Source organism: Colius striatus, chromosome 3 (assembly GCF_028858725.1).
Source record: "Colius striatus isolate bColStr4 chromosome 3, bColStr4.1.hap1, whole genome shotgun sequence".
Taxonomy (NCBI): domain Eukaryota; kingdom Metazoa; phylum Chordata; class Aves; order Coliiformes; family Coliidae; genus Colius; species Colius striatus.
Window position 1 is genome coordinate 73,969,971 of NC_084761.1, and position 225,324 is coordinate 74,195,294.

The 225,324-nt window shown below is 40.5% G+C and overlaps 1 protein-coding gene across 1 annotated transcript; it reads right to left on the reverse strand.

The window, feature by feature from the left end:
* Window positions 1–22,913: 22,913 nt before the first annotated feature.
* LIMCH1 (LIM and calponin homology domains 1) lies at window positions 22,914–204,432 on the reverse strand. The gene is given in 34 exon segments (XM_061992263.1): window positions 22,914–24,184; window positions 27,816–27,918; window positions 28,843–28,951; window positions 31,313–31,399; window positions 32,771–32,894; window positions 34,659–34,780; window positions 35,521–35,657; window positions 36,430–36,534; window positions 37,498–37,590; window positions 38,980–39,063; window positions 40,578–40,606; window positions 42,747–42,852; window positions 43,568–43,740; window positions 46,165–46,258; window positions 55,951–56,172; window positions 60,465–60,867; window positions 61,064–61,218; window positions 63,850–63,976; window positions 68,631–68,666; window positions 69,639–69,887; window positions 70,814–71,047; window positions 71,612–71,932; window positions 72,455–72,799; window positions 74,073–74,327; window positions 75,841–76,131; window positions 81,648–81,920; window positions 82,584–82,833; window positions 87,144–87,339; window positions 91,795–91,905; window positions 94,958–94,988; window positions 98,152–98,258; window positions 123,215–123,284; window positions 136,157–136,227; window positions 204,202–204,432. Coding segments are annotated over 34 exon segments (5,235 nt in total). The 5' UTR covers window positions 204,298–204,432; the 3' UTR covers window positions 22,914–24,158.
* Between the last annotated feature and the right edge of the window lie 20,892 nt (window positions 204,433–225,324).

Here is a 225,324-nt window from a genome sequence, read left to right on the forward strand (position 1 = left end):
GACTCAACTGTATAGTGTTAATATCAGTACAGGCTTGTCTAGTTGACCGTATAAATAATGTTTTCCCTTCTCGTAGTCTCTATGGTGTGTCTTTATGGAGAAATGAGGTTCTCATGGGTTCGGTTCCCTTTGCGTTTAGAGAGACCAGGTTCAGGCAATGATATATATTTTTGTTATCCGTTGCATGTCGTCTCATTTTTTTTTTCCCTACCTGTTGGAATATGTTTGTGAGCATAATCGTCATAAATTCTGTTCAGGGTTTTCAGATTTATTTATATGTGGTTAAAATGAATGCTTCTATTTAAGAGGGGAAATATTTCTACATGTGCATATAGTTTTCCAAGAGTGTACCATTAATTGATTGTTGATAATAAAACCCAAAAGCAAATATAGCACCGTAGCTCCTCTAACTTCTTGCTAGGGCCTTCTCTAGGGGGAGGGCTCGGGTTTTTTACTGGCAGAGGTCGAAGGCGCACACCTCAGAATCTGGGCAAAGGAGACGGGCTCGGCAGCATTATTTTGAGTCTCCGTTACCGTCAGAAAGACCATAACTGCGAGTCCCGTCATTACTGCCTAATTTTGCTGTTATTAATTATTTGCAAGGAGCACGATGGGGAAGGGGCGGAAGATGCGTCAGAACTGACCTTTGGTCACTTACTTCGAAAATTGAAGGTGGCCAATACTAAGCGATATCCGCTGAGAGGAAAAGAGGGGGAAAAAAGTGCAAGTGGTGGGGGGCATAAACTCCAAGTCAGCTCGTCAGCTGCCACCTGCCCTTATACCATCAGACGCGAGGTGAAATTGGCTTCCCAACTCTGTAGCTTTTCGCAAACGGTGCTTCTGACACCGAGCGCAGGGAGCGTCCACAGCCGCCTCACACTGAGGGCCCCTTTTTGCTTCCAGAGCCGGGGCGAGCGGGCACCGGAACCGGCGTGCCGAGCCTCCGCAGGGCACGAGGCAGCAGCCGAAACCCGGCCTCGCGGAGACGAGCTGGGATCCGGCTCCACCAAAAGCCCCCGGGCAGGGGAGGGCCCCCTCCAACCCCCTACCCCCCTGCCCTGAGCAGAGCCGAGGCGCCCCGGGGCAACCGGGGCACCGTCGGGTTAGCTGCAGGGACGCCGGGGCGATGAACTCTCTCTGACTCCAGCAGAGAGTCAATGGGGGAAAAAAAAAGTCGGAAAAAAAAAAAAAAACCTGTTTGGGAATTTGGCTGAGAAGCAAGAGGGTTCCTCTGCACGTCTAGGGTGCTGGGGAGAGGGTGCCACTCCCCAGGGCACAATTAAAAGTGAGGGAAAATGGGACAAGTGCTGTTTCACTAATAAAAATACTTCAATAATCAGTTTCAAAATGCTGCAGTAAAACACAGAGTCTATTCTCCGGAGGAAAAAGGCCTGTGTGCATTTCTTGACTCTGTGTTTTATTATAATGTGGGTAGCTTTTGCCACTTTATTCTTTCCTCCAGAAGTCTTTTCATGATCTAAGAACATCTTTGTTCAAAGTAAATGGACTGTCTCTAGGAGTTACCCATCTGTGGACCGCAGTGCAGCTCTGCTAACAGTGATCTACACGGAGTTTCCTGCTGGAGAAGCCACGTCTGCTTGACCGTGGCCAAACTGACCCCTGAGCTCTTAGAGAAGGCAAGACCTGTATCACCAGCAAACCAAGAGTGATTTAAAGATTTCTCTCCTGGTCATGTCTTGCTGCATGAGAATGATCAGCTTCTATTTTAAGGCTTGGAGTCGTGATTTGAAGACACTAAGAAGTGACAACACACTGTCTCTTTGAGTGTTTTTTCTGCTACTTTGCCTGCTAAAACTTGGGGGTTATTTCTAATACAACACCTTCAGCTTCCAAGTAGTGGATCTAGCTACATGTCTTCTAGACTCTTTCTCCTTGTAATTTTACTGTACTGTAAACTGATTTGCATCTTGATCTGTCTTCTACCTGACAAACTGAACAGGCTGCATCCTTTACATCTCCCATATTTCCTAAGGCTCAAACTTTCCAAATCTTTTCCAGAGCTGGGACTGCTCTCTCCTCTTTCCGAAGGTGCCTTATAAAATGAACACCAGGACAGTACAAACACTGTGATATCTCTCTCATTAACCATTCATATAGAGCTCTATTTCTGATCACAGTTTCCTACTTACCTATCTAAGCTTCTCATTAGTCCTTTTTGGAAACTTCTTTTTCATTACTTATTCCTTCTGACTCATAAATCCTTTCCCAAGCCACTGCTTTCCATGTTCTGATCACCTGCCCAGCACAGTGCACCAAGGGAGGCCCACTGTTTCTGAGGAGCAGTTTGCATGTGGCAGACATGCAGCTGGAAAGGTTAATTCATATACACCGGCTCAGTTAGGTAGAAATGGATGGTTTGAAAATACATGAAGTTTGTTTCTCTGGCCTCTTTGCAAAGGCAGGAATTTGAAAAGAAATATTAATTAAATAAGTACAGCATTGCTGCTGACCTTTACAAGCACAGAAGCTAGAAGTGGGGCATGGGATACCCAGGAAGAGTCCAGGCTGGAAAGGAATGTCAAATGGCTGCTTACTGCTGATACCAGTGAAAGTCAAATGGGCCACCTGATCCATAACATTGAGAGATGCTCTGGGGTTCACAAGGACATCTTGGCAAAAGGACCTAACAAATCAAAGGATACTCTAGTACAGAAATAAGTTTGATATTTTTGTTGGGTTGACTCCCTCATAGTGTTCAAATAACAATTTGTTTTATTATCCAGCACAAATTCAATATGAACATGCTGTATCTTGAAGAGTTCAAAGGTAAATTCACATTGTGTTTTTGAAGCAACTCGAGTGTTTCATCTCCTGCTCTTTTAAATGCCAAGACTTGTAATTCAGGTTTAATGCCCAATTTGTTTCTGGGACAGTTCTTGCACACACTCACTTTCTTCTCTCCAATACACGATCAGGAAGTGTGATTCCTGGCTGCAGTATGAAGTCTCTTGGATGGATGAACAGCAATGCAAACATTAATTCTACCACTAAAAAATATGTAACTAGCTAACAGAAAAACTAAATTAATAGAAACAATCCTTTTTGCTGAGCAGCAAATGTGTCTAAATAGCTTAATCTTTACATATCTGCACATACTTGGTAAAGTTACCAAACTGTTATCAACCAGTGGGAAAAGAAGATGTCACAAAAAGTGCCTGTGGTCCATTAGAGTATTTTTTAAATCCTCTTTTCTTCTCACTCTTTTTTGGCACTGTTGAATTTTCAAATCGATGTACCTAGCGTGAGTCCTCTGAATCAGTCTGACTCCAGATGAGGCCAGCAGCACAGTGGTCTGAAGCGTGAGCTCTTTCTGAAGGTAAAATCTGAGTTGTCTTCACACGAAGCTCATCATTAACTCTCAGACACCTACTAAACCAGTACCTCTCTGTAACTTTTGCTGCACACTTTGCATGAATTTCTCAGATTATGTGCATCATGTTCCAGCTCAATAAAAAATGCAAAACGGGAAAAAGTTGAGTAGAAAGAAAGAGATCTTTGAATATAGAAGCTTCTTTGTTTAAAAAGTGATTAAGGAGCTGGAGGAAGATCTTTCTGTGAATGCTTTTTTCCTCTTTGGTAAAAATGTAGCTTCTTAAACAAAAGGTTCTAATATACAGATTCTTTGGAGACTACTTTGCTCTTACCCTGTTTCCCTATTTGAAGGACATTAAGATGGTGCTCAGGGACATGATTTGGTGATGGGTTTGGCAGTGTTAGGTTTAAGGTTGGACTTGATGACCTTAAAGGTTTTTTTCCAACCTCAATGATTCTATGAATCTATAATTCTATGAACTCTTAAGAGTGAAACATTAATCTGTAGCCTACTCTCATCATCCATGAAGCAGAACAGCACTATGAAAGGCATATTACAGTGGCAGAATAAGACTTCTGCTTCTGCCACCAGTTTCATTTGTTCCTATACAAGTTGTCACCTGATAACTTTCGTGAAATAAGCTGGTGGCTTCACCAAGGGTGCTACCAAAATATGCCTCCAATGTGCCTCTTAGACAAACAACTTTGCACATCATGCTTCACACAAGAGGTAATCAAGTAGGCCAAGGAATGATTTGAGATGACACTTGTCTTTTCAATTTGTGGGAAATTAATCTAGAAAGAGCTCAAGAAAATTTAGCTGTGAAAATGAAGCTCATGTTGTGATTTCCTAGGTGGGAAATTTTATGTGAAGAGAACAAACCACCTTTTGGGCTAATCTTTGTCATGATGAAGAGGAAATTAAAATAGTTGTACTTGACAAAAAGTATTATTTCACACCAGTGTTGCAGACTGAGGTTGCAATTCTTACCATTCCTTTCTACAAGAGAGGCAGTAATGAAGTGCCAATGATAACATTTCTTGCTCTTTCAAATAGCTCAGAGGAATAATGTATAAAGTCTATCAACAGCATTAGATTAAAAGTTCAAAGCAGTTTTGGGAGGTCTGAGTGAGAGAAGCTGTGTTTTCCTAGGAGACTGGAATCAGCATTAAGGCCTCTGCCAACAGGTTTGATGTATATATGGGGTCTTCAGAAGCATCAAGTTCAGTATCATTTCACAGGAGTCAATATATTAGTTTCTACTAAGGAGAAAATCTGTCCATGGCACAAAGCACAATGTTCATAAGTAGCTGTGGTTATGTGGTTAATGAAGAGAAGGGACAAGAGACTATGAAAGTAGCAGCTAAGAGAACTGGTTATCTTGCACAGATGTGGTATTTGGGAAAGCCTGGGTGGCTCGTTTCAGAGGCACGGGGCAGCCAGACCTCCCAGCTGGAGTTGTGGATGCTTGTTGCCTTGAAGAGCCAACCCAATTCTTGAAGCCTTCTCCTAAGGGAGCACCTGCAGCAATCCTTGCCCTAAGATAAGTCACAAACGCCCATGCTCTCCAGGCTGTTAAAACCCTCTTACACTTTGAAGAGCAAAAAGAGGTGGCACACCTGTCCCATGTCATCTCAGGAACCAGAGTCCTGCAGCAGCTGCAAATGCTTTCCCAGCCCACTGCCTTCCCCTGATGGCAAGGCAGGTGAGCCACAGATTGCCAGGGGCAGTCCTCAGAACTTACCTCAGGTGCTTATTTCTAAGCAGAGACAGGAATAACCTTTTTCCCCTGCCTGTCTCTGTGAGTAACAACGAACATGCTGCATTGGGCTCAATGTTGGCCTGCCTTCCTTCTTTCCAGCTGGGATGCTCTGTGCAGCTTTTCACTGCTGTGGCCTCCTTGTGCTTGTAGAACTCTCTCCCAGACAACCTAGGCAAGTAGTAGACAATTGAGCTTCAGCAAGTCCTTGGTTGCTTTGCCTCAGCTTTGCACACAGTACAGAGGAGCAGAGGAAGAGATAGCAGAGTTGTTACAGAGTGGAAGTTTTAACTCTAATTGACGTTTATCATCATAATGTTAGTGGAGCCAAATGTGGTCTACTCACAGTCCACAGACTGTCACAAAATCCATCTTATCCTTACTTTTTAAAATTTTTTGTGTTTTTTTTTTTACTTAAAGAGTCTGACATCGTAGTTCAAAATCACTCAAAGTGATGCTGTCGGGAGAACTTCAAAGTTGCCCTGAATTGATTTCACAATGTCAAACTCTTTCTAGAAACAGCTACCAAAATATTCTTGCTATACTATCTTTAAAAAGGATACCAAAAGGGATGAGCTTTAAAAATAAGCTGTTCAGAGTTCTCCACAGCTAATACTGCAAACAAACTGGCACCACGTTTAAGATGCAAACGCCTGAGGAATGCCCTCGCCTTTAATTCTAAAGTTACACTTTTTTTTTAAACAAACTGAGCATCTCTTCATTTTTAATAACAAAACCTTCCTACATCTGGAAGAAAAAGAGGTAGTCAAAGCTGTATCTACTGATACTGCATGCACTTGTAATGCATTGTGTGACAACCTGCTTTAGAATGGTGATGCTTTAAACACAGGGATCTAATTATCACTAGGAATATCTCTATGGAGACAAAAAAGTTAGATAAACATGGTGCGGGCAGCTTTGTCCTGCTGCAGTAGAAGAGGATGTGCTAGACGGATATCTAAACCCTTCTCTGCCAACATATTCCATTCCCACTGGGAATGTAGCACTCCTAAAATATTTCTGGGCTGATTCACTATCAAAGCTGGTGACATTCACAGAAAGATGGCAAGAGTGATCCAGGGCACAGATCATTCAAGAAAGGTGGAAGAGTTATTTGTATTAACAAGGCGATGGGACAAACAGCATAATATTCCGCATATATAAACACAAAATTACTGACAAGGCTGGAGAGGTTAAATTAGGCACTTTCAGTTTTTACCACTTATTCTCACCTTTTACTGATGGTATCACTCCAACTCTCTCCTAATATTGGTTAGGAGAAAGAAAATAAAGTAGGTTAGCATATAAAAGTGTGATTATTTGATTCATGCCTCAGAAAGTTCAGGACTTGAAAAGGGAGATTATTCCAATCAATAGGTAATCAAACTGAGACTCATTGCCACAAGCTTTTGCTGAGGTCAAGGTTTTAACTAAATTCTGGGGGGAAATAAAAGAGCTCTTAAGTAAGAATATCCAGCCAGTATCCAGTCTCCAGATTCTGAAAGATTTCTGACATAAACTCGCCCATTTCAGAGTGTAAGCCAATCTCTGTTTACTGGAGATGAGACCTGTAACAATCATTTCCCCTCAAAGGATTTCTTAGGAGTTTTTTTTTTAAATTATCTGCTGCCCATCAGTTCCAATAATGGGTTTAGAAAGCTGTAGATCACAAATTTTAGTCTGTACATCACTTGCTACTTCTATATTCTAAGAGCAAATGACAACATGGCCTCCCAAATTTCCCCCGTTTACATTTCTTCATGGTCTTTTTCTGGTGGGTGATAGTCTCTGTTATATTCATGAGGTCAGCTTCAACCCTGGCCAAAGTACATTCACCAGCTGAAGTAAAATACATCTTTAATAGTGATTAGTTTTCCCTAAGATTACTGATTACTTTCACTGATCAATACTTTCACTGGTGCATACCACAAATACATTTAAATGTCGATGTGGGAATTAATTAACCTTAATTATTTCCTTTCAAAGATCATGACTTCTTTTTGTTGCTGTTGAGATTTTGGGTTTTATACATAAACTCATGGCAAGATTTGTCTTTAAAATTGTCCAGAAACGTTTGTAAAAAAAAAGCACTAAATACTTTTTGAGTATTTTACTTTTAAAGAATTTTTACAAAATATTTTAAAGTAATAAAAAATCGAAGTATTTGATCACATTAATACAGGCATATCAAGCCCCCTGTAATTTCTAAACTCAGTTACATGTGAGTTCTGAGCAAAAAGGAGTTTCTTCAAACAATGAATATTATTAATGATACAAGAGAAGATTCAATTATATAACTGTGTATTGTAATTCTCAATGATTTATAAATGGCAAAATTCAGATATGCTATACAATAAATTATCATTAAGACGAGACTACAGTTTGGTCTAATAGAATCCCATTATTTAGAAATGGAAAAGGAAAACCTATTAGATTATACAGTTAATTCCTTGCCAGTGCTGAGGTCACTGCTCTTTCACTCTACATGAAAACTGTTGGTACAGTTAAAGAGTCTTCTTGGGCAGACAGTTACTGAAAGACAAGAGGGGCTCTGTGTTGATTTTGCCACTTGCATAAAGGAATGAAAACAGCTGTAGTGGATAAATCACCTTAAGACATACTTTTAAAGATGAAGAAAAATGAGTAAATACCACAAAATGTCAATACACACTCCTATTGGCAGCATATGAGAATTAAAGACCAACCAAACCAAAGCCACAATATAGTGCTGTGAAATGAACCTAGACCTAGCGCAGTGTGAAGAACCTTGTGATGTACACATGAGGCTTTTCTGGACCTACAGCTATTGAGAAGTTTCAGTGGGATCTAATCAGCGCATCGTTTTCAAGATAGCTTGGGATACAGTTTATATTGAAGCTGAAATGCTGTGTGGGAGGAGAAAGACTCTCTTGAAGGTATTTATTTGGGAAAGTAGGGGAGAGAGATGGATGAGATAGATTAATGCCCCAAAAAAATCCCCAGCTAAAACCTGTTTGTGGGCAGAGTGGGTAAGAGTCCCTCAGAGATTCTCCTTTCTCAGTGCTTAGGCAGAGGAGAAGGGGAGACATGCTGCCACATGTGTTGAGGGGTCTGTGGTCCCACCAAAACTGGGGCAAGCTGAAAGCTCACCACCGCCTCTAAATGTGGGCTCAAAAACCCATCTGCATATTTCTTTCACATTTCTCAGACAAGTTTGTATCCTGTGGTTGCTTTTTCTCCCTAGTGATAAATTAGCCACAAGGGCTGTGTTTTCTCAAGAGGACAGTAGAGAGTCAGAGACTTTAGGCTCCCTCAGTGTGGCAGGTTCAGGCAGAAAAGAGCACAGATTTCAGCTGGGAGTGTCCTATGAGAGGGAACCATGTATTCCCACTTCATCTTGGTATTGCATCCCAAATTTTTCTACACAGAAGCAAAAGCTGAGACACATGCCCTTTGAGGTGCATTGAAATTTTCTCATGGAAAGATGCACTAGAAATACAATTTATTCCCCTCCATAATAACTACTTTTCTCATAGCAACCACAGTTTCCATCTGCCCAGAAATGGCCATGAGGCTCCAGGGAATGCGCACCCCAGCACCACACAGTGCACCAAACCTGCTTTTATATGACACTTGTTTGCTTGCTGAGGTTACAGATTGTCCTGGAACATTTTTTTCCTCCTGAAAGCCGTTCAGTTCTCTTTGCCGTGAGCACCTGCAGTCTCTCTTTCCACCCTGGCACCAAGCTGCCATGCAGTTTAAGGAGTTACCAATGACAGGTCTCAAAATGGTCTTGTGTCCCCTTTGATGCAGACAAACCTGTGCTGCTGACAGAGTCACTGCCTTCAAGGAGCTGTGAAAGAAAAATTTGCTTTGAGTGGAAGGGCATCTCTTTGCCCATTTAGCATCATTAAGCCGAGATTCATGAGTTTAACGAACTTGGTATTAACCATGCTGCTGGCTCTTGAACAAAGGTACTAAAATTCTCAATTACTTTCAGTGGCTGCCTGCAGGGAAGTTGAGAAATAAGTTTTCTATGTTACTATGTCAGAAGGCTCAGAAATTGCGTAATCGCTAGTGTGATTGAGTTTGATGATCACTGTAAAAACACATCAGATGATGCTGATCGGTGCAGCTCCATGAGGACACAGTATTTCAAAGCCTGCACCTATTTCATATTCTGAAGAAATAGCCTCAAAATGTTCTTTATTTGATTGCCACAGCACACTGGGTTTTTTTTATGAGTCCTGGGCTTGATAGTTGTCTCACCAGCACACAACTCAAACAAATGAGATGTCACTGATGGAAAAAAAAAAGGATTTGAACAATTATATAGAACAGATAAGCCATTAGCTTCTCCCAGGATCTAATGACCTGCTCTGCAGGATCATTCAGCTGCAGCCATAATTAAAGCTGGTCCTGAGTCATTCTGTTGCAGCACAAGACAGTAACAAAAGGGAATCTTTGGCAGCCTCCATGCAAGGGAGCACTAGGATGAGACTGGTGTCTGACACAGGTTAGGGCTAAAATATATTTGAAATACGGGGCTAAGAGAAATAATTGGCATTTTATTGCTATTTTATGTAGTAGGCTCCTGTTTAGAAGCATAGTTGCATCTGGATAAGGGCCTGAACATGTTTTTCCCCACTGTGTCACCTGTGGGAAGGCCATTAATCAGTTATGCTGCACGTGTTACATTATTAACCCCATGTTTAAATTACTCAGCTATTTAAACCACACTCTTTCAGCCTGTTCCTTTTATCTGTCGATAAACACCTGCTCTATTTTTTATTTTCTCTTGATGAAGACACTAACAATTGTATTTTCACATTGGTTTTTGCTTTCCAGTGTAAAACCACTTTTTTTTTCTTTTATAAATGCAAACCCCAGTTTACATGGCCGGTTTGTTTAATCCATCTGAAAATCTCCTTGTGAGGTAGGAGGGATAACGAGGCCTGTGATGTTAAAAAGAAGCTTCAAAATTACATCCACAATTGCTTTAAAATGTTCTTATTTAGAAAGAAGCAGCATACATGCAAGGGAGTTCCTACCTGCAGGCTCATTGGCCTTCAAGCAGTATCACTCATCATCCCAGAGGAAGGCTGCCTTCTTTTTGCCTACCCCAATATTTTCAAGGAACAACTCAGCTTCTGCTGATAGATGGCTATACATGCACTTAATAGAACTGGTTCCTGCTTTTGCTCAAGTTGGTCAGATTTTTGCTTTCGTTTTTTTTACATTCAGCCCCAAATTTCACCGTAAGTTGCCTTCACAGAAGCTTGTGAGGCATCTTCTTCACCTACAGTACTATGTAAATACTACTGCAGTGGCCAGAATTAATAAGAGCATTTACTTCTATGCCATTTTTTACGTGTTCCACAAATCAAAATATTCAACTTAGCAATGGTCTCTATTAACACCTAAAAAGCTGGGTAAATAAACATAATCCAGGCTAGCAACAGGACAAGGGGTAATGGGATGAAGCTGGAAAATAAAACCTTCTATTTAAATATAAGAAAAAACTATTTCACTGTTCAGGTGAGGGAGCCCTGGCACAGGCTGCCCAGGAGGGTTGTGGAGGCTCGTTCCTTGGAGGTCTTCAAGACCCCCCTGGACATGTTCCTATGTGACCTGATCTAGATGGACCTGCTTCTACAGGGGTGTTGGACTAGATGATCTCTAAATGTCCCTTCCAACCCCTACCATTCTATGATTCTGTGATTCTAAACCCATTTGGTAGTCTAGTGTATGCCTGAGGGACTGTCTGTTATCATTGATCAGAGAGAGCGTGTGGAGAAAACAACCACTAAATGTACAGAACAAGTGAAATAGTCACTGCTCTAAGATAGACTTTTAAGTATTAACTAATAACTTTTAAATACTTGGGTGAAAATACAGAACATGTTTAGGTTTATTGATTTGAAATAATTCAGCTGGTAAGTCTTTTTCAGAAAGCAAATTGTTGTTGGTGCCTCAAAGCTCCAATTTATTATCCAAAGTAATAACCTTAGGAAGAATGTCTATTATTTCAACTCTTGAGTAAGGACTAAGTTCACATGTCTAATGCCCTGTGTAAGAGAATTAGCAGAAACTCATCTCAATGTGGTTTCAAAAGAGGAAACTAAGCAGACAGCCTTGTTAATTTAGCATATAGACTTGGAATAAAGTACAACATCCATCATCTCTTGAAATTCAATTAAAAATTGGTCTTGTGTCCAAAGAGAAGGAGCCAACTCTCTGCTGGAAGCAGAGCCTTGGAAGATCACTAAAACCCTTAATGCTTCTTTCATTATGGGAGCCAATATGAAAGAAGAACCAGTTTGGGAGTTCAAATTACCCCTCACATTAAACACTACAACATGTGTAATCTTAATTTTGGGCCTGTTGCTGTTGATGCAATGCTTTTTGTCACCATGGACACACGGGGAATCCCAGCTGTGCTTCTCCCCTAGTCCTTAAAGTCTCCCCGTGTGCCACTGTACGCTGTGGCAATGCCAAACAGGCTTTTGCATGCAGGGTGAAATACCCTTCCTGACCATCTGTCATGTGTAGTTCTTATCCTCCTGCAGTAGGTTTCTACGTGTGATAAAAAGATGCTTGCAAACACAGACACTGAGATTTAATATCTGGGGAAAGGGAAGCCTGAAAATATGTTAACAAGATTTTCAGCATTAAACACAATTTTGTTTCAGATTTCAGCTGTTAAACATCTTAATTTGTTTTGCTTTTTACTCCAGTAACATAATGCTAATACATTCTGACAGCCTGTGACTCCGTGCCGAGGAGGTTTCGCAAACCAATCTCTTTACTTGAAATTTGATTTACAAAGTGCCTCAGTCCTTTGGCTGGGTGGCAGCAGTCACTGTCACAACACTTGTCATGACTCGAAATACGAGCAGTTTTTCCCTGTTTGTTTATTTTCTGCTAGTGGAGGATTCACTGGGATGAGAGAATGCTTTTAACCATTTAATATCCTGATCCACCAATAAGTTAAATCCAGAAAATACTGTCATGCAATGTCTGCCACACTCCAAAGGAAATAGTGGATCTTTTGTTTTGCAACAGACATTAAACTCTTGGTGCAGAATACAATTAACACCTTTGCAGTTTATTTTTACAGTATTTGTTTTGTTTTGGTTTAACACTTAATGGAGAAATCTTTTGGACTCCATGTTCTCCGTCCAGGCCAACCTAGCTTTGGGCTTCTCCTAACCAGCAGTTCTTGTTCTACATAGAGCTGTAGGTCACTGCTGAGCTAGCAGGACCATTTGTTCAGCTATAGACCAGCCCAAACCTTGTGTGAGCCATCATTATTCTGTGTTTTTTTGATGTGAGGAGTACATGAGGTGGCCCTTCACATCACAAAGCCCTTTAGAATGGGCATGAAAAATAACAGATGACCACAAATATCTGCTCTCAGAGGTAGCCCTCTAGGGTGCTGCCTGCACTTGGTAGAGGTAGGTATCCTCTCTCATACATGCACATGGCTTGTTCTGAATGAGCATATCCCGGTGTGTCCCAGCAGGCTTGTTATGTAGCATAACCACATCCAAAGGATAAGCACCATGAGGATCATTTGAGTAATTGTATAATTAACTGGAAAAGATGATAAGGCATCAAAACTTAGTGTATTGTTAAGCACTTCAACAGGCTGCCCAGGGAGGTGGTGGGGTCACCAAACCTAGAGATATTTAAAAGATGCATAGATGAGGTGTGAGGGACAGGGTTTAGTGATAGGTTTGAGGTCAGTGGTTGGACTCGATGGTCTTAAAGGTCTTTTCCAACCAAAATGATTCTATGATTCTATGATTCCTCTCTCCTCCCAGTAAGCAGAGTTTTAGATTTTTTGTTGCATTTATTTTACTAAGACAAAATGTCTCTTATTCTCCAGGCAGAAGATACAACTGCTGCTGTGGGAACAGCTCTCCTTCCCGTGAGATATGAGGGGCTGGGCCAACATCACCTAGCTATCATCAGCCCAGTCCATAGAGAAGACTAGAGAAATACAGCCCCATGTGCCTGCCTCACTGTAGCTGGCATCGCTAGACAAAGCATTGTGTTGATAGCTTTTAAATCTCGTTTCTTCCTGAAAGAGAACGCCTTTGCCATGTCTTCCTCTCAAAAGGCCGTTTAACCCGAAGCATCCAGCCTGCCTCGCTCAGCTCCAAGCATAGGAAATGGTTTGCTGAGGCAACAGGTCCGTACACGGAGCAGCTCCGTCGCGGCCGGAGGGGCAGGAGCTGGCGTTGCGCCGCGGGAGTCTGGCGGGGGCAGCGCAGAGCGCACGGCCGCTGCGCCGGGATGCGGCCCCTGCACACCGCCCGGCCCCGCCGCCATGGGCTGCTTGCCCGGCTGCCTTGTTCTGCGCTACCTCCACAGCCGCATCTGTCTGAACTCCGCAGCTGCTGGGCTGCGGTCACAGTAACAGTTAAGTGCATCCACCTTTTTTTTCCCTTTTCCTTGTGGGCTTTTCTGCTTGTTTGTTAATTTGATTGATTTTGGTTTGGTTTGGTTTTTTTTTTTGGTTACCTATACTGTTTCTAGCATCTTTGTTGCCAGGCTGTAGACTAAATTAAATTCACTAGCAAAGATATTCTTTCTCTGAACAAATCAGTTTCTGAGGCCTGTTTATCCATTTGGAAATAGATACATAAATAATATTTTTCTCCCTCACAGTGCTGTTTTTGAAGCTTTTTCAACTAATGATTGCAAAATGCTGTAATATTTTCTGGTGATGATGTGCTCTCTAAGCACCAGTCATTAAGCATGTGCTCCAAGAAGTACCCTACAGATCCCAGCCCCTCTTTTCTGTCTCAGCTACTTGAAATACAGTTGAAAAACTGATAATAGTTGAAAATCTAAAAAACAAAGACTAGGTACCTGCACTTTTACACACGACCAGGCTCTGCGTATCTGCCTTGAGGCCTGCTAATGTCTGATTATTTGGGGGCATACCATCAGGTGGTCTTGAAAATCCAGCTATTTCCAAGTCCCTGACCTTGGGTGATCAGGTACTGTGGTATTTGACACGATTTAAAGTTTTGTCTGAGTTATTTTATATTACTGCTGTACAAAGGAAGTAATTGATGTTTGTGTTCAAGCTGCAGCTTAGTAGCATCAAAAGAGATACATCTCACCATAAAACTGTAACTAAATGAAACAATATTGCAGAATTTATTTCCTTTCTGTGATGAAAAGTACTCTGGCAGCCTGTGGACAAATATTTCTTTGTACATTTGCCTCGCTAGCCACAAGGATTTAATAAATATTCTCAGTGCAGTGTACATACAGCTTTGCCACATTTGGGCTGCTTCAACCATCTTACTATTTACCTGCTTCTGCCAGGGTCCCCACGGCAGGCACTGTCTGCCCTGTTTGCATGCACCTTTCCAAAGCCTAATGGGCAGCAACAATGTTTATTTACCGCCCTTCTTTCTAACTGCAAAGGGACAGCAAGCAGCTGACAAATGCTATGTTGATCAATTGAGAAGAGTTTCTGGCTAAAAAGCAGAGTCCCTGGCACCTGAGGGGAAAAAACTGAAACAGTCTGTAACGCCTGGTGACAGTAAACTGCGGCGGAGTGGAGAGGGGACCCTGAGCTGGGCTGGCCAGTGTGGTGTGGGCAGCGGGCCCTGGCCAAACATGGCTCTGGAGAGCTGGGATGTGCTGTGGGAGCACAGCTGGGTTGCATTTGTGTGCAGGATGTGGCTGAGAAACAAGCAATATCTCAAGTTGAGGGGAGAAGTGCTGCAACTCTGCCGTTTACCCTTTGAGAACCTGCTCTTTGCTGAAGTCATTTTTCCATCACAGTTCCCAGATATTATTCTTCTGCATCACCTTCTTCATTTTACCTTGCATATATCTGATAGGAGCTAAAAGTTGACTACTTTTTATGCCAAAGCTTACTGAGTACAGAGTAAACTTTCAGCTCCTGGGTTGAAAACGTGTGGGGGTTGCTGTCAATTGGAAGTGTGTGGAACTGGAAGTCTGTGTGTGGAAATGTGTGTCAATTGGAAGTCACATTCAGCTCCAGGTATAGAGGAAGTTGAAAAGCCTTGACGTAGCAAAAAGAAGTATATTAATGTGTTTAATTGTATACAGGCTGTAAACAGAATTTAAGCATTCAAGATGGAGAGATACTGAGAAAGCCAAGTACTGAGTGATTAAATTCCATCATAAACTGATTATCTGCATCTATATCTTGCTCAGTTATTTTGTCCACTTACCACACAGCCCCATGTGAAAAAACACAGCTTTGAAGTTAATGTACCACCTCCATAAATTTGGACAGTATATAAAAAACACAATAGCTGTAAATGTCACTATACACAATCACCCAGGCTTTTCCCCCAGATGTAAACCTAACAACAGGCAAGACTTGCAGTTTGTGCAAGTCAAAAGCTTTCTCCTTTCCCTTCACCCCCTGCACTGAAGTGAATCACCACAAAGGCAGTGTTTTTCAGAAGTCCATCATCTGCAAAGGTGATTTAATGAGACAAACCTTGCAAATGAAACTGCAAGCCTCTGAAAATGAAACTACTGTCCTCTTCTGTATAAAACAGTGCAGCAAAGGCATCAGTTATCCAACAATTTTAGATTACTTTAGGGAAAGCTTCTGTGTATTATTACCAGCTGGAGAGGTGTCTGGTCTCAGTACTGCAGAGCACTGTGGTAGATGGGCTTTGCCATTGGAGGAAAAATATTAGCTGCTACATTTTTTGTTAAAAGTTACTTCTAGTTTTGATTATCAGACCACATGTACTTATACTGGACTGTATCATCCAGTCAAATGAAATATTTTTTTACAATTCTCAGAGGAAAAAAATAAAAAGCTTCTTTGCCAAGCACAGAAAGATATACAAATAATAATCAATAGTTTCAGGAGAAATAAAAGAAGAAAGCTACCAGCAAAGTCTTGCAAGAAATAAAGATCTGTATTCCTCTAAAGAGACTTGGAAAAATAAAGCTACTTTTCTACAAAAATGGAGACAAGTTGGAGCTCTCTGGTTTACCTCTGCCACTACATCACAGCTTTCCATCAGCATGCATATGCATGCTAAACACATAGGTTGCATCCCAAGATAAGTATTTAAAAGTGGTTTGTGAAGCTGCAAATTAGTTTTGAAATTCAGCTTTGGTCCACTGGGATAGTCTTGTAATTTAATCAGCTAGGAGTACACTTTTTCATAGTTCCCTTTTCAATGTCATCCTACCTTTTCCAAACTAGTAACAAGATACAAAATACATTTATGACTACTGGTAAGATATGTGTTAAACTGGCTTCTCTATGTAGAGTGATGTCCTTTTATCCATATGTTTTAGACTCAGTCTAAGACATCTGAGTACTTAGAACAAGAAGGCAGAATGCATTTCACAGCTCTGTGTAACACTGCTTTCCTCACAATTATCTAAAGTCTAACTGGAGTCACTGGAGTCTCCATCCCTGTAGGCATTTAAAAGAAGTGTGGATGAGATGCTTAAAGACATGGTTTAGTGGTGGACTCATCAGTGCTGGATTAAAAGTTGAGCTTGACAATTTCAAAGGTCTTTCCCAATCTGAACAATTCTATGATTCTGTAAATCTATGTGCAGCTTTAGCATGAGGCTCTTTCCCACTGGACACTGTGAGAGGTGCCTCCTGCTCTCCAAGGGACAGGCTTACCATGAGCACTGCCTTCTGCCCAAGAATGGTTCCAATGTAAACCCATGGAACTGGGAAGGACAGCAAAAATTACAACAAATATGACCAAATCAAATGAAACAATTCAGAGAACTCAGTTTCACTTTCATGTTGGTGATGACCTGAGTGTTATCATCATGTGTCATTCAGGAAAAGCTTTAAACTAAGACTTGAACAGTAGCACAAATCCAATTTCAGGAAGCTCACGCTGAAATCTAGTCTACTTCAATATATTAGTATTAGTTAATAAACTATACAGATGCCAAGTCACTCACCAGAATTCATTTTTCTCAAGAAATGTTTGTCATTGGACTAAAAAAGCTGCTTACATTTAGTATCCTTTGGAAAAATAACCACTTTGTTCCCAACATGACAACGTTTGGACATGGCCCTTGAGAAGTGCATTTGGAAGTGCCAAGTCCAATCTGAGTGACAGAGATATATTGAAAAACAGGAAGATCAGGGTAATGCCTCCACTTGGACTTGTGTACTTTCACAGTATTTCATGAACCACCCCAAAGGGAACCAGAGAACATGGCCACAGAGAAGAGGGGGTATCAATTGCAACCACTCTGGTCCAGGTCCCTGGAATGGCAATTCTGGCATTATCATTAACACAGAAGTTGTTTCATAAGCAGCTCATTAGCCTGGTAGAGATCCTATTCATTTCCTGAGCTGGAGAAGATTTGATGACTGTTTCTGAAACCTTCCTGAGATGTTTGTAACCTTTTTATCCCCATTAGCCCCTGAAAGGAGACCTTCCAAGTAGATATTCCATAAAGGTTCATATTCATATCAAATAAATCGGCCTTCTGCGTGATTAAGGATGCTTTGAGACACAGCAGCTGGAAGTGTCACACCACGCTGGGGAGTGACATCCCATCCTCCTGTGCCAGGTACAGGAATGTGATTTTATTCTGTTGTGAAAGTCTTCTACCAAGACATATTTTAGTACTCTCTGTTAGGACTGAATACAAGGAAATGTAACATTCTCAGAAAACATTTGTCTTTGTAAGTTTACACTGTTGAACCTATACAAGAATAGCGTGACTGGCTAATATCTGTTGCATTGGTGATTTTGTTTCTGGGAATATAGACTTAATATTCATCCTGTTATCTAGTAATGTGCATTTGTGAATGCCTTGAAAGTATAGTTTGGGTATTTTTATGGGTTTTTTTTGTAAGCCTGTTAAAACTTCTGAAAGGCTAATGGAACCAGTCCTTGCAGAGGTACACAAACATCAGGAGTAGGTTACTATGTTTAGGGTCACGCAAAATTCTCTAGGAGAGTGTCAAAGACCAAGTACGTTGTGGTGAGCAACAGGGTTTCCCACAAGGCATCACACACTTGAGGTGTAATATTACCAGAGATTCTCTTCATTCTCCCACAAACAATGTGTTAGATGCCAGGTGTATTGTGTGGGACATACATTTTAGTGAGCTCTTGCAAACCAGAGACTGGGAAAAAGACTACTTTGAGGAGCTACGTCATGTGTTACAGAATGAGCATTATTTGCTATCTGGTGTTGGTGTTTACTTTTTGGAAGAAAAGGTTTGATCTAACCATCCAAGACATTTTCTGTCTCACAGGTCCTAACACTCCTCTCTGACACTCCACATGGGAAGCTACCAGGTAGTTTCCAGAGATATGGATGGCATGTTTCTGTTGCTGTGCTTGTCACTGGAGTAGTTTGTTGTCTATAATCAGAGGTGACAGACAAAATCAATTAAAAAAAATCTTGTTTTCTTCTTTCACTATTTCAAGGAAAGGTTTGCATTTCTATTAATTTTATTTATTATCAATTATTTTTACTTTCTAGACCCACACAATTGACTTCAACATGTTGTAAGCAGTAGGTTACCAGCTTAGAAAAAAAATGCGTCTGTGAATTATGGATGTGGCATTAGCTAAGAGAATTTGCAGTGTATCACATGCAGTGAAGCAGATGGACTCTGCAGATGAGTAGTTTGTCTTAAATAATGAATTTTTTGTTTTCCTAAATGACCTAAAACCCCATATGCCTGAGGAAGGAGAGCTCCAACAGTTACTCTTCCCGTAAGGTCTACAGGGCAGCAGCTATATCCTCACGGAGGAGTACGCATCCCTCTTGCATGCTTATGCTTATGCTAGATGCACACAAAATGCAGCCTCCCTCACAAATACCAACCACACATTGTACTGGGAGAAGAGTCACAGTCCACCCTTTACTTTCTACCTCTGTTTTGGGCTTTTATTGCTGGCAAAACTTGAGTGGCTTCCAGTTTAGTCATTTCCCTGTATCAGATGAAATTACATTCCTACCGGAGGCTTTTAGAGGTACAGAGGAGTCCCGTTTGCTTTTACAGGAGATGTATTTTTCTGGTATCTTCTATTTTTTTTTCCCAGAAAAGTGGTGGTCATCTGCCCATTTTCAGTGTCCACAATACCTTCTGATTCTCACTGTGGATATGTCTCTGAAAACAAGCATTTTGTCGGTTTGTTTCCCAGTTAAACAACCTTTTTTCAGGAGAGCAGAGGCAAGGGAGGAGAAAAACAGGGCAAACCCCCTCTCTGCCAAGTTTATTGACTAAGTACTTAACCAGCTTCCCATTATCAGGAAGGGGATCCATCTGAGACCACATCTTTGCTAAATTGGGCAGCAAGAACTGTACCTAAAGCTAATTTTCTAAACAAAGTGGGAGCTGCCTGCTTTTAAGTATCCCCCAGAAGAGTTGCCTGGATAAGGATCAATACTCATGAGATGAGCAAGCTACTGCTGTTTATTACCTGAGCCTAGAGCCTCCAACAGCTACCAGCACCTGGCTGTGTTTGCTGATGATCTCTGCACCAAAACACTTGCTAGAGAAAACAAAGAGCAGAATAGAGGGGGTTGGCAGGACCTTGGAGCAAGGGCGCAGAGGAGGAATCAGAGCCCTGGTCCTGCCTGGATGTGATGGGACAAAGGGGAGGGATGGAGGCATTACACCTGGTCTAGGTGGAGGCACAGAGACCGGAGGGACCTGGCACATATTCCCTTTTGCATGGTGTATCCTCTGCTCCAGAGTCTGAGCTTTAGCTGTAACAATCTACTCTCCTCCCACATTACCTCCTGCTTCTTCCATATGCCCCCACTTTCATCCCACTGCTTGGCACGCCACTGTCCTTTCCTGGGGCATATCGGTGCCCTGTTAGCTGGGTGGTCTCCCTCAGGGCCCTCCTTGCAGCCTTTGCTACCTGCAGATGAAGCTCTGGTGAGGGTAGCAGGTGACACGGTTCCCCTTTCATACAGTTTGTGGAATTACTTTAGCATTAAACCTGTACTGGTGGAGTGCACCCCATCAGTGTTTTTTTAGCATCACAAACGACCATGCAGGTCAGAGACGCCACACCACATTCACCAGAAAATCACAGTAAACAAATCATACCAGGATTTCCCCCATTTTACTTGGCTCTTGAGGGTCATGATCACCAAAACCATGACAGCAACCTTGGTGCAGAGCTGCTGAAGCAGAAATAGCTGCCTGACTGCCTCCAAACCTGGCCTCTGAGCAGCCTCCAGCGGCAGCGAGCTGTTCCCGCAGACACAGCACTGACGCTCGCCTGCGGGAACCTCAGCCTATCTCTTTCACCACAGAGCAACTCTGGCCCTCTGACCACAGACATTCACGCAGAAATAATGCAAGACCACTACCATTTCCATTAAGGCACCGGGATAAAAATCTGCTTTCAAAAAATTGAATTGTCAGTACATCCCCATGACTCATCTAACAGCCAAGACACGCTTCTGGCACAAACCCAAACCCATCGTACATTGAAGGCCCGATCAAAAGAAAGAAAAAGAGGCAGTTATTAGTTTAAAACTGTGTGTGAACTTTCTGCTGGTTACTGGTGAAGCCGCACACTTGTCAAGATTCAAGAATTAGTGAGATACCTCAGCACACGCATAACTAAGCACAAATTCAAGGGTCTTCGCTACGTAGAATGGAATGAATCAAGCACATATTTAGCTTTGCAATACACAAAGTGCTTTATTGAGTCAAATCTGAACCACAGCCCACTGACATCAATGAAGGATCTTCCGAGGACTTTGGGGCCGGCTCACAGAGAGCCATTTCTGCTCATCTTTTACCACGAGAGCCACAAATGCTCTTGTAAATACTCGGCTACAATTTACAATAGCAATCCACAGGGTACTGACCTGTCTCAAGTATGTATTCTTTATTGTGTCACAACTAATTTTTGTGGAATATAGCTTGGTTCAGTCTACCCTAATCAAGCAGAATCTTTTACCAACAAAGATGTACACACTCTGCAACTCAGCTTCACAAACACATCTCATGCAATACAAGTTAGCTATAATAAGTAAAATCAACGCCACCAAAGGTAATCAACATTTTATTTATAAACATACATTTACTACAAAAGCTGTTGCACTTTAGACAAGTTCTACTAATTTCCAGATGCATTTTAGAATAAATAAAGATTAGCATAATTGGTATTCAACATAAGCCAGAGCTAGGACAGCAATCCTTGTCCTTCCATCAACATGCAGATAAGGATGGTCCCATTCCGGTTCACCAACCTTTAGAACATTCACTGAGAACTTCAGATGTACTGCATCTGTAACACTACATAGCAAGAGTAAGGAAAAAATACACCATGGCAAATGGGCTTGTGAAATACAGATGGGTTATGACACCTGTTCAGTAAGAGTCCACTTCACCTGAAGTAGTAAGAGGCTAAATAAATTCTAAAACATCAAAACCCCATTGCATATCTTGTACTTGCTTAGCAATAATAAATCTTTTTTCCAACAGAAACATTTACATTGTAGTTCAAATGTAGTAAAGTGTTGGGTTTTTTTTCTTTGCTCAAAGTTCCCAATAAGAAATGTATCATATTTTTGTGTTTAAACTGAAAACAAAAATGACGAAGGGAGAGATATCTTCACCTGAATGAATTTGCCATGTAAAACTCCAAAGGAAATATAAAATAAAACATAAGCAGTTGGCAAATGCAGTTTAGAAAACTGATGAAAATCATTCTGTGCTGGTGAATAGATGTTCGTTAGGGAGAAAAATCATCGTCTGAGAACACCGCTTCTCTTTGCGTTATGTACAATCAACTTTGCTAAAACATGCATCCATGAAACTAATATACGGACACTGGGATCAGTTTCTAAGCAGCTCCAGAGACCCCGTGGTGTGTTCGCAGCACAGCGCACTCCCCCAACCCACCCCACCCCAGTCCAGCCCTTGCCCATGCATTTTCATCCCAACCATGCTCCTAAGCCCTTGGGGCACCTACCCCTGTGTGAACTAGGAAGATCTAATCTCTGTGCCAGCCAGTCCTTTTACACACTCAGGGACCGATTTGTACACCTAAGCTCTATCACATGCGGCAGCGACTCACATCAAATTGACACACAAGCATGCACAGTCTCGTTAAAAAATTAGGGCCAGACATCATATATTCACATATCCTTAATACAGATGTACAAAGTCGGCTATAAAATCTGCTTCTTGAATTGCCGTGTTATGTGTTGTTTGTGGGAAAACATGATGAGCACATGCAAAGAGTCAGTAAGCATCCTGCTATCAAAACTCTTTACCAGTGACTCAGGCAGATAGTTGATCAAAATACTGGACGTCACTTTTATTTCCAAAACATTTGTCTGATTTTTTTTCTTGTTTTCAAAAATATTCCCCGGGTGAAGCCCACGCAGGACTTCAGCTTTTTGGATTTATTGCATCCATAAGTCATCGCTGACTGTGTGCAACAGCTTTGCATTTTCTAAGGCACAATATTAAGGAAGTAACATGTAGCTTTCCAGGAGACAGTCACAACATCTTCCAACGACAACATGGTCCGTGGGTGTTCAATGACATGTGGTTTTGCGTGGGTATGACTCACATGCAAGCAACTGTCTAGTGTTTAAATAAATAGTTGCTAGCTAAACAACTCAAAATTATTGCTTCCCTAATCTTCATTTCCATTTACCAATGCGCTGAAAGACAACGGATGTGCACATAGGTAAAACAAACCCCTATTTAGTTTTATCCTGGTTTTAAGGCAGAATAAGTAGATTTCCCCCCCCCCCCGTTTCAAGTTGCATTGTGAACTGCTAAAATGGGATATTGCTGATATCTGTTTACCAAAAAGTGCTTGGATATTTTACTACTGCAAGGCATCTCCTAACCTTGTCTGTGTGTTGGAGATAGAGCGACACAGCTCTGAACGCTGTTTCAACAAGCTGCTGGATCACTTCAGTAAGGAGTACGTGCTTAATCCAAACTGGCCCAAACAATGGCAAGATCAGGCAAGTGTTTTTGCCTGCTGCTGCCAGCCTCCTCCATGCCCACCTTCTGTAACCCTAGGTTTTGCTGACTTTATTGGGGTCACATATAGAGGAACACAGGCTCAATCCCCTGCTCTGCAGGACGCCCATACCACACGTGTTTCTCCGCATGAGATTTCAACCAGCTGTAATGTCTGCAAGTGAACAACCAGATCTCAAACCAGCTCAGACCAAAGAGAAAAGCTTTTCCACAGCATCAAAGTGCAGCTCAGAGACTCACAATACAGCTGTGTCTGCTCACTTGGCTGCCTCTCCCCCACACCACCACCTTTCACCGAGATCATTAACAACACGGGCTGCTGACCTTAGTAGGAATGACTGCCCCCAATGGGAATCTTGACATCGTTAACGGTATACAGTCTTTAGGTTTAATGAAGAAATCTTTATTGGAGAGAATATTAAGCTATAGTCATGAACATTACTTGAGGTACACAAACAAAAAAAACCCCTATCACTAAAGGTGCAATAATTTATTTGTATAACTCCTTCCCTCCACTGAAGGTCATATAAACACAAAAAGCTTCAGAGTTACAGGGTGTACTATCAAACTAGTCTCTGTATAAAAAAAGTTATAGCTTCAGTTGTAACAGAGAAGTTGCACTGTGATGTTTAGCTTTTCAAATGCACTGATTAGATTCTATCTTAAAATTACTTCTCAGGTCAAGTTGGCATATTCTATAAAGGTTCTGTAAACTTGTATTTTTTAATTCCTAGAAATATTAAAACAAAACAGCTTTATTGCATGTTTATTTTCTTATTCCTTTCAGAAGAACAAGGTAACAGATCAGAAATCATAAGCATACCTGAAAGGTGGCAATTTTTTTTAATGGTACTTAGGCTTTGCCTTCCCAAACATGGTCACACATACTTTCCAAATTTCTTAAGAAAGGGAAAAAACCAACATCTTGCATTTTAAAGGAGCAGGTGTAGCGTTTTAATGAGTTTTTCAAAATGAGATGAGTGCCACGATGTCCATGGATTCAAGCTCTTACAAGTGATTGTCTGGAGGCAGCCGATACATATGGGAAGAGGGTTCCTTCTTGAAAGTTATTACGACTGAAAGACATGTCACAATGTAGTTGGCTGTCCAGCAGCTGGATAAAACAAAACCAAAGCAAGTCGTTAGCTAACAAATTTTAGCAACCGTGACAGGCCTTTCTTCAGACGTTCTCTGCAATTCAAAAAAATGCGTCTGGAAATAGATGTCATCTCTGCCCTGCTTCTCCTTCCTCCTGCAAAGTTGGGGCACTAACTGCAAAGAAGAATTCAGCATAACTCCACTGGAAATACAGTTTTCATGCCACATGAACCAATACATTTGGCATATACTATTATTTCATTTTATTCCTAAAGTACTTGTGGGTGTATTTATTTCCAGGCTCTGCAGTGGGAAAAACAGTAAAGCAAAGGACTGATGAGTCATCTTTAGCCGTGCCTGGCTTGTGTTATGTGCTAATACAGAGCCCTTGTGTTATTTGGTCATACAGGGAATCTCACGAATTTACTTCTCACCTTTGACTTCGATACTCACAAACCTTTATTCCCCGTGTTCGACACTGAATACCGAGTTCCCTTCCTTGTGAGGCTTTGTTGTAGAGAAATAGCCTACCAGTAAAGCCCTATCCACTTTTATTTGAAAAACAGAAACCTGGACCACTACATAATCTTTTATGTTTTTCTCTCTTAAGGTTTTTGATAATTTATTTTGAAAACAGAATCATCCACAGTTTCAAATAAGTTTCTGTCAGGCAAAATATTATATCAAAATCTCCATAAGCATCTCAAAACCATTCTTCTGTTTTGATACTACTACTACTGCTACTGTGTTCTGTGCTGGCCAGTTGACCAGAGGGTGGTGATTAACAGTGTCGAGTCAAGTCGGAGGCCTGTGGAGTTCCACAGGGATTGGTTCTGGGGCCAGTCTTGTTCAACATCTTCATCAACCACCTGAATGAGGGGACAGAGTGTACTCTCTCAGCAAGTTGGCTGATGACACCAAACTGGGAGGACTGGCTGATTCCCCAGAAGGCTGTGCTGCTATTCAGCAGGATCTTGACTGGCTTGAGAGTTGGGCAGACAGGAATCTCATGAGGTTCAACAAGGACAAGTGTCTGGGAAGGAACAACCCCATGCATCAGTACAGGCTGGGAGTCGAACCACTGGAGAGTAGCTCTGCAGAGAGAGACCTGGGAGTCTTGGTTGACAATAAACTAACCATGAGCCAGCAATGTGCCCTTGTGGCCAAGGCAGCCAATGGCATTCTAGGATGCATTGAGAAAAGTGTGGCCAGCGGGTCAAAGGAGGTTCTGCTCCCCCTCTACTCTGCCCTGAGGCCTCATCTGGAGTCCTGTGTCCAGTTCTGGGCTCCTCAGCTCAAGAGGGACACAGAACATCTGGAGAGAGTCCAGTGCAGAGCCACCAAGATGATCAGGGGACTGGAACATCTTCCTTATGAGGAAAGGCTGCAGGATCTGAGACTGTTTAGTCTAGAGAAGAGGAGACTGAGGGGTGATCTCATTATTACTTATGAGTATTTAAAATGTGTATGTCAGGATGATGGGGCAACACTTTTTTCTGTAGTGTCCAGTGACAGGACAAGGGGTAACAGATAAAAGCTGGAACACAAAGAGCTCCACCTAAACTTAAGGAAAAAACTTCTTTACTGTGAGGGAGCTGGAGCCCTGGCACAGGCTGCCCAGGGAGAGTGTGGAGTCTCCTTCTCTGGAGATTTTCAAAACCTGCCTGGACATGTTCCTGTGTGACCTGATCTAGGTGGACCTGCTTTGGCAGGGGGGTTGGACTAGATGATCTTTAGAGGTCCCTTCCAACCTCTACCATTCTGTAATTCTGTGATCATCAGACTTCCCAGAACTGAAAGGCAAAATACTAACATTGCAACAGTTGGTCTTAATTTTAAATGTGGAGTCTGTAAAATGCTAGTTAAAAATTAGCAACTAATCACATTTGCTATTCTATCAACGTCAGTCCATTTGAAACTGTAAACAAGAGGCAGTGTAATGAATTCAACTCACTCCTAATTTGAGATTTTGCACAAGGAGTGAACATTTGTAGGAGGCAATTTGTAGGAAAAAAAGGCAAACCCTTGCCAGTATTAATCTTCAGGTTTCCTCAAAACCTATTCCCTCTGTCATGGACTTGGTTAGCAATGTGCTAGGCATGTACAAATGCAAAACTTTACTGGGTGAAAATGCTCTACACAGCTCTGTACTGCATTTTCCAGCACCGCTGATGGAGAAATGGTGATGGAGAAGGTGATTTCTACAGATTGTAATCTGATAAATCATTTATTTGAGCTTTCATTTATCTATAAGGTACCTCAATTTTTATTTCAGCAAAAAGGATTAGGAAGTAAAGAGAAATATAACTTTTATCACTTTCCTATCTTTTGTGTGTGTGTGTAAAGAGGGATGTGCAAATGTGCATCTGTACATGAGGAAAGCTTATAATATCAAGCCAGAAGGGGAGAAGGTATTTCTAAATGTGTCTAAATAAATAATAATAAAAAGTTGCTAACATTTCTTAGCAGATTACTGTGAGGGTGACGGAGCAGTGGCACAGGCTGCCCAGAGGGGTTGTGGAGTCTCCTTCCTTGGAGGTCTTCAAGACCTGCCTGGACATGTTCCTATGCAATCTGATCTAAGTGAACCTGCTTCTGCAGGGGGGTTGGACTAGATGATCTCTAAAGGTCCCTTCCAACCCCTACCATTCTATGATTCTATGATTCTATGTCACCAATGTTTATACAATAGCACCCTCTAGCTTTGCTGATGGGGAAATATCTCTCCTCAAACATCACAGAAAAACACAACTATTCATCTGCTGGCAAAGGTATCTTTTCCAACTCCTGGTTTTCTACAGCCATCACTTTTGAGATAGAAGGGAAATAGTAAATGAAAACAGCTCTATGACACTGCTTATCAGTTAGGACTGTGGGCAGTGAATATACTAAGCAGTAGTATCTAACAGGAAGGCAATGATGACTCCCCTGTTTGTTTCCTGCTTCTTACTGTTTTCTGCAAAGCAGAATGCAGCATGAGCACTGCCCATCTTGTATCACTAGTGCCATTGGGGTGAAGCTGAAATGCTCTAGCAATTTGGTATCAGTCACAGAAATCCAGGACTAGGAAGGACATTCAAGTCACCTGCTCTAAGGCAGAAAAATGCATCTTGTTTTTCTGACATGCAATCGTCTGTCTAGTTCTTCAAATCTTGCAGCAAGCAACACTTCAGATCATGTCTAGGGATACCATCACAAGGATTCATGATGAGTTACAGAGTGTTCCTAATACTTTAAATGACCATTTTGTTCCCAAAGGGAGGCCTGGAAACATAAAAAGTATGTACTTCTCCAAACAAGGCCCAGAGTCCTAGACCTAGTAGAAGTATCTACATCATCTCAAGTGATGTGACAAATCCAGGCATCCAGGACATGCAACGTGTGCACACTGCAAGAGTTTACATTTATTCACAGAAAAAAACCTTTAAGTCTACTGTTGTTGAGCAGAGATCCTCTGGACAAGATTTAATGGGCTTGTAAACCTTTTCTGATAGAAGAGGATGATAAAAATAGCAAGGGGAAGTTCCTCTTCCCACAGCAAAGCTATGCTTGAGTGGCAAAGCCAGGAGGAAACAAACTCATCAGTTAAAATCATGGCAACAGTACTGTTACAGTTCACTGTCCTTCAGATAGGATTTGGTACTTACTTCTGGATCGGATATAACAATCATTGCAGTTGAGAAGACCATTTCTAATCCTGACATCTGTCCCACTTGCTGCGTCTCCCAGCTGTCCCTTGCAAATGCCACACTGCCAATTGAAGAACAGAGGAAGTAAGAGAGACCATGCCCTACTATCTGTCACAATCTGTCCCAAATTTTCACTTTTTTTCCCCACAGTTCTTGGAACAGTGAGAAAAAAATACCCCCAGAGAATGCAGCCTGTATTCCTGAGGATCACTGCAAACCAGTGAAAGGTCTTTTTAGAGCCAATAGCATTTAGGAGTCAATTTCAGCAGTCTCCACTTACACAAAAGTGAAGTCTAGTGATTATACGTGACATCTGATTTCAACTTTGCATTCCGGAGCTAGCTCATTTGTGATGGATAAAGCTTAGAAAGGCCAGAGGTTTAGTCAGAGTAAATATCTGAAGCCAAAAAAGGCTTCACAAGCAGGTCTAATGCTGATTAGGCCAGAGATAACGGAAATGGACACCTTATGAGCTCTCTAAAAAACACTATCTTGAGTCATGTCCACACTGAAACACTCAAGAACAGTCAAGAAGTATCTCTGTTGAGAGCCAGAATACATCATCCATTCCATGGTCAAACCGTTCCAACCGTGAGTCAGATAAAAAATGGCTTCAGCACTGACCAGGTTTTGGAAAAATAAACAAGTCATGCAACAAATCACAAGGTAAGTAATGCTATGTTTGAAAAACAGTGATTACAACATGGAAATTATATGATGCTTTCCTCTTGTAAGTGAGGAAGCAAAGTCTGGTTGCTAAGTCACAGGTTTTAATCCAATTAACATGTCTGGCAGCAAAATAACACATTAGTTGCATTACTTCCCCTTCTCCACAAACAAACAAACACACACACAAACAAACATAACAAATGTGCAAATCCCTTCATCCTCTCATTTTCATTTTCACATCTACAGCCCCCAACATTCGCTCTCCCTGCACTGTGAGTGACTTGACATTTTTTTCTTGATAAAACAAGAGCCATACCCTGAAGCACTGAATATGGAAATAAAGACCAAGAGTTTCAATAATCATGGCAGCTCCTTTTCCAAGAGGAAACCCACAGGTAGAACAAAGCTTCTTTCCACTGACAGACCTAGGAGACAAACATAACTTTAAGAAAATAGAGCAGCAACTGATGATAAAATATAGGCAAATGTTTACACAGGTTTAGGAAAGGAACCAGATGGGAGGAAGGAGCATTGCAGGGTTTCAAATAAATACACATTGATCCTTCAGCCATGTTGCTGAGTCAGCCTGCACATCTGCCTGTCAGACAAGCGCTCAGATGACTTAAAATGCCTGAATGTACATCCGCTCAGACTCATTTCCCTGCCAGTCTGCTGAGGGAACCATGCCTGTGGATTACCCAGACCTAGTCAATGCCACAGCAATCAAAGCAGACATTCACTTCAATTACCTGAGTCAGACTCTCAGTCTGGAAATATTTCATTTGTTTGCAAATGGGTTTGCTTACTGCAAGCCAGAAGGCAGGGATGCTGCTCTTCCACCCAAACAAGCTGGTGAAGTCAATAACAGCAGTGCAACTGCAGTAGCACAGATCAGGCATCAGGTACCTGCTAACTAATTTTACTCCACGCTGCTGCAGCTACCCGTCTGTTAGCAAAACAACTAGCTAAAGCAAAGGTGAAATCAGATCTCCATCTGCAATGCAAAAACACTTCAACTGTCTCCTTAAGCTTCAGTCCTGTCTAGACTTTTGCAGTTAATCATGTTTGATGACAGCTGAGTGAGAGACAGGGGCCCCAGGAATAACCTGTAACCTTTTTTGTAATAGTTTTAATAGCAGTGCAGGTGCACACTGCTTTTTGTTTCATGTTCTTCCCTTCTCACCTGTCTGTCAGCCTGTCAGAATTGATCTTTGGCTAGTGAGATGAACCTGAGACCAAAAGGGATCCCTTGGCATCATGTGTCATCCATGCTATTTTTATTTTGTTTCCAGCCAGGCTGAAACCAGGAAAGAAACTTTGGGATATTTGTTGAGTTTTGAAAGGATGGCTTGCTGAAATAGTACACTAATAAGCAAGTTTACAGTACCCTGCTTTACAGTTTTGGTGCAACAAATTAATAAGCCACCAAGAGAGACAGATCTGGATGGCATAATGATAAAAAAGCCATTTGGCAGGGGAGGAAAAAGGGAGAGAGAGAGACAGAAGCAGCAGAAAGGCTCCTCACAAACAGAAAACTCTCTGTGCTTTCTGTGTCTAATCTAATCGCTGTCAACCCTGGGCCCATCATTCTTTATCCCACCATGTACACTGATGGCACACACACATCATTGTCTTGCTGCTTAATTCTCATTATTGCTTTTAGAAAACTTAATGGTTTCTTCTCCTCTCCTACCATGTTTAGCCTTCTGCACACATCCCTCTCCATTATTCTTGAGTTCACCTTTGTTTTCCCTTCCTCTCCACTATCAGAGTTACTATAAAGACAAGTTAAAGTGTTGGATCAAAGAATAAAGTGCTTTGGGATTTTTTTTAAGAGAAGTTTTCTAATGTTTTAGTGGAACAATGAAATGCATCCCATCCATTGCTTCCAAAACTAAGATTTATTTCAGGAAAAGATCTCGTAAAAGAATATCAGATCAGAATATATCTGCTAAATAGTATGAAACAAATATCACAACTAGCTACATGTAGCAAGAAAAGACCTGCAATCCCACCAAGACTGCATTTACAGTTAGAAAAACCAGAAGCAACTGTTTGCAATAAAAACTCTCAACAGTTTCATGTCAGTCTAAGTGGCGTTGGAACGAGGGCTTTGCTATGAAATGAGAAGAAAAATGTTATTTAAATAGAACAAAAACTTGCTATGTTTTCTGTGTTGTATTACTTTACCCTACTTAATAAGACAACTGATTTTGTTTCACATCAAATATTCAGTGATTCAAGCAGGCTACAGTTAACAATTCTATAGAGCTGGTATACATGTCTCACGGAAAGTTGCACGGCTCACTGCTGGAGAGAATCAAATCTCCAGGAGAACCAAATCTCCTACAGTATGAATGTAGGCCAATTTAAAAAAAAACAAATCCAAAACAGCAACAAAAGCAAACTTCATTTCAAGTTTGGAAATTCAGGGAAAGATCTGCATTTCAGTCAGCAAGCAGTGAAATGTGACAATGTCTAGAACATACCTTACTGCTGAGCGTGTTACTACTCACAGCATTCTTTGGCTTAAGTGCTCTGATCTAACACTTAACTTTGACTGGGCTTATGTTATCCCATTGAAATGTCAATGATTGAGCAGAGTCCTGCAGCTGAAGCAGGCAAGAAATCTGGGAGAGGGAGTTACGTGCAAATTCCATGGATGGTTATGAATGGTAACATTTAGAAGAATTAATAGTGCATCCACATAATACTAATGTGATTCACACTGCCGCAGTTCACCAGCAACTACAAGATGTATTTGGTTTGCAAAATTCCTTATTGACCTTTTGTACCTGTTGGGTGACTGACTCAGAGCAGCAGGAGAGCAGGGAGATGATGGCCCAGATCGGAAGTTGTCATGACAGCCTGCCCTAAAATACAGGAGAGAAGATGCATTACTATAGCTGAAGAACAATTAAAACCGGATTTTGAACAGAGAAAGTCCAGCTGGTGGATTTCAGGATTCTCAGGTCTAAGGACTTTACCTAAGGAAAAAAGGTATAAATTTGCTGTCCATTGTAATTTTTGACACAATGAAAAACAGCACACATTTTTTGTTTCTGAGTCTTGGTCTGCTTGTTATTTCTCCATCAGGCAACTCACAACATAATCATCCAGGCACAGACTCCTACTCACCTATCAACCCAACAAAGCTCTCACCACAACAAAGGAGGGTTAAGCCAAGGCACAACAGCTTGTACTCTGCATTGGCCAGGGAACATGCTCAGAAGCACACTGGTAGAGCAGATGTAGGGGTCTTGATGGAGGGTCTGTGCCCTTTACTGGGTCAAAACAATGCTACCAACACTGAAAAGTAGTTTATTACTATCTGTATCTATTCTATCCTGCAGGACTTTGGTGAGAAAAAACATGTATGTATTTTGTTATCAGAAATCATAGGATTGATTCAACCTCCCACTGCTTAAAGCTGGTTACAGATTAAACAACAATCTTCTCAAACACACAAAAGCAGTTTGATATAAGGAATAGATAATCAAACCTTGAACTACGTTACTTTTGACTCGATACAAGCTTCATGGAGGTAACACACTTCGCAGGAGATTGCGTTCATAGATAAGCTAATGAAAACAGGTGTTCCTTTCTCACAGAATCACAGAATCTTAAGGGTTGGAAGGGATCTCGAAAGATATCTAGTACTTTTTGCAAATATTAGGCAAGCAGATGCCTTGTTTGCCAAAAGAACTGGCATTTTATCTTCTAGGAACACTCATGCAAAAAAACCCCACAAAAATTTACAGCAGAGAGAAAATACAGACCGCTGTGTATCTTCTTTTAAAGGCCATAATCACCAAAGAACTAGAAAGAAGCAATCAATGCATGTTTGGAAGCTGGGGATACCAACTTCAAAGAGGCAGACTTCACCTGATACTCCCACCCTGATAATAAGGCACTTTCTATCTAGAAATGTTTGTCTCAGGCACTTAAATGAAACACACGAACAGCTATGCAGATGAGTTTTAAAGAGCTAAAGAGAAAGCAGATAGAGTGGCAAACAGGGTTGTGTTCTCTCATGGTAATAGTTACTGGGGTATCTGCAAAGAGAAATGAAGCAGATAAATGTTATCAGTTGTGGTGGGAAAGCCAGGAATCAAAGGTGTCTTCATGCTGCAGGACTACCCATGAAACTTAACCAATGAAAGAACACTGAGTAGGAATATAAGGGAGAACAGAGCGAGTAGGACTTCTCAGTGTCTGCAATAACCTCTATTTGAGTCCCTCACCTCCTCGTGTCCCCCGCAGAGCTCAGCTGCTGTCCCGTGCTCAGGCCCAGGAATGGTCTCTGCCGTGTGTCCTCTGTGCGATGCGGGGACTGCTTTGTCAGCAGCTGCTGATTCCAGGAGACATCTACAAAGGGAGGTGGGGATACCTCAGTTCTTGAGACACAATGCTTTTGTCCATACTTACAGACCAGCATAGCTTGTGGTCACACCATAAAGGAGACAAGAGATGTATTGTTACTCTAAAGTAAGTTCCCAGAAGCCCCACACAAAGACAAAGACAGCCTCTGCTACACCAGAAGACCTCTGTGGAACAATGTCCCCCTGCATTACCATCACATATACATGACCCAGTCTGTTATTGAATCTCAGTTACTTAAGGGGGAATGGGTGAGGTTAAACAGCCATCCACAAATAACACTTGGGAAAACAAAGTCTTTCTGGTGCCTGGGGAGACAAACTTCTCACTAGCAAGAGTTAAGCGGAAGATGGTGTAGTCACTGCTGTCCATGAGCCTACTGATAAACAGTAATTCCCTTGTAATTAATTTCCTCTGGGTTTCAAGTGGTTGCACAAGGCTTAGTGACAAGAAAGGCCTCCCAGCAATATGCCATGATCTGTGTGATGCCCAGGCAGCCAACCACCCCATCTTTGAGACAGAAAGCACTACCTGAATCCTTCCAGATCAATTTTGTGGCTCATGGGCTGGGGAGGAGCCTCACCCTGCCCTTCATCAACCAGCTGCTTTAGAGAAGAAAAACTTTACTATAAAAGGCCCGTTGCCTACTTTTTATATCAAGACAACAAAAGCCTAGTCTTGACTTCTTAAAGATTTGAGGAGACAGTAAGGATGCGATGCTTTAAGAAGCAAAAAATTAATAGTCAGAATGCTTGTAGGGGACCAAGTCATTGAAGAGAACCTCGAAAAACTCTGACTAGTTAAAAAGTGTCAAACCTTTGAATTTTGCTTAATCACTACTACCAGTCCACAAGGATGGATTGCTGGGCAGTATGTTCTGCTGTTTTTATTTGAGCAACCTTTATGAAAGCACTAAGAACAAAGTAAAAATGGAAAGGGAAAGCAAACATGCTATATTTAATAAACTAGATTTGTATTTGGAACAAGTAATAACACTCAAACCTCTTTTATCTATAGATGTTTCATTTTTTAGAATCAGGAATTTTTCTGCTAGACTGAAAAAAAAGAAGTCTGACACTCAATCCCAAAATCTATACTTGCTTTCTGTCTTTAGTCCTACTTATTTACTTTCCACTGCTCACTTGCATTAGATAATGATGCTAAATTAGTGAACTGGCCTTTTTTAAGGTGACCCTTTTGATACCAATGCATTGGGGAAATGTCTTAATTCAAAAAACCACATGGGATCTTAAAAAAATCTATTAATTTTGAATTGCATCAGGCATTTCTAATGAGAAAACTGACATGTCACTTTAGGCTTGGCTTGAAAATGTTACATGTCACAGGTAGTGATTTTTACTGGGCCGAAATGGACATGAAGAATCAAATGATCCATCAAAACACAAAAGAAGTGTTGGAAATGTGGTCTTTGTATCAAGATATTTGTTCTATGTATGTAAGAGTATGTAAAAGATGGAAGATAACTGTATTTAACTACTACTGTGAACATGCAGGACTATAAACAAGATTCCTACATGCAGCTGAAAAGCTTATCTCTGATAAAAATGAGACTTAAAATTTCACCATATTTGTCACACTTGCTAACAGAAAATAACTCCTGAGTCTGAGACACTCAAATTTTGAAGGGATACACGTACCATCAATTTCCAAAATTCTTTGAGTTTGATTCCTGCAAGGTTTTTATCTGGAAAAGGGTACATGTGTATTCAAGGGAATAGTCTTGCCTCTTACCCTGAGTCAATGGCAGGCTCAGCCTGGCTGGTGAGTTGCGCTCCGTCACTGGCACCTGCTGCTCCTCTTCACCTCCTTTCAAGATACCCATCTCTGGGTGTCCTGAGATCACTTTATTTCCACTGCCAATAAAAACAGACCACATTATATAAACAAAGCCAGGAGAAGTTCCACCTAGAATACAACGGCCAAACCGGACTTTGGAAGATCAGGCTGTATTTTGCAAGAAAATGTTAGGTGTTGTGTCAGCAATGACAAAGCAATAAGGATAACTGTCAGGAATTAACAAGCTTTTCTCCAAATATGCCAAGTCTTCCTGCCGACCTTCCACATTGCCACTCACATGTGCTAAAGCTCATTTTGGATTTGTGGAAAATGGCTTGTTTTTCCCCCCTGAAAAACAGCTTTTCTCAGTGTTGTCTATACAGCGTTCAGCATCAACAGAGGTTTCTTGTCTTTGTGAAAGCTGTTATTAGCAGCTGGGCAAACACCAGGACTTTGAATATCTTCTGGCAGATTCGGCTATGGTACCTCCAAGATAGCCAGGCAATCTCACACAGATTCTGGGTGAAAACAGCTACTGTTCCTCTATTCCTCCTCTTGTACATAGTGCAAAGACACAAAAAGATGTCAGAGCTATCTAAGCTCTGATCTCTTTGATGTGACAGCCTCTTGGCAAAGCCATATACTGAAAAGGCAAGCAAGCCTGCAGCAAGAGAATATTGATCAGGATATATTACATCTATCAGCAGGCCACCAGATGCTGACATTCCAGCATCAGTCATGAGTCTATGTGACATCCCAGGAATCTGAAGAAGAAAAAGCTCTAGAGGGCTGAGAAATGCTTAGGCTTGATCCATACCTCCTCTTTTCTTGCCAGAGTTCATTTTCCTTGCTTTTCAGAGATGGCATACTATCCTGCTCCCATAGCAGCTTTTTCTGCCTTGTAACTTCTTTTTGTTTGCCTTCCTCTGGAGAGCTGTTTGAATCAGTTGAGTTCTAGAAGACAAGAGAGGAGGAGACAGGGAGCTTCCCTTGAATTCGGCATCAGCATGAGCATGGGAAAAGCACAGGCTTCCCCTAGATGTATTGTGTTGACAGTCCTTCTTATTGTAAAGAACATCTCACATTATGCAGAATCATTTGACCTTGGTAAGGCTAACTTTGGATTTAACAAATGCTTCAGCAGGCACAATTAACTAATTGAACTAAACTGAGCATGAAAAGAACCAGTTAGGGATGGACCAGTTATGGGATGGTCTTCAGGATGACAAAACAAAACTTTCCACTACATATTTTTGGCAGAAATCCTTGACTGACTTTCAGAGTCTAGACAGTCTCTCATTGAACTTGAGGGAGCTTTGTGAAGCATTTCAGTTTGTTGTCTCTGCCTGGATGCAAAGCGTTACTCACGTGCACTGGGCGTTCTCAAATGGTCACACCAGTACTAGTTCCAAAATGGCACTGGACTGGGTCCTATCTGAGTGGTAGACTATTGTTTTTTTATACAGCATCAGTTAAAAAAGAGAAAAATTACAAAGAGAGAAAGTATCACCCTCTGCTCTAGTCCAAAATGCAGTTTCCTTGGGAGTATGGGTCTTCAGTTGTAAAAATATACAAGCTACAGCACTCTGAGGTATCATGAGTTATGGAAGGGATCCAGGGAACACTCTCACTGTTTCCAGACTTTTCTAGTCTTTTAGCAAAGAACAAAACTTTGCACTGAAGACAGCTTAGTTTTTATTGCCTTATTATTCCATGAGAAACTCACCGCTGTTTTATTTCCTTCAGTGGTAGAGGAAGAAGAGGAGAGGAGCTCAGCAGAGTTTGAAGAAACAATGAATGGGACTACAGTATCTTCAATTATCTTCCGCTCCTAAAAAAGGAGGACCAGGAGAGAATGAAGGTTAAAAATATGAAATGTCAACTACGAGCTTAAGAAGCAGAAGCATAAAGTTTGGCTATGTGTCCTATTTAGATAGTTAGGTAGGGACCTGTGGTACCAAGAGTAATTGTAACACCTCAATTCTTATTTTGCTTCAAGTTTTTGCACTCCCTTTCCTTTCACCATTACCATCTTTGTGATGGAATGTCCAAAATTGGAAAGAATATTTCACTTGGGATGACATCAGTGTTTCTCATGACACCACTCTATTTAATTCTGTATAAAAAACATGAAATTACACTTGATACAAAAGAAACTTATTCTGAAAGCTGAATAAAATTTCCTTGTTCAGATCACATGCCTGGCCCTTGAGCAGATGACAAGACATCCATTTGCACAATGGACAACGAATCAAATTGAAAACATCAACATTTCCCAACTTCCTGCAATAATGTCCCACAAATGACAAAGAAAACCACTGTCTTCTATATTGTTAGTATTCTCCAACTGCAGGCTTTGAACATGTCCTCTGGAATTTTTAAAAACATGGCTAGTTCACGGAACATCTCCATGATCGTGCCCAAGGCAGACAACAATTTCTTTGGAGTTCCACCATGTCTAGGCACCAAGGACATGCCAAAATGCACAAGGCTTTGCCTTTGGAGGGAAGTCTGAGCGTGCCCAAACACAACCATACAGACTCAACCAGACCTGTGAAGCAATTAGACACCTCCACCTATGCAGAGGTTCTCAGGACATCTCTCTAAATATTTATTTTTTCCCTTTGGTGCCTATAGTAGTGTTTAAGAAGAACAATCCTCCTGAGAACTCAGCCCTGAGAAGGCTTTTCATTAATTAATCTATGTATGGGATGTTTTTTTTAATTACACAAGTAGGTGCATTTAAATACAAAAAAAAAAGTCAATAAACAACTTCCTCCTTTGAGCCTTATACCTCCTCGTAGTATCTACGTTCCTCCTCTTCAACTTCTCTCTGGGCCTTTTCCCATTCCTCTTTCAGCTTGTCCTGCTCCTTCTGATACTTCTCCTTTAAGAAGACACAAACACAGGTAAATTCTGAGCGTTCTGTATCAGGACTAAATATTGTACCATTTCCACAGTGAAAATGAACCTGCTAAGAGTAGTTTAATCAGACATAGGATGACATGAGAAGAAAAAAATTTAAAATATCCATGGGTGTCAAAAAAATATCTTCTTCTCCTCCTCTCCCCACTTATTTCTAGCACTTACATTTAACACTGTCAAACCATTAGGAACTTTTAATATACTAGAAGAAGTTTAATTTGATAGAGGTTTAAAAATCTTTGATCAGAAATTAAATTTATGCTCAAAATTTTCAATAATTCCTTGTGTGTTATAAAGTATTAAGAGTTCCAAAGGCTATCACATACCCCAAAACACTTAGGCATGGATTTTACATTAAAAACTTCAGCAAAGTAGCTCACAAACAAGCAGGTTTTGCAGATACTGGTACTAATTTAAGAAAGATGCCACTACAATTTAATGAATGATGAACACCTGTGCAGCTTTAAAAGATAAATAGTGTGTAAAAGGTTTGAAGAGGGTGAGCTTGTAGATAGCTAAGTAGCTTATTTTCCTCCTTGATGGATTTATTTATGATGAGAATTTTACACCATTTTAAGAAACAAACATATACTCTAAAAAGAAATAATCTCAAGAAAGCAGCAGACTGACACACAAGTCATTCTTAAAAGATGAAAAGACTCCATTGTATTATTCTTCATTCTTTGACCGTTGTTTACTCTTCCCTTACATGGAGGAAAGAGATCCCAAAAGACACTAGTGAGCAATGTGGAAATTCAAGTTTTCAGGGCTAGTGCACTCTTCCACCTAGGACACAAGCACAGATCTTTTACAGCTTACTCTACCAGTAGGTAAAACCAGTGGTTGTTTTAAAGGGGTTTCCCATCCTCACCAAAAAAACCAAACCAAACCCTTCATGTGCAAATTTAACTCGATGTTTTCCAAGAAGAACCTGTGAACAAAGCAGAAGTCTACAGAAATTTATTAAGACTGTCATTTTAAAGAAGTGTTGCACAGGCACCAGGGTCAGAAAGCTATCAGTCTTGAGAAAGAGGCTCCAAGGAATTGAGAGTTTCAGAGTTTATGCTCAGCATACTTTAAATATAGTTGGGGATCAACATTTGGTTTAACTTTGCACGGGAATGCACAACTAAGTCCTTTGGGTCTTTCCACGTAGTGGGGAAGAGAGATGTAAGAGTGCCCAAACCACAGACCACATGTGTGTAGTTCATTTCATTACTCATCTGCCAGAGAATTTGCTCAAGCATCCACAGAGGATATGGAAAACACAAGACAAAATGCCTAAATTTTGTCCAAAAGGAAAACACAACAGGTGAAGCACATGGTGGAAGACATGTAGCTTCTTCCCTACCTGAAGCAAGCGCTCTTGCTCATGCTGCCACCTTTCCTGGCGCTTTCGCTCTTCTTCTGGATCCCAGGACCAAAAATTGAAACGCTGTGTGAAGGAAAACCAAGCTATGAGACTTTGTTGCTACACTTCACAAAGCTATCAGAGAAAGCTGCACTTTGCCTGGGCTACCCCTAGTGATGATGTTAAAATGAGAAATTGAGGACTAGATAACAGTTCTTTCAGTTAGCAGGCAATATTCTTAGCTTTATTGGCATTTGGGATTGCCCATAGGTATCCAAAAGATAAAATAATCCTTTGGTTTGCAAAGAAAAGCTCAGGAAACTTCAACTGGAGGGGAAAAGAAGAAGATCTGAAAGAAATCTCTAAGCAGCACTGAAACCTGCAGGTACTAAAATTTAAAGAAAATCTCTGCTTTTCTAAAATCTTCCGTGCAACCTGAAAAGCAATTTGTAATTGTAAAAATTATTCTCTTGTTTCACATGGCTGCCAGCACAGGAGCCTATACCTTGTTTAAAATTTTTATCCATAATGAAACAAAAGCTCTGCCTCCACTAAGGATCTCATTATGTGACACACGTTTAAAATTCTTATAATTAAGGGCAGTTTTAGACACTTGATGTGATATTTTGACGGAGGTTCTCCTCCCACTCTACTCTGCCCTGCTGAGGCCTCATCTGGAGTCCTGTGTCCAGTTCTGGGCTCCTCAGCTCAAGAGGGACAGGGAACTGCTGGAGAGAGTCCAGTGCAGGGCCACCAAGATGATCAGGGGATTGGAACATCTTTCATACAAGGAAAGGCTGCAGGAACTGGGGCTGTTTAGTCTGGAGAAGAGGAGATTGAGGTGGGAATCTCATTAATATTTACAAATATCTAAAGGGTGAGTGTCAGGAGGGAGGGACATCCCTTTTTTCTATTGTATCTGGCAAAAGGACAAGAGGTAATGGGATGAAGCTGGAACACAAAAAGTTCCACTTAAACATAAGAAGAAACTACATGAGGGTGAGGGAGCCCTGGCACAGGCTGCCCAGAGGGGTTGTGGAGTCTCCTTCCTTGGAGGTCTTCAAGACCTGCCTGGACATGTTCCTATGCGACCTGATCTAGGTGGACCTGATTCTGCAGGGGGTTGGACTAGATGATCTCTAAAGGTCCCTTCCAACCCTACCATTCTGTGATTCTATGATATTCCTTTCCATTAAGAGTTGCATTTGAATCTGATAGAAAGAGATTATGTCTATTTCTATTGACAAAGAGAGTATGAAATAGTGGGTATTCCAGAGTAGCATTTGAAGTGTGGTGTTTTTTTTTTTTTCTTTTCATTAAGGAGATAGTAGAATTGTGGTCTCCTGTAATTTCTATGCATTTAAAATAGAATGGGTAATTTAGAGTTATGTATTGTTTCAAGATGGTGACATTGTAGTGGCTCTAGCAACCAAGTACTATATAACTGCCATCAGACCATGCCTTGATTTGGGTTGTTTTCACTCTCTCATTTCCATGAAAAAAAAAAAATCTGGAGATGTTTTCAGACAGTTTGCAGGGAAAATTCCCTTTTGGTAAACACATAGCTCTAAATCAAACAATGCCAAAAAGGTACTCACGTTTGATTTGTCACCACCATCAGAATCAGCTATTAAAAAAACACAGAAGAAGGAAAGAATAATTTAATATAGCAAAGCACACTTAGCCTGCAATTAAAGCTACACAGTATCTGTATAAAAAAGCCTCATGTTAGTTTCCTATTTGCTCCCGCAACCAAATGCAAGGATGGGTCGCAAGCAAATAAACCAGAAACCAGGAAATACCCATCACCAACAAAACTACTTTTTATCTGGATGTAGAGGAGCACAATATTAACTAACATCAGGTTCTACTCTACTGCTAGATAAAGCTATCTACTTCTGGCCAGATGTTAGCAGTGTTTGGACACTGAGTGTTACCTACCTTGATCTACTTTTCCCTTCGTGATTCAGTGCAAGGAAGGAAAAAGCACAGCAAAGCTAAAAGGGTGGGACTACACTATTCAAGAGCCACAGTTACGAAGAGAACCATTTCCATTTTCTATCCAAATGCCTTTGAAAGTTAGGCTGATTTAAGGAAATTAAGGAAAAGGTATTTATAGGCAAACAATTTCGTTTGGGTGCCTGAAACCAGAGCATCGCAACAACGTGCGACCCAAAAGCTCTTTGTCAACTGTGCAGCAGGAATAGCCACTTTCTACAAAAGCAAGAGGTAGAACAAATGCCCGTGACCATCGTCCTTCACCCCAGCCCCATGTCCAAAGACACATAAGGCCAGAGGCAGCAGAAGGGTTGAGCTGGTCTTAGCGCCGCGTTTACCTGACTGTGAGAAAAACTGTGAGCGCCGCCAGTTGTTGCGAAGCCTAAAGGGAACCGCGGCCCCGCAGGGCAGCTCTGCAGCAACCGCACCGAGACAAAACAGAAACACAGCGCGGTCAAAAGGCCACGGCGGACTCTCGGACCCGAGCCGCCACCAACACCGCCACCGCCAATGCTGCCGCCGCGAGAGGGATTCTGACCACAGTCGCTGTGGCCCATCACAGGCGGGTTACAACAAACCTGCAGGCCTGTGTGTACTTAAATGCTGTTTCTATAACACAACATCTAACCTGACACGAGAGATCTAGCACACTACTGCTAGTTAAGGGTTGCTACCCCTTCAAGTCCTTGCACGGTTGTTAAATAGGCTGCCCAGGGAGGCGGTGGAGTCATCATCCCTGGAGATACTTGAAAGACACGCAGACGAGGTGGTGAGGGACGTAGTTCAGTGATGATCTTGGCAGTGTTAGTGTTTGGGCTCAACGATCTTAAAGTTCTTCTCCAACCAAATGATTCTATGACTCTACGGTGCTCGCTTTCATTCCTATTGCAGATGGAGGCTTTAAAGGACTGATTCTGTGGTCCTTTCAGCGCTGTACATGCGGTGAACACTAGAGAGCAGCCAAGTGTTTCAGCATCACTCAGCAAATGGGCGTGAGAGCTACTCAATGTTCGGATTGATTCATGCCTAACATAAAACGATAGCATTCTCAAAGCCTGTTTGAAAAGCACCTCCCTGCTTAAAAGAAGTGAGATGTCTATTCCTTTTCACAAAATCTAGTTTTCCACAGCGGATCACCTTCAGAGTTTCAGTCTCGAAAACACTGGGATTATCAGTATATTACCTGTTCATAAACTAACAACCTAATAAGCTCTTAGGAGGAAGAAAACTTCAGATGACTTTTCCTCTCTAACTTTCTTTCATGACACCTACATATATGCATCTCTAAAATAATATAAAATCAAATGACTAAACAAACCTCAAACAGAACTTTGTCATGAAGACAAAAAAAATTCTGCTTTGCGAGAACTTGTGATAGGCACAGGCCAAATTCAGGGATGTGGTCAAATATGTGTACTGTTCATGTACAAAAAGGAGCTCCACATGAGCAGCTGGGTGCAGAATTTATCTCCAGAAGTTTTTACTGTGAAATAATACTAATCGCTAAGCCATTTTCATCTGTCAGCAGCAGTACTTATATTGCTAGGCCAGGTAAGTGCAAGTTAGGGCTCTCTCCCACTCTCTGTTGTCTCACAGTTCTGCTGTGGTGTTCAAGGGGAACTTCCAATTACAAGCCACACTACCAATATCAGTCCAACACAACTAAGAAAACAACCATTTTAGTTCCAAATCCCTCATTGATCAAGCACTTCTCCCTGAACACCACACACTTACTGTCCCTCTGAGTTCTCCGAATGCTTTTTGCTCACCTTGTAGACTAGAATTCTGCAGAGCAACTTGGCCAGTCTCAGGTAATTTCTTTAAAAATGGCAATACTACACTCCCTTCTTGTTCCAGGGCTTTTGGTTTCATCACCTGTTCAGACATTTGGGAACAGAAAACAGTATCCAAATATCAGCAGGTTCAATCAAAGGTTAACTTAAAACTTTTCTACTTATTTTCTGAGTCAATGTCATCAAAGATGAAGCCTCTATAGCCAGAATTACCAGATCCAGTTGCAGTCCTAAAGTACTGGAAATAACCAGTAGCTATGGTTGACATTCACCCTGCTCAGCACACTAAAGCTGATCCTAACCCAGGGATAACATCTAACTTAAGTGACAGAGCAGTGTGGTCGTGGCTATTTGATACCTCTGTCACCACCTGCACTTGTTCAGCACTTCAAAAGAACTAAGAGTGCAAACTCCACTGTCTGTACCTTCTGGATTCTCTCCCCTCCCAACATGCAGTGGGACTGGGGTTTGCAGGTTAAGTTCTCATTTCTGTTCCAGATAGTTTACAGGTTCAAATGCTACAAGCAGACACTGGGTAGTTCCTTTGGAGGGAGAACTCCCTGATGACCACATGATTTGGCATTGAAACCATCCTCCAGGGTCCTCCAGGGTCATTTCAGGGTCATTGTTTTGAATGAATTCCTGAAGTTATATATTATATATTGTAACAGCTATATATTATTATAGTTACATTATATAGAGAAAAATACCAACTTGCCTAATAAACATTTCTCTGTGATATCTTTCTTCTTTTTGTGCTTTGTTTTCCACTCCCTCTCTTTCGTGCCTGTACATACCTCTGGTGTAGCAGGGAACTCTGTTTCCTTCTGCTGCCCCATTTCAGGTTTCTTCAGAACTTTCTCACTTGAAGTAGATTCCTCTGAAGGCATAGGGCTGGGAAGAAATTCTAATCTCTTCACAACAGGGCTGGCACAAGCTGCAGTTGACTTGAATTGCTTTTGATCTAAACCTAATCCACACATATAAGAGATAATGTTGTGAAGTTAAGATTTATTTTTTCAAATAAAATGTAGGCCTATTTTTTACAGTCCTATTTCTTAGTGGATATACTTAGAGTCCATTGGATATACTGTCAGCCCATTTCCTGGATGTTTTGAAAAAATAATCTTCTCTCTTCAACACAGGCAAAATTAATCTCTCAGAGAAGACAAGGCTGTAAGAGTGAGATTCACCTGACAAAACGTAGGTGTTTACCCTTGACTTGGGCATCATGAGACACCTTTCATGGTCAACAAGACAGAGAGGCAGTTCTTGGGGAAGTGTCACCCAAACAATTTCAGATACTCTTTTTCAGTTGAGATGAGCTCACATCTACAAGATGCCTACTGATATATAGATCTCTTTACTGAAGTTGTGTGATGAATCCTATCCTAAAATCCTCCCCAGACAAGTACCTATGCCACAGTTACTATGGTCTCACTGTCAGCACTGGGGGATATTTCAGCTTGCCTGTTTTCACTAAACCATGTCGGTCACGTATAAAGCAGCAAACAACCTGTGGTGACAGGAAACCTTGGACTGGAATAACCTAGTTGTCATCCAGTTCTTAAAACTACCCAGCAAGCTGATGGTGGTTTATGGGAGGAAGGAGCAGGAGCACATGGGCCTACAGCTGAAGACTATGACAGCTAAACTACGGTGAGTTGGTACCATTGTGGGACGGAGAGCAGTTGCTAGCATCCCGGGCAGTGCATAAGCACCCAGACATATCTCTAACCTCCTGAAGCAGCATCTCAGCTTCAGATTCTGTTCCTTTTCCAATCACGGCAGCAGTGGCAGCTGCCGAAGGTACCTCTTTGACAGGTTAGGTGAGTGAGTTAAGAAAGAGATGCACCCCAAGGCTCCACTAAGAACCTGCATGCAAGCAGAGACAAGTGCTAATCCTGCTGCCAGGCAGATGCAGGCTACTTTGGAGCAGTTCCCACATGGTTAGTGGCATGGGTGTTACAGCATGGAAGTATCTGACTTGTACTGAACAGTGGAGGAGGTTGCTTATTCTACAAGAAGGTCACACAGTTTGGACCACATCTATCCCTCCAAAGCAGACATAATGAAAACCCATGTTTCTTTACCATTTCATTTTTTGCAATGCTATATCAGTTTTCCTTGTCAGCTACTATTAATCTTTGCTATCAATACTCAATGTTTAGCATTTCTCACAGCTGTGGGGTCTGACAGAAGGTGGCTTTGTGTTTTGTAGACAAATATCACCAACTCACCACTGCTGACTCTTGAGAGAGAATTTGGTTGGTTCACAACAAGACTGCAGATTCTACATTACCTGCCCGGTGCAATTCACAACTGTTAACCTCTGTGCTTTGGCATCTATGAGCCAAAGTAATTAAGTCGGTTAAAGAGTCCTTTCTAACAGCCTATATGCTTCAGAGTCTTGCAGCATATCAAGAATAGGCTGGATATGATCTCGGGGGGAAGGTGCTCCATTGATGTCTGAGAGCAAAGCTTGATTGTTAGTCACATTTATCCTCAAGAAATAGAAGCATATGTTTATATACCAATTACAGATATCTCATGTAAATACCCACTTCACATAGTAATTTTTGCCTGTCCATATTGAGCTGAACTTTGATAGATCATTTTTAAAAAATGAACAACAAAAAAAGACCATGAACTTAGTATGATAGCATGCAGTAGATAAAATTCCTACTCAAAGTTAATGTTTCAGAAACACACTTTTGAGGAAAAATAGCTTCAAATTTTACCAGCAAGTTTATTTCCCCAGATCAGGAATATATAAATGCTTTAAAGTCGAAAATCAGGAGTGTGCATAACAGTGTCCATTTAAAGCCCCTATGAAGACTGAAGTGCTCCTTCTTATTCTTTTTCTGCATTTCTTAATGGCTTGGGGAAAAAAACAAACAGAAGCTACTACATACTGACAGCTTCTGCCCTGATTGCTTTCTAGTTACAGCATGCTGCGGCACCAGCTTTTCACTCACACAAACAGCAAAGCAGACAACTTTGCATCCCAAGCAATGTGCAGTCAAGTGTATCATTTCACCCACAGATTGACAGAACAGCCCATGTTGGAAGAGACCTCAAAAGATCATCTGATCCCACCTTCCAGGGAAAGAGAGCTTAGAGGAGAGTGTCTAGCACCCTCTTCAGTCACATCTTGAAAGCGTCCAGCCATGTGGGCTCTAACATGTCCCTAGGGAGGTTGTTCTGCTGAATGAGCGCTCTTAGTGTAAAACATTTCTTTCTTATGCTGAGATTTCTGGCATCCTCTGTGTTTTGTAATACACCCTCTTGGTGCCCTTGTGGGTGCACTGATCAGACTCCTGCTGCAAGTTGGTCTGAAACCCCACCCCATCGGTGGGCAATTGCAGGGGTGAGGGCAGCAGCAACAACCTACCTGGGGATGGGCACGCTGGGCTTGCAGGTCCCACACTTCCAGGGCTGGCCTCGACCTTCTGGCTAGTAGCTGTGTCTGCTTCCACTGGGGAGGCCTGCAGAAAAATACAGTAGAAACACAGTGAGTACTCTGGAAATAAAAGTATGTGTTAATCCCTAAAGGCAACATTTGCTGCTTCTTTGTAATGTGTTTGAACCAGACTGGTTTAGAGCTCAGCTGGGAGCTGGGGAGTACATTTCAGAGCAGTATGTGCTGCTTGGGTGTTGAACCGCTGGACTTTAATCTCCTTTTCAAAACGTTCATCAGCAGTCATTAATGTGGTTGGTTTGGAATAGGTCCTACAAGCTTTTAAAATTGTAGGATATCTTGGATTGTGTTAGCAGGAGATAAGCATGTGCTTCACTCCTCATTTCCTCTTCCAGGATAACACCAAAATGTGTGCATTAATGAATATATATCACATACTAGGGCTTGAAAAGTGGCAGAGTAATTAAATACTTCCTTTATTTCACGGTTGTCTAAACAATCTGTTATCTGAAGGGAAAAGCCAAAGTCAGTATTAAAAGTAATGAGATACTCGAAACACTATTAAGAGTGGACTGAAAAACTACGGTGAGACCATATCGAGCCAATAATCCAAATCCCTTTGAAAAGCCAGCTTCCTGACCCAGGACATGGCTATTGCAGAGCTAAAACCACACTGTCAAAACAAGGGTAGCACTTCAGCTGATCTGTTTAGCAGCTTCCAACCATACATCCGCTTTCCCAGTAGAAAAATCAAGAAAAACCTGCAGCAAATCCATCAGCCACTGCACAGTGCTTCTAATGCATGAAATACAAAATGGCACACTCGACAGAGGAAAATAAAGGAAAAAGCAGACTACCTTGGAAATAAAAAAGTAACATATTTCAGAAATAGTCTATTTTAGACTCATTTCCTTGTTGTCTTCCCAACTGTCCATCCCATTAACAGCTGCAAGGGAGGAAATCTGATGAAACTTATTTTATGGAGGTGAGATTCAGACCTCCACCTTCTGCACAGATCCTGTTTCCAGTCCCTGCAGATCCACATGAGACCCCTCATCTGCCTGTGCCCTCTGAAAAGCAGACCTGGGGTCTCAGAGCTTGGCCATTAGGGATGTCTGCTGGCAGTGTCAACAGGATGCCAATGCCTGTAGACACTCTTCGAATCCAAAGAGCTTTGCTGTCAGCAATGCTCTGGAATTCCTGCCTATCTTCTCCTCTCTGGAGGGAGACCTGCTCTGGAGAGGGGCAGGGAACATGTCTGGGAAGGTGTTGTGTGAGGAAATGGTGGGGACTTGTGTGGGCCTGTGGCCAGAAGCAGCGACCCAGGCAGGCCCAAGTGGGCAGTGAGCAGTGCCAGGAACAAGAGAAGGAGTCTGGGGCTGCCAAGAGCCGTGCCATCACCTCACAGTGGGACAGGCGCCGGATTGCAGCCGTCAGCCTCTGGAAGTGCCAGTACATCTCCTCTGGCGCCTGCTGGGCCTGGCTGCCTGCCCGCCTCCCCACCTCCTGCCACTTCCCCCCACCGCTTCCCATTGCACCCTCACCTCCTCCTACCCGAATCCTCTGCCCCAGCTAAGGCATGGTGACACATCACAGGATTATTTAGGTTGGAAAGACTCTTAAGATCATCAAGTCCAACCATAAACCTAACACTGCTAAGCCCATCGCTAAACCACGTCCCTCAGCACCACCTCTACACATCTTTTAAATATCTCCAGGGATGGTGATTCAACCACTTCCCTGGGCATCCTGTTCCAATGCTTGGCAACACTTTCTGTGAAGACATTTTTCCTAATATCCCATCTAAACCTTACCTGGTGCAACTTTAGGCCATTTCTTTTTGTCCTATCACTCGTTACTTGGGAGAAGAGATCAATATCCACCCCACTACAACCTCCTTTCAGGTAGTTGTAGAGAGTGATATGGTCTCCCCTCAGCCTCATTTTCTCCAGGCTAAACAACTGCAGTTCCCTCACCCACTCCTCACAGGACTGATTCTCTAGACCCTTCACCAGCTTCATTGGACAGTTGCTCCTCCTGTCTCAAAACGGTTCTCAAACTGGACAAGGCAGAGAGCGAAACAAAAAGGCAGTATGGAAAGTTTCAGGACCTCCTCGCCACCTGTGAGTGTGCCTATACCAAGGGCAAAAAAGGCATGGAGCTCCCTTTTCATGTGACACATGCTCCAAGGAGGGATAGTCACTGGAGATGAGGCACAGACTAAAAAATAGACTCCAGAGAAATGCTCCAAAGATTGCAAGTCCTGTGTCGCAGACATTTGCCCCTTGCCATTCAGTTGCTCTTTTCTCCCATATGAGCCACCTCACCTTTCCCCAGTCCATCTTGATACCAGTCTGTGTTTCAGTGAGAACTTTCTCACCAGCAGAAGAAAACTGCAACTAAGGAAAATGTCTTCTTCAGCTTCAGTTCTGGCTCCCGACACAACAGCAGTCAGGGGAGAAGCCACTGAAAACCATTCCCGACCAAACCAGTATTTCTTTTCTCTATGAGGACAGTGAGGCAAAGGCAACAAGCTGCCCAGAGAGCTTGTGCCATCTCTGTCCTAAGAGGTTTTTAAGACTCAAATGATCAAGTCTGTAGCAATCTGGTCTGATCTCATGTCTGATCCTGCTTTGAGCAGAAGACTCGGCTGGAGACCCACAACCTGAAATATTCTGTCATTCCACAACTTAAAATCCTTCATTAAACCTAGACAAATGGCTGTCATCAAGAGCTGAGGGTTTATCCTAAACAAAGTAAATTTTAACTGGAAAAGCAAGAGGCACCTACCTGACAACTCTACCAACTGCTCCAAAGCATAAGCCCTTCTAAAGAGCTTGTTGCCAATATCAGTTATTAGTTGTTATAGTATTATTGTTAGTAAAGCAGTGGATCTCACTCTCCACTCTCAAAAGCAACTGTCCAAATTGTAATTAAAAAACCCCCACATAAATTTCAACCTCAGAGGCTTTAAAGCCTTAAACTATAACAAACTGTGGCTGGTAGAAAAAATATTAAACGGTGTTCCATATACCCAGGTAAGTCAAGTGTAGATGGCAGCTGGAGCTGGGGAAAGATCACAGCCACACTGCCCTCTCAGAGAGTTAAAAAGCTCAGCAAATGCACAGACATGATGCACATTTTTCACCTCTGGGTCTAGAGCTACTTCAGGAACCTTAACACAGTGCTGTTCCATGTAGCTGTCTTACACAAGTGCAACAACTACCCATAACCTATATCCAGGAGGTTGAATTAGGTATAGACATAGATGTTATTTATAGAAATTATTTTAAAGAGGAGCTAACTACTTGCTACAGAAAAACTTAATTTTGCAATGGCATGCTGCAGAAGTCCTGTTCCTGCTCATGAGACTTGACTCTTCCTTCTCTCTTTGCTGAGCAATTAAATGCTAGTGACACACAGCTAAAAATACAAAACTGATTAGTAAGTAATTTATAAAGAAATCTAGGTAACTTCACTAGGGAACTAACTCTCTTATTCCCAGTACATTTAGTCCTGTAATACCAATATCCACAGGTATATAATACATTTAAGAAAATTCTTGTCCTGATACAACTGACGAAATGTCTTTCTTACCACAGACTATCATTCACATTCCAAAAAGATTTTGTAGTCAAATGATGACCTCATCACTGAACATAAGAAAGGCATAGAAGCATTTCTTTGTACCTAAGACAATCATATTTTGACAGGGACATCGAATAAACAACTTTGTAAGTGACATTTCTGAGGTGTTACAGAGTTCCCTTCATGCTTTGGGATAAAGGACCCACACAGCCTCTTGGCTCTGCAGCCACACGTGTTCATGTTGGCCAAGGCAACATTCTACAGGACCAGGGGGCCACTCCATGTGCTGCCTCTGGTGAAGGTGCCTGTGAGGGAAGGTCACACAACACCCACTGGTCCATTGCCACAGGCAATGAAGCCTTCAAGGGAAGTAGGGAAAACATTGCTATGTAAGGCTGTGGTTCTCTCTGCTCCCAGATTCAGGCTGGTATGAAGACTCTGTTAACTCCTGAAAACTGAAGAATGCTGCCCACTTATGATTGGTGGTTTTATTGCTCCATGCATCTAGCTACTCAGGAGTTAAAGTGAACTTGACCATTCAGGATTTATAAGCCTTAGTCCGTGATGGGAAGTGAAATGCAGCAACTGCATTTGCAGTTATGAGCATAGAAGTAACATTACAGAAGGAACATCTCGGTGCTGCTAACCAAGGTAACCATTTACCAAAGACACAAGCGCAGTTGACTATATAGTGTTAACAGATAACTATTAAGTGTGAAAATAAATTAGTTCAGTTCACGGAAGACAGGATTTTTAACCCATAAACTGGGATAATGGTCCAAGTATTTCTTTAACACGTTGCCTATTGCTGTGGCAAAACCTTACAACCTTATGAACGCTAAAAATATAATAACTAGGAACTCCTAAAACACCAAACATTGCAACTACTACAAGAATTCAAACTCCAGAGGAAGTTAGAGTAGAACTTTATTGACCCTTAATGGAAATTAAATCAAAATGTAGGTCAGTTAACACTACTGGTACACAAAATCATGTAATATATCATGATAGTATTTTCAGTGAAAACATTACAAAACAAGCTGTTTGGAACCAGCAAGAAAGCAGAGATATTGGGAAAAAAGAGGTTAGAACTACAGTTTAGATTCCATAAAATCACCCAGGAATGACACTGATTGTAGTATCAGTAACCACATGTAGAAATTGCCTGACACATCTTTCAAATCTCCATGCTGAAATTGTACATGTATCATTGACTTCAAAATTTCCATACGATGACTTCCTCACCAAAGCCAGCCTTTTCTGTTGTGAATGCTAATGGTGGCATGACCTTGGGCTGCCACAGTGAAGTGTATTGCATGCTACGCTAGTTTACAGTCACAGCACCGCTCCAACACATTAAGTTGTCCGCCTCATCTGGCTCCTATATAATGCTATACTTGGGCCAGCTATTGCAACCAAAGATCAGAGTGGATCAGTAACTGACAGAAAAGCCTTGAAAGTGTCACAAGAAATAGCATTAAGTATTCCAGCTAATTTTTTTTTTTTTCTAGAGTTATTACTGCTCAGTTGGGATGTAAAATAAGTTCCTGTCACTCACACAGAAAAGCACATGGGTGTCTGGAGGGTAGGAGACATGTATGCTAGATTTGTAACCAAATCCTCAGCAGAATTCTCTTCTAGCTGCTTTGAAGCTTTGTTGCTCTTACTTGCCATCCTAAACCTTTCTCCCTTCAGGTAGTCCAGCCCTTCATTCATTTTCCCATGTGTGGTTCAAGGAAAAGCTGTCAATCTGGAACAGATGTACTTACTCTACAAGTGTTTCTTGTAAAGAAATCAAAGAACAAAGACTTGTCCTACCAGATATGTACAAATCAGGATTTCAACCCCACTCTCCTGTAGCTTGGCCAACAATCCTCAACCACAACAAAGCTTATACTTTAATCTTGGTTCAATCAGTGGATTTTTGAAGATGAAGGAGGGTGTTACTTGGACATATTAAAAAAAGTTTATTTTGTGCCAAGCATGCAGTGAGTAGAAATGGACAAGTTTAAGCTAGCTAGTGAAAAATTAAAAGAAAGGCAAAATATCTCCCTGCCATCATCACCCCACCCCAATCTTTTTAAAGTTGTTGTATTTTTTTTTTGGTTGATCAGAGCAAAGCTACAATCAGAGCTATAACAAGCCAATGATTTCTAAATGCTCATATACAAATTGTTTAAAATACAGTGATGTTACTCACTGACAAATTAATCTCCCTACACTAAAACCTGCACAAATACTGTTTTGAACCAAAAGATTTACTTTGCCAACTTCTCGTTCAAAGAGCTAAAGGACACACCTTCTCAGCATTTGCAATGTATGTAACTGTTCTGTACAATGGAAAGAAATCACAGCCTAGTGGTTAACAGGTAGGAGTGGGGTGTGGAGCTGATGCTCATGTTATTGCTGGCATTGCCACTGACTAACCAGTCAGTTTTTGGGCCTTTGCCCCTGTTTTTCTAGCTGCAAGAAGAGAGGGGTACTTTAACTACTGCCTCTCTTAGCAGCACATTGCTTTGCAAACACCAGTGGGATATTTTCATCCTGCTTATAAGCCAAATTTCTCCTTCCTAGCCTAAAATCATAAACAAAATTTGATAAGCTACTTTGAGTAAAAGTTAGATCTCTTGTAAAATTCCGCCCCCTCCCCCCCCTCATTTATCCAAGTATTCTTAACTATACAGTACAAACACAAACACAGTTTCTTAAAAATAGTTTTCTTTACCTTCCTTCCCATTTGCTGCAGCTTTTTGCGCCTCATTTCATAGTAGATTCATCACCAGGAGTAACATGTTTCCTAGTTAGTGTCTGATTGCCAATCATTATTTGATTCATATATAGACGGGGCTCTTCTCTGTTAAAAATACAACTGACACTAAGGTCTTACCTGTATGAAGTGATCCCTGCCTCATTCATATTAGCATTTTAAGTGGTGCAATTTGACTAAACCAATTTCGAAACTTCAGGCCAAAAGAGCTGCTGAAGTACAGCTGCATGGCATTTTCCTGTATTGCAAACACTGCCTGAGGCCCGTCGGACAGATTTAGGGCTGGGCTACACAGCATCAAAGGGAAGCCTGCCAGGCAGAGAGAAGACAGGACTAGCCCATTTGACAACTGAGCTGAAACAGCAGGGGGGTACCCCTGAGAGGAATGTAGGAGGTAGAGGAGGAAGGGGCATGTGAGGAACAAGAGGAGAATCAGAAGGAGAGGACAAGATGGCCAAAGGTAGTGTATATATGAAAGGGAATATATAGCTCACAAAAGAGATTCAGGGCACAAAATGAATGAACAAAATACAAAACCAAAACAAACCTCAGAGCAACTAGAAGGGGGAAAAAATCCACTAGAAACAGCACCTCTTAACAGGCAGAGGAACTAGTGCCTGTAAATGCTATTAGAAGCCTGGGAAGAACATAGCTAACAAGAACTACATCAATAAAGGAAAGTATACAAATTAAGGAAGTGAAAGAAAGTTTAGAAAAGGCTTTGTTTTCTCAAGACAAAAGAAATGTAGCCATTTCTTCCACTCCAGAGAGCTCTGCTTCTTTGTCTCAGCTGCTTTTCTATTCCTGTTTCTGTCATCTTCTCCTTCTCTCCTAAAACCTCAGTAGAGTTAAGCATTAGGTAAAAACTATAGCCTTGAATTCTCCTTTTGGGAAATATACCAGCAGCTTCAGAAGGTTTTCTTACTTCCATGAGCATGTAGCTTGGCAGTCCCATCCTCCTCGGCCATAAAGCAAATCCCTTCCTTCCCTCTGGAGGGCTCACTGTGACAGCTATTCAGTATCCTACCCAGTAAGAGGTCACATTTTATGAGGAGTGGGACAAGCCCAGGAGGGTCTTCTCTTTCCTCATTTGGATTCTTAAGCTTCCCAGGAGGATTTATACATTCAGAGAGCAGTGTAGCATTTCACACTCTGCAGATGAAGGCTGACATTGTTGTCTTAGCTGTCCAGATATGGAGGTAAAATAGGCACAGGGAGAAGGCTGAGTCTAGCATAGCTGCCTGATTCTTGCAGATGAGGCCCCAGACCAATGGCATCCATATTGAGCTACTTATAGCACTGCTGGTCTGTGCCCATCACAAACAGTGAAGAAGCCAAGCATCAGTACCATGCCTATTCTCCATAATCTGGTATCTAAGTCCTCCTCATCCATGAACCAGGGCACCCCTGGAAGCTCAGTAGCTATAGTATTGTCCATGCCTTAGTCTAAGGCATGGATACCTGAAAAATTAAAACAAAGCAGCTAAGTAAAGAGAAGTAAACACCCAGAAGACACAGAACCTATAATATTATCTATATTGCAAATTTTATATATATCATGTATGTAGTAAATTCCCTTCCAGCCACAGGCAGGTCTCCTTACACACTCTGCATTCCACTTGTTTCCCCATGTAAGATCCTCCTCAGAACAGTTTCTTCTCCTTGCTCTGCCCTTGACATGCTTGACACGTGCCTTTTCTTGAAGCTGAAGCACCAAGAGTAATTACAATGATCTGCACTACCCAGTTATATTATTGATGAAATCGTGAAGCCAGTGACATAAAATCCTTACTGAGGGCAAAGAAACTCTGTCAATAGCACCATTTGGCTGTACACTCACTCTCTCTAGGAGGCTTCTTCATTAAGCGCACTCAAGCTTACAAACCAGGAGGTATTCTGCGACTGTCAGAGTCACAAGGAATCTGAGAATTCAAACTTTTCTGCCTCCTTTGCCAATATCACCATGAGGGCTAAGCCACTGGAAGCAGAAATCGGACACAGAAAAATGTGCATTCGACTGGCCATCTTAACCTCAAAGCTGTAGAAAGGGAAGGATGAGAGGGCATTGAATAGGTACAAACACACCCAAGCCCTAACTTTTCCACAGCTGTACTGGTCTGGAAATCCTGAAAAAGGAGGCAGTAATACTTTAATTTGGCTGCTTTTCTGATGGCCATTGTGCTTCTAATCTACAATAGGCTGAGGCTCTTATTTGTCCTCCAAACATCTTCACTACCCACTTTCCTACATCAGGCACAACGCTTACCTGGCTTTTACCTACAGCCAATTCATTCTGATGGAGAAGCCTCTGCTCTGCTATCCTTGCCTGCTTTCCTGCAAATCACTCACTTTTGACTCTATACCAGTTCCCTTTGACAGGACCAAGTCCATGCACACAGCACATCCCAGCTACCATGCTTGCTGCAGGCTCCATGATTGGCGTGAAGCAGGGAAGTAAGTTAAGACACAAGCCCTATGGTGTGAATGATCCATCACTCCCTGGAGCAGATTCCTGCCTGCTCCCTGTTACCCATCTGGCCAATGCTTGATGATGTCTGAGATGAAAGCAAAAAAATTATCATACTCCAACTCTCACCACATCTCTGATTCTCTTTGTTGTTACACAGAAAAGAACAGTGAGAATTCCCTCTCTTATTTGCAACCTTTCTATATTCTTTATTTGCACTCTGATCCCTATTTCTTATTTTTGTTTTTACTGTCTACTTTTATTACAGTTTTGTAGCATCTAGATTCCTGCTGTGATGTGCTCTAGTTTTAATCCTGCTTTTTTCTCTGAGGAAGAATAGGGGAGAAAGATGAAAAAGTAAATTTAATTTGCTTTTTTGATATGGTAGTTAAGAAGCATGCTGTCCCCTCAGAGCATTTCAATAGCTTATCCCCTTTTCTAACATTTCTCAGGGGGGAATAAAGCTGAATGCCTGGAACTGTCTGCACATCCACATCCTCTTCTTCAAAAACTGAAAATGGAGACTAATTATAATGACTCATACAGTCCAATTATGTTGCTGATCTAATCAGTTAACATCAGGAGGAGCACTGAATAAATCTGAACAATAGCTGGGACATGGAGTAAATCTCTCCCTGGCCCTGCACATGTAAAGCATACTTATCAGCTGCATGAAATCCGAAAAAAAAAAAGAGACACTGGCTGCAAAACCTTTTTTGCATCTTCCCCTCCCATTTCTCTACCCACATCCCAAAGAAAGAAGTTTTTAATTTACAAAGGATTTTGGTGATGGGCTTTTGTTTTCCCCCTGTCCAGGCACGCCTTCTTGAAATACAGCAAACATAAGCACTTGGGTTTCATTAGTTAGTGATTAAACATGTTATGAGACAGAAAACTGGCAGAGAAAGTAAGGCTGGTTGGTTCGTGTTGGTCTTACTGTTGGCTCTTTGTGCACACTCTGAGTGGCAGGCCTCTGTAAACTGAGCTCAACACTTGTGGGGTCCTTCTTCAACTCTACAGGGGGCCTGTCCCCTCTGGGTACTCCGTCAAATTTCAGAGATCTGCTTGGCGAAGGAGTGAATATTACCGCTGCACACTCTTTATCCTTGTCTTCCACGCCGTTGAAATTTTCTCCATTCATGCTGACTTTTCCATCTACCTGCAAAACAGATAAATAAACACGCTGAGGCAACCAGCCTTCAAAGGAATTTAGGAAATTAGGTCTTCAACAAGATGTTACAATTGTTAATCCAGTGTGTGCTGTCAGTGAAGGACAAAGCCAAGCACATTTTTCATTCACATGTCAAGACAGCAGAAAACCCTATTTCAGTGGGGACATAAGCAAAATATGGACAGAAGGTAATAATTTTATTTAATTTATTTCTTGGTTTCTCACATTTCATTCTCCCAGTTACACACAGACCTGGTTACACGTGCCTTTCGTGTGCATCACAAATCAATGGATTTTCAGTGGATTTTAAAAGAACAACAAAGATTTACGTTAATTTTAGACCAAATCTGCTGGTTTTTCCTTGCCTCATGCAAGAGGCAATCAGGTTCTCCAGGACTAATTACACTGATGAACTGTTATGTACCCTGATGACCTCATCACACTACTAGTAGACCATGCTTTCTGAAGCACTGTCATGCAAGCTTTGAAGAGTCGGGAGCAGTGGAGTTCATCCACTTGTTTCTTTACTGTTCATAACAGGGAAGCAAAGAACTGAGAAATAAAACTGGGCATTCCACCATCTTCATGAAGTGATACAATAAATAGCTGCTTTCCCATAAAATGATTTTATGCAGTCTCCAAGAAAACGAGAGCGCAGAAGAAACTTAGCTACTTTGCTCTCAGGGTCAAGTCAGTTCCTTTGTGGCCCTATGTTCCTGCTAAGGAACTCTTTAGCAAGGAATAAAATACAAAATAAGCTTCAGCTTCCTCCTCTGCACTGATACAGCTTCTTCTTGCGACCTTAATACTTGGTAATTATGTTCTGAATGGAAGTGGCATGTAAAGACTTCCTTCAATTTGGAGGTCTGGTTGTAGAGGCCATGGTATACATAGAAAAGGTCTGGTTACAAAGAACTCACAAGCCATTCACCATAAGAGGGCCCAGTTGGAGAGAAACAAAGACAGGACCAGGTGTCTGTAACACCATATTGGTCTCTGCTAATCACTGGACTTTGGGGAGAATAATGGCAGAGATCAGTGATTTCTTAGAGAAGTTATCTGGGATATATATATGGTGATTAGACATTTCAGGTTTCTCCACAGGTTTTACATAAACAAAAAACACACGTAAAGCTGAGATTTTATGTAAGTCGTTCCATGGGGATTTTTCACTTATTTCACTGTTATTGAAAACTGATGCGACAAATGTCAAAACTGCTTTATTGATCTGAAGTAGTTTACAAAAACAAAGTTCTTCCAATCTCATCCTCCCTACCCCACTCTTTGTTTCACCATTTACTTATCTTCCATACTTAACTTCTTGAGTTAACAGCTTGGACACTTCAAGAGTGGCACTGCAACTCAGTATATGTCACTAATCCCGAGCTGTGTGCAAACTCCTCCCCTTGTCTTCTTGTACATGTGTGTACAGAGGTCTGTTCTCTACCTAAGGGTGATTAGCTAAGGGGCAATCTCTGAGGTGCTGAGCATCCTCAGCTCTGATAGGAGTGTGGGGAGGTGAAGGCAGTTAGCACCTTGCACAATCAGCTCCCATCCCCTTCTTATTGCTTTTCAGATTTCAAGGTTCCCTCCTTTTCCTCACTGCCATCATCCACCCAACACGGTACCACTCTTAGGGTTTGTTTCCAAATGCAAGTGTGAGCAGACACTGAGCCCCAAGTCTGCTGGTACTGTGTGCTGAATTATCTACTAGAGGGGCAGGTTGTAAAAGATCTCAGAAATAAAAAAGCCAGGAAAACATTAGCAGGCTGCACCATCCATTTTAGTGTCTCTGTTTAGACTAAGAAATTTCTCTATTTACGTTAAGGAGGAAGATCAAATGTTTGAGCGATCAGGACAGACACCCTGGCTGCAGATTTAAACAAACATGCTCCTTTTCCTCTGATCTGGAGCAACTCAACACACTGTCACCAGGGCCAAGAATCATTGACAGATTGGTGTTTCAAGGGAAAATGCTACAGATACATGTGCTAGGGAATGATTCCCAGTGCAATAAATCACATTCTTCCATATCAAGTAAACAAGAGCTAGACACACTTTTAGTGATGGTTGGGGGTGGGGGGCAGAAGCATGCATGGGTTAGTTTCTCCCCACATATATGAACTATAGAAGCATGAAGCGAAGGTGATACACGTACGTACTTTGGTCCTCAGAGGAAAAAAAATGGCATGGATCATAAAAACCCCAAAGATCCATGATTCACTGATGTCTAAAATGTAAACTCTAAAGGAATACCAACCAAGGTACAGGAGAAACGGGAATTATCAGTTTCACATTTCAACATGGAAACATGGTTAGAGGGCTGTCCACAAGAGCTGGGACAAACCTCAAGAAATTTCAGACATCACAACACAGTTCTTCACTATCTATGCAAAACTGATGTTTTTTTAAAAAGTAAACAACCTATATCTACATGGTAGCAATGCTACTGGGACATCAGCAAGGGCTGAAGGAACCACTGTGTGCCACTAGGAAAGTATCAGATGGGAATGGTAGAAACAGAGGGACTCAAACTGCAGGCTGAGGGCACTCATGTCACTAGGCTTCACGCTGCATATAACAAGGCTACAATGAGACTTGGGGAAGCTCCAGTTGTGTTAGAGGGATTGTGAGAAGCAGATTTCTTCAAACTTGATGTATTCTGCCCTGTTCTCTCTAACATGCTCCAGGTCTTTGCTTTCTCCATCAAAGGTTTGGTTTTTACTCCAATTCTCAACATCCACCCAATTCGAAGTTATACTCCCCAAGTTTCATATACCACTTGCAGTCTCCTCTCCTGTCTCCTTCCCCCATAAACCCTGTAGCTGACTCCTTGTCTGAGGCAGTCCTGCTTTCATCCAAGCTCTCTTACTACTTTATTCCCATAATCCTTGCTCAGTTCTTGCAATCCAGTGCAGTCGCTTCCTCTTTCTCATCAGCAATCGACAGTCACACCATTGCCTCAGTATTGAACTGTTTTCATGTTTTTCCTGATTTGCTAAACCTGCATGGACAGCCTGTATCTCCTCTTTATGCCAGTGAAGAAGCTTTCCCCATTCATCTCTGGAGAGAAGCATTTCTAGGTCATTTTTGCCTTAGGGCAAACTGGCTCCTGACTCTGAAGGAGTGGGGATGTTCCACACTGCAATGTTGCAAAGGCTTATGACTTGGCTGAACGGGATAGACTTGTTTCAGTGTGGCAAAAATGAGTCCCCTGACAGAAAAGCCAGTTCAGGTCTTGCTCCAAACATCAGGGCCTCTACGCTCCCTGCCCCTTTCATTTTGTTTAAAAACAAAAAGCCATGTAACACACTCTATCCTAGCCTCTTTCTCACAAAATGTCTTGCTTTTCTCTTAAAGTCTGCCTTTCCTTGTCTTTCCCAAACAAATTTGGCCAGATGAAAAACTACCTGCAGAGAGAGACCTGGGAGTCCTGTTTGACAATAAACTAACCATGAGCCAGCAATGTGCTCTCGTGGCCAAGAAGGCCAATGGCATTCTAGGATGCATTGAGAAGAGTGTGGCCAGCAGGTCAAAGGAGGTTCTGCTCCCCCTTTCCTCTGCCCTGGTGAGGCCTCATCTGGAGTCCTGTGTCCAGTTCTGGCCTCCTCAGCTCAATAGGGACACAGAACATCTGGAAAGAGTCCAGTGCAGGGCCACCAAGATGATCAGGGGACTGGAACATCTTCCTTACGAGGAAAGGCTGCGGGAACTGGGGCTGTTTAGTCTGGAGGAGACTGAGGGGGGATCGCCTTAATAATTATATAAATGGTGGATGTCAGGAGGTTGGGGCATCCCTTTTTTCTATTGTATCTAGCAACAGGACAAGGGGTAATGGGATGAAGCTGGAACACAAACAGTTCCACTTAAACATAAGAAAACACTATTTTACTGTGATGGTGAGGGAGTAGTGGCACAGGCTGCCCAGGGCGGCTGTGGAGTCTCCTTCTTTGGAGGTCTTCAAGACCTGCCTGAATGCGTTCCTGTGCAACCTGATCTAGGAGGACCTGCTTCTGCAGGGGGGGTTGGACTAGATGATCTCTAAATGTCCCTTCCAATCCCTACTATTCTGTGATTCTTTGATTCTGTGAAATATTGCAGCCTGAACAGGCCAAGTTTCCAAGAAGACTGGTAACCAAGACGGGATCATTAGACTGGGCAGCACAGAGCATGAAACTGTTTTACAACATGTTGCAAGCATTTTCCACATAATTGTTCAGATCATTTAGTCAGGATCTCTTTGCCTCCTGATGGACTTTATGGAGCACAACATAACCTACCTTAAAGTTCTTTAAAACTTCCTGTGTATTTTTGGGCTGGGAGTAAGGCTTGGGTGTCAGCATAGGCACAGCCTTGGAGACAACACTTTTGCTGGGTGATGTACGGCCTGTTGAACCACTGGGCTCTAGTTCAGTGGTGGGAACAATGGTTGCTTCAATGGTGGCAGTGAATTTCGGAGCAGGTAGTGACTGTTGCCTTAAGTATCTCAGAGGATTGGGGTCTTTCAGTGGGGAGTTTGGCTCCACTGAATGGCTTCTTTCCAGAATTTTTGGCATCTGCAAACGTTCAAGGACCGCTTCGCTGATAGTGAATCTTTCAATGTACTGCTGGAGGATGCTCTCGGCCTCCTCCTGTGACTTTGCATTCTTGTATGCCTCATGAAGCTCCCGCTCTCTCCTCTCTCTGCATGGGAAACAACATAAGAAAGACCATCTCAATAAAATTAATGCCAGAAATCACTCCTATTTCCTCAACTCCATCAACGTCCTTCCCTCTCCCTCACCCTTGACTTGTAGGCATGGCTGCCCACAGTTACCCATTATCTGTCGAGCACACAGCAGTTTCAGACAAGTTATGGCACTTCAGTAGAACAACGTACTTTTCCTCCACAATTTCTCGGTAGGTTTTGATGCTTTTTCTGCGCTCATTCGTTCCATCTCCAGACAATAATCTTTCCATTTTCTTCCTCTCCGCTTCTTTTTTTATTAAATCCTGTGAGGCGCTCCTTCGACGACTCTTCCACCGAGCCAGGTCCTGCGAAAGAAGGAAGGCATTTGAATGCAGAGTTGTAAATAGCTAAAAACTGGACACACAAAACAAGCTTTGCAGTATTTGCTCCTGTCTGTGGACCAGACTCCCATCGCTTGCAGGAAGTCATGTTTATTTTAAAGAGAAAGGAGATTTACCATAAAATAAAGGTGTGCCCAGACTCCTAATGGCAGGATTCAGTAAGGATTTCATAACTTCATGGGTACATTTCCTTTTTGGCTTTGCAGGTTGTAGAAGCATGCTAGGTAATACCATCATGAAATTTGGCCTAAAAAAGACCAGTCACGGCACTCATTTTCATTTGGGCCAACATTAGGGACAAAACCTGATTTCCCATGAAAATGCAGTATTAAAATTATGTTTGGTGAAGAATTTTAATAACCAGATGTGTGGGAGGCTGAAGTTCATTTCATTGGAAGAAGGGTTATTGCTTCACCATGAACTACTGCCACGCTGACAGTCTGCCTTGGAAAGATGATAGTCCCATATTTTGCCCATGCTATCAGCCAACTACATGCAAGCATAGTTGACCCATGCTCTTTTCTGTCACAGAAGAATGCTGCATGGCATCCAAACTTCAATTCCTCCTCCTGGGCATCCTCCAATTTTGGGCCCAAATCCGAGCAAACACAGGTTAGGAACTAAATTGGCTCACATCTGGTTGGCATGAGACCTAACAGAGCAAAAAGCCTATGGTTTGTATCCAGCTATATAGATGTGTCCTTGTTGAAGTAATGAATTCACAAGTCCTAGAGAGTATAGAGATAAAATATTTTTCACAGTGGAAGTATTACAGTAAAGATGTTTCCTAAGCTGTAAAATTTCTTTGCAGCTAATCAGTAAAGGATCAAAATTTTACATGTGAAAAAAACCCTTTGCAGAATCTCCGCAAAGAAATGTAACTTCCTAGGAAACTGTAGGGGCACATTTGTCATTAACCTTACAACATCAGGAGATTAGTGTACAGACTGTATTTCATGCACTTTAACAAATTCTGGTTTTAATAAAAACCAGAGATTCTGTACACATACTCAATTAAAAAGCTATTTCATTAATTACATGGTTTTCCAAATATTTTAATTGTGATTTGATTGGTAAACAGCAGAAGGTACTGCAAGCATAACTTACTTTATTAAAACCAGGAACAAACCTTGTCGCTTTTAATTTAGCTTAAACCCACAAATTATTGACATTACCCTCAAGGGAATGCTCATTAAAGTATTTCTTCACTTGACCTACATATATCAGTCCATAATCCCCTTTCTGAAACATAGGCCTTTCATTTTCCTCAGTTACTAATTATTCTCACTGAAGTACCACAGCATTTTTTCATTCAGCTACTCTCACTATTGCCTATTGTTTGGAAATTAGTTTTTCATTAGTAAATTTCTTAACATGAGTCCTCCTCTTCTTTTTGTAATTAAAAAATGGACATGTTTATCTTTTCCAGCTCTGATGCTTTAGAATAACAACAATAAAAAAAAAGCTATGAAACTGTTAGCCATTGGCAAATTCAGAGCACAGGCATATAAAAAAGAAATATCAGACCATGAATGTAGTGTAGTCTCCATAAAGCCCTTTGAATGCCAAGGACATTCCAGTAAGGGCATTTTTAGTGGCTCGTCAGAACTTTTAGTTCAGTGTAGAAGGTGCTGAGGGCCTGGAAAACTTACCCCACTTTACCTCAGAGGATTTTCCATTCAACAGCAAGAGTTCTCAAACCTCTTGAATGCTTTTGGACTCATTCTTATCTCTGCTGGGAAATTATAGGCTTCCCACACATACAGACCTCTCAGCTGAAGTCCTCCATTGTTCTACTACGAAAAGTTATTTCTTAGTTCTTTACTGTTCTTTTTTGGACTTTTCCTTGAATTTTCATCCAAAACCTCTCTGAGACGTTTCACAGTAGTTGTCCTTACAATGGGAAATTACTGTACTAGCTGCCTGAAGAGATGTGTTTTGGTTTTTTACTTAAAAAAACATGCCCCAAAATTCCTCACTTAAAAACGGTCTTTATGAAAGAAGAGGATTGATACCAAACCCCTTGACACTTATCTGCAAATCATGATTTTCCGTCTTTGCAAATTTACTGAAGACAATATCAAATGCCAGGGCAGCTTAAAAAACATATTTGAGGAAACATACTTTGGAAAGGCCTTGTAACCCAAGCAAGGCACAGCTAACTCAAAGGATAATTTGTTTGCTTGGACAAGATGGAAAACGTTAGCATTTTCTGTATCTATGCAAATTTATTAAAGCCAAGTCCAACCTACTTATTCACTGTCCTGCTTAGTCTTGTATTTTGTCACTTTGAGGATTTACTAACAAGAAAAGTTAGAGAAGTCAGCCGTTAGAATCTGTTCTGTTTCCATTTTTACTTAATTACAGTTTAATTCCATCTCGTTTTAAAAAGCAAAATACCTGTTTCACAGGCAGAAGCACCAGAAGACCTTGTATTCTGTAATTTACATACAATTATTAACTTCCATGTTTTTAGCAACAATCCGTTGGGGGCCAAAAAAAGGAAAAAAGCTTTGGATTATTTTAGTGCTAGAAAACCTCTTGCCTAGTTCATTGGCCTCAATACCAGCATTGCAGACAATGCTGAGTACTTACATCTTGCCATCTGGTCTCATCCTCTTTCAGCTGGTTGTGTACATTCTGCAGTTTCTCATGGCGAGCTTTGCTATGAGGCTGAGTCACAGCTTCTTCTTCACATCTCATGTCAAACATGCTCATACTCCTAGACAAGGGGGAAATAAGAAGTGTAGTGTTACTTAGAGCCCTGTATTCTTCCAACCTGTTAAAGCCACATGAGGGTGCTGCAGCAGAATCAGACACCTGCACCTTTACAAGCTCCCAAGTGCAGCAGTCCCCTAGAAGGACCAGTTAGCTTTCCTATGGCTTCCAGACAGTACTTCAGGCATTATACTCCTCAATTTTCTCTTGTTTTTTGTTAGCTGACTGCAACTTTGCCTCTCATTAAGCATTATCAACATTACACCTTCATCAATAGCTCTTATTAAAATCTTTCTATTCAGACCAGAGTTCAGAACATTTTACTTTCTGAAGGTCTACTTCCCAGTGAGTTTTCACGACCCCTCCAATTTACACCACAGACAGAATTTCCATTTCAGCGTAAAACAAGAGAGGCTTGAGAAGTATATTTGGGGCAGCATGGCTGGTTAAATGCTATTGCTACAAAACCAAGGAGTGACTGCCTGTTGAAGTACATGCAGCACAAACAGCGTGATACTTCCTCTTTTCACCTCCCTGCCTCAAAGAAACTCAATGCTATCAGCACTACCTTATTAATACAGCTAACCTAAGAAGGAAAAGATGACGTTCAGGACAAACCAAGTTTCTTTGTACACAATCTACTTCTGTTCTTGACCTTTAGAGAGTTAAAGGGAAAAAAGATCATGGTGTGATATCATACATACTTTCATATTTTATAAACAGCATCACATAATCTGCTTACTTACTCCCTCCTAGTACCTATTATTAGTAAAACATTAACTCAGTTATGTTATTAAAAGCAAAAAACAAGCCATGCAGTTTCACATGAAGTGATTTCACAGCAGTCTTGAAATGATCCTCTGTAGCTTTAGGCGAGCCAATGAGCCAACTAGCAGGAGAAGCACCCAGTGAAGATAAAATTGTAGGCAACTGAATCCACAGTAATCAAAGTGAATAGATATGGAAAGCTGTGTACATATATATATATATATATATATATATAAATATGTATCTAGCCAGCATTCATATTGAGGCAAGCAAACATGGGAATGAACTGCTCTCCAGCGAAAACTTAAAGGTCTGGAGAGTGGAAGGACAAGGACATGCATAGATCCCATCCTATTAGTAGGTATTTACTCAGAAATGAAGGACAGAATACACACCCTATTGCCTTTAAGCATGAACAGCAAGGTTAGTGTATTACTGGGCTTCAGCCCTAAAACAGAGTGCTGAGTGGTACACTAATTTGGGTTTCTCTGTGGGTAGTTTACAGGTTGGGTTGCTCAGGATTGGATTGGAGCACTCCTAAACCACAGAACCTAAAAAAATGGCAAGTTTTGTTCTTTTTAAAAATAAAGGCATATGACCTACTCAGTCAGCCATATTTTGCAGACTGGTGAGGTAGGTTGGAAGATGCATAACTTGTAATAAAGACACTCTTAAAGAGTTTATTGCAGTTTAAAAGCTTTTGAAAGTCTGACTAAGAAAAGCTTTTAGTGTTAAGTATTTGTCTCTTGTGTCTACTGGGCCAAACTGATGGTGTAGCTTCTTTCTTGTACACTTTCCTCATCTCAGAGTGTTTTTCATCCACATACTGTAGAATGAAACAGAAGACCTGAAATGGTGGTAACTGGTTCTAGTAGAGTGCACAAGTATTCAGCCTCTGTCATTTGAGATGGGAAAAGAAGAACACTTTTTACTAAGAGTCCCCTCATGTCCTAATGCAAGGCTAGTATTTACTCCCTGCATTCACTTGGGTCTCTCAGGGTGCAGAGAGACAGCAAACCCAAAGGTTTTATGGCTATTAATAGTGAAATACAAAAGGCACTCTGAAAAAGGCTTCAGTCTAGGCCAGGAATCTAACTATATGTTGCAACCCCACATGCACCCTCTACTCTAGTTGTCAGCTCCTGCAACAGGGACTTCATTGCCATGGATAAACAGTCAGGTAGGTTCAAACATCACCTATGAAGCAACACGTTATTGCACCAATGTGTCTTCCCAAGATAGCGATCTGAAGAAGTTACATCTCAAAACACTGTGGTCTGCTCTAACATGTAATAACCATTAAGGAGAACAATCTACTTTCTTGAATACATTGACAAGGCCAGCTGAAATGTCCACACAAGTTCATCCTTAGGAAAGAATGAAAGAGGCCAAAACTCTGAGTTACTGCCAAAAGACACTTTCATTATGAATCCTGATCATTGCATTCTCTTTCTTTTTTATAAAAACTACAAACGGCTTCAGCCTACCATTAACACCTGTATGAAGAGAATGAGATTTACTCTTTCCTTCAACCATGTGCTGGGCCAGCAGGCACACAGCATCCAAGTACAAGGGGAAGATGTACAGCACTGAATTAATGATTTTTCTGCCATCAGCAAAGCCTTGAGGCTTTCAGAGTTTTTCCAAACTCTGTCTGGAAGCAATAGGCCTTTTTGCTGATCAGCATACCAGACTTACTGTTCTAACAAAGACCTGGCAAGAACCACTCTGCAGACCAACAGTATATTTTAGAGGGTTAGATCTTTTGGGATGATGTGATTTTTAAGCCATGCTACTTTATCGTTGCAAATTACAGTTATTCTTGTCAGTGGTATCATGCAGTATTTTTTTTTAAACAAGTCTGAATATGTGTTGGATAAAAAGTCCTCAAGGACTTGAGTGTTCAGACTATTCAATTTAAAAGTGAGAAATAAGATAATTTTTTTCTTTTGGTAAGAATATGTTAAAAATCCTTTTGTAAGGAATTTATTATGTGGCTGCATTACTGTTTTACAGGCATACTGAGACTTAAAGAAAACTCAGCGAAGCATACAAAGTGACAGACTGGCTACCTAAAGAATCAGATTCTAAGTAAATGAAAAATCTCAGCTCATTCTTATTTGCTTGTCAAGTTTAAAATATAAAGCATAAGCCTAAACTCACACTGGATTGTCATGCTAACACGAGAATTCAGTTCCATCTCTTTAGGAGGTGGGAATGAGGCTCAGCAGCAGCAACACACTAAGTGTTGCTTCTTCCGGACCTTGAGACAGACCAGGTCAGATGACGATATCTAGTGTTCTGTAACCAATGAAGGGAACTTTGTCAGTCTAACAATAAAGGAGTTTCTAGTTCTGCTGCTGGAATAAACAGCGTCCAGTCTAAGAATGAATTCAAGTTATATAGTTTTCAAAGTAAACTTGACAAACATTTTGGAAGCATTTTAAATATCAGTTCCATTTATTTTTCCTACTTGAGAGCCAAATTTCATGAGATTGTTGATAAGTACTTTGTCTTCAAAAGGAAAACCACAATCCTACATTTATAAGAACTTAAAAGACATATCTAGAAAAGATGACAACGAGGCTTGGAAATTTATTGTTTTGCCTTTTAAAACAAAATCAGAATCAACGTGGAATAAATGATACGATTTCTTAATCTTTGTTACTCTCACATAGCTACTGCAATGACTCTTTGAAGGCATCTCCACATTCCTTCTCTCATATTTGCATTTAATACAGATGTGCAAAAACATGGGAAAGTAAATGAACAAATCAGACAGGTAAGCTTTCTGAAATGGCAGAAAAGTTCCCATTGGTAAGTATAACACTTCTGTGTTATTATGCTTTTTTGATCTCATCTCTTCATTTGATTGAACAAATTTCTGCTGCTTGAAAATGATCACATTTACTCTGTGGTCAGAGGACACAGGCTTTGCTTAGTGTAAAGGAATTACAGATCTTGTCTGTGATTCTAGCCTTTATTATTAGAGGAAAGGTTGAAAACTGTGTATGAGTCTCTGTATATATATAAGAAAATCCTCTATATTGTTTCTATTTTGCAGTTTAATCTGGGAGACAGAGAAAGTCATGTACATGGCTGTGAATAAAAGGATATTAAGGACATTATTATGTGGGTAGTTCCCAACTACTTCTTTGCATCTAAATGTCTGAAATTTGTAAGAATAGCTAACACATTCATAGAGCTTTCTAAATGATACTCCGTACTATTCTGAACTACAGTTTACATGCAACACACACAATTAAAACGTTTGAGTGCAACAAATGTCACAGTCCTACTCCTTCTGGCCAAAATAAAGCATTGAGATGAAGAGCTTAAAAAATGAAGTTTAGTATACTATTAAATTAAACCCAACCTAGAAGGGATTCAAGAGGAAGTTTTAAAAGACAATAAAGGATCATCTGATGATGTATTTTCCTGGCAATTATTCTGAAGATCACTGAGGAATTTATTTTACTTTGGGATTTCTTTTTTATTTCTTCTTATACAGGTTGTATTTTATTTTTCTTCCTCAACACCCAAAACAGATTCAACTGAACTCTCTTTACCTGAAGCTGATTAGAGGCAATGGAAATTCAAAAGAAAAACAAAAGAAAAGAAAAGGAAAAAAAGAGGAAACAATACTTTAAGCAACAGCTGGACATTAGTGTTATGCTCAGGTTTTTAATGGGCTTTTATATAAAAATTATTTTTAGCTGCAATGTAAGCCATATTGCATTCCATTTTTCAGTGCCTTTCTGAAAAATTTATTTGCAACAACACTGCAAAATAGTAATGAGGCATCATCTGCATTTTAAATTAGTAGAAAGAGGGAAAGCATGCAGTGTAAGTTGTTTAAAATAGAATCTTGTGAACACAAGACAACTTACTCTGCGTCATCAGACACAGCAGTTCTGGGGCCGAATCTACAAGACCAAATATAAAATTAGAGTGTTGATAAATACATTAAGTAGTATTTGCAACTGGACCCATACAATTTGGAAAATTACCACTTCAACATCCAACCTGTACTAGTAAAGCTGACCAAAAAAGTATACCATTCAGGGATTATGTATTCAGGAAACAAGACTTACCCAATCATCTGGAAGTCAAACTACATAAGAACACCACCCACCATTCCTACCTGACCCCATACTAATGCCTCCATTATAAATATATTCTGAAGTATACCTAAAATGGGTGTAGAAAATAGTTATGTGAAATAGACAATACATTAACATTTACATTCAGTGCTACACATGCGATGAATGGAGACAAAACTTAGCAGTTACATTCCACATCAGTGCTCAGATTCATCATTACTGAAGCATGGAAAAGACAAATATTGCAGGTAGAAAGTGCTACTGTGAGACCCAGGACTTTTTTTGACGGTTGCTGTTTTTTGTTGCAGGAGGATGGGGTGGGGAGGTGTGTGTAGCTGAAAAAAGATACTGGTAATACTGGTAGTACACATCAGTGTTATTCACTACAGGGACAGTCATGTTTAGAGCCATGCAAATCACGTATTTGCAACTAGGATTTATCATAAAAGAACATCAAGTACACAGGTCAACACTGCAACCTTTTCTAATCACAGGGAAGCAAGACACATATCTCTAAGTAGAGTCCAGCTTAACCTCTGCTATTCTTAAATATTTTTTGCAATTCAACATATATACTGTAATTAAATATTTCCTATAAACCAGCTTTCATTTCAATACTTCAAATATTTCAAGAGGAAATGCATTACACAACTACTCTGTTTGTTTCTAAAAAGCGTATTGCTGACACAGCATTTTAGCCTGGATTGAAAACACAGCAGGCAAGGCACAATCTGAATTCTGAAGTGTGTGCACAGGGGTGTACAAGCTGCGTGATTCACACCATAGAGAGCTCACGTTTGCAGTTGTTCATCCTTGGATGACAATGTTGCTGTTTTGTTTTCTTCAGGAACCTGCTGTCGCTTACATGTTTGACCAAGGTGGTCTTCATTAACACTACCTTCACCCACTTGGGCAGTACAAATAGTGTCATCTTGTCCTGCAGGAGGGAGATCACATTTTTCCTGCCCTTGCTGCTGTTCTTGCAGTGGTTGTATTACAGGTTTTCCAGAGCTATTAATGCAGACTTGTGGACATTTTTCAGGCCTGAATGAGCCAAAGGCAGCAGTGCAAAGAGATGTATTAAGCAACACTTAAAAAAAAAAAATCACATACACATAACAAAAAGCATAGCTGTAAATTAACAAAAAAACCTCCTACAAACCCAAATAGCTGATAGGTGACAAGTGAAATGAGGTAGGTGCACAAACCATAATTTTAATAGACTGTCAAATACTTACACTTCGTTCCCCTAAGTCAGAAACACAAATTGTTCTGGACACTAAGCTATTCAGCTTGGGTCTTCTCAACACCAAACCACTGTTCAATTCTATGGTAGATGACAGTTTTTCTTCTACTGGCTGAGCCTTAGAGCCATTTTTCATCTGTGTATGCACAGCTACATGCATATCCTTGTCATGTACTTTGAAAAGGTTGATAAACACTTCTGCTTGCATATGGCTCAATCAGTCAATGATAAACCCCTTCAAATGCTTAAACTACCAGCTTTCCCACATAGCCTCACTCACCTGAACAAAGGTGCTTAGAAAGACACTGATCATTATCAGAATAGATCTCAGGATTTCTAGATTTGCTGTTTGGAAGTCACTGGCACCAGCTAAGCCATACCAAGCATCTAACATACTGTAATCTACCATTTCTATCTGGAAACATTTGTAATGGTTAGCTCATATCTAACCAGAAACCTCTGCAAATGTAACAGTCTTGCTATGTATATCCATTTTGACGCACTGTTAAAGAGTTTTGCACCTGGTAGTTTTTACAGGACTCTACCAAATGTGCCAGAAACCCTGCGTTGCCACTTTCTGAGTGGAAAGAGTTGAGCACAGAATCAAGGACAAGCATGGCAGAAAACATTGCTGGGCCAACAGCAACTCTTCCAAATCAAGAGATCTGGACAAACAGTCTGCTGAGTCAGCTACGAGGGAAAGAGAGAAGCACAGCTTTCTTACCTTGTAATTTTCTTCTCAAGTTCTCTAGTTGAGCCTTGCTTACTCTGCTGCTTTGAAAATGGCATGGGAAGGAACTGATTAACACTGGGCCCAGGCTGTTTTAGAAAAGCTCCAGTCCTTCTGGCCAACATGTCATCTCTTTGTAGGTCTGGAAATTTCACTTTGTTATCTGTTCCATAGCTCTGCAGCTGAGGGAGTTCAAGATGTTCTTGGCTCTCCTCTGGAGTGACAGTACTGCTCAGAGAGACAAGTGACGCTACCATGATAATGCTCACTTGAGCAGACCAAAGGCAAGGCCCTGCTCAAGCAAGGTGGGGTACTGTTACTCAAAACACAGTTGCAGAGTGATGGACAACTTGGCATCTTTAGCTACAGTGCAAGGAGTGAGAGCAAGAGGAAATTATGTTGAATGCCACACTTATGCAGGTGATTTGTTAGAAGTTGAGGATTGCGTAAAAACGTATGTGAGGAACTATTCACTTGGAAGCTGGCATAAAAGTTTGGACAAAGCACCATGGATTGCAAAAGAAATCCCCTCACAAGATGAAAGATTATTTTCATGCTGAACAGCAAGTAACAACTGAAGTACTTAAATACTGAAATAAAACAGACTGTTTTACGTTCACAGGATACATTCTTGTAATTAATTTCAAAAAGCAGAACACATGCCATGATGAATGAGTAAAACACATCTTTAAAGGCCTTGTGAAGAATGGAACAACACTGATGACTGATCCAAGCTAACACCACACACAAACCAGCCACGAAGCTCAGAGGAAGCTGCTTCTGTTCTCTGACCTTTCTGCTTCCCGCGGAGTCTTCAAATCCTTCTCATGAACTACAGCCTCCCCTTGCTGCTGATGCAGCAGATGAGGAGCTACTGACAGGGAAGGACAACGTATGGGAATGGGGCTAGTAGTACGTCTCTGAAAAGTTCCCATTCTTCTAACCAACATATCATCTCTCTCAATGTCTGGTAAATGCCCGTCACATTCTTCCTTGGCGCTTTCAAATGAAAGGTAAGAAGAGGAGTCCTTCAACTCAGTTTGAAAATGTTTTATAAACACACAAACTTAACTGAATGAATTGCTGGCTAAACTCTTCCATTAAAAATTCTTGCTACAGTCACAGACTGATTAAAGCCAAAGAAATGTAAGCTCTGTTAATATGTTAACTGCCCAGATAATTCTCCAGATAAATGCCAGAAACAAAAAGCACCAAGAGCACCCTGGTTTCAGCATTACATCTTCAAAAAGAAAGCAAATCCGTCAGGTTTGAAGAAAACATCAGTAATGCCAGCAAGCTGAATGACAAATTCCTAAAGTGCTGAAAGCAGGCAGAGCAAAGCCACTGGAATTCAAGAAGCAGAAAAAGCTTGAATGACAGCTCTAACTCCAAGTTGCTGGTGATTCCACCACCCATCAGAAACTTTGAGCCCAGCTCTCGGAAAACCTTTGTGCAGTATTGTTTTGCGTAACTCTAAACATGTTAATAAGATACTGTGAAGGCGTCAGATGACTTGCGAACAAGGCCATGCGCATAAACAACTCAATGCTGCGGTCCACCCCCATGCAGATCAGCATCTGGCCAGAACAGGTCTCATTTCCAGCTCAGCGGTGTTTCCTATGCCACACTGAATACCTGGGCTCGTTCTGTGGCTTAGATACTCCATTGCTGTGTCCAGCAGACCCAAAACTGCTAGCAGTGGTTGAAGGAGAGTCTTCAACACTAGAGTTACTCTCCAGACTGTCTTTCTTGCTTTCTTCTTCCATTCCACTCTTGGATGAAGCTCTGCCAATAACGAGCTTGTCCCACTTCTGTTGATCAATCTCAGTTACTGGCCCAAAATGCACAAACTTCTGCTTGGGGCTACCAGCCTTTTTGTTTGCTCTGGCTTTGCGGACAGCAAAATCATCACGGGCTGCTGCTTTTGTCGTGATGTCAGCTGCTGGCAGAGTGTCACTGGGGCATTTGAAATCTTCTTCACTAGTCAGAATGAAGAATAAAAGAATCCCCCCAACATAAGACCCCAGAAAAAAGCAAATTAAATGCTCCTAAGGCTTTGAAGGGGTTTTATTTTAAAATTCAAGGACACAGGTACAATTAGTTGTGGCATACTGAGGCCCAAATGACAGATAAAAACCGAAGATACCACAGACATGTTGGGGAAACGCTGGGAGCACATCCATGGATGCTCTTCCTTAGGAGAAAGAACTTAGCATACAGCCCATTCCAGACTCAGTTCTTCACCCTAATGAAGCCATAGTTTCCTTATCTGTTCATGTAGACATGGGTCACATGACATGTTGGACTTTATGGCACTAGTACGTCCACCTTGTCATGGGGGAGCTCCAGTGGCATGACAGCAGTAGTAAGGACAATTAATTTATCCTAAACCAAGGGGACTGAATCTTGATTTTAATAAATCATCTCAAAAATAGTCAAGAGACTACTAACATCTTTGAAACAAGAGAATGATTGAGTTCTGATAAGTTTGTACTGGAGATAAAATTGCATACAGTAACCATATTGTTAGCAGAATACCTGAACAGATGGCCACCTTTGATTGGAAAATGGCACATAACTAAACAGAAAGGCTAGCAGTTGTTATCCTTTCCTCCTTGAGTCACTTGCATATTTTATAGCCCATCTCCACAGGGAAACAGTTTAGAATAACTGCTTTATATTAGCTCCCTTTGAAGAGTTTTAGTTTACAATAAGAGCCCATTTACACCATACAACAAGGCTCCTGAAACCCTTGCTGCAGTGACAAACAGTGCTGGTGTATTTACTCAACACTGGACCACAATGCCATGCAGATATATCAGCTCAGGTCTCAAAAATAGTATAGTCATATTAATGCAAAGAGATGTTGATCCCCAGGTAATATCACAAAAGTCCTGAAGATAGCTTGGTTAACCACAGTGCAGTGCTACTGAGTTAGTGGTGCCACTTGGACCTCTGTGCTGTTCAACTTTGAGCAGTTTCAAAGCAGATTGAGACACGAGGGACCTTTCTAAAATGATATTAAGAGCACCCATCAGGGAAGTGACCATGAAACTACTATAATGCTCTAAACGATGGCCTATTTTCATTTCATGATAGATAGCATCTCTGTACAGATTTTTTTACTCCTCCAGAAAACCGGTTGTCAGACAAAGCATTCTTCAAGTTTAAAACCACAAGCACACACAGCAGACTGTGACAAACTAAACATGCTCCCCAGGGTGCCAATCCTGTCCCCAGGCAGAAACCGTACCTGGGCTCCCCTGATAGTTTCAATCTTTTCCAGGTCTCCAGATCTGCTTTTGTTATAGAGGCATTCACAAAAATCACATCTTCTTGTAGCTGAGGAAGGACGCTTTGTGATTTCTGGTTAGCCAAATCATCTTTCTCCATATCAGGTCCTTTCACTTGTTGTTCCTCCTCTGACTCAGTCTTCTCAGTTTGCAGAAGTAGGTTCTCTTTGTTTGTCACAATTTGCCCTGGTGATGCCATGTGCACACGTCTTCTTCTAATTTAATGCACATTCCAGTTCAGCAAGAAAAGATATTTTGAGGGAGCAATGATAAATCAGTGTCAGAAGAAGAGATTCAGAGCACAAGAAGATGAAACCGAATTTCTAATATTAGTCTTACATTAATTTTAAGAATGAATCATTTCAAATTGAAACCTCTTGTCTATACCACCTCACTCCTGTACTACTGAGACCACTTCTTCGCATGACTTCTGTTCCTAGCTCAAGCAAGGAAAATCCTCAAGTTATTACTGTATTTCCATTCCTACAATAAACTTTCTCTGAAATAGTTACAAATATATAATTTTCATATTATTGGCAAAGTGAATTCAAATTTTGCTTGCACATGTACTATAGAATTTCTTTGATCTTACAGTCCTATCAATAGCATCAGAATATTAAAATTTGATTATGTGCTCTTCAGATTCCCTGCCAAACTAGTCATCAGAAAATGTAAATATAATCAATTACCAGCAGCCTAAGGGCACATTTTGCAATACCAAAAAGAGCTCCTAAGTATTAAGAGAAGTTTTCTGAATGTATGAGTTATTACAGTCAAGGTCCACTGTAATGTGTATTTAGTCACTTTGTCTACAAAAACTTCTCTTTGCACAAATAAAACAAATGTATTTGTTTCCTGAAGAGAAACTGTTCCTATCAGATACTTGTATGCAGCAGCTTCTGCATCACTGACCTGAAAAATGAAGAGATTTTCTGGGCTGAAATCTTGTAACAAATGCAACAGGACAAGGGGTAACGGGATGAAGTTGGAACACAAAAAGTTCCACTTAAACATAAGAAAAAACAATTTCACTATGAGAGTGAGGGAGCCCTGGCACAGGCTGCCCAGGGAGGGTATGGAGTCTCCTTCCTTGGAGGTCTTCAAGACCCACCTGGACACGTTCCTGTGCGACCTGATCTAGGTGGATCTGCTTCTGCAGGGGGGTTGGACTAGGTTGACTAGGGGTCCTTTCCAACCCCTACCATTCTATGATTCTATGTTCCATTAAAAAAAAAAAAAGCTGTATAAGAAACATTAGGACTATGTGCAACATAAGTTGGTTGCAGACTTACACATTCAGTGCCTTAACTAAAGACTTATCTGGTCCGTGTTTTATGCAAGGTGTATATAAGGCATTATAAAGGCATTAGATGAAACAAATGCATTCAAAAATGTTCATTGAATATAGCAAAAAAGCTGAGATGCAAAACTTATCTTGTATGTTTATTCTCTACGACACACACTCATGAGCAGTCTCATAAGCTTAGACAACAAATGTCTTTATGTTATTTGCACTCACAGCCAATTTAATCTCCCCATACTGATACTGTAACAAAAAAAATAATTGGTAGTCTATATCTCTTTTTTTTTTTTAAATCATTTTAGGATAAAGCATTTGCATTTAATTCACTGTAAGTTTTTTTGTAGCCACGACAGCTTTAGTCCTACACAGCAAAAAGCCACGTGAAATTAAGCATTATAACAGAAAAAAAGACCACGAATGCACACCTTGCATGTTCCTGCTTTTCCTTCTGCAATGGCTTTTTAACATCTTCCAGTTTACCTTTATCTTTACTCGTATAGGGTCCAATTAAAAAGGAGCTATATGGAACTATCTGTCTGGGTTGATTCATTCTGGCTCTCCGGGCGGCAAAGTCATCCTTTTCTAAATCAGGAACTCTGTTGGCTGTTTCATCTTCTGAACCAGAATCCTTCCCTTGATAAGATGTCATGAAGGGGTTGTCCTTGCGAAGGATGATGTCTGGGATGCTTCCATTGTCTTCACATGTTGGTTTTTTACTGACACAGAGCAAAATTAAATAAAGCTCTTGATGCACCAGGGAAGGACAGGGCAGTGATAGCATTCATCTCCCAGTCATAAAACAAGCACAGCTAATCAAATATGCTCCAGGCTGCTGTTAGACTGGTCAAAGCCTTGCTATAAATAAAACTCATATACAAGTAACAAAGCTGCGAAGACTTCACAAAGAAAATCAGCACGTTGGATCTTTACTTATTTTAGCTATAGCTAGAAAAACTAGTAGTTAAACATACTAGATGCAGTGGATGTAGTACTGTAAATGCCAATATTAAACTTCTTGAAGACTTTAAACAAAGATAGAGATTTGATGCAAAACACCTGATCCTTGGCCAACATTGCTGAATTCTGAAATATCTGATATTTAGCACTTTTCCTCCTTAATGTCTGAGTAATTGTTGAGGCTGCTTAACCTAATATTCTTAACTGCTTTTCTTCTCACGCACATCCATACTCGATTCTTTCCCTAACTAGCTTTCCTTCCTTCCATTGCTGACATACAGAAGTTACAATGATCCTGGCATACTGGAATTCACTGCTGTCACCCTTGGTCAGAAACGCAACTGATATCAACACAGCATTGCTGTCACTGCAGATTACGACAATAAAGATCCCTGACAGCTGGTGCCCAGTAAGATTAAGCTTATTTCAACTTGTAACAGTCAATACTCTTAAGCAAATTGAAAAGACAGATGGCAAGAGCTAGGTGACTCTTCCATTTAAATGTCAAATTGTATTTATTGATATTTTAGGAAGCTGGATACCAAGTAGTAGACTGTTTCATGCAGTACTTTTGTAGGCTGCAAATATTTTGCACTTCCTCTTACACACCTTGCTATACAAGGTGGGTAACATAACACACCTTGCTATACAAAAGGGAAAAAGAAGGCATCAGAGAGAATTAAGCAGACTGACATTAAGAAAGCAAATCTAAACAGCTCAGGGGTTGCTTCAAGTTTCTCTACTATTGTAAAAACCATTAGCGTTATAATTAGCTGTTTTTAAAAACATTTTAAAGTCTTGCAAGCCCATTACACAGGTCACTTACGTTACAGCCCCAGCTGCCCTCTCAAAGTACTCCTCAACAAAATAGCCGGAGAAAGTTATGGGGAAGCCATAAACCATCCCTGACAAGTCAGTCTGGCTCAGGCTCAAAGGAGCAATACGAAGTTGCCCGTCTTCACTTTGGTACACCACAAGGCTCAGGACTCCCTGGCAGTGATGTGGAGAGCATGCTCTCAAACTAGTCAAAGGCAATTTTTTCTTTAGATGTCTCTGAAGAATCAAGATTTCATTTAAAGCAACCAACAAAACTGTCTGATGGCACTCCAAAGGGAACTGCTGTCCCTCTAGCTCATCAGCATCTCTGTTCACAACAGCTTCAGAAACAGCAGGAACAGACGGCTCTCAACTTCCTCCATCATCAAGGGGTGGCCCGGTCCCTTAGCTTCCACTAATGATACTCTACATGAATCTTCTGCTACTCTTTCTTCCATTAAAAAAAAAGTGGTAAGAAGTTTATTAAGAATGTTAAGTCTTGTATTTATCAAAGTCACCAGCCCTACGAGGTCATCTTCAGGTTCAGATTTCACTGCTGAAAAGGTATGTTACATCACTTACTTTTAAACCACAAATATAATTTGCCCAAATCCAAATTGCTTTTTAAATCTGCAATACAGTAAACACAAGATGACCACCAGGGAAAGAGTCTGACCTTTCATTTATGGTTTTCTAAGACATGTTTGTTTTTTTTTTTCCCCCCAGTACAAGAATATGAAATCGTCAGAGAAAATATACTGATCTAAGGCAGATAATGTTTTAGGCACAAAGGCAAACAATTATCTAAAAGTAACATATGCTGGGACTTGCTCTCCAAAATAAGCCAGGGTATGTATGATGAACTTAATTTTTAAAACCAGACTTTACTACAGGTATCGTTACCCTTTACTGAAATCTAATAACTTGAACAAGACTTTGGAAATACTTTTCAGATCCCTGGACATAAAGGGTTCATATCAAATCACATAATACTACATTAAAATTTGTTTATATTTACTTCTTAAATGAAAATCAGGAAGATGAGCATTCAGCTGGCTAGGTTAGGGGTCTTATTTTATGCTTTCAGTTTTTACGAGCAATGTATAACCAAGTGATTATTGACTAAAAACTGCTGGCTTTTTCAGTCTCATGTTTGTCAATGCTATTAAAGCTTCAGAGCATCAAACACAGCATTTCTGAGAAGGGTGGTAACAAAGAAATATACAGTTATTACGCTCAAAAGAGTAACTATGAGTCATTGTAATGAATAACTGAAGAACTTACAGCTTTTACTAAGTAACCAGACTTTGGTCAAATCATCTTTCTCCTTATCAGGCCCTTTCACTTGCTTGTTTCCAGGTTAAGAATATTTTCCATTCATTTACATTTTGCTTTTAATAGAATGAGAGATTAGATGTGACATTTTGGGGTCTCCTGAATCAGTTTGTGATTGTCTCAAAACTGCTTTTTAAGGCCAGTTTGCCATATAAATAGCGAAGAATAGCAATGAACTAGAATTCCCTGCAGATTTGAAAACTGCTCTTGCACACCCAACCTCAGCTGTTACAGAAACAACATCTGGTACAGCAGGTGCTTCCAAAACATCAAGACTGTGGGTGCTAGCACTCCCTGCAGCAGGAGTTCATGAAGGCACATGGATCTTTACATTACATTTCGGAACAATGAAAGACTTTTGCATGCTTACACACTGTCAAGATGAGAGTTCATATCCCTTTTGTGTTGAAAATTCAAAAAACATTTGCTAACATTTCTCTTATGTCCTCCTCTCCATCATTCATCTCAACACACTGAAAGTCTCCTCTTTAGGCAGTCTCTGTGAATCTGATCCTTATCATTCAGATACAATAGTGTAAGTAACAGACAGATGCATACAATAAGCAAGCAAGGAAGATCACATATCAATAAAACAACGTGCTATAAAGAGAATCCTTTGGGAAGGGGGAATATTTTTTGGCATGCATTTGTATCTAGTTCAATGGAGTCCTTTCCTAGAACATGCTACAGCAATGCATATAAGTACTTAGATTCCAAGCAAAAAAACGCCATTTACATTCAAGTTCAAATCCTTCCTGTGCCAGATCCAGAAAAGTCCCCTACTGAGTTTCAGCTTTAGGAACAATTAGATGCCCAGTAGAACTCAAAGTCAGAGTGAGTGTCCTTCTGAGGTCAATATCTTGAGAGGAAACATCCTGTAAACAGCTTAGAGGAACTAGAAGACAACTGACAACCTCAGGTGAAAAAGAAAGGGCTCTGAATGTAGTGAGTTTATGTGGGCAGGTTTTGGGGCTACAGGGGGTGGCGTCTTTGAAAAGGGCAGTGAGAAGCTTCCCCTCTATCTGACAGAGTCAGTGTCAGTTAACTGTAAGATGGACCCATTGCTGACCAAGGCTGAGCACATTAGTGATGGACGTAATGCCTCTGTGATTAACATGTTTGAGAAGGAGAAGTTGTTGTGCAGATGCTAAAACTACAGCAGAAGAAGAGTGAGAATGTGAGAACACATCTCTGCAGACACCAAGGTCAGTGGAGAAGGAAGAAGAGGAGGTGCCCAGTGTCATGGTTTTGTGTGGAGCTGTTTCTGGTAATGGGAAAGGGGTTGTAAAGATTGCTCCTGTAAGAAGCTACTCAAAACTCTCCCAAGCTCTGAGTCATTAAGACAGATGATTAAATGCTCCCCTATATCCTAAAGTATTGCCATAAGGTTCCTCTCTTCTCCTCACCCACTATTCTTCAATTTCCAGTGCCTCCTCTGTCATGCCTTTCTCCAGTCCCCAGGAGTAGGCTTCTACTACATTATGGTGAAGCTTGGACTACAAAGCTCTTTGTCCCTCAGCTGGGGCAGAAAATCGGCAGCTCCTCCATCCTCCTGCTGCAAAACTCCATAAGTAGCTTCCACTGAAACCAAGGGAAGAAAACAGCTTGCTATTTCTCCTCCCTTCTGCTTCAGCCCTGACAGGACAACAGATTGGAAAGAGCAGGAAAGAGCAGATCTGATTTCCTGCCAAAGAATCACCCATTTGATCACATGTGCTTCTTTTGTGGATATCAAGCCAGTAGATCAAGCTCAGGGTTGGAAAAGGAACTCTCGACGTGGTGTGCACCTTCCAAATGCAAACACTACTTTTTGTGCACTGTATTGCAGTGTTAAACACAAGGTGCTACTACAATTTACTACATATTACAGCATTACTACCATTAACACTACAGCCTCAAACTCAGAACAGGATTATGCTAGTACCCTAATGCTTTATGAATTCCTGATCAACTAGCACACTAATTGAGCCTGAAGGACTAATTTATGGCAGATATTTCCTCTTCATTAGTATCTGACTTTGTTAAAACAGTAGCTCACAACCACAAACACTGGTTCATTACAGTGTGAAGCAAACTCCAGATGAGGATGTATGACAGATGTGACTGTCTTATCTGCATGTCACATCTGTGTATGGCCACAGACAAGCTTCACTCTGTTTATAAACAAGCTTTATCACATAAGACTTGTACTTTTTACTACTACATTTCAAAGCCCAGACTGTAGGTCAGCATCTGCTAAACTCACTGTCAGGATTTCACCCCACAATCCTAAATAAAATGTTTTGAATGGGAGGACATTTGGGCGCTAACTCTTTAGTCAAACCATTTTTACCGTTTGAGAACTTTGAGTTCTGACCTGTTGGTTGAAATTCTGCTTTGTGGGCCATCCCCATGAGAAAAAGAGATTTTTTTATGAGGATCTGATACCAGATGATGGAAAAGAGTGGGCAGTGAGCCTAGTCATCATTCGGTTCTCAAATTAAAGAACAGGAAATAACCAAACTGAACACCATCCAAAAATAAATAACACAGGTAATAAGTGAATAACTACTGATATTCCATGCCAAAGTCATTCAAATTATGACTGCGGAACTATGCCTCCTTTAACTGGTACATGTGTTAACAAGCACCATACTTTTATAGTTCCTGCCATTAAAATGAATGCATGATTTATTAAAACAGCTAAAAATATTAACCAACTAAAAAGTGTGGTTCTGTAAATTAAACCATCACATTGTCAACAAGCAAAGTAAGTTTCTGAATGTTTTGCCTAAACAAGGCATTTTAAATGTATACTTACAGGAACTTTTTATTAAATGCAAGAAAGTATTAGGTGGAAGGTGAGAAGTAGTCTGTGTAGGAGTTTTCTTGGAGTCTGTTTACATTACACTGTAAAATGATACCATTTCTCAACACAAATACAGTTAGCATCATACAACTCTGCGATCCACAGCAGCCACATCACAAGCCTTTTCAGACCAAGACCTTCACTAGCAATTGTTAAGTGCTTAGCAGAATGGATTTTTGTTAGGAAAAGTGAAATCACAGCGGATTGAGGAAAACCATACTCCAGTCAATCCTAAAAATGTGAAGCGTGCACAATTTCCCACACCGTTGGGCTAACCTGCCATAGCGCTGGGCTGCTGACATGACCTTAATGCCAGCTTCTTCCAGTCTTCTTAACTTTCTGATCTCTTCTGCGTCAGTCCCCTTGGGTGCTGATGTTTCTTTTGCACTACATGAAGGAGACTGGTCTATGGAGTTTCCTTCACTTTGATTCAAACCTACTGGATTTTTAAGGGAGCTTGCCTCAGGAGCCATGGAGCCCACTTTCTCCTTTTGACACAGTCCTGATGTTTCACTCTGTTCTTCTTCTATGGTTTCAGGGTGGGGTTTGCTATTGAATTATACAAGGTATTTTAATGTACACTATGCCTGAAACATACACACTTATTTATGATAAGCACATTTTGTTGATATCAAGACACCAAAGGATATTCTGATGAATGATCTGAGAAGATAATTACGTTCTTTAATGGAAATTTCTTCTTAGGTCATATCAAAAGTGAAATACCAGTTGACAAAAATAGCATGCAGAAACACAGCCACAGCTACAGGAATTGTACTGGTGTATAGAATACAACATACAAATAAATTGATTTTTTAAAAAACACAGCAAAAAAATTAACTATTTTGATCAAATACAGGAGCATTACTTATAAGTATCATTTGTCAGCGAGTAACTGTCTTGAGAACTGAGACAGGTCATTTGGAACATTTTTGTCCAGTCTTGGGTTTGGGTCAATATCCATAGTACTTACATTAACCAGCGTTTTGTCAAACTCAGTTATACATTGTATTGTATGGTAAATAACAACATGAAGACAATGATTTCCCACTCACTATTTTTCTATGACACCAATTGCTACAAACAATTTATCAGTACCACCTCAGCAAGAGACTTACTACAGCTTCACACACCTTATGACATGAATGAAAATTAGGCAAGTGTTAAAGCATCATCACTGAGGAAGAGAGAAGTCAGACAGGCCAGTCTTACCTGAAAGGTCTGTCTCCTAGTGGTGAAGTTGCTGTGCTCCAGCTCTTTCGGTATTCTTCTCTTTCAGCTTTCTTTTTCCGAAGTGGAGCAGGTACATAGAAAGTCTGATTACTCTTGTTTGGGAGGTACTGGTTAAAAGGCACAGCTGATTTGGGTTCACCGTGTGAGGTCCTCCTCGCCAACATATCATCTTTTTTCACATCTGGCATCTTTCTGTGTGGCAGGTCAGTTTCTGAGTCACTTCCTCTCCCTAATGATAAAGGAGAAAAAGTATCCCTCTTCTTTACACAAATCTTTCAAAAATTATAAATCAGAGAAGACACCACCAAAAAATACATTTTGCATGTGAATACCAAAAAATGAGTCCACTTTTACCTCTATTTATATTTTAAAATCAGTCACTGAAGGCAGTAGCCATAAAACCTACATAGACAGTAAATATTTTTTTTTCCAATCAACCCTTATTTTCTATCCCTGAAAAAATAATCTTCAGCTGCAGTTCACATAATAAAAAATCAGGTTCAAATTAAGCCAGGACAGCTACAGAAGCTTACCCGACTAAAGGCCAAATGAATTATAGCTGGGTATGTGGGTATGTTTGACCTGATTCACACTCTTGAATCTGGACTTGTATGTCCATAGCACAAGCTCAAGAAAAAAAGGGCTGCATGCCCCTGCATTTGCAGAATGATAGGAATATGTGACCACACACATATTAATGGCAATTTGAATGCACACAGCATCAGCTTTGACCAAAATTTGAGAACAGACATTATAAATCGGAAGACTCAGATGATCCCTTCTCCAGCCTCATCAGTTGCCTGGTCAATCAGTCTAGCACACTACAAAACAGAGACTTGATCGTCAGATGGGAAGGTGCCTGGTGAGAGGGAAGGGATCTCAGGATTTAGAGGCTTAATCAGCACAGCAAAGACTGAAGAATACTTGCTGGCACAGAGGAGAAATAAGGTGAGAGAGAAAAATTGAGAGTTACAGAGAATAAGATGAGAGATGGACAGAGATGAGTGACTATTTTGTTCAAATGAACTAAGCTTCCTGATATTTACAACCCATTTAAACCATAGGAACTTAGGCAAGACTTTTCTAACTTGACAACAAAACTCCTAAATGGTAGGATTGATACCTTAAAGAGCATTTGCAGTATAACTGCCCTCATAGCCATCTCGGAAGCCACTTCACAGACATTCACTAGATTGGCTGCATCATCATGAGCCTTTTTAAGAAATTCATAAAGAAGCTATGTAAATAATTATCTCCCAGCAATGTAACATTACCACAAGCCCTGGTTTGATGAGTGAAACAGAGCATATTGAAGCTATTTCTCCCACCAGCATTCAGACCTTCCCCCAGCTTTGGAGCATTGTATGTCTCTGGCCCTTGGCCCCTTCCTGGCACTTGCATATGCAATAGCTCTTCCCATTTTTGGGGTAAGGAGAAGCCACTCAGGTTGTGCCCTCTCACTAATTCACCACTCTAATAAATTACTAGCTAATTCATTGAGCTACCTAATGAAGCAACAGAAAACAATGAAGTAATAAAAATCACAAGTAGCTTGTGTATAATTCAAAGTGGGGGAAGGAAAAGAGGTCTAAATATGCTAGGAATGTTTTTTTTCAAGGAGCTTTTGCAGCAGATTAAGTTATTTAATGTCTGCTTGGAGACAGATGAAGAAGAGTGAAAGGGTACAGTAAAAAAAAAAAACAAGACACGATGGAAATGAGCTAGTTAGACAAAAATCACTTTTTTGCACTTTTTGCCAAGAATCTTTTGCTTGAACGATTTTGGTTAAGAGCATATGATAACTAGCACCATGATTGGTAACCTGAGTCTATGTCTAAACAAAAAGTGGAGACATGGCCACAGAATCATAGATGTCTGAGGACAGCTGAGGTTTGAAGAGCTGTAATATCATTACATTGAGCAGGGCCACAGAGGAGCTAAAAGAAGATGAAAAGATCCCTTACTATTATTTGCTATTCTGTTTGCCCTTGAATTTATTCTAGTGTTTATTTTTGTATCATATGAAAACCAGTCTTGAACTGGCAGACAGAAATGCTGAAATAGATAACCACAGTAGCAGAGGAATTAGAAGAGTTTCATCTCCCTCTTTACTGATCTGCCAACCAGCATCTCTGAGTTGAGCACTTCAAAGACCAACATCTTCTTTAATTATTCATATTTTACTTGTGAAATTTTTTTCAGCTTGGATTTGCAAAAGCAAACAGCTCAAGCACTGGAAGATATAACTTTATAACCTTAACTTGGTTCTTCCATGTTTCCAAGTATGAGAAGCAGTGGCCAGTTTCCATAAACCATAACAAACAACTCTGCACTACAGACACGCACAGATCCTTTGTTCAAGGATCCATGCACAACTTCCAGCCAAGCAGAGGGTTTTATTCATTCCTGAGTACATTAGCAACTCTACAGGCAGGTCAGTCTGCAATTCTACTGTGTTTTACACAAACCATACTGCTCTGCCACTGGCTTTGTTTGCTTTTCGACAAAGGTCAGTATAGGACACCAGAGCAGTTCCTAAACAGTGGAGCTAATCACAGATTTAATAAAGTGAGGGTAGTATTACTTACTGCTTTCACCTAAACTAATCATCACCTTAGGATCTCTTCTTTTTTTTCTTTCTGGGAGTGGAAGGAATTATGGCATTATTTCTCTATCATATTATTGTGTTTATGAAGCTCCTATCTGTATGGGGAGAGAAGCAATGCAAGCAGAATGTTTTCCTCCATCCAGCTTTCATGTATCTAAACCTACATGTAGCTGAGTGAAATACTTGGCTGCTGGGGCCACAGTAAGAGCCTTCACAGAAAAGGTCAGCCAAGCTACACCTCACCTGCAATTCTTGGAGGAGACATTTGTGAAGTTATGGCAGCAATGAGCAGGGGAAAATGGGACATATTAGAAAGGGCTAGCTGGACAAGTCATACGTGTGCACACAGCATCTGCATGCACCCTGGGTCTGGATATGGTTAAAGACTAATTTTTAAGAACAAGCTTTGTATGCATAAGTCTTATTTTGTGTTTGTTATGGACTCAAGAATGTGACAAGGCAGTATGTCTTAACTGTGGCAAATAATTAACCACAAAATCTTCCAAAATTCTGCTAATACAGCAGAAGTTGATAGGAAGCAGCTACAGGATGTGTGTAACCAGGTGCCCACCCATTCCAAGTAGGCAGGGACACTAGACATGACTTGAACACTTGGATGGAGCCACACTTCTTGATTAGGATCTGTGAAGTGTTCCTTTTTACCAACACCACACTTGTGTCTCATTTGGGACAGTAGAAATATGTTTTGTACTGTGGAGATTGTGCTCAGCTCAGTGTCTGAGGAGGCATCAGGATATTTCAGGGAATTAGCCAAGTAGCTGGTTCTGGATGGTCAATCAGCAACAAACCCAGTACTATAGGCCACTCAAAACAGCAAAACAGATCTTAGACCTGCTTTCCACACAGCTTTTTTGTAATTCATCTGTGATACCAGCTCTATCTGTCAGCTTTTAAGTTGTAAGGAGTTCCCTATCACTTCAGGAAATCTCTTGTGTGTCCAATTATGACTCTCATCAGCTGCTTTCACATTATAAAAAGTAGTATGAACATCTGGTTGCTACCAAAAAGTCTTTCTACTCTTCCTTTTAAAAATTCTTTATTTATTTAAATGACACTACTCTGGAGAAGTGATTCATGTGTGGAATATAGCATCATCTGATCTTTGGGAATGTAACCATGCAGAGGGAGCCTCGATCAAGCATCCTTTGGTTCTGAGCCAGAATCCTGCACACGATAGGTAACTGAAGTGCGTGATCCACACCCTTAGCCCTAGTAAGTCCTTCCTTGCTCAGCTCATGGTGTTTACAAGCCTCTGGGAATCAGACAAGAAAGTCTGAGAAGCAGCACCCCTTCTCTAAGCCTAGAACTGCACGTCCTCACTCAAAGGCATACACAGATGTCCACAGATCTGACGCCAGGAGCTATTAATTCACCTAGTTTCCCCCCCCCCCCCCAACCCCGCCTTTTTTCAAACCACAAAAACAAATACAACATCTGGTAAAATGTTGTAATTCAGAATTCAAAACTCTGTCAGGTACCAGACATTCCCAAGATATTTCTATGTCATTTATCTGTCCAGGGTTCACTTAGGCAAGCATTTTATTCACTTCAGTATTTCCCTTGTTCCTGTGCTTTTATTTTTCACTCCAGCCTAGTTTTTAAATTAAAATGAGTCTGCACAACATCCTCTTACACTGTAACCCAGAAAAGCACCCTTCTCATCATAAAATTTCACTGCAATGATGTAACTCATTTTCCAACACTACGCTATCCTGAAATAGACTTCAAGTAAGTTGTTGGCAAAGTCACCTAAACCTCTGTGAGCACAAATTAGCATTCACAGAACAGTTCTCCCACCGGATTAACACAATTCAGAGACTGTGTCCAGCTTCCGAATGGCACATTTGCTCCGGGAACGTTACTTCCACGTCACAGCGTTATGCATGTGCCACGCTGCGACCAGTACTTACCATCACTGCTCCCTCTGAGAACTACATCTGGAGACGGTGTCTGCTGCGAGCGGGAGCCAAAGGAGTCCAGGCTGTCAAAGGAATCATCTCTGCCGTGGCGAGGTGGGGAGAGGGAATCACTGCGTTCCGAGTCCCAGCAGTCTATATAGCCGCTGTCACGAATGCTGCGCTTCGGGCTCTCGATATCCTCTGTTTCCTACATGGAAGTACAGCAGGTACCTCTTCATAAAGAAGCCACTGACAGACCCATGAGATCATTACACATCAGACAACAAAGTGTCTTCCCAAATATTGAAAACCTCCCCCCAAAAAGGGTTTCCTTGTTTTCTGCCCCTTTTCCCCTTCAAAATAAAAGTGCAAGCTTGCAACAAACCCCAATTTGATGCTGATTAAGAGGAAAGCCCGCTCACTAGATTAGCACATTGAGCTGAAAAAAAGTTGCAATAGGCATGTTAATAAACAGATCAAAACTGAAAGTAACCTGAAACTTGACTTGTTGTCCATAGTCCATAGCACAAGCAAAGGCACTATAATTTTAACATCATGCCTGCATCAGGTTTAAGTCTGCTGCTTTCCAAAAGATCCGCCCCCCCTCCCCTTGCCCATCTATTGTATCTGGCTGGGAGACCAGCAGACAGCATTTGCTGTTGCTGCTTCAGCTCGGCAAAATAATGAAGCAGTGTGCCCCAGCCTCCCTCTACCTTGAAGAGAAATTCCTGTTATGAAAGAGGGATGTCTTTCTGAAGCAATCAGCAATGAAAAATATGCAAAATACTTTTCCTGATGCCTCAGAAGAATTCAGTTGTGCTCTTTACTCTTTGCCAGCTCCTGGCTCTGGGGGATATGAAAGCACTTGTAGCTGACCCACATGTTCAGAGCAGTGAGAACAATGGTTGTCTTTGACAGCCCTGTGATTATAAATTCTTTCCAGTGCAAGCAGCACATACTAAAACACTGAAACTCCAGCAGAGGAAAAGGTCAACAGAAGCCATCCTCACCCTTGCATTATAATAAATCCCTTGTTTTAGAGAGTATCTTAACATTAATTACAATTGCATAGGCTGAGCAAAACCAAAAATAACTAAGTTTATTCAAAGATAAATCTGTTTTTTTCTCCCCTGACAGTAAGTAAAGTCAGAGATGTGGGTGCCATTATCAGACTGACATTTTGTGAGGCAAAGAGGCTGGAATGTGATATTTTTTCTTCCCTCACAAGCACTTGAATATTAATTCCTAATTAAGAAGCACCCCCTGCTTACCACTAGCTGAAACACAATGGCTATGCTGAGCACAGCTTCCACTGTCTCTGACTGCTAAGGTTTCACCCATTACTAGTATCGCCAACAAGAAGATCCATCAAGAACATCACAGTACGCTATGGTAAGCCACCACCACAAGAAAGCGGGTTTGCTGGAGAAATGATGGAAGGAGAAGAACCCTGCAGTAACACACCAAAGCTTCTGTGCTGGCAGAGAGGGAGGCTCAAAGAGGGGAGATCGAACCCAACATCCTGCAGACTTTTCAAGAAGAACGCTTAATTAGTGCCACTCACTATTACTCTGCCAAAATACCACATTAAGGGCAGCAGCAAAGGTCGCCTAAGGCCAAGCTAAACTGTGATATTGTCACTAAATAACCTCACTGCAAACTGAAGTCAAGATATTTTTCTAAAAAGAAATAAAATCTAACATCTAACAAAGTTGTAATTGAATCTTAAGGAATTTCCTTCCCCATATCCACTTAGTGAACTAAAATACTGATCAAAACACTAGACAACAAAGAACTGTCTCCCTGAAATCTGCATGAGTTACACACATCCAAGAACAAATCTACAAATCCTATCAAAATCCTGTTTGTGACATGATCCAAAAATCTTTTTTAAAATCCCAAATCCATAAATCCTCTCATCCCTCCATACCAATCAGCTATACTCAATCCTCAGGCAAATTTCCATTTTCTTAAATCACTGTATTTGAATGACATAGAACTGCTCTGCAACTACAGGGACTTAAACTCAGGCAAAAAGCTCCATCCTGCCTTCACTATCTCTCAGAGTTTGAAAACAGTCCAATTGTGAACTAATGAGTTCTGCAGAGCCTGCTTTCAAAGGCCTGTTGATGTTAATTTTGCATGCCTCTCACCAGGAATTAGGAGGCGGGCACCAGGATGGGATCCTAGACTTCTGTAAACATGTTCTTTACAGCCTTCCCCTTGGCAAAGCTACTCTCCCAGCCCGTCTCACAGACGGGTACTTGTCCTGCCTTGAATAGGCGTCATCCCCTAAATGTTATCAATGAGAAAGTGGTTATCTACGTGACTGATAACACCATAACATGACACACAACAGGACATTAGTCTTTCATATTACCTAATTAAAAACACAGTATGTCACCAAGCTGTATTCAAAGTTTCACCCACTAAATATAATCAAAAAGCTGTGGATGTTTTGCCATTGGGAATTTATAGTTTTAAAGTAGAGAAGAGTGCATAATCCAATAGTTAATGAAATGAAAAACAGAGTAGCATGAATAAAATTAGAAATGAATACCCCATTCAGTATGAGAAGCAGAAAAAGATGAGTCCGAGACAACTTACATCTTAGCTGTCTTTTGATTTGCTTATTAAGAAACAGAGGGCAGAGAGGATTTATAACAGAAAAACTAAACCAGACTGAATTTATGGCTGATTTAATTATTACATTCTGTGGAAAAAAAATACCACTAGAGGATGTGATAAAGTGTCTTTTCATCACCCAAGCTCAGCTATAAAGAACATCAGAGTATTGCACAGCATGATTAACACATTTTATTTTACAACTAAATCCTCTTCAAACATTGTAACAAACACGCCCACAATTGCCAGTGGGAAATATTGCAGGGGTATAGGAGTGGGAAGGTGACCTTAAAATAAGTGGCCATCAGCCCTCATAACAGCACCACCTAAACAAGACTTCAGGACTGCAAAGTACTCTGGTTTTACATTAAAGGAATATAGAGCTCTCAGATTTTATGAGATCTCTACTCTGCTCCCAGCTTTAACATCTGCAACAAATCAAGTACCACCCTCTTGCTTTTGTCCTGAACCTGCAGCGCTCTACACTGTCCAGCCAGTTGCTGTCTATCATGCCCAGACTACTTCACCCCACAAAAGAGCTCAATATAGGACCTCCAATATGTTCTGGTGATTAGTTTGATGGGTAAACATCACCTTGAAAAAGAAGGACCTTGTGCTGTGAGGTTAAACATTAAAAAACAAGCTGTGATACTATGAAGCACTAATAACTCGCACTTTGGCAATTTTTGTGTCCTAGCTCCCTTGTTTTGTCTGCCTTTGTTTCACCTTTCAGATTATTTGGAGTCGAGACTGCTCCTTACTTGCATCTTCTGTTTTGAAACAATTGGAAGTATTAATTTTATTTCTTTATTGCTTAGGCTCAGTCACATCACTCACGAGTGGCAAAGTCATGAGTGATTAGAGCAGGTCATTTCAAACAAAGACCAAAATAAACCTCTACAGAGAAGCAGGATGTTTTCTTTTCCCCTCTGTTTCCACCTACTTATTCACAGGAACTGGGCTCACAAACAGGGATTTTACTCATCTAGTTAAGTCTCTCTGGTCCTGCTAGAGTACAGGAAACTGCCAACTGTCAGCTAAGTATTTCTTCCTTTCCAGAGGCAATGGGGTCCTGGCCCTATGAGATGCTGGAATGAAGAGTTGCAGCCAGTGCAGATGCAGTAGCACAGAGATCAAGGAGAGTAAAGAGCAGACTCTCATGGTCCCCAAGCCCTACTGCATGTGATGACTTGGCTGTTACATGACATGGGGAGAGAGTAGCAGGCACGGAGCTCTCTGTGAGTTGGAGATTACATCTGCATAGTCTTTCATAAGCAGTATGCGCAACACATGCAACACTAGCATCGAGTGCTGTCATCTCCTTACATGCTTGCTCCCTGACCCCTCTATCCTCAGTAGACACATGCTTGGTTATCAATCCTGACCATTACTGAGATTAAGTGTCTCTTGTTGCTCCAGGGCATGCTGGAGTGCTCAAGCAAAAGACCTCATAGTGCCCTACAACAATCACAATGTTTCCATTCTTCAACTCCATAAACCACTAAATATGATTTCAACCATAATTTAGATCTTAGCAAAACAGATTCTTCACAACTAAGCCCTTGGTGAAACATAATCTCTTCCTTCTAACCCTTCAGCTTTATTTAGCCACTTTGGTTTGATGCTTTATGTTGCAACTTAAAACCAAAAGTGCTGCCTGTAAGACTGAATGTTTCAAAGCAGAAAAATCTCAGCTCCCGTGAGTCCTGCTACTTTACTTTTGAGTCTCATCTCTACTATCTGAATCCCTGTGTCATAAATGAAAATAATTCAGATGAGAACATATGGAAATTAAGAGGATAGAGTCACATGACCATCTAAAGCCCTGTTTGACATCACGTGCTGCATCACTGATATTGCCACAAAGCTGCTTGCCAAAGAAATTGATGTTAATGGTTTGGTAGAGTCTGAAACATTTGTGAAGAAAGTAATTTGTATTCTAGTTCCCTGCTTCTCTCATATTTAGCAGCAAATAGGTTATTTATGGGAGTAATAACACAAATGAAAATTCTATTCCCAAAACATAACAAAGAGATACCTTTCTCATTTGTGCCAGCAAACCTTCGAACTCCTTCAGGTTCAGGGTTGATCCACTATATGACGTGCAACCGTTTGCCGCCTTGCCTAGCCAATAAATGGTGACTAACACCTGCAGAAGTTAATAAGAATTAATTGAAGCCATCTACACAGTCACTTAGCCAAACTTACTTCCCTTCAGCACCTCTCATCTATTCTAAACTGCACAGTAGCATAGGATTTTGCTATAAATCAGATCTGAAAGGGAAATATCTGTCAGTGGTTAAACATAAATATATCAGGTAACTATGAAAATTTAAACAGTTCTACAGAATATGTAACTTAACACATTATCTTCCTGGTATTTTTATTAAAAAATTAAACTGTTACGTCTGCCTGGAAAATAAGTTGGAAAAAGAAATCTGAATAGGAAAACAAGAGAAGATATTTGAAACTGTCTAGATATCACACTTATAAATACATCTGTTTGTAAATCCAATAGGAAAAAAATCGCTAAAGAGCACTAATACTAGTGATCATTAATTAAAATTATTAAGACTAATGGAATAAATAAAACATCTGAAATGTGTGCCTATCTTGTTCAGGGACAGAAAAGGTAGTTCCATTTTTAATCATCTCAATGTAATTAACCAAATGACATAGTAACATTTACTTCCAGGAGCTTCTGCTAGCTTAAGAAATGCTTAGCCCAAGATTAATGAAAAACCGTGAAGCATCTGGTTGTTTCTATCAGACTAAAGCAGGAAAAGTGGTTTCATTCAAGTTCTGACTTGATGTGTGTCTATAACTTAAAGTCTCTTCAAAACTAGTGTGTAAAAAAAAGCCAAGAATTGCACACGCAAATGTTTATATACCCTCTCACTTCTTTAGGTAGCAAAGAAATCTGATCTGACATTGCTGGTATTGCACTGGTTTTAGAAAAGGAGAAATTAAGATGCTCAGGATCAAATTCAATATGTACAAAACCACTGATATTTATATCATGCAGAGAAAAGTAGACAGTCCTTTCTCTGCACCCACATATGTCTCCACTTAAAGCAATGTCTTTAATGGTACCAGCGCAGGAGCACTTCAGACTCGAAACCGAAAGGAAATTCAATTTAATGTTTTGTGCTGGTTAAAAATACCAAACCATCACCTGAGAAATCAAGGGTGGGTTTGTTTTGATTTTTTTTTTTTTTTTCATTTCATGTTCATTATTTCATCATATTCTGACATTGCAAAGTATTTAACTGCAGAACAAACAAGTAATATTTTGACCTGGAAAATATGTGCGTGGAAAGACATGCAACCAGTAATAACTAATAGTTGTCATTAACTGTCTCAAAAAAAGTTAAATTAACTGAAGTATAGTATTTTATGTTCTGATGGCATAGGGCCAAATAATTAATACAGAACTATGGAAAATAGGACTAGGAGAAATCCCAAGGGGATGTTGGGAATAGACACCTCTGTCACACTGTTCTTGCCTAAAAACATGCACCCACATTCCTTCAGTTCTTCCTCCTCAGTCACATATGTTAGCCTTCTGAGTAGCCTTTTCTTTTCAACTTTCTCTAATATCCCTGTTTTTTATTTAAGTGTGATGTCCAAAATCAAACACAGTGCTCCAGCTGAGATCCTCCCAGAAAAGGAAATAGCATGTGTCATACTGATCCCCTTTTCAAAAACAATTGCGAAGTATAATAGAAAATACATTTAATATAGAAATACATTTATATTTCTCTTTAGTTTATAAATAATATACGTCACACAATAACTGAATAACATTTTAACTGAAGATCAGAATTTTTCTGCTTGTTTTAAAAACTGCATCCAAAATGATACTACTGTGCTGAGGGACAGGAGGTGCTTTCACCAATACTGATTATTTTTTTTTGATCTTGAAATCACCTTTATCTGAGCTGTTCTTCTTCAGCCAGCACTACTCAACAAATTCACGTAAAAAAATTCTTACAGTACCTGTTCTCAAGTTAAGTGAAAACACTTGAAAATATACTATTCCTAGCAACAAGCAAACTGCTCAATTCATTTTGTCATTCAGTTCTCTGATGAAGGTTGTGGTATTCTTATTTCTTTCTGCTAGCATTTAATCACTTTCTCTCTTCTTCCTTTCTTTATCCTTTTTTTTCCCCCAAATAATGTCACATTTGTAAGTAATTCCAACTGGCTGCAGGCCGAGGTTGCAGGATTGTGCACCTGGAAAGCATATATTGCCTACAAGCACATGTGGAGGATACTTTTGAAACTTTACCTTTAAAAAAATACATCTGTACTAAGATATTTAGCCAGTGTCCACAAGAGTGCTAAAACACCAAAGCTGAACTCTTCCCTTACGCTTTTGTGTGCTGGACGCAGAAGATATTACTCTAATAATGATGAGAAAGACAGGATGAAATAATATTGAGGTGGGAGGGTGTTAAGGGTGTTGGGGTTGTGGGTTTGGTTGTTTTTATTCTTTTTACCTGCAGTCATATTACCGGCTTGCAAAGTTATTAGGAAAAGGTCTTGGCATTTCCTATCAGTTTATAGGGATGTGAGCCAAATATAAAACTGAATTTACAGCATTTGGAGCTGACTAAAGACAGACAACTTGCTAGGCTTTAGGAGAATAACTGAGACCAGAAAAGTGTAGCCATTTTCCTTTCCACTTAAAAATTACAGGATCCATTACCATTGCCATTAGTTTAAATTAACAAGAAATAAAAGTTAAATCAAATTGTCTTTCTAGGGAAACATTCGTGTATTTGAAAGAACAATAAGAAAATTAGCAAATGTGATAGTAAAGACTTGTATCCAATCATCATTTTGTTTCATTTTAAATTAAACTTTGTGCAAATGTACTTTCTGTCTATGTATTCATGAAATATGAGTCAAACCATTCCCAGTGAATACCACAATAGGAAGCACAGAGATTGATATTATTTATCCTTTATCTAAAAAGATATGAACATTCTCCATTTTATTTTTATTATAAGGCTCCTTTGCCATAGCAGCTTTACCTAAATTACCAGAAGAATCTGGTTAAGTTTGTATTCAGAAGAACTTTTTGGCAATACTTATCTGTACTCAGTTTTTACTGGCATAATTCTTCCTCAGGACAAATACAGCATGAACCACAAAAAAAAACAACCCTCAAAAAACTCTTCAAGTGATATACTTACATTTTTCAGCTTCCTGCTACAGTCAATGTTCCTGGTTGCACACGTACACATACAAAAAAAAGAGGGAAAAGCAAAATCAGAAATCAGACACGCTTTCCAAGAGCATGTATGCAGCAGATCATGTTTTCCCTAGCAAAAGCCTCCAGCATGCTCCTGCTGGCTGGAAACACATGAAAGCTAAGAAGATGTAGTTCACACATTCATTTATTCATAACGTGGGAGTATTTTGTCATCATCACTTCATCATTAGGTTAGAATTCTGAAAGTACAAAAAGCAAATGTGTTTTGTCCCACAGAAAAATAGGACTATGTCAAAAATATTTGTTTTAAACAAACAGGGTTGCTGATTTCTTCAAAAAAGACCCAAGTCCTCACTGCTAAAATGTGCTCTGCAGTAATCCAACAGTCAGATTCTGCTCTATGATAAATCATGCCACCCACACATATTCTGCAAGCAACTAACATGCATAGGATACTGAAGAAATTACCAAATATTTTCACCAACATTCATCAAAGGGTGGAAGTTTTATGTTAGAAACAACTGAGAACAAACTTTGCAGAAACATAAACAAGATTTCAAAATTTGGCAAAGCAACCATTAAAAAGAATGGGGGAAATGTGTATCACATTTAGGTGCTGAAAAATAAATAAGACTACTTCAGATTTAGGAAAGATTGTCTCCTGATTATCTATAATGGAATTGCCTTCTACCATAACAGTAAGTCCATCATTAAAAATTACCTGAAAAAATAAAATAAAATAAATCTACTTTAATCTGTGAAAGCAGTGAAAGCCTAAATATAGGCAATGCTAAACCAAAATATTTTTGATAACATAATTTTAAAATCAAAATTTCATCCATCAATATCTACATACTAAGGAAAATAAACCAGTTCTTTCATCTTTGTTAATAAAACAGAAGTGGAAAAGAGTCTTGTTTAACAAGTCAGGAAGAAATTCTTTACAGCATTAGCTCATAACTTTTATAAAATGCATGATCCAAAAAAAATAGATCTGATGCATATCTCAATTAACATCTATAAGAAAAAAATTTTTTAAAATGTCATTATCTTAATCATGTGCAATAATGTCATATCCATCCTTTATCACAGAAGAAATACCATTTGTACCTTGCTTAAAAAATAACCCAAAAGTCTTCAAAGAAGGGCAAAAAAAAATCACCTTTGTGCACTGGGAATGAGCTAGCAGAAGACAGTCTTGAACACATTTCTCTACAACAGTCATGGACTTGGCTTGTGCACCTCAACTCAGTTACTCAGCATGAACTTGGACAGTGCTAGGAAAACATTTGGTTTGTTTCCACAACTCCCTTCTCTGAAGAGTTGATGGAGGGGAAAAAAAGAAATCCATGCCAGTGAGACCCTTCACATCTATCATATTCAGTGGAGAGCCAAGCCAGCTCTGCAGAGCCTATTACTCCTGGTTTAACTTGCTCATATGCTGGACAGCTCTCCTTGGAGCTCCATGCTAACCCTGTCCTCTTAATTTGTCTCCTCTGAAGTACTCCACCATCCTCAGTCCCAAAAGATCAAGCTTCTTAACTGAAATACCCTTTCTCTTTGGTTTCATATGGAGATTTGGGTTTTATATGGAGATTAGGGATTGGTTAGCGACTCTCTCCAGCCACTTATTGTCATGAAGTTACAGGATGTCGTGAAGAACCTTCTCCACTGCAATATTCCCAGATTTAGAAGAAATAAGTTACATATCTCCCTTTCATTGGTATATACAGGCAAAAAGAACTTCATATTAGAACCAGAAACTGGAAAGGAGCAAAAAGTGGGAGACTATTCCTTGGAACAAGGGAAGTGGCCAATTTGACTTTCAGAACCTCTGAATGTTCCCAGACAGTGCTTGAACACCATGAAAACTTGCCCAGCTTCCACTGCCAGAGGGGATTAAAAAAAAAAAATAAATAGAATGCCGCTGAAATTTAGTAAATTGTTTCCATATACTCTTCAAAAATGAATATGTCTGACCGGGACTTCTTTAGTGATCTTTTTTGCCAAATCTTTTTGGCCAAATGAAACAAGACCATTCAATGAACTCAGCAATATTTGCTTGTCTGTAGAGAATAACTTTCTAATATTATGCAGGATAGACTAAAAAAAATTCAGTAAAACTTCTAAATAACATCCATTACAAATTTTGTTATTTTATGAATGTGTGGGGTGCTCTTGCTTTTAGGGAGTGGGGAGCTTGGTTGCCATTAGTATAAATGAGAGAAAAATACAGTTTGATTGCTTCTGTTCCTCTAGTCCACGACAACAAAGCCTTCCCTGAAAGGGACAATAGCTCCTATTTGAGATCTCAGTTTAAAGCTATATGGACTTTGACTCAAGCTTGTTCTGTGTGACCTTAGACAAGTCAGTAATTCTTTCTGTTTCATGTCTATATTGTAAACCACTTTGTGGGGTGAACTGCTGAAGATACAAGTATTAGAGTCTAAGCACTTAAACTTCTTTGCAGTGAGGGATGTGCATGTAACATGGCTAACAATCTGTTGATTAAAAAGAGATTTTTTAAAAACATCACTTAACCCTCCCAAAACCCATGAGTTAGTTATTATGAAGGAGAACCTCTTAATTTGTGTGTGGTAATTTGTGTGGTAAGAGGTGCATGACTTTGGTGAAAAAACATATAAACCACGACATTTCAAGTCCACACATTTCATACAGACATTCATACATCCCAAATATCATGTCTCAACCTATAACTCTTGTTAGAAAATAAACAGACTGTGCTCATGTCTGCCCCTTGTAGAGTCTGAGAGGCCTATAAATGTCCTAAAATGCATCTTCAAAACAGTTTAATCTGAAATAACAGAGCTGTGATTTTTTTCCCCTAGCTACACAGTTCAGAAGTTGGACAGACAAAAAGAATGCCATCAATTTAGACTCAGGAAAATCCCTAAGTCCCACAGAATCTCATTGCTTAACTAAAACAGTATTTTAAGAGAGCTGTGGTTGATCTCTCTGGGAAAAATAACACCCTTTAGAAAAAGCCTGTTGAAGGGAGCAATGTATTCTTCCCAGCGTGAATGGTTCCCAAACCTCAGCTTCCTATTTGCTTTCTGCAAAAGATAGTTCTATAGCCTTTTTGCTCATCCTTAAATATTAACTACATGTATCTTAGGTTGTAACATGCTAATCACAAACTGCTGTTGTACTTACTTGATAGTTACTCTGTTTGATGTGTCCTGCAGGTCACCAGGATCAAAAAGCTGAGATTCTTTAAGTCCCAGCTCTTTGCAACCTCTTAAGAATAAGATGATATTATCCTGAAGAGAGACAGAAAAACCCAAAACAATAAAAACTTTTAACTCTTTTTCATTGAAAAAAATAACCCCATCAAACCCATATCTAAGTCAATAATAGTTAATGAAAAGTCCTACCATCAGCTAAATGAAGAGCCAAAACCATTTCCAGTTACATAATTTAAGAAGTTGATATATGTTTTTTTTGAAAATCAGATAACTATGACAATTTTGTTGTTTTTGTTGTTAAAAAGATATGTAACTGCAACAAGCTTGTTGACTTTTCTCTTTTTAAACCCAGATGGTTGCCAACTTCTTTAACCGAAAGAGCCCTGCTAAATTCCCCACTTACTGCTGTAGGCTGCCAACATAACTTTAGCATGTTATAGGCAGAAAAGAAAAGGCTGGATTTCTTAAGGGAGGAGGAAGGTTACGAAATAGTTCACCACCATTTAAGCAAATAATTTGTTCAGAAAACATTTTGCATGTTGATATGAACAAGCCAGTCACTACTAGTTAACATAACTGGTCTCTTGCCTTCCCACTGTAACCAGCCAGAAGCCACTGGGAAGAGGTACATGCCTTCTACCCAAATAAGGTGCTTGAAGCTACACTTTAGGTCATCACTGTCTGTAAGAAGAAACAATATCAATTTTGTATCACTTCTTATGGAGGATTTCCACTTTTCAGAGTGTAAAAATAAAAATCTTAAGACTAAGCACAAACTGATATAAGCTTGCTTCAAACCAAATACTACTGATGACCCATGGATTTGCACCAAGGAGATTAAATCTCTGAGTGTGTGTATACATTTAACGTATGTTTTATAATTACTAACACATAAGCATCTACACCAACCCCCTTTTAAAGAACCATTGAATCTTTCTTATGTAGATAAATCTTGAAGGTCAGTAGAGAACAAGTTTTTAGATATTCATGTTGCTAGATCAGCAACTTCAATGACAGATGTATGGAAAATAAAGATACACATACAGCTTGATATTCTCTAAGATCTCTCACATCAAACGTTGAACTGGAAGTAAGCCGCCATGTGAAGAGTCAGAAAGCAGTGGAACCACACTGTGTGGCAGAGACCTCAATTTTTCTAAAAACTGGAAAGCAGAGGTGCCTGGGCAGCACTCAACTTTTGCTCACCCTGTGTAATAGAGCAGGATTCACAAGCAGGGCTCTCCCTCACGTCTGCTCCTAGGCTTTTGTTTGGGTGGCTCTGCCACAGCACAGCGAGAGCAGCCCTGTTTATTCTGTTGGTACACAGCAATCAGCATGCTAATTGCTGCAGCTCTCTGCATGCCAACACTCACATACATAGCACATTAGAAAAAAATACAGAGTTGGAAATTTAGAGAAGTCCAAATCTCCCTTTCTTCCCTGGCTGAAACTTAACAGCTCTGGAGGAGAGTCAGGAGGGAAGGAACAGCAGTCAAGAGAGCAGAGAGCCCATAGCCCAGAGAGACAGTACTATTGATGACATGAAAAGATGCTTGTAAAATTTTCCATCTGGCTTACTATTTGCATTATAATTTTTCCAACTGCATTGTGAATAACTCCTGTTTAGTCTTTGCTAGAGGACAGTTATGGTCACTTCAAAATGGTGGGTGAAACAATGTGTAAAACTAATAAAAATAATAAAGCACTCAAAAAAACCCCATTCCTAACAGTTATTTCCTAACAAAAATATACAGGGCATAGTAATCTAATAGGTTTAGAAAACAATCAAAAGAGGAGGAACTCCAGGGCTAACTAATTGCACTCATCTTTATGCCAAAAGTTCACATAAGCAATAACAAAAATATGGGCCATTTGGCAGCCTTATAGTTGGGAAACTTGATTCTTCTGTTTATGAACAAATGCCCACTTCTCAAAAAACCCTATGCCTGTTTTTGTACATGCTTTTTTTTGAATGGTCATTGTACGAATAACATTTGCCAGCAGTCGCTAACACCATCAACCAAACAATTCCTCCAAAGTTGATGTCTTGTATGGGCACAAATTACCATATATTCCAACAAGATGCAATCAGTGAGCACTGAAAGAAGTTTTTGCTTTTGTTAGCAATCTCATAGTTTTAATTTTCCAATGGTTTTTAAAATGGCAAGTTCTTTAAAAGGATTTTTAAAAAGTCCAACAAAGAAACTGTTTTCAAGTGACAGATATTCAGGTAAAGCTGCCTAGGCTGCCTATCCCTAAGCCAAAAATGTATCTCATACTACTGCAAAACTAAACTTTTCCTAGTTTGCTCCAGTGAAGTTGAAATTCTTATGTATGGGTTGTATTGAGACAATGGAGAGCAACATCTCCAAGACACTAAAAGGAGAAAGGAGCCTTATCATTAAGACCCAGCTCCAGCAAAGTTTTCTCTCAGGATTACCACACTTTACATTGGCCAAGTCCTAGCTTCTTCAGTTTTCGGAAAATGTTTCTTTCAGAGAAATTATTGTTCCATGTCTATTAGCTGTAACTATTCATAATTTGTAGTCACCTACTCTAAAGTGCCACCAGTCTTTGTTGCTGTTGAGGAAACTACAAAATAATATTAATAATAAAAGGTTTACAAGTAGCAATGTATTTAAAACATCCCTACTTTAAATAAATAACTGAAAACACACACCTAATGTGCATGTCCAAGTCCTCACAACTTGGCAGAATTAAATAGGTCATGCAAATGGGTCACGTTGCAATGGCAAGGATCACAGTGTGGCCAGCTGCCGTGCCTCAACTAACAGAGCAGTACTTTTTACAGTGGGCTTTTAAGACACATAACCCTACAAGGCACTAACACACAATTTCTTTGATATGTTAAACGGAGATGATATCGCCTTTCCATCAGTTTCAGAGTTGAAGCAGATGGAGGATGGGTCATTTGGTCAGCACATCACTTCCTACAGCCCCAGAGTTCTGCATTTCTCTTGCTGGCTCCTCTTAGGTTAAGTCCACACCACTATTCGATCAAAAATCTTATTGCTTTTGTCCTTCACACATCCAGAGGAAGAGCAAGCTTACAGGTTACAGTCTAAATTTCTTTTGCAAATTTTACCTTTTTTTCCTATAGAATTTTATATCAATAAATGTAGATACTTAGAAGTATCCGTAAATCTATAATCTATAGCTATCTATAAAATTTTATCTATGCTTTCTCTATAAAATGACATAAACTCTAAATAGGCTGCTTACAGAAGGCAAATGTTTCAGTGTGGTGACAGACAGAGGACACAAGCACAGGATACGCTGACAGGTTAAACCCCAACTTTTCTGCTTGCCTAAGCAGAGTCCTGACAGTTACTGTTAGATCAACACTATAAGCAATGTCATGCAAAAATTTTTTATGTAAATGTTTTGTCATTCTGAATTTCAGAAACAAAAAATTAACCAACACATAAAACATTGCAAATTCTTAGACAAAGTCAGACACAAACCAGCAAGAAGGGATGGGGAGGAGCAAGGACAGACAAACAGGGGTGTAGGGCACTGATTTCCTGAGAATTGAGCCAAAAGGATGCATAGGAAGAAAGAGAAAATTGTTCCTGCTCTCCCAACTGTATTTCAACACCACCACTTTTTCATAATTTCTGGTGTGTAGCCTGACAGACTCACTTCTACAAAATCATTTTGCCAGGACAACCACCAGCAGGTAATGCAGAGAGAATGAGAGGTTAAGTGGTTACACCTCTGTCACGTGGAGGGAGGGAGGAAGAAATAATACACTGCTTGCTTGGTTTTCTTCTGTTTTTAAAAGACTGATAACTGATGTGTTACAAATATGAAAAGTGTTCACTGTATAGCATTAAGTCACTTTCCTCACACACAAAGTGAAGCACAAAATCCTGAACCCTATAAAAAAAGCCCATAGAAATTGACAGCTGTGTGGGACAGACACCCTGGAAAGCCACTGCGAATTCACACAGTAGTACTGCCAACACACAAGATAGTTCAAGCTAGTGAGAATCAAATATTCATAGCAGGCAAATTCTCTCCATAGGATCTGCTGATCAGATGCAATGGCAAACAGCTTGAATTTGGCCCACTTCCATTCCTTTCATCTGTCACAATAGTATACAAAATATTCTCACTGTATCCACTCCACAAATAGGACATTCAGCTTATCACTTCAGAACCATCATTTGTTAGATGTGATACTGCATGGCCTGGATAAGATATACAGATAAACTCAGGGAAAACAAAAGCAAGTCAAGTTGTACATCAGCACAGAACGCTGAATAAAAAAGCCAAGTGCATGCCACTTCTGCAAGTTGGAGATATTATTAGTTGCCAGTAGTACTGCACTGTTTTGCAGCACAGCTGCAGATAAACAGGTGGCCTTTTTAAGTTTTGGAATGTTGAAATTTTCCCTGTTCCAGAATAAATTGGAAGATTTCTAATATATATATATATATATACACATTTCCAAACTGCTTTTCTGAGTGATTTTCAGTACAGAGTCTTGAAAGCCTTTTGTTTGACTTTAACATTTCATCCTAATTCCCTGATTTTTTCCATTCTTTATAAAAAATTAGTGGTAATTTCTTTATATAAAAGCAATGGATTTTAACTGACTCAGAAGTAGATGGAAAGGAAACATTGCAGTATTCAACCCAAGTCCACCAAAAACTTTTGTGAGAAAGGCTGTGAACTTTCCATACACATACACATACACACACACACATATATATGTTTTACTATTTATCCAATATGCTTTACTCTAAATGTTGTACTATATATATGTATTTTACTATATATGCGCCTTACTGTTTATACAGTGTGCTTTACTGTATATACAGTAAAACTACACTTCAAAAACCACTGCTTTCCATACCAGATTCCAAATCAGTAGATTTGGAAGGAACTCAGTTGCAGTCAGCATTCATTTAGAAGCTTAGGATGTTCAGTCTCCAGAAGATGAAGGATGGTAGCACGCTAGAACTGAAGGCAAAACCCCCTGAACAGTAAGAGGAGACAAGGCTGAATACAATAGCCTCACTTAATGAAAATTAAACACTGTACGGGGACAAACAGAAAGACAGTAACCCTGTGACCAGAGAGGGAAAGCAGGACTTACCACCCCATCAGTCTGACCAGACACTTGCCTCCCAAAGCACAATAAACCTGCAGAGCGCTGGCAGGGGCTGCAAACCCCAAACTCCACCCACTACTGTCCCCAGCTGCACATCCCTGGACACCACTCCAAAAGCCTGGGACATGACAGGCCAGAAAGCAGCAGAAGGGCAAAGGAGAAAAATTATCACCTTGTGTGGAATTGTGTGAGTCCTGAAGGCCAGAAATAGGTCCAGAGAATAAATACAGAGATTATTAGATTAAAATGGCAAGAATAACATACACTGGCGGGAGATGAAATTGTACCGCTCTGCAGGCAGGGCTGCAGGGGTAGCAGGGAGAAGGGTCAGGCTTGCTAGGCGCACCAGCAGGCCAGAAAGTCTGACAAGCAATACTTTTAAGAGCTCAACAGAGAAGATATCAAAGCCTGCCTGTGCAAAGAAAACCAAGCCAGCTTTTTTTTTGGGCAATCAACAAGGAAACGATGTGTCTCCTCAAACAGCCATCTCGCTCCCTTAATAAAAAGGAAAAAAGCCACCTTAAAAGCTCTGTGGGGGAAAACGGTCTGTTGGGAGCATACTGCAACTAGACAAAATGTACCAGAAATCCCAAATGTGGCTCTAGGTGAGCTTCAGATAGTATATAAGACTTTCAGAAGATGTTCAGTACCAGACCTCAAAGACCTAGCTGGGCATGCCAAATTCCTACCAAGGTGCTTAGATCTACTGTTTCCAACCAGGCTTACTAGGTTGGAAAATTCCAAGTGAAGAGCAAGAAGATAGTGCACAACTTTGACACCACTACTTTACACTACTGTTAGTACAAAACTCATTCTCCTTTGATAGTGTGAAGGGAAAGCTAGGCAAAGTAAAGAGCATCCTCCGTTTACCTTTTCAGAGAGATGCTCTTAGCATTTTTGTCATCCAGCAAAACTATTTTGCTAATAGTTCCAATTGTTAGTTTCATATAACACACAAGCACATTCAATCCACACTGGTAAACAGAAAATAAGAAACAACAAAAATCTCTCAAAATCATGCCATAAGAATTGATGGAGGGGCTCTAAAAAACAAGCAAAAAAAAAAAAAGTAATGTGTAAAGCAAATCAAAGTGTAAGTACACTTGTCCTTCAGATATTAAAAAGTACATTGTTGAAAATCAAAAGCTTGCAACTCTTTGTGAAAATCAGAAGTATAGCTTCAATACTCAATTGTAAGAAATTGTCTTTGACATTTTCCTAAACCTGCCCTTCACCATCAGATTATTTGCTTTTTAAGATATTTTCCCTGTAACAAATTTCAACCACATTTACAAGCTTCTTACACAATGCAGTGTATTACTATCATTTGTATGATGGTTATAACTAAAATCCCCAGGTGGGAATGGCCATATGGTGTATACAGAAAGGCAAATGCAAGCGGTTCAGAGTATAAAATGCCACTGCAGATCTCAAGCAGGTAGTGAAAATTTCATGGTAGGTACAGGGTGAAATCTGGGTGCTAAACATCACAGATGATGTATCTTATTTCTGCAATTTTTTCAATGAGCTTAAAATCCCTGCAGCATAGCATGATGTAAAAGGAAGGAAGAGAAGCTGTGGATAGGAAAGGAGAAGGATAACAGGGAGAGAAAAAAGAATAGGAGAGGACCAAATGAAAGAATATGAGTAAGAGCAGTCATCAACTCAACAGGCAAAAGCAAACCACAGAGGGGTGGGAGGGGTGCACACAGTATGAGTATGAGCATGACCCTATGACTTCACTAGTGAAGCAGGTCCTGATAGCTCTCCTTGCTGCATCAGGTCATTATCCCAGAAGGCACAAATAAAACATTTAAACAAACGAGGGCTCAGACAACATCCCTGCCTTTGGAGGAGAGAGCAGTCAGATGATGTGTATTTCCTCAAATTTGCGAAACCCAAGAAACACCCAGAGTAAGATGGCTTTGTTTACAGCAATGAAGACAGAACACAAGAAAGCAGAGAAAAAAGCCCAGAGCTTTTCCAGGCTATTCACTGGCCTTGATGCTGATGAAATCATAGCCAGCTGTCAGACAGATGTCATAGATGGCCGTATCTTGGAGAGTGGGTGCCTATCAGACGCCTTATTCTCTGCTAACAGCCATGCTATGGCCATGGAAGATGGCATTTACTTGCCATCGCCTCACCACAGTTTTTTAGCTTTTGATCATAGTATTGGGCCTGTGGTGGTTTGGCCTCAGTTTCATAACTTCCTTTATTACCCACTTTTCACATTTTTTATAAATAAAGCTCTCCAATGAGAGCAATCTAGACACTCCTGCTGAGAATTCACCTTGCAAATACAGTCATATGGGTAAAACCAGAAGGACATGGGAGACACCACCAAAAAGGCAAAGCCTGGTTCCTTCTGCAGCAATTGAAAGGATTGTTATATAACTCGCTCTACTTTGTTCGGTAGGCTATGAAGTGGGTCAACACTAAACTCCATGCAAAGTGGACTGGTGAAAAAGCTATTAAAAAAATGAGAATTAAAGAAATATCACAACAGCAATGTTCTCAGAGCAGCTGGAGCTCAGTGTCTGTGGTGTCTATTCCTCCATTCCCATCCTTCCACCAATACTTGTGCTGTCTTTCTGGAGGAGGGGAAAAAAGGTCACAAGGACAAATTTGACCTTCATTTGCACTCAAGTTATGTGAACTGGGAGTATGTCTAATCTAATCACAGATTTCAGGGAACTCTAAAACCATAGTTAGTGTCAACATTTTCCTCAGTCTGTCCTCAGCACATACCTGTGGTTACTGTCCTCAAAATTAAGCTCTACATCAAAAGATAAAAGTCGTCAAGAAATTCACAACTAAGGAGAATATGCTGTTTTCTAAGTTTAGTTTATTTGTGAGTAATTATCAGAACACAATAAATTCTTAAAGTACACAGTCTGACTATGGATTTAAGAGATCTCAAAGGCAGCCATCTCAAACAAGTTGCTTCAAGTAAACAAAAAAATACATAAACTTAATTCCAGAATTACAAGTCATAAGAACTAGTACATAAAATATTGTGAAAAGAAAATCAGTCTGTAAGTCACAGGGATCCAGGCAATGGGACCTCCAAAGAAACTAACTTAAGCATTTAACACAGGAGACTATAGTTTTCACTAGAGATACTGTTAAAGCTTTTCACCTTGTATACAAAAAATAAAATAATATTCAAAAAATCATAAATTAATAAAGTTGAATTACCTTCTGAGTGATATACCCAAAAAGTACCCGCCTTGTAATGAAAAAGACCACCACAAATAGCTTAAGCTCCAATATAAATCATCATTTCACATGTTATATACAGCCATCAACTACAATCAAACACCACTGAACAAACCTTTGCCTTTCCTGACTTCTGTAGAGGCAATTATCTGTTAAGCCATGTCCCAACAGATACTTCTCAAAAGCTATTTATACACATGTTGCTGCTAAAATATTGTACTACACTAGTAATGAATATTACCTATGTGAAGCAAATCTATGTGCTATTTTTTCCCCACATTTTCCTAAGTTATATTAACTGGTTTACCAAAAAAATCCACCTTTTTCCACATAGCCTACCTTCCTTTCTCTTCTTACAGCTTCCGCGCTTCATGAGATCCCTTTGATCACATCCGATATCTTAGGGCACTGTTACCCAATGCTTGCTTTCTATATTTTGACTTGACTGTTATGAAAATAACCTTCTGTTCCAGGAAGAGCAGTGTCGACTATTCCAGGGACCCAGCTGCAGAAAACCATCAGATGCAACTTACCGTAGGACTTTGTACAGTGTATTTTTAAGGTCTGAAAACGGTAAAGGTCCATAAGAAACTGGTATGTAAAATTAAAATCAGTTTAAACTGAAACCTCTGAATGTATGAGCACTGCCTGGCAGGCTCATTACCCTTCTAACTGCAGCAGCTACTATTAATGTGACTTAACTTTCTTGCTCCTCTCTTTTACATGGTATGTTCTCTTTTTCCTGGTATATTAAGCAAAGCTATCCTCAATTTAAAGCCAAGAAATAGCAACAGTTGGCCAACACTTGTCTCAGCAAAGACGGCAATCTGCTATGCAGGGATGAAGGTAGTATACGGTCTGAGCTGTTGGAGGGCCTCTGTGTCTCAGTATCCAAGTACAACTGCAGTAGGTGGGCCTTAAAAGATGCAAGAAAACTGCCTGTGGGGGCCAGGGACCTGGCAGTAGCTGTTAAAATCAGATCAAATCTCTGTTCCCCAAGGCAAACAGCAAAATAGTGAAACTGCCAAGGAGGACTCATTCCTGTGCAGTTCATGACCTCTGGAAAAAAAAAGCAACAAATTCCATTTCTCCTTTCACATTTAACATCTACTCTTTATTGCCAAGGAATATGTTTTAATAATCTGTGGTGCTCAAGGTTTGATAAACATCAGAAATCTCTTTGCTGCTGTTACATGATATCTGACATACATTTTCCCCCCACTCATAGCTTTGCATTTTCATGCCAACGTTACATAAAACATACTGGACTTCTTTAAAGTACAGGTTGGAGTTTCCCTGCAAATGCTTCTAAAAGAAGCTGTTCAAGTCCAAACCCAATTTTTTGACTTTTTATGCTTAATGAAGTTCCAGCACATTCCTGTGCTAACCTACATTATTGTTTTTACTTCCAGTAAAATAATAAATAGAAAGCTTTCACATTTAGGTATCTAGAATGATTTCTGTGAGGAAAAGGAAGGGGAAGAAAAATTACTATTTTTCAATTTGCTGCAAGTATATTTTACAACCAACCAAATATCTCTGCAAAAAGATGCTAAGTAAATCAATGTCTATTCTTAACTTTGACCATATGTAAGTGTAACAGCCTGAATTACTAAACACCACAACACTCAATCCATGTATCTGTTGTTTCTTGCTCAGATTTGAAAAAAAACACTTGGTGCCTAGGTAGCATGGCCATAACTGTCAGTCAGCTTGAATATCTCCAATTTGAATTTTTTTAAATGGTAAGTATTCAAGGCAAGATGAACTATCCAATAGTTTAGCAGTGATTTCTTTTCCATCCCTTTTCAATCACTAGTAAAGCATGCCCCAGATATAATTCAAGAACTGGTACAGTTATATATGAAGCTATGGTAGTTGCAAACTTAGATGGGCTACGCAGAACAGCCAATTTAAATTACAACTGTTGTTTAAGTCTATTGAGGTTGTGCAAATATGCCTTTGAAAGATATAGTTGGAAAGCACTATTCACAGATTATGTCTGGATGACATAATTGTTTACAGTTGTGAAGCTTGAGCTTCTGAAGAAAAAAAGAAAGGAGTGCAATAATATACTATATTTAAGAAGCAGAATTTCCTGATGTTTATGGGCATAAAATCAATGATTAAAACAAGAAGGAAAGAAAGGAACTCTTCCTTCCTACAGGGTATTCCTGCTGCAAATCTGTCTCCCAGTCTTTTCACAATGTCTTGGTTCTAGTTCCTTCGGGCAGCATAAAGGATTTCTCCTCCTACAAGACAGATATTCCTGTTCTTCCATTTACTGTCAACACACCAGAGATGTATTTCTGTTACATCCTCTCTTCCCTAGGAATGCATAAAGCAACAAGGGTAAGATGAATACATGCATCACACCAAGTCTTAGGAACTGGAACTAAGGAACGGAGATGGCAGAAATAGCTTGTCACATTTGTTAGCAGAGGGAAAATAAAGGGGAAACAAATCAGCTATCACTTGACAATTCATTCCCAAAAGTTCAGTTTATATTCTACTTTCTGTCCTAACCAGATTTAAGATCACCTTTTATCTGTAGAGGAAAGTGGCTAAATTGAGCTTGTAATTCAGTACCAGAGGCTCCTGCTCAGAACAGGCACAAATATGGCTAGCAGAGGTGTTCAAGCACCCTCAAACAACAAGCTTCCAAATCCTCACTCGTTACTTCTGAAAATCTTTGCAATTTAAAGCCACATTATATAGATCATGGTAAAACTTAACTGATGGGAGTGTATGAAGGAAAAGGATAAACTTAAAGCAAATATTTTTTTTCACCTTTCCTCAACAGAAGAATGCAGAGTTCAGCTGGCTGATCAGAGAAAGGTGTATCTAGACAGCAGAACCAGCAGAGTCCAGCAAGATTATTAGGTCAGGCTTCACAGGTCATGAAAGCAGCTATATCAGCTCCAGAGGCAACAAGAAGCCACTAGCAATTTAGCTGATTTAAAACACTGCAGGGCCCCAGTCCTCAGCCAGCTCACATGTCTACACAACAGTTCTGCAGGCACAGATTTCTGGAAAATTCAATGTTACACATGGCTACTCAAAATCAGCTTAAGGCCAGCAGGAATTACTGGCTTTGGCAAGCACCTCTACACCTCCCTTCCTAGTGACTGGGCAATATTCATCAGATATAGTACTGCCTTGCTTGAATGCACGGACCCAGCTGAGGCTCACCACTGGAGCTCTTAAATCTGGAGACTCTACTAAGAGCTACCTGGGGTTTACAAAGTCAACAGATGTAGCTCCATTCAAATATAGGGGCTACTAAGCTATGCAACCACCTTAGGTGCTATGGGAACACTGCCCAAACTGCAGCACAGGGAGCCCAATGACCCAGGAGGTACCAGACCCTAGGCACACATGCTCTTTGTACCTATGCATGTACAAGTCAGGTATCGCAGAGTTGCACAAGGCTTCGGTGTGCCCCACACTCTGCATATGACCACAGAGAGCCCAGAGAGTCAGCTAGCACATGAGCAATGCCCACTTTCTGGGGCTTTTTGACTGCCTGTAAATCCCTAACCATGCCATGTTGCACTGCTAAGCCGACCTTATGCTTTTGGGCCACTTGGCCCCAGAATTGAAAAGGTTCTGATGTTGAGTGGCTCTCCTGCAAGAGCTGTCCTGTGGTTATGCTGAGCCAGGGTGATAAATGCTGCTGCCAAATCCAAGAGGGCTGTTCTGTGAGCTGCCCACACCCACAACACAGAGGTTATCCAAGATTTTCCATTCTCTGGCGTATCCCAAACACCACCTGACATTATCCTGAATAGAGCAGTTGACTGTTTTTCCTCTTATTTACTTCCCATCCACTTCCTAATCTCAGTCTGGCATTTTTACTCCCGTAACTTGAATCGTAAAGTTATAAAGGACAAGAATATTCATGCACTGTTATAAAAAGAGAATACATAATATTGGAAGCTGTGATGGAGAATACTAGACCACAGTCTTTGAAGTTATTTGTCTGCAATTTGCTTACATAAAAGTTTGTATGCAGGCTTAAGTGCTGGGTGTCTAATACTGCTCATCAAATTTTAGCCAAGCCAAATAGAATAAGCAAGGTGAACTACTCTTGGGAAGATAAATTGTCTGCCAGAATTTTTGATGCAAGTATGAGAACACCAAGAACTCACAGGTTTTCAAAAAGTATGTAGAAATCTGGAATCCAAGGACTTTCAGTTCTCTAAGATCATATTTTAGAAAGTAAATTTTAATCGGGATTGGGTGGCTCAAGAGATTGGGTAATAGTATTTAAAAAAGCAAGTGATTAATCTCTGATCAACCAGAGTGTAAGGACTAAAGAGCATTTAAGGTCTCAAGTACCCCTGGGAACTAGCCAACTTAGTCTAATACCGTGGGTGCTGACTCTAGGCAGATTTTGGATTTTGTGTTTTCTCATGCACAGTCCTCAAGCTTATGAGTAGCCTCTTCTAAATTTCAAGAGAATTATTCTATTATCCTCCCAAAAATTATGTATTACAGTTATGCCTACAAAGAGATAACAGCTGCTAGATCCCAGTTTCACCGGTAACACTGTGCTGACAAATACCCTCTTCCTCTGTTTCCTTTTTAACTGCATCTATGTGTTGAATCTTAATTAAAAACTTCCGAAGGCAGAGTCTTCAGATACCATATAGCATCCAGCATAAAAAAGTTGAGAAGAGTTTTACTGGTAAGCTTGATACTTACTTTGCAGGAAAACAGATTTTGATCATTGCTGACTGCATTATTCAAAGATCTGAGATGCTCAGAAATTGAGACCAGGCATATCTGAAGACACAGCTCATAAATTCTCTTTAAAGTAACTATAATAGTGGATTGACTTTTGCTTTTTCAGTTGTTTTAGACAGAATCAAAGAACAGCTGGTGTAAAATTGCTGAAGTAGTCACCATTCTAATATAATTCTGCTAATACCTTGCTTATTAAGATTTTGTTTGACTGCAACACTTCTCCGAGAGGATGTAATTATCTTGCTTCTCCCTTGTCTAAACTTCCATTTCATTGACATATCAGATTCCACCCAGTCACTATTTAGGACTGTAAAAATAAAATACAGGCATTCACACTAAGAAGTGGAACATCAAACTACCCTGGCTCTGTTTCTCAAAAAATCCAGAACAAAACAAAACCTAGCCTCCTATGATAGACTTTATGTCACATTTCTTTTTTACATAGGTAACTTACTAAACATTGACTTCAGTAGTGAATTTTATGTGTTATTTAGAGGAACACTATTTATTTATTTATTTATCTCTCTTTGCCTCTTCATAGGCTTTTATAACAGCTCTGACAGTGCTCTCTGGGGACCATTCCATTTACCAGTTTGCAACTAGTTTTGCCAACAACTGATGGAATTCCTGCATTTGTTCTATGAAATGTCAAAATATATGTTGTTTCCAATAAACAGTATCAGGCCTGTAGTAATAGCTTGTGTTTTTCTTAAAATTTGCCTGTATTTTCTTTGAAAATAAACAGCACAACAAAACAGTGTGTCTGTCTGATGCATGTGGCATTCTCAGGACATATCAAGTTATGCTCTTTATGCAGTTGTTATGATTTAAGAAGCAACTACTGTCTGACCTCTTCAGGGGTAACAGGAGAAACTTAATAAAAGACAACATCCGAGAATTGTACAAAAAGAAAGGTATTTGTTTTTTTTTTCTGCTGCTGCATATGTGAAGTAAAAGCTGTAGAAATTATTTTTCTAGATCAGAAGTTGAGAGATTTTATTAACTCGTGTTACTGAGCTGTGAAGACAGTTTTTTGGCACAATTTTCATTACTTGTTTACAGCATCACCTCAGTTATCCAGATCTTCTTGTTATCCCCACAAGGGTCAAATTCCTGACATGTATTAATTACACTGAAAATTGCCCTGGATTACTTGAAACCTCAAATAACTGAACCTATTCACCATCCTCCTTTCTAAGTAACAGAGGATATAATGTATGGTAGAACATACCATACTATGACAATACTTTGTTCCTGATCCCTGTAACTTCAGAAATTAATACATAAACCTCACACTTCTTATCTAGCATGTCTGTCAGCTTTGTTCTCAAAACCAGGCTGGAAAGTCAGAGAGTGTTTATAGCATGGTCCTACCCACTGTCATGGGCTGTGAGGCAAGAGGACACAGGAAGGACAAGAAGGTTAAAACCAAAAACCACAGACCAGCATTCCTTATCCATGCACTGCTGGCCAAGGAAACAGAGCTGCTTCACAGTTCGGCCCTCTCTAGTTGCCAAAATGACCTTGGATCCCTCCCACAGTCAGACAACAACTAGCTGCACAAAAGTTTATGTCCCACTGACACTTGAGCTTTTACAGTTGTGGCTACTGGGCTCTATCTCCTTGTGCCCACTGCGAAGCAGCAGGCCCATCAGGCCTGCAGCTTCTCCCTGAAGGCATTCACCAAGCAGCTTCACAGGAACCTCTACAACTGCATTGTTGGTGCTTGGATGTACAGACCTACTGCCAACTCATACGTTCAGCCAACAGCAGGCATTAGCTCTAAGATGCCTCATGTTGCTAGGCAGGGGTGGTAAAGTTAGGACTGGTTTTGGAAAAAACAGCAAGCCTCCTTCCAATCAAACTAGAAATAGTATTCAAAGGACAACAGCAACAAGGCAGCTTTCATTAAGAAAAGGTATTAGAAACATCCAGGAATGCCTGGTAGCATCCTTGGGATTCGTTGGCTGTGCAGTCAAGCTACACAGCAACCAACCAACCCAACAGTTATAAAAAGCATGAAGCAAGAGAGCCAGCAGCCCAGGCTATCAGTTTAAGGTCTGAAGTTTGTTGCCCCACAACAGGTGCAAGGCTGAGACTCACATCTGGCACTCAGTTCAATGTGCCTCCCAACACACCCATATGAATTTGCAACGCACCAGGCCAAGTAACATCTCCTTAGCTGTGGCAGTGGAAAGTAGTGCAAATAATAGACCAACATTACCACTAAAAAGGAAAAGAAAGTGTAAAGGATGAAAAAGAGTAATGTTTACCACTGGCATTATGGGGAAACACAAGCTTGATTCTAAATAATTTGTGAGAACTGGTACAGTTCAAAAAGAAAAGTTGATGTGATGAAGGAGCACAGAAAACAGACTGAAGAAAGCTGAGTTGAACTCAGTACACACTTGGATGCATACACAGATTTAACAAGTTCAATACTCTCTCTTAAGGAGTCTGAAAAGAGAACTCCCTTTCACACGTTTCACAGTAATAAATCAGTGCACACTATTGCCCCAAACAGAAACAGACATTTGCCATCTGAGTAGCAGTGCTTCCCGCATGAAGATGAGGAGGCAGAAGCAAAGAAGTGGCAATAGAAAGAACTTTAATAGAAGTATGCCACTTCAAATAGCTGAGGATTTCCTCTGTATTGCAATATTAATTTTCTAGACTGTTAGTTTTATTGTTTATCTAGCAATGGGTGCGTAAACCTCCTACTAAGCTGTGGGACACATTTCCACATAGTATCAAAAGGCTATTCAGTGTTAAAAAGGTTAATAGTTAATGGCTTTGATGTCCCTCAGTCAGACAGTTCAGCCTCCCACCTTTTTTTTTTTTTTTTTTTTTGCACAAGCAATTAACTAAGCTGCTTCCTCTGCAGCATTAATTTTAACAGGTTTACAATAGTATCATTAGACTTCTGGACATTTAAGAGGAAGCACATTACAATGGGAAAGTACTGTGCCAAGCAGGAAGCAAGTGGCTTTAATCCAGGAGCACCGAGGAATGCAGAAGGCAAGAAAATTTCACTGTCAGGTATTTCGGCCTCTATGAACTCTTGACCACAGCATCAGACTGCAGAATTTTACTGGGCTCTTACACCAATGAAATCACTGTCCATGGATCTTTAAGGCATTAGTTTTCCACTAGTTTGCCTTTTTGCTTGTTTGCATTAAGCCAGAGAAACAACTGCAATGTGATCTTTGGGGTGAGACATGTTCCATTATCTGCATTCAGCACGTAGGCTCCTGCTAGTGACATGTGCATCATCTGACAGAAATCCAGTTGCAGCGCCCAGAAAGGTTTTCAGCACAGAAACAGCCCGAACAGTTGCTAGCAGACGTAAACTGCAACAGACTTCACCAAGTTGATTCACAGCCAGAAAGGGGATTAGAGACAGCATTCTTCTGCCACCATCTTCAGACTAAGGGCCAGGGTCACAACAGACCATTGCTAACTTGTGCTTGATCTCTTTCGCAAGAGGAGAAAGTAATGGGAAGCTTGAGCCTCTCTGGCCCATTCTGAGTTATCAGATCTGTCAGTATGACTGCTCTCGGTAAACTTTTGTTCTCACTCAATTCCTGAGGACTGGTCAAGTTAAGAGCTATTGAAAAGGCATCCTCCCCTTTCATAACTCTAGTGCTACTGTTTAACTCCAGATGGTATCACGTAGATTTCATGGGCAGCAGCACCCACCTCTCAGATACTGCAAGAACTCAGGGTAGCGGTAAGTATAGTAAATATTCTTACTCTGGTCAACCCCATTTACACTGAATTTAGCCCTCAGTCTCTCAAATAAAGACTGGTATCTAGCTGTTCCCTGCAGCAGAGCCTACACGTCACTGTAAAAGGCAGTTGAGTATCAGAGATGGTATTTATAGAACAGACCTACAGACTCCAACCTGTGAGGGGCTTTCCAGAATTAGGAAGTGAGAATACTAAGTATAGTTTTAACCACATACAGCCTTTAAGCCAGGGATTTCAGCATTAGCTTTCCCAGGTTCCTGCATCCTTTGATTTTGGCCAATAACTTAAGGATTGCACCTAAGTTAAAACTCCCCAGCTGCAGTTTCTTAACTACTTTAAACTTATCAAATGACACCCCCTTCCCAACTTGGTGAGATTCTGCCTTCCCTCCTACCTGCACTCCTGCTCATGCAGCTACATGCTGTACTATGAAGGAGAAGGGGATTTTGCAGCCAGATCAGTTGTCTACTCTGGCTAATAACCATTGGTGCTAGTGTTGGCACAGTAGGAAGTGTAGGAAAGTAAAATTCAGAGCAGCTGAAAGCAACCATGGCCTTGTTTTTCTTGTTCAGGACAAAAGCTGATACTTTTAGCCTCAAGTTATGGATATTTGTAGCTCTGCTTATTTTATGTGTGCTGGCCTAAACATATTCAGTACACCAGCTCAGTGCTTCTTTTTATACCCTCATTGGCAAATTAATCAGTTTTGCAATAGAAGTTGCCCAAAGATTGCATGTGCCTGGGTACATCTCCAACAATGCCACATCTATCACGGAGCGTGGGTGACACACTCACAGACTTAGGGCACTCAACTCATCCACTGAAAACTCCTGAAGATGGTATATAGTGCCATAGCACGTGGCATTTGCCCAACTATTCAGAGAAGTCATAAGCTTCAACACTGGGACTTGTCCTGAAGAGTTTGTCATTCTGCTCAGGAGTCTTTTCGTTTCTAAGACAACAGCATGAGGAAGGCAGTGGACTCTTCATTTAGTGCAGCCCTAAGCTACATAGTGAATGGCATTTTGTTTGTGAAACTATCACTTTTTATGATACTTAGAGATTATTCTTCAAAAGCTTGCCAGTTCCGAAATACCCAACCAGAGTCAGTAAACCAATGTAATTGCAAGTCATGGCTGAACCTGCAGAAGGACACTATAGGATTGAAAGCAAATGTAAAAATTAATCCAGGGGGCAACCTGCATTTTCCAAGGGTACAAAATGAGTCTCTGCTGGAAGCCAGCTGCCCTCCCCAACCAGAGGAAAGACTTGGTCATTTATAGTAAAGGTTAATGCCATGATAAGGACAAGTTCACATTTCAGCTGCCTAGCATTAGGGCTTCAGCAGCAGCAATGTTTTTCCTTTTGCCATTTTCAAATGTTATCTCTAGTATATTTCACTTTATTAAATCTCCTATATAAAAGAAAAAAAAAGTAAACAATCATTACACTAAGCCTTTATTTCTACAGTTTAATAAATAACATCTTTCTGAAGTCCATCTTTTTAACTGCCTCAAATCAGGTAGACTCCTCTTTTCTAAACAAGCATGTTTCTCTAAAGCATCGTAGTTGGCTTTCCCTTCTCAGGGTTGGGCAATAAAAAAGAGTCTGTATAAAACAAAGGAAAAAAATCAAAAATGTCCTCTGCAGTGACCATACTCTCTTGGTTTTAACACAGAAACCTCTGAATCTGCATATTAACATTTAAAATTATTAAATGTGAATAAACCTGAATATAAACCTATTGACTAAAGGCATGTTTGAAGATTCAGGTTGGGAGAGCAGTCTAAAAACAGACTGTGAATGACACAGGAATGCCTGTGATATTTTTGTAAGTGTTATTTATTATTTGTATTAACATACTGTCTAGGAGTCCTGGCCACAGAACAGGACTCATGGGGTGAGGTGTTAGACAAAAACAGACTAGCAGATGATCCCTGCCACAAAGAGCTTACACATATTATTAGCATTTGGCCAAACCAAGTCATGACATTCTCAGCAGTAGTGCTCAGCAGGCTCAGGGCACAGCTTAAGCTGACTGTGAAACTGCTGTACCTTTGTACCTAACCAGCCCAGTTTGGAAATGTATCTCAACAACATGACAAAGTTTGCATCTGTTCACAGCAGCTATGGTTCACAGCTGTCCTTCACATGTGCCCTACAAACCTTTATCCATCTTTTCTGGTGCCATCCTGATGCAATAAAGAAATTGTTTAGGATGCCCTGAGTGCTAATGAAAGACCTTAGCTTGCAAAAAGGGATAAATTTCTGGACAACTGGGAGAAAGGATCAGTGTTCTTAGTGTGATGAGTAGTGGTCCCAGTCAACAAGCAGCTTAGCTTATTGAATGCACTGTAAGCATTGCAGCTAAGAAAGCATCCAGGACAAAGGACTTCAAGGTCAGCAGTGAAGTTGGTCTGCAGAAGCCCTGGCTGAGTGGTGTCTGGGGTCACTGATGTAGGAAGCACACAGAAATCTGTGAGGGATCAATAACAGTCAATTCAGAAGCAAAGGTGTCACTCACTTCAAGTGTCACCTCCAGTCATCATAAACATTACACTCAGCTGGCAGCTGAGGACAGGGACCACTCATGGATGTTAAGCATAGCTCATGAGCCAGAGTGGGATGATGAACATGGAGACTAGTAGGAGCTGGCTGAACTCACCTCTCTGAGGATATGCATTATAGCTAAATGCAGCTCAGACCAGCCACAAGCAAATAAACAAGGTGAGGTTATTCACCTCCCTTTGGGTTTATCGATTAATTTCTTATTATTTCAGTCTCTTTTACATCCATACATCAGGTTAAAATTCAAGCTTGGAAGCACAGGCAACACAAGTTGAACCCAAGTACAGTAGTGGAGTATGACTCCCAACACATATGTCCCTGTCAGATCGATAGTTTCAGCATCAGAAGTTTTGGAGTCAAATCCATCACCAGAGCAAGCATATCCATTTCAACTAATAAAATACTAAATGAGATGCCAGCATTGTGTTTTGCATTTGTTTCACTAGATTTTCTCTAAATGAGAGGAGAGCAGTGCTTTCAAGACAGCATTTGCATGGTTAATTGGAAGCAATAAAAATTTTCAGTCTTGTCTAAAAAATCCCAATTGATTGTCAATGCAAAGTTTTTGTTTCTATTGGTTTGTATCTCATTTTTCCTCACCAATGTTATTTCCTGTATTCTTCCTGCCAAATTTGAACTGATGGCTGTTTTTCTTTTCTGTGATGAATTAACTACTGCGTCACTATAGATTGTTCCACACAGACTCTGTTTACACACAGTCTGGTTAAGAAACACCTGCTAGTTTACTTTTATGTCCTTCATGAAACTTAGAAGCACGTTCTGAACCACTGGCCAGACCTTAACTATTGTTTTAGTCAAATATTCAGATATCAGAACTGAAGGCAGGCATAGGAGATGTAAAGAAGTCAATTGCTATTCAGCAAGGAAGATCCAAAGAAACCATGGCAGAATGGTTTTCGCAGCATTTTGCTACAATGTTGACACTTTGCTTTCCATCAACATTCACAAGAATCCTTTTGGGATATGAGTGCCAAGAACTTACTGTTTTTTTAGACAGTTAGGAAATTTTCCTTCTGTTTACTTCACATGTTCCACAACTTACACAGCAAGACATTTTATAAATAGAATTTTGCCAGCAAATGAATTTGTCCAGCAGCAAGAACAAAATAAGGAAACAGAAATTATCATGTATTATGAATCTAGATATTGCAATAGAGCAGACTCTTTCCAGAAAGTACTACAAAGAATTAAAGCGAGAGTAAGAAATTAAAAGGAATAATGAGAAGATATTTTTTTTAATGGGAAAAAAATAAAGTAACACTGAAGTATGAGTGGTAAAAGTTATAAAAACAATGCACATCAGTTAAAGTGCCATGTATTTCTCTATCTTCTCTAATTATTTTTTGTTCTTTGAAACACACTGCAGTACACTTGGTTCTTGTATTTTAGTTCAGGTTCGTATCTACATGAAGGAAAATGAACTAATTTGTTGAATTTAATTAGAAGCATAAACTCCTGAAAGACAAATACAATGCTGAAATTTCTTTGGGACATCATTTGATGTTAAAATATCCCTGCAATTTATACAACAGTACAGCTCAACAGCAAGTTACCAGCACAAGCAGACAGGTAGCTGTTCTCAATTAGGCTCATAGCAAGGTCCCAGAGAACACTTTGCCAAAAGAAACTTCCTAGGAAAATAATCACAGAAAAAAAATCCCAACCTTGCTTTCAAAGGAATAAGGTTTTTTAAACAGCACATTACAGTTCTGTTTATCTTGATGCAATAACCATGCAATCAGGTGACTTTTGCAGAGTTCTTTTTTCCGTTGCTAAATCATACAAATATCACAAAGTTAAGCTGAAAACTGGATGTCACAGTAAACAGATTTTTATTCAGCAGTGCTGAAACATGAGCGGAGATCCAAGCTAAAGTTCAGTCCCTCAACTTTGTCTTGACTACTTCCTACTATTATATGTGAGATTCTTTCACACAGCCTCTGAAGTAAGTGTCTGAGCTCCTGTGGGGATTGTTGAAGGAACTGAAGTAATGCTATAAACTCTCTTAAACTCTGTCAAACAAAAGATAGGGCAGAAACCTTTTATTTTCTCACAGAGTGACATTATTCAGGGACAGGAAGCAAAAACTAGAATTTTTTTTTGAAGGGAAAAAGACAGTCAATATATAGTGGCTAGCATCATAAAGGAAATCTTACCTATGATGATGATGGAACTTTTCTATTTCTATAGAATTAAATGCATAATAAGATATAGTTGTACAAAACTGCAATGAGTAGAAACCTTAAAAATTAGTTGTGTCTATTACAAATGTCATAAAAAGTTAAAGAAACCAACAGCAACTCAATGAAAACACATGCTGGTTTTGTAAAAATCACTTACACATTCATTACATTCACTGTACTCTAATAATCCATCTTTGTAACACTTCTGCAGCTTCAGATGGTATTTTAATTAATAACTTAGCCAAAATTGTCCTCCAGTCTTAAACTATTAAATAGATGAAATGTTTCTGGAAAGCTGACAGTCTTGGAACAAAGGTGCTCGCTATCAGTTTCTCACAAGAGAATATTTCTTCTAGAAACACATCTCTTTCAGCAAATCCTGTTATTCCTATGTAGCTTTAATACGTTCTTTGGGTGTTTTCTGAATTTGCTTTTTGGTGGAAGCTTTAGCTTTCTGCAGAACATTGTACAGGAATGAGAAAGCATTTCATCAAACTTAATAGTCACTGTAAGTCTGAATACCAAAATATTGATCCTACATTTTATTTCATTAAAGCTATGTATAATTTCTGCTGCGATAACAGAAGCAGTCAACACTTCTGGACATCAAAGCAAATTAAAAACAAGCCCGTCAAGCTGAACACGTGTAATTCTATATGTAATTCTGCACACAGTCCACATTCTGACTTAGATTTGCAAACAGACAAAGATTATCTTTGTGTATTTGTATGGATTGTTCTTAGTACAGTGGTGTACAGATCCCTGAGTCCTTTAACATTATAATACTATAACCAATAAATTTTGTTTACATGAATGGTATTCTGGGATATAGGTTTGCAAATAAGCCATTCCCTCTTTCACTGCATGAAGAAGTCATTGGTAAGAGTTTCAGAGTAACTGCAGATTCATCTAGCATTAAACACCAGGAAAAGTTTGAAGAATTCAATCTGTCAACACTAGACCAGTTATACATAATACTTCACAGCACTGTTATAAGAAGTCACTCAAACATGAAATATAGCCAAAATTTTTACACCTGATAATACTCCCAGATTAACATCTCACTATGTCTGTAATACAGGCTTCAAGTCTACTGTTTCTTCCCTTCAGTAAAGCATACTTCTTAATTTGTCCTTACAATATCAAAGGAGAAAAACAGAGCATCATCTGGAGAATTAGACTCAAGTAGACATTTTACAGAGCTACATAATGTATGACTGTTTATGTCTCTGGAGGTTAAAGATGAAACAAAAGGGACTTTGAGACTTTCACAATTACTCATAATTTTTAGCTCCAACTCTGTAAAAAAGAAAACCTATCTATTCTCTCTACTAGCAACCTAAATGCTTATTCTATCAGCTATCTAGAATAAATTAATTAATTCTAATGGAATTATTAAGTTAGACTTTTTAGGAGTTCAAAAGCATATATTTCAGACAAGAAAAAAAGGCACTGAAACTTTCACAGTATTTCTACATGTACTGGAGGAAATCACACTCACTGGGGTAAAATAACTGGAAAGAAGTAACTATATATTACGTCAAGCCAACCAAAGCTAAGATAATAAAGAAAAACTGGCAATAAATGGAGGAATGTCTTTCATATGTACCCAACTAACTAGGAGTTATATCTGCTTATGGACTATAGTGTCAATATTTTTTTTTTCAGACATACAGACATGGTACAATTAAGAGAAAGGAAAAAGATAACACTCTGTGCTAGAACATACTCCTGATGTCTGCATTGTTTTTAAGTACAGACATTATTTTACAATTCATGTAATGTACTAGAACACTTGATCACTGAAATTCACATACAACCCTTAACCACTTATCACTGTAAGTAAAAATGGCAACACAAGTCAGCAGATTTAGAAGCAGATACCTTGGAAAGCAAGGGGCCCTTTGGATGGCTTGCTTTGTTTGGAGCAATTTATTCACAGAACAGTAGACAAAAACACCTACTGGTAATGTTCAAGAACCCAGAAGCACCAGTGACCTCTTTTAATAGCCTAATTATTTATTAGGGAAAATATTTAGAAAATTAATCACTAAAGGTAAGTAGAGGACACAGGTAGAGAGGTAAAAGTTACTTTCAAACATAAAAAAAACCTGCTGTACCATTAATAGCCTGAGAATGCTTTTTTGGTAATACTTTGAAGATCTTGCAAGAGATTTTTTTCTAAAGGAATGAGAAACATACACACACATAATGACATTCTATATGTCCCTCCTACTAAAGCCACCTTACCTTTGGGATGTTACATATGAATAAGAAAAAAACCAATGTAATTCAATATCATCCTCTTAAAACAGTCATAACAAAAAATGAGTCTTTTCTGAAAGGGAGCCAAGGAAAAGAAAACTGCACTACTGCTAACTTTTGCAGCTTTATAGCAAATATTTCTTTCAAATTGGACTGCATAGCAATAAAACTAGATGGGTTTTTGAAGCAAAAGAAAGGCACACAAGAAAACTTTAGAAAAAGAATGTTGGGGTTCACAAATTAAATTCTAAAATTAGGTAGTATTCATGCAGAAATATGCTTGCCAATCTACAGGTTGAAGGACTTTTGAGGCTTGGGGCTATGTAGTAACATTATAGAACCAATTTAGAAATGAATGTAACATGGTCTCTAATTCGCTGAAGCTTTTTTATGTGGTTTATATAAAGGAACCTTAACCTCAGCTATCAACCAGTAAAATGTTCTGAATCTTGCACAATTGACAGGAACAGAAAGGAATCATGTATATAAGTATATTATTAGTCTAAACTGAGGATGGCCACCTTTCAACATGCTCAGGGATCTAATCCTGTTAGACTCAACACCCAACCACATCCCCACCTTCTTCCCCAGCATTCCTTGAGGTGACCTCCTGGGCATCCAGTGCTCCTGAAAGCCCATGGGCTGTCAGTATGCTTCCTGTGGCCTTCCTCATTTGTAACAGATTATGGTCAACTTCTACTCTGCCCTGAAAGTCAACATGAAGCAGTTCCCTAGACAGTCCCACAATGAATGATATCTGCAGACTGTGGTATTTTCAGGAAACAGAAAGTTAGACAAAATATACAAGTACTTTTCTTTCTTTCCAAAAAACTATCTTTTTGTGGTGGTGGCTTCTAATGTAGACCTCCCAGTCTTTCTAAAGCTATCACCACAACTGGAAGATGATGTATAAACATGAAGACATTCATCCTCTAAAAATATACTCTGCTTCTTGAATACTACTGGAAGATCTTGAGGTGACTACATAGAGAGCTCAGATTTCAGAAGGACTATCCGTGTTTAGAAGGTTAGAAGAGTTCAAATTACAAAAATAATTGCTATGTGAATCACACAGCCATAAAATCAAGGTGCAGAAAGCAGCACAAAGATTTTTCTCCATTTGATATACTCACCAAACCTGCAATGGGGGTCGGTAGTCTATTGATCTTTTTTACCAGTCCTGGCTTTATTGCATTCAGCAACCTGTTATGACAAAGAAGTATTTATGAGTGGTAAGTCACAAAATACAAATTATCAACCACTTGTCTCCAGTACATAAGGATTTCAGTATGGCTGGAAAGGAAAACTCTCTCCCCCTTTCTACTCTCCTGAAAATACATGTGTGTACCTGAAGTTTCACCACTGAAATGAAGAAAGACTAAGAGAGAAAATATCCACAGTACTACAACAATATTTGGTTTATATCCTTAATTGATCTAATCATATCAGTTTTTACAGGCTCTGAGTAAATTTTGTCCCATCAGTCTGCTCCATTGCCTAGATACCAGTCATGCCTGAAACAGCCTGAGAGCAGAAACCTGGGAGGCATCCAGGTATCACCATAGCTTGGGGAGAACAGTCTGACAGTTTCTGCACTGCAGGGAAGTGAGAAAGGACATATACTTTAAGAATGGCCCATCTATTTTCCCGCATCTGTACTTGAAATTCAATAACATCTTTGTATATGTTATGGAAAACAGAAGTCCCCATAAAACATAAATATAAGAAGACAAAGAAGTGCCAAATAACTCATCTCATCATGAAAATATCACTAGGCCAGTGATAACACAGCTGAAAACTGTACAATGGGAAAGATTAGGAGCCTCCACCAAACAAAACTCCTCGCTACCCATGAACATGCTTACAGAAGTGTAGACATGGTTAGAATATTCCAAAATATGACCACACCTCTAAAAGTGTAGATTTTTAATTATAAAATCCTGTAGCAACAAATGCTATTTCTTTACCACTCTTCCCCAAAGAGAAAACCTTTACACTTTTTATCCAAAGACAAATTCAAACAGTCCCACCCACTGGGAAGAAAATCATCAGGTCAAGACATTCACTTCAAGTTGAAGATCTTTGAAGAGAAACAAAGATGTCTATGACAATTTAAAGCTCTCTAAAAATGAGAATAGCTGCTATGGAAGACAGGAATCTCACTTTGTGCTGACACTGTCTTCATTCAGGAATCAACTCTTCTGGCAGCCTGCTGTGGTGGTAACATTCCTAATATTTGAGAGGTCTGGCTAAGAAGTTTATCCTAACTAAAGGAATATTCCTTTCAACTGAAAGCTAACAGTCTGTGGTTGTCTCCAATAACACAGGGTGTACCACTCCTACAAGTTTGACCAAGAGCCACCTCTCCATAGTGTCACGTTTGATTCCTTCTTATGCTTGTGCCAGTCAGCAAGAACATTAAGGAGTCTATCCCTCCCAGGGGTGGATATGTGGCTTTGTTAACAGTGAAGTGATTGTTTTTTCCTCACTTGTCTTTTTTTGCCCTGAGACAGTGGGGCAGTTGGGTCTCTGCAATTACTTGGAGAAAACAGGGGAGTGGAAGGAGACGTGTTATTTTAAATGTTCTCTATAATCACGGTTAATAAAGCTTCTGTCTGACTTGTCCTAAATTGTGCTTGTGTTATCACACACTGGGAGTCCCTTCATCAACAACATCACCTAATCAGGAGTGGCAACAAACTCAAATGACATTTTTGGGAGAGGGAATATTTTCTTTCTCTTCTTGCTCTTAAAAACTCTGTAACCCAAAGCTCATACAAATTGCTACGCTAGTCCTGCTTTCTGCCTAAGGTAGAATCAAACACTATTATGTCCTAAAAACAAATAATGAAAGAATATACTGTTATATACAAACAATTCACTTTTCTCCCTAAATGCACAGAATGGCATGAAAAGAAACACACATCTCCCTTCCTACAACCACGATTTTCTTTCACAAGTAGAATACAAATGTTACTTCTTTTCCCCCCCCCACAGGCACTAACCTATCTTTCAACCTTGCACACCAGCAACCTTATATTTTTTTTTTCCATTTAGCTTATTCTAAATACTGTAGCTCTTGTGATTTTGATTGTCAATCTGCCTATTCTGTTTCAGGAAAAAAAAAAAGGATATATTGGCTAAAGCGGCCCATTTTCTTTACTACTCAAACATAAATACACCAGGCACCATAATCAATATTGCAGGTGCAGATCGAAAGCCATAGACAATAATACAAAGTAACATAAAAAGGTCTTAATGGAAACCTCAAAAACCAAAGCACATTCTAAATAAATCTAAATAATTCTTAAATAAATCTTGGCTTCCCTGAGAAATATGGGAGGATAAAATGAGAGGAAGGAAAGGAGCAGGGAATAAACAGCATTTTAGATCACTGTTTTGAGTCTGAAGAGGGAGGAAATGGGATGAGGCAAGATGGAAAAGCCTGGGGAAGAAAGGTCTCTATTATTAAAATGTTTACCTCCTGTTGGAAATGTCTCTAAACAGTCTGGCACCAAAATCCCCAGGACTTGCTCACTGCAGAACGTGCCAAGGGGAAATTTCTTCCAGAACAGACTGGCTACTTCTAAGTTATTGCCTTATCTAGAGCAAAAGTCCAATACCAAGTCAAAATACCAAGTGGCTTAAGCTTGCTTGGCTACCAACCTGGCTGAAAAGCTGTACTGTTTATACAGAGCATCTCAATGGTCACCTTCACTCACACAGTTAACTATCTGTCCCTGCTTCTCAAAAAAAGCCACTGGATACACCTCTTCCTACATTGGTCAATACACACAAACTAAATTTCCTGTGTTGATCTTGACTCATATAAAGCACCTTAGCCATTTTGCACTGAAAGATTGAGTGCTAGGCCCTCACCCACAGCCTAAGGGAAAGAGTCTGCAGGAGAGAAAACACCTACATCTTCCCTCAGCAGCCCCCAACAACTTTGGTGTCGTGCTTTCTTTCCTTGCTGATCCTAACCAAAGAACTTGGCTGCCCTGAGCCTCCTGTCCTCAGTCATGTCCCAGGTTAAAGAGTTTGCAGGAGAGTAAAGTTGCAGTGCACACCTTCCTCTGGCAGCCCCACTGTATCCACAACTCTAGCCTTTGTTCCTTCCCCAGTCGGAATCCTAACACTAACTCTAGTCCTAATTCTAAGAACGTACTCACACATGACCCCAGCAATCAAGTTTACAGAGGAGAAAACATTTGCAGCCTAAACCTTCCTCTGGTTCCATTACATTGGCCCCATTTCTAGCCGCACTACAGCCAGAGTTCCAGGCTTTGCCACTCTCCCAGACATCAACCTGACCATAACAGTGTGCACTGACCTGTTAAACATTTTTTGGTTATTTTTCTCTGCCACTCAAAAAAAAGATTTTGTAAAATACTCCCACTGGTTACCATTCAGAAACACTGGCAACCTGTACATGGCAGAGTACCGTACTGCCTATTGCACTGCAGACAGCAGAAAAGTCAGTCATCAGCCAGTTAGCAACACAACCATAACCAGAAGTAGATATTTTTCACATTTGCTTCCATTACAGAAGTTAACCATACCGCCTTTGTAGCAAGTCACAGAGGGCAGGCAATCAATGTAAGTCATGCTACAACGTACATGTAAGGTCTTACCCCCAAATCACATTAGACAGGCTACTTCCATCAGTTATTCATGCATCAGGAGGACACCTGAAGGCTTTTGCTAAAAAACATACTTAGCTGATGGCACATTAAGATCCTCTGCCTCAGACAGGTGATCTATCTAGCCAGTTTAACAATACTGATCAGTCTAAGGAAGGCACCAAGGTCCCTGCTGGCAGCTTCAGACAGAAGTTTGAAGCCTAACAGGTCCTGAGTTGTACTGAGACTTTGAATGATTAAATCACTTCTTTGAGTATCTCCTAGTTTCTGCTGACCCAGTTTGATACTAATTCATTCCTCCAAGGAAACAGTCTTTTTTCTGTGCAGTAAAATTCATCAGGGGCCCAAGTATGTCCCCTCATGACAGCATCAAGGGCAGCCACACTTGCCCCAAACTACCACCAACTGCAAGCCCGGGTTTTCCAACCACAAATTTAGTTAGTTTTTTTTCTTCTGTACAACTGCATTCTTCAAACATATAAAATGCTCAAGTGGAGGTGCATCTTCTAAAGAACAAAGTAAAACCTTTATGTCATTGTGTACCACATTCTGCTATGCCAAAGTTGGTGAGAGAGTGGAACTATTGAAGTTGGAAGAGAAGTGTTTTGCTCGGTTTTTTGTTTGTTTGGAATTTTTGTGGGTTTTTTCTTAATTTTGGTTTTAAGGTATTGGTACTACTCTTCATACTCCTGTATCTAGGAAAAAAGATGTCAATGGGATCAGTCCAACTAAGTAGACCTGAGAGATAGCAAAACAAGATGATTTACATCTTCCATTATCTTCTCCCTTTTTCTTGCCCTCCAGTAAGATACTGCTAATTTAAGGTCTGACACCACATGGTGAGGAAATAGCAGTCGAAACAAACCATAAAACAATGTGCTTCCATACTGTTTTCAAAAACAGAACATAGGTACATTCCCCGAGCTTGAACGTTTTGGTAGCTGGGGTTTGGTGACCAGCAGATATTTTTGAGATGTCTGGAAAAACAAGTCTAGGGAAGACTTTTTAAAACTTTAGCTTTCATCCAACTTGTTTCTCACAGAAATAATTCTGCAGGGTTAACAGCTACCTATACAAGAAGTAAATCGTATGGGAAGAAAAAAGCAAAAAAACTCCTCAGAAATACAAAGACTGTAATACTTCTCCAGTAGCTTTCTGGTACCTGATATGAACAGTGTTTCTCTGACACAACCAGAGGGAAGATGTGATAATGAAACCTCAAGGAACTTTTTAACAGTACAACGAGCAAAAAGAGATACAGAGAAGACAGTTCTCAGAACTGAAACAAAATGTGATAAAGGGAAAAAAGCCCCAAAAATCCCACCAAACACCCAAAAGACAACCACCCAAGCCTTTTCAGGCTCTATCTACAAAACTTGAGTCTCTATGAACACACTTGACCTATTCTCCATACCCTTCAGGATTTCTACCCACCACCCTGTCCTGAGTCATGACAATCTTCTGTTCTTCACTTCTAAAAATCCTCCTGTCACTTTCAGTCCAAATCCACACAACCATCCTCCCTTTTCCCCTGCGCCAGGTCCTGGCTCGGAGTTCACTATAAATTGAAGCACAGTAAGACACTGCACAGAAGCTAAAACCTTAGAGCTGCCTTACCTTATGGAAATGACGGGGCATGATGGAAGCAGAAGGCTGCTCCATCCCCACTCTTATATAGAGAAGCTACGTCATTTCCTTCCCTCAATAAAAAACAGCTCTGATAGGTGTGGGAAGAATCAATTACTCTATTCGGTGCTGTCCCCAAGGCTTGGCATTCCAGGAGATAAGATATCTCCAGAGCAGGACAGACAAGCTGAAATCAGTACTAGCCACTGTGTGACTAACCTATTAGACCTTCCTGGGGTTGTTTATCACCAGCTAAGAATTTGAAAAACTTCTGCCAGGAAGAGAAGGCGTTTCAGGCAACAGTTGATTAAAGATCTAATGAAAAGCACCAAGACAACTGCCCATGAAATTCTTGAAAGAAAGCGTCAGTTAAGAAAATATTCAGAGGATGGCTGCCAGAACCCAGCCTCCAAAAAGACTTTATTTCTAAGAGAAGTACTTTCAGAGAATAAGCTTCAGAAATGAAAGAAAGTAAAACAACAACAACAACAACAACAACAAAAAAAAAGCTGAAGTGATACGTGTTCACAGATCAATCCAGACCGATGGGATCAGTATTCAATAGAGTTCTTTGCTCAAATAAAAGATCATATTCCTAAAAAAAAAAAGCTGACTAATGACCTGATCTTTAAGTTGAAGGGCATTTAATATTTGAGAGTTCAGGAAATTTTATTCACAGTAAAGCTTCATGGACATATTTATCTTTTTAAATTAAGTTTTATAGATTTACATTCTAACACACAGCTTCTCAGCATTTGATAATTATTAGCCCAGACAGTTTCTGTATCCCCGTATTTTAAACTTATGCTCTAGTGGCAGCACCAAAATGCCCCCAAATAGTTAAAAAGGTGAGAAAACTCACCATTAGTCTTAAAAGATGAACAAATCACATTGAAACACCAGACAATGAAAATGTTTTGTTGCAAAGGAAGTGGGTAAAGAAGTCTCAAAATACAGAGATGTTCTTGAGGTCACAAAAATATTTTTACAAAAACATACTTGAGTGATTGCTAATGATGCCCCTAACATTATTTATTTAGGATCAGATGCACAAGGTGCTTTTTTAGAAGCAAGATAGAACTGACTTGTTCTATAAAGGGCTCATAGTCCAATCTGGTAAGAAAAAGGTGAATAAAGAACAATGCAAATACATAGCATTGAGGAAACAAGTATACCAAACACAGGATAGAAAGGGTCTTGCTCTGACAAATACTAAAAATAAGAACAAAACAGAAGCATCACACAACAGGGAAGACTCTGTATAAATACCTTCACAAGCTATTTATGCAGAACCTACCACCACAAAAACTGACATGAAGAGTGAATGTCCCATGCACCTATAGATTTACAATTCACACATAATTTTACACTGAGGAGCACTGGCCATTGATAATTGCTCAAAGTACATAGCCAGTAAAATTTCTTAAACATACACTCATGGAAAGCTGAAACCTCTCACAGGATTACCTTGCTCTGCACTCGAGCAATGCTCTATTTAAATGTGCCAGTGTTCCACAGTTTCTTGCCCTGTCAATTACCGAGCTCAACTGAAAAGACTCTACTATATAGTCTGCTGGGATGCATATTTTTTTAACATAAATGCAAAGACAGTCCATTCCGTCTGTACTCAAGCATCTCTCTCAATGGCTATTCTCCTCTTCTATTGCACAAGCTGGGAGCATTATGGTTTACGTTACCTTTGACCCCTCACCCAAACCATACTAACAAATAGTTCTTCATTATAACATGGCAATAAAACTTCAAGATTAAAAACTCTGGATTCCTATAAAACTATTTCAAATGTCCTCACATGAACCTAAATCTTAATGCTTAATGAGCCTTGGGGCCCATCTCTCTAAACTGGAGACATGCCAAATCCACGATGCTGATAAAGTTTTGGCTCAGAAACCACAGGAGAATACCAATCCCTTCTCACCTCAAGCCATGGGTCACATTCAAAACTTCAAGCATGCATATGAAACTCAAATACCTTCGTTTCCAGGAATAGGAAATTCAAGCAAAAGCCTAATTAAGCATAAAGGCTGAGCATCCACTAGCTCCTCCAACAACGTATCTGGCAAGATGAGAGTCTCTGCACTGTACACTACAAGGCCAAGTGCTGAACTGCTGCCAGGCCTATACTACTGACAGACAAATAGAATAACATACCTGCAAAATCCTACAATCTACAAAGACAATTGAGTATTTGTTTTCCCCTACCAGGTCTCCATAAGTCGCATGGCAGTTTTACATGACATTAACTTGCAAGAAGAATTTGATTTTTAAACAGCCAAACAACCGAAACATCAGATGTACAGTGAAGGCTTTTCTCCATACCTAATAGTGCTACTGACTCAGAAGACAATTTTTCTACTATTCAAGACATTGCACTTGCACTGATCTGGCATATATCCAGTCCTTGCTGAAAACTGCATTCATGTCAGCCCAAAGCTTAGTCAGATGCACTACAAGCATGATGCAAGCCCAAAGAAAATCAGCTCTCTGAGAAAAAGCAACTCATTCATCACCAGTGACACAAAGAACACAAGCTAACAAGATTTCTTATTTATAGAAGAAAATTCTTCTCATGACAGAGTAAATGATAAATTCCATTTAGTAATTCATGATCACAGTCACTTTCAGCTCGCTCAGATTTATAGTCATCTTCACTTTTTCTTTAAATACTATTAAAATAATCTATGTCCACTAACTTCTCACTTTATATAAAAGTAAAACCTAAAAACTTCCTTGTACTTTTTAAGAGCACATATTCCTAACATGAACAGCTGAAAGGAACTAATTTTCCTAGATACTGCCCTACACAAGAAAAACTGTAAAAATTTTCTCTTGATTCACTGTACATACAAAATTTTACCAAGATTACTTAAAAGCAATAAAATACCTTCATACCTGCTTTCTCAAAACAAAAAAAAACCCAAAACATTACAGAGTCAAACAATAAGCATAGTTTGTGAACATCTTACTAATGTATGTAACACTATGCGCTAATATACAAAATAAGTGTCTCTAAGAAAGAAAATAAAGTTTCTCAGTTGCTCAGATGTTGGTATCCAGAACTGTATATGCAAGTGACATCCATCTTTAACCATATATGGCTATTCCTCTTTCATTTTTATATGTTTATGCTATGACTTCTCAAGGTATGCAGTTAAATATTAATTAGAACTTCATGCTTGAGAAAAATCAAAGGTTTATTATGCCTACATTTACTGCTACAAATTGATTTGCATTCATACATGAAACAGACATGCTACTAAACTGTTCTACATACACAACCCAAGGTATTGCACACAATCACGATGCTATTCAAGGCCACTGCAAAGCCAAATCATTTTTTCTGAGACCCAAATCTAGATAAAGGTTGAGTTCATCACTTAAGGTCCTCTGCTCAGGATTCATGCCCCAGTTTTTGATTTTTACTCTTCTTCATGGCTTGGTCCTATCACTGACATGAGACTCTCATTACCACTTATACAAACTTTCAAGGTGGCTCGGCTCCTAGTAATGCTTGATTCCAGAGAAAGCTTGGGAGAAAATGTGATGCCAATTGCATGTCAGAAATGCTTACAGGTATATTGCATATATATTATCCTTGGATAGTCATACCAAATATGTAACTTGGACTCTCCAAGTCTCACATCTCCACTGAGACCTCTAAAACAGATGAATGCCCAATGTGAAATAAGGAATCCTGCAGCAGCAGAGCTGGACATAGATAGGTGGAAAGCAAGGAGAATGGAAAGGCACTGGCCACCTTAAAAACACTCTTGCAAGAATACTAGAGCAGTAGCAGCTGGGCAAGGTTTCAGGAAATGTATGATGTTTGCCTTTGTGTAATAATTTCTAAATTTATTAATAGCAATTGTTGGACAGTTAAAAATAAAAGCAACTTCAACTTCCCTATCTGCTATTTCAGAAAAGCAATAGAACTACCCAAATCAGTGGGGTAGATGGAGAATCATAGAATGGTTTTGTGTTGCAAGAAACTTTAAAGATCATCTACTTCCAATCCACTAGACCAAGTTGCTCCAAACCCCATCCAACCTAGCCTTGAACACTTCCAGAGATGAGGCACCCACCACTTCTTTTTTCTTTTACAATCAACTCTCATTCAGATGCCTGAAGCTGTAGAACAGGAACACCTAAGCATTGCAACAACCAGATCTAATTTATTTCTGATTAATCGTCTAGCTTCTTATGATATCTGGGTCGAATCTAAATGTTAAAGCCATGAAAGAAGGGGAAAAAAAATCTATGACAAAAACCTCCCAAAACTAAGCATATGCTAGATTGGAAATTGAGGTTTTCTAGTGATAATTCCCGATGCTCACGTATTCCTCTCACATAAAGCTTTCTACCATGACCCCAGAAGGGCACATATGCCCACTTATGCATAAGTGTAGCCAGGAAGCTCCTCAGTATTTGCATATGAGAATTTAACACACAAAGCAAGAACAGAGAAAAAAAATGCTTCTACCTAGCTGTAATGTCCCCTGCTGAAGTCACCATCTGCACTGATGTCAGTTAGCTATGCTAAAGAGCCATGAACTCATTTCGGATAAACAGAAGTCGTAGTCACTGGCTTCTCAGCACAGCTGGGTGAACAGTTAGAGACATCACTGTCAGGGCAACTGCACAAGTGGGCTTTCTAATATCCAGACAGAAGGAAGGGCTTGTGTTACTCTCATCTGTCAGCTTGCCACTTTATCACATCCTGCATTGTTTAAATATGTTCCTCATCTCTCAAGTTAAATGCATCAAGCTATAAAAGTGTCATAATGAGGCCAAATTGAGACACCAGCTGCAGTGTAAACACTACTGGAGAGGCAGGGACAAGGCCAGAGCTTGCCTGTGCCTAGCACAGACGTACAGGGCTGCTCTGCTAGTTAGATGGTGGTCTGTAATGCATCCATCCCAAGAGTCCAGGCTTTAGGCACTGCACAGTTGTATTACTTTTCATTTCTTAAAATATGTGAATAGTTGCTAGATGCAAAGGAATAATTTATAATCAGTGTAGTGATGTCCACCTGGGTTTGCTGGTCATGTAGGCTATCGACATGGGGATCAACCAGAGGAAGGCCTGGCATTATTGTGTAGGGTTCCAACAATCCTGCTCTAGACATAGACGAAGATTCTCCATGTGTCATTTTGCACATGGCTAGTTCATGCTTGGGGAATGGACTGTGACTACCCCCCTTCCCTTCTGCAAAACACTTGCAAAGTCAGAAGGTAGCTAGAGACATGTTTAGGACATTCAAGGCATGCTGCCTGTGTCCACACTCCTGACAGCTGCTTCCAATCCTCCAGCTGCTGGAATCCCTGAAAACTTGAGCTCACTTTCAGTCCTCATCACAAAATACAACAGGCAAGAAAAAGACTGGAACCACCACTTGGAAATAAGCACCACTCAACACTCACATGAACATCACCCACACAAGTGCCTGGCTACAAGTTGCCAATTCATGACACTAACAGTGAGTACTGTCTTGTGGAGACAGACTGAGGCAAGCTTAACTTTTACCTAAAATTTCAACAAATCAGATAAACCAGACCAAAGGCAATGAACTCTCCAATTTTCAGAAGTATAAGACAGCTACAATTTCTTTCTTGTCCCCTGAGGCTTACAAGAGACTTTGAGATCAGGTTTTCATCTACTTGTTGAGGTCAGTGGCGATGAAACGGATTGAGCTCAAAGTAGGTTAAGAGACAACTTGAATACCACTAGATTTTTTTCATGAAGTATCTAGGTAGATCTCTGATAAACCAGAAAACTCCTGTCTAGAAAAACAATATTGCTTGTGGCAGCTTTACTAGCTCCTCTTCACTAGCCAACAGATAAAAAATTAACTATCAGTGCTTCACTTACCATAGCCTTTATTTTTTTGAAGACACACTAAGGGTTCTTAGTGTTATACTATAAATTTCTGTCGAGTTCTTTTTAATTTTACAGTGGATTTGGGCTCATAATTTGTTCATCAAGCTTTGCTGGACATTCTTTTCCAAAGCTGCCGGGTCACCAGCCCTGGAAGTCTTTAAAAGACATGCAGGTGAGGTGCTTATGGACATGGTTTAGCAGTGTGCTTGGCAATACCAGGTTAAGGGTTGGACTTGACGATCTTAAAGGTCTTTTCCAACCTAAATGATACTATCATCTGAAAGTCAAACTTGAAGACCAAATTAGTAGCTCTCTGATTAATGCTCTGTGCCTAATAGAGTTTTACCCACTAACCACAGCTGCCAGGAATGGGATGCAATTGAAACATCATGGCCTCTTGGATTTGAGGTGCTTGACAGGTAGTAAATAAGGACAAGTAATTTGCCCAATACCACAGACCACAGAAACATTTAGTTATGTAACTGAGTATTGTCTCTTGACATTACTGGAGCTCACAGACTGACTCCTAAGAAATACATATGTAGTTGCTTCGCTAGTGAAACATCAGTTAGTTAAGCTTACAGCATTTAAATTTAAATTTATGCTTGCAGATAAGATTACAATCTAATCTTGAAATACAAATTCCTTTAAATGCAACACAATTTGATTTAAACAGCACATAGCACTTGCCTTGAACACATAGAGGAGAGATCTTGTGCAAGAGACAACCCTTAAAAACAAAGAGGTTAACTACATGATCCTTCTGAGTTACAGAACTTTTGATCAACAATAACAACTACTTCCCTCCTCCCAAAGCCACTCCTCAGCAAAGACGTGCAACTACAATCAAACTAGATCATATCATTTCCTTTATATTTTTTCCCCTTTAACAGCTAAAGTTCAAGTTGTATGATTAATGACACCAGTGAGTTATACAACAGTATTTACAGAAGTAGGTTTCAAAGCTATGGTAAGCTTTGAGTTACAGGATATTAGCTCAACTCTACTGCTGAAAACAGTTTCCAAGTTCCAGTGCCCTTCATAGTATAAAACTTAACCAATAGCTGCAACAGTCCAGCTAAACATCTCAGGAGACCTCATTTATAATTTCAATATGCACTCAGTTCTGCACAAGCTTCATTCTTTTGGTGTGTAAAGGCAGCTTTTATCAACTCCAGTGACAGCACTGCACATCCAGGGAAAGAAACTGGTCCACACAGGTGATTCAGATCAATGGATTCTCCCAAACTCCCAACAGCATGGGATTTTCAAAGAACTATGGGCATTAGAACATTTCAAATTGCTCTTAAGTCACAAGCCTTGGCATCTAAGCCCACAACGTGCTTTTGGAAGACTCTGATGGAAAACTAGCTATTAAAACCACAGAGAGAAATGTGCATTTCTTGTCCAAAAATTACAAAATACATCATTCAAATACACCTTTAGGTAAAATTTAGAGGACGCCTAACCTTTCCAGAAACTATAAAAGCAGTTGAGTATTGATGGTATTCAGACGGCTAACTCTTTGACGGTGTTCAGACCTGGAGTTGGTCCAAAACACCTCATTGTAGCAGAGACGTCTGCAGGCAGGTGTGGAACACCATTTGCCAATCTGTGGTTAACATCTTTAAATAAAAGGAAACGAAAAAGCAAATATCATTTCCACTTTACATAACTAAGGAGCTGGGGTGGAGTGAGGGAAGTACTAGGCAAAACCTGTTTTCTTTGAGACACATTTCAGTCCTCACTGTAACAACTGCTTTGGCACTGAAATGATGCTGCAGTGAAATGCAAGTGTGAACAATGTCAAAGTTCATAAAAGGAAACCAACAATTGGATACACTAGCTAGAATTCATTTCAGCTTTAGTCAAGATTGCAGTCAAGGCTCAAAACTATGAGGGTTACTTACTCACACAGAAGAATGCCGTTTTCTAATCCAGAACGAAAATCTTTCTCACCAAAACTTCTACCTGTCACTTGCTGCAAAAAAGTAGGGGGAAACAAAAGAGTGACATCAGTTAGAAGGTGTGCTTTACAAGACCAAGTCATAACATTCAGTTAAAGCACCTGCTGCATAGGAAAAATCTGAGCTTTACAGGCCTTGCCAAAGGACTAAGTTTTGTCCATCAACCAGCTTCCTCCTTCCAATTCATTGAGCAATTTAACACATAGAACAAAATATTTGCTCTGGCCAGTGCAATTACAGATCATAACAGAGCTGTTTTCTAGAAGTAAAAAAAAAGAAAAAAGACAAACAAAAACTACAATGTAATCTCGAGACTATTTAAAAAATTTTATTCTGTAGTGTTCTGAACTTTAAAACTATTGTACTTTGACAAATTATGTATTTTTATTGGGTTTTTTGCACCTTGTTAAAAATCTTGTATTGGGCTTGAACTTCTAACATTTAACCTATCACCTTTACAGAATGAGCAAAGGCAACTGTAAAGTTCTCGTGTGAGTTACAGCCTTTCAGACATACGTCACAATACTCCCAGACATATAAAATGATATTTCATGTGATGAAGGCAACTGCAAGCACGAATAAAGGTGAGTAGGTTTAAGCACTTGCTCATGGTCCTGTCAGGGATGCTTGGGCAAGGCGTACATTCTGCATTATGAGCTCTTAAGCAAGTCTGTGCTGCTTAAGGATGGGCTGTCTAGGAATTGTCTAGGAATCTCAATCATGCCTGAGGGTGGCAGATGCTACTAGCATAACTGAATTCCTGTTTATGACTCACTACCTTGTTGACAATGGCTTGTGATTCCTTCTCAAATCATTCTTAAAGTGTTCAGTTAAAAGTAAAGAATAGTTTTTGTAACTACCACCAAATATATAAAAATAGTTGCATGTTTAGAGAGTACTGAACAGAAACAAAACAAAGCAAAAAAAGCCTGCCTAGTTTTCAATTGTCCTCCAGGAGGTGTTCTTCTCATCCAGCCAAAACATTTACCGGATGCTTACAGAGTTCTCATGGCTTGCATCCAATCTTTCAGCAAGACTCCTGCAATGGGTGTTGCTTCTACCATACAGAATAGTAACTTGGGGACATATCTGTCCTTATGTCTCCATTTTCTCCTTGCTATTCCATTCAGATACCAGACCCTTCCCCTCCCAGTTTCCTGTCATAAAGACAGCAATTTATGAAAACTGACAAGTTTGGCACTTTCCCACGGGACTAGTGAATGCATCAGCTTCTCAAATTCTGGTTATAGCCACACAGTCTTAGAGAACAACACTTGTCTTTTTTAACTGAAGTGCAAATGCAAAGGCTAAAATGTAATCCTTCACTTAAATATAAACATATAGTTTCTCTCAATGTGAAGAAATGTCTCCCAGGAAACTGATATGACAGTGTGAAAATTTTAAAGTGTATCACAAAGACATCTGTTGATAATCATATTTTATGCAAATGCATAAAGTAGAACAAAGTACTGCACCACTCTCATATCTCAGAACTACCCAGATGCAATTTCCGAGTAGTAAGGGCCCTCTAATAATTTAAACTATTTCTAATCATAGTAAATCATCTCTAATCTTGATCTGCTGGGACAGAGAGAAATTATGACAATAAAATCACTTGCATTTGAGATGAATGATAGAGCACAAAAAAAGACTTTTATTTCATCCACAGAATGAAATACAGTACAGAAAGGAGTAGAAGGATATTTCTTAACAGCCTGACTCGTAGTGGTTTTTTCACCTATGCAGAAAAAAAAAAAAATAAACCAAAGACAGTCATCTTGTTTGACTCCTCAACATCAAATGTTCCGGCTATGGAAGTTAGTATTTGTTGATCATCTTCATTCACAAGGGAGGAGTACTGAAACTGTTTACACAATTCAAGTAAGAATCTACCTGCCAAAAGCTGTCACCTGAGTATCACTATCACTACTGCATTACGGAGAAGGTTTAAGATATAATTTCTGGATGCACAAAATCATGAAATGTAAATGCACAGCTGGAACAATGATTTATCCAGCAAGAGGTACAACAGAAACTGACAGCAGGTGAGGAAGATCCAGGAAGATCCAGGAATAGTGCATGTCTGTTTGAAAACGAATGGGAAGTAAATGAGGCATGGAAAGGTTTATACCTATTCTGGATGATCCAGCTGCAGAGAGGAAACATTAATCAGCTACAAGTCTCCTGATTTAGACAATTAAAATATAAAAACATTTTGAGAGAGAAAAACTTAGAAACTAAAAATAAGCCAGAAGATGACATTATAAATCATAAAACTATAGAATGGCAGGGGTTGGAAGGGACCTTTAGAGATCATCTAGTCCAATCCCCCTGCCAAAGCAGGTCCACCTAGATCAGGTCACACAGGAACATGTCCAGTCAGGACTTGAAAACCTCCAGAGAAGGAGACTCCACACCCTCCCTCGGCAGCCTGTGCCAGGGCTCCCTCACTCTCATAGTAATATAGTTTTCCCTTATGTTTATAAGAAACCTTTTGTGTTCCAGCTTCTTGCCTTTACCCCTTGTCCTGTCACTGGATACAACAGAAACAAAGGATGCCCCAACCTCCTGACACCCACCATTTAGATACTTGTAAATATTAATGAGATTCCCCCTTCAGTCTCCTCTTATCTAGACTAAACAGCCCCAGTTCCCACAGCCTTTCCAGAAGTTCCCTGTCCCTCTTGAGTTGGGGAGCCCAGAACTGAACACAGTACTCCAGATGAGACCTCACCATCCAGTACTCCAGATGAGGGCAGAGTAGAGGGGAAGAATCTCCCTCGACCCGTCTTTCACAAACAAATTTAGCCAGAGGAAAACCAACCAGAACTGTTACTCCCCAGATGCAGGACTCTGCACTTGCCCTTGTTGAACCTCACGAGGTTCCTCTCTGCCCAACTCTCAAGCCGATTGAGAGCCCGCTGAATGGCAGCACAGCCTTCTGGGGAATCAGCCAGTCCTCCCAGTTTGGTGTCATCAGCCAACTTGCTGAGGGTACACTCTGTCCCCTCATCCAAGTCATTGTTGAAGACGTTGAACAAGACTTGCCCCAGATAAATGACAAAGATAAACTCAAAAGGGGACTGAGAGGAGCAAGAAGCTGAGTCCACCTTTTTTCCAGAGGAAATTAGAGCTCAGTTTCTTGGCTTATGCACACAGATACACATGGACATTCACACACACCCACATCCCTGCTCTCCACACAGGCCTCTTTGGGCCATAACTTCAAAATGGAACTACAGAAGGCCCACAGGCCAGCCTCACGCACATTGCTGAGATAACCTTTGCTTAATACACCAAGAGCAGGAGAAGATGGGACTTAAAGTGACTTCTGTGGTGGTTCAACCCTGACTATGTGCCAGGTGCCCACCAAAGCCATTCTATCACTACCTCTCCTCAGCTAGAAAAGGGAGAGAAAATATAACAAAAAAGCTCATGAGTAAGGTAAGGGAGATTACTCAGGAATTACTGTCACAGGCAAAACAGACTCAACTTGTGAAGAAATGGTTTGATTTATTAACAATCAAAAAAGAGTAAGAAAATGAGACATAAAAACTGAATCTTAAAACACCTCCTTTCCCTTCTTCCAGAATTTCTCCCTCCTCTCTCCCAGTGGTGCTGACTGGCAGGGAATAGGGGTTACGATCAGCTCATTACAGATGGACTTTGCTGCTCCTTCCTCTCAGGAGGAGGACTCCTCACACTTTCCTTGGCATGGTGTGGAGTCTCTCCCAAAAGAGACAGTCCTCCATGAACTTTTCCAACGTGGGTTTCCCCATGGGTTGCAGCTCTTCATGAACTGCCCCAGCGTGGATGTTGTCTCCTCCAGGAACAAACCGTTCCAGTGTGGGTCCCCACAGGGTCACAAGTCTTGACAGCCAACCCCGCATGGGCCTCCTGTGGGATCACAGCTTCCTTTGCGTATCCACTCCCTCCAGCATGAGGTCTTCCACAGCCTGCAAGGGGATCTCTGCTCCACTGTGGCCTCCATAGCTGCAATGGCAGTGCCTGCCTCACCACGGGCTGGAACAGAGTTCACAGAAGAATCTCTTTTCCAGTGCCTGGGCACCTCCTTCCTCTTCTTCTCCACTGACTTTATAGTCACAGAATCACAGAATTTGAAGGGCTGGAAGGGACCTTGAAAGATCATCTAGTCCAACTCCCCTGCCAGAGCAGGACCTGCTAGAGCAGGTCACACAGGAACTCATCCAGGTGGGTTTTGAATGTCCCCAGAGAAGGAGACTTCAACAACCCATCTGGGCAGCCTGTGCCAGTGTGTCTGCAGAGATATTGTTCTCACATTCTCACTCTCTTCTTTTGCTGCCGTTTTAGCACCTCTGCAATATCTTCTTCCCCTTCTCAACTGTATTAATCACAGATGCATTACCTCCATTGTTAATTGACTCAGCCTTGGCTAGCAGTGGGTCTGTTTTAGGCCTGACCCTATCAGATACCGGAGAAGCTTCTAGCAGATTTTCACAGGAGCTATCCCTGTAGTACTCCTGCTATCAAAACCTGGCCACACAAACCCACTACAAAAAATTTGCACTCTCATTTGCAAATAGAGTCCTGCATAGCTAAGTGCATACTAGGGTTTGCCCAAAGCTGTATGAAAAGAAAAGCACATGCATTAACCATGCTTTCACAAAATAGCCATGGTATGACAAAAACGTTACATGCATCACAGGACTATATTCATGTTATTAATTTAAGCACCACTCTGCTCCTACTAGCTTACCTTCCTCCATCTCTGAAAAATGTCTCTAGTTTGACTGCTGGCTGAAATTCTGAAAATGCTAACACACAAAGACTAGAGAGTAGTCACAGTGCTTCTACTGGGCTTTACTGGACAAAAGAAAATTGTACAAAGAAAAGGACAGGAAAATGCAAAATAAGGGAACAGATCTTTAGCTCATCAGCTTTCATACTACAGAGAACTGATGTTCTGAACTGAACCTGCATAAAACCAGCCATGGTTAAATGCAAGCTAGTCTGTATCCTGGACTACTGTCTTCAGGAAAGGAAAAAATAGAAATACAAAAAATCCCAATGAAGATGTTAACTGAGAGAACATTGAGATCTGGCCTTAATTTGCAAGGCCCTTCCTAGATCATCTCATCTTATGTGCTTCCAAGGCACAACTCCATCTGGTACCTAGCATTTTTTCCATATCAGTGGTACAGACCAGCACACTTCAACTGTAAAAGAGGAATTAGGATACACAGAAGAGTTTCCTATTCACTTCTGTAATGCCAGCACACTGTAATTTTCTGCAGTACCAAAGTCAGAACAAAGTGCTTTAAAGGCAAAGCTGTGTCACGCTAATGTTTACTAAAAAAGCCTGTCACTTCTTTAATAAGTCCTATAAAGCTGAGGGAAAAAAAACTACCTTTCCATAGAATACTGCAAATTAAAATTAGACAACAGAAGCAAAGCAATATAATTTATTATTTTGCTTCATTATGTGAGGAGGAGTTAGTTTTATTCATCATCTGGATGATATTTTCTTCTCTGTAAAAAGCTGCAAGCACCTTGAACCAGGGCAATTATTTGACTGCTGGACACATTTCTCAGTTTCACTGCTGCTTAACAACCCAGAAAATGAACCTAAAATGAATAATAAAAAGTTTTCCAAAAGGAATATTAGGAGACTAAACCACAGCACACTGTCACTCTATCACAAGCTTATAGCAACAACTTTAATATGTATTTGCACATAGTAACACTTCTCATATATAGTTTTGTTCCTGATTAACTCCTTTGTTCTTTGCAGTTATTCATGCCACTAAATTTATGTCATCAATGATGGCTATCATCCAGCTGCCATATTACACTATGCCACTAACCAGTGCCATATTACACAACTCTATTTTCACTAAGCTTCAGTTCACATTGTTTGCCTTGCATTTTGCATTGCTGCTGGTGCCTCCCAAGAGGGAGGCTGCAAAGCCTCTGGTGTCAAGCTACAGGATATGAAAAAGAAAAGGTAGCAAATCAGTGAGCACATGCTGGCCTCAGGTGAAGTCTATCTCAGCCAACGAGATATAAGTAGCTGAATAAACACTGGGTCATCACAGAAAACAGTTCAAAAACAGATTAATTTTCCATGTGCACATCTGAAAATAGCATGCAAATATAGACAGAGCAGGCAAACATCTTTGTTACTCATTACAGATTTTGGAGGGCTTGTGAAGCATGACTGCAAGGAAAGAAAGATTTTTTAAAAGTTTGGTAGGCTGTTCATTTCTTTGTACTTGAGTAGGTTGCACTTTGTGCAACCACTATTTTCCCCTATATAATTTTTTACTTACATGAAAAAAACCAACCCCACAATTTAGGTAGAAAACATACTGCTTTTACTTCAGGGAGATGTAAAAGGAAGGCTTAAACTGTAATAATCACAGGTATGTAAATAGAATGCATGGTGTCATAAGCAGCAGGAAACACAAAACGCAGAAAGAAGCAACACAGTTTTGAGAGCATCAGGATTTGGTGCCTCTAGAGTAATGAATTCCTACTTCCTCATTAGTTTCTGCCATATAATTTGAGCTAATAACATGAATATGCAAACTAAATTCCTTTTTCAAGTAGCACAGACAAGAGATGTCTGAACTACACAACACTGACAAATTTAGAGCCAGCTTTACATTTCCAGTCCAGAACTGAACCACATTGCAATGGCAGAGCAATGGGACTTGGAGACCCTTCACCAGGTCCTGGTTCTACCATGGATTCCTCATGCTATGCTTTTGTATGTCTGCTCATCACCTAGGCAAGAGTTTCCTCTCTCTTATTCCACAGCAGAGGGATTTAAATTCTTTAAATCACAGAAATATAAGCCACTCCTGAACAGTTCTATTACAAATATTGGGAAGCTAGTTGATTTAGCACACATGAACTTGAAAACTGCATGAATGGAGCTTTCTGAGAGAAAAAAAACATTGATCAAGGCTTACCTATCTTCCATGAAAGCTGAATGATGACAACCACTCTGCACAAAGCTTTCCAAGGCATTATAGTATTGATGTTATTTACTATTGAAATCAATAAAAGGGTGAACAACTGATATACCCCCAGCTTGTATTTCTGCTCTCAAGGACAAAATCAACATAAGCTGAGAATGACTAATGTGGCCAGCAATGAACCACCTGAAATTCTGTGGTACATAAGGTAAAGAGTTAAAGAACGCTTAGGAGAAAGGGAGGAGATGTGACACTTGGGTAGCAAGACCAATCTCCAAAGAAAGCCCTTAACATTATTTATTTTTAGATCTTCCTCTGGTCACTTAAATTTAACTGCAATTTGCAAAGCTAACTAGCTCTGATGAAGTCCTCTTTGTTCTTTTCCTCTGGTTATTCACCCTTACATTCTTCAAAGTGCCAGGGAGTTGTCTCACTCTTTTTCACACTTCATAGGAGCACCATTACATCTAGCAACAGAATAAAATAGGGGACAGCATATTCTCCTCCATTTGCTTTAAATTTGCTTCTGCCACACTATCAATTGGGTCAGCTGACAGTTCAATGTCAACATACAGCATGTCAAGAGATTGGAGCATCACTTTTTTCTGTTGTATCTAATGACAGGACAAGGGGTAATGGGATGAAGCTGGAATACAAAAAGCTCCAGTTAAACCTAAGGAAAACTATTTTACTATGAGGGTGAGGGAACCCTGGCACAGGCTGCCCAGGGAGGGTGTGGAGTCTCCTTCTCTGGAGGTTTTCAAAACCCGCCTGGACACGTTCCTGTGTGACCTGATCTAGGTGGACCTGCTTTGGCAGGGGGGTTGGACTAGATGATCTCTAAAGGTCCTTTCCAACTCCTACCATTCTACGATTCTAACAACCAGGACCCACTAATACAAACATACACCCAACCCCTCTGGTGGCCCCAATTCAAAGTCCTCACTAAAGGAGTGATTTCTTCTTTACAGGATGCTAGTCAGTGCCTTTTGTTTTCCACGAAGGGAGCAACAGCTAAGAAACCACAACAGTTGACTTTTTTCCTGATCCTTTGCATAGTTTGGCGAGAACATGATCCTATGAATCAACACCTGCATTTACATTTAATGTGTTAGGAAACATGATGAAAGAAATGCAGAAAGGAGAGTAAAAGTAATACAATATTGGACAGAAATTTCTACTCCAGGCCTCCACCATCTCTGTTCATTCTGTTAAACAAGAATTTACCAAGACGAAGACATCAGAGCTCTACTTACACTCAAGACAAACCACAAGCCAACTCTGAACAGCTACAGAGCAACTCTACTCCATTGATTCTGGCCCCGAGTTTAGCATATCTTTGACAACACCCCCTCAATGTTCTCATATATACCAACAGAAGGAAGAGATCAGCCTCTGAGCAGCTGCACTACAATTCTGCCTGTTGAAAGGCCAAGACATGATGAGAGAAGACAACTGCAAGCAAACGAGGCTTATTGCTGCTGATAAAGCACAGCCATCACTATATTCCTCCTTTCCTCATTAACATACCACTGCCATCAGCAGCTATTACCTACCTAAGGCTTTAAAGCTAAGTCTGGGAAGGTTTTGTCCTTACTAATCCTGCCCGTCACCAGAGCTTTCCACACTGAAATTCTGCATTGCTAACAGTAGTACTATACATGCAGGGTTGCCATACGTTGTTTGGATTTATGATCTTGCAGAGCCACACATATTTCTGCCAGGACATCTGGTAGTATAATCCCGCTTGGCTGGCAAGCTGCTAAGGAGTGTTAAAATTTCATGATAGAGTAAAATCAGCCTCCTTTTTCATCTCCGCTCTCTGATGCTGTTTGTATACGTTCCCAAGTGCATTGCCAAACGTTGCAGCCTTCCCTTTGGGGTGGGGTGGGGCAGAAAACATTTCATTGAAGGCTGAACACTTTGTGGAGAAAGAACGCAAAGAACAGCAAGAGAGAACTTAAAAGCAACTTCTGTCAGATTTCTCTTGGCTGCAGCAAAAGCCCTGAAAGCATCACCTAGCAGCAGGTCATCTGTTAGATCAAATTTGTATGTGACAGGCAGTAAATTGGGTATTGCATCATTGTTTTATGGGTAACTAGATTCTTATCTGTACTTCAAGCAGTATTACCAAAATGAGATGCCAGATGACAGACATGACAGAACACCCTAAGATAACTGGGTTTAATCAGTGGTTCAATTTAGGGTTCTTTTTATGAAAAGAAAAAGAGAAAGAAAAAGAGAAAAGGTCTCTATGAGAAAAACTCACCTCCTGTACTATACCATTTGTCATATCTTTGTTAGTTTTCATGTGAATTAAACAAGGAGGGGTTGTAGGCTCCATAGATTTATTGGTCAAGTGTTCATCCTCCTTAACCAGGGAGAGGAGGAATGAAGTGTTATTTCAGGAAAATGACTTGTATTTGATGGAAGCTACATCTTATCACAATGATATTTTCTTTAGCTCTGTACTCTTTTGTGTAAAAACAAGACCTCATGCAAATGGTCCGAAGAGCAGAGATCAGGATTAGCATGTACGATGTGGAGCCAACAAGTATATACCAGGAGAGTGCAGAACTCACCTCCTTGCTCTGAGGCCCTCATTTAATCTAGTCCTGGCTGTCTGGAGAGTCTGGCCTCACTTCTCTACACATTCTGGAGAAAGCTCCCAGATCATCTGCCCCTTTTACTACTGCACAATCTCTCCCAGTTCAGGGTGGAATCAGTACTTATAGCAGTTCCTGCGCTCATGAAAGGAAGGAAAGCAGATGACTAGCTATCATGAACACCTTTTCCCAAGGTCTTATTTTCCTCACACAACCAGGCTGAAGAAGCAGTTTGCTCAGTGAAAAATGAAAGGCTGATTAAAGTTATTACGAATTTCCCATCTTCTTTAGTGTGGTTCCCTGGGGCTTGCCACAGACAGACAAGCACCTGCACTGCCTTCTATTGTCCCGCTTCAGTCACATGCAGGGGGGAAGAAAAATGTGCACAGGGAACTACTCTCAAAAGCAGCAACAATTGATTTAGTCCTTATTACTTTCCTAACGTGATCCTTCTTGAAGCTGGAGTCAGTGCTGATGGAGATAACTCAAGTTCTGGCTACTGAACTAAAGAGTAGCTGTCAGACTAACACATGCCAGCCTCACATTTTATCATCAAGCCAAAGAATTTTTAGTAAAGGCCAGGATAATTTCTTTTTTTCTTTGCCTCAGGTTTATTACACTAGCAACTATCCAGTAAAACAGGAAATTGTTTTTCTGGCCATCCCTAAAAGAGACAAGAATTGGAATAGACATTGTTTTATCCTTTAACTCCTATTTCTACCTGCAGGATCCCACAGTCTTGAATAATGGCTCATCTAAAATACATGCTACATTGCATCGTCTACATGTTGAAACTGATGCTAATAAATCCCTCTATTTTCTCTCCTCCAGCCTTAGAAAGTTTCGGGAGTCTTGAATCAAAAGTGTTTAAAGCTCTGTCAACTAATTACAGCTGCAGAGGCAGAGCAAAACACTGGTAGCAGACTCCTCATTGAGCACATCTTGTCTCACCCTCAAAGGAATGAAGAGATTAACAGCTCTGTAGGAGATGATGGGATCCTGCAGTATCTAGATTTGTTAATCCCCACTTTGCAATGCTCTGACCTATTTTACATTATTGCTGCATTTCTGTTTTACAAGACCACCAAGCTACATCCTCTCGGTACGCAACTTTTTTACGCCAGCACGTTGCTTTTTGCTAGGAATGTGCATCTTGGCAGAAAACTTTAAAACTGCACACATATAAGGCTGGACAGAGACAGGAATACAAACATACAAGAAGCTCCAAGTTAGATGTCCATCACTAAGAAGCACGCCAGCTTGTCATTAATCACTGTCAGAGAGACTACCAAAGCTCAGTACTGTTACTGATCTTTTGCAATCAACTGTCTGCTAGGAGACACCAGCATTCCTTTTGAAGAAATTAGGTGTTCACTCGAGCAAACCACTACTGAATTTAACCAGCCATTTAAAGATGACAGTGACTTTAGGCCTCAGTGGAGCCTCTGAAGTGACAATGATGAGCATCACTAGGCATCAGTCTACCTTGAAGCTTTTAAATTCAATGTCATCAAGTCATACCAAGACAATCCATATGTAAAATGTCCCATTTACAGTCTGTACAATTTCAATATATCCCTATACATATATATAGAAATGTATTGCTCCATAAGACCTGGTTTTCCAGACAGCATATCTGGAGGCCCAGAGCAAGCAAAGGAGGAAACTGTCTATGGGGGAATAAGTCACTTCATACAGACACCACTGAAAAGCATAATTCTACTGTCAATATAACTCTGCAAAACTCAGCTTCTTTCAAGTAAAAGAGAGAGAGGAAAAAACTCCAACACTTCTGAGAGCAATATCAGAGCTCTTTGGATGTTCCCTCTGAACTCTGGATCATCACTTGGCCCATTCTCCAGCAGGAGCAGAGCTGTGTGTCACAGCTTTGCAGTCACTTGCAAACAAACCACAGAACTACCAGCTTCTAAACAGGAAAAGAAAAAGTGCATTTCAAAAATCACAGAATGAAGTAAAATGATCCACTTTCCCACAGAAAAAAAGGCTCATTCAGTCAAAACTTTTGAGGCCTTCTTTAGAAAGTCTTTGGAAGTAGATCTGTTTTGTTCCTGACTCTACAGAGACAGAGTCAAGAAAAAGCATTCACACTGAATGCTGAAAACTGAAACCAGTTTTTAAACACCATTTGGCCACCAAGCAAGCTATATTCATAGCGCAGTCAGGGAACAGAAAGGGCCATCTACTCCCTAAGGGCTGGAGAGCCAGAAGGTGAGGGTGGCCTTCAAACAGGCTCTGTCCTCACCAATGGGACACAATCACACAAGGCATGAACTGACAGATGAAGCTAGGTATTGGTAATGATATCCATCCACGACATCCGACATGGCAAAATCATGAACTGGCTCTGGGGACTGTTCAAGGAGTCCAGTCAGGAGATGGGGCGAGAGACAGGACTGGAAACAAGGCTGCAAGATGAGTCCAAAGTTCATCTAGTACCCAGGACTAAAACCAAGGAATGGACACAACCCGCAACATACATGCAAGAGGTCCATTCAGGAGACAAGGTAGGTAGCTACAACATTACTACAACAGTAATGGCTCCAAAAGCACCAGCTCTGAAGCCATGACAAACCTGACCAAGGAGCAAGAAACAGAAAAAGCAAGCAGAAGGCTTTTTCTACAAAAACACCATCTCAGCTGTCAGATACTCCAGACCTCCCAATACCAATGGAAATGGTAATACCCCTGCAATCCACAACAGCTACTGGTTCTCAGAAAGATTGATTCACTTTACCCATCTCATGGCAATGGAAAAACTCCTTCTCCCCTCACATCTTGCATGCAAACTGAAAATTATAACAGATCCACAAAGAGAATGCTGCCACAAGGGAAGAAACAAAACCAGAAAAGAAACAGGAAGTTATGGTGAAACAGAACAACCCATTTCTCCCCAAATTATGATGACAATATAAACCAACAGGAAGCCTACTTCAGCCTCTACTAAGTAAACTGCTTTTCTGTTCTCCCCCACTCTGCTCCACGTCCCAAATCCTGAAGGTCATGCAATAACCCTGCGGAATGAAATAGGCAAGAGAAATATTTTCAAATAGCTGGAATTGACTTTTTTTTTAGAGCAAGTAGACATGGTATGTTCATAGATTTGACTGCCTTTAACTAGAAAAGAGAGTAGTTCTGTAAGATTTCAAGCCACAGCCTATTCTTGAAACACTTCCTCAAACAGCCACCAGCTTAAACAAAAGTATGAAGAATCTCCTACTCTTTTTTCCACCTTCTTCACTATTTACTTCTCCTTCTTTCTCCTCCCAACATCCTCAAATTACACTTTTCCCCAAATACAGAATGTTTAGACCTATCTTTCAGCAGACTGCTCCCACGGGAGCTAAGGATCTTGCATTGCATAATGAGTATTAGAATTGAAAGCCATTTTTCATTCATCCAATTTATCTGGAAAAGGGCAGTTACATAGGTACCAACAGAGTTTTCTGCTAAATACTATTCATAAATTAGTATTGTTGTCCCCTGCAATGATGAACACACCACTTACAGACCCAGAGCATCAAATCAAGACCTATTTACAAGGTAGCCCAAGAAAGAAAACGATGATGTTACAGGAGGTAGGCTGTTGCTATTTTCTCCCCTGCTGCTGCAGATACAGGGAGCCTTTGTTTGGAGGACATTGAAAACAGAGGAAGAAAAGGAGGAGGATTGATGATGCTCACAATAATAACAAACACTGTTCTCTTCTATTGCTAGAGCACCTGCTGCCTCCATCAGTTTAGGCTCATCCATTACGCAGCACACCAGCAGCACAGCTTCAGAAGCACCAGCTCTGAAGCCATGAAAGACCTGACCAACAAGCAAGAAACAGAATGAGCAACCTCTCATGATCAAATCAATGAGCTGCAATAACACACATTCTCTTCCATGTTTATTGCTGGGTGAAACAAATAGTAGGAACAATTAGATTAAACATCTGGTTCAAATACAGACAGAGGAATAAGAGAAATTTGCCTTCAACAAAATCTGTCAATTTGGCCTTGTAGTAAATAAATTCCTGAAGAGAGAAGAAAACCCAACAGCTATATTAATTGCTGTTACTTCTATTTTTACTGTTAGTGGAAACCATGTAAGGTCTAAAATAGATCGAAAGGAATGTAATTATTTCACCATAATGCTTTAATAGTGGAAAATGAGCCTAGTAAAAACATACGTAACATTTCCAATCTAAACAATAAGAACTGCAAGTTTCAAAACATTTGCTACATTTCTACAATTCCAAGAAATCTTTTTTAATTGGCTGCTGCCCCAGCAGAACCAGACCTGTCCCGTGAACATTTTCATGCTTCCCTCATGCTACCAATTTGGAGTACCTCACTCATGCCAACAGGGCAACTCAAATGCTACCTTAAACGTGATGCACTATCAGGACTCAACATTGAAAACTGTATTTAAATACTATCAGTGTTGGATTGCAAAGCACTTTAAAGAATTAGTTAATTAACTCATAACTTTCAGTTGAAAAAATGAGAGGAAAAAGCATGATTATTTGAATAACCAACAACTTTTATCAACTTGTTGGTTTTCCATGACATTTGTGTACACTGAGAAACCTTCTTCAAATCTGACATATTTTTTTTTAAATCCAGAGATCTTGATGATAGATGTTAATTAATATATGACTATTTAAAAAGGCAACTCTGGTTTCAAGTTACTTTCATAAACAAGTTGTTTTCAAATTTCACGTATCATTCAAATAATAGACGAAATGAAAGGCAAATAAATATCAACAACTTTCTCCATTCCTATCAAAAAGCACATACTACTGACAATGTTATGTGGCACTTGTAACCATAGTAGAGCACTACTGTCTTACAAATAGGAAAATGAACCAGAACTGTCAGAACAGGAATAGCTGCCTCATCTATAAGCAAAATTATAGACAGCATGGAGAAAGAAAACAAAACAACACCCCTCACGCCCCCAAACACTCCCACTCCCCCAATAGAAACACACTGCAGCATGTTTAAATAATACAGATACTTTATGTATCAGACAACATTCTTTTGAGAAAGTATTCTTTACTTCTAGGAAATTTTATTTCTCTCTCCTAGTTTTTTAATGTGAAAAAGTACCCGCATGACAGCAGGAGCTTTGTTGCAGAGTTCACATGCTTGGACAGGTTTTTAATCCTGAGTGTCTGCAAGTGATTCAAAGTCATATTAAAACCAAAGATAATCATAGAATCACAGAATGGTAGGGGTTGGAAGGGACCTTTAGAGATCGTCTAGACCAATCCCCCTGCTAAAGCAGGTCCACCTAGATCAGGTCACACGGGAACATGTCCTGGTGATGTTTTAAAAGGGAAATCTCAGGAGGAGCCCAAAGCTTCTTTCTCCTTGGCTAAAATTAAAAGTGTTTTGCAATCAGCTGACTCTAATAGGTGCAAATTCTAAACCTCTCATGCTAAATATTACCCAGCTTAGGCTGGAAGAAGCAGTCACCTACGGCAGGCTACCAGGAACAGCTGTCCAATAACAATCTGTTATCTGGAATCAAGGGCAAGTGTTTAAGACTTCCCTTGAATGGGGAAAAAGAAGAGCACAAAGAAACAACCAACACAAGGCTATTTGCTACAAAAGCATCAGTTGACACTTCACTGAAATATGGACAGTTTCATCTTAATAGTCAATCTAGTTTCTGAAGATGCTTCCCAATTTTTCACTTCATGACTAGGGGATGACTGCTCAGCAGAATATGAAAAGCTTTATATGGAGTTGGAGATGCCGCTAGAAAATCAATGGTATTTTGCCAAGACTGATCTGTTGATACATTTGCAATCACCATCTGATTTAGCTATGCCAGTTAATCTGTCTTAAAGCTATTTTTTCTTCTGGTATCAATCCTACCGTTGCTGGTTTTGTACATGTTGAGAGGCACCAGGTAGCTGAGTACGAGCAGGCTCTTTTTAGCCAAAATAGAAATACCAGTGCACTCTCTGACCATCTGTTTTTTACCATACACTGCATAGGCTGGCCAACTAATTTTACATCCAATGCTTTTGTGGTGTTTTGTATACTCTGCACTCTGACTCCACTTTTTTTTAAAAAATGTTAGAAATTTTGTCCCAATTAGCTTGAAATGACATTTGCTTAAATCATCACTCTCTCTACCTTTCAAAACATCAATGATCTTTACTCCTCAGCAATAAAAAGGGATTTTTTCCCCCAACCACACACCATAGACAAGTATAAATGTTTAGTAAGACAAACACTTATGTGAGAACAAAGGAATTTATAAAAGGATGTTAAAAGAGAGGAAGTTAATCTTCCTGCTGCCCCAACACATGGTGGAGGGTGAAAGTAAAGGGGTAGGAGGATGAGAATGGCAAGCAGTGCTAGGTGCCTTGATTGCATAGCATTGCATCCCATAAATTTTGTGTGATGAAGGCCTTCAGATGAAGTCTGTGTGTGAATTTTCTCTGCTTTCTCAAACATTTACTTGGGTAAAAATAAGAGAAAACATGGGAGGATAAAAACAAAGTTGCAAACAGAAAGTACTTTATCCATTATGAGTTACATGCAAGTTCTTATGATGCAGGTTAAGTCATGCAGAAAAACACAGCCCCAGCCTCCAAAAATTACAAAACCCATGTTCGTCCAAACTCTAGGAACACAAGTAGTTATTTCATTTTTATCTTGATGAGCTGACAGCATGCAATTCAAAGGCATTTGCATTAGTACAAAATGATCAAGCTAAATAAACTATGTCTCAAGTATCTTCTTACTGCCTGTGAAGAATCATTATATAATGGAACAAAACTGAATGTCTATTAATGTGAAAAAAACCGATTCAACATCAGAAAAGAACTCAACTATTTTAGTATGTTTTGCATCCAAACCACAAGCCAGTAAGCAGCAGAACTTTCTCCAAGACTAATAAAAGTTAAGTTACTTTGTGGTCTTTGGTTACTGGGTTAAAACCAGATACCTTGCTTTAAAACTTTGTTTTTACGTAGCAGGGTTTACAATTTAGACCAGAGAGCAAATGCAAATGAACATTTAGACAACCGAAGCCAGGTTTTGAATACTGTTTAGCACCCCTCCACCTAGGTCTGAACTGCCTCTTGAGCTGCTCCACAAAACCACATCCTCTCCATGATTCGGTTGTGCCGTTTTCTCCCCCCTCCTCTTCTGCTTAACTCCATACAATGGTACGAATTTTGGCCACTTGCTAAAGGAACTGAAGCAGGAATCTGTAGAGCCAAGCTTCAGATTAAGTTACATCATATTTTCACATTTTAGTGCCATTATTTTTGCTTTTGGACAGCCAGGGAAGATGGAATAGCCCTGTGTAAAGCAAACATTTAAAAATTGTATCAAACAGGCAAATTAACTACAAATATACTGTCCCCAGCAGCATCACCAAACATATGATGATGTCTTTTGCAGACCTCTTAAGTATAAGCAAGCCACTAAATCTAGATGCCCAAATCTGGCATTTGTTCCTTCTATAACAACTTGCAAGCTGAGCAAGCTGAGCAGAGGTGCTTACTAAGATGAAAGGCAAAGTCTTTTATCAGACTTTTTCAGGGAAAGTCAGTGACCCACATTGATCACACAGCATCCATAACTCTTGTGATTTATTCTTATTAATGTGGATAATGAGGAAAAACTTGAAAGATAGAAACAACAGAAATGCAAGCTGATGCATTTAGATGAGCTGTCACAATACTGCATGGAAGAAATAAAAGTAAATCTGAAAATACAAAGTTTATTTTAGTCTCTTCCTAATGCTAGTTCATGATCCCTTTATCCTCATTGACATTGCTGTGACCCTCTTCAAACCTCTCTGGTTTACTATGGCCACCCAGGTATACCTTTCCTCTCCTTTTTTGATCATCTCACTGTTGCTATTACAGTCACAGTAGCACATTTCCTCTAGTTAACCAATCTTCTATTCTAAGAATACTAAGAATTTTCTAAGAATAGAAAATAAGTATTTCCACTCGGGAAAGGAAGCTAATGTCTAGTTAAATATCCTTTGAGCTTCCAGTTTGGTTTCTCATTCATTTTCAGTTAGGCATGTGATATTTGATCCCAAGGTAATAACAACCATCTCAATTTCTATTAAGATTAGTGAAAACTAAGTCATTTAGTTCTCATCAGGGAATTGTGTCTTAATCAGTTCAACTATTTGCAGACCACTTCTGTAGGAGAATTACAGAAGGTGCTACTGTCTGCAGCTGGTAACTCCCATGCAGGGCAAGAAGGCTGAGATTTGCTGCTTCTTTCAAGTGCCCTAAAATAAACAAACCCCTTTGTTCCTTCTTGTAGTAACAGGAGTGACCAGATGGGAAAACTCAAACAAGTTTTTCCTGGTTATGACCATTTTATTGTAAACAGCTGTTTTTCTCCAAGTCAATCCTAGATCTTACACAACTTTTTGATGGCCCTATGCACAAAAATATGTTTAAATCTATCTACAATCTATCCTTTTTACATCTGTGTACATAAAGGCTTGTAAATCTTCAACGACTAAATACAATAAACAATTTAACAGACAAGATGATCTCTTCAGCTAACACATTTTACAGGTTTTATCAGTTTGCAAATTCAAAGAGCAATCTACCAGGGACCAACACTTACATATCTCACAATCAAAAACAAACAAAATCTGCAGTACTCAGAAGACATTTAGTAAACAAAACAAGGTGTGTGCCGACTGCAGTATTAGCATAAACAAATACAATTAAAATATTTTTTCCCATACTTTAAAAGTCAGAACTATTTCCAAATTCTCAGGAATACAGCATTACCTGAATCTCTGCTCAAAGTCACCTTAATGCTGGGAGATCAGCACCTAAAAAAACGAGTCTGAGAAAGTAACTTTCTGAATAACAAAAACCAACAATTTGACACAGTGGAAGAAACAGATACTAATGAGGCTGTTTGTAATTAGCTTAGAAAAAAAAAGAAACATCAGCAATAAATTCGCCAGCTCTTAGGCTGACTGCAACCCCAGAGAGTAGGAGGGAGCTGAGAAATATTGGCAGAGCCTCCCAGCATAAAGGCTGAGGGTGTGAGAAAGAAGAGGAAGTGGAAAGAGAAAGGGTGACAGTTCCCTAACCCTGTCCAAGACTTTTATCTGCAAAGTATCTATAAGCGTTAGTGAAACCATGAGATTACTGTTTGCACCTTGTGTCTGTGTGTCACTAACCAGGTCCTGTCACACAGCAGCAGAGAGCTGACTCGAATCAGAACCTTTGGTCTCATCGTTATTTGTAATACATCTAAGCTGTATTACAAATGTTCTATTTCTGTATTTGTTAAATCTTTAAAAATAAAGTAGCAAATAAAAAAAATATTGAAAACTTTACAATGTTTTGAACACTGAGCATAACCTGTGATGAAGACTTCTGAAGGAAGCTGCGAGATAAAAACAAATTTAAATTTAAAAAATGTGTTTGGAAACATTTCAGCTGCTTTTCTTCTGAGTGTTTCACATGAAACTGCTTCTGGTTTAGCTAGGAATTTTTAATATTCATTTGATTCAATGAACAGATGCCAAAGCATCTCAAAATACTGTTCAATTTATTTTTGAAAAAGAGCTTGTAAGTTTTAAATATCTAACTCTTCTTCAGGAAAAAGCCCAGAAACAAATTTCAGTCAAAGGTAAGACTTGTTAAACACATCTGTGTAGAAAATTAAGATTCTAACAGTGCTTCCTGCAATTCAAATATTTTCTACATTTACCACTGGGCTCAAAAGTCAGTCTTTTTGCTATTGGGGCAGAGGGCAAAAAATGGACAAGTTTAGAAACATTCAGCTGTGCAACTTCTGAACTACACAGAACCACACCAAATATATGCATGCTTTGGAGAGGTTATCCCCCCTCCCATACTCCCTCTTACTCATATGACCAAGGCATGAGATAAAAGCAGCTATCTGATCCAAAAGTTAGGAAACAGGGAATCCCCTGTTACACTCTAAACCTAAACCAGATGCCTGCACCTGCATCCCAGCAGCTCCCTTGGCCACTGCTGGCCCAGCCCAACAGTGTCTTGACCCCTGCTGGAGACCTCCTGGGATCCCTTGTCATACCACCTCCCACCATCAGATCCTCCCCTTTCCAGCACTAAAAACTTGATCTGGAAAAAACTTTGCAGCCACTCCCAGGCTGACTGTGGGGGTCATCAATGAATCCTAGAGAAATCTGGAACTCAACAAGAGGAGAAGGACATATATTAGCGACAAAACAAGTTATGTAGAAGCTGACGGCCAAGACACGGGTGTCTAGGTTCAGTTTGCATCTCAGTCATAAGCTACTTGGCTTAGACAGAAATCTCAACATTTTCAAGATTCTCAGTCTCTTTTTGCACTGGGCCTTTTAAAAAAAAAAAAAAAAACAAAAACAAACAAAATCTTTGAGGTTAGCTATTTTACAAATCAATGCACCTCTCAATAGCTTTTAAAACCTAATTTTTCTGGACTAGTCTTTCACATAATATAGTTACTTTGCACAAATCAGGCTACCCAATTTGCAGGTATAAGCACTTCCATATTAGAGGCAGAGGCAGTTCACAACTGTCAGATTAACTAGCACACACAGAGAGAGGAATGCAAGAATCTTGGAGTAACAGTTCTGTAAAAACAGATGCTAAGCCTCTTCAAATACAATCTTCATTAAAAACAAGGAGCTCCTGAAAATCAAGTGTTTTTCTGTAAGTTCCCCACAACTATAGAGATAAATAGAACACTTTCTCCACAGTTAGAAGCTAAGAGTTCTTTCCCTATATAGAAAACAACGATCATTTTGTTGCAAGAAAATAATCTACAATTCAAAACAAACTACTCCCAGTTCCTGAGGCTACCACTAGTCATGCAGTTAATAAAAAAGGCATGTAAACTGCATGAAATACATTGCATGTAGCAATTTGCATTTGCCATCTCATTTACTGTCTCTGGAGATAAGCCTTTCTCCATTTCTCAAATCAGAGAGACGCTAATGACCAGCTTCACGTTCTCACATTTTTCCTCCCCTCCCTCTTCAGATCAATTCTCCCCTTTTGCAATACCACTTCTCAGTCCCTCACAAAGCTGTATCAAATTCATTTCAGTAGATGCTTAGGCCAAGTCAGAGTTGACTACAGGATCTTACTTATCCTTCCTTTGTTTTAGCAATAAAAAAACCCCTATATAAGCAGTTATACTGATGCAGAATAGCCTGAAATCACTTTTTACACTGTCTTTGAAAGAAATCACAGAGAGGGAGGACAGTGAGCACAGATCATTGAAGATCACAATTCCCTGCATACCCAATGACACAGAAGTCAATAAACAGCCTCCTTCTGAAACAACATAAGGTATAAGTTTATTACTGACTTTGTTAGGAGCTGGCCTCTATTGCTTTTGAAAGTCTCATGCTGAACTAAATGGGTTTCTTTTATAGGAATGTTCTGTTATGCAATGAAGAATTTATTCTGCCATACCTGTGAATGAAAAACTAGCAGCAAGCTAAAACAAATGTTATATGCTAAGACAGCCATCAACAAAATGCTAAGGCTACTTAGCCACAGGATCAAAACCCATGCATTTCAGCAACAGCATTAAGAAAAACTATTTCCTTGAGCTTTGAAACTCCAAAAATTAATAAATGATATGTACATAATGCATCATCTAGGGCAGTCCACTTGCATACAGGTTTCAAAAAAAAAACCCAAACCAAAACCAAAGCACACTATATTATGAAATATTAGCAAGGAAACACAGATACACAAATAGCATTTAAAATGTCCAGATGACTAGCACACCCTTGGATTGTCCAACTGCACCATAAAATTAATATTACCATCACTCATATGGTGCCACATGGCTTACACTGATCATGCTCCATGCTAACTTCGCAGAGTCTCAGTCCTGCCCCGTTCGGCCCATTACCAACAGATCAGGAGAACCTGCTGTGTGAGCTGGTGCTCGGTGCCTGGTGTTGCTTGTTACAGTGGGGAGTATAAGCATGAGATAACAGCAAAGTGTAGACACAGGCTAACAGCAGAGACCCCCAGACTGTATGCAACTCAGAGAGGGTCAGTTGTTGGTCAATGGTGAAAAGCAACCTTTAGAGCCTAGAAAAAAACCACTTTAAGCTTGACAGAAAGAAAAGCAACAGGAAAAGGCACTTGATCCAGTCTGGGAAAGAAACATCAGCCATTTCACACAGTACAGGACATACAGGCCAAAGGATGAGAGTCATCTACAGGCTCCCACATCTTAAGAAATGAGAGGATCTCCGTTGTGAGTGGGGGGCTGCTGCAAAGGAGTTACCACAGAACTGCTGCAGCTGTACACTGGCCCCTCTCTCCCCACTAGCTCCAAGGACCTGCCTCTGCACCTGTGCACTCTGAGAACTTAAACTGTCCATTCTCCTTCAAGCAGCCTTGACTCACCACAAAGGACTCACGACCATCTCACTGGCTATCCAGGACCACATACAGGAGTGTGCATGGGTGTTTTGCTCAAAAAGTCTGGACTGAAGCCATCTAACTTTGAGACTTAGTCAGGAGTAGCATCTAAGAGTCTTTCTGGAAGCAAATTTTAAACACTGAAGTATCTATATGCTGCCGTCCCTTTCTGCCTAAACCTTGACAAGCCTTTAGAAGTTGAATTCAGCTAGTCTGTGTTTCCAGCTGAAGTCATAAAAACCCTAACAGCTGCAGACTCCATGATAAAGGAGAAGAGTCCTTACAGCTGAATGTATTGTGACAGCTTACTTGCAAAAGATATACAATAAAACATAAAAGAATAGTTGAGTTGCTCTTCTTTCATCTCATTCAATTCTTATTTCTCTCTCAGTTCCTCCAATAACCAATGAACAAGAGTTCAAGTAGCTACTTAATCACTCTATTCAAGGGCATAACTTGCAATTTACTAATATGACAATAAATAACTTTAGGAGATATTAATTATTTATCATATATATTTGAACAACTCACTATTTGTCCCAGGGAGAGAATGGTAATATACCAGGAATTGTTCCATGCAGTACAAATGAAAATGAAAGCGTATTTGTTTAACAGTCAAAGGCATCAGAGATCCCTGTTTTTCACATGACAACCTTGGTCCAACAACAAACAAGACCTAACTCATACCAGATAAAACCCAACCACATAAAGGCAAATAAAAACCTACATTCATGAAACCTCATTTTTTGTTAATTTTGAAGAGATAACTAATCACACCACCTTAAAGATAGTATAGTTTATATCTATTCAAGTGTCCTCAGTCCTATCCTCCCTATTTTAAAATATGTGGTATAATTCAATTATTTTTCTCACTGATACCTTTTCACTTATTTATGGTATCATAAATATTGCCTGAAGTCAAATCACCATTTGCTCTACTCACATCCATTTAACATGAGCTCCCCTAAACTCATGAAGGTAGCTGTCTGGTAACAGCACTACTTACCAGAGACACACCAAGCAGTCAGGTGCACAGATGCCATAGGATAATTTACAAAGCCAAGCCAAAAAGAAGTATCTTCCCACTCTCTTCTAAAATGATCAGATTAGTGGATTGCAAGTTTTCCAAATAATTTTACACAATTTCTATGTCACCAGCATCTTTTTATTCTGTTACTTGAGAGACAGTATAAAATCTTTCTGAATTCTAAATCATCCTGCAGGGTCTCAGCCTGGCTAGGCACACCATGTCTTCTCTGAAGTGTTTCATTTAGAAGACAGCATTGCAAAATGTACTTTGGTACCATTAACCTGCTTTTCACACCACCTAGGAATGCTAAAAGGATTAGGGGATTTTACTGGGATGCTGAGATGTTTACCTAGGAATCATCACCAGCAGTATAAAAGGACTAAAGCAAGGCTAGGGAAGGTGTTTTCATCCTTCTGAGCCTCCTTTGCTAATGAAATTAATTGTCCCTAATTGTAAGTTCCTAGTGAATGCAAGCTGCTCTTGTCAACATGGGAAAAGCTTGGGTCTTGATCTCAAAAATCTATGATCCTCCACACCAAGCAGTTAGTTATTATTAAAAGGTCATCCAGCTCTTCACTTCATCACAGAGACTAGGGGTGGAGGGCAATATTTTGCTCTTTCTTCTGCTTTAGAGTCTGTTATGATAGAGGAATGCTAAAGAAACTAATTCTCATCAAGCACTCAGGCAAAGTCAATTTTCTACACCTGCCTTAGTCTGCAAAGTAAACATGAACACATCTTAGGTAAGGATGCCATCTAAAAATCTGTAAAATGATAGAACTGATTCTGAGTAAGTCAGCTCCATTTTGTACTACATATTTAAGCTAGGACTCTGTTGATGCATATGAAGGTTTATTGTACAGATTTTGTCATGAGACACCAACTGCTTTATTCAGTTTTCTCCAATTAGCAGAGTTATTTTCCATCCAATTAAATGAACAGGGTATGTTTAGTCTCCGAACCATTCTAGCACAGCAAACAAAAGTCTTTTGTGATCAGTGAGAAAAATTGCAGAGAATGCATACAGCAAAATCATTTTGCATTATGTGTGAAATTCCAGATCATTAACCCCTTAAGAAGCAAGTCTTCCACATAGCTCCTCTGCACTTCCTATCCAAGCTAACAGCAAATTGGCTCATCACCTAACAAAGTAGCCTGCCTACTATAAAAACAAAAGGAGAGTTCTCTGTTGCCTATCACACACAAGCATCATGCTCTGAATAGACAAAAGCATAGTTGCAAGGCAATAAACACTTTTTTTTTACAATTTATGTTGGTTACAAGTAAAAATAAAGGCAAAGGTAACTTCACCTCTCAACAGTTCAAAAGCCAGTTCACTGGCTTGCTGTATGAAGAGTCAGGAAATTAAGAGGTTGTGATGCTGTTACATACAAGCAAAATAAACTGAAAAGTGAAATCCTTTGAAATATAATTTCACACATAAAAAAAAGAAATTATATTCTGAATTTGAATGGTATGTAATCAACTTTATATATATACAGAATCACAGGATCTGGAAGGGACCTTGAAAGATCATCTAGCTCAACCCCCCTACCAGAGCAGGATCACCCAGAGTAGGCCACGAAGAAATTCATCCAGGTGGGTTTCTTTGGATGTCTCCAGAGAAGGAGACTCCACAGCACATCTGGGCAGCCTGTTCCAGTGCTCACCCTCACAGTGAAGAAGTCTTTCGTTATGTTTCTTTGGAACCTCTTATGTTCCAGCTTGTACCTGTTGCCCCTTGTCCTGTCACTGGACATGACTGAGAAGAGCCTGGCTCCATCCTTCTGACACCCGCCCTTTATGTATTTACAAACATTAATGAGGCCATCCCTCAGTCTCCTCCAAGCTAAAGAGCCCCAGCTTCCTCAGCCTTTCATCATAACGGAAATGCTCCACTCCCTTCATCATGATGACCCTGCACTGAACTCTCTCCAGCAGCTCCCTGTCCTTCTTGAACTGAGGGGCCCAGACCTGGACACAATATTCCAGATGTAGTCTCACAAGGGCAGAGTAAATAGGAAGGAGAACCTCCCTCGACCTACTGCCCACACCCCTTCTAATATACCCCAGGATGCCACTGGCCTTCTTGCCCACAAGGGCACATTGCTGGCTCATGGTCATCCTGCTGTCCACCAGGATCCCCAGGTCCCTTTCTCCTACACTACTAAGAGTTCATTCCCCAGCCTGTACTGGTACATGGGGTTATTCTTTCCCAGATGCAAGACTCTACACTTGCCCTTGTTGAATTTCATTAGATTTCTCCCCACCCAACTCTCCAGCCTGTCCAGGTCTCGTTGAATGGCAGCACAGCCTTCTGGTGTGTCAGCCACTTCCCTCAGTTTAGTATCATCAGCAAACTTGCTGACAGTACCCTCTGTTCCCTCAGCAAGGTCATTAATGAAGATATTGAACAGTACTGGTCCCAGCACCGACCCCTGAGGGACTCCTCTAGATACAGGTCTCCAACTAGATCCTGCCCCATTGATCACAACTCTGCCGTCTTTCCTTCCACCAGGTATCAATCCACCTCACTACCTGATCATCCAGCCCACACTTTCCCAGTTTTGCTGTGAGGATGCTGTGAGAGACAGTGTCAAATGCTTACTGAAATCAAGATAAACCATATCCACTGCACTATTATCATCTGTCCACCTGGCTACATCTCCATAAAAGGCTATTAGGTTGGTCACACGTGACTTTCCTTTGGTAAAACCATGTTGACTACTCCGAGTGACCCTCTTGTCCTTTAAATGCCTGGAACACAGCACCCAGGATAAGTTGTTCCATCACCTTTCCAGGGATGTAGGTGAGGCTGACAGGTCTGTAGTTACCTGGCTCCTCCTTCCTGCCCTTTTTGAAGACTGGAGTGACATTTGCTTTCCTCGAGTCCTCAGACACATCTCCTGTTCTCTACGACTTACTGAAGATGATGGAGAGTGGTTTAGCAATGACTTCTGCCAGCTCCTTCAGCACCAGTGAGGCAAAGAAGGCATTCAGTAACTCTGCCTTCTGTATCCTCTGTCACCAGGGGACCCACCACATTCAGCAGTGAGCCTACATTGCCTCTGGTGTTAGTTTTGTCTGCAATGTATTTGACAAAGCCCTTCTTCTCATACTTGACGTCCCTTGCAAGGCACAACTCCAACATGGCTTTAGCTTTGCTAGTTGCCCCCCTACATCCTCTGACAACAGTTTTATATTCATCTCAAGTGGTCATCTCTTCTTTCCATGACCTATAGACTCTTCTCCCACTTGAGTTTGGCCAACAGTTCCCTATTTAACCATGTGGGTCTCCTGGCTCCCTTTCCTTATTTCCTACCCACTGGGATGCTCTGATCTTTAGCTTGGAAAAAGCAATCCTTGCTTGAATAGAGACCAACTATCTTGGGAACTATATTGTGCAGTAAGCCTGGAGTGATGCCACAGACCAAATAAAGAAGATCAATAGTGAACAGCTGCCCTAGCTGTGTGCATCTTATACACTGCAAGAAACAAAGACTGCTCAACAAAAAGAGCCTATGATCATGTAAGTAGAGATCAAGGCCTACGGCTGCATCACAGAAGCAAGACTAGAAAGGCAGTCTAAATATTAACACTAACTTTTGAATGCTTACCTTCAAATTCACTCTACATTTTTAATACCGTAACACAACTCATGTACAAATATTGAATAAAAATTTAAAACCCTCTGAAGAATATATAAGTGTCCTGGGTTCAGCTGGGGTAGAGTTGATTTTCACAAGAAGCTATGAGGGGGCACAGCCAGGACAGCTGAGCCAACTAGCCAAGGGGATATTTGACGCCATGCGGTGTCATGCTCAGCATGTAAGTGGGGGAGCTGGCCAGAGTAGGGCGGAGATCATGGCTGGAGAATACGCTGGGCAGCATTTTTGGGTGGTGAACAATTGCATTGTGCATTCACTTAGTTTGTATACTTTTCATTAGTATTATTGTTATTATTATTTCTTCTCTACTTGTGTTGTCCTATTAAACTTTATCTGAACCAGTGAGTCTGTACTGTTGTCTTCTAATTCTCCTCCCCATCTCATGCTGGGTGGGGAAGGAGTGAATAAGCAGTCACATAGTACTTAGTTGCCAGCTGGGCTTACTCTGCCTTGGTGAGGCCTCATCTGGAGTCCTGTGTCCAGTTCTGGGCTCCCCAGCTCAAGAGAGACAGGGAACTGCTGGACAGAGTCCAGCGCAGGGCCACCAAGATGATCGGGGGACTGGAAGATCTTTCATATGAGGAAAGGCTGCGGGAACTGGGGCTGTTTAGAGAAGAGGCGAGTGACGGGGGTTCTCATTAATACTTATAAATATTTAAAAAGGTATATGACAGGAGGATGGGGCAGCACTTTTTTCTGTTTCAAGTGACAGGACAAGGGGTAATGGACATAAGCTGGAACACAAAAAGTTCCACTTAAACCTAAGGAAATACTTCACTGTGAGGCTGAGGGAGCACCGGCACAGTGGGCCCAGGGAGTGTGGTGAGTCTCCTTCTTCAGAGGTTTTTAAAACATGTCTGGATGCATTCCTGTGTGACTTGAACATGCTTTAGCAGGAGGGTTGGACTAGATGATCTCTAGAGGTTGCTTCCAACCCCTTCCATTGTGTGATTCTGTGATTCTATGTGTGGCTACGTGGATAATGATGAATGAGCCTGAAAATCCACAAGCTTCCTGACAGAAAGCTGCATAGCCAGAATTCTCTTTGGCAGATGCCTACACAAAAATACAAAGAATGGAAAGACAGCCTTGGTCACAATATGGATCTCCAGAGGAACACCAGTAGTAAATGGGCACCAGCTGCACTTAACTAACAATCACCGGTCCTTGTGTCCAGAGCCTCTGTTCCACCTATCAGGCAGGCCTCAGTTGATTGCTTCCAAGTTGTCTTGAAGACAATACAGGAGATGGGAGACAATGTCAAAAATCAAAGCAAAGGACACCTGCCTCACTCCTCTCAGCCACTAATCCAGTTATCTCACCACAGAAGGCAATCAAGTTGGTCAGACGCAATTTGTCCTTAGAAAATTCAAGCTATTACGAAATTACCTCCTTGTTCTTCATATACTGGCAAATGGCTTCCAGGAGAATCTATTTCTGCCACAATCTTCCAGGAGACTAGGGCAAAACTGACCTTCCAGGTCTCCTCTTGGCCCTTTGTGAAGACAAGTCTGATGTTCACCTAATTCTAGCCATGGTGGAATTCCCCCAGTCATGATGACCTTTCAGTGACAGACAGCAATGCTGCAGTGACATCAACCATTTCTCTCAGGACTTTGGATGAACCCCATCACATTCCCTGGACTTGTACAGTTCTATTTAGCAAGCCCTTTACTTGATCTTCTGCCATCACAGATAGTATTTCACTGTCTCAAACACCATCTCTAGTGCAGGGAGCTGACCCTAGAGTCCAGGCCTGAGAAAAGACCTTTTCTGAAGCAAACAAGGCAAAGAACACCTCAGTGTTTTCAATGTCCTTCATCACTACATCCTCTGCTTCATTCAGCAGAAGATCCATGTTTTTCCTAATCTTCCTTTCATTGCCAATATACTCTGGAAGATTCTTTTGTTGCTGTTTACATCCTCCATCTGAACTGTTGCTCCCTACATACCCATATTTCTGTATTCACCCCAGTCTGCTTGTTCTTGTCTCCATTTTTCATACAATCTGCATCCTCTGCTCACTGGCATCTGCCTGACTTCCTGCATATCAGAGTGGAAGAGACTGAGGAATGGAACTGAGAAGTTTGTCCTTGAAGACTAGCCAGCTCCACTGAGCTGCTTTCCTTCATATTATCCTCCTATAGCATCCCTCCTACCCATTCCCTGAGCAAGCTGAAGTCTGTTCTCCTGAAGTCCAACGTACTGGTTCTGTTACCAGATTTTTATTCATTGACAATTTTAAATGTCATCATTTGACAGTTGCTGCTGCCAAAGCAATCATCAACCCCAAATCCACTCTTTGTTATTCACGAGTAGTAGGTCTGACAGACTGCTCTGCTAGTCAGCTTGTCCAGCATCTGTGTCAAAAGATAATAACTATTAGGGGTATAGGCTGAAGTTTCCAGGCAATGTACAGTTTCATCATTAGAGAAACCATAGTGTTACATTTGTTTTAGATAACAGTTGGTCAGCTCACAGTCAAAACGCACAGACAAAAATCAGTGCTTTGGCTTTACTCTTCTCTCACAATGTACAGAAGAATCAGTTGTGATACAGAGAATCCAAGATCCAGCACAGGGCATTTCTCAGGCAGAACTTCAGGCATGAGTTCCATAGACATCCAATATACCTTTAATGATGATCTTAATTCTTTGGAGGCTGAGGAGCTTAACTTAAGTGCAGGAGGAATATGGCCTCATGTCAGTGTAGCTTTTCGGTATTCTTCAGAAAATGGAAAAGGAAGAAATGAAAGAAACAGTCATGGAATTTAACAGCATAGTCTTTGTTTATAATTTTGAGGATCTCAGTCTCTGGCATACATGGAATTTTCAGAAGGATTTGATTGTCACAAAGGGAAACAGTCCAGATGTCCAACACTCAAATAACAGAGTCAGTGTATAGTTGTTGGGGAGCCAGAGTGAAAGAAATCTGGTATTATTTATGTTCTGTTTGAGTATTAAAATATGATTGTCTGATGAGAAAGTTGAATGAATGTTTAGATTTTGATAACAGAAAGAAGGTCTCTGAAAAACTGGAGACCTCTAATAAACTGCACTAGGTCTAGGCTAATGTTCAAGCACTTTTTTTCTTTTTTTTTAAAGGTCAAGCACAGATCAAGAAAGAGCAAAATATGGATGTCATCTTCTGTGAGAAATTTTTTTTCAGGAATCTTTTCCTCAGGCTTTGCAAGTGGTAGAGTTTTGAAATCACGTAAGTAAGCCTTCTCCTCTGCTTGGACACCTATACTGCCACAGGTTACACAGTCACAGTTCAAAGAGCCTACAGAAGGCTGCAGCATTTTAAAATAGTTAGCTGTAGATTTCCTTCAGGTTTGGCCTCATGGTTAACAGCTTGCAGCTTCTTAGGCTTCTGTTCCCTGTAATACTATCTCATTCTTAGCTAGGAGCAGACTGTCAGAAGACACGCACACTACATCCCTTTCAAAAGTCGCTTGACATCTGCCCTTCTGTTAGTCTATAGTACAGACCATTCAGCTGAAGAGACATTTGTCAATATTATTTTTCAATCAATATCTTTCCCAACTAAATGCTAGTGACTCTAGCTATACCTAGAGCTTACCCTCCAAGCAAGAGAGCGGTATGAGAGTCAAATGAAACTTCATACTGTACTCGGTATGAAGCATAGTATGAAAACACTGAATCCTCCAGCTTGAAATAGACCCAACACACACATGCATCCCTCCAAGAGGACTTCTGGAGAAGCTATGCACAGGAACAGTCTTAGTATTAAGCAACGTTTCACTATTTCCCAGGCTACCTTCCTACTAACTAAAAGTCACTCCACACTTTAAAGTCCAGCTGGAAGTTCAAAGCAGACTACACAGATAACAGTGAAAAATACTGAGAATTTCAAGAATGCATAATCTTTACTGACAACTAGCAAAATAGTTGTTAGTGCTAAGACCTAAAAATCCTTGGCAAAGAGGCTTAAAAATAAATAAATAAGGAACTTTAGTCATCTGATGTGCATTTGCAAAATTGCTGTGGGAATAACTTGATTGTCCTTGTTTTCTATCCTGACGATGCATACTGTAGCATTCATTGTAAGAGTTGCATCAGACCAACAGAATTGCTACAGTTTGGGTGCAAATCAGGAAAAGAAGTGTTACAGGGAAAAAATAACACTGAAAGAACAGAAGGACTGGAAAGCTCCTCATCAATAAGATGCCCAGTAATTCATCTAGATCCCAGTACAGCCCTGCATCAATGTAATTATTGTGTAGAGCTGGCAACATTTTTAATACAGACACCTTACACTCTTAGCCTGTGATAACAGTTCTACATGCCCTTGTTCTTTGTTTTGTGAAACAAGTAATGCCTTCCTTAAGGACAGAGTAAGTTTGCAATTTATACTCCCTCTTCCCCTTCCAATACTGTACACAGGAGTCATTGTGGACATAGACTACAAGAGATAAAGCTCTGTACATCTCTGAAGGTCATTTATATCGATTAGGACACAATTCTATTCAAAAGATACGTAACATCCCTCACACATGTTTTTCTTCAACAGCATCTCTGCACAAGGAGGGATGGAAAGACATGGGCTTACCTTTCCCCAGTGACCCTTTTTTATCCTTTATCTCATACAACTACCTCTTGCTTGCAGTATTATGAGACTCATTTACAAGCACAAACAGTCATAATAGTCATAAATGTGCAATCATAAAACTCATACAGAACATGGTATGAAGGGGTTGATTCAAAAGCATCAAAAGGAGTAGAAAGGCTATCAAAAAGAAAGGAATTCAAGAATAAAGTTATTTCCTCTTCTGGAAATACGGGAATTATTTTTGCAACAGATAATTAACAGATATTATCACTAATTACTGATAGATAAATAACATATTTAATGATATTTCATCTTATTAATTATGTTTGTCCTCACAACTTTATCTACATTCACTCTGTAGTATTAAATCAGTTATACCTTTGGACCAAAGTAAGCATTCAAAACCCAGAGAAAGAGAACCAGTTCTATTTAAGCTACATGACATGGAAAAAACTCTTTCAACTATTGTTTGTGTCCACTAAGATTTGAGATTCAAAAAAAAGAAAAAAAGAAACAGCAGTGTTACAGTTTCCTTTCCTAGGTGGAAAGATTGCTTCTTCCATCATAATAGAATTTTTGAGAGCATCTTCTCAATTTAGCTACAAACGTAACATTTTCCTGGCTTATGTGGGCTTTCTGATGTCATTACATAGCCAGCTGCCTGTTTATTTTCATTTAGTTAAAACCTACCAAAAGGCCTTGTTACATGACCAAAACGCACACATGGTGCGAGAGAAGGCTCTATGTGCATGCACTAAGACTGCTAGGAAAATGAAAATAATTAATAGATTAGAAATTTTTATAATACCATTCAGAACTGACAAATCTAAATCAGTCTCAGAAGAAAACAAGGTTAATAATCTCCTAGTCACATCAGTTTAAGAGGACGAAAGTAAAAACCAAAGCTCAAATACTGTAAGTCACTGAATACAGCACTTCAGAACCATCCGAGCTCTACTCATTAAATTATGTACAATATTTAGAGAAAATGTTGTTAAAAAATATTTTGATGGCTAGCTAGCAATGCAAACAATGTATCTGTCCCATAGCCACAATGGCTTCTATAAAATGGCAGAAAAAAGCCATGTCAACATCCATTCCACTTCAAACAGCCTAAGTTCAAATCTACAGAAAGTCAAAACAGAAAATTTTAACTTGAATTTAATAGGATAAGACTAAAATATCCACTTTACAGCAAAACATGGTTCCTTATTTTTGCTCCCTGTCAAAATGTAAGAAGAGTCAAAAAACTGCAAAACTAAGAATGTTGCCAATGTGGTCTTTGCTCATGTCCTTTGTGCTCCCACTATAGCTAAGGTACCAGGCTTTCCAAATAACATACATGCAACCTGATGGATCCCAGAAATCTAACCTCAAAGTTTTTGCAGGGAAAGGTCCTGGCATCATAGTGATACCTACCTTTTCTTGATTAATTCTCCCTACCCAACAAAAATTCTTTTTGCCTCTGAACTCCAGAGACCACCTCCTCTTTTTACTCCATCCAGCAGATCCAACACTACATCTCACTGGCCCAGCAACTCAAGCCGCCTGCAAATGAGAAGATGGCTGGTCCCTGCTTTTCTTCTACTTTCTTGCAGGTAAAATATACCCTAGAATCATGAAGTGTGCATTGCAGAACAAAAAGCTCAAGAGTTCTAATGAATTTCCAAGATCCCCAGTGACTCAAAATTGGGATGCCCTGCTGAATACAGAGTCAGTACTCAGCACATCTGCTATGTCAACCTTAAAACTTTACTTAGGAATAACAAACCATACCTTTCAAAAAACATCTGAGACAAAAATGCAGGATTAAATTGTGGACAAAGTTTTGCCCCTATCACAACTGAGAACTGAACAAGTTTCAGAAAAAAATAGGTTTGCATCAGTTGTGCTGTAACCTTTAAAAAATTAATTTGGGCAACAAAATGAAAATGTTTCAATCGGACCATGACTTCCTGATACTCATATAACAGTAGCAGTCCATGCTACAGCTCAGAAACTTGAAGACATGCTACACACCAAGAGTTGCATAAAGTTTTTCATTGTTTATACAGTTGGTAAGCATTTACTGCTAAAGGCAATGTGCAGTAAAGGATTTTTGGTGGGTTTTTTTCTTTTTTTTCTCATGAGTTGATACCACATGTTTTCACAGACAAAAGAAAAAAAAAATCTTTAAAAGCCAAAGCAGCCAGATTCATTTTGGAATAAAGCTTGCAAAATCCCAGTGAACCACATCTGCAGAGTAACTGCAATAATGATTTAAAGTGACTCCCAGTTTAGGTTCCTGGTTCTGTGTACTAATGTAAAAGTTGATATCTTTGTTCTAATGCAGTACTGTCTCTGAAAAGGCTCTTCTTGCCTTGGCTACCATAATTAGCCTCTACCCTACTGAAACCAGTTAAGCATTCCCACTCTATCAATCCAGTGCCCTCATCCCACAAGATTCTCTGCCAATTCCTCCACAAAATTTAGTAACTTCGATGTATTTGAGGCAGCCAAACAAAGCAATAACCTGTAACCCATTGCAGGAAATTTCACTGTCTTGGAAACTTAAGTACCTTGGACTAAAGCAGTCCTGCAATAACTTCAAGGAGCTACACAAAAGTACAGACTCCATCTCCTAGCTCTGAGCAATTAAGCTGTGTCATTTCAAAGCAGTTCCACAAGTTAGCTTTAGCTGCAAACATTCCACATTTTAAGAAGTATTGTTTTTTAACATGAACCTGCAACAGGAAGCTATGTGTACTGAGAAAGGGAATTCTTAAAGCAAGTCAAAGGCTCAATTTGAGCACAGGCAACTCTGAACTGAAATATGGAAGTTTGAGAGGAAAGCACAGTCTACCCCTAGAAAAGAAGGTCTTCAGGGTCTTACCAATGAAAAGCCTCAGGAAATCCAAGAAGCCTGTCTTGTCTCTCACTTCATCTGTTCATTGTAGAGGGGAAAAAAATTCCATCTGTGCATAGATAGTTCCCAAATCCAGCATTACAGACTGCATGCTGTTAAATTAGTGTATTCATTAGTACAGTGTTTTGGAAATGTGCCTATACATTGTGTGGGGAGGAGGAAGGATCTTTCAGAGAGAAAAAGAGAGAGAAATTGCCCCAAGCTCGTGTATCCTAGCATCTAAGCAGCAGTAAAAATTGTCATAGAACTTCCTCTTATGAGCTTTTACACAAAACAGATGATGTCAAGCATCAGAGTAACTAATAGTGAAATTACAACTTCATCATAGGCGGTATATCTCCTGAATAAAGAATATACGTTATATGCTTTCAGCATATTGTTGACTTTGTTTGCATTTCTTTGGGACCTGTATTTAGACTGACAGAAGTATGGACAGTTCTCCCTGCACCCAGTTATGAATACATCACAAGGAAGAAAGCCACCTTTTCCAATTTCAAAAGAAATGGGAAAAGGTCCCTTTCTCAGCACCATCACAGACATCTCATCCTAACTGCCTTCCCCATTGCATTTCAACTCCCACCAAAAACTTACCCTTTATACTGGAGTAAGATCACCTGGCATAATAAGTCAGTTCCCCACATTTGCTCATTTTTAAGGACAATTATTGGTTACTTAATGGTACAGGCATTTAAAATCATGACTGAACTTGGATTTTGCCACCCCTAGGTGAGATTGCATCCTCTTAGTGTTGACTATACTGGCTGTGTTTTGACACTTGGCAAGAAAGGTGATTCCTATTGACTAGCTTTGTCATCTAACTTGTAATGTTTTTCCACCAGGAGCTTAACTTAAGGGTCCCAACTCCATTGACTTACAAGCATATAAGGAAACTAATTGCTTCCCTTTCTTGATGCTTCATATAACTCAAGGCATCTCACATTACGTAGCTTTCATTCTTCCCTCCTCAGTTTTAAGACCTGAACACTGTTGATGCCCACATTTCTATATGCATAAATACTCTCAAGACCTAGTTTTACGTTGCTTGTATTCCAGCCTCTGCCTTTCCCATGACTTCAAAACTCCTGCCTGCAGGTCTTCCATCTGTGAATTCAAGTTTCATGAACAAGAGGCTCATCAACAAAATACTACTCAAGACTGTATCTGCAAGCACTCAAGTGCAGCAGCAGTTTTCCGCATAGAGATGGAAGTCCTCTGAGTGCAGTAGAACTACTCGAGTGTGTAAAGTTACTCATGTGCTTAAGCACTTCAGGATCTGTCCTTAATTTTTAAAGCAAGTTTTCTGCCAAAATGGCAAGGAGTTTCACAACAATCAGCAGTTCTTGGGAGATTTCCTCTTCTTGTTCTAAATCTTATAAGAACAGCTGTTCTGGAGAAAAGTTGGCCATATCTGAATATCCAGACAGGCTCCAAAACCACAGGTGCAGGCTTTAAGCCAGGGATGCATATGTAAGTCTTCCTGAAAATCAATGGGCTTCAGGTTTTCTCCTTTTTCTAACTACAAAACCACCACAAAAGGCATGGTGATCAGTAACGAAGCTTCAGCAACGGACATGTATTTGCTGCTCACATTGCAGCCAACACTATTAATGAGATTTAAGGTTGAGACAATTAAGCAAGACTTTTTGCACTGTTCTCACTGCTGACTAGCCCAGTTCAATTAAGCTTAGAATGTGTTTGGTTTAGTATTGCAGGTCAGTAGGGAAACAAGAAAAAATAGACCATGTAGTATGTGGGCAGAGTTCTCAGGGGGTAGAGGGCTACCTTGCTATACCACTAGAAAAGATATTTGTTCAAAGCATGACTACAATATTACACATGCTGTAATCAGCAAACAGTGCCTGTATCAGCCCCAAGAGTAATTCCTAATAAAGTTTTTGTTCTTTATAAGCTTTACCAGCTAGCACTAGACATGAAGCAGACACTGCACTGACTAATATCAAAAGAATTAAGACCAACTCAGTTTTCTCAGTTAAAAGACTTGGCTTAAAAAATAAAAAGTTCTCACCTACAGTCACAGCAATTCCTGCACCATTTTCCAGCATATCTGTCTTCTACCTTCTCCAACAGTCAACCTTTCAACAAGCCAGACATTTTTTCTTGCCATCTACCACTGAGAGCAAATCTGGATGGAATTCTTTAACTATTTTTTAATTTGTTCATATTAATTTCACAAAAAGTACATTAATTTTTTCATATTACCCTCCTGATGTATCATGAGATTTGAAAACACATATTTAGCTACTTATTGCAATCTTGTGCCACAAACACTTTCTCCAGAGATCATCACAAATGTACGTCAGTCATGATCTAAGAAGTGGGAAAGGTGAATCAATTTTACATACTAAAGTTTACATTATGAAATTATTTGCTTTGTGGCTAAATCATTCATTTAACGGGTTTTTGCTCAGTCAGCAGAAGACCAAGTTTGCATTGGTAGGTGATTTGCATTAGAGGGCGAATTTGCACTGGGGGGTGATGATTGGGTAGCAATGTAGGCTTACAATGCTAAAGTCTCTCTACTATGTTCATTACACCAAATGTCATTCAAGTGTTTAATTAGAGGCTAAAAAGACAGTCTATTTTATGCTATATGACTCAAGTCCAACAAACTGTAGATAACACAGTCTTAGTTTGAAATAACTAAAAAAAACCAACTCTGAAAAGCTTTTTATTCAAAGCTTGACACAGACTACTGGATTTGGAGTACAGGTAAAAAAAACCTCCAACTGATCAGAAAAATGCATTTTAAATACTCTCTAACTCATATTCCAACAACTACAGATAATTCATTACTATATACAAATAATTTTGAACTTCCAGGTAGCACCAAACTCCAGTATTACATCACAGCTACTTTCACAGTCAAAGCAGCAATTCCTAGAATTTTGCAGTTTATAAGGTGCAGGTGCAGAACTTAAAGTGGTCCCTGATGTTTAAACACTCACTTTAAATTCCTCACTCATTCTTTGCCTCTTAGAGGACTTCAGTAACCTCTAAGGAGACAACTTTGGTAAGGATTAACAGAAACTCAAGCTGTGACAGCTGTTCATGTTCTTAATTGCACTTAACTCCCTTAAGATGGAAGTTGAACTACACACCAAACTGCACTCAAAATTATTAAAAATCAAGAGAAACCAAGTCCAAATCTCTCTACAGCTAATGTGTTACAACAAAATCTCAGGGTTCATGGATTGCTACAGCAGTGGTAAATGCATCTATCCCTTGATATCCCCCAGTCTGCACTGACTGATTTGCCATACAAAATTGCAGTGGGTTTCTTGTGTCACTTTGTTTATGGGAGTTAGAGAGGAGATCATACATGGTATGACTAATTAATTTAAAAGATGACCAAATATCCAAACCATTCATCATACTCATCACCCACAACAAAGTCCCAAGATGATTTCCAATCAATATTTTCTTGGCTTGCAACTTTCCTTCCTCTACTTCATGGACACAGTGTTAATGGCGAAGAAGAGTACAACCCACATAGTGTGGGAGTAGCACAGATACTGTGGTACTTAAACATGACATGGGGCTTGAGATGGGAATGCAGGGCAAAACCCACTTGCTTTCCAAAGTATAAATGTTCTCAGGAGGATTGGATGTGTGTTTGTAATGATGTGGACTCAAGAGCTCAGGAAGAACCATAGAAGCAAGTTAGAAAGCAAATGCCTTAAAAGTAAAGAAAGGAGCTTGGTTTTCCTCTCTTTGCTCAATAGGAGAGAATAATTTGCTATCCTGACACAGTCAGCAATTGTTTGGCTCATAGGAAATACATTACATAAAGGATGAACCTGATGGAAATGAATGGTACAGAATATTATGTCATTTTTAAGCTTCACTGCCAGGGAGGCTGGTTTTATTTCTGTACAGAACTCTAATCACTCCAGCTCTTTCAGGGCATCAATTCCAAGCATCTCTCTCCTGAGATCCTTCGCATTAGAAAAAGAACGATGCCACCCACTAAAACTTATATGTTGAACTCATTCTGTACCATAATTAAATGCTATGGAAAGGCAGTGTTAATGGGAAGAACATCAACCAATATCTTTCATCATTTTGGAGGGAAAAAGAAATCCAGCCAGAATCGCTCTAAACTTTTCTGAATTCACAAAATTAAAAAAGTATGTTCATACTAGCTTTCCCAAGGATCATTCTGATATGCCTTTTGTTTAAGTAATATTGGAGAAGGAGAGAGCATAAAGGAAAGGGACATACCATATGCATGTATCTACAAGTGGCAACACTCCCAAACCTGCCATGTAGAATTATTGCATCTGTGGCTCAGTCAAAATTCATTAGCTCTGTATGCGAGTATGGGAGAGCATACATATTCACACATCTGCTTTCAATCGCTACACTGAGGAAATCCTACACAGTAGACATATGAAAAGTCTTTACAACCTGTACCAGAGTGAGAAAGAGACAGAAAGAATTTAAGAGAGGGAGAATTTTTTCCTCCCAAAAGGAGGACTGAGCTTCAAAAATGAGTCACTACATACCAAGACTGTTTGACACTTCAACTAAAGTGTCCATAAAAGTTTAGTTTAGGGACTGAAACCAGTAAGTTAGTATGAGGTATACAAAAGACAGGTGGTTTTAGTAGAAACTGCTGACTGGTATCATACCAGCTTCTTAAGAACCAATGCAAAGGTAGATCAGGTCTACTATCCAAGTCTCCAGCAAATACAAGTATGATGCTATGTTTGATTTGATTAACTAGATATAGAGCTTCAGTAAGAAAGATTATTTTCTATATACAGTTGTGACTATAATAAGCAAACAGGTGTGAGGAGTGAGGGAGGCCAACTACATACCTTGAAATGTTAAGGCCTATAAAAAACTCCAAAGTACTCTCTGCATTCTCCAGTCACTGAAACCTGTGTCATGTAATGGGTCAATTCAATTTCAAGTGACAGCTACCCCAAGGACCTAATGAAGACAGTAGTTTTGAGCTCAAATCCACCTGTCAGATTCTGTGATCTACATGAAGTTCCAACAGAGGCACTAAGTCATGCTGCTTCAAGCAGTTGTTAAACCAAACAAGGCCAAAGCAGTGCCTATAAATATTGCTTTTAACACCAGACTACGAAAGAAATTACTATTTTGATCACAAGCAATGTGCAAGTTTGAGACTGTCTTTAGCTTCAGCCCCAACCTTGGCAGTGAGAGCATCCTATCTCTAACTCTTAGAAACAGTTTTCATAGATTAACTGAAACTGAACAGACAGTTTCATTGGTGAATGGAATTAAATTCAGTTGGCAGCCAGTCACCAGTGGTGTTCCCCAGGGCTTAGTGCCCGGACCTGTTCTGTTTAATGTCTTTATCACTGACCTGAATGAGTGGATTGAATGCACCCTCAGTAGGTTTGCTGACAACATCAAGCTGGGTGAGTGTATAGAAATGCTTGAGGACAGGAAGGCTCTTCACAAAGACCTGGACTTGGATTGATGGGCCAAGGGCAATTTTATGAGATTCAACAAGGCCAAGTGCTGGGTCCTGCACTTGGGCCACAAAAACCCAAGGAAACCCTACAAGCTTGTGGCTGAGTGGCTGGAAAGCTGTTTGGCAGGAAAAAATCTGGGGATGCTGATTGACAGCCATCTGAATATGAGCCAGCAGTGTGCCCAGGTGGCCAAGAAGGCCAATGATATCCTGGCTTGTATCAGAAATAGTGTGACCAGTAGGACCAGAGAATTGATTGTCCCCTTGTATTCAGTGCTAGTGAGGCCACATCTCAAATACTGTGTTCAGTTCTGGGCCCCTCACTACAAGCGGCTGGAGTGTGTCCAGAGACAGGCAACAAAGCCGGTAAAGAGTCTACAAGAACAGGTCTTATGAGGAGCAGTTGAGAGAGCTGATGATGTTTAGCCTAGAGAAAAGGAGGCTGAGAGGAGATATGATCACTCTCTACAACTATCTGAAGGGGAGTTGTCGTGAGGTGGTTAAACTCTTCTCTGCAGTAATGAATTATAGGGTTCAAGTTGCGTCAGAGGAGGTGTGGAGTAGATATTAGGAAGAAATTTTTCACTGAGAGGGTTATTAAGCATTGGAACGGGCTGCCCAGGGAGGTGGTGAAGTCACCTGGAGATATTTAAAAGAATGAGGTGCTGAGGGATATGGTTTGGTTTAGTTTAGTGATGGACTTGGCAGTGTGAGGTTAGCGGTTGGACTTGATCATTTTAAAGGTCTTTTCCAACTGAAATGATTCTATGAGTCTCTGATTTCTTTGTAACTTGTATAAAAGAGAGGTCTCCTTCTTAACTATGAGTCTCTACACAACAGTGATGACTAGAGGGTCAGAGAACTCTCATAGCTCTACATACACTTCACAGATTTTTGCTGCACCCATAGGTCTGTATACAAATCGTATTTTTAAATAACATTGCTGGGGAACAAAAAGTTTAAGAGAAATAATGGGATTCTCCAAAACCAGTACCTCATATCTACAGATATCTACACACATCTTACCTAGCCACTTCGTATAGTAACTGTGTATTCAGTGTAGCCAAATCCTTCCACACTTGCAGGTCTTCATGGAGAGCTTGTATGCCAGGTCAAACCCAACATTCATTTTAATGAACACCATAAACTACTTGGGAGGGAATTTATAAATAAAACCAAGTGAGGAATAGTAAGAATTTTCAAAGCTACTAGAATTCTACAGACACTAAACGATCCTCATACAAACATTTCCTCAGTCATTTGCTCTTGTGAAATCGCTTTTAATTATTAAAATTCTCCTAGCAGAACAACATTCATCCTCTAGATCATTTCGTGCCTCATTTAACTCTTTTAGAACAAAAACTGCAACCACAAAACATCACTGTATATGCAATTCTGAGACTCGGGTGATTATTCTAGTTATTTGGCACTGTGTTTTGTATTTTCCTAAACATTTTGCAGTATCATGCATAGATATAATTTCATACTGAACACTTAAAATGCTGAAGGAGAAACATCGTAAAGCTGCTGAAAAATGAATAATTCCAAACACTGACCTCTTTACACACTCTCAGTAGTTTATCTTCAGAGAGAGATGATAACATCATGTAAGACAGAAATGCTGTCTTGCTGATAAGCAGCTGTAACTTTCTTTCCATACAACAGTGTTCTCTTTAGCTCAATAAAAATAATTTCTTTGAGCTTTATTTCTGTTTGAAGATGCTGACTGATATTACAAACAGCAAACGGGAACAAAGAATCTATATAATTGTACATACTTACTGTACCACAGATCTTTAAAAGTGTGTATATAAAGGTGATTTTAGAGTAAGGAAAAAGAAGTGGGACATTTTAAGCTACTGCTTCAAAAGTTTTCACACAAAATACTTGCACAGAAGCCATTTCACTTGACTTGTAAATGGGATATTCTTGTTCAGGTCCTTTATCATAACATCACTTAACACAAATAAAAAGCTACCTTTCCAATCCTGATGCTTGACAACCATGACCTATTGCTGAAATCATGCCTTTATCAGCCCTGCCATTTTTCCTGTCCGGTATAATTTCCTGTCCCCTAAACCTGGGACCCTTCCTGACAATATGTGCTCTGACCCGTGGGGCTGACCAAAGCTAAGACACCAGCATAAATCTGATGATGGCATTTCATGGCAGCCACTATTAAATGAAGTGTCCAAGTACATAAGGCTTCCAAATTCTGTTCCGGAGGATTTAAACCATTGTGCTGCATCTGGTCAGAAATGCTGGCAAAATATTGGCGAGATATGACTTATAGAAAGTCAAACCTCAGCACTATTTCAACTTAAAAGAACTGGTTTAACTTACAGTCAGAGACCAAACATAAATCTGTTTGTTTGGCTGCCCTTTCCCCAGTAAGAGATTACACAGTGCATTTCAAGAGACTGTTTGTGGTAGGGCCAGACTGAAACATAAAAAGCAGGTAAGCATTAAAAAATAAATAAATAAATCCAGAAGGATTCACAGGAACCATTTTTAGAACATCCGTTCTCAAACTGTGTCTTCTCCATACTTCACAGAGCAGATGTTTCTGAAGAAGAATGGTTACTTTCCATTGAGTTTCCAAGGTTTACTTCCCTTGGAGAATAGTCTTTGTTCTGGGTGAAAACTTACTTTGAGTAAACATACATCTTCTTTCCAAATGCAACCACCCTTGGCTTACTGCAATGTCTTTGGTCACTGTAACACAGAACAGAAGTCACTATAATCAGCATGAGGCAAATGGCAACGCCTGGGACTTGGCACTAGTTACAGATACCATGTGTGAGCTCAGTTACCTCTTTGCTGCTGTGAATGCTGCAACACTGATCTGTACTGCAGGGGTCAATGCCCAGAGTAATCTTGAAGGGTAGCATCTGTTTAATAAACCCAGCAACTTTCAGCTTTAAAAAAGGAAAAAATTCAGCAGCAACAGGGCTACCAAGATGATCAGGGGACTTTAAATACCTAAAGGGTAAATGTAGAGAGGATGAGGCCAGTGTGTTTTCTGTAGTGCCCAGTGACAGGACAAGGGGTAACAGACACAAACTGGAATATAGGAAGTTCCACTTGAACATGATGAAAAACTTTCCTGTGAGGGAGCCCTGGCACAGGCTGCACAGGGAGGGGTTGCAGTCTCCTTCTCTGCAAGTTTTCAAAACCTACCTGGACATGTTCCTGTGTGACCTGATCGAGGTGAATCTGCTTTAGTAGTTGGAGTAGATCTCTAGGGGTCCCTTCCAAATGCTACTATTTGTGAATTGGGCTGTCCCAAAGCCCATCCAACCTTGATTAATGATGTGAATGCAGTAACATTATGGTTTGAAAAAAATACATTACAATTTTAATTAATAGGAATACCCCTTTATTGATAAACCATGTAAAGATGAGTGGGAATATCACACTTTCAAAATCAGCCTATTACTAACTTCTAAATTAATCAGTGATGGCTCTTGTGTGAGACAGCTGACATCTGTATTTCCTACTGCCCTAAGTTAAAAACACTTCCAACATATTGCTAATGCTGAACAGCCAGGGAAAAAGAGGGAAAAAACCCAACAAAAAAACCCACAAAAAGCCAGAGGGACTCCTTGCAAAAACTGAAATTTTGGACAGTAAATGTATGAAGAAAAGCTTTCATTTCCCCCTTGCTTAAATAACAAAGAGTTTGAAAGCAGAAGTATCACAGTGTCAGCCACGGAAGGAGTAACTGAATAGCAAAGAAAGCTTTCAATACCCCACAAGAAAACACACCAGCAAGGGCAGGAAAGTTTAAGTAACTGTAGTTTCATAAAGGTTTTTCACAGCACAGACTCACCACACATGCCCACTAAGGACACTGCTTTGCTCCCAAAGCCTGGTTTATAACTAGACTTTTTGAATTTTTGAAGTTCATTATTTTCTTTTTTTGTAATATGGGCTTTAGTGTCATGTTCTCCAAATACGACATTTTCATTATCTCAGTCTTTCAGTAAACCATGTTTTTGCTGTTCTTCAGAGCTGGCAGAATTTTAAATCAGTAGGCAGCTCCATAGGAGTGAAGGGGTTGAGAAATGGAGTAAAAAATTGGGGGATGGGTGTGGAGTGTGACATTCCATAGATGAAATGGTATCAAATATATCATTGTACAGACATTTGTTCCCAGTTCTACTGCATGCCACAAGCTACAAGCAACATGATAGCAGATCCTATATTTGTCCAAAAGGAAGGAGTCATCTGGACTTGTTGCAAAAGCTTAAGGATAGAGGATGGAAAAAACCCAACAGAGTTAGAAGCTCCAGACCTGAACTATTTTGAAGACCTCCCTGGCAAAAGACAAACAATTCCCTTTGCTACCAGATTAATTCCACGACTAATTGAGACAGTTCAGAGCCCAGCAGCTGTAAGCAATGTCACAACAAGAGCACACCACTGAACTTGGCACAAGGCAGGACTACCTCAGCTGCCCTCCCCACACTGCTGAGATAGTCTAATAATGAATATATATACATGTCAGGAATCAACAGGCAATCAAAATGAACCACAGAAACTTTTATTGTACCCATATAAATTCAAAGACAAGCAAAGCTGCGCAGGAAGCTCAGACAGACCGCTACAGGAACCTTAACCTATCCCTCTTCTTTCTCATGAAAATGATGGAAAGCAATGAAAATGAACCACACACATCAACTGCAAATAAAAACACCCAGAAGTGCTAAGGGTTTCGTAACTAGAGAAAATGAAAGAAGTGAAAGAAAAATAGCAGAAAAGCCACATGCAAACAACTTTAAAAAGTCACACACAAACAGAGCTTTTAGAAGGGAGGGTGAAGAAAAAAAAATGGTAAAGAACATGTTCATGAAGACAAAGCTATAGCTTACAACCTATGCTTCCTTTAAAATCTGTGTGTATTAGTCATCATTCCGCAGTCCTTTTAGTTCTGGGGTTTGTATTTTTTCCCCAGCCAGCCAATTTTTTCTCATCTTTGACTTAAACAGAAAAACCAGGAGAGCCCACTTTTGGCCCTGGGAGCAGAAAGGAAGTCCTGCACTGGGCTGAGCACTGCAACTGCAACATGAGGTTAACCTCAGGCCCTGGGAGGCTGGCCTGACAGCACAGTTAAGAGCAGCCACCCTGCTTTTAACCACACAGATACCATGTCACAGCCTTCTTCTGAGAACAGCAAGAACACGCCATTTTGCTGGCTTAAATAAAATACTACAACACTTAAAAAATTACAAACTTATACATTCTTGCTTTGAACCCATTGTCTGAAAAAGCTAGAGGCTTAGTCAATAATCACATCCACCATATTCCCTCCTTGACAGATGGAGTTTTGGCAGTGGTTACAATCTACCTCTATATCAGCTTCAATGAAAGCAGACATGAAATTCACTTTCGGGTGTATTTTGATCTATTACATTTCCAGTTCACACTTTTTCCCTGATAAGGCTCTGCCTAAAGGCCATTGCAGGACCTGCTCAGCATTTGAGTGGATCAATCCATCGTTAGAATGGGTCTTGGCTGGTGTAAAAAGGTACCAAAGAGAAGCAAGCCATCTCCATGGCATCCTTTCTGCTGGTGAAGTCAGGGCAGTACTTAAAAATAGCTGGGAAACACTGTGAGCCTCACGGCCAGGAAGACGCTGACACATATGGGGTAGTCTTTTTTGAGGCGAGCAAACCATTTGAGGGAGACAGGAGGGAGGGCATCAGGATGTGGAGGGAGAGGAAGGAATTCCAGGACCAATTGGACGTGTCAGGAATATTTGGTTTCAGTGTACAGTTTAGAAAAGGAATGGCATGCTTAAAGATGGCCACAAGCGTCAGTCAAGCTGTGCTCTTGACACAGCCTTCCTCTTCTGGAGTTTTCATTGCATCAGTATCGCAGTTGGATGAGTCCCATCATCATTTTGACAGGCAAGGCACTTTAGCAAAGGCACTCACATTCCACCATTTACTGTGTAACACTTTCTGGGCAACAGAGATAACTAACAATACTCTGTCTTGTTTCAGACCTCCAAGTTCAAAAGGCCCATTCCTAGGCCCAGCTGGAGACAATGCCCATTTACCCACACTGTTGCCCAACTAGAGGCAGACTTTTGGACCTGAATATTGGAAGAGTTCAATTGTTTCCATATGAGATGCTATTAGTGCTGATTGGAGAATGTTAATTAGGTACAAGTGTTTCATACTGACTAGTTGTTAAACTTCTGTATATATATATGCACCACGGAATAATAGTTATCAAATATTCAAATGATTCATCTACTTTGCTGTGCCCTTGGTCTTGTTTCTCCTCTAATGAGCTAAAAGATAAGAAAAAGGAGGGAAAGTGGAATAAATCTCCCTGGGGAACCTGCTTAAAAACACTCTCAGGGGTCACAGCTGCAAGGCAAATGAAAGTAACAGCAGGAGAAAAATAAGGGGGGAAAAATACTACCACAGGCTCTCAGAAGCTTTGGTGAAAGACCTGTGAATAGCAGACCCTCAACTTTACTGAGGCATCGAGGTTTTCAAATGTGCCAGACGAAAACACCTAGGGAACACCTAGGGAACTTTTAAAAGCCAAGAGTTAGGTCAGAAATCTGTCAAATGCCCACATCAATAGCTAAGCATGTTCCCAGGTTCAGCAATGACAAGAAGATCTCTGCTATAGAGTTAAACACAATTAAAAAAGAAAAGCCACAAACAAGCTGTTTCCCAGCATACCAGCCAAGCATGATGGAGAAGGATGCTGTGTTCACACAGCCTTCACCTCATAGCAAAGTCCATCTCTGAGGTCAGCCCTCAGAGAGATGGGTGGTCTTTTGGCTAGAGCTAAGGGCCAGCCTAGAGCAGGTGGCATCAGCTGCCTCCAGCTATATGAAACCGTGCACTGTCTTCATTCTTCTAACCTCCATCCCTTAACAGATGAAAAGGTCAGGTGTCCTGTACCTACATGTATTCAATATTGTATATATGGCTAGATGGAACAAAAGCCAGTTAAAGACTGAAATCAAAATCCCACTTCAGTCTCTATGTATCATCCTGCTTTGACTCATAAATGCATGTGAACATTTGTAAAAGGAACTTCAACTGAATATGTCATAACATTGTTATGTTTAAACTCATTTTCCCCTGAAATAAAGATGATGATGTTCCTCATGCTGGCAGTTGTTCACATAAATCTCCACAGAAACTGAATCTGCAGAATAAATTTAAGCTTCAACACCATCTTTCCCCACTCAAAAATTAATATGCTAAGCAAATAGTTTACATAAGTGTCAGGTAGATGACGTGAGACAATAATCTACTTTTTGACAAAATCAATTAAGAGAAATTCTAGCTTTAAAATTTTCATACAGCACATTTCCTTCAGTACTGGAAGTAAAAACATCAAGGTCTTTAAAAGATGGTAAGACATGACAAAGTCTTTAATCAACTTTTTAATACAAATTTGTGACTAAGAGTTACTTCGCAATTTTTTTCTTTGTGTGTATTTGTCTGCTTCTTTATATCCTCTTCAATTTATATTTGTGTTCAGAAATAGGTGAACTAAATAACCATACAGTAGAAGGTATCAACAAAGCACAATGTTTTACTCAAAATGCTTGATGTTGTTCCAGTACCACATTAAACACAACCACAACAGGACTTAGAGGAGTTGTAACACTTTCAGAAAATGCTGTGAGACCCTAATCAGAGAAATTACAGGAAAAAAACTACTAATGAGTCTACAAAAACATATCGTACTGCCCAGAACCTCAACCCTCAGGTTTTAGGGTAATGAGATTAAAAAAAAAACTCATAAATTGTTCCTGTCTTTTATAAGGTTTTCTGCAGGAGCATCTGAGAAAGCACACAGGAAGTTAACCAGTTTCCTTCTTCCACTCTTTACGGAGTAGAAAGTCTGATTTCAGAGAGGGTAATGATGGTACTCACACATATGAAGGGGAAAAATTAACAAGCCCCAGGTGTGATGGCCACACTCTTTTCAGCAACTTACAATTCCCTTCTCTACTGTATTTGAGGCTTTTTCTAGAGCCCGTACAAGATGACGTCTGCATCAAGTTAGTGCAAAGGGCACATTTAAAAAATCTTCTTGTGGGTAGCTTCATTCTGCCAGCTCTTTCCCTTACTTCAAGGTCAGCTACTCTGGGAAAAAGAGCATATTCTCAGTTTTTCAGAAACCACCTGGACCTACAAATTTAACATCAAACGATATTTTTCTTGGTGCCTGGTTATCAAGTGTCTGCCATGCAGCTTTCCACCTTCTATTTGCCATCAACAGAAACTCGTACAAAGCTACCTTGTAACTAAAATCTCAAGTTTCTCCTCTTTTCCACAAGAGACACTAGCTGCAAGCATTTTCCCAGGGTTACAGCCAAAACTTTTATTCTGCTTACCTGTGTCCCCATTTGGGAGGCTATCCTCTACTTCTCCCCACTGTCATAGTGCAACTATTGTTCCAAGAGATGATTGCATGCCAACACATCGAAAGAGACTCGTATGATGTAGACCCCGTGTTTCAAAGCTAGATAGATAAGGTTTCCTTTCTGATCAACAGTTATCTTGCAAAAATGGTAACAGGAGTCTTACAATGGCATCCTAAAACTTAACTTAAAAACTTAAATATACGGTTTTCCAATTCCCTGGAGCTTGTTTCAGATAAGCCAGCTCACGTTGCTCAGTCGCAGCACAAAACCAGATACAAACCCTAAACTTCTATCATAACATCTAAAGGATCACCACGTGCTTTGGAAATAGCCAAATTTATTAAAATGTGACTCTGTGATGAGCGAGAAACTTCCCTCTGCCTGGATGCAACACCACCACCCTTCTGTCCTCAGAACCTTCCAAGAATTAACTACCAGGAAATGTGACTTTAAATCACTTTAAATGCATGGTTGATGTGCCTGAGTGCACATTTGTTGTGCACCTTCTCCTTAGGCCTCCCAGTATCATCTTACTGACCAGTAAGACCTGAGCTTATCAAGTTTGCATTAAAAATACTCTGCATTTTTTTACAACTGAAGGGTTGTATATTGAGTTGGTGCTGTCTCTACAACTGCACTGAATGTTCTGCATTGTGACAGGACTTTAACATGTTCAAAGAAGGCCTAAGGGAAAAGAAAAGTAAAAAAGCCAACTACATTTGTTTTGATTATCCCATGTTTTGCACAACATTCCTTTAAGGAGCCTTCCTCAAATGCCAACTAGGTGTGAACATTCAGCACACAAAATATTGTTATGTTGTGGGTCACACCAGACATACCGCTTAGACTCTAAGTCATCCTGCTTCCATAACACTGAACTGATATATTGATTACCGAAATGAATGTAAGTTTATTATCATTCCTAGTTAGCTTTATTATGGATCCCTTAGTACAGAGAAATTCTTTAATTTCTCCTTCCACCATTATACAAAAAAAAAAAAAAAACCATGCAGATATTCTTCTTAAATGCACCTAATGGCCTTATGCACTTTTTACACCTTGTAGTTTGCTCAAAAGAAGAAATTAAACTTGTAGATTTTTGAACCAGGTAATAGATCCCTACTTCAAGTCTGCCACATGAAATTTTACATTTTAGAGGGTTCCAAATGAATACTATTGTACAGAATATTAAAAAAATAGCATAGTGGGTATTAAATCAATCATTTCAGTTTCACTTTTCATTCAAGTTACAGAAGTTAGTGGAGATGTTTTTGAGATAAGCATAGTGATAGCAAGTAGATTCACTACCAAGACAAACTGATAGAGTAAGCTTCAACAGCCTTTATAACAGAAAAATTTTTATATATTAACCTTCACAGGCCAAATTTCAGCCAAAGAATTCAGACAACCTGAGTACCAAGCAGATGACTCCACACAAACAGGGCAGACGTTATTGCACAGCCTGCCCAGTCCTCTCTCCTGGCAAAGGTCATTTCTAAACTCCTCATGTATGGACTCCTAACTCATTGTTACTTCTTTTTTTTTTTTTCCTTACAAAAAAGTGATCATAAGCATTAAAAGATATCATATTCCAGTTGAAAGGAGTATAGTAAGCCAGAAAATTTATGCTGGACAATGTCTTTGATCTGCTTTATCTAGGAAGGTTGAAGACAAAAGGTCTGCAATGCTAGTCAGAAAATTACTAATAATTACGTCAGTTTATTATCTTTTAGCAAGGGAAATAAGTCACTAGGACTGTATCCTGGTAGAGTAATCAAAAAATTTTCCTAGCTAAGTGCATTTCAGTCCCGCTTTCTTTTCCCTTTAGAACAGGTAAGGGTGGTACACAGTCCCAAATCTTGTGATTCAACAGCACTCACACTGCTCTTTCATTGAGGCTGGTGCCAGCTTCAAAGCAAACAGTCCAATGAGGTATGAAAGCAATGAAAGTGAGAAGACAGGAGAAAAGGAAACTGCCTGAGGGTAATAAAGAACAAAGAATTGGTATTAAATCAAGAGAAAAATCACTAGGTCACTCATCACAGGGGACTGAGATTGAGAGCATTAGAGAAAAACAGTTCAGGCAAGGACAACGATATTTCATTGCCTGTATAATTTCTATGTAGGCAGCAAACATAGGAAAGGATTGCAGGGAGCTGAAGAAACGATCTTATATTTCAGCCAGCTGCATGCCTTGCTCTGAGATTTGAAAACTCTCTTGCCTTGTGCTACTGTACTCAGTTGTGTTACTAGTCAAGTCGTTTATACCAAGCTTCTGATAGGTGATTACTAGTCACACGTTGCTCATTTGCTATGAGTGCCTGGCATCTCAGGACATGGAAGAGAGCCATAGCCGTGCCTCTATAATGCTACAGAATGCTAAGTACATGGCAAAGAATGCAAGGTCTTAAGAGTCTGAAATTAGCATGTAGTCCTAAATCTATTTTTTTCTGTACCACAGTCCTGGTACTTACAGTGATGGCATGAAATAAGAGTCATGTTTGCAAAGAACTTTTTTTTTGCAAAGATACTTTAGTGATGAGCACCACAAAAGTCTGAGAAAGTAATTCTGTCCTCGGGATTTGGTTTGAATACCACATAATAAACATGGCATAGAACTGCATGTTGAACAGTAAGGAGAAAGTGAAACACTGAATAGCTGTTCTTTAAGAGCTGTGCTATTCATTCTGCACACTAAAGAGATACTCAGAAGAAACACAGCAGTGACCACGTATTTAATATGCATGCCCATGAAGGAGAATTGAGCTTGCAGAGACAACACTATTGTATTATTTCAGCAGGCCTGACCTTGCAAATTTCATCACGTTCCCCAAAACTAAAGACATGTTGTTATTCAGATAATTCTTATTTCACTTGCATTTAACAGTTTTCAGGGAGATCAGGTTCTAAGATGCTTGGTACGGTATGAGTAAAGTAAAAAGGTATCTATTTCCTCAAGGAAAATACAGCACACCCCTTGCTAATTTAACATTTTTAAGTTTGTACACGCAATTCAGTCTAACAAATGCTGCAATCACAGGCCAGGAGATGAAGTGCCAAAAGAGTGAATGGTCAGACAAAGTATATGCTTAAATGAAAAATAGTAAGAAAAAAAATAAACAGAGTCCAATGGAGAAAGCTTTCTTGTGCTGTCCTGAAGTCAAATAGCTTGGCTAGGCTTTAGTGGCAACTCAAACTTCAGTATTAGCCCAGAGATATCCAGGAACCTATCATCAGCATTAGTATTCATTTGCCTTCTTACATGCTCTGCTGCTCATGAGGGCATGAAGCTGGATTTTCTGGTGCTCTATATGTGAAAGCTCTATTGGTACTCTTAAGAGGAATACACTGACCTTTCCTCATCTCTCCAATACTATACCCACTGATCTCTATGGTATTAGAAGCCATTATAATAGATTAAAAAAAAAACCATCAATGTACTTAAAAATGCAAACTATTTCTTTTCCTATTTGGGTTATGGAATTTACTTCTGCTTCCCTAACTTAAAGCCACAACAAAAAAAGAGAAAACTAAACAAGGTCAAGTTACTCTTAGCATGCTAAACTTCTGCAAAATTCAAGTATATAATCTTATGGTAACAACAACAATCACCAAGAAACCAGGAGTCACTCTATCCAAAGCTATAAAAGTTACTGTAAAGTCAGAGTGCTAGAGAACAAAACTAGTAAACAACTGGGCTCAATGAGGAAATGCAATGCCATGACCAATGATGGAAATACACTAAATATGGTCTCTCAAGACACATTTTACAAAATCTCCCAATTAGGGATTATATAAAGTGATCACCTTGTGCTACAGTCTTGACTCCAGCCTGGATCACTTTCAAAGGCTGTTAAACTCCAAGCAGAAGTATTACAAAGGAATCTCTGTATTACAATCTCTTTATAAAAATGGAAGCAAACTGGTGGGCTGTTGGGCACCAATGGGCTTTGGCTTTGTAGGGCAAGGCTGGCAGTTTTTATTTTAATTGCAAAAAGTAACAGCCCAGAAAGTCATATTCCACTCCCAGTTCCAAGCTTAGTTGGAACATTTGCTTGGTCTGCAGTGTGGCCCCAAATATCTCTTTGGTATAGGTAACTACAAGACAGTAGAAACAGAAGGCATGGGATATAAAATTGTTGGTCTTTGAGAGAAAGCTGAACATTAATTAAGTCTTTCATTTAAAAAAACCCAAAAACGCAAAATCTATTCTCAGTATTTATATAGTAACAATTTCTACTGATGGCATTTAAGTGAATCAGTTTTATAGGCTTCTGTTTGAAGATGAACCTTTCGTTTCAGACATGGTAACATAATTATTGATTTAGTTTAAAATAGGATTTAACATTATTCTGTCATCCCAGAGACAAAATTCTGTTGTAGTAGATCACACTCATGAACACATATCTGCTTTTCCAAATATTTTACAAATATAAAATAGGCTGGTATTTCAAATTAATAGTATCTTAAACCAAAGTCAGTTAAGTCTAAAAATACAACACACATCACCTGAACAGAGTACTGGAAATTTATCTCCTGTTGAAAGGAACATCAGCTCTTTTGCCCTTGTATTCATGGCTTTGTTCTTTCTAATAATTAAAACCATCTTTGTTTTTCTGCTTTCACCCTCTTGGTTAGCCTGTGAGAGAACTGCTCACCAGAAGCATATCAAATTCATTCAGTGCACTCTGGCAGCAAGATAAATCAGAATAAATTGATGAGCCTAGGGAAAGGGTATGGGTATGATAGAAATGAAGGGGTTATCGTGATTCTTTCTAGACTTGCATTGAACACAAAGTGCGATTAGGTGTCACTAGAGCCAAAGTCAGATGCAGACCATAAGAGACCAATATATATGCTTAACATTCTCTTTGTCTTGCAAGAGACCCAAGGCCATTGTGAAGCATATTAGAAAAGAAGCAGATGTTATGAGAGTATACACTCCAATCAGAGTTCTTCCTTTTACCTGCTTATCAGCAGCAAAACAACCTGCATAAGGAAACAAAGCCTCTCCATTCAACCTGGACCAGTGCCAGGACAAGCTGATCTACAGATCCAAAATAGAACTGATTCTTGATTTTAATCACAGGAGGAACACTCACACATTAGCTTAAAACCAGAGCTTCCAAACCATAAGAGATTAATTGCCTCCAGGTGACTGCTGAGCAGCAGAGAAGTTAGAGGAATGGCCATGACCAGTGTCCCCAAAACACAAAATACTCTCTTCTAGCTACACCCGGCCCAACTGTACTGGAAAGAGTTGCTGTGGCCACAAGGACATCATCAGGCTGGAGGGATACCATGTGTACCATCAGCACTGGCAGAAGGCACTAGAAGTAGTGTCATCATCACCAGCATTACAAGAGCTCTCTTCCCAGGACCATGCTACCCATGAGATCACATTTGGAAACTACAATGGTCATCTTCAGGGAAGTGAACAACACAAATACATGTTGAGAATGACCTTGCTGCTTATGGACTTCACCAAGTTTTCAAGGAACAGCTGTCAACAGAGCCTGAAGCTTACACATGGTATCTCTGGTACCCCAAGAATAAGGGAAAACGAGCAAAGTCTGGCTTTTAATGTTTGGGCTTGAAAATACCAGAGGGAAGAGGGACAGGTGGAAAAAAGAGAACATTTATGATAGGTCTGTACTCTTTGCCCACAAGGTAATTAAGCTGGAGCTCCAAACATGAAGTATTCGAGGCAAATTAAAATTTTTAAGCACTGTAGAATTACTGGTTTAATGGGTCTGCCAAATGACAGCACACTCCCGGCAAAGAGTTCTGGCTGCAGAAAGCCCTTAATCCCAGTGAATAACTAACAGGGAATAATGTCATCAAAACAGCTGTCAGGATGAAATGCCATTCAAGTTGACTAGAGGAACAACTGGCTAGAGCTGGAAAGCAGTATGTTCAGCCCAACCTCAATGCAAAGAGGAGGTGCTGACACCGCATTTTAACTAATATTTGCCACCACCACCTTCTACCTTAAAAATGGGGTGAATGAAGGAGGAAAACAAGCAGCAAAGAAGGAAGAGTTTTCCTTAAAAACACAGCAGTGTAACTCTGGAATGAATTTGACAGTGAGGTCCAAGTCTCTTCTGAAGACAAGATCTGGCAGTACCTGTCTGTACTCAGTGCATCTCACTTTCCACTGAAGTTGAAAGGAATACTAAATGCTATCACAGAACTGTTGAAGAAGCAAATTCACAGGAACAATGTACCAGAGAAGCTCTATTAAGCTCTGCTGAGTAGTTTACTCTAGTCAGAATTACTATCATATATTTCCACTAGAAAGAGCTGCATCTTCCCTGCAACATGACCAGGCCTGAAATCCTCACTTCAACCACAGCTTCCCAGAGGAAAGAAAGATTTTACAGCGGATTAGAATAACCTGATCTAGCTTATATTATCTGAAGTTACCGCTACAGAGTGTGTTCTCTTGAAGCTCTTTATCCAGAATCTGCTCTTATTTTTTCTCTTCTCTCAACTAAATTTCTTAAACATTTTTTTCCTCTGCAAGTTTAGATGAAAATTCTTGAAGCTATACACATCAGGATATAAAGATACAAGGAGGATGGATGACCAACTACACAAAAATCATTCAAGTAAGCTTGTGACGACTATTCCCCTACATAAAGATATTTAAAGCACTTAAGGCACATAGGATGCAAACGGTTGACAGCATCCATGTGACAGCTGCATCAAGTGAGTGCCTTTTGCCACCTATACTGCTCTGCATTAACAGATAGATTACTCTGCAGTCATTTATAGACAAGAAAATCCCCCAACCTGGCCCACACAAACAGCAAGCAAAATGGTCCAGAGCCCTCCAGTCAAAAGCCAGACTTGAAGTCAGATGGGCTGTTGATGAGCAAGAACTCACACATCTTTGAGCTCAGTTGTTTATAAGACAATTTTTATGGAAACCCATAAATGCACTTGGTTGTGGAGGATTTGTCAGACAGGAGTTCCTTTCATCTCATGCCATTGTCCTAAGGATATCTGCTATGATACACTTCCATAATGAAGGACATGAGTGTATAGATTTGGAGTGACCTTCTCCCCTTGCCAAAAAGGTTCTACATTGTAGAGGAGCCATTTTTTCCAACTTGCTCTTAGTTGAAGAAATGAAAGCTTTTCCTCAGAGCACCAGCAAGAGTTCTTAACATGTGTAGGCATCTCAAGTTTGTTGACTATCACATTTACTTCACCAACTACTTACACCTTGCACGACACTGCAGTTCTATACCCAAAGCACTCTCCCTCTCCACCAACTGGGAGCTTATGTTTTGCTCTCTCCATATTCCTTTGTGTATAAGATGCCAATCTTTTCCCTCTCAATCCTAAGAGAAAACTTAAACCTCATTTGAGACTGCACACACTGGAAAATGGCCCATGGCAAATGCTGACAGCCCTTTCTCCACTATCACCTATTTGCTGAGTGGACAGGAGCCCAGTTGAAGCCATGAGAAACTGTCACATTGACACTTCATACTGGAGCTCCCCATCCTGTTTAAAGGCAGCCACCGCTGTTACTTCTGGAAGTCAGCTCCTCTTAGTCACATAGCCCTGTCCCTGAGCATGCAGTGATGGGGTACTCTCCTTCCCCTACATGGAAATTCCCCTTATACTCTTAGTTCTCTTGGGAGATAGCAAGAGACAGGACAAAGGCAGAAAACAAAAGCCTTCAACACAGTTTGAGATTGCAACACTTCCAAGAAGTCTGTTCTGGCTTTGATCTATTGATTTCAAGGCCCTTTATGTGGGAAGCTGAAATGCAAGTTTTCCCCACACAATTCTAAAATGAAAAAGAAAAGCCAGTATGGCACTGGAGAACTAAGGGCTGCACTGAAAAATTAACAAATACTGAAGGGGGTGGAGAAACCACAAATATCAGATCTTCCTATAACCAGAATATGCACTCAAGAGTCTTGGTTGAAATCCAAAAATAAAAAGAACTAAAGCTATTATTCAGCAGTGCTACATCAGAGACAGTAGAAAACTACAATTAATGGAAACTAATGGGTAAAATCCCACAAGCACTGGCAGACAACTTTTCTATTAAATCTTACTGGAATGTCACCTCAGAGCTACCCCTGTGAATTTTCATTAAGTTATCCCACAGCTATCTATAACAGCTTTGCTTACTTTCTCCCCTGAAGCTACTCGCAAGAAGTAAAAGGAGGGGAGGAACGAAGCGGCAAAATGTTTATTACTAAGATATATTTTAAAATTAAAACATGTATCTTTTGTTTAGGATACTCTGAAAAGACTACCACCTACTGCAGTGCATCTTTCATATGCAAGGCCAGAATAAATCCAGTTGGATGTTCATCTCTGAAGAGCACCCACACCAAGCGAACCTCTACAAATCTAACTGAAGACTGCTTCCTAAGAGAAAATAAACATTGAAAGATGAGTGAAGGAGGTGGAATTCCTTTGCAGCTTCACCAGTTTCATTTTTAACACACTGTTCTTGTGCTCATCTCCTCACAGGGAATATTTAACCCCTCAGCTGTGCTGTGCCAGTCTAAGAGACTCTGAATGCCAGGAACTGCAATGCATCAACTGCTTATGCTGGAACCACCATGTGACAGCCATCACCTCTGCTTTCAGAAGTGGTCATGTGCCTGGGCTATCCCAAGAGAACTATGTAACACTGCCTACAGCTCATCCCTCCACTGGGCCGAAGTATTTGGTTTGAGAGAAAGCACTCGTCAGCCCAGTGCCCTTGGCAGAGGAGTGACATGGGCAGAGCAGCACTGATGTGAGGGAAGGACAAAATACAGCCCCAGCAAGACTGAAGATATGCATGTTCGTAATTAAAATGTTCAGAGGTACTTTTTCTTCTCTTTAGAAGCAGCAGGCTGTTTCTAATAAAGGATCATTCGAGTCGCTTGAACTTTGTTGATTTATGAGTTTTTTCATGTTATTCCAAAACTGAAGGTCCCTTTGTTTAAATAAAAATTTGTTTTGGAAGGGTTAGGATGTTAGACTAAGATTTTATATCGTTTCTTTCAACTCAAGAGAGAGTCATCTCTATGACTCATTGATTTTGACACCTTCTTTTTCTGGTTAGTATATTTTTCTTCTGAAAAACAGTTTATTTTCATGGCTATCTTTTATTGATCTAAACACTGGCAGAAGACAGACACTACACATGCATGCTCCCAAATCTGAACTTTCTTTTTTCCAAACCACAACTTTAAAAACAACTCATCAGAACCAGGAATACGATAAATAGGGGAAAAAAAAAAAAAAGACACTTGTATAGTTGCTGTCTTTATTTTTTTTCTGTTTAGATGCCATATTTATGGTTATGCTTCTGGACTGAAAGAAAATTTCCAGAGTTGTTTTTGTTGCAACAATATATGTGAGTTCACTCACTGAAATGAATCACAACAATCGCAGGGGAACAAAGCCAAGGGATTCGGCACTGAACTGCCTGGGCACACTGGGCATCCCTGACAGAGATGAGACAGTCACTCTGCCTCTCCTCATTTCCCCCTCCCTTTCCCAAATCCAGTCAGAAAATGCTCACTGCCAAATAGCAGACTTTATCTAACACACCATTACTCCTTTTTATATTGGAAAATACAGCAAAAGAATTGTTAACAAAGGCAAGCAGTTAACAATACATAAAAAAAGGAATTATGTGAAAAAAATGTGGAGGGAAGACTTTTTTCCTCAAACATTTAAACATTATTTTTCTGACTGCAGACTGAAGGCAAACCTTTAAGAATTTTCTAGATTAATAAAGTAGACATTTGGAGGAAGGATTTTTCAGAGTTCATTTAGGCAGAGTTGGAAAGGAATGTCCAATACACCCATGATTATCATGATGAGTTTCACAATTTCCTAGAATATTTATAGATATTTAAAGACTAAAGTGATAGGTTTGGATTTGGGGATTACATTTGTTTTAAGACATCGCAGCAAGGTCTCAAAATTCCAACAGAGCCACAATCTTCTGCTGAGATACAACAGCATAATGTAACCCTGTGCATTTCATGAAAAGCAGTGCTTGCACAGCACCACAAAGAGATTTTTAACCTCAGCCCCCTGTCCTCTGTAGTCATGCAACCATTCTGCTCCCTCTTGCAATCAGGTATTTATGATGAGGGGAGAGCAGTGGATGTCATCTACCTTGACTTCAGCAAGGCTTTTGACACTATCTCCCACAACATCCTCATCAGAAAGCTCAGGCAATGTGGCTTGGATGAGTGGACAGTGAGGTGGATCAAGAGTTGGCTGAATGACACAACCCAGAGGGTGATCATCAATGGCACGGAGTCGAGTTGGAGGCCTGTGGCCAGTGGAGTTCCACAAGGATCGATTCTAGGGCCAGTCTTGTTCAATATCTTCATCAACAACCTGGATAAGGGGACAGAGTGTACCCTCAGTAAGTTGGCTGATGACACCAAACTGGGAGGACTGGCTGATTCCCCAGAAGGCTGTGCTGCCGTTCAGCGGGATCTCGACTGGCTTGAGAGTTGGGCAGAGAGGAACCTCATAAGGTTCAACAAGGACAAGTGCAGAGTCCTGCATCTGGGAAGGAACAACCCCATGCACCACTACAGGCTGGGGGTCGAACTGCTGAAGAGCAGCTCTGCAGAGAGAGATCTGGGAGTCCTGATTGATAATAAACTGAACATGAGCCAGCAATGTGCCCTCCTGGCCAAGAAGGACAATGGCATCCTGGGATGCATCAAGAAGTGTGTGGCCAGCAGGTCAAGGGAGGTTCTTCCCCTCTACTCTGCCCTGGTGAGGCCTCATCTGGAGTCCTGTGTCCAGTTCTGGGCTCCTCAGCTCAAGACAGACAGGGAACTGCTGGAGAGAGTCCAGTGCAGGGCCATCAAGATAATCAGGTGATTGGAACATCTTTCATACAAGGTAAGGCTGCAGGAACTGGGGCTGTTTAGTCTGGAGAAGAGGAGATGAGGGATGATCTTATTAACATTTATAAATATCTAAAGGGTGGGTGTCAGGAGGTTGGGACATCCCTCTTTTCTATAGTAGACAGTGACAGGACAAGGGGTAAAGGGATGAAGCTGGAACACAAAAAGTTCCACTTAAACATAAGAAAAAACTATTTCACCATGAGAGTGATGGAGCAGTGGCACAGGCTGCTGAGGGGGGTTTGTGGAGTCTCCTTCCTTGGAGGTCTTCAAGACCCACCTGGACATGTTCCTATGTGACCTGATCTAGGTGAACCTGCTTCTGCAGAGGGGTTGGACTAGATGATCTCTAAAGGTCCCTTCCAACCCCTACCATTCTGTGATTCTATGAGCATCAGCCTCTGCTTATGCACAGCAAGAGCGCTTCAAGCCAGAGCAAAGGTTACAAGTCTTTGTGCCAGTCTGTGGCCTGCTCCTCCAGTACAAGTTTATCCGAGTTTCTTGGCCTTCTGGTTTTAGTGGAAAGGACATTTGGAGCTTTTTTCCACCATTCTTAAAACTGGAAAGTTTCCATACTAGAAGACACACTTTTCTGCATCTTCAGTTCACAACTCCTCCTTCCAAGAGTTCCATTCTGTGTAAAGGACTTCACATGATGCAGTGCTATCAGGCATTATCAATACTGTATATTAAAGCCCTTGACTGGCACTTTTGCTGAATGTATCAGATCTAAAGTAAATGTTGGGAACTCTTGTGTACTAGTCTACTAGTCTTTTTACAGATCTCAGCTCCTCACTGTGCTGAATCACAGCACAACAATGTGAGGAATGGAAGGCAGGTAATGTCCAAATTTATCTTTCAAATGATGCTATAATCCAGCCAGACACTTGATTGTTCAAAATTGCAATACTGCACTGAGATCTACCAACGCCCACAGGAAAGGAAACAATAGGGAATGTATTTTCGGTCTCAGAACAAGGACTCCAGCTTTTTTGCACTACACAGAGTATGTACAGCCACTTTCCCTATAGCTTGTACACAGCCAGGGGGTGAGGATTCTTCTGAAGCCCACGGAAAGGTCAGATGGAGGTAGGGAGATTTTGGAAGTTGAAATAGTACAACAAAAAGACATCACAGAGAACTTCTCCTTTCACGCTGTTCCTGAAACTCCCTGTGGGATCACATGGTCCCTGTCTTACTTCCAGCACAAAGCAGTATCATCAAGGAGAGATTAATGAAGAGCATTTCCCTCACCTTACTCATTCAGCCGTACAAAGCAGAATTAAAGAATTGCTTCCCCTGCTTCCACCATGCTGCTCTTTAGCCTGTGAAGTGCTCTGTGAATCACTGACAATGATGCCAGAGACAAGAAGTCACAGTAGCATTATTTTTCAAAATCTTACCTTGTCAAAGTCGATTTCAAAATCAAGCTGTCTTTGATGCTAAGCATGAGACCTCAAAACAGCAGAAACCAGAAAAATACAGTTTCTCTTCAATCATGAGAATGAATCAGGTTTTCTCTTTTGCTCACCAACCAAGAAGTCACTAGACTATTTTAAGTCAATTTTAACATCAGATGTAAGTTCTATTGTTAACTCTACAGTTAAGCTAGCTATTCTGCTAAGGTAAGGATTACTAGCAATAATTATTATGTATACACCATACAATAAAAAAAGTTATACTAGAACAGTGCAGAGTGACTACCAAAGTAGAGGATTTTTAGAACCAATTAATACCACAAACAAAAAAAATCTTAAGGATTTAGCATCTACATTCTCAAGAATTAGGCCTGCATATCATCTTCTCAAGATCTGAAAAGCAAGGGAAATAATTTCAATTCCTTGTGGGTCAATTACAGCAGTGCACAATGAATTGAATGACAAAAAAAAATCACGAGGCCAAGGAAATCAGTCGCATTTACAGTTTTCTAAAACATGTTTAGCAAAAAAAGTTAGACCAAAAACCAAACATATTTTACAATGCCTCGAGGAGTTTCTACAAAGGAAACTGAAAATGCCTGCCATAAGCCATGGGAGTTTTGCTTTTGTATAGAGAAGGATCTTATTCACGTAAATAAGATCTTAAGCACTACAAGGACATAATCAACCAATAAAATAGCACTAAAAATAAAATGATGCTATGTTCACTCATTCACTGAAATCATAGACGTATAGAATAATTCAGGTTGGTATGGATCTTGGAGGGCCTCTAGTCCAACCTCGTGCTCCATGCAAGGCCAGCTCTCCGTTTTTTTCCAGCTTTGTCCAGACAGGTATGAAACCCTCCAGGGATGGTGACCTCCCAGCACCACTGGGACACCTGCACCAACAGTTAAGTGGTGAATAAACTTCTCCCTATGCCAGGTTACAACCTTCCCTGTTTATGACATGTATCTCACCCTCCTGCCACACATCTCTGAGGTACATGGCTCTGAATACTCAAAAACCTGCCTAAAAGGTACTGGGGGGCTGTTACTATGTCCCCACATAGCCGCCTCTCCTGAAGAAGCCCAATTCTGTCACCCTTTCTCTCAGAGCATGTCCTGCAGCCCCACCCAGCCCAGGGCTTTTTGCTCAGCTCCCTCCAGTTTACCAATGTCCCTCCCACGCTCTGGGCCCTGAAACTGGATACATTATTGTTGTTGTGGCCTAGCAAGTGCCAAACACATGCAAACACCCACTTCCATCAACTTGTAATTTTCAGAACAGCCACGAAGAGCTAACATCTCCTGCTGCCAGGACACTGCAGATTCGTGCTGAGCCTGCACAGGTCCCTCCAGTCCTTTCCAGGCCCCAACAGTCACTCCCCATCCTGTCCCAGGTACAGGGGAGTACATTTATTCTGTTTATAAAAGGCACTAATAGGTAGGTTTGGGTTTTCTTCATTTTAAGCTGGGGCACATCATAGTTCTTCACATTCCCACAAGGCTGTCTTGAGGACGGGTGCTGCAGCCTTTTCCCCGGGAAACAGCCGTTAACATAGCTGGGTGAAGTTCCAGCTATTAATTTTGATGTTATGTTATTGGTACCATAGTAGCTGTTGTACTCATCATGACCTAAAGGACCGAGTGAGGCAAAGAAAGACAGTATTTTCTTCTTTAAATGATATATTGGAAGAAAAAAGAAGAAAGTTTAGATCTTTAGGGTCTGCATACCTTCTCCATAGGCAGCTGCCCTTTTAAATGTTACTTTCATCCCTCTAAATCTTGCACTTTTTGTAACATTGTTCCAAAATTGTTCCTGTTGGGACATTTGCAGAGGAGCAATGCATAGAAGTGTTCATCCATGGATTAAAAGCTTCTAGACTGGCAGATCTTCCAAACAAAAGATAACGCAGTTTTTATAATCTGTCATGAAACAACACTTCCTAGATCGGCCAATGCATTTCATAAGCTAGAAAGCAACTCTGCTATTATCGACCAGTTATTTATGCCCCACACTTGGGACAGATACCACCTTCCTTCCTAAAGGACCGGTATTTGGCTTTGGTTTGGTTTGGTTTGTTTTAAATGTAGTTAAGGCTAGGAACAAGGACAATGAGGTTACATAGCTGCTTTAACTGATCTGCATCACTGATTGCATAATGGCATTCCAGACTTTGGTGTTAAAGGCAGATCTTTTACCTATTTTAAAATTTTAGTACTGAAAGGAGAAATTAATTCAGTTTTAAGACAATTAACAGCTCAGTCCTGTATTTCCTGACATTATCCCTTTATCAATAGTACTGTTGTTCTGATTATTCTTACCCTCATGCCAAGTGGTACTTGTAACATGGCTTAAGGGGATCTCATGACAGGGGAATTGGGTCCATGTATACAGGGCAGGAGGTCAGCTACCAGGCAACTGGGAGATGAAAAAAAGTCTGGAAGGTGGTAGTCTGGCAGGGTCAGAGAATACGTGCAGGTTCCCCTAACCTCTTTAAATCAATTTAGTTTTCATTCCACTGAATGACTAACTTAACCAGAATGAAGAGCATCCCGTCTGCCATGTCTGAAGTCCCTAAACACCGTCCAGGAGGAGATGTAAAGGTAGCAGTGAAGAATTTCTCTCCATGTCCAGTTGCTATAACCACAGTAAAGTTACTCTGCATTCACATCCATCTTGGACCAGAATCTTCATCGTTGCCTTACAGACACTGTGGGAAAGATTCATCTGGCCTAGCTTTAGCTTGTCCACAAGGCATTTTGTTTAATCCACTTGCACAGGTTTCTTCCAGTCTGAGAACACACTTCAATAAATTCATCCCCAATACACTATGTAAAAGTATATAGGTAAGATACTCCTCCAGCAGAAGAAAAAGACAAAAGAAGAAAGAAAAGGTAAACACAGAGTAATTTGAAACATAAGCACTAACTGGAGGTTCATTCAAAAACTTTCCTACAATATTTTGTTAATGAAAAGAGCAGTCTTAAATCTTAGTGCATCACTCTACACTTTAAATGGTTGTATTCACATCTGCTCATAAGGCAATCTCTCTGGAACTGCTCACTGGAAGAAAAGTTTTGTTGGTTTTGATACATTTCTATCTAAATAATGTCAAGACTGTAGTGGTAGCCAAAGGTCCCAATCTGACTAGAGGCACCACTGTTCTAGGAAGTGTATCAATGTTCAGAGGAACTGCAGTCCCTGTACAAGGATCTACACGTACTTAGAAACAGAAATACTCCTGCAGGACATGAGTTATGTGTACAGTCAGGGAACCTGTTAGCTCACCCAACTCTTTTCTTCAAAAGAAGAGGTTCCTCTGAGGTTCCTCAAATATTATGTTTTGAAGGTCACATAATAAACTTTTGTCAAGTGCTGGGCCTCTACAGTAAATATTCCAATCAAGTCCCTCCACCAAATCAGAAAAGATTTTGTCAATGAACTATCATTACCTCTTATTTCGCAGCAGGAGCCATAAGCCTCAGCTGTCTTAACACTTCACCCACATGAAAGAGATATACACCCTAAAGAAACCTTGTTTGGCTGCTGGCACAATACACTCAGATAAAGTTAATTTGCCTGAGTCACTTCTCTTGTTTTATGCCTCTCACTCTTTCACAGAGACGGTGGGGCAGAAGCGCTGTGCCTATTCTGCTGTTAGGTGTTGCACATCCAGAAGCACTAAGGAAGACATGTGGCTCCACCGCTTCTAGAAGCAGCACCACTATTACCAACTGAAACCTGCCACCTTCAATACAAAAACCTCACATAGGCAAGTGTTATGAGAGATAGAAAAAAGCAAATAATCCACAAACACCTCTGGCTGGCAAATTTCTCCTTAACAGGAGAATCCTCAGATAAAGCGGTAGATTTAGTAGAAGTTGATGGGGTTTAGTCTACGAACATCTAGAGGGAATGGCAAAGTCAAGTGCTTACCATAGAGGCATAAAAACACAGCTTGTTTATTATTACAACTATAAAGGAAGCATTCTTATCAGCTGGCAAAGTTTCTAAGGAATATAAGTCTATGGAAAAGCCATCTCTAATTGAACCAAGTCACAACAATGAGGAGAAAGCATATTAATGAGGCAAGGCTAGGAGGTGAGATGAAGAGATAACAATACCCTTAGGAGTTCCACTGGTATTAAATGCAACTTTATTACTGTATTAGTCTCCTATGAATCTTTATGGCAAGAATAACTCTATTTATACAGATGTTCTTTCAGCCATCAGTTATTCTAGTTTAAACACAAATACAGGGAACCTTGACATTTCAAGATTACAGGGCATTAAATTAACTTAGATCAGTTATTTTGCTGTAGTAACCCACCAGGCTCTACAAGGCTGATATATTCTTTCAGTGAAAGTGAGATGCATTAATTGAAATGAGATACCCTACCTTTAATAATGCAGACTGAAGTACCTCTCTCATGGGGATTTTCATTCAGTGCCTTTATTTTAGTTCCTCTGAGTGCTACTAGTATGGTTCATTTTATCACGCAAAGGGTATTCTTAAGTAGCACATGTCCAGCTAAACTAAAATAATAGGACTGGTTTACTGTTTGACAGAGGGATATACTGTTGATATTTATGCAAAATTAAGTAAGTCTGAAATCTGGTTTCCTATGCAAAGTGACATGCGGTCAAAGAGGAAAACCCACAGAATTCCAAAATCCCACCTTCTGTAACATATAGATGACACCAAATCTATCACCTCTTGAAATACTCTCTCACAAAACACAAACTGTTAAATAAACAACCTTGGCAGTAAGATTCAGAGCTCTGGCACTTTTCCCTGCTCAGGTGAAAATCTTAGAGCTACTGGTTCGGAGTTCCAAGGAAAGAGAAGGGGATTATTATGAGAATCCATCCAAACTTTAGTGCAACTTAGACTGCCCTGTCCTGCAATGTCCAGATTAAAGTAATGTTGGCAGTGGAAAAAGAAGACTTTTGTTACCAGAAGACTTGCTCCGCTGAAAGGTCACAGACTCAAGGAGCAAAGACAAGACCCCTAAGACCTCTGGACTGGAGGAAGGGAAGTACCTTGATCCTTGCAGACGTAGACATTCATAATTTTGTGTCTTGACTCCTCATATTCAAAAAGAGGACAGCCTCCCTTTCTAGCCTCACCGAAGGAGAAATGCACTGCAGACCACAGGGTGGATTCCTGTCAGTACTACACAATGGTGACAATGCTCACACAAGGATTTAAACCAGATGAGAATCTAACTAGCAAGTCACACAACCTAATTGTTAGAAATAAAAATGCACAGCACGCTCTCAGTTTTCAATCTGCCCATTTCCACTTTCATTTCCTTGCATGGCACTATTCTACAGCATAAGACAGATTTTGAGCTGTCTCACGCTGCTAACATCCTCACTAGCCTATCTTCTCCATTCTAGGGAGGTCCACCAGCCCTGCTTGCACCCATAACAGTTTCTTTTCATTTGAGGTATCATTTTAAATGGTCAGAAGCAAGCTGGAAGACACAACACACTGGACATTTGCTAACGTCTCTAGGCCAAAGAATAAATTGGTGAGAGACAATTGCAGAGCCAGCTGAAGCAGATGGGCCTAGTAGCCAGACACAGTATGACCCTCATTTCTGGTTTTCACTCAGATCAACAGGGCTTGGCACACTGAAAGTTGAGCACACCTATATCATTCCTCAATTTTTAAACTGTATTTCTTAAGATTGGCACTGTTTTTCAATAACTTTAACTAATGTGTCAAGTTCTGCATAATTCACTCAGTCCAAACCATCCAGACTTCGAACTGTGAACACTGACCAGATTTTTGGAAGAGATAACAACCCTCCTGCTCCAGATCGTAAACCAAACTGGGATTAAAAGGAAATACAATATGTTAGGCAAATTAAGCCACATTTGCTTCACTGGCAGCTTCTTCCTCCCCTCTCTTAGTAGGGGCATCAACTCTGGTTATGGCTGGAAAGGCAGATGCTTCCCTCCTGCACCACAGCCTTGGCAATGCTCCAGGCTCCTGACACACTCCCTCAGACAGGAGAACAGTGGCAAGAGTAACAGCACATCGTGACTTTGTCATTCATGCATCAAGCAGATTAAAAAAGGTGGAGGAAGCGCAAGAAGTGACAGACAGCTTTTCTTGTCTGCATGAACCCCTTGGGCCTTGCATGGAGGATGCAAGTAGTAGAAGAGCAAGAGAGCTCTTCTGCTCTCCTCACCAGGCTCTGGGTCACATCAGAATAGGCAGGGACTTCCCATCACAGTGAACTGTGGAATAAATTGCCTGAGTTTCCACCTGACCCAGAAGTTTCTGCTTCTATCCAGGAAGACTTACAGTCCATTAATTATTATCACACCTGGAGTGACTGCTGGCAGCCTCGTTAACTACAGAGAACTGCTTTGCCATCGAGTTCTTTGCTTCGTTAGCAGCCAGAAGAACTCACACTCACAAGGTAGTTTATGTACCACATACATGACGGAATCATGCCTCTTTTTTGGTCCTCCATTACCAAGAAAGCTATATAGAAACCAATGTATTCATCTTCCCAAGGCAAGCAGTGTTTATATGCACTTCACTCTGCCAAGCTGCATGCTCACCTTTCCCTGGCACAGAAGCACTCCTTTTCACATTGCTCATTGTTTCTCTGCCTCTGGTCCTACATCAGCCAGCTTTCTGTGTCAGTGTCAATTCCCTGAAGTCTGACACAGCATTACCTTTCTGGCTGATACTGGAGTGAACCATTACCATCTGAAATTCCCAGGGCTTCAGGGAATCTTAAAGTCACAACAATTTGAACAACCATTTGCCTAACCACTATTGGAAAGCAGAATCCATTGTGGCTTACTAAAAGCTGCAGATTACATTCCAAGCCCGCAACTGAAGGGAACTGTGGCCCTCATATCTGGGTTTATACCACCTTCATGCACGTTCTGTACTGGCAATCAGATGAAGAGCTATTTAAAGTGTCTCTATTGTTACATGTCAAAATATTTAACTATTAAATTTCACCCGCCACCTGCCTGTCTTTGCATTTCATGACAACCAAGCAGCAAGCAGATATATTTTTCTGCCCTGCCTGAAGAGCGAGACTGCATGTCTGCTCGGCTCGGCTGCGGGCTTGGGAGAGGAGGCTGCAGGGGTTCTCTCCGGCGGGGTCCCCCCTGCCCTCCGCACCGCTGCCGACCCGCCTTGTCCGCTCTCCGCGCAGTGCGGAGCGTTCCGCGGAGCTACCGGGAGTCCCGTGGGGATGCGCCCGTTCCCGCACCGGCTCCCGCCCAGCGCACCTGCGCGGCTCCTGTTTACAGCCGCCTCGTTCATCCCAACCCCGGGCGCGGGGAGGGGAAATGCTATTAAGATATTAAGTTTGGAAGTGATACGCAGGGAAGGGGAGTGGGGGGAAGGGGCCTAACCAAAGGCGCGCACGCTGCGCAGGGGATGAGCGGCGGCTCGGGCGGCCCCGGCTGCCTTCCCCGCAGCGAGCAAAAGGAGTGAGAGCGGCGGAGAGCGGGAGCTCGCCGTGGAATAAAATGCCTACAGTCCCTGCGGCGAGGGGACGTGGGAGGAAGGACACCGGGTCGTCGCCGATGAGGTTCAGGCCACCCCGCGGTCTTACCTCGATCCACTTCTGAGCCTCGGTGAAGGCCAGCTCCGGCTGGGGGGGGTCGGGAGGAGGCTGAACCTCTCCCAGCTCCAGCCCGGGACTGGCCATCTGCAGGGCCCCGGCGCGCCGCGGCTGCGGCTGTGGCTGCGGCTGCGGCTGCGGCGGGGGAGCAGCCCGGCACCGAGCCGCCTGCCCGAGGTGAGCCGCGGCCGCGGCGGGGGTACGCCGGAGGCCGCTGTCCGCCTCCCTCTGCTCCCTGCGCTCCCTGCCTCGCAGCCGCCGGGGCGGGGACCGGGGGCGGCGCGGTCGGCAGCCCGGCTGGCTGCGGCTCGCCGGCGGTAACCTCGCTCCGCCGGTGCCCCGTCCGCCCGCCCGCCCCGCCGGCTCGGTCCTCCCTCGCCCGCCGCCCCGCCCGCCCCGCCGGCGGAGCGGAGCCGAGCCGCGCTGCCCTGAGCTAAAAATAAAGCAGGCGGGCGAAGCCGCTTTGCCTCCAGCCCATGCAAATACCCGCGCCGCCGCCCCCCCGCTGCCAGCATCGCACCGCACCGCATCGCATGGCGGGCGGCGCCCCGACCAGGGGGCAGGCGGCGCAACGCTCCCCCCCGGCTGCGGGGCGTGGGGAGGGCGCCGATCCCCCCGACTCCGCGGCTCCCGAGGGGCAGCGAGGCACCCGCGCACGCGGCGAGCTGCTGGTACCGGCTCTTGCATGAAACACCCGATTCATGCGTGTTGCTGCACGAAGCACCTGAGGGTCTCCAGCCCCCTTCCTTTCCCGCTGCCCGATGGCCAGGGGGCTTCTGCCGCCAGAGCGGAGCACTGGGAGGTGCCGGTGACACCCCTGCGGGCTTTCCCTCCTGTCGCTGAGAGGTGAAAGCGACCTTGCCAAAATGAGTGAGGGTCATTCAAAAGACTGCCTGACAGCAATTTTCTTTTTCCAGAAGCGAAGGGGCATCAAGATCTGCTTAAAAAAACCCCTAGCATAAGTATTTTTTTATCTCTCCTTACACAAAGGAAGAGCACTGTCTGGCAGAGACTTGCACACCTAACTTGGGTCCTGCAAGTAGTCCTAGCCAAAACGTGCTCTTTAGCCTGAAGTTAAGCACCAAAGTTTCTAGAAACAGGGAAGAAAAAAATCCACATGGCCTTTTTAAAGCCAAGTCCTACAACTCTCCACTCGCAAGTGTTGGAATGATGAGCGAAAGTTACCTGTTTATATTCATGCCAGCATAGAAAGATATCCATACTGGGAACACAAGTACGTGACATTACCACCTTGCTACTAGTGGTTTTTGAGAGGGATCATAACATACCTCATTTTCAGATTTTGATACTAATAAAAAAAATTGGGGAGAAGCAGGCTGTAGAATCTACTTTTCAACATTTCCTTACTGTAGGCCTGAATTCACCTCAGTTCAAAACTTGGGATGTTTGACTTTGTTTATTATTACAAATGAGTCAAAGAAAAAATGCTAACTTTAAGAATATAAATATATCACGGAAGTGCACATATTTAACTCTATTTCTATTATAGGATTTTGCCTTTATTGTTTGCTACCTTTTGTTTTGGTCTTTGTTTATTGTTTCAAATTTGCTGGACTAACAAAGGGCCTAAAAACAGGAGATAAAATTGATGGGGATTTTTCTGAGAACTGCAACTAGACAAAAACTAGGTGAATGGTAATCTAATCTCAAACATTCAGAGAGGAATAAGAAGTGTATCTTGAAATATTTATGCTAACGTAAACTATTTTCTGCTTCTTGTAATATTTAAATAACAGTGATGCATATGAGACATCAATTAGATTTATTCTCCCAGGGCAGTGGAAGGCTAGCAATTTAAAATAATTATCCTACCTCTCTTTTTTATTACCATGCAATATCAAATGTATGATTTTGCTGTCTGGTGATCTCATCACCTCTCAGAGGACGGGAAGAGCTGGAATGGGCTGCAGTAAGCATCAGACCACACAGAGCATTCGTTGGAGACTGAGACCATCACCACATACCCTGTCTTAAACTTGAGAGATGGACATTCGTTTCTCATTTATACAGTCAGTTTTCATGTCACTAAAGTTACTAATGTTACAGTCAGTTTAGTTGTCACTAAAGACAACGTGCTCTTACACACACTCCTATTCACATAATTACATTCAAGCATACACAACTTTTAAAATGTATTAACTCCACACAGAGGCTTGTGGATATAGAGCTAGTGCAGTCTTTAAAGAGCCTTGTCATGGACTAAGGAGTATAAAAGACACCCTGAATGGCAGCACTTCTTTCCTAGTTCTTATCCTAATCCTGAACCTGCTTCCCATTCGGTCAAGTACCAGCAGCATCTCTACCTCCCTGTTCCCATGGAAACACACTTCCAGCATCAGCCCAGCTTGCTTACTAGTTTTTTGTGGTTTTTTTTTTAAACCACCATCTGCCTGGGGAGTTGCAGGGCTTGCTCTAAGCCCCTTGGATACCAGTCCTAGATTTTTCAACGGTTTTCTTTTCCCTGTTACAGCTGCCCTGTCAACAGGAGGCAAAATATGAAAATGAGCACCCTAGAAACTCCAACAAGGTTTTCTTGAGGTCACTCTCCTTCTCCTGACCAGAAAAAATACCAGAAAAAGCCATGGAATTTTTGTAACAGCAACAAAATAGGACAATTTTTATTGTAGCTCTTTGCAAAACTCTCTTGTTTTAAAACAAATACTTCATTTCATTTTCTCTGAGGGGGGAGTTTCCAGTAAAACTCATGCTGGCATGTCAGCAATGCTTATCACCTGCATCAGAGTTACACCTGTACTTATTAGACAGGGGAAAACCTATGGAGGTGCAGGTATCTGTCAAGCTGCATATCTTTGTCTGGGTACAGTCACCCTTCCCAAAAGTAAACTGTGTCCATGCACAAGCACAGTAATTGCGGAAAAACGTGTAATATGGTACAGAAGGCAGATGCAGAGAAAGAGGGTCTTTTGCTTATGAAGGATGTCTCTGCTGCTATGCACTAAAGGAAAAGGAGGCTTTTAGGAAGATACAGTTTCAGATACAGTGAGGATTCAGCTTGTCTTAACCAGCTTGATCTTCTACCTAGTTAATTTTCTCTGTTGGCAAGAGAAACTCTCCTGTTCTTTTATGTCTTCAGCATAACATCTAAAATCTTTAAGTCTCTCGAATAGCAGGAGCAGGAGGTTAATACAGTTTGGGTGATGTGGTGGCAGGCCTGATCTTATCCCATGGCAGCAACAATCGACTTGCACTGAGGAAGCTGTGTCCTGGACAGCTTCTGCCACTGTGTCCCTGAAGGAACAGGTCTGATGTTCAAGATCAAGTTCTGAGCAAAACTGCTCTTAGATGGCATCTTTGTGCTCTCACTCCTTTATCAGGTTGTATTAGCCCAACAATAAACCTTTTCCTTCAAAGCAGATGTGACCCAACATGCTTCCAGTAACATGGGCACCCTCCCTTTGGAAAAAAATTACTTTGGAAAAAAAAATGCAAGTGGCTGAAACACGTGGGGATTCTCAATTTCTATTCTATTTTAGCTGCTTTATTAATCTTTTCTTTGTGAGCTTTTATAAATACTTCTTAAATCAGCAAGGCCCCTGGGGTGGCTAAGAAGGGGAGTTATCCTGCTAGCACCAAGGCTTTTCTACCTCCTTATCTCCTCAGCAATCTGTCAGCCCTGGCTAATATTCTCCGAGCAGAGCTTCTTTTTCCCCCAGACCATTATGGTCGTAGTTGGGGATGCTGCACAACTCTGGGCCAGATTTTGGAGAAATCTGAGCTCAGCCATAAGCAGACTGCTCTGGCTAAATACCATCTGTTGCTTGCCCGATGACTTTCATACATTTCATTGGTTTGCTTGTCCGTTTTGTCCCTTTAACAAACCACTGAACGTCACACAGACAACTTGAGGCCGTATGGCATTTATTGTAAAAATTCTGCTCGAAATTCCTTCATTCTCTAGGGTAAAACAAGGGTAGGCACATCCAGCACAGCTCTGTATACCCTCCAGATTGTTTTCAAGCTGCTCAGAGATGCAGCCTCTGAGCCATCACAGGCCTCGCATCGTTTCAAAGAGCAATGTGGCTGTCTGGTGATGGTGTAGGAGTTGGAGTGCTCTGGCTTAAAGCATATTAATACTCTCAACAGTATTTGGAGAGTATGTGGAGTTTTTTACGGCGTACTGACAGCAGGTTGTGCACTTCTGCAGCTTGTCGTGTTTCAAAGGGTGAACTCAGAGATGAACTGAGTGAGCAGATGATAACCCATTCAGCAGCATCTATCAAGGCAGAAGAGGGAGGTGGAAGAGATCTTAACCAGTCTAGATAAAACTAGACTCGAAGAGTTCGGCTCTCCATGATGTGTGGCCTGTCTTTGAGAGCAGGCTGGTAAAGACAGACACTCAAAAGCAAGAGATAGGAAAACTCTGATTTGGAAAAATTACTCAAAGGAATACTGTTGTCAGTCAAGAAGGGTTTTACTTCTTTTTTTTTTAACTTAAAAGCTAAAATAAAAGTAACACAAGGGCATTAGTTGTTAATTCTCATGAAAAAAAATCAATGACTATGAGAGCATGTTGATTTTTTTCAATCACTCAACCAAATGTCGTGATTTTACGTTTTATTTAATCAGGGCATCTGCTGTGCTGCATTGGCAGTGTTCAGCATTTGTCTGACAGCACCTGTTTGTTTATCCCAGCCACGCTGTCTTCTATCACAGTCACTTTCTCTCTGCTACCACTCACTCAGTAACATATTGTCAGGCTTGGCATCGATGTTCTGTGTTGTTCTGTGAATTACATGAGTGCATGGGTCACCCAAATTTGCTCTCTCCTTGGAGAAAAGCAGTATTATCCCTTTTCACCCTGTCCTGTGAGGGTGTGAAGCCCTTTTATGAAGCAGTTTTTCTCTATTTTGGAATTCTATATGGATTTTTGAAAACTGGTACGTATCACTGTCACCTGGTAGGCTGGGCATAATTTGATGTTTTCCTGTTTCCATGTCTTTGCATTTAATTAAATGTTTAGATTTTAAAAGCTGTTTACTATCCAGGACCTGATCTACTACTACACATATTTAACTTGCTGTAAGCCTAATAAATTGGAGCGCAGGCAGTTCAAATGGGAGATGGTGTGCATAAACACCTGTAAATATTCAACATCATTTACAAAGCATAATTTTGGGGGTCTTCACCATCCTCTCTGTTCCCTGTGTAATGAGTCCCTGATCAGTATGTCTTGAGTGCTACTATGTTTTTAGGTGTGGGGTTTTTCCTGCCTAGCCCTCCTTTCTGATTTGGACTCTTGGTTCTGCTTCTCCTGGAAGACCCTAAGTCCCAGGGTGATAGTTGTGCTGATTGCACATGGCCTGGCTCAGCTTCTCCTTTCATCAACAGCTACAGTCAATTCTCCCACTCGTCCAAACAACCACTTCCTTCCTTCTTTATATTGTTCTCATCAAGACCTGCCTTTCCTCTGGTGTAGGAAATTCCTATCCTTTCATTCTCTCTCTGTAGCCAGCAAGAACAGCAAGGTCCAGCTCCATACATGTTCATTCTGGTGCCTCCCACAAAATACATACCATATTATGAAAGGAAAATGATTATATACACAAACCAGCAGCTAAAGAGGGCTCTGAAAGAAAGCGTGGCTCTTCTAACCTTGCTCTCTGCTCCCAGAGCTGTATAGTTCTGCTGTCTTGACAGTTCAAGGCAGGAAAAGGATGTGACAGGACAATGGGCCTTTCACCAGCTGTTATCAAGGATCTTTTCAGCACATTAAAACAAAAGCATGTTGGTGGGGAGCCGTGTTTGTAGGTTTGTGTACCTGCCAATGAGATGCCTGGTTTCTTCCCCACAAAAAAAACAAATAGAGAAGCCTTCCCTTCTCTGCTGAGCTGGAAGCGGCACAGAAGGGCAATACAGTATTCCACTTTTCTTCTGAGTTTGACTGCTTTTCAGCTACTTTCTTACAATCTCTTTCATTGAAGCCTGGAAGTGGTGTGTTCTTCCAAACATGATTTGATCCAGAGCAAGAACCTCCACTTCCAGTATGTATCTGTGATAATCTAACTGATCTTACAATCTGCTCATTTAAATGTTCCCCTGCTGCCACTCACCCAGTATACATCTTACCCCATTTCACGAGTCAATTTTTGAGCACATGGAGTTATTAAAAGTTTTCTCAGTGAAGTTTACGGTAGAGAAGTTTTAGTACCCTGAGAGAGATATACCTCAACCCCTCTTTCATAGTGCCATCACCTAGGAAGGGGCTTTTAAATGTCAGGTAACATGCTCAGAGGGCCCACACCACCTACAAGTTCCATCAGTGCAGTTGAGTGAAAAGATAATTAACCTGAGCAGGTTGTTCAGTAGTCTGCAAATCTTTTCAGCAAGCTGTAGCTTCAAACGAGTGCTACACAGTTGTGGTGTTTGGGGTCAGAGAGGGATTGTCCTATGTGAGACAGTATGTGATGAAGGCAGTCAGAAACTTTTGTCAAACTGATGTCAAATAAGGTGAAAAATCAAAAACTACATGTAGAAAAAAAAGGTGATTTGGAAATAGAGTCTTAGTTTTCAAAGTTCCTGGGTTCTGATAATCATTTTCTTGGTATATAACAAATTTTGTGTTGCTGTGGCATAATTGTGTAGTTATCCAAACACACATTGCTTTTGTCAAATGTGCTAAAGGAATAGCGAAACCCCTCTCACTGATGCTAGAGCAACCATTTTGTGGGTAGCTGCTTGTGAAAGTTTGAGAAATTTGGGAAAAGCCAAATGACTTTCAGCCTTTAATTTTAGCGGTGACTTGCATCATCTGGAAAGAACCAGTGAACAGTGTCTTCCCTTTTCTTAGCAACTATCTCTGTGGAGCAGATCAAAAGGGAAAACTTGTATCAGGAATTAACATTGGATTTTATCCAAATTTGTTTGGGATATTAGCTGGTTCACAGTGAAATGGAATATTAATGTACTCAAGATATAAGGAAATAGACAGCTGAAAGTGGAAAATGGAAAGGAAAAAGAGAAGCAGGAGTAGAAAATTAGGGGGGGAAAAAAGAAGAAAAAAAGACTGGTTTGATGCAGTAGGACAACAATGGATCTTATTTACCAACATTAGTTCCATGACACAGGAATACTAAGGTGGCATTTTTTTCTCCTATATATTGAATTTCTAAAGGACAATATTTAGCAGAGGTGTGTGTTCAACTAGAAGCAAGAGAAAGCTGTGTAGTCTAAGATATAGATGAGTCTATTCCTTGGAAGCCGTCTCTCTTGATCAGCGACCTCCTGCAGCCTGACAATCCTTGCAGAACAAGACACTCATCAAAGCCTGGAGAGGTGCTTTGGTGCAAAAGGTACCATTTCTGGGACAGACAGCATCTGTCATGCCATCACAGACATAGGTGGTTACATATTCATGAGTCAGGGTGTCAAAATCAGCCATCAGACCAAACTCAAAATGAATGCTATTATGTTTTCTTTATTTTGTTCCACCCACCATTTCAAAGGAAGGAGTAGTATTTGCAACCTGACCTAAATTCCTACTGCAAGTTAAGAGGAGCTGTGGACATCTCCTCAGATAACAATCTTTCTTATAGTTCCCTAAACTGCAAGTACCAACAGGTTGACATGTGTTAGCAATATTATTTCACTACTTACATACAGACACCAGCTGAAAACTCATCCACTGGAGCTACTGATGGTGGAAAATGTAAATTTAAGTGTGGTCACAGATACAGAATACTTCTTAACAATGTGCAACTTTAAAGAAGCAAGCTGTACTATGAATGTTTGCTGGACCTTTCTATAATCTATCAGTGCTCAGTGATAGTAACTTCCTCTGCCATGTTCTGGACCTCTTGGGAACCCAACATGGGAACTTTTCTGAAGTAGAAGGCCTCATCCTGCAACACTGTGAGTCCAGCAGGGCCTTCCACACCTCTCAGGGCTGGAAGGGTTCACATAAGCTTTTCACTCTGCTCTTTCAAACCTAGACATAAACTTATTCTGCTCCCAGCTGATCAGATGTGAGCCAACTCCAAACCAGTAACACCATTACTGTAGCACTGACCATGGTTTAACAAGCTGGGCTTATTTGCTCAAACTCAAGTAACTGTAGGGCACATTTTGGAGTGTTGTTGGCTGTCTTCCAGCCTGCTTTAGGACTATGTGTGGTGACGTAGGTCTGTCTGTTGAATCACAGTCCATGTTGACAAACTGTCAGGGAAGAGAAAGATATTACACTTTGTTGAGTCACTGTCTAAAAGATTTATTGTATGAGAGCTGCCACCCATATAGAAGTGGTGCTGATGAAATTGTCAAGAATCGCTGCTATTGAGTGTACAGCCAAAAAGTTATGAGCATGGCCCTTAAAATAGCAAAATCATGGGGAAAAGAAATCCCTTTGAAGTGATTTTTGTGACTTTCTCGTATTATTACTTTTTTAATTATGTCTTTCTATCTAGCCAGCAAAAGTGTCTGGATTTTGTCCCAGTTTAGAGGCCCCAATGTGAGGCTGCTCTGTGGGTTTCAGAAATAAGTCCAAAGGTCAAGAAAACCTCAACCGATCACTCAGGAGAATGGAAAATACTTTCTAGGAGTTGATAGTCCATGTTACTGTGTCGTGGTTTAGGCCCATCAGGGAACAAAGGCCACGATTAGTACCGAAGTGGCTGAGAATTGCTCAAGGGCAGGGAGGGCTTAATTGCCGCTTAAGGTTCAGGACAAAACAGACCAGGCTACTCGGTTTGGGGAAGAAAACAGAAAATAATTTAATGCAACATCAACTAAAACATACCCACAAAAACCCAAAACATAACCAAAATGAAACAACCCAGAGTAATACATCAATGAAGAGTCCAACCAGCCTTTTTAAGAACACCTTCTTGCCACACCTCCCCTCTTCCCGGGCTCAGAGCCCTGATCCCGGGGTTTTTACCCTGTCCCCCCCTGAACGGTTCGGGGGGGCAGGCAGTGGGGGTTTCAGTCAGTCTGTTCCCGATAGCTTCTGCCGTCTGTCCCTCCTCAGGACGGGTGAACTCCACACCAGTCCTCCCTGCAAGTCCATGGGGTAACTCACACGCATGGCAGCCCTGCACGGGCTGCTCCAATGTGCACTTATTCCAAAGGCTGCAGCTCCTCTCTGCCTCTCGTGTGGGGCTGCTCTGCGGCACACAGGCTCTCCAACACGGCCTGGGCCATGGCCATCTCCCCACACAGTCCCTCGCCCACCCGGGCTCACTCACACGGAGCTGCTGGTAACTCTCAGTCCTGCCACGGATCTCCATAGATTGCAGGGGCACAGCTTGCATTCTCGCCATGGCCTGCAGAGGAGTCTCTGGTCTATCGCTTCTCCTTCCTTCCTCCTCTGGCTGAAGGGTCCGCGTGGTCGCCTCCATCTTGTATCACTCTTACACCTCCTGACTCGCATTTCAAATTCCTGTCCCCTAAATAGTGATGGCAGAGGCGCCAGATTGGCCCAGCCGGGCCGGAGGTGGGTGTGAACCCAGGAGCCGGGGGGAGAGTCCAAAAACTCTTTACCGGGTCTTCACTGCAACCCGCTCCCCCGTTACTAAGCCAAAAGCTGCTCCTTGCTATACCAGAACATACTGAAATGATTGCCAATACATGTTGGCTCTTATTCTCTGGCACTTTTTGGCCACTCATGGGGGTGCCAGTCACAAGAGCTGTATGTCAGAGGGAAGGACAGGCAATCTGCAGGTTGCAGAACTGTCATACCTGTAGCTGATCCAACCCAGCATTTTGGATATGTCTCAGGTTTTTTCATTAATCATTGCTTTTCAAAAGGGCCATATTTACTGAGTGTTTTTTCTTCTTGAAATATAGTACTCACTGAATGTGCTCGCACTGTAGTGATGACTCATGCCCAGAAAACTGGATAGGGATTTTCATAAGTCGTTAAAGGAGTTAGATGCTCAAATCTCATCAAAATTAATGGGATCCAGCACCTAAGTCCCATCCATGCCTTAAAAAATTCCAACCCTAAGGCACTAGTGACACTATGTTTGCTCAGCATGCTAGTAGGTCAGTAAAAGATCAAAATGACACTGTATCTCTAAGAGATTGGAGCACTACCATTAAGAAAACCTTTTAGAAGTCATAACTCTAAGTTCAGTTCAGACAGCACAGGTAATTCATTATTTGGGAAGCTTCTGTTCAGTATGAAGCTTTTCTAAGGGACAAAGGTCCTCCAGTTAACTTCAGACTCTGCGGGATGATGATTCTCTGAAAATGAGTGTTTTAATCAGTTTTCAGTGCCAAATTAGAATAACCCAAATTTGTGTCTGTGCACTACTTCGAGACTTTTTAGTTGAGCTTCATGGCAAATCCTTCTCTTTGTAGACCACTTTGCAACCACAATGTGGTAAACATTGTTGTACAGGAAGGGGTGATTAGTTTCTGGAGAACCTTGTGAGATGAAGGCATCTTACATGCCTTAGTGAAACCAGGAAATTGTGAGCCCCTCCAGAACAAAGACTCTCAAACCTTGTTCAAAATCAAGACCTATGGGATCTTCATCACAGTGAGTAAGGGAAGTGCCCCACAGAGTGCAGGGTGACTGGGCTATCAGCTATGGAAGCTCTTGTAACATGAAACTTGGCTCTTTTGTACTTTGGGGTAGCTAAAATTGATATAGCACTTGAGTATTCATGACCTAAACTTAGAGGAGGAGGGCAATTCAACAAGAAAAATGGAGGCTCACAATCTAGAGAAACAATAGTTCTTCAAGGCACTTACTATGGCAGTCTGTGGGTATATGCCAGCACCACCAGGTTGCCACAATCTTCCCTTATACTTTCTACAGCAGTTAATTTCTTTGGCTGCTGAAACACTGTGGAAGAGTCGAGTACTGAAAGCAGCAGAAGGTACTCACAGCACAGGAGAATCCAGCTGGAATCCGTCATGGTGTGCATGTGCATATGCTGGAGCTGCTGTGCTGGGGAGAAGTGTAAGACTTGTACATATGCTCCATTAAACCTGCCAGTTCTTAGAGCTGCTTTATTGCAAAAACTGTATGGCTCTTGTTTTCTGAGAGCTTGAAAGTGCTGAGGCTTCCAGGAACAATGCAAAGAAAAGAGTAAGATGTCAAGAAACTTCAGCCCTCGGGCAGATGAGAAGGAGCTGCGAGGGAGGGAGAGAGTCCACTTCTCAGTATTTTCAATTCTCAAGACTGTGAAACCCAGAGAGGAGATAGAGGGGTTTCTACAGCAAGACCCAGAGAGGAGGCTATACAGTGGAGAGAGCACATCCTGACTTTCAGGATCCACTTCTTACCTCCCTCTTAAATTTCTGGCCCTTGATGCCTGAATTGAAATTACTTTATTGGAACATTCTGCATTTGAAAGCTTGTAGTAATACAAAAGCCATCCTCAGACTGATTTCATATTAGGGACATACCATTCAGAATTAGGGGAGAGATGTTTACATTAACAAACATTCTTTTTTTTACAACATGGTGACTGACTGTGAAACTTAGGACTGCCTTTCCAAACCTGTTACAGTTCTCAAGTGACCATAACACAGTTAACACATCCGTTACAGAAACCATGCACAAAAATAAGGAAGTGAATCACAGAATCACACGTGAATGCTTAAACACATAATAAATCTTGGGCTCTCCACAGAACAAATACACTGTGCTTATCAGGTATAAGCCATGGCCTATTTCTCCATAATTGTAATCATAAATCTGGCTCAGTTATTGTATACATTCTACTATCCATATATTTACTTTTGAAGGATACTGCTGTAAATTTCTGAAAGATTTTTTTTTTCATAGATGCTTCCAAGTTATTAGTTCTGGGTGATAGCAGCAGGAGTACTGTCAGAAAGGAAGGTATATAGTGACCATTTATCTTAAAATTATATATGCAACTAAAGTTACATCTGGGATTGGGAACAGAATATTGATATTTACTCTCAAGACTTTGTCTCATATATATTGAGGTTGTTGAGGAAAGAACATAGAATTGGGGATGGCAGAGGGAGAATGGTTGAAAGAGTTGTGGTAGGTAGAAGTATATGGTGTGTTTTTCTGAGTGTGTCAGGTGTGTAGGATCTAGGCCATCTGTAGCTGCTTGTGATTGTGCTTTCAGAAAAGCAGCACTTATCAGTGCTGTGGTAGCTCTCTAGCTGTCATACCTACAAAGCCTACTTTGTAATGTGAGCTCTACACCCTGAAGAGAAGCCAGGCTGCTGGGCTCTCTGTGTGGACTTCACCAAGTGTTTTGACTCTGTGACTCAAGGTAATTTGTTGATGCTCCTGTAAAACCAATGAACTCAGAAGTCTTTTTATGGAATGTGTTTTTGTTCCATGATATTTTTAGAAATGTTTTGTGATTACAGAGGTAAATGACCTGGTGTGTTGGCCCTGGTGTTACTGAGAATGATGTTTGCTAAACTACAGATGAACACTAAGGATACTGACAGTGCCATTTATTCATGACATTGTTAGAACAAAAGAGTTCTTATTGTGAAGAAGTTATGTGCAAAGAGAAACATAATGGAGGAAACCACATATGACTTGTCATGTGTAAGCAGTTGTTTCTAGTTAGCTCCTGCTCGTAATGATAATCATTTGCCCATTAACTGCTTCAAGTGTCTTACGATGCATTTGGATTTATGTTCACCCTGGAAAAAAGTCAGAAGTTACGTTTCAACTGGGACCATCTGCTTTGTTGTGGATGTTTAAAGTTTACGTGGGTGCAAAAGCAATTGAAAAAAAAATCACTGAAGAAAAATCTGTCAAGGGGTATTAAATGTAAAGATATCGCATCTGCCTGTATGGCATCCCTCCAGCTCCTTGTAAGCTGGTACAGCATGTAAGAGCACATCATTGTGTGCGTGGTCTCCTCTTATATGGTACCCCAAGGTCACGCAATTGGCCATTCACTAGGGTGCTTTTTGATCTGACCCTGTATAATGCTTTTGAGATCAGAAATCACACTTGTGATCTGAGGTGCATCTCGATGTTACTAATGGTTTTGAGGTGGTTTTTTTGAGGCGGCACAATGCTGACAGCCATGAGAAAAACTATGGGCAGGGAGGCAATGCATTTGGTAAGTTACAGTGCCATCTATAGAAGGAACACAGCACCAGCCTGCAAACTGAGGGCTCCTTTTAAAAACCTTATTTTGTACGTCCAACCACCTGATCACTCTTTTGACCATCAGCTGAAACGAAATGTTAAATCCAACAGAATATTCTGAGCACTGCACTGAAGCTTTAGGCCCTCATGAAACCCTCATAAAATTTGTTCTGCTTTTCCCCCTAGTTCCCTCAGACGATATTTTTCGGCCAGTGTTGTCTCAGTCTTGCATTTGCTTTTTTTTTTCCAGTGGGCCTCTGTTAACAGAGCTGCTTGGTGGAGCAATTAAAGGCCAGGGGACTCTTAAATATGGCCTTCCCCTTCCCAAAGGGGTAGGCTAGTAAAGGTACTTAGGTGAGGCTTTGCACAAGACAGAATTGAGCAAAGTTTTAACATTCTCAGTGTGCATGTCTAGTTATCATGCAGTGGTGAAGGCTCTGACTGGGAGGTCAGGGGTCTATATTCAGCTCCCTATTGTACCTGCAGCTGGTGCTTCTGTATTTTAGGAGCTGCTGACCACCAGCAGATTGTTACAGTGGACAGTGAATTGTACAGCTCTCTGAAATACAGTTTGTTTGAAAAAACTGGATATGCATTAAGCCAAGGAGAGATGTTCAGATGTAGATTTGATGAGTTAGAAATTGTTGTGGAAGAGTCATATTCTAGCCCCTATTTCAGCCACTATTTCTTTGCTTACAAAATGCAGGAGCACTGCAGGAAGAGAGAACAATTCACCGTGAAGTGCCAAATAGCTCAGTAGTTAAATTTAGCTATGGAGGGCTTCAGTGTATGTTTTGGATGCAAAGCGGGAGAAAAAGCCTAGCCAAGGAAGGGACATAACCCAAGGCTGTCTGTCATGTGTCTTCTTTTTTCTTTCATTTAAAAAGGCACCTCACATGAAGAGAGTATTCACAGTAAGAGTGTTAGCAAGGATTAACACTTCCCTTTTGCCACCATGAAATGTTTAACCCCTTTTGGAGTAAACCTGTGCCTAGACTGAGTGTTTTCCACCACCTAGTTTAAGCAATGCCCCACTCTGTTGGTTTCTGTGTTCTCCAGCCATGAGCCCCTTGTTCCTCCCATTGCTTTTGTAGGAGATCATGCTGCCTAACCGAAGGCTGAGGTTTCCCTGAGTGACCAAATGTATAGTTTGCTCCAGAAAGCTGGTGGCAGAGCAGGACACTTAAGGTAAGGCTCCAGTGACCTACCCTGACCACCCAGACCTCTTGCTTTTTTCTACCAGTTGGCCACAACCTTGCATATGGGACAACAGCCCTGTGGCTTATCCCTAAGCATCCTCATTGCTTTGGGCAATCATTGTGCCATCACTGGGTGTTTTGCCATCAACTTGAACTGTCTTGGGAGTTGGTTTTACAACCCTCAAGAAACTGGATTAACTGTTCTTAAACTAAATGAAAGGAATTTATGAAGTCAAGATATTTTTATACTGTCTTTTTGCTCAAACTTACTTCATTCAGACCCTGATTCTGGAGGATACCAGCTCAAAAAACCCAACTTCACTGTGCAGCTGAATTTCTCATGCCTGCCTACAGCAATTTCCAACACTGGCAAAAACCTACTTGCAAAACAACTCAGAGAATATGAAAATAGAAGAAATAAGACAAAAATTCACAGTTGTTTTAAAAAGAAAGAGTTTAAAGTCTTTCACTACTGAGAACTACTTTTGATATTTATTTGGCATTCATGGAAAATGCTGTGATACCTTCTCAAAAGCCCTAGACGTAGGTTTGGGAAAAATATTTTCAATTATCAGGGAGAGTTAAAATTTTTCTTCCAGCAGGACTAATGTTTATGATCTTAGATCCAGTGAGGTAACAAAATCACCGTTAAATCACAGAAATCTGCTAGCTGAGATGCGGCTCTAGATGCTGACATTCCAGAAACACAGACCTGTAGCTCTTTCAACACTTATGCTTTCCTTTGCCTGTCATCTAAGTGAATGCTTCCTTTTTCTAAATACCCAGCAGTCTGGAGAAAGTAGCACAGAGTAAGATGAGATTCCACAAGAATAGGGACATGACATTGAGAGTCACTAGCTCTCATGTCAATGCAAGATCCCTGGCAACTCTTGGGCAGAGTTATCCTTTGCACAGCTGAGGGAAGCTGTCGCCCTTTGAGATATGCTGGGATCAGAGAGGACATCTAAGGAGAAAGACCATTCTGGAAAACAATTCCCACATCAGTGGATGCCAGTTAAACTCCAGCATAGCTCCTGCTCTGCAGCTGCTGTGAAGGAATGCAGACCTGGTTTGCTTTTGTCCACCTGTTGTGTCTCATCCTGAAGATTTCCCAGACTAGCACACTTAGAGATGTACTAAAACAGGCACATCTGGGCCACAACACATCAGTGAAATTCATTACCAGTTCGAGGGCAAAACCTGGATGTTAGATTACAGTATATTTCTTTATGAAAAGATCATTTCAGACTGTAAACATTTTTTAGATTAGGTATAGTTTTAAATGACCCATGAAGTGAGAGGCCTGTCCTGTACTGTGGGCAGTGGTTGTACATCTGAATACCACAAGCATGCACTGGCTTTCGTTCAGGAAGCATTTTCCTGAAGTCCATTTCAATAATTTCTGGTGTCCTTTCCTTTCCTTTTCCAGTGCAGAAAAGCCACCTATAATGACATAAGTTTCAGTGCACTTTCCTACATTATGGGTGGTTTCTTTTTTTTCACAGCTTACAAAGTATATGCATGTTAGTATTTGCAGAGGTTTCCTCCAGCTGGTTATCATATATACGCTGGACAGATTTTTAAGAGTACCACTGTGTACTGTTTTGTTTTGTTCTGGATTTCACTGTTCACGCTTTCTTTGTAAATAAAATCCCCACAAGAATTTGGTTTGCCCCAGATAAAAATGAATATAGATAAACATGCAGATGTTGAAAGCCATTTCTAGTCCCTGCGTCTGTGTTTCCCTCCTGAAACAGAAGTCATTCTGCAAGCTTCACTGACAGCTTGCTTTGAAAGTGAGTGTTTTTGTGGACTGCTGACTGCGATACTACATTTACTAAAGAGGTGCAGTCACACAATGGTTTGCTTCTGTATTATCTAGGTCACGGGCCAGAATTCTCCTGGGTGCTAACATTTTCAATGAAGCTGAATATGTTGGTGCACAGCGGAGCTGTTTTCCTTTTTAAAGCTCATCCTAAATGGGAATGCTGAGTGTCCTGACTCGTTTAACTGTTTTTGGTTCTGTGTAGAGTTAAGGGGTGAAGTCCTCTCCCAGAGGGCCTGGCCGCTAACTCTGCTATGGCCAAGCACTAACCTCGTGTTGAAGTTCCCTAATTTCTGCTCCTCACCCCGTACATTTACTGCTGTTGATTTTATTAAGTGACTTTGGCAGTGTTGTAGGGACATACCTGGAAGGGTTGCTTGAAATGATCCAGAAAGATGGATCAATAAAATACAGTCAAGGGCAATCTTTCTGCACCAAGTTTAGGTAATAAGAGCCTAATTAAAATCCTAGAATCATAAATCCTCAAATTTAAAACCTAGCCTATGCCAGTAGTCAGCATATGATAAACTTGCCCTGAATTAAATGCAGTAACCAATCTTCTTTTTGTTCCTAATCTTTTCTTGTGAGCAGTAGCTCTATGCCTAGCATTTTAAAGGAATATCATGCAGAATATATTGACTACATTTATGATTTCTTCTTTAGCCTTAACATTTTTAATAACTATGTATATTATGGTGATCCATGTTGTGTGTTGCATGTTGTACAAAATGTGGATAAGGTGTTCTGTTACGTACATAAGAGAAAACAATGAATCTTGGTCCAGTCAGCGATTTGTTCAGGATAGCGCAAGAAAACCTGAACTGTGTGACTGGTTCTGGCCTTCATTGCTGCTAGATGTACACTTTTCCATGCAGAGAGTCTTTTCTTCACCCATTCATCTATATTGTATGTATGAAATTATTACGTGGATATAACAAGAAGTATACCTTGGCCTGACTGCTGAAGTATGAGAAAGAAAAGTATTGAGATCTTGCCATGAAGAATAACACGGGGCTGGATAAACCATTATTGGTTTGTTTCTTACTGAGCTTATTTATTAAGAAGTTTTCCAGCAATATTCTTATTTTAAAAAAACCCCAAAATTAAAAGCCTTGATGCTCTGTTGGTGGTCACAGCTGGTGAAAAAGTCCCCAAATCTCCTGTCTGAGAATGAAGGCAGAGACAGCCCACACAGGTCTGTGTGCTTCTAATAGCCACAAATGTTATCTATTATGTTGCAGTGTGCAAATATGCTAAAAATGCATACTTTATTTATACAAACTCATGTTACTGCTGCAGTAAAAACTATTTGGGAAAGCAGTTGAACTTGTGAACGCTTACACTTCAGACTATAGCTACGTTGTTGAGATTCACATTTTCTGCCTGGTTATAATTTATAAACATTGGATTTAGCCAGGGAAAGTCTTCATACAGCTTAACTGTAATTTCCTGTGGTAAATGGGGTCTGATGAGTGAGGATATGAAATCTTGGAAAAGTTTAATCATTCTGAGGAAAGCTGTCTCACTTGATGTAGTAGAATCGGTATAATTTTGTAACAATTGGCAGTTTGCTAATTCCTTGTCCAATCCAGAGTGAAAAATACCAAATGAGGGGCTTCTGCTTGAAAGCAAATGGATTTTTGTGTTCAGAATATGATGGGATCAGGCTTTGAATCTAAGCAGATGTGGAAATATCATCAAGTGTCTGACTAAGGAAACCACTTCAGCCTATACAAACTTCAACCATGTGCTTGAGCCTAACTGAAGGCTTGATTTCAGTTGAAATCAGCAACTAATCGTAGGCTGAGGTGCTTTGCAAAATCAGAGTCTGAGTGGTACATAGTAACTAAAAATAAACTCTCCTGTTGCAGGCTAGGAGCTGAATTTAGCATATTTGAGCAGAGAACTTTTCCCTGCCCTGCCAAATCTAATGGATCCTACTGCCAAAGTGATAAAACGACACTTCCTGACAAGCAGATATCAAATAAATATCAGTAACAAAAATAAGGTGGCTCTGGAGCTAATGTTTCAATATTTTAAAAGCGTTATTTCTGTCCCTTTGGTTTCACCCCACAGAGGCCCAAGGGCACTTGTAGGTTCTCCTTTCAAAAGTGCCAGCTAAGCCCATAGGATAAAATACCCAAACCATCTGCATGTTGTTTGCTGCTGGAGGGAGAAATAGCTCAAGTTTTGAAAATCGAGAGATTTAAAGCTAATTTCTTCCCATGGTTTTTCACTCTGTCAATGAGAGTGTGGTTCTTGGCTTGCTACAGAGCAAGTGTTCTCTGCACGAAACATGGACAGCAGTCGCAGGCTGTCCTGGGATTTGCTCCTGTTCCAGGCCTTGGGAGCGGTGGCCCTGAGCTCTGCACACATCCAAACTGCAGCAAAGCAAAGGATTAAGGTCCGTCATCTGACTGACATGTATCCCTACAGCAGCTGCACCATATGGGGCGTTAGAAACGAAGCAACTTTTGTAAAATGTGTTGTGCAAGATCCCTGGCTGCTTAACCAGCAGTTTCTCATTGCCCTGAAACAATGCACTTCCCCAAAGACCAACAACTTTCCTAAACCCTCATAGTCTAATCCAGGGCCATAAACATGCATCAGACTGAGTCAAACCAAACAGGATTTTGCCACCCTTTATTAAAGATTTGCATGATGTTTTACAGGAAAGTTTCTTGTCACTGCTGGCTGTGCCAATCATTTCTCAAAACACAGCAGGGGTTGCTTCTTGTCAGAAGGTCATGAAAATTGAACACTAGTTCCTAACTGTGTCTCGTATTTAAGGGAGATCACATCTGCCTCTGCATATACCATTGGGCTGCATCATAAACCTCTGATAGCTGCTTTCTGAAGTAGGGGAAAATTAATCTCTCAGTATCTAGGCCCTTCTCTCACTTTGTTCAGTAAGAATTGATCCTGACAAATATGTTATTTATTGAGATGACTTGAACTTCAGGTCCATTGTTCAGCGAAAGGAGAAAGAATGGTTGGTCAAGTCAGAGAAAGTAGCAAGGTAGCCAAATAATGATGCTATCTTCTGAACAAATTTCTTCCTTCATCAATACTTCTTCAAACCATTCCATGAAACCACCAGGAATGTGGCCACAACTTTGCCATGAGCTGGTTCTTCTATATGTCAGAAACTCTGAATACTGCAACCATTCTTTTTTTTCTGTAATCATCTGCAATTTAGATTTATGCATAGTCCTCAGCTTCCTGGTGTTGCTAATGGGAAGGGGAAAAGGAAGAAGTAGTATTTCTTGAATGGTGATGCAATATAAGTCTACTGGAAAAATATCTTCAGGCATTTGGACTCAGGGGACTGTATATTAATACAGACCCTCTTTTGTAGACAGGCATGAGTTCACTTATTTCTTCTCCAACTCAATCAAGCTGAGGTTAGCCTAACACTGAGCTTTAGCAAATAAGCCATGCTCAGAGGTAGGCTATATTAACTCAAGCCCAAAGCCAAAGTAGAGTAAATGTAAAATTCTGCCTGCCTTCATCACGTGTAGTTAGAGAGTTTAATTCCAACTCTGCTGTCAATTTCAAGCATCACCTCAGGCAAATCACTGAACCTGTGTCTGGGTTGCTTACTTGCACGGTGGGGATAATAAAGCTGCATTTTCTCACTCTCCATACATTAAGAGTGGAAGCTGTTCTGGTAAGATGTTAACATGCACATGTATCAAAATCTGAAAAGAAAATGCAATTCAGTCTGTCTACAATGCTGGAAGCAATAATACCTCTCAGTATGGTATTGAATGTTCTCAAGCAATGGAATTGACTGTCTTCTTTGTTATGGTACTCTGCTTGAAATGCTAAACCCACTGAACTACCTTTGCCCAGTCTTGTTCCTCCAACATCACTCAGTTCACCTCACTTTTTATGTCTTGCTGCAGGCCTTGCAATATCAGCTAACCACATCTGAAACTCATCTAAGCAAAGAGTACATAAGATGTTTTCAAATCAGTTCTATGCAGCTCATTACTTGTGCACCAGGCTTCATCTAGAACTACATTTTTGGTGTGTGGCAATTCTTTAAGGTGATGAGAAATCTCATTAAACCATCTTATGTTGTTCATGGTACTGCTGGAAAGATGAAAATTGAAAAATGTGTGGGAATTGTCTCCTTTTCCCATTTTCCTGCATCTCGTTCCCTGTAGGGTTCTCTGTCACCCTTAGGGATGTTACACACAGCTCTCTCAGATCAACCCTGGTTTCTGCTTTCCCCAGCTCTTTGTGAAGACAGCCCTCCCATCAATGACAAAACTCGTGCTTCCTCCTAGATGCATCAGCTGCTCTTTCTGCAGCCAATTATCCTTCCACCCTAGCCAGAGCAGAAAAGCAACAGGGAGCAGCATCAGCTTCCAGCTCTTTCTGTAGGGCAGAGCTCCCCCATGCATGGCACAGAGGAGAGGGGAGACCCACGATTCGCTCCTCGTCAAGGAGCAGAGCACTCAGTTCCCCAGGCTGGAGCAGTGCTGATAGCTCTTCCAGTTTCTCATACTATAATAGGTAATCTGGGGCAGTTTAACAAAAGCTGGTTGTTAAATCCTGGTCCCTTGCAAACTCCCAAGGATGGAGATGGCCCCATTTCTCTGGTGACTTGTTCCAGTACTGTACTACCTTCCCAGAGAAGAAGTACCCTTCTAGTTTCTGAATGTCCTGAACTGAACCTTCCAAGCTGCAATTCGTGGTTACTGGCCTTTGATACACCACCTCCTACTACCAAGGAAAAAAAAGCCTTGTCATCTTTGCAACTGACTTTGAAGTAGTTGTAGGCTACAATTAGATCCTTCCTTAGTCTTCTCCATGCCAGACTATACACACCCAGTTCCACCAGCCTCTCCTTGTAGGCCACATGCTCCATGCCTCTGGCTAGTAGCCTGCTGCTGGACTCTCTCCAGATTCCTCCTTGTCCGTCTTGGACTGGTGAGGTACCCAGAACTGAACATGCTATTCCAAGCACAGCCTCACCAGTACCAAGAAGAGATGGA